This window comes from Erythrolamprus reginae, chromosome 2, assembly GCF_031021105.1.
Source record: "Erythrolamprus reginae isolate rEryReg1 chromosome 2, rEryReg1.hap1, whole genome shotgun sequence".
Taxonomy (NCBI): Eukaryota; Metazoa; Chordata; class Lepidosauria; order Squamata; family Dipsadidae; genus Erythrolamprus; species Erythrolamprus reginae.
Window position 1 is genome coordinate 83,495,420 of NC_091951.1, and position 231,481 is coordinate 83,726,900.

The 231,481-nt window shown below is 40.0% G+C and overlaps 1 protein-coding gene across 1 annotated transcript; it reads left to right on the plus strand.

The window, feature by feature from the left end:
- The first annotated feature begins 7,434 nt into the window (after positions 1 to 7,434).
- WNK2 (WNK lysine deficient protein kinase 2) lies at positions 7,435 to 138,190 on the plus strand. The gene is made up of 29 exons (XM_070738533.1): positions 7,435 to 8,033; positions 9,290 to 10,195; positions 65,185 to 65,357; positions 66,243 to 66,463; positions 67,970 to 68,127; positions 75,881 to 75,969; positions 79,868 to 80,087; positions 82,104 to 82,392; positions 85,856 to 86,052; positions 89,130 to 89,282; positions 92,283 to 92,474; positions 97,075 to 97,611; positions 100,804 to 101,106; positions 102,782 to 102,831; positions 103,603 to 103,768; positions 103,989 to 104,105; positions 104,633 to 104,800; positions 105,334 to 105,379; positions 106,364 to 106,480; positions 109,025 to 110,017; positions 112,944 to 112,997; positions 114,160 to 114,218; positions 115,092 to 115,669; positions 120,691 to 120,899; positions 121,381 to 121,596; positions 122,639 to 122,737; positions 127,435 to 127,479; positions 129,019 to 129,278; positions 137,876 to 138,190. The coding sequence occupies exons 2-29, from the start codon at positions 9,317 to 9,319 to the stop codon at positions 138,188 to 138,190; spliced, it is 6,903 nt and encodes a 2,300-aa protein (XP_070594634.1). The 5' UTR covers positions 7,435 to 8,033; positions 9,290 to 9,316.
- Positions 138,191 to 231,481: the final 93,291 nt, after the last annotated feature.

Consider the following 231,481-nt stretch of genomic DNA (forward strand, 5'->3'; position numbering starts at 1 on the left):
CCAAACACCCAAAACTTTATTATTACTATTATTATTATTATTATTAGTAGTAGTAGTAGTAGTAGTAGTAGTAGTAGTAGTAGTAATTAGATTTGTATGCCGCCCCTCTCCATAGACGCGGGGCGGCTCACAACAACAGAACAGTACAAATCCGATAATTAAAAAAAATTTAAAACCCTTAATATAAAAACAATCATACATCTCATACAAACCATACATAAAGCGGAAACGGCCTTTAGCCGTCTACTGTTGACCTCATCCAATTCCTAAGAGGCGTGCATAAATTCACTATCATGCCTACCCTCCGATGGTGAAATCCAATTTTTTTTACTACTGGTTCTGTGGGCATGGTGTGGCTTGGTGGGCGTGGTGTGGCTTGGTGGGCATGGCAGGGGAAGGATACTGCAAAATCTCCATTCCCACCCACTCCTGCAAGAAGGATATTGCAAAATCTCCATTCCCACCCCCACTCTTTGCCGGTTCTCCAAACTATTTAAAATTTCCGCTAGCAGTTCTCCAGAACCTGTCAGAACCTGCTGGATTTCAGCCCTGCTACCATCCTGGAACTAATGTCCTCACCTATTTGTATCCATATCATGTATTCATAAACATGTTTATACTTATATTTATATTATACATGCTTGATGAATAAATAAATAAATAAATAAATAAATAAATAAAGAAGTGCTGCTTCAGCTGAAACTGTAATTTATTTATTTATTTATTTGTGTGTGTGTGTGTGTGTGTGTGTATGTATGTATGTATGTATGTATGTATGTATTTTCTATATTAGCATTTGATCTTTTCTGTTTTTGCATTACATGCTTTTTATATTATCCATACTATTTAAAATTTGGATGCACCAGTGAGTCCTATATTATTGGTATTAAATATCCTTCCCTTCTCCCACCAAGGAATGAGCCAGTTTCATTATTATTATTATTATTATTATTATTATTATTATTATTATTATTATTATTATTTAGATTTATATGCCGCCCCTCTCTGTAAACTGAAAAAAATCCCTTTGAAAAATTGAAAATGGAAACTCTTCAAGTATGGAAGATGGATCAAGCCACAGCAAGTTCAACTTATCAAAATGTTGGAGGAGAATGCACAAAGTGCCCACTCCATTTTCCATGTGGTAAAAGCCTAAACATCTGAAAACTGTTGGGAGCATCTCACTGAATGTTGAAAATTTTAGACTGCAAGATGAGCAAGTCAAACTGACCATGGCTTAGTGTTTATCTGAGTATTCAAGATAAACAAATACAAATATAAATAAATGAATGAATGAATGAATGAATAAATAAATAAATAAATAGTAAGTTACCATATCCTTGTCCAGATTGTAATTTTATCCCAATGCTATCTATTCTATCTAGCAAATTTACATTAAGACCTTAGGCAAGGGCTTTTAAAGCATCTGTTTTCTCAAATTTAGGAATTTAGGAAATGAATCTATGACTTTCTCCCCCTCCACCATGATATTGATATTATGTTTAAACTTGTCTAAGCCTCCAGAAGGAAATCTCTGTTGCCATAGGAACTATATACAGTATATACAGAACATAGATACATACATAGCACTTAACATTTTATGGATCACAATCTGAAAAAAGGGCTTATGTTTCTGGGTTTGTAACATTTTTTCCCTCTACAACAGCTGAGTCAAACTCAAGGTCCACAGGCCAGATATGTATAAAGAAAGGTTATTTATATATACTTTTGGCAAAAGTGATTTAAAAAATCACAAAGAGAGAATAGTATTATTGAAAGATAATGAGGTAAGGATCCCAACAAATAGCAAAAATAAAGAATTAAGCATAAATTGAAGAAATAATATAATATAGAGTAATACATAAAAGAATATATTATAATTATAATGAGCCCATTAAGGCTAGAAGTTGGAAGATAAAAATACTATTTGATTGTATTATCACTGTGAGCAGTGTGTGAAAAATATATTAACCCAGTCATTACAAATGTACAAAAAAAACCCTTCAAAAATGACTTCCAGACTAAATGCAGGTTGTATATATAATGACTGAATACAAGATCGCTGTTTGTGAAAAGACAGGAATTATTTCTGCAAAAAAAGCTCTGTAAATCTTGTTTCCTCAAAAAGGTCCAAGGCTCTACATGGGGAGAGGAAGGGAAATAGAATTCTTATTCTCCTATATTTAATAAAGCTGGGCAAAATGGGGATTAATAAAGAGTTAACCATTCTAGCAGCAGGTTTTCCATTCAATCTGCCATGGGAAGAAATGATTCCAAAGCCAGACAAAGGAGGATTTTGTTTAACTTGCTTCTATACTTAACAGAGTGATTGAGGTTAAAGGCAGAGGTAGCTTACCTTTTTGCAAGCTGGGCCTGAATGTGAGCCTGTGAATCTGCCATCCACATCTCATGCTCTCCCCACCCAACATAAAGTCACACCTTCAGATTCTAATTCAGATAATGAGGAGTTTGTGTCCTTCAGAAAAGCAATCACTGGAATGAAACATGATCCAAAGTCACCCTTGCTAAATCATCCATTGAGTAGCCAACTTCCTCCCCTTCAAAAAACCCCCCTAGAATAATCAAGTTTAGCCAATTTCAGTCTTCATCTGAGAAAAATGTTGGTTTATATGGTTGATCTCCTGAATGAGAATTGCATCAATCCCTATGTTGGGAGCATTTGTAGAGCACTGGAGAGGTATATTCACCCATACTTTTGAAGGAGACCTTGGAAACTGGAAGTCCTGGAAACTAAATTTTCCTTTGTCCATTTAAATTTATTGGGAGGAATGAGCTGCAATTTTGCAGAAGAAAGCCAGAGAGGTGAAGCCGGTACTGTGTCTTGAAGATACTGATGATCAGAAATGAGTTTTAGATGAATTGGGACAAAACACACCGTGAATATTCAAATACAGTATCATGGCCATTAAGCAAAATAATTCTTTATCAGATTACTTCCACATGGACATCATAACATTTTAACTGACCTTCATAGGAAATCAAAATTTAAAAAATAGACTTTAAATTTGGGGTTTAGCTCCCTACAGGAGATAAGCTTAGTATTGAATTGCACAACATAAAGTTCATTTGCCTGACCTATCTTGAGGCCTTTTGATCCCTTGTGTAGACTGCGCAATAACCAATAATAGGGCCTCTGGTGAAAAAATGAGACATCTAAAGTTTTATGATTCATCCTTCAGACTAAATTAATTTAAACAGGATAGTATTGCCTTTCAATTATTTTTAGCCTGTTACATAAGAGGCTTCCTAGCTCTTGTTTAAAATAGAAACATGTCCATTGAGCTTCTGAATCCAAGGCTCAAAGCAAGCACTGTCAAGGAAACACATTAAGAATAAGAATTCTAGGTGTGCAATGCAGAAGAGTTGCAATTAAGCACAATTCAGGTTTTAGTCTGGTATCTCAGCCAACTTTTTGAAGGAATCCAGTTGCAAAAGGCTGCTATTGAGATAGAATTGAAAAACATAAAAAAGGATTTGAAAAGGAGTTATGTACAAATGATGAGCACAAAATTGCAAAAATGCATAAGCTTTTGTTAAGATTTGGAACGGAAGTTCATGGCCACCAATTTTGACTATAATATATGGGAAAGAATGTGGATAAATGAGATAAAATTTATATTGAGCAGCTTATATTGTGCTGTAATTTTAAAGAATTTAAAATCTAATTTGATTTAAAAGAATGTTTTTGTAAAATGATATATTCTTGCAACCCTTCACCAAAGAAACTGTCAAAAATGTATAAAGATATTTCAAATCAAAATTTGACATATGAAAAAAACATGAATGGCCCCAAGTCTCTGGAGAGGGGCGGCATACAAGTCTAATAAATAATAATAATAATAACAACAACAATAATAATAACAATAACCAATGACCAGTACAGGAAAACTGTAACTCAATGTCGTATGGACAGTTGGCGGAACAAAGCATTGCATGGCCAGTTCTTGGAGAAGATTGAAGGCAAAGTGGATAAAGAAAAGACCTGGTCATGGCTTACAAGTGGAACACTCAAAAAGGAGACAGAAGGACTAATACTGGCAGCACAAGAACAGGCCATTAGAACAAATGCCGTCAAAGCCAGAATTGAAAAATCAACAGACGATCCAAAGTGCAGACTCTGTAAAGAAACAGATGAAACAATTGATCGCATACTCAGCTGCTGCAAAAAGATCGCACAGACTGACTACAAGCATAGACACGATGCTGTGGCACAGATGATCCACTGGAACTTGTGCCATAACTGTGGTCGAAAAGTGGTCGAAAATGAGCAAGCAAAACTACTGTGGGACTTCTGACTTCAGACTGACTGAATTCTGAAGCATAACACACCAGACATCCTGATTGTGGAGAAAAAGAAAGCATGGATCATTGACATCGCAATCCCAGAAGACAGCAGACTGGTGATGAAATACGAAATCCAGCATAGTGATCTCATTTGCTGTGTTGTATTGACATAATAATAATAATACCATGTGTGGCATACATGATAAAAGCTTGCAGGGGGGAAAAAGTACTGTTAGATAGTGAATGGAAAAGGCAGACAGAAGTGGCTTAAAAACAAAAGCTCTTATTTGGCAACTATTTACAACCCAGCAAAAGCTCTGTCTGACAATCAAGCCAATCAGCAGTCAGTATTTTCCCTCCAAAATGGGGGACCTGACTGAAGCCTACAGTGTTGTATGATCTGTTGCAAAGAGTATGCTGACTTAAAGAGACCAGTCTTGCTTAGTACTGTATTATGTTTCTGCTCACTTTGTTCTTTGGAAACGAGACATAATTATGTCAAAAGAATCTCATTTTCATAAGTAACTCAAGGCAATGAACATACCGAATTCTCCTCCCTCCTCCTATTTTCCCCACAAGAACAAACTCATTGGTTGAGTCACCCCACCAGTTCTATGATTAAGGCAGGACTAGAACTCACAGTCGCCCGATTAGTAGCCTGGTGCCTTCCGCACTAGAACAAACTGGCCTATTGGATATGTAAGAAGTCCGTGGGTTAGAACAAGGAGATAGAATGAAGAATTGTAATGGATGAAAATGGACTGAGTACAAAAATAAAAGTTCAGTATGAAAGCATAAAAGGTGATTTATTCTTATAGAATGTAAAAGCAACGTGAAAGAAGAGAAAATAGGTTGATAGTAAAGGAAAGGTTCTTCTGTGCCATGATGACGCAGTGGTTAAAATGCAGTACTGCAGGCAGTTCAAATCTCACCAGCTCCTCTGAGGTCAGTAAAATGAGGACCCAGATTGTTGGGGGCAATATGCTGACTCTGTAAACAGCTTAGAGAGGACTGTAAAAGCACTGTGAAGGGGTATGTAAGTCAAAATGCTATTGCCATTGCTTCTTGCATGGAGTTGCAAACTTGGAGAAATTGGAGGGTCGTGACAAATTTAAAAGGACAAAAGGAAATGCATGACTCTATATGAGGATGTGGTAAAAATAAAGTTAAAGATAGAAAACTAAGCAAAGAATGAGTGAATGGCATTAGCCATTTAAGCTCTATCTCAGAAAACAGAAAACAGAACTGGAAGAGATATTAGAGATCTTCTAGTCCAAATACCTGCTTAAGCAGGAAACCCTATATCAGTTCAGGCAAATGCTTGTCCAACCTCTTCTTAAAAACCTCCAATGTTGGATTGCACAGAACTTCTGGAGGCAAGTTGTTCCACTGATTGTTCGCATTGCCATAAAATTATTCTTTACTTCTAGATTGGTTCTCTCCTTAATTAATTTGCATCCATTGCTTCTTAGTCTGCCTTCAGGTACAGTACTTTGGAAAATAGGTGGGACCCCCTCTTCTTTGTGGCAGCCCATAGATATAGGAACACTACTATCATATCACCCCTAGTCCTTCTTTGTATTAAACTAGACACACCCAATTCCTGCAGCTGTTTTGTTTCAGCTTCCAGTCCTCTAATCACCTTTGTTGTTCTTCTTTGCACTTTTTCTAGAGTCTCACCATTTTTTAATATTGTGGCGACCAAACCCTGGATGCAATAATCCAAGTGGTCTTACGAAAGCATCATAAATTGGTGTACTGTATAACCCCTTTTTTCCTGCCTTTAATTCTTTGCCTTAATGTTTCTTACTCCTTTTCAGCACCCTGCAGAGGGTTCGTTAACCCATAAAGGAATAGTGTGACACAGTGGTGGGATTCAAACTTTTTACTACTGGTTTTGTGGTCGTGACTTGATGGGTGTGGCATGGCTTGGTGGGTGTGGCTTGGTGGGCGTGGCAGGGGAAGGATACTGTAAAATCACAATTCCCTCTCTACTCCAGGAGAACGGTACTGCAAAATCCCCATTTCCTCCCGATCATTTGGGACTTGGGAAGCAGAGAATAGATGGAGCGGGGCCACTCAGAGGTGGTATTTACTAGTTTTCTAAACTACTCAAAATTTCCTCTACCAGTTCTACAGAACTGGTCAGAACTTGCTGAATCCCATGTCTGGTGATAGGTATGTAGATGTATGTAGACACAAGAAACCTTCAGACAAATAGTTTGAGAGTTCGCTTTGTCAAATCAGAAGCATAAAGTGTATTATGCTATTATTACATGCAATATTATTATATCCAAGCACTGGATTACCTCTATTTGTGTAACACTGATGTTAAAAGAGATTGTTACTGTGGAAAGGAGTTACAGTATTCCTCATTATGGAAAACATTGCATTACCTGGAAGAGTTTCTTTTTCCTTCTCCACTCTCAGAAACCAAACTCTACAATACATGAGAGATCACAGACTATCCCAGGAGGATTTGACAGTTTCCAGCACCTTTGACTGTTTATTCATCCTCCCCCAATCTTGTGCAGGAAATCAAGTGCAGATGAAATGAATGAAAACAGTGACTGACTGAATGAATGTACGAGGAGGAGGAGGAGCCAGAGAAGCTGCAGGTGTTTTAAAATATTTATTTGACGAGAAAGGTTCCATCAAGAAAATATATAAACAAGATTCTGCCTAGCAAAATCCCTGGAGAGTAGCCAGCATTTGCTTGCATGGAAACCATGCTCAGCAGTTATAGAGGCCTCCAGAAAGGGGGGGGGGCAGGGAACCACCCTTTTCTTACTCTGTTCCCAGAGCTTCGGTGTGCCACTGGTTGTAGTGGACCACAATTTACAATCCCCACCCAGTCGGGCTATAATTGGAGCTGCAATCCAAAGGCGTTGAAAGAACCAGGTCAGAGGTTTCTCTTTCTTCTGTTTGTGTGCTCATTGCCCTTTCCCTACCAGACACACCTCCTCGTTTCAACATCTTGCCTGGGCTGGTTCTAGGGCTGCATCTCCTAAGCATCCCCAGCGTTCGTATTCCTTCCTAGCTTGCAGCCACTGAAGGATGTGGGCTGCAGTTCCCACGGAGGACATGCGCAATATTTGGCTTCAGCTTGAAGCAAAGCGCACACTCTCTTTCTGTCTCTATCTCACACACACCCCTTGACTTGCAGAAACGCGGAGGGTGGGAGATCGGGGACACACTCTTAGCAACCAAGGAGGGGGAACCGACCCGCTCTTGGTTTCCCCCGCGACGCGGGGCGGATCTAACAAGGGCCGCCTCCTCCGAGGCCTCCTCATTGGCCGTTCCAAGATTCCCGTGCCTCCCGGTCGGTCCGTTAAATGGGGCAACGTTAGAAAGGAAAACCCGATTTTCGGATAAAGCGCGGAGGGGAGGCGGCTGTCCGGGAGCGCGTGCCGGCCTGCGGAAGGGGCTTCAAACGAGCCACAAGGAGACGCGCTATTTACGCAAGTGGATTATTATTCCTCCTTCCCCCCTAGAACCTCACCGACGGCGCCTGGAACTCGAGGACAGTGGACCGCCGCGCGGGGAACAGGCGCCCCGCAGGACTCTTAAAGGCTGGAGCTTAGACGCAGAGCTTGCTGGGGAGGTGGAAGCCCGGCCTCGGAGGGTGGAAGAAGCAAGGACGTTGCAGAGTTGAGCCGCTGCTTCGGCAGCCTCCGGCCTTCAGTCTCTCCCGCCGGTTCTGAACATGGCTGGCTCGTCTCCTCCGCGTAAGTAACTGTCGGCGAGGCTGGGCTGGCGCATCTCCCGCTCCCGCCCTTCGGTTGGGCCGCAGGTGAGCCGCCTCCATTGTGCGGCCGGACGGCACCTGAGCCCGCTGGTGCTGGGACGACGCGCCAACAACTCCGTCGGCTGCTGCGGATCGCTCCCGGCGCGCCTCTCGGCCGCTCCTTTCTCTCTCGCCTGCGGGGACGCGGCAGTGCAGCCCCTCGGCTCAGTTGCTGCGGTTGCCGGCCTCCCAAGCTTGCGTGGCTGGCGCTTATCTATAAGACAGCTATTTCAGAAGGAGGAAAAAGCGCCCCTAACCGGGCGGGGCAAATAAAATAAATAAAATAAAAATAAATCGCAATTCTATGAGTAGCCGTTAAGCCTTAAGGCTGCGCTTTGGGCTGGTGTGAGCAAACGCCGAAGGTGCCTAGTTAGTTCGGGCTTTATTAGCCGTTACCCGCCTTCTCGGCTTTCAATCACAATATGGCTTTTCCGGCGAGGAGCTGCAGTATGACTGAAGTGGGCAAAAGGGGAGGGGGGGGGAGGCGGCCGCCCAGGGTGGCTGGAAGCTGGCCGAAGAGGACGGAGCGCGTGAGCGTCTGGGGGCTTGCAGGCGAGGCTGCGTTCTGCAGGAGGGAGGGAAAAGCCGGCTGAGGGAAAAGCGGGTTTCCCTATTCAAAGGGCCGGCGGGTGGGTGGGGAGACGAGAGAGGAGGGGAGAGCCGGAGAGGGGCGGGAACGCGTTGGAAAGACCCTGGAGACAGCTGGGGTTCTACGGGGTGCGCCTCAGCGGCCGGTGCCTAGAATTGTTTTTTGGGGGTGTGTGTTCTGAACTAACCTTAGAAAGGCGGGGCGACCTGCATTTCAGTCGGAGAATTCATCCTGAGGTGGAACTGCAGTCGCTTGGTTTCCCTTGAAGGCGCTCATTCCCCCCCCCTCTCCCCGCCCCGCTCCATAAGAGGCTCCCTTGCTCCTCGGGTCTTTCTAACACTCGCGGAGAACCAGGCGCCGAAGGGTTTGGCATTTTTAGCCCTCCGTTCCCCTCGGGCGGGGCAGCTGAGAGAGAGGGAGAGGGACGGCGAGGGCCTAGGAGGCAGTCGGGGATCGGCTTTGGCGGGAGAGGAAAGGAGGTGCGGACAGCAAAGCTCCCGGGGCAGGCGGCCCCCGCCTCTCCCCCCCCCCCTCCGCCGCCTTGGCCAGGTGAGTTGTGCAAGCCACGTCAGATCCCAGCGCCTTTTGCTTTTGTTTTGCCCTCGCAGCTGCTCCGGCTGAGTTTCCGCACGAGGATGCACCGTGATGACTGCCACGGAGCGGGGACGGCGGCATCTCGGGCGGCGCGGCGAGCGGCACCATCTTTCCCAGTAGCCGCCGAAAGCTCGGCTGTAATGGAAACTGGGGGCGATGCCAGCACGGCCCCTCCGCGGAAGGGAGGCGACGGCGAGGTAGCAACGGCCGGGAACGCAGGAGCCGCCGGTTTCCAAGCGGCCGCCGCTCGCCCACCGGCTCCTGCGGGGGGAAAGGATATGAATATGGATGATGGGCCAGGCAGCGCTAGTCGAGGAGGCGGCGGCGGCGGGGATCCTGCTGCAGTGCCGAAAGGAGGCAGACCCGCGCCTCCCGCCCCCTTTCCCCGTGTGCCTTACGCCAAAGATCCCAAAACGGCCCACCAGCGCTTTCTGCGGAGGAGTGTGGTGGATTCCGACCAGGAGGAACCCCCCTTTGAGCCCGCCGTGCCCGAGCGGCAGCAGCAGCAGCCCAAGAAGATCCTCATCCTCTCCAAACCCCGGCGGATAATCGCCGAGAGGGGGAAAGCGGGGCAGAGGCCCGTGGTGGTGGAAGAAGAGGCGCAGCCCAAAGAGGAGCCCGCCGGGCAGGTGGAGGAGGCGGCCGCCGAGAGGCTCTCCGCCGGTGACCAGGCGAAGGAGGGCGGCGGCAAGGAGGATGTCGGGAAAAAAGAGGCGCCCGAATCTTCCAAAGATGTGGGCAAGTCCAAGAAAGAGGAGGCCGAGGAAGAGGAGGAAGAGGCCGATATGAAAGCGGTGGCCACCTCCCTCGACGGCAGGTTCCTCAAGTTTGACATCGAACTCGGCAGAGGATCTTTCAAGACGGTCTACAAGGGGCTCGACACGGAAACGTGGGTTGAGGTTGCCTGGTGCGAACTTCAGGTAAGCCGCCTCGTGTCTTTTTTTCTGGCCCTTGAATGCAGCGGGCGCTGAGGGACAAAGTGCATATGTCATCCATGAAAGCTTTGCTGGAACAATCTCCACAGTTTATCCTCCCGGAGCTAACTATAGCTCAGTGTTTTGATTGGTTCCATCCTTCCTCTCTCTCCCCCCACCCCACTCCTGCTTATGCATACACACACACTCCCCTTAGGATTAACCCCTTACCTTCTGGCCTTTACTAAGGGCAGGTTACTTTCTCTTGTCCAGTGTTGGAGACCAGCACGTTTTAGGAGGTCTGCCAAATTAGAGGGCCTTTGACTAACCCTTGTTTTATGCTGCCATTAAATTGAGCAGGGCCACACAGAAAAGTAATCATTCCAAAGAAGTAACAATGAGTCTGTGGAGAGGGGCGGCATACAAATCTAAATAATAATAATAATAATAATAATAATAATAATAATAATAATAATAATATAATAATAATAATAATAATTTATAATGTCACACTGAGGTTTATACTACTATAGTAGTAGCAGTATTTATAATGTCATGCTGCAGTATATGCTACTACAGCTCCTGGATCTGTTTATGTGTAACCTTCAGTTGGGGGAAATTGGAAATTTGAAGGGAAACAATCCCAGATAACTCAAATGTGTTAACTTACAGAATGCTAGGTTCCATGAATCAAAGTGAATTGAAATTTGGGGAAGTTGTGGCTGCCCCCAACACTATGGTGCCTTCCAAGTATCCTTCTCAGAAACCCATAAGTTGCATGACTCAAGAGAAAATTAGGAGGCCATACCCTCTTTGCTGCCTCCTCTGCACCCAGTGTGTTGGCACCAAGAGGCAAGCGAATGCACCAATTATTGCTTTTAATATGCTTATATGGTGCAAGTGAAGATGCAGTATCGGCTAGCATCATGTCTGTGGCACAGTAAAGGTGGCTGCTTTGGAACCAAGGTTGACATTTGAAATCTCTTAATGGTGATAACAATGAGGTAAGGCTGGGGGAGCAACTCCCGTGTTTGTTGGGGGGGGGAGAGAGAGTCCATGGGAGAGCCCTCTCTTTCCTTGTAGAGAGGGGCTACTTGGGGATATGTCAGAATGGGAATTGGAGAGTAGGGTGCAGTTTTATTTATGGTCCATAATTTCCTTTGCTCTCCTCATCCCAGCGAAGTCACAAAGCAATTCTGCAGGTCAACTGAGGAGGAAAGAGTGATTTCTGATGTTCCCTGCCAGTTTCCCCCCTCAAGTAACATCAATTTGGAAGCCAGCAGGAAATCAGAAATCTGTTAACACTATTCTTTTGCCCACCCATGGCCATTCCATTGCTCCCATTTTGCCAGCAAAGTGGCAGGCAGTTCTACAGGTCAGCCAAGGAAGAGGGTGGTTCCTGCCAGCTTCCCAGATGCAAAGTTAATGGGGAAGCCAGTAGGAAATCGTAAGTTGTTCCTGTTCCCTTTGCTTGTTGGCTTCCCATGGACATTCTGGTGCTCTGTTCAGATGATGAAATATTTCTGAAAGGATGACCCAGCGGATCATGGATTACCTAGTATATGATACTTTCAAAGCATAGTTCCCTCTAAGCTGAGCAGTGAGCAATCGCTCACTTAAAAATCATCATCAACTCAGAGTTTTCCAAACCTGCCCAGAAGCCGAGAGGGAAAGAGTGAGAAGGAAGGAGAGAGAGAGGAAGAGAGGAAGAGAGAGAAACAGATAGAAAAAAGAGAGGAAGGAAAAGAGAAAAAGAATGGGAGTAAGGAAGAGAGAAAGAAAATCAAAATCTAGTTTGAAACTAGCTCAACTATTTAAGTGGCATTTTGATATTGATAGAGTTGCCCTATTATGAGCTCACTGTTATAGACACACAGTACAGTATTTTATTTTGAAATTCTCTGAGGCAAAACAGGGTGGCTTTTTTATTTATTTGTTTGTTTGTTTGTTTATTTATTATTTCTGTGCCGCCCAGTCCCGAAGGGACTGCCGCTCAGACACTATACTTTTCCGCCCACCCACCCCAAAAAATTAGAGGGAACACTGTTTCAAAGTGATAAATCCTGTTCTTTATGCAGTAGCAGGCTGTTTCATTTTAATTGTAGAATGTGTTACATATAGGATGACAGGCTCGTACATGCTTATTCAGAAGTCCTATGGAGGTGAGTAAGTTTGCATACTTAAGAGAGAATAATGGAGTGATAATGGGAAAAAACAATCATTGGTTTGTTTAGACTTGAATTAATTCAACTTTAAAATAGCCTGAATGAATGAAGAAAATTGAATGTTGATGATCCTGGAACTAGTTGTGTATGTAAAGGGACTGGTTTATCATTTCTATTTTGGACACAATAATGCCACTTTCTCTCGTTAAAAGCTGCTTTACTTAGTTGGTAAAAGGAATGACTCGTCATTAAACATCTACTGAAATGCTGGCTGATGTTTCATTTACTGAAGTCACAAAGCTGTGACTAATGCTTATGTTAATTTTTATTAAAACATGACTGTTATTACTTAAGCATCATTTTTCATTTTGAAATTGATGTGTTAATTCTAGGCAATATTTTCTTTAGCACAATGAGAATCTCCTATATTTTGGTGGGCAATATGTGCCTATATATGATGAAGAAATCACTTGTCAGCTCTGTTTTGCTAACCCATCTACCTATAATTATGAACTGGTCCCAAGATTACCATGAAAACAGGCTGGATTAATCACATTTCAAGAGACAGTAAAAGCATTCTTGGGGGAATTGTCTCACAACTGCTGTTTCTTCCAACACAATATGCATCCTTCCTGCCTGATAAATTCCTATCTAAGTAGTAATTGCAAATAAATTTCCTGTCCTTTTAGATAATTATTCTTTTCCTGCCCATTTACTTTTTGTAATTAGACTAGTTGAAAGACCAACTTCAAAACTAATTTGGCTGGCCTCAAAGCTACAAAGTTCAGCCCTTGCATGGGCTGATTAAGAGTGTCAACACAATTTTTTGTCTCTAAAAGCATCTCTTTTGGAAATCAGGTTAGGGCCACGCTGCAGATAATTCTTATAAATTTCTGATGCTCTTTTAATAAAACATAGCTTACTAGTATGAGGAATAACTTAGATAAAATGTGTACCACTCAAAAGATACAGATGCATTTTGCTTGAAGACAAGGTTAGTGCTGGGCATCTCAAAAACTTCCTTGTAAAGATGGAAGAAAAGGAAATATGTCATTTTCCAGTTTACTTGGGCTTGTTCATATAGAATTTTGATTTAGAAACATAGAAACATTGACAGCAGAAAAAGACCTCATGGTCCATCTAGTCTGCCTTTATACTATTTCCTGTATTTTATTTTAGGATGGATATATGTTTATCCCAGGCATGTTTAAATTCAGTTACTGCAAATTTACCAAACACGTCTGCTGAAAGTTTGTTCCAAGCATCTACTACTCTTTCAGTAAAATAATATTTTCTCACGTTGCTTCTGATCTGTTCCCCAACTTATTTATATAATTTTATATAATTTCTATAGTTTTTATTGATTATTAGCCATAAAAGTGTTGTGACTTCTAGCAACCACACAGATATCTCCATAGGAAACTATCTCTAGTCTATTCTTTCAGATCTCCCTGTGACACACCCATCACTACTCTGAATCTGCCCTTGCTGCTAGTTTTCCTCTTCTATTTCCTTCTACCTTTCCCAACATTCAATACTTTTTCAGAGAGACAAAATTTTGCCTAATGTGACTGGATCTCTGTGGTTATAGCCAGTGAAACATTGCACATTTCTGCATGCACGTGTGTATGTATATAGACATAAATGAATGATACAGTATAGTATCATAGTTTTCGGAGAGGGGCGGCATACAAATCCAAATAATAAATAAAATAAATAAATAAATAGTTCAGTAAATTAAGTGATAGTTCCATAGTCATAGACTGAGTAACATTATTGCACTGAATAATCGAATGTGTTTGTCAGTTTCTCTAGTAGGCTGAAATAGGTTCTAGCCATGTAGAAATTATTGCAAAAGGAAGCATTTTTATTTGAAAAAGAAGCAGCCAGTAGGTTTCTGACAAGTGATACTTGACAATGACCTTGTTTATCAGTATTTGTGCCAGGGGTGAAATGCTCCCAGTTTGCTTGTGCTTGTCAGTCATTGAAGAGCCAATCACGAAGGGACCATGAGGCTCTGCCCACCTGCCCGGACACTGCCATTTTGGATCTTTTACCCTCTGAATGCACAAAGCGTTCTGTGCATACACAGAACACAAAAGATAGCGTTCGGGTAGGTGGGTGGAGCCTCACGCTCCCTTTGTAACCGTCTCTCTGACGACTGACACAAGGGAACCAGGAGCATTTCAACCCCTGATTTGTGCTCAAAAACTGTATCTGTCCTTCTGTTAGCTTTCTGACTACAGATACTGTAGACTCTGGACGTACCTGGCAACAACAAATGTCACTTTTATCCTTAAAAGTGAGGTTTTTATTTTAACATGCCAGAGAATGTTAAGGAGAACCACAAGGCCCATCTTTCTACCCTCATAAAATTTATTTATTTATTTTTATTTATTTATTAGATTTGTATGCCGCCCCTTTCCGTGGACTCGGGGTGGCTCACAACACAATAAAACAATTCATGACAAATCTAATAATATACAATTTAAAATTTAAAATAGTTTAAAAAAAAACAATTTTTAAGCAGACATACCTACAAACATACCATACATAAATCATATAGGCCCGGGGGAGATATCTCAATTCCCCCATGCCTGACGACAAAGGTGGGTTTTGAGGAGTTTACGAAAGGCAAGGAGGGTAGGGGCAGTTCTAATCTCTGGAGGGAGCTGGTTCCAGAGAGTCGGGGCCGCCACAGAGAAGGCTCTTCCCCTGGGGCCCGCCAACCGACATTGTTTAGTCGACGGGACCCGGAGAAGGCCGACTCTGTGGGACCTAATCGGTCGCTGGGATTTGTGCAGCAGAAGGCGGTCTCGGAGATATTCTGGTCCGATGCCATGAAGGGCTTTATAGGTCATAACCAACACTTTGAATTGTGACCGGAAATTGCAGACTGTGGAGTCTTGGTGTAACATGGGCATATTTGGGAAAGCCCATGATTGCTCTCGCAGCTGCATTCTGCACGATCTGAAGTTTCCGAACACTTTTCAAAGTGTGAAACCCACTTTTCTCTCTGCCATATGCAGACAACCCAGGATTCTCCATGGTCTTTTACATTAGAAGAGGCTTGCAAAACTTGGGGAAGAGCCCCACTGGATAATTAAAAATAATCACAGGGCCACCAAAGGATACTTGAGATTATAGTCAAATGTTATGCAGCTAGCAGAACAATTTTATGCTGGACGAGATTCAGTGGTGAGGCTGGGAGGTGTTGGAGGCATTCGGCAGTATGTCTTTTGGGGCGGCAGTGAATTTATTATCTTGATAAAACCCCAGAGGATAGCACAAGTCTGCTTAGCAGACTGCTTGTTGTGCAGACCTGCATTAGAAGCAGGTGGCTGTCAGGAAGTGACTTATGACTAGACGCTGACCTCTTAGCAATTTCATTGGTAAACTTTTGTGTGTCTCAGGAATACATGGAGCTAAGAATATAATACTTTCCTTTGCGTAAGAGTTGACTGAGACAAGGAGATATAATTTTATTGGCTTCATCCTTGCATTTGGATATCTATAAATTGAGTGGGGATAGTGTGTAATAAAGCTTCTAATGTGTTATTTATAAATAACATTTGTATGTATATAATCACATTATAACTTTGCTGACTTGTGTGAAATAGATAAGATATGTGTCGTCCCCCCCCCCAAAAAAATTTAATATGTGAAATTATGTTTAGGTTTCTGTTGCCTAATGCAATGTACAGTGATCCCTCGAGTTTCGCGAGGGTTCCGTTCCAAGACCCCTCGCGAAACTCGATTTTTCGCGATATATTGGTGCGGAAGTAAAAACACCATCTGCGCATGCGCACCCTTTTTTTCATAGCCGCACATGCGCAGATGGTGGAGTTTGCGTGTGGGCGGCGGGGAAGACCCAGGGAAGGTTCCTTCGGCCGCTCAACAGCTGATCTGCTCCGCAGCGCGGCAGCAGCGAGGAGCCGAAGATGGGGTTTCCCCATTGCCCAGGCAACCGGGAAACCCCATCTTTGGCTCCTCGCTGCTGCCGCACTGCGGAGCAGATCAGCTGTTGGGCGGCCGAAGGAACCTTCCCTGGGTCTTCCCACCGCCCAGGCAAAGGGGAAACCCCAAGATCGCTTGCCCATCACCCGCCCGCCCGGCTTCCGCTTGCCGCTTGCCCGTTCACCCGCCCGCCCGGCTGCTCGCTTGCCGCTCGAGAGCAAGAGGGGGAGAGATAGAGAAAGAGAGAGAAGGAAAGAAAGAGATGAGAGAGGGAGGAAGCGAGTGTGAGAGAGGAAGAAGCAAGATAGAGAAAGAGAGAGAGAAAGAAAGATGAGAAAGGAAGGAAGAGAGTGACGTCATCGGGTGGAAAAATTGCGATATAGCGTTTCGCAAAGATCGAGATCGCGAAACTCGAGGGATCACTGTAATTGGTAAAACAATATTGCTACAGTAAATGTATGCTCTGGGTTGAATATATTGTAAGGTTCGAAAATGTACTCACTAGAGCCAAAGAGACAGACCCAAGAAAAGGCTCGGAAAAAATATCAGCTTTTATTTGTACAAAGAAGAACTGGATAGATCACTCCACAACATACAGACAAAAAGCAAGCAAGGAAAAGCCACACCTTGGGGAAGGCATGGCATCCTTTTTTACCTTCAGAGACATCAGTTTAGTACCCAATTCTGCCCCCCTGGCCCATGCCTGCCCTGTAGTCCTGCATTGGCTGAGGAAAAGAAGGGCTGAATGCTTAGCAACACAGGTATTTGCTCAATGTAACCCTGCAAAACCAGGACATTACCCCGCATCTTGAGATATCCAGCAGGCACCGAGTTGTACACAAAAACAAGATAACAGGAGTTAGATCCTGTGACAGAGACAATTCCAATTCTTACAGGAGCAAAGCAATTCTTACAGAAGTGAAATATCAAGTTGTTATTTTGTCCCAGTAATTCTACCTATTGTCCTATTATTATGTCCCTTCATTCCTCCCTTTTCTTTTAGGACAGGATGTGTCCTGTCAATGGTGGACTACGGGTGCATATTTAATGGGGACTGTCTGGAGCACCATCATACTTGCCGGTTTATTGGGTGGGGTAGAAGACACTATGTGTTGGATTAAAGGGATGAAACGGGAGGAGATGGAGACCTCCAAAGGTAAACAACCACTAGAAACCGAATCCTTGAGAAGATACTGCCAAAGCAGTTGATGTCAACTGCCCCAGTCTTAAGTGTGCACTGGGATGTGTGTGACCGTCCCCACTTTGGCAGCTTTACCCTGTATAGCTTTTCCCTGGCCATCAAATTTGCAAACAAAATTTGTGAGATTAAATTTTCCACACACACCTACTACTTTTGCTAACAAGTAATGTAAAGCAAACGTATTCTGAGATATTGCTGTTTTATACAGAGTATGCTATTTAGCTTTTAAATTTTAAGCAACAGTGGTTTCATTAGTTATGATTTCAAGCATTGCCTATAACCTTATACTGCTAATCAGCATATAAATGGGAGTTCTATAACTATACTCAGAATCCTCAATCTGAGTATTGCATTGGCAGTTCTGTGTTAGCAAAAACTTCAGAAGAGAAGGATTTAGGGGTAGTGATTTCTGACAGTCTCAAAATGGGTGAGCAGTGTGGTCGGGCGGTAGGAAAGGCAAGTAGGATGCTTGGCTGCATAGGTAGAGGTATAACAAGCAGGAAGAGGGAGATTGTGATCCCCTTATATAGAGCGCTGGTGAGACCACATTTGGAATACTGTGTTCAGTTCTGGAGACCTCACCTACAAAAAGATATTGACAAAATTGAACGGGTCCAAAGACGGGCTACAAGAATGGTGGAAGGTCTTAAGCATAAAACGTATCAGGAAAGACTTAATGAACTCAATCTGTATAGTCTGGAGGACAGAAGGAAAAGGGGGGACATGATTGAAACATTTAAATAGGTCAAAGGGTTAAATAAGGTCCAGGAGGGAAGTGTTTTTAATAGGAAAGTGAACACAAGAACAAGGGGACACAATCTGAAGTTAGTTGGGGGAAAGATCAAAGGCAACATGAGAAAATATTATTTTACTGAAAGAGTAGTAGATCCTTGGAACAAACTTCCAGCAGACGTGGTTGGGAAATCCACAGTAACTGAATTTAAACATGCCTGGGATAAACATATATCCATTGTAAGATAAAATACAGAAAATAGTATAAAGGCAGACTAGATGGACCATGAGGTCTTTTTCTGCCGTCAGACTTCTATGTTTCTATGTTTCTATACATACCATCTTCTGCCCAGGTGGCTGGTCTGCATACCTGAATTATTCTTTCTGCAGGCCACACATCACCCTTTCATTCTCAATACACTCTTAGATCTGTGAATTACTTTCTCATAAAGAGGTACATCCAATCTATCACCCTGTTGTATGGGCAGTAAAAAAACCTAGGTTTTACCATTCTGAATACACATATTCCATATCATCCGCCAGGCAATGGAACATAGGTAAACTTTCCACATATCCAATATAAGCCATCTGGAGCATGCCAATTAAGAATTACTACATCTGTCCATAACCCATTCAGTCTAGTTATATTTTCAAATGGGTAACTAGACTGTGTCAGGTTAATTCTAGACTGGAAGGTGACAGTAAGTGAAGAAAACACCCCTGCTTATAATACATGATTTTTCACACTTATCATTGCATTATATTCTCCTTCTGTTAGTCCTATACATAAGAAAACTATTCCCAAATATTGAAGCATTGCATTAAATCAATCCATTCTATATCTTCAGGGATTATGATATCACCTACTCCTAGGACCACTGTGTTCAAATCAGGTAGATCTGATTCAATGCCCCAATATATAGTTTATATGGGGAGCAATATTTTGCACATTTCCACAATCGCAGTGTCCCACTGTCCCCCCAGGAATGTATCAGTTCACAATCACAACAGTAATAAGATCATTCCATGATATAGTTACAATCAGAACCAGTGTTCCCCCTAAGGTGCGCGGGTGCGTGCTGGTGCAGCCAGCAACAGTCTGGCACGCAGGCTTTTTCAACTTATGCCCCTTTTTCACACTTAGGACCTTTGCAGCAGCCCCATGACCGTGTGATCAAAACTTGGCCGCCATTTCATATTTATGAACATTGCTATGTCTTGAGATTACATGACCCCCTTTTGCGACTGTCTCACAAGCAAAGACAATGGGGGAGGGGGGGCAGAGAAGCCAGATTCGCTTAATGACCGGGTTTCTAACTGATCCACGCCAGGCATGAAAATGTGCCGCTCAGACATTATACTTTTCCGCCCACACCAAAAAAAAATTAGAGGGAACATTGAGCAGAACTATATCTATAGTGTGAATTTGCACAGCTGCTTTTGGCATCTTCAAATAGAATAAGAGAAGCCTCGTCTCAGGCCAGAAAGACCAAAAAGGTGTTACTCCTGCAACAATCACAAACAAAACCCATTCATACTACAATTGCCACACAGTTTTGGGGAATGTTTCTTCTCAGTGGGTCTTCTCCAGGAATCACTTTCCATTCTTTAAGTTCTTCCACTGATCCTTTTACACGTGTTCACCCTTTGTCTAGGTTTTCTTCATGTAAGGTTTTATCATAATGCAATCACCAAGCTGGAACTTATGAACAGCAAAATCGAGAGGTAGTGTTTGAGCTAGTAGTCCTTTGTTTCTGAGGCAAGAAAAAGAAGAGGAGAGGTCAAGTATACAGTTCTTTATAAACATATCTTTAGTTTTCATATTGTGGAATTTCCCTCATTCTATACATGTGTGGAAATCCAAACATTTCAGAAGGCAAGGCCAAGAGTAAAGATTTGGTTCATGGCATAGAGTAGTGGTTCTCAACCTTTCTAATGCCACGACCCCTTAATACAGTTCTTCATGTTGTGGTGACCCCCAGTCATAAGTCTAGTGCCAATTCTCCCAACAGAGCTTTAAGTTGATTGGCAGGAAGATCAGAGGGACACTCCCACTGTAAACGCCTGATTGGTCGGATTGTAAAAATACATTCCAAGGCGCCAGAATAGAAGCTTTAGTTCCTAACACTATGGGAAAATTGTCTTTTTCCATGGTCTTAGGCAACCCCTGTGAAATGGTCATTCGACCCCCAAAGGGGTCCAGACCCCCAGGTTGAGAACCACAGGCATAGAGGATTTTGCATTCCATGGAACATTACATTCCCACATTATTATTATTATTATTATTATTATTATTATTATTATTATTATTATTATTATTATTTAGATTTGCATGCCGCCCCTCTCTGCGGACTCGGGGCGGCTCACAACAAGGCATAAACAAATCGTAACAAATCCAAATAAATTTAAATATTTTAAAAAGTTTAAAAGAGAACCCCACTGAATTCCCATAGCCTCTGTGATTGATCGAAGCACTTTTGCAGTAAAATGAGTCCCTTGGTCATTTTATCTAGAGCTTGTACTACTCCTTATTTAGAATCTACCTAGAATCTAGATATAAACTGTTATAAACAATATAATGATGTTGGGGACTACTGCTGCAGTAGCTCTCATGGCTAGGTAAACCTCAACCCATCCAATCAAGTGACCCGCTATAAATATTTAAGTCTCCCCACTTGAAGTAGTTTAATAAAATTAACTTTAATGCATTGAAATGGTGTCACGCTAAAGTTGCCCCCCCTCTTCTTTACGTATAGAACTTGTTTACTCTTTTACATATACATTTTCCACTATTTGTCACAATCTGCAGCATCCATAAGTTTCTACAAACAAGTGATATCATATACCTTAGTCCCCCAATGACTATCCTGATGTAGTACACCCAACATTTGTCTTCCATCAGGTACTATCCATTTACCTCCTCCATACTTTCACCAACTCTTTCTTCTCATTTACCTCCTCTATACTTTCACTAACTCTTTCTTCTCATTTAACATTAAATATTCAGTTCCCTCTGCTGCTGTCATCCTGGCTTCCAAGTCAGCTAAATTATTGCCTGGAGCTTCAAATGAATTCAAAGCTTGATTTAAAGCATGTAACTCACAAGTCTTTGCAGACCAACTTAACTTTCTAGTTTCTACCAAAACTCCTCTTACCTTCTACCACTTTCTCTTCCCATTTACTGTATAAACAAATTAACCCCTTTTCAGCACCAGTATCTGATCATCCTAGCTAGATTGAAGTAAACATCTGTGGTTAATACTTAATCATGTTGTCCCATAAGCATACTCTCGTATTTTAAAATCCTTGAATCTGTCAGCCATCGCCTGACTTTTTGGTTCAAGATCACCCTCGCTTGGAGAGGGTTACAATTCCCCCTCTTGTTCTAGAAGTCAAATTTTCTTACATAAAAAAGAATACATTATTAATACCTTAAATCAACATATAAATTTTAATGAAAAGAAGAAATTTTTTTCAAGCTTGTATTAAATGAAGAAACTTCATGTATAAAAGAAATTTTAAAAAAAGATAAATCATTGCAATATGTCTACAGTTCTCAAATACGTTTAGCATTTAATTTTTCTTCTTATTCAACCATATATACACCTTATTCCATATCACATAAAATTCTGATTCCTCTTGGTTATTTAGTAATCCTTAACAGACAGAATTTAACAGACACATTTTAGACAAAACTGCTAGTGACTCTCTTTCCTCCCCAAGTCTGTGTTAAAACCCTCAAAGCCATTCCCTTATCCGTGTAACACTGGGTTCTTTGTATACCAGTTTTTTATTTAAAATAGCATAATTTTCTATTTACAGTCTACAATAGCCAGCCAATCCTAGAAATTTCCTCAACTCCTTTGTTTTTAGCAAGGGTTTGAGTTACTATTTCCTCAATTCTTTCAGATGCCATTTTTCTACTTCTTTCACTAGAAGTAGTGAAATAATTTGTTCTCTCTTTTTACATATTGTCATAGGATGGAGCACCGTGACTCCTAAGTATTCAAAATCAGTGTGTCAAATGGAAACAAATTCTCATTAAGTAGGTTAAAGACATTTACAAATCTAAGTAAAAGATTTCAGAGTCTTTCCTTTCATGTAGGTAAATCTCAAAAACTTCCAGAAAAAAAATCAAAATTGCATTTATAAACGAAAAAAATATCTGCATAGCTTTCTATATGCAGACGAAAAACAATGCAAAGGGCAAAGGCAGGTATCAGATGTCATCCTTTATTCCACATTTCTCAAGCTACTTCAGCATAGAGGGGGGGAAAGGTTAAAAGGGAACAGAAGACCACAGCCCACCCCCTTTTTTCCCTGCTTCTCTCACTCTTCCAAGGCAGAAAAGATAATACAGGGAGGAAGATAAAGAAAAATATTTAAAAGATATCTCCCCTCCCCTTTTCCATTCAGGGTCCTTTCAACAAAATAATTTTCTCTTATTTCTTTCTCTAACGTCAGTTAATCACATTTTCCCCACAAATTTATTTCCCATAGTCCCTATGGGATTTTTCTCATTTCTTTTTCTTGTAAACACTTGCTATTATCTTTTCACTTACTTCACAACAACAACAACAACCTTGCAACTTTCAGTCTGGGGATAGGGATACAACATACAAGCATTCCTATCCATTTTTTTACCATCAATATACTCATACATTCGTACTACAATCAGCTTACTTGTGTAAACCAATTTCACATACCAAAAAAAAATAAAAAATCATTTCATGCTTTCTCCATGCAAACTAATCATTAAAATTATTTCTGGGAGCGCTCTTTACTTTGCTACTGGTCACAGCTGGTTTCTTCCATCCGCCATAATGAAGGCCACTGAACTTTAAAAGGGTTCAGCTTGTGAGGAGCTCAAAGGAATGATGCCTTCGAGCCCCACGTTGGTGCCTGAAAAAGGTAAGGTCCCAAAATGTACTTATGTCACCACAATGCCAAAGAGACAGACCCAAGAAGAGAATTGAAAAAAAAAATCAGCTTTCATTTGTACAAAGAAGAACTGGGTAGACCATTCCACAACATGCATACAAAGAGAATGCAGTGAAAGGCTACACTTTGGGGGAGATATGGCGTCCTTTTATACCAGTGGTTCTCAACCTTTCTAATGCCATGACCACTTAATACAGTTTCTCATGTTGTGGTGACCCCCAACCATAAGTCTAGCACCAATTCTCCCAACAGAGCTTTAAGCTGATTGGCAGGAAGGTCAGAGGGACACCCCCACTGTAAACACCTGATTGGTTGGATTGTACATCAGAATAGAAGCTTTAGTTGTTAACACCATGCAAAATTTGTCTTTTCCTATGGTTTTCGGCAGCCCCTATGAAATGGTTATTCCACCCACAAAGGGGTCCTGACTCCCAGGTTGTGAACCACTGCTTTATACCTTCAGAGACATCAGCTTAGTACCCAATTGTTGCTCCCTGGCCCATGCTTGCCTTTTAGCTCTGCATTGGCTTTGCAGCAATAGCAATAGCATTTAGACTTACATACCACTTCTTAGTGCTTTTACAGGCCTCTCTAAGCTGTTTACAGAATCAGCATATTGCCCCCAACAATCTGGTCCTCATTTTACCCACCTCAGAAGGATGGAAAGCTGAGTCAACCTTGAGCCAGTGGTGAGATCTGAACTGGTGAACTACAGCTAGCAGTTAGCTGAAGTAGCCTGCAGTGTTGCACTCTAACTACTGCACCACCCCTTGCTCTTAGCAAGGAAGGGTGGGGGGCTGAATGCTTAGCAACACAGGTATTTGCCCTGAAAAACCGTGACATACCCTGCTTCTTGAGATATCAAACCAGGCATGGAGTTGTATAAAAAAACAAGATAACAGGAGTTAGATCACTGGTAGAAGCAAATGGCAGAAGCAATTCTAATTCTTACAGAAGCAAAGCAAATCTTAGAGAAGTGGAATAGCAGTAATTCTACTTATTCTACTATTATTATGTCCCTTCAATATCATGTCTCAATACAGGTTGTATTTAGTTTAAATAAGCGAATAGCTAGCAGCTTATATTTAGATTTTGTGTATAGCTGAGATGTTTAAATATTAAGGGAATGTTCAGGAACATGATTGTAAAAAGAGCTATATCTCTTTTCTCTAACAATTCTTAATTAAGAATAGAACATTTTCACATGTATCTTACATGACTTGATGTGTTTTTAGAATATTATCTATTGATAATTTTTGTTAAAAATACAAAGCTAATTTCCTTTCATTATAGAAATTGAAGATTGAAGATACTGAATTTATTTAAGAACAAAAAATTTATCACATGAAACTTTATATGCTACTTTAAATTGTTATTTGTATAATATACCATCACTCTTTATACCATCACTCTGGTTTTTAATTGTTGGATCTTCTCCTGATCTTACCTTTGCATTATATAGTATATCCAAGATATTTAATCTTAAGCTTTATTAATAATACCTCCAGTGATCAATCTGGCTTTACTTCACCAAGAATTAAATGATAATGACTGTGTGCCTATTACAATATAGGATCACTTTCTGAAAATAAACCCCTGTGGTCTTTGGGAAGCTATATTGAGAATTTGATGAGAATAATATATTTACCTTTGGGAAAAAGATCTACACTTTCAAACTTTGCTGTTGCAGGAATGAAATCCTTTGGTGTCCTTAGTGTTTTGAATTTAGGAAGCAAAAATGTATTGGATAATCATAGTGTTAATCTTCTTGTTAATACAGTAGTCCCTCGCTATATCGCGCTTCACCTGCCGCGGCTTCACTTCATCGCGGGTTTTGAAGTCAGCTTCATTTGAATGATTTTACCACACAAACAAGCGCTAGAATCCCCCAGCGGGACTCCCAAATGATGAGCGGGGCGGGGACTGAGCTCCGGCAGAGGCCCGTCCCCTCATTCAATCCCCCTCGCCAGTGCCGAAAGGAAAAAAAAGAAAGGAACGCGACACGGCGGGGATTTCCAGACTGGGCTCGAGGGCGGAAGAGGAAGTGCTCGGGGGCGGAAGAGAGAGAGAGAAAAAAAGAAACAGCCAGGGCAGCTCACCAGGGACTTTACAGCCGGGGCAAGGCAAAAAACACAACATTTGGCCGAACTGCTGCAAAGAACAGAGTAAGTAGTAGTGGGGGGGAAAGGTTAGCTGGCCGTTACTCGCCTCCAGGCATCCGGAGCTGGTGGGAAGGAGGATAAATTCCCCATCGCGGATTTCACCTATCGCGGCAAGGTCTGGAACGTAACTCCCGCGATAGGTGAGGGATTACTGTATATATATACCCACTAAAACCCTCTTTGTGTATTGGACTAAATAAATAAATAATAAACAAACAAGCAAATAAATAAATAAATAAATATCCAGGCTGCAACAAATCTAGATAATCACTAGAGGATGGCAAAGAGAGCTTTCTGTATCCTTTTGTTTTTAACAACAATCATCTGGATTTTTGTTTCCCAAATATGGTAACCTGATGAAAAGACTTCAACTCACATTTCCCTTGAACAGTAACATTGCTTTATAACTCTTGTAAACACGGCAGGGACACCAGAGAAATCCAAACAGTTAAACTTAATGGCATCGCAAGGGGCTAATGTTGAGTAGCAGCAGATATTTAGGACAGGAGGCGAGCAGTCATTTGGAACGCTGATGTCCATATTTAGGGATAAATCAAGCCTAAGCAGCTACATAAGGTGGTGCATCTGTTTTCCGTCGTAAGAAATTGGAACTGTGAGGGATAGTAAGGTCTCAGGTGGTGAGCTTAGAGTGAAATCCTTTAATAAAGAAGACCTTCCCTGAATAGAATCAAAGGATTAAATTGATAAAGAATATAGAGGGACCATTTTATGAGAAACACAAAATTAAGCTATTGTAATTTATTTTTTGTAAGACGAAAAAGACAAATGCAACCCCCAGTTTAGGAATCAAATGTTGCCATTTTTTACCCTGCTAATGTACTATTGTTACTGATCTTCTGCTTTGCTTTATGTGTCAGTTTTCTTTTCATCCGGGGATTTCTTCATATTATGAAATTTAAGTATCTGTATACATTTTTAATATATATATATATATAAAAAGCTCTTAATTCTATCAAGATAGAGTGATACAAATTTTTGTTTTAAAAGTTCTATTTATAATTATGTAGATTTTACAGCAGGGTTCAGATCACTTTTGTTATGTTTGTAATCAAAAGGAAGGAACCATTGTTCACTTATAGGGCATTTACTGAACAGGAAACCCTATATCTGCCATTCCTTGGAATTTTCAAGGAAGGAATCTCAGCCTGGAATCCTGGCTACAATCAAAATACACCTCTACATAAGAACTTTTCTAGATAAGAACTAGGTGTTCAAGATTTTTTTGCCTTTTCTTAAGAACCATTTTCTACTTAGGAACCCCAGCCTGGGAAAATTTCCCAGGAAATTTGAGAGCAGCACAAAGGCTCGGCCAGTTTCCTGCCATTCTTCTTTTAATCCCAACCATCTTGGGCTTTTCTGAACTGCCAGAGGAGTCTTTCGGTTGTGCTTAAGGAGGCTTTGGCAGTCCAGAGCGAACAAAGCATTTTCCTTTCTCTGGGCGCTTGGAGAGGGAATAAACCACTTCGCTGTGGTGACTCCCTTGCGCTGCCTCACACACACCCCGCGTGAGGTTGCCTCCTGGAGCATCTGGGCGCGGAAAGGCAAAAGGGGGCACTTCGCCCCGGCTGAATCAACTCGGCTTCAGCCAAACTGAGGAGTCACCACAGTGAAGGAAAGACGCCAGCTACAAAGCAAGCGAGCGAGAGGAGAGGGGAGTCCTTCAGCATGGGGAGGAAGAGGAAGCAGGTAGCAACAGCCGCAAGCAGCCACCTTTCAGTCAAAGGAGCAGGAGGTTCCCCCCTCTCGCCCGCCTGGGTTTCTCTCTTTGGTGCAGTGTATGGGAGGCAGCCTCATGCCGGGTATATGGGAGACGCATGCTCCTCCACGCCGCCTCAGAGTCCCTCTTTTTTTTGTTAAGCTTTAAAGTTTTGGATTTTTTTTATTCCCCTCACCTCACCTTCTTCCTTCGGCAGCGACTGTCCTCCTCCTCTTCTTCCTCCTCCTCCTCCCACCCAAATTACGAGCCTTTATTTTTTCTTTTATTTCTTTCCTAATGGGTTTGCATGCATTATTTGCTTTTACATTGATTCCTATGGGAAAAATTGCTGGTCACGGAATGAATTAAGTTCTTAAGTAGAGGCACCTCTGTAATATACTGAGCTAGATAGAACAGTGATCTGTAGGGTAGCTTGTTTCTTACCATAGAATGGTAAACGACAAATTTGAGCAATTCTATTCCACCAATTTGGATGCTATTAACCATAGCAGTCCTTTCAATATAGATTTCATGGGATCCCATTATTTTGCACCAATTTCACATTTTACACAAACTTTTAGAAAGTTTTTAAAGACAATAGCAAGTCAGGGATAATGGAATCAGGCTTTCTTATAATAAAAATACTAGTTTTGTACTGTCTATAAAGAAAACAGCTATGGAATTTATCTGTTATGATGTAGCCGGATTGGGTATTATTTTGCAACACAAATTAACATTTGTTTCATCAGTATTCGTTATGATGCAACTATGATATCTATATGGGTATGCACATAATATATGTATATGGATCGTTCCCCGCCCCACCCCAATACTTCAACAACGTATAAAAGATTGTGAGAAGCTAATGAAAGTGTCTGGCTATAAATAAGGCTATGTATCAAGAAGCTGCATCAAAATTACAATTCTTTATCTAGATGCCAAGATTCCTACAGCAAGTTTAAGTAGGAATAAGTAGCTCAACAGGAACCAAACATACTTAATACTCCCCCTTCCTTTTTTTGCCCCACAATAACACGACAACCTTGTGAGGTGGGTTGGGCTGAGAAAGAGTGACTGGCCCAAAGTCACCCAACCGGCTTTCAGGCCTAAGGCTTTCTAGTTTGACGCCTTAACTGTTAGACCAAACTGGTGCTCTGTTTGCAAAGTGTTATCGAAGAGAGATTAAACATAGTAAATGTTTATTTTTATATTGCAAACCAGAGCTGTTCCTCAATAAAGCAGTGCAGCCGTCTCATGCATGTTGCAGAACTGTTCTGAGCTCCAGAGAATATGAGCTTTGAAATACAAAACAATGCCTATAAATGCATTTTCTCATAAGAGATGTATTGATTTTATTGCAAAAAATCCTAACTAATCTAACTCTAATAGAGTTAAAATGCAAATAATAAAATTTAAGAGGAGAGAGGATTGTTGCTTATTTTGATATTTTAATGTGTTGGCCGTGGCTTAAGGAAAGAATGCCATTTTGCTTTTGCCTCAGGAAGCAAAATGTCTTAGGTCAGCACAGCTGGCTTGAGCTGTGGGTTAACAGGATAATGTATCAAGTGCTTGAATTATCGAAGTAAAATGTTTCTGTCCTGGATGAATAATAGGAAGCCTTAGAAGGAAATACAGATGCAATCTGAATTTAGGTTTGCTGTTCAGACAAATGATTCTTTCATCCTTCATTATTTAATATGCGTACTTTTGAATTAATTTCTTTAGGCAAGTTTTAAACTGGAACAATTAACTTTTAACAAAGAAAACTATTTCTGTAAAAGATAAAAGCTAATGGTGGGTGCCTTGGTTTTAAAAAAACAAATGGAGAAAGTAAAAATGTCAATATTTTCATAATAGGAGAGATGTGATGGTTAAAAAGTAATCAGCTTGATAGAGCAGAGAGTTAAACAAACCTAACCAAATAACTGGAATGGTTCCCTTTTGAATCACCGCAGAATATGATATAGTTTGTTTTCTTTTGCTTTTTTAATTTGTTTTCTTAGTAAAAACCAATATTATCTGCTTTTATTACTCTAATTAATTCTTGCTATTTAAAAAATTATTTTTAAAAAGAACAGGCTACAAAGCAAAACATTTTCTAGAGGAGAATACTTTTGAACATGGTAAATTGGCTTTGCTTATCCTAAACTATGCAGTCACAAATGTTTAATTAGCAGTATTTCTTCCTCCCTGAATTTATGTAAAATGATTTTAAAATATATTTATTTTACTGTAAAAGTTCTTTATTTATTATTTGATTCAGAAGTTTATTTTTCATTGCTTCTTGAGTCTATCAAGTATCTTTCGTTTTTTCCTATTGATTAATATCATAAAAATATGCTTAATTTCTGAAGTTGATTATATTTGATTATTGTAATTATTGTAATTTGGTGTATGATTTCTCTTTCTGAACTTTTGCTTTCTAATTAATTTTCACTGCTACACCTTCTAGCCAGTTATTTCCATTTCTGATATGTTTTAAACCTCTTCCTTTCCTATATATTACCATACTTATTTTTATATTTTAATGGTACAGTGTTCCCTCGATTTCTGCGGAGGATGCGTTCCGAGACCGCCCGCGAAAGTCGAATTTCCGCGAAGTAGAGATGCGGGAGTAAATACACCATTTTTGTCTATGGACAGTATCACAAGCCATCCCTTAACACTTTAAACCCCTAAATTACCATTTCCCATTCCCTTAACAACCATTTGCTCACCATTATTACTGGTACTCACCATTGAATAAGACACTTAGTGATCCTGATATTTATAAACATAATTATTTATTAACAATAATTATTATTTTTTGTTATTTATTTGCAAAAATTATTAGTTTGGCGATGAAGTATGACATCATCGGATGGGAAAAACCGTGGTATAGGAAAAAAACCGCGAAGTATTTTTTAATTAATATTTTTTGAAAAACCGTGGTATAGGCTATTCGCGAAGTTCGAACCCGCGAAAATCGATGGAACACTGTATTTTCCTTCTTGTCAGAAATGTTAATATCACTTTTTCCCTTTAATTCTGTTGTTGATATTCTCTTAGGATTGGAGAATCCTTAAGATTTATTTTATGCAGCATTTATGTACTTATAAGATTGCTTTCATCTTATGTCTGTCATTAGACTTTAAATAGCCAACAAGCCTCAACAAACATATGTAATTAAACAATGTTGAAAACCAATTATAAACGTAGAAGCCATGATCCTGTATGTTACTAACTCAAAAATATACCTCATACATAAGAACCTCTAAAGGTTCCTAAACAAGTGTTGAAAAAGCCATGTTTTTACATCTTCTTGAATATTAAAATTGAGAGTGCAATCTTACTAAGAGGAGAGCTTCTACAGAGAAAGCTTGCATCCAAATAATTTCTCATTGCACATACATGGAGTGGGCTCTTTCAGCAAGTACTCTGTAGCGAAATGTCTTGCACAGACTATTTGGAGAAAACCTCAGATATAGCCAGGCTTCAAGTCATGTAGCGCTTTAAAGCATCCTGAATTGCACCTGGAAACAAATTGGAAACCAATGCAGTTGGGTTTTCATGATTAACATATGGGCCACTATTTTAACTTTGCAGTTTCTGTGGGATTTTCAAAGACAGTCCTATGTAGAGCATAGGACTATAATAGTCCACCTGCAAGATGATGAGTTAATGTTGCCAGTGATGGGAAGGCTTTGCGCATGCGTCCAGAGTAGACGCTCCCACGGAACGCTCTCCAGATGTGATTAGAGAAAACAAATCTTAACCCTCAACAGCCCTCCCAAGCTAAGTGAAAGTGATTTATGAGATAGAGAACTTGAAAGAGACTTCGAAAACCTGCTTGGATCAGCTAAAAAGAGGAGTTATAGACCAGAACTTCACTGCTAAAAAAGTGAGTAAAACAACCAAGGAAAATGGCGACTATCCCAGATCTAGGGGGAAAAATGGATACACTCCTCCAGGCATTTACTAACGTGGGGGAACAACTTAAAGAAATGCAACTAGCCATGAAAGAAATTACAAATGGCATGAACTAACTGAAAGTTCAATCCAAAGATCAGGAGATAAGGATCTTGAAACTGGAGGCTGATAGGAAAAAACAAGAGCAGCATATAAACAATTTGGAGGACCGGCAGAGGAGATCAAACTTACGATTGAGGGGATTTAAGCAGGATTTTGGTGAAAATAAGAAATTAACCCAATTGATTTACCAATGGTTCCTGGAAAGTAAAATCACAGTGGACTTGGATGAAATTGAGAGAGTCCATTGGGCTTACGGTCCTCGGAATTTAGCCAATCAAAAAGATATTCTGATAAGATTTGCCATGGAGCGGAGAGCAGCCGAAGTTTTTACACAGCTTAAAAAAACCCCAAATCTTCATTATAAAGGCTCCTCAGACGCTGATGTTAAGAAATCAGATGAGACAAGTGACGAATATGCTCCATCAGAATAATCAGCGTTACACATGGAAATTTCCAGCCATGATCCTGATCTTCAAAGATGCCAAGACTTATTTTGCGAGTTCCCTGGAAGAAGGAATGCAAATGCTTTGACAGCTGGGAATTAATCCGGATATGGGAGAAGCAATTCCTCTGTTATCTACAGGAGATCCCAGCAGTCAAGAGAAGGAGGAAAGAATCATCGCATTAGAAAAGGAACTAATTTACTCCGAGAGAAGGGAAAGAAGGAGGAGGGACATGTCACACGCCAAAAGAAGAAATAAGAAACAAGCATTGCATTGTATAACTGGTGTTGTTGTTCCCAGCTGACTAACTTTTTGGGTATTCTTTTCCCTTCAATATCTAAAGGAAGGAATGGGGGGGGGGTTGAGGGTTACTATTTGACTCTTAAAGGAGTATTTTTGTTAGAGCGTACTAGAGGGATAGCAAAGCCATGGGTGCCTCTCGGAGCCAATGGAGATTTCTTCCATTGATTCCCCCCAGGGGGAATGTTGAGGAAGGGGCACTTGGGTGGGGGTTCAAGATTACAAATGAAGAATCTTCCAATATGCTTCGCTTTACAGAGGAGAGAAACATAACTAAAAGGAATGGGTGAAAAAGTTCTGATGTCACTAAATGTGAACGGATTGTCGTCACAGATCAAACGTTACAGAATCATGAAACTGGCTAGGGATAAAAAAGTAGACTTTCTATTTTTATCAGAAACACATAAGGGGAGAAAAAGAAATGATAAATTAACAAACTGTAAGGATTGGGGAGGGGTATATGAGTCCAGAAGCAATAATAATAAAAGTAAAGGAGTGGCAATTTTAATAAATAAAAGAGTTCCTTTTGAATTGACCCAGACTAAAAGGGACAAGGAGGGAAGGATGTTATTTGTTAAAGGAAAAATGAACAATAAGGTAATAACATTAGCAGTAATTTATGCCCCAAATGTAAACAGAAAGCAATTCATATTAAATACAAAGCGTAAATTGAATAACTTCGCAGAAGGTACAGTGATTTTGGCAGGTGATTTCAATATTGAACTGATAGCAGGGAAACAGGGAAAAAATAATTTGCCATTAAATAAATTAGGTATGATGGATCTTCATGACGAGGCGACAAATAGAGCCACGTTCTGTTCAGCTAGGCATAACAAGTTTAGCTGCATCGACTATATATTAATGAACAAAATCGGGAATGCATATCTTAAAAGAGCTGAAACTGAAAGCATTTGGTTATCTGACCACGCCCCATTATTAGCAGTAATTGTATTTGACTCAAACAATAAACAAAAAATATGGAGATACAATCCTATTGTGTCAGGAAGAGAAGAAAATAAATTGAAACTCCAAAAAGAATTGATTGAATATTTTAAATTAAATGACACGGGAAATATGAAGCAATCAACAATTTGGGATGCACATAAGGCCTTTATGAGAGGGAATTGTATCAGTACTGAAATTTATATTAAAAAAAATGTGAGTCAGAAAGGAAAAAATTAATTAAAGATATTGGGTTAACTCAAGAAAGATTGAAAAGTACAAGAAATGGGGAGTGGAACAATTTACTAAAAATTAAAAAAAAACCCTGAGACTTATGGATCAACAAATATGGAATAATATGAGATTGATTGTAAAGCAGAAAATTTTGGGATGGGGCAATAAATCAATGAAACAAATGGCAAATTATTTTAAAAAAAGAAAAGAAAAATCTTGTATAGTTGCTTTAAGGGACAAGAAAGGTGTTACAAAACGTAGTAATGATGAATTGCAAAAAATAATGAAAGAGTTTTATGAAGAGTTATATAAAAAAGATCAGATTATTTTGCAAAAGATAGAGACTAAGGAGAAACTAACTGATGAAGATAAACAAATGCTAAACGGGACAATAACAAATGATGAAATTATTAGAGTTGTTAATGGACTGAAACCTGCCAAAGCTCCAGGCCCAGACGGACTTACGGGGGAATATTATAAGACTTTGGGGACTCAATTATTACCTCATTTGGGGAAACTATTTAATAACATACTTCAAACCTTCAACATTCCACAGTCATGGAAGACATCCGAGATTATCACTATTCCAAAACCAGATCGTGATTTGTTAGATCCGGGATCCTATCGCCCCATCAGTTTATTAAACCAGGACTATAAAATATTTATGAAAATTATAGCAAATAGGATAGAGTATCTTACCAAAAATAATTGGGGAAGACCAATATGGATTTGTTAAAGGAAGATTCACGAACCAATTAGAAATGTTGTTAATGTGTTACACCATGCTACCACTACCAAAAAGAAATTTATGTGTTCTGAAGTTAGATGTGTACAAAGCATTCGACAAAGTTAATCATAATTACCTGTTTCAACTTTGTAAGGAATTAAATATGGGAGAAAACTTCTGTCAAATTATAAAAGAAATTTATAAGGACAATATGGCTTATATTAGGGTAAATGGAAATAGAACAGAGAAAATTAATATCCAAAATGGAACTAAGCAGGGGTGTCCACTTTCCCCCACTTTGTTTGCAATGGCAATTGAGGTTCTAGCAAATAAAATTAGAGATGATAGGGATTGGAAGGGTTACCGAATTGGGAAACTCAAATTGAAATTAAATCTCTTTGCAGATGATGCCATAATACTGTCTGAAACCCCCATTGAAATGATGCGAAAATTAATGGTGGTACTTCAGGAATTTAAAGACCAATCAGGTCTCTCAATTAATATTGAGAAATCAGAAATATTCTGTTTGAATATAGGTCCCAAAGAGCAAATCGAGATACGAAAAAATTCAGGATTGAAATTAGGATGTAAAAAAATGAAATACTTAGGAATTTGGTTATTTAAAAACCCAAATAAAATTGCTGAGGCAAATTATAACTTAATATGGAAAATAATGCAAAAGCAAATTAAAAAGTGGAAAGATAAAAGTTTGAGAAAAATGGCCAAAGTAAGAGCTCTTAAAATGATGATTATTCCAAAAATGATGTACTTATTCCAAGTTTTACCAGGCACCTTCCCAGGAGTAAAATTAAGGGAATGGGACACTAAAATGAACTATTGGATTGAAGGAAATAAAAAACCTAGAACAAGGAAACGATGGCTGATTGCCAGAGAAAAAGATGGGGGATGGAGGATGGGGGTACCCAAATTTAGAATTATATAGAGAGGCATTTCAAATAGAAAGATTAATGGAATTACAATTACTGACAGAAAAGAAGTGGGTGAAACTTGAAAAGGAGATTAACAACGTTAAAAACAAAGAGATCTTATTTAAAAAATGGAGCAAAATTGAAATCAATAGATTAGCCGATCCTTTGAAAGCAGCTGTAGATATTTGGTCAAAATGGCAAGGGAAATTAGCAAATAGGAACTCAAAATTATCAACGTTGCATGTTTTGAACATAAATAATGACATTAACCTAGATAGAGTTATAAAGGAATTAAACGATAAAGGCATAATGAGAATAGAACAATTATATGAAACAGATGGAAGAGTTAACAGAACTCGCCTCGAATGGTGGTTGGGCCAACAAAAATGGTTGCAGATTAATGCAATATGCAAATATTTGAATAAAACGGAGATTAAAGAAGCATTTTTAAGAGAAGAAAACTGTCTAGAGAAAATACTGAAAGAAAAGAGTAATGATTCAAAAGGACAGGCTGGTAAGATTTATAGTATGTTATTACAAGTGGAAGAGGAAGTGATTAAAGGCCTAACAAGATACTGGCAAAATGAATTACAGATAAATGAAAACGAGATGGAAGACGTAGTAGAAAATATATATAAGATAAAGAACACAAGAATTAGAGAAATGAGAAGGAAAATTTTACACAAATGGTACTTCACGCCAGTAAAACTAGCACACTTCCAGAGGAAAGGAAAAGGAAACTGTTGGCACGGTTGCCAAATAAAAGGAGTTTTTATGCATATGCTCTGGGAATGTGCTGAAGTTCAAAAATTTTGGAAGGAAGTACAGAATGAAATTAACAATATGTTAAACATTAATTGGATAATCACGAAAGAATTAGCAACATTAGTTAAAAATGGGGAATTATGAGAATTTAGAGAAATCAAAACAGCAGCCTTGGAAAGTGCACAAGCAGTAGTGGTATTAGGGTAGAAGGACAGCAATAAATGGACAATCCAAAATTGGTACTGGTACATGGTGGACCACATTCACTTTGAAATTATGGAATCAAGATTAATTAACTGTGATGAAAATAAATTGGAGAAGCTGATGGCACGATGGAATAAGGTGAAAGATTATATTTTACGTAGAATATATGACGACAATGTGAAAAATAAACTTCAATCACTCTTTGTATGTAAAGAAATGTAAACCGAAGCCAAGGAAGAAATTGAAATTTACTGTAAATAACTGAGCCCTCTAATGGTGGAGGGATTATTGGTGTTGGGCACTTTTTCTTTAATCTTTTTTTTTTTTGGTTTGTTTGTTTGTTGTGGAAAAATTTAATAAAAAAACTTATTAAAAAAAAAAGTTAATGTTGCCAGTACCTTCTGTTGTAGATGACAAGGGTAAAGTTCTCTAGCCCTAGCTTTCTCTCAAGCAGCTTCATATAGATATTAAATAAGATGAGGAAGAAGTTGAACAGAACTTGAATTCTCCTTTCCCATGCAATCAACTGGAACCATCCTCTTCTAAGGGAAGCAAAGCTCTAAAGTGTACCCAATTCTCAACCATCAAAGATTATTTGGAAGACTATAATGGTTGATAGTATTGAAGACAACTGAGAAATCTAGAGGGACTGGTATAGTGATTACATAATTTTAAAAGATGTGATTGTGGATATAAGTGCTACAAAGAATTTGATGTGCTGGCTGAAAAACAAAACCTCTATTTATCTGAACAAGAGTCAAATCATATCAGCACTAATTCTGACTCAAAGTGTATTTAATGTGTTAATTTTATCATAACATTATAATGTAAATAACTTTTATTTTAATATATTACTTGTGTACAAAAAACTTTCAGAAGATTATGTAAAAAACATTATGAAGAACATTAAGCCCCAAATCTGGTCATGTCAGCTAATTACATGGTCTCTTGTGGACAGTTTTGATTGTTAGAGCAGTTTAGTGAAGGAAATTAAAATCTAGTGTCTAGACAAACACAAGATAAAAGAGAGAGGTATTTTATTTGGCAGAAATACTTAAAGTAGGAAATGAGAACATTCAGGAGGCAAAGGAGTTTACAAGGCCAAGAGATAGGTAAAGGAAAATTAGTCATTAGTATGGATAGGAGTATTTGGAAATAATCTCAGTAATAACTTTCATGTATTAATTTTTGACATATAGTTTATTTAAAAGGTGTATGTTAACATGAGCAGATGATAGCTAGGTTTTTATCTGCATAGGGAAAACACCTATCCTTATCCTGTGTTGTACTTTTATTGGCTTTTGGGCTAAGTAGAATGGACTTATGGTAAGTAGCTCTTACTCCTGAGAAAGCCTGCATAGAATTAGTTTAGTAAGCAAGTTAGTGTGCATATCATCCAGAAGTGTTGTTGATATTAAGATTCCAGTATTTTTTAGAACTCAAATTCCTGCATTGACTGATTAGCAGGATTAAAAAACTTTACACACACAAAACATAATTTTTATTTTTAATATATGCCTCTTTTGTGCAATGACCTTTAGATGGCAATATCCATGATTTCATTCCATAAGATATCAATCTTCTGGAGATTGATAGTCCTGTCAAAAAAAATTGATGTACCTCTATAAATCAATACCTTCCACCCAAATGTATGCCTGAATGGACAGCAAAGAAACCTGAACCAGAAAACTCCCTGTACCATTCTGACTTACTTTATTTCCTTTTTTTCCTACTAATACATATTTCTTCAAGTTTATTTTATTTATTTCCTTATTAAACATATATGTCGCCCTAGCAAGCAACTCTGAGAGGGTTTTTTAGTTTATCTCAAGTTTCCCCCAAAATTGTCTGCATGTAAAGTTTTATTCTGAGAGAAAAACTAAATATGCTTCTGGGCTGTGTGCTGACAGTGAGATGGAGATGGCATTAAATGGACATGTACTGCAAAAAGCATTAATGAAATGCTGTGGCAAGCAGAATGTGAAGAAGAGTTCTGTTTGTGAAGTTTGGTATTTCCACCAGATTAATTGGCTGCTGTCCCATGAGGTTAAGTTGGCAGTGCACTCCCAATGTGTCATTATTTAGTAAAAATGTTGTTTAGGCAAGCAAGCATAAATGTGTAATTGTAATGAGATGCCCTTCATTTATCCGACCTATCCAATCCATTAAACAAGTAGGGTTCTTTTTTTAACTTTTCCTTCTGGAATGTTATTTTCAATATTTATCCACCTTTGAATGCTGCACAATTTTACGTTTTTTTAAAATAAATAAAATAATTATTACTTTCAAATAAATATAAAACAATGGTAAGTTTTGTAGCTTAAGTTGTCATTCTGTGAGTTCAGGCCTTCTACCGTATGACTTGTGTAAGCTCTGTTTTCATTCTTTGCAAATATCAGATTCAATAATTGGATTCCGTTTGTGCAAGCGTGTGTGCTCATATAATTGTGTTTACACTATTCTGCTGTCTCATCATTGTAAAACCCATAATGACCCAGTTATAAAATAAATCCATGTTTACTGCTAACATTTTCTAGAATAAAACTATCTGTGTTCAATACAACGTTTGAAAATATTTTGGGAGAAGGCTTGGTAGAGTATTGCCAAAGTATTAAAATTAGATGTATCTTTTTATTTATTATTTGCCACAAGTTAGAGTGGGATATTGAAGTTCAGTTGATTTATTAAGATGTCTCGTGAATGGTGTTGTAGGCACTTACAGAACAAATATGTGGATTTTTGAACTTAGTAAAATGGGGTTACATGTGGGAGCTTGAAATGTCAGAAAGAGAATGTGGTTCATTGTGCTTTTTTATTTAGAATGTGAAAATACTCTACTTGGCTGTTGCTTACAGAGAATAGGATTTATTGTGGATACTATGTTCATTAAACTTTACCACATAGAATTCTTATGTAGCTTAGTCTAGATCAGTGTTTCCCAACCTTGGCAAGTTGAAGATATTTGGACTTCAACTCCCAGAATTCCCCAGCCAGCATTTGCTGGCTGGGGAATTCTGGGAATTGAAGTCCAAATATCTTCAAGTTGCCAAGGTTGGGAAACACGGGTCTAGATTGTCTTCCATTGAATTGTGTAGTAAAAAAAAGCAAAGAGTACTCTTTCTTCCATCTTTGCTGTTACCAGGAAAGTGGTGAAAGATAGAGCTAGACTACATAAATGCGATATTAGAAAAACACTACCACAGTACCATTCTGAAGCAGTGTTCCCTCTAATTTTTTGGGGGGGTTGGGCGGAAAAGTATAGTGTCTGAGCGGCAGTCCCTTTGGGACTGGGCGGCACAGAAATAATAAATAAATGAATAAATAAATAAATAAATAAATAAACAAAAAAAAAAAAAACCCCACCCTGTTTTGCCTCAGAGAATTTCAAAATAAAATACTGTACTGTGTGTCTATAACAGTGAGCTCATAATAGGGCAACTCTATCAATATCAAAATGCCACTTAAATAGTTGAGCTAGTTTCAAACTAGATTTTGATTTTCTTTCTCTCTTCCTTACTCCCATTCTTTTTCTTTCTCTTTTCCTTCCTCTCTTTTTTCTATTTGTTTCTCTCTCTTCCTCTCTTCCTCTCTCTCTCCTTCCTTCTCACTCTTTCCCTCTCGGCTTCTGGGCAGGTTTGGAAAACTCTGAGTTGATGATGATTTTTAAGTGAGCGATTGCTCACTGCTCAGCTTAGAGGGAACTATGTTCTGAAGCCTCTTTTCTTTCCAACAAGTTAGCCAGGAATCATATTTTTATTTACTGCATCGTCTACTTACTCGCTTTTTGTAGATGTTTCTTGGAATAAAATTGACTACAGCCCTAATCCCCCCATCATTATGTACTAGAAGATGAGAGGTTAAATAGAGGTAATAATGCAAGGTTGAATCTAGGTCAGTAACCCGGACCAAGCTTTCAGACTTGTGCTGGAACCCATCTTTAAGGAACTTACCTTTATTGGAATACATGCTTTGGGTTATTCTGTGAGTCGTGTTTATGTGGTGCCTTTCTATTGGTTGATTGGTGCGTTTATGGCTGGTGATTGGCTGTTGTTTCCTTCTGCTACCAAACCCTCAGCTCCTAAGTACCACTTAAACATGACTTACAGAAAACCCAAAGGATGTACTGAAGATGGACTCCTGCACAATCTAAAGACTTGGAAGGGTAAATCTCTGATCCAGATCACCAACTCAGATTTGACGGGGCATCATTATCCTGGGACACACAAAAGCATCAAAGGATACATAGCAGTCTCACAGTTTTAGGCTGTTCTAAAAGGAAAAAAACCCCTCAAAAGGGAATTGGGAAGGGAAAACTGTAGCTGGCAGTTCCAAGTTTCGTATGGAATATATCTATTTTCAAAACCAGCTGTATTTGAATCAAGATAATTTGCACAGATCAGAAGGTGCCTAGTCACCCAAAATATGCCTTGTATGCCCAGGTAACACATCTGCTTTGCTAGCTGCACTGATTGCCAATTTATTTCCCCATTGCGTTTCTAAGCAAAATTACAAATGATATTCTATATACAGTATTACAGAATACTTCTGCTGAGATACTACCAAGACAGTTGAATTAAGGAATGAAGAGAGTAAAGGCTTTGTTACAGCCCTGCATAATGCAGCTCAGCAAAGCAATAGTTGAAAAAGGGATTAAAGGGGTAGCTCAGTTAGTGAAGAGAAAGCTGTAATGTTCTTACATGCTGCCTTTTTTTTTTTTATAATGTTCAACTTGACATGACACTGAAGCATTATCCTTGAAATGGCTTCGTTTTTTGCATCTACTCACTGGGCTTCTTCGGATGCCAGGAAGAATGGTTAGCTGATCTGCAAACTTGGCCCTTCCTAGAAAGACTCCTGATCACTAAATGCAGTAGAGTAATTGCTGGACAGATCACATTGACTTCGAATTTTTCTGACCAGTGGTCAGAACAACAATCATTGATTTGCTGTTATGTGATTAAGTTTGACAAATGGTTTTGGTATGACAAGATCTTGTTGATAAGCCTTGTCTCTGTGTGAGGAAGCCTCTCTTGGTACATTTTTTACTTAAGAATGTGTATCAAACTAGTCAAGCTTGAAACCATACCTAAGACCCCTATTTACCGGTTTATTGATAGGACCTGTGAAAGGTTATAAAACTCCATTAGCAAAGATGGGGGAAAAGACCATTCAAGATCTTAAATGTTGAGAAAGTGAATAAAGCCTATAGCAACATTATCACCCTCAAAATAATTATCATGGTAGAAAGTTTTATACGTTCTATTAGAAACATAGAAACATAGAAGTCTGACGGCAGAAAAAGACCCCATGGTCCATCTAGTCTGCCCTTATACTATTTTCTGTATTTTATCTTAGGATGGATATATGTTTATCCCAGGCATGTTTAAATTCAGTTACTGTGGATTTATCTACCACGTCTGCTGGAAGTTTGTTCCAAGGATCTACTACTCTTTCAGTAAAATAATATTTTCTCATGTTGCTTTTGATCTTTCCCCCAACTAACCTCAGATTGTGTCCCCTTGTTCTTGTGTTCACTTTCCTATTAAAAACACTTCCCTCCTGGACCTTATTTAACCCTTTAATATATTTAAATGTTTCGATCATGTCCCCCCTTTTCCTTCTGTCCTCCAGACTATACAGATTGAGCTCATTAAGTCTTTCCTGATACGTTTTATACTTAAGACCTTCCACCATTCTTGTAGCCCGTCTTTGGACCCGTTCAATTTTGTCAATATCTTTTTGTAGGTGAGGTCTCCAGAACTGAACACAGTACCAGAGAGTCCATCATGCCACTCAAGTCAGTATTTCCCACATACAGAAGAGATGAAGTTGTAATATTATAATACTAAAATCAGTAGAAGCCCTTAAGCAAATCTGCACATGATTTTGAAAAAGAATAAAGTACTTCAAGCCACCTGATTCAGTTTCCTACTTCAATTAATCTGTTCCTAATCTGCTAGATTATTTAACTCTGTGAAGTTTTGTGCAGCCTGAATGGCATTGTAATGATTGTTCAAATTTGTAGAGTGCTACTTTGATTACCTTGACCTTCAATAAATTTATCCTGTGCTTGAAGTCAATTTAAACATCACTTGGCATTAAAGTAGCCCCAAAAATGCTATTGATGGTCCTTGGGATGGGAATGAATTTACATAAACTTTTTGCCTGCACTATTGGAAGGACTATTTCAATAGTGGAGACTGTGGAATTGTGTTTCGTCTCCATCACTATTTACTTTGAAAGTTAGGTAGCAGCTCCTGTGAATGAACCGAAACCCGTTGTATCTTATCCAGGGTTAAGATTGTTACTTCCTGTTAGTGGAAATCAGATCATTTTTAGCCTGTGCCTAATTATTTTGATTTCTGTTTGTTTATATCTGATAAGAAAGATATGCCTGTTATGGTATGCAGAGCAGGGATGAAATGCTCCCGGTTCACTCATGTCTGTCGGTTGTCGGAGAGCCGGCCACGAAGGCAGCACAAGACTCTGCCCACCTGTCCGGACGCACCATTTGGGTTCTTTTACACTCTGTGCATGCACAGAAGGCTTTGCACATTCTCCTATGGACAGAGTCCGTAAGGAGTTAGGCGGCCTACAAATCGCATTAATAAAATAGAATAGAACCCAAATGGCGGCAAACTGGGAGCCACTCCGAGTCTCCGGAGAGGGGCAGCATAATAATAATAATAATAATAATAATAATAATAATAATAATAATAATAATAATAATAATAATTTCACCACTGATGCAGAGTCATTCCCAGATACTGGAGACTGCACAATGTGACTAGAAAATCAAAGATTTTGCTCATGGTTGATGCAAAAGCATATATAACTCGACTATTTGACTGGATGTTTCATTCACTCTGTTGAAAGGAAGGCTACACATAAACAAGATCATATACTATATCTAGAGTTATATCTGTACTATTTATTTGCAGTGGGCCACTATAAAAGCCAGAATGATCTTTCTGAATTTTGGGGGGACTAATGCCAGAACAAAGAAAAGGACAGCATATTGAAAGTAGTGAGCCAAGTATTTGAATTTTTAAAAATTTGGACAAGACAGGACAATAAGAGCAAGTATACACATTTGAAAGAAATGCAGATATGCTTATCAGACCAATGATTCGAGAGAGTGTAGAAAGAATGTTGGGGTCTATCTAATTGAAGTATTGAAGGAATCAGGTGACCTTTTAGAAATGCAGATTCCCTATAAAGGAAATTCAGTCATTTTGAAAAGATATGTAGCAGTGGCACCTATGGACCCACTTGAAACATCTGGAAGTCCCATGATATCTTAAAACATCTGAAGATGAAATGAACTAATTGTGAAGTATGTCCTGGAGTTCTGAGGCATAGCACTAAGATGAAGAGCTGGGGGCTAGAGGTGGAGCTCTCGCCTCTCAATCTCACAATCAGGAGGTTGTGAGTTTGATTCTATGTAGAGGCAGATCAGAGGTGAGATAATACTGGTGCAGCCTGGTCTGGGTGTAGCGGTAGCAGCGGCTGCTAGGTGGTTCTGAGAACTAGTAATGGCAGCAGCCCGAAGTTCCACCCAGACTCGCCATTTTCTTATTTTTAACCCTCTGTGTATGCACAAAGGCTTCTGAGCATGCACAGAGGATGAAAAAGTGTGTATGATGGTGGGGCGTGCAAAGCATGCGCGTGAAACACAAAGCATGCACTTCTGAACCGGTGGAAAAATTAAGCAGATTTCACCTCTGGGGCAGATGTAGAGTCTCCTGCTTGGGAGGGAGGTTGGACAAGATGACCTGTAAGGTCCCTTCCAACTCTTGTTAATAATGCACTTGGGGAAAAGGAATCCTCAATCTGAGTATTGTATTGGCAGTTCTGTGTTAGCAAAAACGTCAGAAGAGAAGGATTATGGGGTAGTGATTTCTGACAGTCTCAAAATGGGTGAACAGTGCAGTCAGGCGGTAGGGAAAGCAAGTAGGATGCTTGGCTGCATAGCTAGAGGTATAACAAGCAGGAAGAGGGAGATTATGATTCTGCTATATAGAGCGCTGGTGAGACCACATTTGTAATACTGTGTTCAGTTCTGGAGGCCTCACCTACAAAAAGATATTGACAAAATTAAACGGGTCCAAAGACGGGCTACAAGAATGGTGGAAGGTCTTAAGCATAAAACGTATCAGGAAAGACTTAATGAACTCAATCTGTATAGTCTGGAGGACAGAAGGAAAAGGGGGGACATGACCGAAACATTTAAATATGTCAAAGGGTTAAATAAGGTCCAGGAGGGAAGTGTTTTTAATAGGAAAGTGAACACAAGAACAAGGGGACACAATCTGAAGTTAGTTGGGGGAAAGATCAAAAGCAACATGAGAAAATATTATTTTACTGAAAGAGTAGTAGATCCTTGGAACAAACTTGCAGCAAACGTGGTTGATAAATCCACAGTAACTGAACTTAAACATGCCTGGGATAAACATATATCCATCCTAAGATAAAATACAGAAAATAGTATAAGGGCAGACTAGATGGATCATGAGGTCTTTTCCTGCCGTCAGTCTTCTATGTTTCTATGTTAACTGATAATTCAAGCACCAGGGAGTTTGTAATGAAGAAGAGACAAAATATGTTGAATGGGTGAATCCTGATAACTAGGCAATCTTGATAATCATTGCTATGTGAGGCACAGTAGAAAAAGTGTGACTTTTGAGCTGCTGCTGCTGCTGCTGCATCTACTGCTGCATTGTCTAATAGTTCGAATCAAGGGGTTCTGTTTTCCTTTGTTCACGTCTTGGTATGCAAGTAAGAGAAGCAATGACATTGTCTCTAGTTACATGGTGTTGAAGATACTAAAAAAAAGTGAGAGAGAATATACTAAAAACTCTCATGGTACCCGGGAGAAATGAGCCTTAAGGGGCTATGGTTATATCTGGAGGAATGAAGAAAGAAAAATAAATGGAGGGCATTAAAAGTAAGGAATAACCTTAGCTAGGAGCTTCTGTGGTGATTGGAGGAAGAACTAACTGGAAGTTATTCTCTGCTACCATCTTGGGGCTCAAAATAAAATTCTTCTTTACATCTATCATTTGGAACAATGGGCAGACTAAACCAGCTAAAGGTCATTTCTAGTCCCAGTGTGGGGAAAAAAGGTCCATCTTGGTCCTATGATTTTTGTGTACTTAAAGTTTACATATTAATGTTTGTTACAAAGTCCTTTTTATGTAGTCATATTTTATTGCAGTTTTCCAATGGCGCATATTTCAGCAGAGACAGCAACTGATATTCTAATTAAAATGTCTTTTAGTTTAGAACATTTTTGAAGCATTTATGATCCTTTGTAACAAGTTGCAGTGCTCAAGCTTTATGAGACACAGAGACCAGCACACAATCATTTCTGTTTTACTGCATTTTGATTTTGCAATGTAGCAGTCGGTTTTGGAGTTGAATATAGTTGTCCAAAACGAATATTTGCTTTGCAGTTCTGTCATTGACATGTTTAGAATACCTGTCATATATATCTCTGGATATTATATGCTTTCCTTAATTTGAAAAATTGTATCTCACCCCCACACACACACTTTTTTTTCAGTTTTGGTCTATATGTCACATATCATACAACATTTAAAAGCTTTTCGTTGCAATTTATTACATCAGGATAACATATTCTTTCCACAGATAAAATATCTAGTGTGTTCCTGAAACAGATGTACATTTAATATGTGAACATTCATATATAATTTAAACAGGGAAATGCTTCTCTGAGGAGGGGGTCCTTTACGGCTCCCTACAAGGAGGCACTTGTGCGCCCTCTCCTCAAGAAGCCTTCCATGGACCCAGCCATTCTCAACAACTATCGTCCAGTCTCCAACCTTCCCTTTATGGTGGTGGCGCTCAAGCTCCAACGGTCCTTGGAAGAAGCCGATTATCTAGGCCCTCAGCAGTCAGAATTCAGGCCCGGCTACAGCACAAAACTGCTTTGGTCGTGTTGATGGATGATCTCTGGCGGGCCCGGGACAGGGGTTTATCCTCTGTCCCGGTGCTTCTTGACCTCTCGGGGGCTTTCGATACCATCGACAATGGAATCCTTCTGCACTGGCTGGAGGGGTTGGGAGTGGGAGGCACTGTCCTTCAGTGGTTCTCCTCCTACCTCTCTGGTCAGTCGCATTCGGTGTTAGTGGGGGGTCAGAGGTCGACTTCTAGGTTGCTCCCTTGTGGGGTACCTCAGGGGCCGGTCCTCTCCCCCCTGCTATTTAATATCTACACGAAACCGCTGGGTGAGATCATCCAAGGGCATGGGGCGAGGTATCATCAGTACGCCAATGATACCCAACTGTACATCTCCACCCCATGTCCAGTCAACGAAGCAGTGGAAGTGATGTGCCGGTGCCTGGAGGCTGTTGGGATCTGGATGGGTGTCAACAGACTCAAACTCAACTCTGATAAGATGGAGTGGCTGTGGGTTTTGCTTCCCAAGGACAATTCTATCTGTCCGTCCATCACCCGGGGGGGGGGGGATTATTGATCCTCTAACATTAGAAAACTATCTCTCAGGTGTGGCGAGGGGGGCATTTGCCCAGGTTCGCCTGGTGTACCAGTTGCGGACCTATTTGGACCGGGAGTCACTGCTCACAGTCACTCATGCCCTCATCACCTCGAGGCTCAACTACTGTAACGCTCTCTACATGGGGCTACCTCTGAAGAGTGTTCGGAAACTTCAGATCGTGCAAAATGCAGCTGCGAGAGCAATCATGGGCTTCCCTAGGTATGCCCATGTTACACCAACACTCCGTAGTCTGCATTGGTTGCCGATCAGTTTCCGGTCACAATTCAAAGTGTTGGTTATCACCTTTAAATCCCTTCATGGCATCGGACCAGAATATCTCCGAGACCGCCTTCTGCCGCACAAATCGGTTAGGTCCCACAGAGTTGGGCTTCTCCGGGTCCCGTCGACTAAACAATGTTGTCTGGTGGGACCCAGGGGAAGAGCTTTCTCTGTGGCGGCCCCAACCCTCTGGAACCAACTCCCCCCGGAGATTAGAATTGCCCCCACCCTCCTTGTTTTTCATAAACTCCTCAAAACCCATCTCTGCCGCCAGGCATGGGGGAATTGAGACACTCTCCCCCGGGCCTACACAGTTTATGTCTGTTATGTTTGTATGTATGTTTTTGCTTTTAATAAGGGGTTTTTTTTAACTGATTTTTTAATAATTAGATTTGTCTTACATTGTTTTTATTGTTGTTGTGAGCCGCCCCGATTCTGAAGAGAGGGGCGGCATACAAATCTAAATAATAATAATAATAATAATAATAATAATAATAATAATAATAATAATTTGTGACCTTTGCAGATCCGAAAAGAAAGGAAAGCTGAAGTCAGATTGTAGCACACTCACAGTTTACTTAATATCCAAGTTGCCAGTCCCTGTTGTGGTCACTAAATGAGGACTAGCCATTTCTTCAGTAAAATATTCTTAGGTAATTAAGTGAAGTCTACTGGAAATTTTGAATAGGACATATACAATATATGCTGATACTATTTAACTATGCTACAAGTTCTCGTTAGAGTTTATGACAAATCTTGATAATATCAAAATGTTAGCATGAAAATGATATTATCTAAATATTATATTTATATAACTACCTCATAGTTTCCAACTGAAACATATAACTCATAGCATTTACATAATGATATCACTCATGTCAATATTTCTTACCCTATCCTTCATGACCTCTGCCTTTCCTAAATGTAATCATGAAGTGGATGTGAGCTAATATTATTACAGCTCAAACAAGACCAATGTAGTAATGAAAAATAATCTGTGATTGGAGATTCATTATTGGTGATGGTACATAAAGGACCAGGTTTGTGGATTAGATACCGCTTTTGGCCTTTGTTCAGCTTTAATAGGTTTTTTTGCTTTGTTTTTATAGGATTACTGGGTTAAAGTAGTACAGTTTTTGGATCACTTCAAGTTTTATATAACTGGAATGAGTTATGGGTAGGACTGTCCATTAAAATGTTTGGAAACTGTTTTGTTAAAACTGTAATACTCTGCAAACTATATTACACCAACTGCACTGATTTCTAATTCATTTGTATTCATGCAAAGTGCTTATATTTAAGTATGAGATGTAAACCATTTAAGATACCTACAAGGACACATCTTTCATTAACCTGTCCTTAGATTACAGCCACTGTTCGACAGCCTGTCACTTAGGAGGTTTGGGTGAGAACTAATTACTTCATATCATTTCCAATAACATTTTAATGTTTGATGAAATGCTTCATTTTTAAAAAATTATTTAGAATACAACAGAGTAACTAACAGAATTGGAAGGGATCTTGGAGGTCTTCTAGTCCAATCCCTTGCTCAAGCAGGAAACTCTATCATTTTAGACAAATAGTTATCCAATGTCCTCTTAAAAACCTTCAGTGTTGAAACAACCAAAACATCTGGAGGCAAGCTTTTCCATTGATTAATTGTTCTCTCTCTCAGGAAATTTCTGCTTAGCTCTATGTTGGTTCTCTCTTTGATTAGTTTCCATCCATTCCTTTTTGTTTGCATTCAGGTGCTTTGGAGAATAGGTTGCTACCCAATAGGTTTATACCCAATTCTTGCAATTGTTCTTTGTATGTTTTATCCTCCAGTCTTCTAAACATCTTTGTTGCTCTTCTTTGCATTCTTTCTGAAGTGTCAACATCTTTTTTATATCATGGTGAGAAAAACTGGATGCAATATTCCAAGTGTGGTCTTATTGAGGCATTATAAAGTGGTAAGAGGCGGTAGCTTAGAAGTGAAAAATGACTTAGAAAATTCATGCAATTCAGAGAAATAACTTTACATCTTACACATGTTATACATATATAACCATAGCAATATAACTCATTTAACTGTTAAATATTTTTGATTAGGTTGAAGCACAGTAAACAAAGTCTATGAAGAATCTATCTTTTATGGTGTGCCTATTTCAAATTGCTCCCTTTCAACATAACAGGGTTAAATATTAGAATAGAATAGAATTTTATTGGCCAAGTGTGATTGGACACACAAGGAATTTGTCTTGGTGCATATGCTCTCAGCGTACATAAAAGAGAAAGATACATTTGTCAAGAATCATGTGGTACAACACTTAATGATTGTCATAGGGGTCAAATAAGCAATGAAGAAACAATCAATATTAATAAAAATCTTAGGATATAAGCAACAAGTTACAGTCATACAGTCCTAAGTGGGAGGAAAAGGATGATAGGAATGATGAGGAAAAACTAGTAGAAATAGAAGTGCAGATTTAGTAAAAAGTCTGACAGTGTTGAGGGAATTATTTGTTTAGTAGAGTAATGGCATTCGGGAAACAACTGTTCTTGTGTCTAGTTGTCTTGGAGTGCAGTGCTCTGTAGCAACGTTTTGAGGGTAGGAGTTGAAACAGTTTATGTCCAGGATGCGAGGGGTCAGTAAATATTTTCCCCGCCCTTAGAGCCACATAGAACATATATGACCTTTAAAATATATGTATATTATAGTGTATTTCTGAAGCAGAAAATAACCTTAAATAAATAAAGCATCTATTATGTAACTTTTAAAACTGAGCACTTTCTTATCTTTATGGAATCTTAATGTTTAGCATCTTTTGAAAGATATGTTTTTACCAAAATTAACTATTAATATTTATAGTAAATTTGATATTGTTATTACAGATACTGAAAAGTTAAGTTAATTATAAAATTCTGTCTTTTTGTTGCCAGCACCACCCTTTTCTTTCACAACAACAATACAAACTAAAATAGTTTGTCTTTATGGAATCTTAATGTTTAGCATCTTTTGAAAGATATGTTTTTACCAAAATTAACTATTAATATTTATAGTAAATTTGATATTGTTATTACAGATACTAAAAAGTTAAGTTAATTATAAAATTCCGTCTTTTTGTTGCCAGCACCACCCTTTTCTTTCACAATAACAATACAAACTAAAATAGTTTAATATGAAATGTTTAGAGACAACTTTCTTTTGACAGCTAATATAGAACCTTCTAACTTAAAACCCTGGCTTTGTATGTCAAGACTAATGGCTTCCATTAAATGAATATAAAGCTTTTGAAGAAGCATGACAATTTATTAATTCACAATATGCAGGCAATGATTACAACGCTAAATATTTTTTAATGAAAGATTTAAACCTGTCATATTTAAAACAGTATTTTCCTAATCCTTGCACCTTGCAGAACAAGAGCAAAACATTACTTTCAGCAGTCATGTCACTGGAGATCAGACTTGTTCTTCAGGGATTGTTCAAATTTAAGACTTGTACAGCTGCTAGGTTGGAGATAGCTTTAGCTCTGAATGTGCTGTTAGTGTTATTTCAAAATGACTGAACCTGTTTATACTAAATGGTAATAAATAAAAGAAATACCTACAATGTATGCATTAATGTTAGACCAGGGCTGCCAAACTTGCGATCTGGATATGTCATGTGCTAACCACACCCATGCCTGTTTTAGCGAGGTGGGGAAAAATCCGGATATGTCATGTGATGATGCCAGTTTGACACCACTACTTAGTAAATGCAACAATTAAAAATATCCAGGATTGGAATATGTATTTGCTGGGCAGAGGACACTACTGTATATGTAAGTAGTTTTGAGATCTTTAGGAGCCCATGCTAAATAAAATCACTGAGCTTAACAATTCTGTGTTCACTTTCCTAAACTATTACTTCTAAACCCAAGTTCCCCTTAGGCATGATTCTTGGTTTGCAGTGATACAGCTTTGTTTCAGACATGAATATGATTTGCTTCATAAGTTTCTTGCCTGGGAAATTTGAAATTTGTTAAGACTTGTTTTACGGTGGTTTGAGTTCTCCTAAAATCACAATATTATGATCTCATTTTTAAAATATTAAAGCATTATTTTATTGGAAGATATTTAATTAATATGCATAATAGCTAGTAGGTAATGAAATTTCAGCAAGAAAACAAGTTCAGAGAGCACCAGGGACCCCCAATTAAACCCTGAGCTACAAATATTCTCTTCGATTGAGAGGGAGTCCTTTCTGCCAGCAGGATGTGTTCATTTATTTCCAATGATTTTGTGTCAGTTTAAAAGCAACTCCAATTTTCGGCCTTCTGGAGGGAGGGTTGGTGGCTGGTTTTCACTGTCCCCCAGGCTTCAGTAAAGCCTCCTGGAGCCTGGGGAGGGTGAAAAACGGCCCAACAGGCCTACTGAAAGTCCCGAGGCTTTAGTGAGGCCTGTGTGCATGTGCGGGAGACCAACACCAGGGGGTTGTGCGTGCATGCGTGGAGGGAGAATGCATTGCATTATGGGTGTGGGCACGCTTATGTACACGCATAATGAAGGTTTGCCATCACTGGCATAGAGGATGCTAAGACCCTTCTTATAAGTACAGATAGTCCTTGACTTATGACCCAACATTTCCATTGGTAAGCCCAAACTTTCTGTTGCTTAGTACTTGCTTAAGTGTGTTTTAATGCACTTTATGACCTTTCTTACCATAATTGTTAAGTGAATCGCTGCAGTTGTTAAATCAGTAACATAGTTGTTAAATGAATGTGGCTTCCCCATTGACTTCATTTGTCAGAAGGTCACAAAAGGCAATCACTTGACTCTAGGACATAATGCCAGTTGCCAAGTAATTTTGATCACCTGACCATGAGCTTTACTGTAACAGTCATGTGAAATTGCTCATAAGTCACTTTCCCCTGTGCCATTTTGACTTTGAATTGTCACTAAACATGTCACTAAATGAATAATTGTAAGCCAAAAACTTACCTGTATTACCTGCTGAGCCTTGTCCCACCTACCATATATGCATCCTCTTTTTCTGTATTCTGTTAGATAAAGCCCAGTGTTTAATTTTACCAAGTTCTTTCTTCACTTGAGCTTGCCACCTGATATGTTAGCAATCTACCCATCCTCCTAGCTTGCAGGTTGCACATTTGAGTCTATAATAATGATGATGAGTATCTGCAGTTTTAGATTTGCAGTTTAAGTCCGGTGAAAGCTTAATAATTCAACTCCTAGGCAAGAATCTAAGAATTATTTATGTTGCACCTATTATTTATTACTATTTTAAATTTATTGGCTACCCAAGCCCAGGGGCCTCTGGACAGTGTACAAAACTAGGGAAAACATAAAAACAGCTAAAAACATTGAATCAAACATACATCCAAAAATAAAGTCAGCCCCAAGCCTGGGACCAAAGCCAAATTTTCAAAGCTCTCAAAACTTTTCAAATCCTTATCCTTACCTCTAGGGTTGCTCTTCCAGCAGGTTGGGGCTGCAACATCGAAGGCATAGTTCCTAGGTCCTTCAAGGTGTTGTTGTTTAACAGAGGAGATTTGGAGTGTGCCCACTCTGCTGGAATGTACTAGGCGGGCAGAAACAGTTGGAGACGAGCAATCTCTCAGTGATTCGTATCTTATGCTGTATAGGCTTCGTAGCTAATAACCACCACTCAGAAGCCAACTGGCAATCACAGAAGCTTGGCTTGGTAATAGTGATACATGGGCACACCAAGAAGTGTCCATTGTTATTCACTCAGCTGAATTTTGAACCAGCTGCAGCTTCTAAGTTATCTTAAAGGACAACCTCGTGTAAAGACCATTGCAACCATCCAGTTGTGAAATTCTACAGCAAGAGTGACTACGGTATTTAAAGATCCTCCTGATCATGAAACTGACATACAGGATGAACCTATGCAAAGACCTCTCTGGCCACAATTGCTATCTGCAATTGTCTTTTTGAGCAATGTCTGTAATCCAGAAGTTTTGTACCAGTCTTATCTAGGGAAGTGTAGCCCCTAACAAGACCAGAGATAGTACCAACCCGTGGTTCCAAAAAGCCACAGCCACTCCATCATGTTGGGATTGACTATTCTTCCTCTAAGTGGACCTCCAAATATTGGGCCAATACATTGACACTTTCATCTATTCTGCTTGAATTAGAGACCCAATATTAGCCCCGAGACCGCAGAGAGGGGCAGCATGCAAATCTAAATAATAATAGTAATAATAATAGTAATAATAGTAATAATAATAATAATAATATTAATAATAAGTCTACGGAGAGGGGCGGCATACAAGTCTAATAAATAAAATTAATAATAGTAATAATAATAATAATAATAATAATAATAATAATAATAATAATAAATTTCTTGTAGATCTTTGCTATATATATTCTGATTATGTACTTTTGATTAATTATCCTTATGCAACATTAGGAAGTGTTGAAGTTTAGTGTTTATTCTAAACCTATTTGGCTGGCTGGATTAGTTACAAAAAGCTTTCATTTATTTTTTGTAGAAATTATATGGTGTCTCTCCCAGTGCCAAGATTCCATGACCCAGTAAAGATAAATCTCAAGCTAAAAACTGAGGCTGCCTTATAAGGAGAATGAAAAAAAATGCAGCTGTTTATGTAACATTTGTGTTTATATCAAGGGACATCATAGACGGTTTTTCTCCCCTTTTTAGAACAGCTGAGTGCAATGTGTGTAGCATTAAAACTATGCCATGAAGAAAAACTAAATGGTGAAAAGAAAGGTTAATTTTTCTGGCATTTAGTAAATTACAGTTAGCAGAAGTAGTACTTTTTAAGTCCTGAAAGAGCTGGGTGGATCCTAAAAAATACTAGACTGCCTTTGAGTATAAAATTCCTTCACTTTACTTTTTTGGCCACATTTGCATGAATGAATCTTATGATAAGACTAAACAAAATAAACCCATCAATCCATACAGACAACTATAATAGCATTCTTGATTATTTACTGATTTGCTGATGGCAACAGTCCTATCATTTTGCCTTACCAAGGACTTTCTGCTTTCACTGCTTTTTAAACATGATATAAAGAAAAGTCCAATCTAATCTAAGTGGAGGGGTACAAGCTTTTCAAAATCTAGGGTACTATGACCATGAAGGCTTAGTAGCAGATCTGGGTCCTTTGACATCTTAGAGGGCAAATCCACCGCACCTTCTCTTGGCAGGCTGCACTGGGCGAACAGATTTTGCCTTGAGCAGGAAGTAATGAAGCTATTGAGGCTCAAAGACATGAGGGACTTTACAGGCAATAAGTAGCTCCTTGAATTGAACCCAAAAGCTCTTCAGTAGCAAACACTGAGGTTATTCAATTAGCAGTTGCATGGCTGCATTTTATACCAGCTGGAGCTTCCAAATCATCTTAAAGGATAACCTCATGTAGAGCAAATCCACACACAAGCTGAGAAAGATGTATGTCCAGTTGTTGGCAATTCATTCAGTCAAAATTAACTCTTCAAGAAACTTAAAGAGATTCTCCGTACTGAAGGAGCGGGTCCAGCAGTCACATGGGTTGCTCATGTCCAATCCGGTGGAACTGAGCCTAGTGTTAAAAAAGCTTGCTGGATCCGCCCCTTCCCCAGAATTCGCTCAGTTCGCATATCCTGCGGTTGTATTGTGATAGCTCGTTCAACATTCTAACACCTTCCCTTCGATCTTTCCTTCAAAAGTAGTAAGAATTGTTTATCCTTATTTGTTTACTTGCACTAATAGCGCCAGCCGTTTGCGGCTCGGCTTTTTTCCTTGGGAGAAGTTGCGTTTTCGTTTTCCCACGGCTGTTTTGCCGTTTACGATCCCCGCTGCCGCTTGTGGATTCCTTTAATCCTTTGGCCTGGAGGTCTTGGTGCAAGTATTGCCTCATTGATTTATTTATAGTACTATTGTTAAGGGCTTAAGAAATACCTCCTGCGGAGTGAGACGCTTGTTTCTAGTCTCCTGGACTTAGTCGATCGCTTTCCCTTTAAGAATTCTATTACGGAGCGATTTTTCGGCGTGAAGGCCTTCGCGCCCTTTTTTAATTTAGGCCTCTCGTGTTGGCCTTCTGCCAGCCGCGTAGGCCTCAGTCCACCGCTCGGATCCCGGAGTGGGCTTTGGGACGCTCAGGCTTAATTCTCCACTGGCTAAGCCTCCAACCAGAGTGCCTTGGTTACTTTAATTAAAGTTTAGGGAGGCTGGCCACGCTGTATTTGGGGACACGAACTCTGGGTTTGCCCAGATTGCCCTCAAGTCTCAGCAGCTCCGAGGCCTCGGAGCAGGATCCATTCCTCTTGGGAAGTCTTTGAAATTCTTCTCCCTAATTATTCAGTTATTTGGCTCAGCCTTGTCTTCTGTTAATTGTCAGACTATGGCTACCTTTCCCAAGAGAGGCACCACTCAAGGTCCCAGAGAGGCCAGGCCTACAGGCGATGAGATTACCAGTATCCCCCAGGCCTCGACCTCCTCTTCTTCAGGGGCCCGCCCCTCGACCAAAGTCACCAGGGCTGAGAAGAGAAGGGACCTAGCCCTACAAAAAATCCATGACAAATCAGCAAAGCGTTTGAAAGTACAGGCCCAAGTACTCAGTAGTCATGACCCCCCAGAGGCTTCTAACCTGCCTTCTTCTGGGGTCACTGTGTTATCTCTGGATGAGCCAAACCTAGACAGACCCCAACCTAACCTATGGGGAATAGGTCCAGAGGAACCAGATATTATTGAAGATTCCCCCCAGCCAGGATCCTCCCAGGCCTTCAGGGATTCTTCTGCCATTCCTGCTGATATTTCTAGTTTACCTCCTGAATTCCAATCTATTTTTTCTGTGTTATCCAAGGCCATTGATGCTAAACTCTCTACCATCAATGCGCTCCCCTTACCTCCTCCACCTCCTCGTCCCTCCCGCCCCTTGGGTTCTTCCCCAACGGTTAGAGCTCCTATTCAGGATGAATCAGATTCCTCTCAGGACGAATATGAGGATATGGAGGAGGATGAGGATCCCTTTCAAGGCCTCTCAGATGATGAGGAATCCCAAATAAAGGTTCCTTCTCCAATTACTATTTTTCCCTCTCAATTGTTCAAATCTCTCCTCCTCAAAGCTAGAATTTCTACGGGATTGGCGGCCCAGGAGAAACAGGCCTCCACATCCACTGATCCCCCGGAGGAGAATTTACCTTACTTCACAGAGGAACAGGAGGATAACGAGGTAATTCCTATGCCTAAATTGTTTAAAGATGCCTTACTTAAGCAGTGGGATTTCCCAGCCTCTGGGCTTAATCCCACAACCAAGGACAAAAAGTTGTACAAACTCTCCTCTTCCTATGAGGAGCTCCTGTCCTTTCCTAAACCGGATGAGCCTGTCAAGATCCTTCACTCGGCGGCTGCTGTGCCAGGCGAAGCAGAGGAAGTCCTCCGCCCAGAGGACAAGCGGATTGAACAGATGCTCAAAAGAGGATTCACCGCAGATTCCTGGGCCATTAAAAGTTCTGCAGCGGCTTCCTTTTTCTCCAGAGCCATGCTTCTGTGGCTTCGCCAACTTCAACAGCATATTCCTCCCGATGACTTGAGAGGTCAACAAGACTTCAACAAGGTATTTGCAGCTGCTCAGTACGTGGCTGATGCCACTTTACAATCTACTAGATTTTCTGCTAAGTCTATTGCAGCTTCTACAACGGCAAGAAGACTCCTATGGCTTCGCCCTTGGCAAGCAGGAGTACGTCAGAAGTGGCAGTTATCTCTGGGACCCTTAAAGCGCGACCTTCTTTTCGGGGATCTTCTGGATCCACTCCTCACGGAAACCACGGACAAGAAGAAAGTTTTGGGTCCAACCACCAAAAAGGCCACCAAAACGCAGTCCTTTCGTCGCCCAGGGCGTCAACAAGATCAAGCGGCTTCCTATCAGAGAACTCCAGGTCAGTATTCCCCCCGCTTTCGTTCCCAAGGTAGGAACTCCAGGGGCAGAGGTTTTCGCTTCCAAAGGGGAGCGTCCTCTAACAGGACTTCAAAAAAACCTAGATGGTAGTTTTTCCTCGATTCCCATAGGTGGCCGCCTAGCCTATTTCGCCTCTAATTGGCGTCTCACCTCCAAGGACCCCTGGGTCATTGACACTGTTCAAAAAGGCCTTCTTTTAGAATTTACTTCTCCCCCCCCTAAACGTTTTATTTCCTGCCCTTCTCCCAGGTCCTCCTCAGATTGTAACCGTATGGAGGAGGCCATTTCCCACTTATTGTCCATCAGAGCCATTCAACCGGTTCCCCCCGGTCAGAAGGGCCTAGGTTTTTATTCCATCCTATTTATGGTTCCAAAATCCTCCGGAGGTTGGAGAGCTATTTTGGATTTAAAGAAGCTGAACCTATTCATCAAATATAGGAAGTTTAAGATGCACTCCTTATCATCCATTTTGGCCGCCATCCACCCGGGTGATTTCATGGTCTCTTTAGACCTCACTGAGGCCTACCTCCATATTCCTATAGCCAAAGGCCACAGAAAATTTTTACGTTTCTCTTTTCAGGGCAGGCATTTCCAGTATAGGGCGATGCCATTTGGCCTTTCCTCGGCCCCTCGGGTCTTTACAAAGCTCTTGGGGTCCCTGGCGGCCTATATCCGGGCGTCACCCATCCACATTTTATGTTACCTTGATGATATTTTGGTTCATGGGAACTCCCTAGAGAAAGTGAAAGCAGACCTTTCTGTCACCATGTCGGTTCTACAGGACCATGGGTTTTCCATCAACTTTGACAAAAGTCACCTCCAACCTTCCACATCCATTTTACACCTGGGATCCATTATTAATTCAGAAGCTTCCCAGGTCTTTCTTTCTCCTGAGAGAAAGATCAGTATAGGGGAGTTAATTTCTCGCATTTTATCTCAACCTTCAGTTTCCATAGTAGCCCTGTCTTCCCTTTTGGGGAAGATGGTGTCGTGCATAGGCATCATTCCTTGGGCTCGCCTTCATGCTAGGGAACTACAGTGGCTCCTATTACCCTTTCAGAGATCGGGGCACAGCAACTCAAGCCGTCGCATTGTCATCCCACCAATTGTTCGCAGATCCTTCAAGTGGTGGAAGTCTCCGGCCATGGACAAAGGATCCCCTTTCAGGTGCCCGGATCAATTTGTCATCACCACAGACGCCAGTCTATCGGGATGGGGCGCCCACGCCCAGGGGATGATAGCCCAGGGCACGTGGTCCCCGGAGGAAGCTTCCAAGCCAATCAATTGGCTAGAGTTAAGAGCCGTCTCCCTGGCTCTGAAGCAATTCTCTCCTCGCATCCCCAACCGGCACGTTCTCATTCTCACCGACAACATCGCCACGAAAAGCCATATCTGCAGACAGGGGGGCACGAGATCCAAGGCCCTCATGAGGGAGGCACTCAAGTTAGGCCTTTGGGCGGAAAAACATCTTCGGTCGCTCCTAGCCGACCACATCTCGGGGAGCCTCAACGTCCAGGCGGATTGGCTATCTCGAGCAACGATAGACCCCGGAGAGTGGAATCTCCATCAAGACCTGTTCCATCAAATCAGCCTCAGATTCGGCCTACCAGTTCTGGATCTCTTCGCGACCAATGCGAACGCCCAACTCCCTCGATTTTTTTCCAGATTTCCATCCCCGGGAGCGGAAGCAATCAATGCCCTCCGGAGCCCATGGCCTCCAGGCCTACTCTACGCATTCCCTCCAATTCCAATTCTCCCGGACGTGATTCACAAGGTCCTCACCGAGAGGGCCCGAGTAATCCTAATCGCCCCTCATTGGCCCCGCCGGCCCTGGTTCGCGGATCTCCAACAGTTGTCCGTCCAGGACCCTTGGCGACTCCCCGTTTCGGGGGATATGCTGCGGCAGGGGGCCTCATTCCATCCAGACCCGGAGTGGTTCCACCTCACCGCCTGGCTGTTATCAGGAGAGACCTAGAACTGCGTGGACACGACCCCGATACAGTGGAGGTCATCTTAAAGGCCAGAAGGGGTTCGACCAATCGAATCTACGACCATACGTGGTCCAAGTTTCACCAGTGGTGTCTACAGGAGGGTCTCTCTCCCCTGTGCATCCCCATACACAGGATCATTTCCTTCCTTATGCAAGGTTTCCATAAAGGACTTTCCACCAGCACCCTCCGGCGTCATCTGGCGGCCATTTCCTCTGTCCTAGCGGGGCCCCGCAGACAGCCTCTCCGTTCCTTTCCAGAAGTTCAGGAATTCCTCAAGGGTATAGCCAACCTCAGACCTTCCAAGGTCCACAGGTATCCATCCTGGGATTTGCCACGGGTTCTCCATTCCCTCACGCAGGCACCATACGAACCCTTAAAATCGGCGTCCCTCAGGTACCTATCCTTTAAAGTGGCATTCCTGGTGGCTATTACCTCTGCCCGACGCATTTCGGAGTTGGCTGCCCTCTCAATCAGGCAGGACCTCTGCCAATTTCATCAGGACAAGGTAGTCTTGCGACTGGACCCCATCTTCTTACCCAAGGTCAGTTCCATGTTCCACAGGACCCAGGATATTGTCTTACCTTCCTTCTGCCTCCAACGGGACCACCCCTTAACAATTAGATGGCACACCCTGGATCTCATTAGAGCGCTGAGGATCTATATCCAACGCACAGGACCCTTTCGGAGGTCAGAAGCACTTTTTATAGCCTATCATCCCAGAGTCATGGGGGCCAAAGTGTCTTCTACAGTGATAGGCCGTTGGATCAGAGGGACTATATCTAAGGCCTACGAATCGGCCGCCCTCTCAGTTCCAAGGAACATCACAGCGTATTCCACCAGGAGCGCAGCCACCTCGGCTGCTTGGGCGACTCAAGCCCCGTTGGAGGAGGTCTGCAAAGCAGCCACTTGGGCCTCGCCAAATTCCTTCATCAGGCACTACAAAATTGATTCTTACGCCTCAGCGGACGCTGCCTTCGGCAGAAGGGTACTCCAATCCGTTATCTCTCACGATAGCAATCTAATCCCACCCTAGGGACCATCTATTGGGTATGTCCCATGTGACTGCTGGACCCGCTCCTTCAGTACGGAGAATAGGCGTTGATTGCTTACCTGAACGCCTCTTCTCGTACGGTGAGCGGGTACAGCAGTCACTTCCCGCCCTTGTATGTGTCTTCTTTACCTTCCTATAACCTTTCTTCCTCTAACAATGAGAGTTGAACACTACAGAGCTTCACAGCTGAGCCTAGTCTATGGATTCGCGAATTCTGGGGAAGGGGCGGATCCAGCAAGCTTTTTTAACACTAGGCTCAGTTCCACCGGATTGGACATGAGCAACCCATGTGACTGCTGTACCCGCTCACCGTACGAGAAGAGGCGTTCAGGTAAGCAATCAACGCCTATTTCCCAGCGATAGATTACAATAATTTCAGTCAGTGAGTTATTTGCAATTTAACCCCCCCCCCAAATGAAGCGTGAATCTGTATCCCACAAGAAAGAATGATCATTTGCAATATCTAGAAAAAAGAGCTAAACTTTTTTTTGTGCTTATCTCAATTGTGCAAATAGTTGCTGATGCATGTTGAGGGTGGACAAATTAGAGGTTTGGGCTAGCATTTTTAAAACATGAAAATGGATGATTTCTGTGACCTTGATGGGGCTATTATCTCCTGTCCATTAAATTAGCAAGTACATGCAACTGCTTCAGTATGATTTATAAATGGATTTACCTCTCGGTCTGACTTCTATCAGCTGATTGGGGAGATTACTTAACCAATCTTATACATTTGCCTGATTTGACCTAGGAAGAGGAAAACAAGACTTTCTCCATACATAGGCTGGGCAGATTTCGCTTGGACAAGACTCAGTTGTAAGAAGGTTTGCAGCAGTTTTATATTGAAGGCACTTTGGACAAATAATATACCATAATTTTGGAGTATAAGACGCACCTGATTATAAGATGCACCTTAGTTTTGGGGGAGGAAAACAAAGAAAAAAGGCCTCTCTCTCCTGGCAATTTGCCAAATAGCAAGCAGCACAGATGATATACACTGTATATGTCTGTGTGTATGATTGGTTTTATAATAAAGGTTTTTAACTGTTTTAATATTGGATTGTTATATGCTGTTTTTATTACTGTTGTTAGCCACCCTGAGTCTACGGAGAGGGGTGGCATACAAATCCAATCAATCAATCAATCAATCAATCAATCAATAAATAAATAAATAAATAAATAAATAAATAAATAAATACTGTTTGATGTGTATTTCTGTGCATGTGTGCCTGACCCTAAAAAATAGCAAAGAATTGGAGAAATGTACATTATGGATGTATGTTAATCCAGAAAGTTTTCTTAAATGTAATCACACTAACTCTTCTCAATTATTTAAATAAATCTACTCCAAACATGACTAAGTCAGGGTTTAACTCAGCTGCCTTATCTTAATACTAATACTTAATACTAAAAACAGGACATTTCAGATTATACTTTTATGGATCTTTAAAATTGATGTGACTTTCTGGAAGTTTTTTCTGCTATTTACAAGAAGTTACAATAACATTGGGCCTCTTCAGATCAAACATTTATTTTAAAAAGCTTCTTTATTTTTTTTTAGAACAATAATAAAGCAGTCTTTAAAAATAAGTCTAGTAATTTGAACATTCTATAGGCACATTCTATAGTTATTGATTTACCTCCTTGCAGCAAAAAACAAACAGCCAGTATCCACACAGTTTGATTAGCACAAGAAAATAAAATTCTGCCTTGTCTCTCCCTGTCTCCGTGCAGTTTTAGTTTCACTTTCATTTTAGCATGTGGGCTTGCCAGCAACTTCAATCAATCAGCTTAGTGTTGGGCGGCAAATAATCAATGGCTTGTGCTATTCAGGCTTTGCTGCTGTTTTCTGCAAGGAGGTAAATTGCTGGCAGGCAAAGACCAAAGAGTGGGGGTGGCTGGGTGGGGCTACATTCGGTGTATAAGTAACAGCCAAGTTTTCACCCTCTTCTGGGGTGTAAAAAGGTGCATCTTATACTCCCAAAAAATACGGTAGGTATTCTCCAAACGGACCTCCACCAGATATTCTGAATTCATATTCAATGACAGTCAACAATTTGTCATAGAGAATGGGAAGGCAGGTGTAAAATATTGTGAAGAATCCTTGTTGGGGGTGCTGTCCTAGTTCTTGATGCTGCTGCCTTATTTTGTTCAGTGCCTTGTTCAGTATTTATCTTGAAAAACAGTGGCTGAAATAATTTACAAATGCCTTTAATTTCTCCAGTCATTGATTTATATGTTCCACATTGTTAATTATAATTTTCCTAACCCCAAGTAGGCATCATTAAATTATTTGAGTTACATATATGAAATACAGCCACTTGATGTACCGTAGGACCCATCTTTTCAAGCATTTGCTTCATGTGGCTGTAAGATTTATGAACATCCATTGAAGTAGCAAAGGTTATAGCTTGTGGTCATGCTGCCTTACTCTTTGTGGTTATTTTGGCTTGCTCTTTGTAGTATATCTCTCGGGTATTAACCACAACTAGGTGGAGCTGTTTTATGTTACATAGAAGTTAAAATCTTAAGCCTCTCAAGTATGTGATGTGTTTTGGCCAACCTTTTAGTGTCATATTTATCTTTGGAATGTTTGTGTACCCTTAATATGAACCTTAGCCAAGGGCACTGAGCTAGAATTGATATCATACACATATGATATACACCCGTATGAAAAAAATAAATATCTTTGAGATATTTTTATTTATATCATACATTTCTAAACAACATTTCAAGTGGCCGTCTTCCCAAGCCAATTCAAAAAAATTATCCTCAGGGTAGTGTGCAAAAACAACAACAAAAACAACCTGAAAATTAAAATCATACAATTGAAACCGCAATACTTGTATTACAACACATCTACTCCTCAACTTACAATCATTTATTTAATGAATGTTTGAAGTTGCAACTGACATTGAAAAAAATAGACTTATGGCCAGTTTTCATATTAATGACTGTTGCAGCGTCCCCATGATCATGTGATCAAAACTCAGGCACTTGGCAACTGGCATGTATTATGACAGTTGCACTGTTCTGAGGTCATGTGATCATCATTTGTAGTGTACCATTTGTAGAAGCCATCCCAGCTGGCTTCTGACAAGCTAGATTTGTTTAGCTTGTCCACTTAACAACTGCAGTGATTTGCTTAATGATTGTGAAACGGTTGTAAAATTGGGCAAAACTCTGTTGTTCAAACATGGTCCAAACCAAGGGATATTTCTACAGAATTGTTAGAGAATTCCACAATTTGGAATTCAACACACGGATAGGTTCCAGAGGGTACCTTCAGGATTTCAACACATGGACAGGTTCCAGGTTCAGTTAACCTGAAACTCAGTCATTTTGGATAGTGTGATGGACAGCATATAGATTAAATAAACAAAAGTTGTATGTGTATTTATCTTTTAGCATTACAGTGCTGTCAGCCAAACAAGCCCACAGAGGCTTATAATAACACCAAATATTTACTGTCCCCCAGAACATATATCTAATATCTTTTAAAAACATTCTAACCATGTAACACAAAACAATAATTTGACGTTGAGATCACAATCGAAGTGCACACTGGAATTTGATAGCAACATTAAAACTTGGTCCAAGATGAAAACTAATTAAAATACATTTGCAGGGTTGTTGTTGTTTTTATGCCACAGAACAGGCAAACTGGATTATTTAGGGGAAGGCTGTCATTACAGTGTAGTAATCAACTAAAAAGGTCCCAACCTTTGTAGGTTCAAAACACGTTTCGCTTTAGAGGAACACACAATGAACTAAAATGCATTTTAGCTTTTGTGCTACTTCTTATGGAGAAGAAATGTAGACTCAAATGTTTTGACGTGTCAGGAAGAGTTTAGTTTTTGGAACTAGTGCATTTTTTGAATCTCTTTCAAAGGTATCATATATACAGAACATTACAAAATAAAAGTAGCAGGTAACTAGCACATGGATCACAGTAGTTGAATTGGTCTTCTCCAGGAAATTACGTACCCAATAAACAAGTAGAGCTAGAAAAAGGTATTTACCACTATATAGAGTGCTGTACCTAAATGCTTATAGCTAACAAAGGTCAAACATAATCACCAAACTCTGCACCTGATTCTTTAAGGGAAGAATCTCCACATCTGCATCAGTGAAGATCTCTTTCAGTTGCTCGATTCTAATGTAAATATCAGTTTTAGTTTCAGTCCATTATATCTAATCCAATCTGAGCCAAGCAGGAATGGAGCATAGAGCCTAGCACATTAATGAGCATAGGGATCAGAAGTAAACCTTTATCCTCATAGCAGTGATGCCAAGCCTCACGACTTTGACAGTTATCCCCCAATGTAAATCATCACTAGCACTGATTATGTTACCTAATTGGATGAAATATGCGCAAGCAAACAATCAAGGTCAGAGAGCACCAAGAAATCCATGGTGGATCTTAAGCAACTTTCCTAAAGGCAGGCAGAGTTGGGGGATGTGATTACAGAAAATAGGAGTAACCACAGAAAAGGCAGACATTACTAGGTCCCATAAAATGACAAGATTTAAAAGAAGGAACTTGGAGATACCCTTCCTGTTGGATCAAGTTGTGTGGGCAGAAAACAATCCTTGATCCCATGACATGTAAGGTTTTAAAGGTGACACACAGCATCTTGAATCTCATCCAAAGACCTATTAGAAACCAAAGCAGCTCGCTGGTTTCTAATAGGTAGTACAAGTGTTACATAGGCATAATGAGATACGTCCATTAATGATGCATGCCTCTGCATCCTGGACCAAGTAAAACTTCTGGTTGGTCTTCAAGAGCAGCCTGCATATAGAGTGCACTGCAACAGACCAACTGTAGAACTATGGTGAAAAACTATGCCCGAAAGAAAAAAATAGTATGTTAATGATAACATTATTCTGTTTTGATTGTTGCTTTATTTTGATTTTTATAGACCCAGAATTTTGTAATTTGATATTTACCTAAAATATTTGCCATACTGAGTTATGGCTATGGCTTAGATCTAAAGATCCTACTTTATCAAAGATAATTCCACTTGCACTCCTAAAATCAACATTATAATATCCTATATGGCAGTGATTTTCAACCTTTTTTGAGCCGTGGCACATTTTTTACATTTACAAAACCATGGGGCACATTGAGTGGGGATGGGGGGGGCAGCTAAAAAAAGTTTGGACAAAAAAATTCTCTCTCTCTCTCTTCCTCCCTTTCGCTCTATTTCTCCCTCCCTCCCTCTTTCTCTGTCTCTCTCTTTCTCTTTTTTCTCTCTCCCTCCTTCCCTCTTTCTTCCTCTCTTCCTTTCTTCCTCTTTTTTGCTCTCTTTCTCTCTCCCTCCCTGCCTCCCTCTATATCTTTCTCTCTCCCACCTTCCCTCCTTCTCACTCTTTCTCTTTCTCTCTTGTTCTCTTTCTCTCTGTCTTCCTTCCTTTCTTTCTCTCTCTTGTTCTCTTTCTTTTTCCCTCTCTTGCTTTCTCTCTCTCTCTCTTGCTTTATTTATTTTTTCTCTCTCTTTCTTTCTCTCTCTGTTTTCTTTCTCTCTCTCTCTCTTGCTTGCTTTCACTCTCTCTTGCTCTTTCTCTCTCTCTTTCTTTCTCTCTCTGTGTCTCTTTCTTTCTTTCTTTCTCTCTTGTTTTCTTTCTCTCTCTGAGCTTCGCGGCACACCTGACCATGTCTCGCGGCACACTGGTTGAAAAACACTGCTATATGGAACAGAAAAAAATATGGGCACCATTTTTTATGTGAGCTGAAGTGCAGCAGCCCTTTTAGTGCAGGGCATTAAATCCAGGCTGTCTTCTGACAAGAAATATTTTCTGAACTGCAGGATCGAAAGCTGACAAAAGTGGAACGGCAAAGATTTAAAGAAGAAGCAGAAATGTTGAAAGGTCTTCAGCACCCAAATATTGTTAGGTTTTATGATTTTTGGGAGTCGTGTTTAAAAGGAAAAAAGTGTATTGTCCTGGTAACAGAACTGATGACATCCGGAACTCTGAAAACGTAAGTACTAGTTATGTCATGACATGGACAATTAGTTAAGTAGAACATCTGTATAGACAAAGTTCTTGCTTATGCCCCTAACATTGTAAAAAATGGAAATATACCTACCTTCTGTATAATTGCTTGCCTGACTGTATTTTAAATTAAATCAATTTCATTTCAAAATTAAATTTCATTTCTGTTATATTCGCTATTGTTTTCTTCATGGTTCTGCTTGTATTTTCTCTTCCTTTCTTTGTTTTACTTGGGTCATTTTGAACCTCTTGGTTAATGTTTTCCAAAATAGATAACATTATTAAGCTATAATCAAATAATCTTCTACCAATGAGAAGGAAAACACTTGATTCAAATGAACATGCTTGAATAATTAATCTGAATCATAATGTTTTATTATTTTACTGAATTTAATATTACCAATGGCATAATAACCTTTTTCAATATTTGTAACTATTTTCTGCATGTTTTTTCCCCTTCATGAGGAATTGCTTCACGTTTCAAACCTGAAGCAGTATTGTTGTTCAACTGTATGCTAATATATATACAATCTCAGTGCACACATAGTTTTGCATAAACAAGGATCTTCATAGAATTGTATTTAATAGCACTTAGCACAGTATTTAAATGAATTTATTTATGATTTACCTTTTAAACTATTGTCTTAAATTAGAAATGTATTTGAGAGTACTTGGCTGAAAGCTGAATCAGATAAGTCTAATTGTAAGAGGTAGGTTGCTGACAAAGTGCTCAAATTGACCTGGAAAGTATCACAAATGTTTCAGGACCTTGTTGTGTTGCAGAAAGGCAGATATTGTCCACAAGAAGAATCTAAATGCATCTGTTTTTCTCTAAAATAATTTTATTCCATGTCGCATGTTTTTATTTTAGCTATTTGAAGAGATTTAAAGTGATGAAACCAAAAGTTCTTCGTAGCTGGTGTCGACAAATCTTAAAAGGTCTTCATTTTCTGCACACTCGAACACCACCAATTATTCATAGAGATTTAAAATGTGACAATATTTTTATAACTGGGCCAACTGGATCTGTGAAGATAGGAGATTTGGGTCTGGCAACTCTTAAGAGAACTTCATTTGCCAAAAGTGTCATAGGTAAGCATGACATGACACGACATAATAACAGAGTTAGAAGAGACCTTGGAGGTCTTTCAGTCCAACCCCCTACTCAAGCAGGAAACCCTACACCAGTGATGGCAAACCTACGGCACGGGTGCCACAGGTGGAACGCGAAGCCATATCTGCTGGAACATGAACCGTTGCCCTAACTTAGCTCCAACGTGCATGTGTCAGCTGATTTTGCCTCATACAGCGGCTCTGGGAGGGGTTTTTGGTTTCCAGAAAGCCTCTGGGGGAATGAGGGAGGGAGTTTTTACCCTCCTCAGGCTCCAGGGAAGCCTTTGGAGCTTGGGGAGGATGAAACATTAGCCTACTGGACCCACAAGAAGTTGAGAAACAGGCTGTTTCCAGCCTCCAAAGGGCCTCCAGGGAGCAAGGAAAGTTGTTTTTGCCCTCTCCAGGCATTGAATTATGAGTGTGGGCAATTGCGCATGTGCGACAATGCGCGCCCACGCTCTTTCAGCACCTGAGGAAAAAAAGATTTGCTATCACTGTCCTACACCATTTCAGACAAATGGCTGTCCCCTCCCTTCTTAAAAGCCTCCATATTTTATTTACACCAACTCTCTTTATTGAAAATGGGTGAATTATAGTATTGACAAACCAAACAATTAACCCATATTTTGTTTTCACTGGCAATGTTAAATCCTTGCCTCATACATTCTTCCAAAATTAGTAAAATTTCAACAATGTTATTTTTTTCTTAATCTGTTGTATTGATGTTCTATTGATGATGTATTGACTATTATACACACGAATGATAATTTACTTTTGTTTAGAAGTTTATGTTTATATTAGATATAATTATAAGTGAATAAACTTAGAAAGCAGTACTATCTTTAATCAACCAAAATCAAGATGAAATTATTTTAATCCACCCTCTCCAATTTTCTCTTTCTCAAGATCATGTATCACATGATCAAGATCTTGTCCCCCCCACTCCTTTTCCCTAGGAGTGCACTGCTCTCTTCTCTTTACCAAAGCAAAATCTACATTCATGCCATCTTGAATTCTGACTTCAAAATTTCTTATGGAAATGTATAGCTCAGGGATTTGCCATAAAGTATAAAAAGAAGTAGGGCAAGAAACTGTTAACTTTCACACTTTTATATAACATAAATATAACATATAATACTTTGGCATTGCTATATTAGATCAAACAAGGTATTAAGTGAAATAAACCTCACAGGATATTTGATGAATTCGTCAAATTCCAGATATTTTTTTCAAAAAACATGGAGATCTCTATGTTATCTCAGAAAATTATTAGAAAGTAATAATTTCATCTGGTGATCCCTTTGGGTTCAACCCAATATTATATCTAACTATCTGTCTTACTAATTTCAATTTAAAATATAGATGTTTCTTTGATATTTCTTTGATATTTATGCATAGAACATTCTCGTTTAAATGTACTTTTCTCTGGATGATGCTTTATGTACAAGTATGTTTTCTAAGATGGATTCCTTTTGTTCTATTCAGGTACTCCAGAATTCATGGCCCCAGAAATGTATGAAGAACACTATGATGAATCGGTGGATGTATATGCTTTTGGAATGTGTATGTTGGAAATGGCTACCTCAGAATATCCATATTCAGAATGCCAGAATGCTGCTCAAATTTATAGGAAAGTAACCTCTGTAAGTGATATTTTTAGTATAATCATTTTGCTTTTTCATTTACACTGTTTTTCCTTATTTTAACATTGTAAGCATTGATATACTATTCTATAACATACTGTATAATTTTAATAAAAGTATTGTTGAAATAATTCTTAAATTCTCAACATCATGATTATGTTGAATACTTTGTTGTCTTATTTAGGTCTTGTTTTCTGGCAAGAAGAAATTATTTCTTTTTAAGACCAGGGCTGAAGTAATTCTGTATATCCTCTCCTTTTTCATTCCCATCCCAGTCACTCACTTCAAAATATACAAATGGTGTCAGTGTTTTTCACATATGCTCAATTTCCCATTTTATTAATGACATGTTTTGTTACTTGTTTCAGTGTTCATTTATAAAAATTCTACATGCAAATTGTTTCAACTTCTTTAACATTTATTTTTATATATTTTTAAATTTCTGAACTATAATAACAATTTAAATAGTGAAGAATGTAGCACATTATCAAATACAAACTGATTATATTATATATTTTGCGACTGGGGGAACAGTTTTTGGGAAGAACCATCTGTGCTGCAGAACAAATTATATCCTCCAGCCACCAATTTTATTTCTGAAGAATATAAAACTTATTTTTTTTGGCAAAAAATCAGGTGACACCTAGAGATTTACCAAATATGATATAAAGATAGAACAATTCTTTCTTAATTTGTCACTAGAAGATTGTGTGCATGTATGATTTGTATTTATTTTATATACAGTTTCTTGTACCTTTGGAAGCTTGCCTGCAGTGTATACTTACAATGGTTAATGGATATATTTATATGAATTTATTTATTATTATAATATCTTGTTTTTAAAAATAAGGTACAAGCATACCTAATGCTCCCTTCTATTTTCCCCAAAACAACAACCCTGTGAGGGGACACATACACACACACACTCACTCACACACTCACTATGCCTAAGGCAAGACTAGAATGCATTCTCCTAGTTTCTATCCTGGCATCTTAACCATTAGATCAAACTGGTTCTATGCATTTGTATGCAGCATCATCATCATTATTATTATTATTATTATTATTATTATTATTATTATTATTATTATTTATTAGACCTATATGCCGCCCCTCTCCGGAGACCCAGGGCGGCTCACAACAACAATAAAAACAACATAGGTACAAATCTAATAATTAAAACTATGATTAAAACCCCATTATCTTAAAAAACAATCAATATTACACAATCATATCCACATATAACTTTTAATGGTAAGAAGGAGGAGGCATGTACTAGTTGCCCCATGCCTAACGACATAGATAGGTCTTAAGGCTCTTGTGAAAGGTGAGGAGGGTGGGGCCAGTTCAAATCTCTGCAGGGAGCTGATTCCAGAGGGACCAGGCCGCCACAGAGAAGACTCTTCCCCTAGACCCCACCAGACAACATTGTCTGGTCGACGAGACCTAGAGAAGGCCAACTCTGTGGGACCTGATCGACTGCTGGGATTTATACGGCAGAAAGCGGTCCCATAAGAAATCTGGTCCGATGCCATATAGGGCTTTATAGGTCATCACCAACACTTCGAATTGTGTCCAGAAACCAATCGACAACCAATGCAGGCCGCAGAGTGTTGACAAAATGTGGGTATATCTGGAAAGACCCATGACTGCTCGCGCGGCTGCATTCTGCACGATTTGAAGTTTCCAAACACTCTTCAGAGGTAGCCAATTTACTTTTGCCTACAATATCTCTTATAGTTCTATGCATTAGTCTTGTTCCACAATACACTGGCCCACCCATCTTCCTTTGTTCAGCTGCAGTTGTCACTAAACATCCTTGATATTGATCTGACATGTGAACTCCAGGGGCTGACTTTGTTCTTTTATCTTGGTGTATTCTGGATATTAAACTGAATGTGTTGTATTCAGGCTACATTATTTTACACTCAAATCAGTGATGCCTAGTAAAATCCAAATTGATTTTTGCCACCGATTTGAGTGGAATGAAACGTACTTGGGATCCACTCCGTTATATTGAATACAAATATATAAAGAGTGGTGAATTCATATGGATTAATCTGCAAAGATTCCTGTATATGTACACAGAGATTTTTACTTTGTTTTCAGGGGGGAAAGGAAATATTAGAGCTAAACTGTAATGTAAATTGCCTCAGTGGAAGGGGTTAAAAACTTTTAAACTTTGTAACATACTGTCATGGCTATTTATTGCTTTTTCCACTTAGGAAAGAACATCAGGAAACCATCATAGATATCTTTCCACAAACACTTAATTGGATCCTTTACCTTGCCTACATCTGAAATAGAATGATAATGATATTTGTTTGTCATGCCAATCTAATGTAAGGATTACCTAAGAAATGGATTACTAATCCATTCAGACAGAAATACATTCAGCAGAGTTCACAGAGGGAGTAAAAAAATGTCAAGCTGCATCTAAAACAGGCACAAGGCTTTCAGCCTTATAGTTGGCATTTATACATTTTATTTGTTTATTTATTCGATTTTTATGCCGCCCAATCTCGAGGACTCAGGACAGCTTACAACAGCGGTACAAACACAATAAGAATAAATACAAAACAATAAAAGAAGTTGAACAGTTAACTGAGGTTAAAACATAACAAACTAAAAAAAAACCATAAAAAGTTAATAAAAAGAAAAGAAAATCACACTCATACATATACACCATTCTTATAGTTGGCCAGCAGAACAGAATCCTCTTTCCTTTAAAGTCCAGGCACAACCCAAACATTGCTTTGCAAATTTGTCATTGAGATTATGGAGACAAGCTACAGAACAAGCAGGGAAAAAAAATCTTGCTTTGTATGTCCCTTAGAAGAAATTGGCTGTTGTCCTTATATTGTAGGAACAATGTACTACAAACATTCCAATTATTCTATTTCTCTTTCAACCAAGTCTTTGTCTCTAGTTGGTACATTTTGTTAATATTTTTTGGTTATTTTCTGCCTGATTCTTATTTAATATCTTTTGTAAATAGCATAGAATGGAACTCTTTCATTAAATGATTAAACAGATAAGCTTTCCAAGTTTAAAATAACTATCGTATGCGTGTCCTTTCATGCAGTAAACTCTTAATCCTCAATTCATTGTTTTTTGGGAAAGTATTGTTATTTTACAAAGTCATCATGTGATATGGTACATATTTCCCAAGCTTGATGATCAGAACTGTTCATGAAGGTATATGCTTTGCTTTCCTACAAGATTAGTGAGGAAAGACTAAAAGCCCCAGCTGACATAAGCACCAGTTGTGTTACCTAAGCACAGTTTGCATCAACTATTTTGTAAGAAATTGTGTTAAATCCTTAATATGTATAAAGATTAATTTACATCATTCATCTGTATTACTATACTTCTTTAAAAAGTTAAATCAAGTACAGACCAAGAAGATTGGTATAATCAGAATAATTTTCTAGGAGAATTTAGCCTGACTTATTAAAAAGAATTTATGTATTATCCAATTGATTAATTAAATTATAAATTAGTCATAAATTAATCAATTCACATGACTCCTAAAGCTCAATATGAGAGCCATATAAACCAGGAGACTATGTGTTCTAGTCACACCTTGGACACAAAGTCGGTTAAGTAATCTTGGGCCAGCCACTTTTCTCAACCCTAGAAAAACAACAATGGCAAAGTACTTCTGAAAAACCTTGCCAAGAAAACTGCAAGGACTTGTTCAGGCAGTTTCTGAGAATCGAACACAATTGAATAGAAGAAAATAAAAGATCTTGATATAGGTGTTTTATTTAGGGGATTAAGAAATTATAACCATACTGAGCAAAAAAGTAAATATTTTTCTTTCTTATTATACCAATGGGCAGGGCTTCCTCCAGAACAGACCTTAATTGTCATTTTTAGTGATCTCCTATTACAACTAATTGGCCAGTTTCTTTTGGTTATTTGCTCAAATGTTGCCTGTTGCCTGAAATACATCAGTGGGAGAAACTGGAAAGAGCCAAATGCTAATCTCTACCATCTAGCTTCTCTAGATGGTTTAATTAGTTTATCTAAAACAAGTATATCTTCCCACAGTAATTTCTGTAGCATGGATTACCTTTTGCTTTTTAACACTCCATTAAATGAATAAAGTGTACATTTTTTTCCCATTGGTCCTCTGGTTAAAATGGTGCCACAGTTCTTTTTTTTTTAATCATTGAGAAAATCATTATGGCTAAAAGTATAATGAATTGTCCCTCTTTATTAAAATAAGATATATTTAACCTAAAATTATACAAGTCAGAGACAATCTTTGGGGCAACTATTTCAGTCTTTAAACCCATCCTTTTTCTGCAATTTGTTTCCATGCCTGAATCACTCATATCTAAGGGCATTTTGTGGTGCATATGGACAAGAAAATCTTAAAGGTAAATGGTACCAACTCAAATAGTACCTCAAACAGACCTTGAAAGCAGTCACCTCCATGTCTGCTTTGGATAGATAGCCTCAGACTTGCTGCATGAAAGCGAATGAGATCTCTCTCAATTCTAAATGCCAAGAGGCATTATTTTATTTTCATTGCAGCATTTATGGGGGAATGTTGTCTACAATGTTTAAATGTATATTAGTAATCATTTTTGATAGTTAAAATAGGACTCAACCTTAAGTACTATTAAGCAATGGAGAATTCTGTTATTTTAAACTAGTGGATCTGTGGGCATGGCTTGGTGGGCGTGGTTTGGCTTGGTGGGAGTGACAGGGGAAGGATACTGCAAAATCTCCATTCCCAGCCCGCTCAGGGGCCAACCAAAGGTTGTATTTGCCAGTTCTCTGAGCTACTCAAAATTTCTGCTACTGGTTCTCCAGAACCTGTCAGAACGTGCTGGATTTTACCCCTGCTTTTAAGTACTATAAATTGCAAGACATGAAAACTAATTTGTAGATTAAAATTAAAGTTTAAGACATTTAAGGTATCCAGTCAACGAAGCAGTGGAAGTGATGTGCCGGTGCCTGGAGGCTGTTGGAGCATGGATGGGTGTCAACAAGCTCAAACTCAATTCAGACAAGACGGAGTGGCTGTGGGTCTTGCCTCCCAAGAACAATTCTATCTGTCCATCCATTACCCTGGGGGGGGGAATTATTGAGAGGGTCTGCAACTTGGGCATCCTCCTCGATCCACAGCTCACATTAGAGAAACATCTTTCAGCTGTGGCTGAAGGTTTGCCCAGGTTCGCCTGGTGCGCCAGTTGCGGCCCTATTTGGACCGGGAGTCATTGCTCAGTCACTCATGCCCTCATCACCTCGAGGCTCGACTACTGTAACGCTCTCTACATGGGGCTACCTTTGAAAAGTGTTCGGAAACTTCAGATCGTGCAGAATGCAGCTGCGAGAGCAATTATGGGCTTCTCTAAGTATGCCCATATCACTCCAACACTCCGCAGTCTGCATTGGTTGCCGATCAGTTTCCGGTCACAATTCAAAGTGTTGGTTATGACCTATAAAGCCCTTCATGGCACCGTACCAGAATATCTCCGGGACTGCCTTCTGCCGCACGAATCCCAGCGACCGGTTCGGTCCCACAGAGTTGGCTTTCTCCGGGTCCTGTCGACTAAACAATGTTGTCTGGCGGGACCCAGGGGAAGAGCTTTCTCTGTGGCGGCTCCGACCCTCTGGAACCAGCTCCCCCCTGAGATTAGGATTGTCCCCACCCTCCTTGCCTTTCGCAAACTCCTTAAAACCCACCTCTGCCGTCAGGCATGGGGGAACTGAAACATCTCCCCCTTGCCCATGTTGTTTTGGTGTTAGATTGATTGTGTGCTTGTTTTTTAATATTCTGGGGTTGTTTTTTTATGAATTTTTTAGCTTAAATTTTAATTGGATTGGTGGGTATTGGATTTGTTATTATGTATTGTTTTTACCTTGTTGTGAGCTGCCCCAAGTTTGCGGAGAGGGGCGGCATATAAATCCAATAAATCTAATCTAATCTAATCAAATAATCCTTTTAGGCCCTCATCTCTCAAGCTTAGAGATGAATCCATTAACTAGTTAGTATTTGGTTGTCAGTTAAATACCTGGACTGTGGACTAGATCAGATTAATTAGGAAAGTGCTCCAGAAGGTAAGTATTTGCATATAACAGTCATGAAAACAATATGAAAATATCCATAGATTCACCCAGAATTGAGCTCCAGTGAGAGGATCAAAATGGATGCCTTAAGCCTGTCCAGGCATAAAGTATTCACTTCCTTTCTTAAAACATCCCAACTACATAAAAAGGAATGAGAAATAATTATACCTATTAAAACTATTCCAGGGAAATGTTTAGAAATAGAATAAAGCTTTCTATTTCAATTTCTTTATCTCATTAGAAAAAGGTTCTCTTTCCATATTCGACATACATAAAATGTTGCCTTAAATATCTTTTCTTTTTGGGATTTTAAATTTGCTATTGAGAATCCTTAAAGCTCACATCTTATTAACTGTCAGCAGGTGAAAATCTTTTTCTAAGACATTCACAAACTTTAATTAGAGGTATACTTTGAAAAGAAAACTTGATCACCTTACAGAGTTACTGTTTCCTTTTTTGCAGAAAAGGATTACCTTTAAATTTAGGGCAAAACCATAAGAGACACTAATTATTTTACAAAATCTATTCCTTATTTTAAAACAGAGTGTATCCTGGAACTGTATTTTGTTTCAAAAAATAATTTTTTTGAAACAAAACTTCAAAAATGACAACCCCATGATGTTGATCTTTTCAGAACAGAATCCAGATAGAAGCCTAGGATAGTTGAGTTTTCCCCTCCCAAGTACAGTAATACCTCGTCTTACGAACTTAATTGGTTACCGGAGGAGGTTCGTAAGGTGAAAAGTTCGTAAGACGAAACAAAGTTTCCCATAGGAAACAATGTAAAATCAATTAATCCGTGCAAGAAAAAACCCCCACAAAAACATCGACGCCCGGCTGTCACCTTTTGAAACAGCCGTGCGCTTCTCAGCGTTCTCCCAATGCCGAACCCAGAAGTTCAGCAAAAGTTTGGGTTTGGGTTTGGGTGGCCGCCGAGAAGCCCCGCTGCCCGGCTGTCACCTTTTGAAACAGCCGGGGGGGCTTCTTGGTGTCCTCCCAAACCCAAATGCCAAACCTGAACTTTTGCCGAACTTCCAGGTTCAGTGTTCGGGAGGCTGCCGAGAAGCCCCGCCACCTGGCTGTCGCCTTTTAAAACAGCCGAGGGGCTTCTCGGCGTTCTCCTGAACGCCAAACCCAGAGGTTCAGCAAAAGTTTGGGTTTGGTGTTTGGGTTTGGGAGGATGCCAAGAAGCCCCGCCGCCCAGCTGTCAGCTTTTCAAAAGAGCCGTGGAGCTGTCGGCCGGTCGGGAGGCTCAAACGGAGGTTGGGAATCCCAATAGGGAATTCCATGGGCGGAGCTTTGACATCATGAAGATGTCCTTCCTGGAGTCCACGTTTCAGTTGGCCGAAGGATTTCCGGGTTTGGCATTCAGGTGGCAGATTCATAAGGCGGAAATAGTTTGTAAGAAGAGGCAAAAAATTTCCGAACCCTGGGTTTGTATCTCGGAATGTTCGTATGGTGAGGGGTTCATATCATGAGGTACTACTGTTCTTTAATATTAAAATTCATAAGAAAAGTTAATGCTGACTTTCGCTTCATTATGGCATATATAATGGTCTATTGTATGTTAGATTACATAAGAGTCCTAATTTAAACTCAAAGCTGTGTAGATCTGAAATGAAAATGCCAGAGAAACTTAATTGTGTGTTTTTTTCCCCTCATGCAGGGTGTCAAACCAGCAAGTTTTGATAAAGTTACTGATCCTGAAATTAAGGAGATAATTGGAGAGTGTATCTGCAAAAATAAAGAAGAGAGGTTTGTTTCAAATAGTACATTTCTGTTGTTTGTGAAAAGGTCATAGTCATGAGCATATTTCAAAATAATTTCTTGGGTTAGAAAACTGACAAGAGCTGGCCAGTGCCATTTTAAACTGATACACCTACTATAATCTAACCAAGTAGATCTCTTAGGATAATTACTAGCTAGCTATAAACTAATATGGTTACTATGGGGGAGATGAATTAGTACCCATTTGGAATCTGGTTACTACTGCTATGAATTTTGAGGACTTCTCAGCAAATTTTAACACTTTCAGTCAGAATATCTTTCTGGACATTCTATGAATAGAACAGTATGAGACTGTTCAAGTATTTATTTTATATTTTTATTCTTATAACATTTATACAGGGCCCATCTCACCTGAAATCTTGGAGATTTACAAATAAAAGCCATACAATCATATAAGAATAGAAATAAAAGAAAAGTTTAAAACACAGAATTAAAATAAAGTTTAAATGGTGAAAAAAAAGGAAAGAGGGCATCCTCAAGTCACCAACCTTCCCCATGGTTGCATTCCACTCTTGGACCCTCCATGCCAGTTGGCAGAGCCGGGTCTTGACAACCTTCCAGAAGGTCAGAAGGATGGCACTGTACCTCACTTCTGAGGGCAGGATGATCCATAGGGCAGAAGAGTAAAGAAGAGTCTCATCCTAGACCAGTGATGGCGAACCTATGGCATGGGTGCCACAGGTGACACGCAGAGCCATATCTGCTGGCACACAAGCTGTTGCCAGCTGATTTTTAGCTTGCACAGAAGCTCTGGGAGGGTGTTTTTTGGCCTCCAGAGAGCCTCCAGGGGGGATGGCCTTTTTACCCTCTCCCAATTCCAGGGAAGCCTTTGGAGCCTGGGGAGGGGAAAACACGAACCTACTGGGCCCACCAGAAGTTGGAAAACAGGATGTTTCTGGTCTTCCGGGGGGGGGGGGGAGAGATAAGCTGTTTTCAGCCTGCCCAGGTATTGAATTATGGGTGTGGGCACTCGTGAATGTGCAATAGCACACGTGCACGCTCTTTCCGCACCCGAGGGGGAAAAAAGGTTCGCCATCACTGTCCTAGACTCTGCCAGTCAAAATTCTTCAATTAATTAGGTCTGCAAGAAACCCTCTCTGTCTGACTGGGTGGGACAGGTTAATGTTATTGGGACAGGATGGTTCCTTCAACCATATGTGGTGGACATGTCCCGAAGCCAGGGAATATTGGGGGGGGGGGGGTGTTGTTTCAAAAAATGGACGGAGGAAATTATAGAACAAAAAAAATCAATATAGTAAAATAAAATATAAGCAAAGAAATCATATATATCATTTTGCATATAATTACCATAGCCAAAAACTGGAAGCAAGAAAATACTGTATCCCCTCAAATGCAATGATCATAAAAAAGGTGCTAGAATGTTCAGAAATGGATAAATTAACAATGGAATTAAGGGACAGAGAGGAAACAGAGTATTACAAAACATGGAATAGGCTTGAAAAGAAGTGTAAAATCAATGCATAATGTGTGTGTAGAGAATATAACAAAATGAAAAAAATATATTTAGAGAGTAATAGATGTGCAAATGTTGTACATATTATATAAATGAGCAAATATAAAACAAGAAGGTATATGTATAAAACAATAGGCCTTAGAATGGATAAGTTGGAATTAAGAAAAAAAATTCTGATAACAGAAAGCTTTAATAGTGCAATTGTGATTTTAAAGGTTAAAAATGTTGAATAAAAAGTATTTTTAAAAAAGAGAAGGATGATTCCTAAGATAACCAGATCCACACTATGAAGGACTTTAAAAGTTTTAAAAAGACTTTAAAATACCAACACGTTGAATTTGACCAGGAAATAAACTGACATCCAGTGCAGCTCACACAGTAGAGGTGTTACATGTGCAACCCTAGGGGTGCCCAGAACTGCCCAGGCTACTGCATCAATTAACAGCTCCTAGATCAGAGATTCCCAACCTTTTTTTGACCATCCTGATGGCCTCCCTATGACATATAATTCTTACATAAACTTAAAAATGGAGGAAGCCTAAAAGGCCATTAACTTGGTTTAAACAAGTTTTCAGTTGCTCCCGGTGGGCCATGGTCTCCACATTGGGAACTATTGTTCTGGATACTCTCCGAGGGTGACACATTGTACAACACATTATAGTAATCCATACAGAAGGTGATTAAGCCATGAGTGACCAAAAAAAAAGGCTTCTCAATCCAGGTAAATTCCAGAAAATGGTACATGGAGATTTATATTTGACAAGTAGCTATTGGATGCAGTATCTCCCAAGAATATGTCTTCATCCTTTTACAGGTTTTAAACTAATTTAATTTAATTTAATTTAATTTACCGTAATTTAATTTAATTTAATTTAATTTAATTTATTTGAAAAAATATAAAAAAGAAGAGACCCACATACATACATACATACATACATACATACATACATACATACATACATACATATATATACATACATACATACATACATACGTGAGTTTCCTTTCATGTATAGTTCTATACAAAGTTTTACACAACAGATTCAATAAAAGAAGTTTAACTACAGAGGCAGAGCATTCAGACAGTTGAAATTCATACAATCATTATGTTGGTGATATGCAGCTTTATTCTTTTTCCATCAGATTTCAGAGACGTTGTAGGAATCCTAAATCAATACTTGGGATTTGTAAAAGATTAGATGAGGACTAGCAAGTGAAAGCTGAGAGTGTATTGACTAAGAAATTGCATAGTCAAATAAAAATATTGCATTACTGCCAGATTTGTACAGAGTGTAACATTTTAATAGTCGGCCTGACAGCTTTAGAGTTCTTGATTTGACTTTCAGCTAAATGTTAGATAATAGCTGCAGCTAAGAGTACACCATTCTGCTGTGCACACTCCTAGAGAAAGCAGATCAGCCAGCAGAGGTGAATGGTTTAGTTATTTTTCATTTGGAGTCTAGAAAGATTTACATGGGATTCATTTTTTGAAAAAAATAGCACATCTAATTGGTTTTTTGCTTGTTTTAATTGGTTAGTTTTCTGGGCAATATGGCTTTTTAATTCATTTACTACTTACTCCCGCTATCAGGTTTAGTTGTGGTGGCTGCATTCAGGCTTCCTTATAGAAGTTCAAATGCAATACTGCATCTGAATTTATGTAGATAGTTGGCTCATCATCAGTGAACTTTATGCTAAGGTAAACAGATCCTATACCAACATTGATTACTAGGAATGCTATGGAATGCTATGCTAAAAGGACCCGGATTGTGGCGGCAATATGCCAGTTCTGTTAAAAAGTGCTATTGCTAACATGTTGTAAGCCGCCCTGAGTCTAAGAAGGCTGGCATATAAATCCAATCCAATCCAATCAATCAATAATAGTTTATCTATGCCCATTGACGGGTAGAACCAATAGAAAAGAAATGTATGGTACATATAAGTATACTAAGGAGAAAAAAGGCAAGCGGGGAAGTATCTAAAAGAATATTGTACAAAAGAAATGCAGAAACTTGAAAAGGAATAGTAAGTGTTTTTAACTCTCTGATAGCCATAAATGGCAAATGGGAAGCCGCTGAAATTGAAATAAAACACTAATAAAAATAAACAAATTATATGATGCTTACTATATCACCCATTTGGCAGTCGCTAACACTTGCTATTTTGCTACTGTCATTTTAAAAAACCTTGTGTTAAATATTATATTGAAAGCAAATTTTGGGTTGCTCTTTCATTAAAACTTAGAAAGCCATATAGTGGGAAGAAAGTTCTAATACATATGTGTGTTATCAACAGTAATGCTAAAATAATACATAGTTAATTTAAAGAAGGTCTTTAAAGAATAGTATAGAAAAATGGACTTAAAAATATGTTGTGTTCTTTTCCCCTCAGATATGAAATTAAAGATTTATTAAGCCATGCCTTCTTTGCTGAGGATACTGGGGTAAGAGTGGAACTTGCAGAAGAAGACGATGGTAGGAAATCCTCTATTGCCTTAAGACTCTGGGTAGAAGATGCTAAGAAACTGAAAGGAAAGTCCAAAGATAATGGAGCTATTGAGTTTACTTTTGAACTGGAGAAAGAAACTCCTGATGATGTTGCACAAGAAATGGTAAAAGAAACTTCCTTTGACAGTCTTTTGCCTCTCCCTCTCTCTCTGTCTCTTTCTCTGTGTGCATGCGCTCAAAACATAAATCTTAATGACATCAGAGGCAAATCCGGAAAAACAAATTTGATTCAAAAAATACCACACAATCTTCAAACGTCATAAATGGATCCACAGGAATGAAGTACAATAATTTAAGTTCTGAAACTTGCTTATATATAACTTCATATTTCATTTCCTCAACCTCAAAACACATTCTTTCAGAAACTGTTAAAAAAATGTATTGGCACTCGTTAAGTTGCATCACTTGAAGATTTTGCAAATTATGTTTCTAATATATGTAAGAATCTGTAGAATTTGAACCAGATTCAAATTTGAACTTTGTGCAGTAAGATAAATTATATATCATATATATAAGCGGCCTGGTTGTAATTCCCTCACGGCCATGGCCCACAGGTTGGGAACACCTACTTTACAGTATTTTCTGAGTACTTTACAATATCAGCATAAATCTGGATACTAATTTTACTGATCTCAGAAGGAGGGAAGGCTGAGTCAACCTTGAGCTGGTCAAGATCATACTCCAGGAATTAGAATTAGTTTGCAATTCAGTATTGGGTTGCAATCACTGTGCCAGGTTATTTGGACTTAGCTATCTGTCATTTTGAAAAACTGAATTTGTATGCATGAAATGTAGTGTAGGAACTTCTTCCTGAAAAAATTACTTTTCTCAAATAGCATTGCAAATGGGAAATTTCTATTTGATTTATTCATGAAGCAGACAATGAGATTATATGATTTTGATGCCAACTATCACTGGTTTTAATTATTCCTAAATATGCCTCCTTTCACCATCTGTTACATTTGTACTAAAAAAAAATCTCTACTTATTTTGTATAACATTCTAGGAATATTTAAGTTATAATATCTTCAATAGTGATACAGACAATAACTATTCATAGCCAATGGTAACTAATGAAAATACAGTGATACCTTGTCTTACAAACTTAATTGGTTCCGGGACGAGGTTCTTAAGGTGAAAAGTTTGTAAGACGAAACAATGTTTCCCATATGAATCAATGGAAAAGCGATTAATGCGTGCAAGCCCAAAATTCACCCCTTTTGCCAGCCCGTTTTTACACTGCTGGGATTCCCCTGAGGCTCCCCTCCATGGGAAACCCTACCTCTGGACTTCTGTATTTTTGTGATGCTGCAGGGGAATCCCGGCAGGGGAATCCCAGCATCGCAAAAACGAGCGCTTCACTGGCAACGGAAGTCTGGAGGTGGGGTTTCCAAGCGAAGGGAGCATCAGTGAAATCGCAGCATCACAAAAACACCAAAGTCCTCGAAACCCCACCTCCAGATCTCTGTGTTTTTGCAATGCTGCAATTTCACTGAGACTCCCCTCACTGGGAAGTCCCACCTCTGGACTTCCATTGCCAGCGAAACGCCCGTTTTTGTGCTGCTGGGATTCCCCTGCAGCATCACAAAAACACGGAAGTCCAGAGGTGGGGTTTCCCATGGAGGGGAGCCTCAGGGGAATCCCAGCAGTGCAAAAACGGGTGCTTCGCTGGCAACGGAAGTCCGGAGGCGGGGCATCCCAGCAGCGGCGGTGGGTTTGTAAGGTGAAAATAGTTTGTAAGAAGAGGCAAAAAATTCTTAAACCCTGGGTTTGTATCTCGAAAAGTTTGTATGACGAGGCGTTTGTAAGACGAGGTATCACTGTATTTATGAAATTGATCATAGTTTTCCAATTGTTTCTCTGCTTTATAGAAAATGTTTCATATACATCTTGTACTCTTTTTGAAAACAATTTTATTGATGAACACCTTGGAGCTCTAACTACTATTTTTAATTCTAAACAATACTTCTACAAACTAATCAGCCACACATATACAAAACCTCATACTGTGATTTAAAATCTGTAACTATCTATTCAGTTATTTAAAAATGGAAATGGAGTCTGTGTGGGGAACTACAATGTGAAAATATGGATTTGTTCTTCAAAATCTTTTATTTCAGGTTGATGCCGGATTCTTTCATGAAAGTGATGTCAAAATAATTGCAAAATCAATACGTGACAGAGTAGCCTTAATACAATGGAGAAGAGAGAGGATTTGGCCTATGTTGCATGCGGAAGATCATCAAGACCCAGAAAGCTTAGAAAAAACGAAGGCCACACAAGCACAACCACTTCAGATTACACACCCTCCTCAAGCTGGTCATCCGATTCCATCAGAACCAGACGAGCCTGAAGTGGACCAGCATTTTTCTCAACAAAATATGCCCACAAGCATCACTTCACTTGCATGTAAGTTTAGTATGTGCTCTGTATTGCTATATAAGGATACAGTGCAAAGACACTGTTGGTCCGAATGGATGTCACTGGTCATGTTTGTGCACTGCAGTAAGTCAAAACTCTTCAGGATTCTGGTTTTGCAGGGATAGGTATCTTAATATAGACTCTTTCATAGTCGCTTCTCCATCTGGCTAATGGGGATAATTATCAAACATGGAATATTCCATACCTAATTTGCTTAATAAGCTATCTGAATTAGCATCTCTGTTCTTATTGGCCTAACCAGTTGGAACTTAATATGCATAAGCTTCTCCCTACTATGCTAAAATTCTGAAGAATTTTAACTCTGATGGACTGATGCAGTCAAGATTTGGTTGCATGGACTTCGATAAGAACAAATAAATATAGGCTAAATATATATGAGAACGATAAATATTTATTAAGTAATCAATAAACAGTTTCTGTATTGCTATGATTAAGATTGTATCTAATTGAATTTGTGCCATTGAACAATATTAAAGCAGGAGAAAAGGATATTTGGGAGGAAGTAAATTCCCCTGGGATTTGAAGGGAGATATTACCTTGTCAGTTCACAAGTAAAGGCTTTCCTCCCTTCTTCTTTATAGTAACAATGTGGCCTCCAGGTGATCATACTGTTGTAAGAAATGGGAGAACAGAGGATGTCTCCTTGTATGGTGGTGGTGGTTAAAAAAGACCACGAACCATTTTAGGACATGTTAATATAGCCAGCTCGTTAAACTGTATTGAATTTTCCTTCTAAAACAAGCTAATTATGCTCACTCTAGTGTTAGTAGGACTGCTCACTGTGTATGAAAGTGTGCCAACATTATTTTGACTGAGGAAATACTGTTCTAGGTTTAGTCAATATAAGAATTACAATTTTCTTATGCTGTATTATTAAAAATATTTAAAGACACTGGGACTGCTGCTTAAAGACATACATCCCTTAATTTTCAAATTCAGCTTAAACATGTGACATATATATATATATATATATATATATATATATATATATATATATATATATATATATATATTTAATTACATTAAATAAAAATTAAAATCTGTTTTATTGTGCAAAAACATTTTAAAAAGAATCTTTTTTCTGAGTTTCTGCTCTGAATTGATTCTTTCAGGACTATAAATTTTTGGTATCATACATTGTTCCAATGCTTGTGTAATGTTTTTAAGTCTAAAACCTCTATAAATAATTTCCTTGATGCTGTTGGTGATATTCAAATACAGCAGAAATGTACATAAATAATTTAGCATCTGTGTACAACAGATGATAGCAGAACCCAAGTTTGGCTTCCAACTGCTGCTTCAGCTTTGTAGACTTTTCTTCATTTTTGTGGTTAGATGATTTCTATAAGTAGATTATATTTTCCTATTCTATAAACATCTTTACATTATTAAATATTCAACTCCTCCCCATAAACTTAGATAAGTAAAATTGAAAGGAGGTATTGTTTTCTAAATTTGGAAAGATGATTTAAGTAGACATCTTTTCCAAATGTAACCTGTGCACAACACATTTTTATAATTGTTGAGTAATAGCAGCAGGAAGCAGTGCGGTATACTTTTTACATCATTTGTTGTGTATAGAAACAGGTAAAACAATATCCAATTGATTTTATTTCTTATAATATGGGGGATACACTTATCATTTAACCTTACTATTAAGACAGTATACGAAATTTTTTTAAAAAGTTCATTTCTGTATTTTAGTAAACTCAGATTATATCTAATGACATTTTAAAAATGCGGGCCACTTTCAGTGGTCCTGTGGTGCTTCATTATTCTCTCCTGAAAAGAAAGCAAAAATAACCAGAATCTCAAATAATTAATGCTGACTGCTCAACAGGGGTGTATCCTACTGGAGATGGTTGAAGCTTTAAGAGAAAATGCCCCTTTCCCTCCAAGCATCCTGTTCCCTCCTCCCCCATCTCTTTAATTGCAATTTTTACTGTTATTATAAATATATTTTTTATGGTTTTATTGACTTTTAATGTAAGCCACTCAACAGTCGCTCTCTAGGCAAGATGAATGGCAAAGAAACTTAATAAAATTCAAATTACTACTGTAATATAAAGAGCTGGCAATATCAGCCTGAACAGCGCTTTGAAACTCACTAACAAATAATTGGTACAAATATAGAAGACAGTCCTTGACATATAGCCACAATTGAACCCAGAATTTATGTTGTTAAGTGAGAAATTTGTTAGATGAGCTTTGTCCCATTCTATGATTTTCCTCGCCACATTTGTTATGTGAATCACTTTTGTTAAATTAGTAACATGATTGTTAAGCGAATCTGGCTTCCCCATTGACTTTGCTTGACAGAATGTTGCAAAAGATGATCACATGACCCTGGGACATTGCAACCACCATAAATATGAACCAATTGTCAAGCTTCTGAATTTTAATTATTCGACCTTGGGGATGCTGCAACAGTCATAAATGTGAAAACTGGTTATAAGTCACTTTTTTCAGCACCATTGTAGCATCAAATACAGTAGTTACTAAGCAAACTGTTGTTAAGTCTAGAACTACCTGTGCAACAATGTTACATTTTGTGTGTGCCTGTCTTTGAGTCAGTGTTAACTCCTGGCAACTGTCTGGACTAATTTCTGCTGTTTTCTTGACAATGCAATCTCTGCAGGATTTTTGGAAATAGCTTGGGGTAAGAGAGAGAGGTCCTAAATTACGCAGCTGACTGTATGCCTAAAGTGGGACTAGAATTCATCGCTTGCTGCCTTAACCACTACATCAAACAGGCTCTCAATATTACATTTACCTATGAAAATGTAGACTGTTGGTTAGACTGCAGATCGTGATAAATGCTTATGAAATTTAAATGTTTGTAGAAAGAAATATAGACAGCCAATTCTTCAAAATTCCTTCAGTCTGTCATGTATGCATTTTATATATTCCCCATAGGCTCATCTCCCAATTTAGATATAGTGGGGAACAACTCGTTTATATTTATGGATTTGGTTTAGATTTTTTTGTTTCAAACTTTAGACTTAAGCAGACCAACCCCCCCCCCACACACATCCTGTGGTTTTAAATCTGTTCAGAAAGTGAAGTGAATCTGATGCCAATCTATTCCAAGGGTGCCAAGTGGTTTCAATTACACAAATTCCCAGTTCCATGTTGCAGCCACGTTGAAGTGTTATTTAAATCTCTTTATCAATTTCTAATTTCGACGTGTAAAAATAAGGGTTTCCCCCCTCATCGTGCATCGTGCACCAGATCTGACTTATTATTGATGCAGATTGACTGACTTCGGGAGTACCCTAAATCGCTTACATAATAAGCTATCTCCAAAGCTCCAAATTAAAATCTCGAGTAAGGCCTTTGTACTTTCAATATGAATAATGCTTTGATTGCTTTCAGTTTATGAAAACACTCTCATTTTTTTTTTTTTAAATCAATATTAACAATATTTCAGCCGATAGCACATTTGACAGTGGTCAAGGATCAACTGTTTACTCAGACTCCCAGAGTAGCCAGCAAAGTGTGATCTACTCATCCATTCCTGATGCAATACCTCCAGCTGTTCAGCATGTTTATAGTCCACCTCTCAGCGAGAGCCAGACTTTGCCACATGGCCTTCAGCAGATAGGGCCCTACCAGCAACCCTCAGTAGTAAGTATAGTCTTCCTCAATTTTCACATATGAATTTTGAAAAAAATGATTAAATAATTGCATAACTTCAGAAGTCTGTTCAGCTAACCATTTTTCTTAGTCATGTTTATACAGGATATATGAATGAAGTCACAAAAATATATATGTTTGTTTACTTATTTTATGTAATATGAAGCAAAAAGGGTGGAAAATCTATTTTAGGAACATTGTACGTACACATTCTGAAAGTTATTTCATTCGTTATGCTTTCTCGCTATTTGTATAGTCAATGACATATACCATTTGGGGTCAGGTCTTCTTTCAGCTGTGTTAAAAGACTTCTGATTAGTTCTTTTATAGCTCCTCAGGATAGAATATTTTTCCAAAATGAAAGTGGTTTATATTGTAAGAACTCCACAGTTTAAAACAGGTTATTTGGGAAGACATTCACATTTTTCTTCTTTTTCTGTTATACTGACATTAACAGCAAAACGAATAGAATATTTTGGCAGGAAGAACCACAGGCAATTGAATATAACCCTTCTGATTTTTCCAGTAAACAAAATGGCACATTTCTCATATGTGCTTCCTCAGAAACTTCATTGTAGCTTTGCTAAACCAGTGATTGTTACCTCTGATGCAAAGCACTACCTATAGCTATTGCCATCATACTGACACAAACACAAAATTAGTACAGGAAAGAAAAAAAATGCAAAGGAAATAGATCATAGTTACCAGGATTACAGAAATCTTCACATTTTTCTTATTAAAGCTAGCTGTTAAGAATGTAGGAAAGAAATTCCTTTTTGTTTTAAATATTTATCACTAAAAACTTTTGAGTTCCTCAATTATGAAAGAAAAGTAAAATCAGGGGACACTCCAAAATGCATTCATATTAAGAAAAGATATTATTGTTCCTATGAATCCTATTAGTTTAATCTGTGTATTCAAAAAAATAAACAGAAGCTACAAGATTTGTTTTCTTCTTTCATAATGCAATAGCTATTCAATTGTATTGTGCTTGTGTGGGCATTCATGAGTTTATCCTGTTATTCCTGCGGTGCCCTGGTCATTTTTATTTTAATGGACATTGTCATAGCAATATATCTACTTAGTTAATCTGAATTATTAGCATTAACTACTTGACAAAAGAGTCTGAACAACTATACCATGGCAGAATAATAAGATATTTTGTGTAGAGTTTTTTCTATAGGCAATAGGCTAAAGCAGGGGTCAGGAACCTTTTTGGCTAAGAGAGCCGTAAACGCCACATATTTTGAAATATAATTCCGCGAGAGCCGTACGTATCTCCCTTTCTCTCTTTCTTTCTCTCTCTCTTTCTCTCCCCCTCTCTTTGTCTCTTTCTATCTCTTTCTCTCCCTCCCTCTATCTTTCTCTTTTTATCTCTCTCTTTCTCTTTCTCTTTCTCTCTCTCTCTTTCTCCCCCTTCTCTCTGAAGTGGGGAGGGCCGGGTTGGCACCAAGGGAGCTCGAGACGGGGTGCAAAAGCAAACTACTCTGCTGGCCCAGGCCCACATCGGAAGGAAGGAAGGAAGGAATGGTAAAAGGGGCGATCAAGAGAGGAATGGGTGAATGAATGGACGGAGGGTGGGAAGGAAGGAAGGAAAGAGGGAAGGGACAGAAACAGAGGAAGGGTGCAAAGAAAGCAAGGAAAGGTGTGAAAGGGGAGAGTAAGAGAAGAAGGAGTGAAAGAAGGGAATGAGGGAGGAAACAAGGGAGGAAGGAGAAGGAAAGCAAGAAATGGAGGGAGGGAGGGAAGGAAGGAAAGAAAGAAAGAAAGAAAGAAAGAAAGAAAGAAAGAAAGAAAGAAAGAAAGAAAGAAAGAAAGGGGGAAGGGACAGGAACAGAGGAAGGAAGCAAGGAAACTTATGAAAGGGGAGAGTAAGAGAGGAAGGACTGAAGGAAGGGAGGGAGGGAAGAAGGTAGGAAGGAGAAAGAAAAGAAGAAATAGAGGAAGGGAAGGTAAAAGAGAGAAAGAAAAAGAGCAAGAAAGAAAGCAAGAAAGAGAGAAAGAAAGAATGAAAGAGAAATAAAAATAGAGAGGGGGAATGAAAGAAATGGAAGGAGGGAAGGAAGGAGAGAAAGAAAGAGAAAGAAAGAAAGCAAGAGAAAGAAAAAAGAATGAAAGAGCAAGAGAGCAAGAGAGAAAGAGAAAGAGAGAAAGAAAGAAAGAAAGAAAGAAAGAAAGAAAGAAAGAAAGAAAGAAAGAAAGGCAACTTCAAAGAAAGGCTCACTGAGCATCTCTCACTCTCTCTCTCTTTCTATCCCTCTTTCTTTCTCTCTCTTCCTTTCTATCTCTCCTCTTCCTTTCTCTCTCCTCTCTCTCCCCCTCTCTTTCTACCCTCCTTTCTCTTCCTTCCTTCTCTCCCTCCCTCCCCTCCCTCCCTCCTTCCTTCCTCTCCATTTCTCTTTCCCTCCCTCTCTTTCCCTTTTCTTTCTTTTGGTCCACTTCTCTCTCTCTCCGCTTCTCCACTTGCCTCCCCCTCGCGCCTCGCCCTTCCCACCCGGCCACCCGCGCGCGCTTACCAGCAGCAGGAATTCAAGTAAGCCCAAAAGAAGCCATTGGCTCCGGGCGGCGTTCATGGCCCCCCCGAACCCCCAGCCCAGCTGGAGCTCCCTCTCACCGCCGCCATCTCCCTGCGACTGCCTGCGGCCGCTGCAGCCCCCCCCTCCCACCGGGCCACAAAGGACATTTGCCGCCGACGCCAGTGAAGCTTCAGCTGGGCGGGGCGCTGCTGGTACTTCCCTCCTGGGGCTCCCGCTCGCAGCTGTCCCCCGGCTTCTGCTCGATGCCGCGGTTTTCGGCGCTGTCCTGCTGTGCCCCAAAGACGGAAGGCGGGAAAAAGGCGAGAAGAATGGAGCTCTCCTTCTTCCTGCCTTCCGTCTTTGGGGCCCAGCAGGACAGCGCCGAAAACCGTGGCATCGAGCAGGAGCCAGGGGACAGCTGCGAGCGGGAGCTCAGTGCTAGGAGCCCTGTCTGCGAGCCAGATACGGCCATCAAAAGAGCCATATCTGGCTCGCGAGCCATAGGTTCCCGACCCCTGGGCTAAAGTAATGATTTCCTACCTTCCTTCCCAGCCTGGACTTCCAGTGGTTCAGGGTGCAACTGCTGTTGTGCCTCCGCAGCCACAACTCTATCCAGAACCAGCAATTCCATTTCCTATTGTCCATCCCACCTCAGTTGCCCCTGTGCAGATGAGACAACCTCAGCCTGTATTAGTCAGCCAGCAGGTAAGAAATGATATATTTTGCCTTTATCTTCTCCTTCCCCTCTATACCTTCAAAATATACTTTTTGCAATTGTCTGGAGAACTTCCTGCAGGGCTGTTTTGGCAAGATTTTCAAAAATAGTGTGTCATTGCTTTCTTCCTAGGACTAAAAGAGAGTGAATGTCCCATGGTCAACCAGTGACTTTATGCCATAGGCAGGATTTAGAATTCACAGTCTTCAGGTTTCTAGCCTGTTGCCCTAGCTGGCTCTCTTTTTTGCCTTTTAGGTAACCATTAAGCTTAAAACCACTATATAACTTGCATTATAGGCCTGATTGTCCATTTTATACTGTAATGGAAAGATTTCTTAGCAAATGTTAAGTGCAGCAATGGATTAATGAGTAAATTAACAAGTAGGACAGCAGTAGCATCTGCGGTATATCAAAACGAGAGGGCAGTTGTGGTATAATGAAAGCCCAGCTCCTTTTGTATTGTAATTGACATTGCACACATGTACATAGGGCAGGGCTTTGATTGTGCTGCCACAACCACCACATGACTTTTTAAATCCCCTCTGTAGGTTGTAAGGCAACAGAGCAAGAACGTTTTAATTTTTTTAATTTCACCCTATAGCAAACTCAAGATTAATTCCTGACCTCTTTTGAGTTTGTTTCTCTGAGTAGAAGAGAATGACCTTATTATTTTGATTTTTTAAAATGTTATTTCTATTATATTATTATTCTACTGGCCTGACAATGGACAGCTTTATCATTTCTTCTGCCACTCTTTCTTATTATTTATTTATTTATTTATTTATTTATGGGGTAATTTCACCAGTAAATGAAAATGATCACGGGGAAGGGAGAAATACCTAGCCATGGGCATATCATCATTTCCAGACAATGTTTAGTTTGAGTTTGGGCATTCATTTGCATAAGTAAATATATCCAAATCAGCTTTGAAACTATTAATGTATTTATTTCATTTATTTGACTTGCATGCAGCTTACAAACACACTAAAATCCAATAAAACATTAAAATACTACTACCACCATTAATACTACTACTATTACTAGAACTACTAGTACTACTACTACTACTACTACTACTACAACAACAATAATAATAAATAAACAATTGGAATATTGGGATGGAATTTGATGATGTTGATTTAACAATTGGCTGTTTGCCAATTCAGAAATGGGAAGCATGATTATTATATTAAGACATAGCCATTCAAAAGGCATTAAAAACTGAAACCAATATCTTTTCAGAATATAGCATAAAAGTGGAATTGCTTACATACAGCCGATGTCTTAGAAGAACTTGAACGATTAAAGATAAATAAGGCAATGGGTCCAGATGGCATCCACCCCAGAGTTCTTAAAGAACTCAGATCTGTCATTGCTACCCCCCTGACTGATTTGTTTAACCAATCCTTGTTAACAGGAGAAGTTCCTGAGGATTGGAGAATGACCAGTGTTGTGCCTATTCACAAGAAGGGCAGTAGAGAAGAAGCTGGTAACTACAGGCCAGTTAGCTTGACATCAGTTGTAGTTAAAATGATGGAGACTCTACTCAAAAAGAGGATAAATCAGCACCTAAAAAACAATAACTTATTAGACCCAAATCAGCATGGCTTTACTGAAGGCAAATCATGTCAGACTAATCTCATTGATTTCTTTGACTATGTCACAAAGGTGTTGGATGAAGGTGGTGCCGTGGATATTGCCTACCTGGACTTCAGCAAAGCCTTTGATACGGTTCCACATAAAGAGCTGATAGATAAATTAGTGAAGATTGGACTTAATCCCTGGATAGTTCAATGGATTTGCAGCTGGCTGAAGCGTAGACATCAGAGAGTTATTGTTAATGGCGAGTATTCTGAGCAGAGTCAGGTTACAAGTGGTGTGCCACAAGGATCTGTTCTGGGTCCTATTCTTTTTAATATATTTGTGAGTGACATAGGGGAAGGTTTGGTAGGGAAGGTTTGCCTATTTGCCGATGACTCTAAAGTGTGCAATAGGGTTGATATTCCTGGAGGCGTCTGTAATATGGTAAATGATTTAGCTTTACTAGATAAATGGTCTAAGCAATGGAAACTGCAGTTTAATGTTTCCAAATGTAAAATAATGCACTTGGGGAAAAGGAATCCTCAATCTGAGTATTGTATTGGCAGTTCAGTGTTGGCAAATACTTCAAAAGAAAAGGATTTAGGGATAGTGATTTCTGACAGTCTCAAAATGGGTGAACAGTGCAGTCAGGCGGTAGGGAAAGCAAGTAGGATGCTTGGCTGCATAGCTAGAGGTATAACAAGCAGGAAGAGGGAGATTATGATCCCACTATATAGAATGCTGGTGAGACCACATTTGGAATACTGTGTTCAGTTCTGGAGACCTCACCTACAAAAAGATATTGACAAAATTGAACGGGTCCAAAGACGGGCTACAAGAATGGTGGAAGGTCTTAAGCATAAAACCTATCAGGAAAGACTTAATGAACTCAATCTGTATAGTCTGGAGGACAGAAGGAAAAGGGGGGACATGATCGAAACATTTAAATATATTAAAGGGTTAAATAAGGTCCAGGAGGGAAGTGTTTTTAATAGGAAAGTGAACACAAGAACAAGGGGACACAATCTGAAGTTAGTTGGGGGAAAGATCAAAAGCAACATGAGAAAATATTATTTTAGTGAAAGAGTAGTAGATCCTTGGAACAAACTTCCAGCAGATGTGGTAGATAACTGAATTTAAACATGCCTGGGATAAACATATATCCATCCTAAGATAAAATACAGAAAATAGTATAAGGGCAGACTAGATGGACCATGAGGTCTTTTTCTGCCGTCAGACTTCTATGTTTCTATGTTAACCTCTCGCCATGAGTTCAGACTGTTCATTTTGTAGATTTTCAATTTTTAAAAATAGATTTGTTGCTTGTTTGTTGTTTGCCTATGACTGCTTCTCCAATTCATGCTGATAGCACTTCAAAAACGTATATGATCTTTTTTTTAATTTATCAGCAATCCATTTCAAGCCCAGCTCCTTTACAGCAAGTTCTCACCAACCAGCCTGCGTGCCCAGTACAGCAACCTGCACCTCACCTGCTGTCCCAGTTTCAAATGCCCAGTTCTCATATGGCAGCTACCAGTGCACCACTGGCACCTCTGCAGGTCCCCCCTGTGCAATCACTTCCACCAGTTCCACCTCCTCAAGTAAGTCCTTTGTAGCACACAGTAAGGTTTCCTCATTTTGGTACGCAGACTTAAACATGGAAATGGTTTTATATATCAATTGTCATTTGTTGTAACACTGAATTACACTGAATGGCCTTCTCCAGGTCCTGTCGACCAAACAATGTTGGCTGGCGGGACCCAGGGGAAGAGCCTTCTCTGTGGCAGCCCTGGCCCTCTGGAATCAACTCCCTCCAGAGATTCGAACAGCCCCCATCCTCCCCGCCTTGTGTAAAATGCTGAAGACCCACCTTTGTCGCCAGGCGTGGGGATAATTACTACCTTCCCCCTCCCTTTTTTTTATTATGCCTTTGGCATTACTGTATGATGGATTAGTTTGAATGTGTATGATTGTATAGTTAGGGATTTTATTATGTTATTAATGTTTTTTAAATTTATTTAATTTTCTACTATTGGATTTGTAATGTATTGTATCACTGTTACGTTGTGAGCCGCCCCGAGTCTTTGGAGAGGGGCGGCATACAAATCTAATAAACTATAACTATAAAAAAAATTCTAGCTATTTATTACCTATTACCATAATAAATTAAATAAAGTAAGAAATTCAGAAAATTTAAAACAGTTTGCCACTATCTCAATGCAAACCAGCTCTTGGAATTGCTTCACAATGGACCAATGAGATGCAGAACCAATTAAGAACCATCTTTCTTGGGCTTCCATAACTTGACTTTCCATAATGTAGACCACCAGAGAGCAGCTTGCTAGGTTCAGATACATGAACCCAATCACCCTCTGTGCCAAGCACGAAAGAGCCTCTGAAGATGCTAGCCATAGTTGCTGGCGAAATGATAGAACAAAATAAAACTCTCTCCAGCCTCTTCACTGTACAACTTGGGTACCAGCTTCACAGGCTTCTGGTGCATCACCGCATCAACTTTTGTACTGCTGCTGATGGGCCATAATACCCAACTCAGGTCATCCCTGACAGCAACGAGTGTGTTTTTTGATTCATGCTGAGCCTGAATCTGGACTGACATTACTTGAGATAATTTGTGTTCTCTGTAACTGCAGCCCTTTTCCCACAACCTTCCCAAAGAAGGAGAGATTGGAAAAAGAATTTTCCATTGGATCTGATCCAGGCCATTTGAGGAGTGGATGGATCAGCATGTGCTGAATTTTCTTCTTCAGTGGCACATGACTGGTCTGTCCTTTTATCCACAGTTAAATAATATATGAGGCTAAGTATATTATCGACTGACATTTAAAACAATCAACATTAGCCCACAATGCGGTCGTGCAGTTGTCTGGCTCCTGTGTCATGATTTTGGCATGGAAGTACAAATTTCCGATCCTTTTTCTCCTGCGGTGTTCTCTTCCCCCACTTCCAGTCTTCTTTTATACTTGCACCTCCTTGCCAGAGTTTCTCAGCCTCCTTAGCCAGAATTTCTCAACTTTGTAGGACCTAAAGTCTACATATCTTAAAAATGCCAAGCTGGAGAAACACAGCCTTCTGCTACTTAGCTCATACTCCCCAATTAGGCAAAATAACCATCTCTTCACCGTGGGCAATCAAGTACAATACCTGGAGGAGCTGCACCCAACACAGGCATGTATTCCAAAGCTTTACATTCTCCAAACCCTCTTCAACCCAGTTCCCTTCCCTTCTATCCTTACTTGGCTCACCCCTAGCTGGATCAGATGGTGTTAAAAACACTATTCCTTTTTCTCACTCTGGAAAGGTGCTCTTTCCCTTCCCCCCACCCCACCTTTTTGCCATTTAGAAAGCCAGCAATCTTTTCTTTTCTTTTTGGAGGTTCTGTTTGTTTTTTCCTATGTCTTCTCTGGTACTTGGTGTAAGGAAATAGAACACCACTGGCCCATTTCAGGTTTCCTAAAGAATCTTTCCATCTGATGTAATTTTGGGCTTCTTCATGCCCAAATTTCTTCCATTTTTAATGTATTTTCCTCTGCTTTTCATGAAAAACAATAGGTGGCAGATAAGGTTATAACAGTTTAATTATAGACTTGTAGTGTAGTTTGGTATCAGATAAAAAATGTGTGATTCTTCTTCTTCTTCTTCTGCAGCCTCCATTTGTTAATTCCTTTCATATAATAAGAAAAGCCCAGAAGTACAATCCCAAAATAACAGAATAACAGAGTTGGAAGGGACCTTGGAGGTCTTCTAATCCAGCCCTCCAGCACCTCCGACCCTCTTGAACCCACTTCCCCCAGAGATTTGGACTGCCCCCACTCTCCTGGCCTTCCAGAAGAATTTAAAAACTCACCTTTGATGGCAGGCTTGGTGCTGTTGAGCTCTAACATCTTGCTCTGGCTGTCAGCTTGCTTCCAGAAGTTGTGAATGCTCCATATATCTATATCGGTCCTCCGAGAGGGGCGGCATACAAATCTAATAAATTATTATTATTATTATTATTATTATTATTATTATTATTATTATTATTATGTCAATACAACACAGCAAATGAGATTACTATGCTGGATTTCATATTTCATCACGAGTCGGGCGCTTCCCAAGCACCTAGGACTGTGTGATGTAGCAGCGAATTATATTTGCCGATCCCAGTAAAGCGGCCTTTTGCAATTGACAGATAGAGATTTTGTCAATTCCAATGGTTTTCAAATGTCCGCTGAGATCCTTTGGCACTGTGCCCAGCATGCCAAGTACCACTGGGACCACTTTCACTGGCTTATGCCAGAGTCGTTGCAGCTCGATTTTTAGATCTTCGTATTTCACTAATTTCTCTAGCTGCTTCTCCTCAATTCTGCTGTCCCCTGGGATTGCGATGTCGATTATCAATACTTTCTTTTTCTCCACAATCAGGATGTCTGGTGTGTTATGCTTCAGAATTCAGTCAGTCTGAAGTCGGAAGTCCCACAGTAATTTTGCTTGCTCATTTTCAACCACTTTTTTGGGCTTATGATCTCACCAGTTCTTTGCCACTGGTAAATGGTAGTTCCGGCACAAGTTCCAGTGGATCATCTGTGCCACAGCATCATGTCTATGCTTGTAATCAGTTTGTGCAATCTTTTTGCAGCAGCTGAGTATGTGATCGATTGTTTCATCTGTTTCTTTACAGAGTCTGCACTTTGGATCGTCTGTTGATTTTTCAATTCTGGCTTTGACAGCATTTGTTCTAATGGCCTGTTCTTGTGCCGCCAGTATTAGTCCTTCTGTCTCCTTTTTGAGTGTTCCACTTGTAAGCCACAACCAGGTCTTTTCTTTATCCATTTTGCCTTTAATCTTCTCCAAGAACTGGCCATGCAATGCTTTGTTCCGCCAACTGTCCATACGACATTGAGTTACAGTTTTTCTGTACTAGTCCTTAGTTTGCTTCACCTTGAGAAGCTTCCTATTATTGACCTCCATCAACGCTGACTCTTTGCTCTCCTTCACATAGTCAGCTAATGCATGCTTCTCTTCTTCCACTGTCTGCTTCACTTGCAAAAGTCTTCTGACGCCTATTTTCCTTGGTAAATACAGCCTGTCAACGTCACTGCGGGGGTTTAGTGCATGATGGATCGTCATTAATTTTCTGGTTTTCCTGTCCAGATTGTCCAGCTCTGCTTGAGTCCAGTTCACTATGCCAGCTGTGTATCTAATGACACCTATGGCCCAAGTATTTATAGCCTTAATAGTGTTGCCACCATTCAGTTTGCTCTTCAAAATTTTTCTGGCCCTCTGGATGTACTCTTTGCTGATCACAGTTTTCACATGGCCATGCTTGATATTATCCAAACTTGCAAAGAACTGATAAAGAAATAAAGGGAGACTGGTATAGATCTATTTCAAGCTTTTTAGCTTTCATCAGCCAAGCTCTACCCTTCTAGGATTCGAACCTAGAAGGTATGGCTTGGCTGACGAAACCTAAAATGCTTGAAATAGATCTACCCCAATCTCCCTTTATTTTTTTATCAGTTCTTTGCAAATTTGGAAAATGTAGTTTGGTGTCTGGATGCCCCGTGGAGTGGGGCTGAAAAAGCAAAAGGGAGCAGTGAGCTACCTCCCATATTTGGGTAGGGTGGGTGACTCGACAGAAAAATATATATTTTCTTTCTTTTGTGTGTGTGTATTTGTGTGTGTGTGTAAACTTTGAAACTATAGCAGTTTTAGTGTAAATGAAGTGTTTATGTTTATGCATGAGGTAGCTTATTCATTGGGTGGTTCAATTGAGAAAACAGCTACATAAGGACATAATACTTTACTGAAGTTGATACAGACAGAGGATCCATGGATACCAAATCAGATGCTATTAGTGCATGCCAGATATTTGCCTGAAATGTTTCTAGGCATTTAATGAGTGATTATAGGTTGCTGCACGCTTTATATATTTCCATTGTATTAATTTTGGATTGCTCTGCTAACAAGCAGTTGCTTTTAAAGCCTATCCTGCACTTACTCTGGAACAATTTACATTCATGAAAAAATGAATGGAAACCATTTTTCATTTTATTGATTTACACCATTTAGGCACTACCCAACTCCAAATACTCAGGGTTGCTTAAAAAGGCGGAATCATTTTATTAATATAGAGCAAATGAATTGATTTAATGTCATCTGGGAATTCTCTTGCGATTTATATAATATTATATTTTCTTCCAGATTCCTCAGTTCCCCATACTTCCTGCAGCCACCCCTCTGGCAGGACTTGATAGTCATCCTTCAAACCTGCCTGACATATCTGCAGCAAATATGCCCCCCAACTCTGCTCCTTCTCAATATTTTCCTTCAGCCATGATAATACCTGTGAACTCAGCTCTGCCACTGTCATCAAATTCCCCTGCCCTCCCCATGCAAGCTGTCAACCTTCCTCATGTGGCTTCCTTGGTCTTACCCTGCCAAACAATTGTGCCAAATATGCCGGCTGCTCCAGTACCATTACTTCCTATGCCTCAGCCAGGAGTGTCAGCTTTACCAACCCATCATGTGGCTGCCCAGCTCTCCCAACAACAAATGTACCAGGCTACCCTCCAGCAGATAATGCAGAACGAAGCTATGTCTTCTCCCCTCCACACTCAGAATATGCAAGCAGTTTCACAACAGCAGCAACAGATGCTGTCTTCACTACCACAGTCACTTCAGCCGAACATAATTCAGCCTTCAGAACAGGCTATGTCTGCTTCTGGGGCTGGTAATCAGGTAATCTATTTGACATTGGATTTTCATGGGTTTCGATCACAGGAGTAGTTCTCTGAGTGTCAGTTCTGTAGATAGTTCAGATGTTAAAAGAAATTTGGAAGGAGTTTGCCCATCAAGATAAGAGAATGAAACCGAATCCCTAAAAATGAACTGGTCAGAATAGTGAAACACTAAATACGAAGGGCAGCTTGAAAAGGAGATGTCAGAAGATAAAGAACGTTTAGGGTGCCTTAAGTGGAAATTTCTATCCCAGGAGGTGACATTACTTCTTCTTAGAATTGAATAACACTTTTAATTTCCAATTACACTGCAGTCAGAGTTATAAAATGACAATTTCTTAATGAAAGTAAATCGCTTATAGGTAGGTTTGTAGAATAGCATAATTTAAGTGCATGCTTGTTCCTTTAAAAGTAGATGTTTATTTTACAAATAAGAATTTTAGAATAAATTTAAATAATGGCTGAAGATATATATATATATATCTTTATACAGCATGTGTATAGGTGTCTGTGTGTGAGAGAGAGGGAGAGAACGAGTATGTTCATTTTTTTCAAGTTTAGGAGAATAGAAGCTTCTAATTTTAAATATGTATAAAATATTATAAGGTAATGTAGTGCCACAGAAGAAATTAATTTATACAAAGATTTATAAATAAATAAAAAGAAAAGTTTTTTAAACAGGAAAGTTGTAAGAAATCATAGATTTTCATTTATCATCTACCACCTTAAGAGCCAAAACATTCCATCTCAAACTATTGTTCTCTACATCCAAGATTTTATGTATTACATTTTTATTCTCAGCCACATATTTGGTACATAAAAATTGTTTGTGAAGAATTCGTATTCACCTGTTCCTAGCCTAACCTCCAATGAATCAATGATATTTATTTTTACTGATTCCAATATTAATTGTACCATCCAATACGGTTCTTTAAGTATTTGAGATATCTTTTGCTGATGTCCTGTATCAGTTTTGATTCAATTTGATACGTTATACCTGTGATGGCAAACCTATGGCACTTATGCCAGAAGTGGCACACAGAGCCCTCTGCTGGCATACATACCTGCTGGCCCCAGGTCAGAACTCCCCGGCGTTTCTTTTGTGAGCTTCCGTTTCCTTGCAAACGATGAAACAGAAGCTCATGAAATAAATTGATTTTACCTCTTGCCATGCTGCCAGTATTGGGATGCCCTGCCTCCCGCCAGCCCTTCGGGTCTCTGCTGCGCATGCACACATGTCCACGCATGCATTCACACATGTCCATGCATGGGCGCATGCATGTCCATGCATGAGTGAGAGCACACACACATCCATTTCAGTTTAGGCACCCAGTGTGTAAAAGGTTTGCCATCACTGCTTTATACCCAAAAGATAAAAAATAAGGAAATCCAAGCTGTCTCCATTTTTCTTAGGTCTATGGTTCCTGTTGCTGTAATTGTTCACTCCACACCCAATAAAAATCATGCAAATTTGCTGTTATCATATAAAATGATTCAAGTCGCTAAATATTTGTCATATTTCCTTTATATGGTATAGCAACTAAGGGAGGGAGGGAGGGAAGGAAGGGAGAGAGAGAAAGAGAGAGAGAGAAAGAAAGAAAGAAAGAAAGAAAGAAAGAAAGAAAGAAAGAAAGAAAGAAAGAAAGAAAGAAAGAAAGAAAACATATAAATATTTTACAGGATCTAATCTGGGTCACTGGACCAGGGGTTCTGAGCTTTCAGACTCATACTGGAGCCCATCCTCAGGAGACTTCTCTCTAGCAAAATGTGTCATTTATATATAACATTTATACCTCACTGCAACCAAAACTGGCTAACATATAATATATTCACAATAATAATTTTTGTAATACTAAAAGTAATTTTGTTTTTCTTCTATGATTTCCTTTGCTGCTGTTGCCTTCTATATCCCATCTCCTCTTCAGTTTCCTCCTCAGGTAAAGCTTGATTTAGTCACTATAGATTGAATAAGAAGAAAAATCTCTATAATGATAGAGATAAATGAAAGAAACTCATTTAACATTTTTCTAAAAATCTAATCTTATAGATGTGATTTAGATATACAGTGGTACCTCTACTTACGAACTTAATTCATTCCGTGACCAGGTTCTTAAGTAGAAAAGTTTGTAAAAAGAAGCAATTTTTCCCATAGGAATCAATGTAAAAGCAAATAATGTGTGCGATTGGGGAAGCCAAGGGAGGGTGGAGGCCCTGTTTCCTCCCAGGAGATTCCTAGAGAGGCTTCTTCCTGCGTTTTCCAGTTACAGTTTCGGAGGCTCAGGTTTGTAAGTGGAAAATGGTTCTTGAGAAGAGGCAAAAAAATCTTGTACACCCGATTCTTATCTAGAAAAGTTCATAAGTGGAGGCGTTCTTAGGTAGAGGTACCACTGTATAGTCTTTATGGCAAGGATTACTGACATATTATAAACATATGCAAAAAACTAATTAAGCCAGAAAGATTAGTTTAATTTGAAGATTAATTGTACAGGAAATACTATGACATGATCCACGATCATAACTATTAAATGGATTGTGATAGATTGCTCTTTTTGGACTCAGGTAACCATTTGAAGTTCCCTCAAATAGCTATCTGTTTGCATTAAAGTCCAAATCCAAGGGACAGACTTCTTGAAGAGTTCCTAGCATTCTGTGAAGATGTGAATGATATTATTAGTCCTTTGGATGTGACAAATCTATTTGAATAAAAAGCCTAGAATCCACATTTACTCAGTTTGATTTATATGCTTCTTTTTAATATTAGATTTGTCTCACTATAATATTGTTTTTTATTACTGTTGTGAGCCGCCCCGAGTCTTTGGAGAGGGGTGACATACAAATCTAATAAATTATTATTATTATTATTATTATTATTATTATTATTATTATTATTAAATATTACCTCAATTTACTGAAATAATGGCTTGAAATGAAGCTATACTTAGTGTATATTCTCTTGGACAGTCAAATTCAGATCCTAAATATTAATAGTTGTGATGTTCAAATTCCAGTTGCTTGCATTTCACACATCCATGTAATCATAGCTTGTGTATGCAGAGTAATCCATCCATCCATCCTCCCTCCCTCCCTTCCATTTCATTTCGGTATAACTAGGACCTATTTTTAATAATGTTGATTTAGTTAGTGAATCTTTAACAGAGGTTAGCCTAATTACATATTTTATTTTTTAAAACAGATTATTGGACATCCTCAGTACACTGTGGATATTGGAACCCATATACCTGCATTGCCAGGGCAGGCTTCTGCCATTATATCACCACCATTGCAATTGCAGTCCGAAGCAATGCTGCCTTGTATTGCCTCAGATGGGCTTTCACAAAGCAATCTTGGCACAGCTAATTCAGCAATGTTGGCAGATCATGGATTGCCCCTTCAATGTTCTGTTTACCCGCAATCTCAATCAGATAGTCACCAGCTTCTTAGCCAGCAGGTTCCAAGTACATGTCCAGTTGTAGCTTCAGAACCTCCTCAAGAGATGGTATGTGTTTTCAATGCTATTAACTGTAACAAAAATCATTAACCAAGTTAAAAAAGCTGTATTCCAATTTCATGGGTACATCCGCTAAACTTATTTTATGTTTACTTCACTATCTCCAAACTTGAGTACTTTGAAATCACTTAATTTTTTTATTCCTGTATTTTTTTTTTCTTTCCACATCTTTTCTTGTCCTTAAATTTTGTTGACTTGGAATTTCAGTTTTCCCAGATACCTATAATACATGCACTGCAGTATATGGACACTCATGAGAGTTTGGTCTAGTCCGCAGTGGTTATCAACCTTCCTTTTTTTTTTTTCTTTCAAAAACGTTATTAATTTTCAATAAAAAGACATACAAACTTACAAACATTTAAACACATAGTAGGGGTTACAGTTGCCCCTCTTTTCTTGAAGTCAATTTTTAATACAGAAAAAAGGATAAGATCTTAAGTCTTTAAGTCAAAATCATATTCTAATTGAAAAGAAGAATTTTGTTTACATATTCTAATATACTTAGAGTTAAATTGATAACAAAAAAAACCCCAACGATAGCAACAAGTAAAAATATCAGTAACATTTGATTATATTCATACAGTTTTCATAACCTTATATTCAACTTTATTCTTATCTATCCATGTATAGACTTTGTTCCAGATAGTATAAAAGTCAGATTCTTCTGGATCGTTCAGCCTTCTTGTCATCATATCCATCTCAGCACAATCCAAAAAACTTTTTGGTTATCAACCTTCCTAATGCCACGGCCCTTTAATACAGTTCCTCATGTTGTGGTGATTCCCAACCATAAAATAATAAAATTATTAGGAAACTCAGGAGTGGGTTATAACTTACCTTGCTGCTGGTTAAGGCAAAACCAAGATGGCGACACATACATAGTGCCAGAAATTCAGCTTCTGCACATGCTCAGAAGTTCCCATGATACATATATATGCAATAGTCTATTTGTACATTGGTGGACAAGTCTGAAGACAGATAGAGGAGAGGTTTCTCAGCTCCTAGGTCAATCGGAAATACATGTTTTCCACTGATCTTAGATGACCCCTATGAAAGGGTCCTTCGACCTCAAACCACAGATTGAGAACCGCTGGTCTAGTAAGTAAGACAACAGGCTAGAAATCAGGAGACCGAGTTCTACTCCTGAAATAGGCATGAAAACTGGCTGAGTGACTTTGGGCCAGTCACTCAGCTTACAATGTGAGGCTTGACAAACAATTTAATTTATTTGATTTAGGCAATCTGGTTGGGCAATTCCTGTTGCAATCAATGAATAAACACTCAATTGACCAAAAGAAAATTGGTCTCTGTATTTGGAGAAAAATGTTAGGAAGAAACAGAAAGTATGTGGACCTTCATATCTACGAAGAGGGAAATTTTATTAGACCTAATTCTCCAAATATTGTCACCTAACATTTTGTATGAGAATTCTCATTGGGAAAATAGCCTCAGGGTCAATGTATCTAGAAATTTGCTCAAATAAATTCTGCTCCAAAAGATAATTTGGACTGTTGCCATAAACCTAGCCTGAACTTAATTCTAAACTCTTCAAATGCTCAAAATGGCTTGGTTTGTTGATAAGGTGAAAATGATTATACACTGATATCAATTTTAAAAGTGTGACAAATTTTGGTTAAATAATTATTTCTTCTTTATAATGTAGGAGCAAGCAATACTGGAGAAACAGCAGACACTATCACAGAGCTGTGAAAGGTACATTTTCTATTTGTCTATAACCTGGCATAAAGTTCTCAAACCACTTTCAAAATTGCATCAACGTCTAGTAAAAGAGTAAAACTCTTAAGTAATTTCTAAAATGCATATTCATTTTGGGATGGAAATTATATCTCTTTTTTTTCTCAGCTCTGGTGGGGATGGAGATGATGAAGTACCATCAAGTTGGTGTTAACTTTAGCAGCCACATGGATAGGGTTCTGTTTATCCAGGTCACCAACTTCATTCTTCAGATCTTTCAACATGGTTTTATATACCCATCACTGTTAATGAAGTCAATCAATTTTGCTAATGGACTTTATTTTGTTTATGCCTACCTTTCCAATAATTATAGGTCTTAATGAACACTTTTTAGGAAAGGTAGCAAATATATTTCCGATAGGGGGAAATCCTTTTCTTTTCTACAGATCTAGAATGCTGGAGAAACTGAATCAATTTCTTTTAGATACTTAACATTAGAGTTTCTTTTCTTTTTTGTATTTATTTATTCATTTATTTATTTATAGAGCTTCAGTGGAAGTTTAATTAAATTTGTGCCCATTACATTTTACTTTATTTTATGTGCAGCAAAAAAATTTATTATTCCCAGTTTTGCATGCATGTATATAAATTATAGAATTATTTAAAAACCTCTCTTACCTCTAGTTTCATTATGATATTAGATAAAGTCAATCTTTGCTGGTAAACGTCTGATTAGTTTAATAATCTTTTGTCTTTTTTAATTTCCGCTTTCTGATCTTACCACAAAAGTTATATGAGTCCTGATGTTGCTTCTGGTAAAGAAATGAGTGACAGTTTTGAAGGAACAAGTGGAGGTGGGAAACAAGAAGGAAAACCTTCAAAGAAACATAAAAAATCAGCACGTGCTCGTTCACGCCAGGAAAAATCCAATAGGCCCAAGCTTACCATTTTAAATGTAAGACTACTTCCTTTGCTTAGTTTCTAATCTGTCGATTTTATTGTATTGGATACAATGATTGACTCTTTTTCTTCTTCTTCTTGTGCCATATCTGTCATTGGATGTTGGCAATCCTATTTTTGTCAATAGCTATATGAAAAAGTGCTGCTTGGTTTTGTCCAAACCATCCCTTAGATTTTTAAGCCATTTACAGGCATTTTGGGGGCTCTTTTTACAGGTGTGCAATACAGGGGATAAGATGGTGGAATGCCAACTGGAAACACACAATCACAAGATGGTCACTTTTAAATTCGATTTAGATGGTGATGCTCCAGAGGAAATTGCTACATATATGGTAGGATCTTTTCTTTGTTTATTAAGAATATTAAAATTATGTTGACATTTCAGTTTCATAAATTGCATGCATAACAGTACTATTTGTATAGCTACAAAAAATATTTCCAGTCTTTTGGAAATTAGCTGTTGAAGTAAAATTAATTGCTGACTAATGTTCCTGTTACAAAGGGGAATTGGTTTAGAATAGTTGTTACTTTAACAAACAATTAAGTGACTAACCCCTCTTTCTTATTTAGAATACTTGCCATGCAATTGTAGCCTTCTTATTTATTGGTAACAATCTGTGTCTCAATTGGCTCTAGTAAGATCAAAACAATTGAACTACCTTCATGATACAAGAATGTTCTGAGAAATGGATACTATATCCTAAAGCAGTTATTTACTGTTTAATTGCATTAAGCACAAAATTTGTTTTTCTGCATATAAAAATTCATACTATTTTTTTAAAAAGGATAAGCAATCAGGTAAAAAGGGCTGTCTGTAGAAGAAACACCCCAAAAATTTTAAAAATGTGTATTCATATAGGTTGAAAAAGAATTTATATTACCAACTGAGAAAGAGATATTTATTGAGCAACTGAAAGAAATTATTGACAAAGCAGAAGATATGCTTAGTGAAGATACTGAAGGGGAACGAAGTTCTGATCAAGGTGTCAGCCCTCAACAAGATATCTACAAGGTTGAAATTAATGAGGTATTTAAATAAAATAAATATATTTAATATTTCGACTGCTAAATGTTTCAAACCATAAACTTTTCAAACAAATTTTTAACAGAACTTACCTGTGTCCTCCAGAATTTATGGATTACAACGGCCATCATTTAGTGGCCTGCCGATTGCATAATTTTGGCGCAACAGTTCCGATGCTGTCTTTGCTGGTCTCTGTGTGCCGCCATCTTTTTTTCCTAATTTTTGGCAATTTTTTGGCTCTCTGAGCATGCGCAGAAGGAAAATCGTCCCTCTGCACATGCGTGGAAGCAAAATCGTGCTAGGGGATGTCACCATGCGCACACAGTGCACCAGTAGGAAATGGTAAGAGGAATTCGCCCCTGATTGGAATGATGAGGCTTGTGAGTCCAACCTATTACTTATATTAGTTGGCATGCAAATGAGTATTTAATTATTTTTATGTTAGTACATTGGGTTTTTTGGTGATGAAATTGAGCAGATTCCCAATGGAAGTACTCTGATAGGCTTTAGTAATACTCTTCTTTCATTTTAAATAGGAGAATCGCCAATCCCAAGCAAGAGCGCCCATCTACCAACAGAATGGTAAAAGTGTTTCTTGGAATATGCATGTGTATCATCCAACACTGTAAGGGTTAGTGTATCATCCAACATTGTAAGGCAGCGTATCTCAACCTCAACAACTTTTAAGATGTGTGGACTCCAACTTCACAAATTCTCCCAGACATGAAGTAAATTTCACATATTTTAAAAGTTATTTAGGTTGAGAAATGTTGCTTAAGTTAATACTTAATTATACTAATGACATATTTTAAGATTGTGTCAATGTCAGCTAGCCAATAGTCATTGCACTGAACAAACTAATTTTCTGTGGCACTGCAGAGATGTTTTTTGGTTGTTCTGTGCCAATTGTTGTGATGGCGGAAAATAAAATGTAAAACTTAATTTGGATAAGCCTATGAATAGTTTTCATATTGGATTTCAAGCGTTAATTTCGCAGAATGAACTTCGGTCATTAATCTTCATTTGTTTTATTAACAGACATTATTTTTAAATGTGATATCTCTCAACTCTGAAGCGAATCTGGCTGAAGCCATCTTTTGCTGCCTCATAGTTGCCACGAACCATGAGAGGGAAAAGGGAGGGGGGAAGATAGACGGCTAATTGTAAAAACCAAAAAGTTTTCCTGTGTGGGAACCAAGGTCATTTTAACAGGTGGCTGTTCAAGAACAAGAGAAGTGATCAAGCAGCCTGCCAGCTATATTCATTGGACAATGTGACCAGTGGCATCTGGGAGGGGGAACCTTTGCTCTTTTAAATAGGGGAAAACCGCGGGAACTTTTAGAGTTGGTTTTCACCGGCTGTGCTGATATGATGTATCCAATAAACATGTTTTTTGAGGAATTTACCTGCCTCAGAGTTCTGATTTCAATGAATGCGTTACTTGGAATGCTGACAATATCACATTACATTACATTATGCAATACAACGCAATATAGTATGCAAGAATGGACTTTTGGCTAATTGTTGGTACAAATGTTTCTTCATTTTAATGTTTCCTGTCTTTAGTTCTGCATACTGGGAAACGTTGGTTTATCATTTGTCCCGTTGTGGAAAATCAAGCTGCTGATGTACCAGAATTGTCTTCTCATGCGCCTCAAAGTGCAAAGCAGTCTGATGCCCCAGGTATCTGTGAGTTTTTGATATTTAACAAAAAATAATTTTCAAGCTACTCTTTAAGGGGAAGTAAAGAAGAAAAAAAGTGTACAAAGCCATTTATTGATTTAGGCAAGTATGTATACATGCTTCTTCTTTTTTTCTCAAGTAGATGCTCATACAATTCTGGTCTCAGTTGCCATTGTAAGTAAAGGACTATCTGTATGGCTAACAGCAATTAATATGCAATGTACAAAAAAATAATTATATGTTACAATCAATGTTGAAAGAATTAAAAGTGCCATGAAAAAGATGTTACAGAAAGACTAGGGATAAAATGTAATGCCTGGGACATTTACAGGTAAAGGATCTCTCCTAATTGTCTTGGAAAGAAAGATATCTTCAGAAAGTTTCTTCTTCAGAAAACTGCACAACCCTTTATGGGAGACGCAGTTCTTCAGAGAATAAAATTTTGAAATTTTAGAGATTAACACAATTGCACAAATTATGCTCAGCATACAAGTTTGAACGAGTGCAAGGATAATAAGATCCCAAGTTAATTAACCTACCTGTCTTCTTCTATATCTTGACAAGGATTCAAGGATAGCTTCAGATGAAGTATAATGTAGGGCTAAAAACAGGATGTAACTGAAATGTGAATCTGGCTCAGAAAGGATTGCAGGTGGTGCACCAGTTGCAGTTACACCACCACACTTTTTATATATGAGTCATATTGTCAAAATGAAGATGTATGATTTTAGGATGAATGCAGTTGCACATAAAAATAAACTGACTGCTATCCTCAAGCATAGGAGTTCTTAAACTATGGGTTGAGCAAAAAGTGGATGCACGCAAAATTTAACTTCTTTCAGAAGTTGCTCCCATTCTACCTAAAGAAATCAGCATCTGGCTGGTCCACACAACTCTACAGCAAGTTGCAACAGAACTCCTTTAAAAAATATCATTTTATTGCCACTTAAAGTTCCATTTAAAAAATATTTTTGCATTGATCACTACACCACTAAAATGAAAAATCAGGTTGGGAAATAAGATTGGTGTGCTAAGATCAGATGCTGAACAGAGGAAAGAAGAAAATGACCAAAGAATGCCTGACATGTTCCAATAAGTGTCTTGCGTGCAATTTCAAAACATCTAGAGCAGTGGTTCTCAACCACAGGGTCGGGACCACTTTGGGAGTTGGATGACCGTTTCATAGGGGTCACCTAAGACCGTGGGAAAAGACAAATTTCCCATGGTGTTAGGAACTATAGCATCTATTTTGGCTCCTTGGAACATATTTTTACAATCTGACTAATCAGGCGTTTACAGTGTGGGTGTCCCTCGGATCTTCCTACCAATCAGCTTAAACCTCTGTTGGGAGAATTGGCCCTAGACCTATGGTTGGGGGTCACCACAATATGAGGAAGTGTATTAAGGGGTTGCGGCATTAGTAAGGTCGAGAACACTGATCTAGAGAATCACCTGAGCACCATAAACATTGACAAATAATTGTCAATCAATTGCAAAAGGCATTATTTGGAATAGCTTACATCCTGCAATAATGGAACAACAATTAACATTATTAAACAACATTTGTTTGTTTGTTTGTTTGTTTGTTTGTTTGTTTATTAGATTTGTATGCCGCCCCTCTCCGTAGACTCAGGGTGGCTCACAACAACAATAAAACAATTCTTCCACCCTCTGATCCTTGGGAAGTATTCGTTAAGTGGACAAAAATGTCAAATCCAGTCTAAATATCTGGCTTATTATGTGACCAACCATAATAATATTGGGCAGCAAAATGGACTACAAACAAACATTAATAAATCAAAGATAGCTAGTACAAACTACTAAGAACAAAATTAATCTCTAAAAATGCACATGTGGGTTCTAGAAAAGTCCATTGTACCGATATATTCAGGAGAGAGAGTTTTTAAAAATGAAATAATATCTATGTTTATTATGAAATTATTATTTTTCTTGTGGACCCCTTGAGAGGGTGTCAAAGATTCCCAAGAACTACCACATTTTGAGAACTGCTGTTTTAGAAGAAAATATTTATTTCAATCATTTAATAGCTATCAAGATTGAAATAGTTGGCAGAATCACTTCATAGTGAGAATAAATGTCATAACCTTCTGCAAAGAGTACACATTTATGGACATTCCCCTGGATCAGTTTTGTTTTAGATTTTATAATTGAAGATTTTATCATTGAAGTTCTCGTCATATAAATGACTTTTAAAGGTTTATGTAATACACTGAATGCCTTGATATTCATTTTGGTTTTCCAATTGGTTAAAATGGGACATGCTATTATGGTTAATACCCAAAACAGTGCAGTAGAGTTGTGTTAAAAAAATCACTAGAATGAGCTGTCATACTCAGTGCAATTAAGCATCTATAATTATTAGAGCTAAAATAATGTAGCTGAGAAAATATTTCATCTTTCTTAATTTCTTGAGGAAAATTCCTAGTGCTCTCAATGCTTGTTGAAGTCTTTGTAGAAGTATTTAGATTTTACAAAGCCATTTTCTGAATTCAGAAACATCTTTTTTGCTTTTGTTGTTTATAGGTCTGGAGCTGTTGGATGATCAGCAACAGAGCTCTACAGCGACAGAAAAACAAACAAGCGTAGCTTATCAACATATTTCTAATCAATTTAGCTCCAATGAGTGTCCCAGGGGAACTCCTCCTCCTTCTCCTTTAACACAAGTTTCTGATCCATCTTCATTAACTTCCCTTTCACAGGTCCATCCAATGTTAGCTTCAACCAAACTAGAAAAAATTGATGAAAGTACAAGTCACCTAGAATGCCCTTTGCCACAACCAGTCTTAGCCAGTCAGTGTGACGCCCCTGCCCATACTACAGCTACATCTGAAGAACATTTTGAGGATAAGGTCTCTCTAAATACCTCACAGCACACAGTTCAAAAGGAAGATGAGAAAATTTGTTTTCCCAGTATAGAACATGAACACAGCACAGCTGGACTGACAAAACCACTTCAATCTGTTCCTGTGCAGACAACAGAAAGTTCTTTGCCTGTCATCTCTGATGCTCCTGTTTTGGAACTTCAGTCTTCAACCCAACCCCCCAGTTTGCAAGACAATACTCAGCTTGGCCAGATATCACATTCTTTTGTAGATAAGATAGCTCCCACACCTGCTGCCTCTGAACTTCCGGTTTCAGCAGCATCTCAACTTTCAAGTCCTCCTCACCTCACAACAGGTGGATCCCAATTGCATATGCCAACCCAGTCGCAGGCGGTTGCATCCACTGGCTCTGTCATGACTGCACCTCAACCACCTTGTATGGTAGAATCAGATGGTGAAGGACCACCAAGAGTTGATTTCACTGACAACACAATAAAAAGTTTGGATGAGAAACTTCGCAACCTGCTGTATCAAGAGTATATTCCAACATCATCTGCTTCAGCAGCAACACCAGACCAAGTGGATGGTGAATTTAATCTAGCAACTTTGCCTGCACTTGTGTTAGATTTGAAAATTCCTGGAGTTGGCTTGGATGCTCGCGTGGCTGAAGATCAATCATCTCCAATTCTGGCAAGTCTAACCGTTCATTTAGAAACCATGCAGATGCCTATTAAAAGTGCTGTAGTTCTAATATATGTTTTCAACATTGGTCCTCTTGCTGACGTCTAAGGACCAAAGACCAATTGTTAACTATCAGTACTGAGGTACTAAAGCCTTCCAAGATTTCTTCCATTAAAAAAAAAGAAAAAGTAAAGCATCTATGTTTCCAAAAACTTTGTTAAAAAAAGAAATAAGCACTGTAAAGAACACCTTCTTCAGTTAATTTTTTAAAAGTGCATTAGTCTCAGAATGTGTTAATTTGGTGAATAGATGTATGTATGTCGAACTTTATAAATATTTCACAAGATAATATTCCAAATTCTGAGACTTCTGGCAATAAAGAAAGTCTATTCCCTGGAATTGCTCAAGGAATCAGAAGATTTTTCCAGTGGTTAGATTAATTATTAAACATCTGGACCACAGAAGTGGTCCAGAAGGAATCATACCTTACAAATGCTTTTCATATTTTCTGGACCTCATAAAAAAGCAATAAATTCTTAATAAAGGAAGTGGAAAGTATTCAATCCAATCCTTACAATCCTGTACTGGGGATGCATTCAGATGTGCCTGTACATATACACAAACATTCACATACTTCATTGGATCTTTCAAATATATCTCTGTTATTTTATCTATTCCTTTTTCTAATTGTTCTTAAGTTATTTAATTTTGAATAATTTAATGGCCCAGCTATTGTAATCCATACTTACGATTGTTTTAAACATGACATAAAAATTCAAACAAGAAGGGAAAGGAACTTATTTGAACATTTGACAAACTAAAATTCTTCAACCAAAGTTGGAACAGTATGGATCTAGTAAAAAGTAATACAGAATGTCCTTGAGTTACGACCACAATTGAACCCAACATTTCTGATACTGAGTGAGAGACATTAGTTAAGTGAGTGTTGCTCCATTTTACAATCTTTATTGCCACAGTTAAGTGAATCATTATAGTTGTTAAGTTATTGGCCCGATTGCTAAGGGAATCTGGTTTCTTCTTGTCAGAAAGTTACAAAAGGTGATTAGCCGCTCCGAGTCTTAGGAGAGGGGCGGCATACAAATCTAATAAATAATAATAATAATAATATATGAACCTGAGACACTGCAACTGTCATAAATATGGGTCAGTTGCGGAGCTTCTGAGCTTTGATCACCTGATCATGGGGAATGTTGCAATGGTTTTAAGTGTGAAAGTAATAAACCATAGGTCGCTGCCGTAAATTTGAACGGCCACTGTATGAACTGTGTTATCAAGGATTCCCAAGTGTCTTGGACATCTTAAACATAAAGATTATTTTCTCAAATGAATGCTGGATACAGTGGTACCTCTACGTACGAACGCCTATACTTGTGAACTTTTCTAGATATGAACCAGGTGTTCAAGGTTTTTTTGCCTCTTCTCATGAACCATTTTCCATTTACAAAGCCGAGCCCGGAAAATTTCAAAAACCAGGCATGCACTTGCAGAGCCCCCGCGGGAAAGGGCTGTCTCAGCCAGGCATCCTCCCCCAAGGAATGCACGTGGGCTTTTCCATGGTAGCAGGTCTGACCGCCGCTACTTGCTCACACTGCTTGCCTCACTTCTCTCTAGGCGGCTAGAGAGGGGAGTGGCAGTGAGAGGGGAAAGTGGCAGCGAGAGGGGCAGCGGTGGCAAGTGGAGGAAGCAGCAGCGAGAGGGGAAAGTGGCAGCGAGAGCAAACAGCGGCCAAAACAAGCACTTTTAAGTTTGTTGGCTCTGATGCTCGCAAGGGAACTGGAGCCAGGTTTTGCTGCAGTTGCCCCCTCTCGCTGCCACTTTCCCCTCTTGCTGCCGCTTCCTCCGCTCGCCACCGCTGCCCCCTCTCGCTGCCGTTTCCTCCGCTCGCCACCGCTGCCCCCTCTCGCTGCCGCTTCCTCCGCTCGCCACTGCTGCCCCCTCTCGCTGCCACTTTCCCCTTTCACTGCCGCTTCCTCCTCTAGCTGCTGCTTCCTTCACTCACCACCACTGGCCCTTCTCACTGCCACTTTCCCCTCTCACCGCTGCTTCCTCCCGTAGCTGCTGCTTCCTCCACTCACCACCGCTGGCCCCTCTCACTGCCACTTTCCCCTCGCCATCACTTCTCCCTCTTGTCACCGCTTCCTCCACTCACTGCTTTTTTTTAAGCCTTAAAGTTTTGAATTTTCTTAATGGGTTTGCACACATTATTTCCTATGGGAAAAATTGCTTCTTACGAACTTTTCTTCTTACAAACCTGGTTATGGAACGAATTAAGTTCATAAGTAGAAGTACCACTGTATATGTCAAAGATGAAATAATTATTATGTAAATTAATCTTAAGGCCAAAGTAAATTACGCATACAAATATATGTGCTCACGTGTATCCAAGTAATTTTTTAAACTATGTTTGCAATTATTCTTCTACTACCAAGAGCCTTATGGTTGTGGCACTTTAGAAATCAAATAAATGTACTACTTCCTGTTTTCTCTGATTTAATGTAACCACATGGGCTACAGTATGAGCTAGAAACATGTGAAAGAAGTTCACTCCCAAAATTAGAAGAAAAGGAAAAATTGACTCCTTTCTTTTGCATAATGTCCCTCTTCTGGAAGACTACTCTCCGTGAACTCACAGTAATAAAAATCAGAAGAGGAACAAATTTTACGTATCATTTAGGTTGAGATAACAATCATCATATAATATGGATTCTATCAAAAAACAAGTTTATATGAAACAGTATTTAACATATTAAACATTAATCATGTGGTGTCAGAATAACAAACAGTGAAATGCAAATCAGTGACTTATGAATGATTTTCTTTAAGGTGAAATATAAAAATAATTTTAGAGTTTATATATTTTTATACAGATTAAAACCTTGCAAGATTAATTTAAATTGTTATATTTTGCTTATAGGGAGAACAATCTGATGTTACATGCACTGGGATCCAGCATTCAGAAATGAACAAAGCAGGTAGTAGAGCATAACTTTCATGTCCATTTCTGTACTTTTTTTGATGACTTTTTGATGTTAGGTGTCTATTTTAGTTCTTGCAATATGGTAGAACCTGTAAATTTGAAGATCTCTACTGTTGACACTGTGTTGTCTAATATTGTAAGAGGGTTTCTCCTAAAGTCTACCACCATTTCTACGGATTTCAGTTGAGTGTATTCAGCTTATTTAGAAGAATGTCTGGATTGATGATATTGGATGCTGAACTAAAGTCTACAAAGATATGTTATTTATTTATCATATCTATCTATCATCTATCTATCTATCTATCTATCTATCTATCTATCTATCTATCTATCTATCAGAAACAATTATTTAAAAAACTAGAAATTAGTGAATGTGTACCACAATAGCAATGGAGAATGTAGTAATTTTAAGATAAAATTTAATATGTACCCATAATTGGCATGAAAATGTATGTATGGAAATTTATTATGATAACTTTAATATATGAAATGTTAAATATGAATGCTATATAAATAATGCTTTTATTTCTGATTGGGAAGCCAAGCCATATAAATTATATGCATATGGTTTTAAACAACATGATGTATCTTTTACATATTTGTATACAGGCACATTATTCAAGTAATTTTGTCCAGAAAAATCCAATGGGCAAATTAGAAAACCATGATTTTGTTCCCTATTGTATATGTGGAAAGCAGGGGGACATTTTTTTTCCTGAACTGATTTTAAGTAGAAAAATTTGAAGTCACTGTTTTTAATTATGAAGATCATGTATCATTTTTCTGTGATGCATATATGAACAATATACTGAATTCTTAATGATTTTAAGAAACGTATCTTATTCTTTTTAAAGTCTTCTTAATAGATTATATTGGACATTGCCTAGAATGCTTAAAGATAGATCATGTTGTTTAAAACCATATGCATATCATTGAAATTATAATCTTTATGGTGATATCAAGCATTAGATCTACTACCATGATTTATGTTTAATTCATATATATCTGATCTATAGTCTTGAATACAACAATAAACCTAGAATTATGGACTTTGAGGATTTTATTTAAAAATATTTTTTCATATTTAACTTTTGCCTTGTTTTAAAATGTACTGATCCAGATATATTTTGTTTGTTTGTTTTCAATATATTAAACAGGTCAAGATGTAAATGTCAGTTCATCTTCTACTATCCTAACATACACAGGATACACTCAGGTACTGTTATCTTATATTGTTCCTCCCCCTACATCTTATCCCATTCCTCAGACAATTTCAGCTAATAAAGAGCACTATTAATTTCTATAAAAATAATGTTTTAAGGCAGTTTAGACATTAACCAACTGTTCTGTCGAGCTCTCTGGTAGAATCCTCCCGAAAATTCACAGATACAAATTTCAGATACATACACGTTTGAAAATTCAAAACAATGTTCTTTATACCGAAAATTCAAATAAACTAAGCCCTCTTTTTGTATAGCAAAGAGCACTCATCTCCAAACAAACTGGTAATTTGTACAAGTCCCTTATCAGTTCTGTGATACTTAGCTTGCAGCTGTGAGGCAATTCACAGTCCTTCTTCTTTCACAAAGTGAAACACACTTTGCTCTGGTTTAGTTTCAAAGCGGGGAAAAATCAGCACACAAAGGTCAAAGTCAGCAAGGCAGGCACGAAACACAACAATCAGATAATCCTCCACAATGGCCAAACCCACAGGCTGCTATTTATAGCAGTGTCACTAATTACCACAGCCCCACCCAACCACAGGTGGCCTCATTTTCTTTGATAATAATCTCTCAGTTGTTGCTGCCTATGCATCGCTCTCCGCATGCATGGCTGTATCATTAACTCTTGTTCTGAATCCAAGGAGGAGCTAGATAATTGATCTCCTTCTGAGCTGTCTGCCACACTCTCCTCCTCCCTGTGACTCATGTCTTCTTGGTCAGAGGAGCCTTCATCATCAGATTCCACCGGGAGCAAAACAGGCCTGCGGCATGTGGATGTCTCCCCCACATCCACAGTCCTTGGGGCAGGAGCCGGGTCAGAGCTAACCACAACACCAACTAAGCCTTTCTTTCATTTATTATTTCAGGTTGCTTCTTCTTCACTTACAACAAACCAGGACATCACCAAAAAAAACAAATATCAAAAAGATGGTTTTATAGACTCCAATGTCAAAGAAGCAGAAACACCAGCAAAAACTATAGGCAGATTTTCTGTGATCAGCACTCAGGATGAATTAACTTTATCATCTGTGCATTCCTTGAGGTATTCTGCACCCCCTGATGTTTATCTGGACAATCAGCCTTCTAGCCCCGATACAAAGTCATCTCTGCGCCGTGTGCAGACAGCTTCCTCTTTTGATGTCCTTTATGGAAAGGATTCCAGTGATTCTGGAGATGAATCTTTTCCAGGAAAACAAGATGTGTCTCCATTGTCACCTCATAGCAGTAGACTGGGAAACGATAACATTAAAAAGACTTCATGTATTCTACAAAAGTCAGTAAAGTCAAGTTCACAGGGCCTTAATTCTCCAAATGGTCATGGATCAAAAATCCCAACAATCAACATAACTTCTTTCCATTCTCAGTCGTCTTATGTGAGTAGTGACAATGACTCAGAATTTGAAGATGCAGACATGAAAAAAGAATTGCAGAACCTGAGAGAAAAGTATGTTTCCGTTTTATCCAAAGGGGGTTTTGTGCATGTGTGTCTGAGTAGCTTATCAAAATACACTTTGACATCTTTTGTCATTTGTTCCTTTCTTTTGAAAGCATTTATCTCAAGTTGTTTTATGCATTTGATGTACAATATTCCTTCCATGCTTTCTCGTTTTGTTGATAAAAGCAACATTCTGGAGTAAAGACAAACTTGAGTATCGTTTATTACAAGACAAAAGTGGCTTTATTCCCCAAGAGCCACTTAATTGCCTTCAGAACTGCAAAATAAATGGTATTCACATCAAGCAAGGACATCATATACTTAATTTTTTTCCCCCCAATCATTTACTCCTTGGAAGAATCAAATAAAACTTGAGCCAAAAAAATACTTTCAGCAATATAATTTGTTTTGCTAATTGAAGTAGCAATAACTTTTGTGCCAGATACAGTAAAATTATTTAGGACAAAGGTATTCTTTGTCTATAGAAGACACATGAACTCTTGAGCCAACCCAGTCTAAACAGTTAAGAGTATTGTTTTTTGTGTCTTATATTGTCTTGCTCTTCTGTGGCTGGAAGTTAATTTTGCCTCCACTGAAAATTATTTGAGAATTTTTGATTAAAGTATTGGCAAACCAGTCTCAGTGAATGAGTCTTTGGACTAGGTAATTCCTAGGCTCTTTATTTTTATTCATTTATCATTAGATGTTTATATTGCCCAACTCACTGTCTAGCCTGGAAGAAATGTATGATCTTGGATTTAAATTATTGCTGCTTTTCATCTACGTCTAGATGTTGCTGGCGCTTGAGAGAGCCACATCTAGACAGAATAGGGACCTTGATTTGCAGAAAGCGATGAATAAAGCTCCATATTATTGCAATTCCAACCTCTATATTGAACTTTTATTTTGTCCAGCTACTTTTCTAACACCTCCTCCATCTCACATCATCTGTTCTGTTGCACTAACCTATGCATCACCACTAGTATTTTGCCAAACTAATACCCTTGTTAATGAAACTTATAGCTTGAAGAAATGAATTCTTTCTTATTGTGAACAGATTTTTCCATAAACAATTTATGGATATATGTTACATAAGTATGTTTTATGTGATTGCATAAAACTCCAGGCTTCACATAGAAAATATCTGCACATTGTTTCTTGATTATTATTATTTTGTTACTATGTTAATCTCCTATTTTGTTTTTTGATTGTATATCATTTAGTTGGTGTAATCTCTTAGCAACAGAATAGATAGACCTTTGGGATGACCTGTCTTCAATCTGGCCCCTAAAAATCTTATGTAACTTATGTACAATTGAATCCATCCACATGCTGTGGATTGTTCTCTTTCTTTCCATCTTTCCCAGCATTAGACCAGTGTTTCCCAACCTTGGCAACTTGAAGATATCTGGACTTCAACTCCCAGAATTCCCCAACCAGCATTCGCTGGCTGGGGAATTCTGGGAGTTGAAGTCCAAATATCTTCAAGTTGCCAAGGTTGGGAAACACTGCATTAGACAACCAAGTCTTTCCATAATGTGCCGTGAGTGGGATTGTACTGATTTGCCTTATGATCTGTTTCCTTGTTTTTTGACTTCCATTCTTGGGTGCCTATTCCAACACCAAACTTGACTCTCTGTCTCTTGCTTCTTCAAAATCTCCCCAACACCACCATCACTACAATTTTTTTGGTTGTTTTGTTTCCACGGAGTGACCTAAAGAAAATTTTTGCCTGTATTATTCTGAATGTTGTGGGTACAGGCATATCATGACATCCAAATACCTTTTGCAGGATCTTCATTGATACCCTATCAACTGTCAATCTATGGCTTATTTCTTTATTGCTTGTTTCTTTATTGTTAATTGTGGATAGTTGATCCTAAAAGGTAAATGCTATCTTTAGTGTCAATTTTTATATTGGTTGTTGAACCTATTGTCAGTAGCCTTGACTTTATTATATTTAATTTTAGTCCTATGTTTTCGCTTTTTTTAGTAGAATTTCAGTTCATTTGTGTTTTCAGGTGTCCAAGCGTAGCACAAGTTTTGATTGACTCAACTGTACTGTATTTTGTACTTTACTCACTTTGATACATTTAAATTTAATATTAATAAATTATGATGATTTATTGTTTGCCTTTAATGGCAAAGTATACTTTGAGTTCAACTGGACGGCTGATTGCACATATGGTCACACTGTTTTCTTAGCAGGAATACCAAAATGATTTCCCATTGCTTTCCCTGAAGATGGTAGTATACAAGCCTGGGGCTTCACAGTCTAGCTTACAGCCTTCATATTATCTTCAGATTTTTTTCATCCAAGTATTAACCAAGTCCACACTACTTAGCTTCTGAACTCAAAGTACTGCCTCTTGATGAGAGAATATCTGCTACTAATGCTTGAAACAAAATCATCAGTATTCTCAGGGCAAAATTCAAACGTCTGCAGTCTTCTGGTTCTTGTTTCAGTTTCTCATGTTTCAAACTCTTTTTTTTTTTAGTTTCTTTATTCCTTATTCATTGACCATATTGCATTTGAATGAAGTAGATGTTTCCTTGTAACTTGCATTTTGTGTTGTCCCTTTGGGACCTTTTAAAAAAATTAGTTTATTGTAAAATAGATTATTCTTCTGGTTCCTTCACCAAGAAGGAATATTACTTGAATTATTTATCCTGTGTGGTGTAACCTTTTCTTGATATTCTGCTGTTTCATGCTGGTCCTTCCTTTATATTTAGCACTTGGCTATCAAAACAATTGGAACTGATCTTGGAGGTCTTTTATTCCAACCCCCTGCTTGGGCATGAGATCCTACACTACTTCAGACAAATGGTTATCTGGTTATCTAACATCTTCTTTAAAACTTCCAGTGTTGGAGCATTCACAACTTCTGGAGGCAAGCCATTCCACTGATCAATTGTTCTGTCAGGAATTTTCTCCTTAGTTCTAAGGTGCTTCTCTCCTGATTAGTTTCCACCTGTTGCTTCTTGACCTATCCTAAGGTGCTTTGGAGAATAGCCTGACTCCCTCTTATTTGTGGCAACCGCTGAGATATTGGAACACTGATGTCACCCAAATGCATTCAAGATAATTTTCACTATTGTTGTGCTTTATTTCTGTAGAGATGTTGTTATTTTTTATATATAGTGCAACTCCACCTCCTCTTTTATTTGGTCTGTTTCTTTTAAGCAATTTAAATGCCTCTAGTTTTATATTCCATTTGTCAGTCTCATTTCACTAAGTTTTCGTAATGGCAACTATATCGTATCTTCCCTCATTTACTTAAATTTCTAATTCATCCTGTTTATTCCTCATACTCTGAGCATTAGTGTATAGACATTTAAGTCTATTTTGATTGATCATGTGTTTATTGTCTACATGACCTGTGTTGTGCCTGAATGCCCCTACTTTCTTGCCACCTGTTTGATTAGTGCACATGATTTGGCACTCACTATTAAATTTATTTATTTATTTATTATTATTATATGCCGCCCCGCTCCAAATTTACAGCAGGGCTGATAAACTTACCCACACACATATCTATGTTGCATGCACTATTAACAATATTAATTAAAGATTGCTGGGGACAGAAATGACACACATCACATGATAGAAGGAAAACCCAAACGTTTTTATCAACAGAAAAACAGAAACAGCTCCCTTTTTAAATGTCAAAGGGAGTTTCTGGTACACACAAGGCACAGGTTAAATGCAATCCAAATTCTCACCCAATAACTGGGAAATTGAGTCCAATTCTAAAGTCCAGAAAGTCCACACACAATCTTGAACAGCAAAAACCACGATCTTGACAAAACTATGAATCAGATAAACTGCCATGAGGCTAAAACAGCAGGCTGCTCTTTTATCTGTAGCACTAATTACAGCAGCCCCACCCAACCACAGGTGGCCTCATTTATCTCCTGTAATAATCCTTCAGTTGTTGTCTCCTATGCATCACTCTATGCATGCGTGGATGTGTCATAAATTCTTGTTCAGAATCCAGAGATGATAAAGATGATTGATCTCCTCCTGGGCTGTCTGTCAAACTCCCCTCTTCCAAGTCACCCCCACCTTCTTCTTCTTCCGAGGAAACTTCACTACCTGACTCTGTCGGCAATAAAACAGGCTCATGACATGTTGATGTTTCCCCTGCATCCACCTCCACATTCCTTGGGGCAGGAGCTGGGCCAGAGCCAACCACAACAACTTTGTGTTTACGTTTCACAGCTGCCAGATCCCAGAATTGTCCATACCGCCCTCCTCCAGCAGGATTTTTGTGGTAGAGGGGGCTGATAGTGGGTCAGCTCAATAGAGTGGAATGCCTGAGTTGGGCACCTAATTTCTGTTTGCAGAACACAGATTAAAGAATCTAGATAGAAATCTGTCCAGGTAGACTAGTAATTTGTTTAGAGAGGACAGAATTCAAATTTGAAAAGAGTACTTTGAAACATAACTGCAAAACAAGTATTACACTGAACTAAGCCAGTCATTTTGAAATAAAATCACAATCAGGAGTGCACTAACCCTGAATGTATTACTATTTTTGCTTTATAGATATATGATTCTAGAAAGGCCTCAACCTTTCTCCTGGTTCTCTCACTCAGACTTCCAATTTCTAGCCAGTAACTCCAACCCCGCTTTTGTGAGTTTAAACAGCCAGTAATTCCAACCCAAGCTTCTGTGAATTTAAACTGTAATGGAGTAGGTTTTTTTCCTACCTTTCTTCTGGTTCTTTCACTCAGACTTCCAACTTCCAGCCAAAACATATACACTAGCTTCTTCACTCTTCCTGAATGATTCATAAGCTTGCAAAAATGTGCCTTCTTTTTCATCATAGAGATGGTTTCCATATTTTGCCCATAAGCCATAGTAAAAGCCACCAACCTTCATTTTAAAATTTATCTCCTCTAATATAGATTTAAAAATAAAAAATTGATAATGATGTGATCAAAATGCATATTCTAATATATGCTCTCAGAAATAGAGATGTCTTAATTTAAAAGTTACTTTCAGTGTTTTCATGTTTATTCTTCAGACACATGAAGGAAATTACTGAATTGCAGTCCCAACAGAAAAAAGAAATAGAATCTTTATACCTTCGTCTGGGAAAACCACTACCACCCAATGTCGGATTTCTTCATTCTGCTCCACCAAGTGGCCGCCGAAGAAGAACAAGCAAGCACAAATTAAAAACTGGGAAATTGCTAAACCCCGTTGTCCAGCAGCTCAAAACATCAAGTACAAGTATGTTCGCAAGTAACATTTTCCATTTAACATATATCCAGTGAAACTTTCAAATTGTTCTATTATTTTCTTAGGATTCTTGTTTTTGTTTTTTGCGGTTGCATTGTTCAATCAAAGGAAAAGGGGTAAAGATCTGTAGGATGGCTTTATTTGTCCTTAGCTTTCGTGGGGATGTGAATTAAATTACGTTGAACCATTAAACACAACTTAGAAAACCACATTAAACCTTTAGCATAGGTTCCTTTCATTTTTATTTTCTATGATTATGTCACATTTATTTACATTGTCCAAACCCCACACAATAGGGCGATTCTTGAGTTTGGTGCATTTTTTTTGCAGTATGAAAACTTTTCATTCTCTATACCTGCATGGATTTTGGTCAATTAAGAAATCTTAAGAATTTTTGAAGTTTTCTTCAGTTAATGTTTCTGGTTCTTTTATTGCTTTCAAGCTTAATGGTTTTTGCATACATCCTGTTTAGGCAATATATCAGAGCATAAAGACCCTTTGGCTAAGGGAAGCAGTATAACTCAAACAGACTCTACTGAACCAACAGGACTGACTGTGTCCACATCAGCCATACTTGAGAGCTCAGTTCAGACTCAGCAACCTTGCTCTCTCAAGGCTTCATTATCCTCTGACATTTGCTCTGGAGTAGCTTCTGAAGGAGGTGATGTCCGTGGAAATTCTGGCCAAGGTGATTTTATATCTTCAGAGTCATCTTTTACTCTATGTTAAAACAGTCATTTTTCCACAGGAGAATGAAATATGTGTTAAAGTGAGAAAATAGCCTTCCTTTTTAACTTGATATACCGATTAGATTTTTAAACCACCTTCCATTCAGGACCTCATGGTGGTTTATATAGCACTCCATGGTCTGTTTTTTTCCTCGCAACAGCAATCTGTGAAGTAGGTTTAGCTACCGATAATGTTCAGCCCAGCCTCACCAAAAAAACATCTGCTCAGCATATTGATTCAAAGCCTGTAGAAATGATGCTAATTGTGATTCAATTAGAAAAGTTGCTGATGTAAATCTAATAGCAATTTCACTGACCGTGCAAGGGTTAAGTGTCTAACTTGCTGGTGTTCATTTTGAAAATGAGCCATGAGAGGGAAATCAGTAGAGAACAAATACAAAATGCAGTTAATGTTAAGGAAGAACCAATAGAGCGTAGAGCACTTAAAAAGAAAAAGATCAGTAAAATTGTCCATTGTAGATTGAAATTATTTGCAAACCGGGGAGTTGACTCCTTTTTAATCTTGCTTCATATTCTTTGGTTCCTGCATATTCCTGCAGATGCAGAATTTTTCGGATTAAACTGTATTACTGGCCTGCAAAAATGTAATCCAGAAATGATTACTCTTTAAGCGCATGGCATAAATTTTGGCTTCTTTAGAAAGTCTGCTACATAGTAGTAGCACTGTTACCTCTCATGGCATAGCTTCATCGTGGTAGCAGTAGAGTCCTTACACAGCTGCAATGTGTTGGGATGATTATAAATGGTCGCCTCTGGTTTTGCATGATTTGCCCAACTAATCCTATGAAGTATCTATTTTCTTCTGCTGTTGTTTTCACACCCTTTTGCTTATAGCCAATGAATTTACTCCTCTGGAGCAAGGTTAAAATGGAGGTGTGGATGATTAACTAACAAAGCTGTTATGACTGATGGTGACATCTAATCACAGCTATTTGTACTTTATAAGTGTCTTTGTTTTCTTCCCTTTATATTCATTTGCAGGCTGGACGGTTTTCCACCAAACGTCTGAGAGAGTGACCTATAAATCTAGTAGCAAACCTCGTACCAGATTCCTCAGTGGACCTGTGTCTTTGTCCATCTGTTTGTATTTGTTCTTTTGTATTTTATCACAGCCCATCTTTCTTTTGCCATCCTTTTCAAAACTCATTTTCATCCATTTATCTAATATGCTTGGCAGGAAGCCCCTTCTTGTAGACAATCACTCCCCCCTTCCTTTTTTTAAAGTAATCATCCTAATTTAATTTATTTTGTTTCGTATGGAAAGCTTTTGAACACTGCTTTTGGCTCATGCCTGGGTATCAAAAGCATGTGTGGAAGATCTCATCAATTTATTCTATAGTCTTATGGTAAATTCTTATCTTGGACGTATCTTTATGTGATTTTGCGTTGGAGTAATTTTTAATTTGCAATGTGACAGTTATAAATGTCTGCTGTCCTGATTCCGGTGATACCAAATCGAAACCCAGGCTTCTGTAGACGAATGGTCTCTTTCACACATGCTTGGACTATGAAGACATGCATGTAGCAAGCTGATACAATTCTAGAAGGTCACTGAAGGGTAGAACGTCTGCACAAGGGCTGTATTCAAACAATATACAGTACTGTTTATATCCACTTTGTTGTTGTTGTTGTTATTATGTTATTTCTCCTGTCCCTTGCATGTAGAAATGCTGAGAAATGCTCCTGCTAGCTCTTTAACACCATCTTTTCTAGGCAGCATTTCCCCCCCTACATTGTGTACTTTTGGGTTACTTTAAATGAATTTTCTTAAATGTGATTGTTTGATTATCACAAAGCACAATATGGCTTTTATTCAACATTTATCTAGCTGGAGCACTTTACTCAGTTAATTTTTTTTTATTATGACCTTATGTGACCTCAGAGATGAAGTCAACAAGCAGTTCATCAAAGCACAGAATAAATTATAAAATCCCTAATGCCACTCTCAGAATAGTCTATTGATATCATGTCCAGATGCAACTAAAGCTAGACTGTTCTTGATTGTATGATTATACGAATTGGCTATTCAACCAGTTGTCACAAATATTTATTTTTAAGTTTGTTTTTGTAAACAAATGCTCATTATAAGGCAAAATACGATATTTTGGTACAATAAGGCTATATTGTACTAACAAGAAAAATCTAGGCCATAGTTACAAGTAAGAGAAAATAGTGCCAATATATAGAGATATTTATATTTAGTTAACATTCAGTATTCATTTTCATCAAACTTTTGTCATTGGAACTATACATCTCTATCATTATTACAAGGGTACAAATCAAAGGCACAAAGTTACTTAAAATTCATATTTCTTGCTCTCCATTTTCAATAAAATAATGTCAACATTTTTAGACTCAACAATGAAAAGGCTTTTAAGTATTCGTAAACATCTTTGTATATTAAAACCATAATATTAAAATTCAGTTATAATTTGAAGATAAAGAAATCTAATATTTTGGATTATTTGGCATATAAAACTTATTTGGTAGTTCTGTGTGGTACACCATGCATGATATGTATGCAGAAGATCCAAGTTCAGTGTCTGGCAATTGCAAGAACTGGAAAAGTTCTTCCCAAGAACCTGAGGCAATTAGTGTTACTTGCTATTAAAAGTTGTGGGTATTTTTTTACCATTTATCATACTGGTTTACAGGAGCCAATGAGCTGACTCAGTATAAGGCTCTTTCCAGTATAAGTATGTTCAGAATGATACATTTAGTGGCTGGAGGCACCCAGATGCGTGGACAAAGCCCAAGGCACCCTTTTTCCTATGACTAGGATGTGTGTCTCTGTTGTTAATCAAACTCACAGTTATGTGGAGAGACAAAACAAAAATTGCAATCTCAAGTAAAAAGGTAGAGATCCTTCAAGGATGGGAGAACACAAGCCCTTTATGGCTAGGACCAAGTCAAAAGAGTGGGAGGTGATGGTACAGAGGTGTTTTTATACCTGTGACTTGATCCTGATTGGCTAAAGGGCGGTGTTTTCCCATTCTTGGAGGATAGCTCCACCCACTATGCAGCCAAGCTCTACAGACCAATTATTAATGTTATGGTCCCAATGTTAATTGCATTGAATTTGTAGATCAATATGGTCAAAGGTTGATGAGGAATTGTTCTACAGGTAGTCCTCAGCTTACCACAATTCATTTAGTGACCGTTAGAAATTATAACAGCACTGAAAAAAGTGATTAATGACCATTTTTCACACTTCTGACCAGTGCAGCATCCTCATGGCCATGTGATCAAGATTCAGATGCTTGGCAATCAACTCATAATTATGACAATTGTAGTCTCCTAGAGTCATGTGACTAACTTTTGCAACCTTCTGATGAACAAAGTCAATGGGAAGCCAGATTTACTTAACAGCCATGTTACTAGTGTAACAACTATGGAAAGAAAGATTGTAAAATGGGACAAAAATCACTTTAAATCTGTCTCACTTAACAACAGACATTTTGGCCTCAATTGTGGTCATAAGTTGAGGACTACATGTATTCTGTTCCTCTTGTAAGTATTCATTCTAATTCTTAGTAAGTATCACACATATTATAGGAAAATGCTCAAAGGTTAGCTTTTATCCCTAAACTGTGAAATTATTAATTGCTTTTGTGGTACAAAATGAGTCATTGAATTTTATTGGGATGAGATGCCAATTGACTTCTGGTGAACCATCGAAGTCATAACAATGTTATCTTATACTTTATGGGCACATGTAGAGGGAATATAATTCTATAGGTTACTTTAAAAAGTTGAAACCAAAGTTACACATTAGAAATTAAAAAAAAAATCTCTTATAATCTGTAAAAATATTTCTAGAAAAAAATAATGTATAGTAGTTTGAGTAGAATCTGTTCTCTTTTTTAAAAAAAGTATTTAAAATAGCACATAATGCTTGAAAATATTGATTATAATTATAACTTAAAACCTAATTATATAAGCATCTTGCCTATATGTTCTCTTAAAACTAAATTGTTGTACAGAACTAACTTTAAAGACAGTGCAAAGTACAAATATAACAGGTTATGTTGATGGTTATTTATTTAATCAATAAGATGGTTAAAGATTTACTGTCTTGTATATAAACAAAAATGCATTTGCATATGCTTACCGCAAGGAAATTGTCAGAAGAAGCCACCGAAAAATTAATATGTTAAATTTAGGCATGGTCTCATCATTTACTTTGACCCTCTCTGTAAAAGAGTCTAAGCTAAAAAAAATTAAAAAAAATATTTATGGGAGGAAGAAAGGAAGGAAGGAATAGATATATATCAACTGATCTTTTGAGACATTTATTACGAAGAGAAAGGAATTATATCTAATCATATATATCCATTATAGAATGCTGTTCTTTATCACATTTTGATTTCCACATGAAGTACTGTATAATAACTAATGTAAACAATTATTTCTTTTGGAGCTAGGTCCAATTTATGTGTCATATCAGCAGACATCAATTAATCTATAGTCAGATTTTATTGTTCTGGCACTAAAATAAGTGTCTTATTAATAGGCACAAACATGGAGTCTGCTATTCCTAAATGATTGAGGGTTACCAATAGGTAGATTGAATGTAAACAATGTAACAAGAGCCAGCAGCATCTACTGTAAAAGACTATGCCAAAATGACAAAACAGCTGATACACACTTGCATCCTGACATTTTAGTATCTAGGTCACAGCATTTGTGTGATGAGATCATGATGAAGGTCTCTCCTTTGGCTAACATTAGAATAAAAGATTCAGCATAAGACTTAGTGACGTAAAATGTAGTTTTCTTTCTGTTTGAAAGATTGTCATGTGTAACACTCAAGCTGATCAACACCATTTGGGTAGATAAGTATAGACGTAAACATACAAATACATGCATTGCTATCAAAGTTTAGAATGATTTGGGTTGTATTTACATGCAAAGATGGGTAATCTTTTTACCATATCAGAAACCACTTGATTAATGACGGTGCATAGCAGTACCAACATACACCTAATAATGAATAACCCCCATGACACCATCGCAATATTACAAAGGCAAAAAAGGTAGGTTAGATAAATAGAACAGAAAAAGAAAAAATTAAACCAGCTAAAGCTAGACCAATTAATAACCTTCCTGCTGACTGTCTGTCAGAATAAATAGATCTCCTTATTTTGTCTTTTCAGCTGCTGTTAACACAGCATTGGTTTCAACTGAATATTCTTAACCAAGCAGTAGGGTTTTTCTACCCAGCTCATCAAATAAATAACAAAGAATGATAGGAAATGCTATCTCCTATACAATAGAGCTGTAAGCATCCAGATGCAGTTTGATGATAAGATCAAGATGAAGCAATTCATTGTCTTGCATTTCAATATATACTTTCAATTTGATGTGCCTTAGTTCTACAGAACTGGGTTTAAAACCTGAAATAGGAAGTTCTTGCTGCCAATCTATTATTTTTATCATTAACTGAGAGAAATCAGAGGTAATCCATTACAGTGCATACAGAATAGGCACTGATTTAGAAACAACATTTATTAGAAATATGACTTTATGTAATGAAAATTCTAGGATCCAATTAAAATTTCTGCAATGTTTTATTTTTCCTATCAGTAAATTTCTATAGGTTTTGAGCAGCCCCTTTATTTCTCCTTTTACACTGAACTGCTGACTTTCTGTCTGTTCCTTCTTACATAATGGTTATTTTTTATTGTTTAAATGCAGAAGATTGTCCATCAGACTCTTTTATTTTTCCCTTTTTAGTCTTACCTAACTCTATATATCTTGTATCATTTACCTTGTAGGGTCCACCCTGAAACGACTATGTCTAGGCAAAGATCACAGTAGTAGTAACTATCCCTCTCTCTTTTATTTTTGGCTTTTTGGTATTCAGTTTTGAGCATGGGCTGCTTTGTATAAATATAATCTAGTGGTTTATTCAACAGCAGACTGCATTGATGATGGCATTTAAATTATGCTTCAGATAAATTAAACATAGCTTTGCATGTCCGTGCTGTTTTTGGATGCATGCCTGTTGCAATATCATCATAATTTCAGTATGTACATGTGTATTTTAATGAAATAAAGCTGAGTCATATGCTTGCTAATTAACTCGGCTTCCTTATAATGCTCTTTTGTGGCCGGCTGACTAATACAGTTTAATAGTTCCTCTCCTATCTTGAAATGCTTGAAGTACTGAACAGTGGCTGTAGTATAAATTGAGGGGAGCACTTTCACTGTTCTATTTTTCAATGAGCATAAGAATTCACATTAGTTCAATGCACGAGAAGATTTAAAGGCATAAGGTTTTATGTAAACTTTTTAACTTATGTAAGTTAAAAATACTAATAATGTTGCTTGTGTTATCTGCAAATTCATAATGTAGAAATAGTCATTTAGTATGTTAGTTCATTGTATGTAATACCGTTTCAATACAAACTTTTCTGCTTCAAATTTTGGTCATTTTGAAATTAGGATACAAGTTTTGAGCTAATTGGGGGAAAATTATTTTAGTCCCATTGGTCAATTGTCCCAAGCTGTTTTATTTCACTTTGCTACTTGCTTGGTTTTAATGTGGCATATTTGAATAATGATTTCAATAACAGTTGTCCCAGTTTCATGATATAAATAAATGTCTTTATAATCAGATTGAATATATTTAGTTGCCATGTTTGTAATCTTTCAAATTATTACCACTTGTGTCATTCATTACCACCATCTTGAAGGTAATTTTTTTTTAAGAAGGAAAAGATTAGTAAACTATTTAAACTGCATTTCAGTTCAGAAACTGTGTAAGGAGAATTCTGCAGAAATATAAAAATGTTATTGGCTGCAAAGATACTTTTTTAAGCCTGTTTGTTTGTTTGTTTGTTTGTTTGTTTGTTTAACTTCTATGCCGCCCAATCCCGAAGAACTCAGGGTGGTTTACAAAATAATATAATAAATACAAAAAGATACAAGCAATAAAAAGAAGTCGAATATAATATCTAAAACTAAACCCCATAATAAAACCCATTTGTATAAAAAAAAAACAGTCATAATCATATGCATACACACCATTCATACAGTTTGGCCACAATAGATGTACAATTCTTGACTAAAAATAAAGAAACAGGCTTTTGTGAGGAAATAAGATATAATTTATCCTAGCTAAAATAAAATTGTAAATAACAAAACTAAAATTCCTCTGGACACATATTTAAACATGTGTTTACACTACTGAAAGGCCATTTTTGAAGCAAAAAAAAATTCTTCAGAAGAAGCAGGTTATTGATTAAACATATAGTAATTTCATAAATACCATGAATTGTAATAAATATACTCAAAAGGAAATACATGGGTGTTTTTATATACATACAATTGATTCTTACCTTTCCATAATGTCTTAGGATCTTCAGCAAACAGCCTTGTAGCCTATCCAGATCCTCTACCACAAACAACAATACAGGTTCAGGTACAAGCCAACAACAGTAACAACAAGAAAGGGACTTTCACAGATGATCTCCACAAATTGGTGGATCAATGGACAAGCAAAACCATGGGAGCTGTGCAAGTAAAGCCATCCTTGAACCAACTTAAACAGAATCAAAAGCGACAAGACATGGAGCCCAAGGCTAATTCCACGCAGACACAGAATGAGACCTGTGGAGTAAGTGGCACCCCTTGAAGAGCATTACATTTTACTTTGGGTCTGAAAACCATTGCAAAACTGATGTTTGGAGGAGGACATAAGCTTTTTAAAAAGAGCATATTCCATATACAATCCATTTCAATTCATTGATTTTTTTTATCAACTTGGACTCGAGCTTCACAGTATATGTATGGTTCAGTATATAACTTTTTGCAAATTGAAAATTGTGGAAATAGTTTATACACAGCAATACATTCACTGGTAATCAAATATTATTTCTTAAATAATTTCAAACAACATCAATGAATTTTATTTTGTGTATTTTTCCTAAAAATATCATAAATTTCCATATAGTTGGTATATTGGCAGCAGCTAGTGGGTTTTGTAAGTGACTGTGCCAGTAGTCCAACATTAGAACAGAGTAGTGACAATTGTCAATATGATCCTACATAAATCTATTTAAATGATGTACGGTAAGTCCCTTTTAGTTCACTGACTTGAATTTTTATTTTGAATAATGAATACCTATCAAGCCTGATTGAATACAGCAGGGACTGTAAAATGCTTCAGATTTCATTGTAAAGGATCACTTTGAGTTGAATAAATGCATAACATCTCATATAAAGAAATATATTTAAATATACCAGAGTGGCTTAAAGAAAAAGATGGATATAATGAATTCACCACACTTTCCATTATCCATTTTCAGTGCTTTAGCTTATCATCTTCAACTTTATGAATTCCTGAATTCATGTGAAATGTACATATATGCAAAACTAGAGCTATAATAGTCTGGCTTGAACCAATTATCATCCCCCCTTCCTTTCTTTCCCACCTATAGAATTCAAACACAGTTATTAGAAGCAAGGCTGCTCCAATACTTTTTGAAGCTTGGTGGTATTTGAAATCAAATATAAATTAGGTCCATTTAGTATATAAGAACAGGACAAGCCCAATGGCAGCATTGTAAACATCTAGACTGAATAAATAAAGTGCCAGGGCCATTGAATCAGGGAAGTGTACTAATTTATTTATTTATTTATTTGTATTTATGCAGAAATTTGTATATTTTCTGTTCCATAGAGGAGAAGCATGACAGAGAGAAGATTCTTAATATATTTGAAAAGAAGGAGAAACATTTAATGAGTGTTGTTTATCAAGTATCAAGGGGTTTGCTTAAACTACCTTCCTAGAATTTATTCTTTAGACTTAAGACTCCTTTGGCAGATTATTGTTGCGTTTGTTTTTTTTACTACCACAGAATCTAAAAAGCAGTAAACAATATTTTCTGTTAAATTATAACAAGAGAAAACAATGGCACTAGAAAGACAGGGATGTATTCATGTTAATTCATGAGAAGCTAGGTGCCTTTCACTAAAACAATTAAGTTCATAGAAAACAAGTATACTTAAACTTTTATTTAAATCATCATTTTAATTAAACGTTTTATTTGCAGAGTAATGACTTCACGGGCTTCTTATATTTCATATTAAAAGATATACTGTAGGTTGTACTGTGGATAGAAAGTAGGAAAAGGATTGAGCCAAATGGAGAGGTCTGCCTTAGCAACAATAAAAGTTCCCAGAATATATATATATATATATATATACGTATATTTTCTATTTGGTTACTGAAAATAGTTATATGCATATAATGGATGATGCTCTTTTTAAACACTACACAGCTTTCATTTCAAAAAACAAAATGTACATGTGATGACATTGTTTTGTTACAACTCTGAAGCACCAATACATTCACCTGGGAGATTAGTCAGTACAAAAACACTATAATAACACAAAGGTTCTTAAAGTTGTAAAACCCACTAAGAACCCACAGTTTTCTATATGATTTTTTTTTTATTCCCTTGTCAATCAACTAATTAAATAAAAGAAGTAGGCTTGCAATTCCCAAGCCTGGACCTAACCGAGAGTCTCCCTTCAGCAACCATACTTGCAATAGTACCGGCCGTCACATCTTACTCCCCTGATATAGTCAGGATTTTGATAAAGTGGTGCCAAGCATTTCCAAAGAATGTCTGTGTATTCTACTTAGATCTAAGAAAAGGAAAAAGCTGAAAAGTACTGTACCAGAGGAAGACAGAATTTTTATTACCGAGTTTTGTACATTCTTACAATATATATGTATACATAATTGCTGTGCAAGCAAATCTAATCACAAAATTGGACTGCATGCTGTTTCAATGCAAATGTACTATTTTTTTCCTTATCATACACTATAAATACTGCATATGTTATTTTTATTCAACAAATGACTCTGTTCCTTTTAGCATTATCCTTTTCTCTTAAAAAAAACACACCTTTGTATATTTTACCTGAAAAAGCCGGTGACTCTTGGATCAGTTTCATAAAATCTTGCAAGAATTCTCTTGTCCTGTTTTATTTGATATCCAAAACAGTATAAGCAGTATAGCCCACACTTCCTCCACGATCCCTGACCCTGTGCCTAACCAAAATTTATTTTTCTTTGCCAGAACTCTTACAATAAAGGACATAATCTCTCAACCTGGTTGAAAAGCACGATCATCAACCAACAGAGATATGTTCTTTTGTTTTTTGACATCTGTCATACACAAAAGGGGCTACTATAGCTCACTATTCTTGGAATCTAATGGAATATGTGTAGAATATAACTCATACTAGCTCATACGGGACCTTTCATTAATATCACTTAACCTGATAAGTAATACCTGTTGAAACAAAAAGTAAGAAAATAGCATTTTGAGCTGCTGGAGGCAATTTCCTTGATTGATGGATGGATAAATGTAAACAAAATATAACTAAATATGATGAATTGTGCGTGTGCACTTACAAGCATGAGTGCAGCTAGTCGGATAAGATACAGACTTCCATGTGACTGAAAGATGAAGGAAAAAATGGATTTACAGGTACCGATAGTCCACACATAAGAACCATGGGACCAGCAACTCAATTGCTAAATGATAAGGTAGAAAGTGAGAAGTCATATGACTACATAGGTTTACGATATCAATTCTGGCGGCAGTCATCAAGTGACTCCTAAGTGACTTAATGACTCACATTAAGTGATTCGTTAAGAGCAATGTCACATGACCATGACTTGTGACTTCCTGTTGGTTTCTTTATTGTTTTTGCTTGTTGGAAGCCAACGGTGAAGATTGCAAATGGCAATCATGACCTTGAGTCATACATTGTCATACATGTATACTGGTTGCCAAGTACCTGAATTGCAATGGGATGCTGCAATGCCCATAGCTTTGGGGACCAATCATAAATTTCTTTGTTTATTGCTGTTTTAACTTTGATGAACACATGGTCAGTAATTGGGGACTATCTACTATCTCAGGAGTAAAATAATATTTGAGTAGCATTTTGAATGGGAGCATAGTGTTGAAAATGAGCAAAACAAAGCAAGCAGTTCAAGATTCTAAAGTTTTCCTTTATGACTGATAAAAAGCCACATTCTTCAAACATAACTGGTTGTCTCAGATACAGATTAATATCCCATTCACAAATTGACATTTTGTCACGAACATTGCAGTGCTGTAATGTATCTGCACATTAACCACATGAAAAAACCCGCATAGATAATTAGAAACATAGAAGACTGACGGCAGAAAAAGACCTCATGATCCATCTAGTCTGCCCTTATACTATTTTTTTGTATTTTATCTTAGGATGGATATATGTTTATCCCAGGCATGTTTAAATTCAGTTACTGTGGATTTACCAACCACGTCTGCTGGAAGTTGTTCCAAGGATCTACTACTCTTTCAGTAAAATAATATTTTCTCATGTTGCTTTTGATCTTTCCCCCAACTAACTTCAGATTGTGTTCCCTTGTTCTTGTGTTCACTTTCCTATTAAAAACACTTCCCTCCTGGACCTTATTTAACCCTTTAACATATTTAAATGTTTCAATCATGTCCCCCCTTTTCCTTCTGTCCTCCAGACTATACAGATTGAGTTCATTAAGTCTTTGCTGATACGTTTTATGCTTAAGACCTTCCACCATCCTTGGACCTGTTCAATTTTGTCAATATCTTTTTGTAGGTTAGGTCTCGAGAACTGAACACAGTATTCCAAATGTATACAGTAATTACATTATATAGATACTGTAAATACATATATGAATACAAAAGTCCATATTCAACACCTTTGCAAACCACAGGCCCTGACCACTGACAGTGACTACAGAATGTAAGCCAGACATAATTAAGAACGTTCGTGGTCAATTGATTTCTACAAAACTTGAACACCACTGGTAGCACAATTCTGGTTACTTTACCTCAGGAATAAATAGTTTGAAAAATAAAGTTCATACATATGGAGATTCCAGCCTTTTTATAGCATTGTCTTCCTGCATTTGAAAGAAGAATCGTGGTCAATATAAAATCTGGCTACCAAGATCTATATGCATAAACAAAAAATGAAACTCAGCACTATAAAGGCCTTAATTCTTTAATTTTTATTTTTTGTACCTGGTTTTCTAGCTCAAGGAGGCAACAATAAAAAGTAATGCAAAATGTTGGAAAATAATGCAAATGTTGGGAAAATAACTGCAAAATGTTGGAAAAATTGTGACATTTTCAATTAAAGTTAACCCAAATTGAACACTTTGAAGAATTGGAAGTGATCTTGGATGACTTTTCTTCCAACCTTTTCCCAATAATCAACTCCTTTGCCATCCCTAACAGCTGGCCATCCAGCCTCTCTATAAACACCTGCCCTGAAAGAGTTTATAAATATTTTTCCTGATATCCAATCAAAATCGACTTCCTTATCATTTAAACTCTTTGTTCTTGTTCTGACTCAGGGGGGAAAAACCTTCTAATCGGTTCTATCCCATTTCTTCCGCAAGAATTCCCCAGCTGCAATTCTTGAGACCCTAAGCCAATAAATGTAAACACTTTCTTTCTTTCAGTTATTCAGGTAGCTGTATTTTATTTTTCTTGTCCTTAAATATTCTTCCTTTGCAATCCAGTTAAATATCTTGATCTCTCATGCCTTTTTAACTTTCTTGCTTTCTTTTTTATCTCTTCCATTTCCTCAGGCTTCTGTTACAAAGGCCTATCTACTTTCTTATGCTCTCAAGAGCTTTTCAGCATTTTCTCTCTTTTTTAAAAAAAACCCAGATGTTTCTCTGATTTGGCTAATGCCTTGCAAAATACTGCTTAGCCACTATGTAGTTTAGTCTGTAATATTTATCTGTAATATTTTAAGTTTCTCTTTTATTTTCCATATCTGATTAAGACTCTTATGTTTGGTAATTCCATTGTTGTGGATATTAATCATTGATATTGTACAGTAGTACTTCATGTGGCTTTTTCGTTTATTCAGCTGCTTTATGGAATTGGAAATGTTGGTGGAATTTAATTGGCATTAATCTGCATTTAAAAACCATGAGTGAAAATGGGAAAACAGTAATTTCCCTTCCTCCTATGATGTAATGTGTTCTTAACATGGAGAATCAATCAAATCAGCATGGGTGGTGTGCAAATGAGGAATAGTGGCTGGAAATAATCAAAACCCAATTTTTTGTTTCATGGTAACCATGGAAAGCCACCTCCAATGAAAAGCCACTACAGTGTACTGTGTCATATAAAAATGTGACTGTCCTAATGGATGATGTCATAAAGAATGAAGCTTGAAGGCAACAAATCTCTCAATATTTCTTCTTATTCTGGAGGATTTTTTTCTTCCCAGTATCATAAATCGGTTAGCTCTGAATTTTTTGGAATAAGTCTTTGCAAATCAATCAACAAACAAGGACATTCTGAAAAACAATCAAATGAGGTTTCTTGTAATGTTCATATACAATAACCACATATCATCAAGAATGTGTCAGAGATACATGATGGATGATCACAGTTACATCTTACTCCACTATTGTGAAAGTATTTATTTATACATGAGGTCCTTCCTTACTAACCACTTGTGTAGATACTATGTCAATCGCAGTATCTCCATGGTCATGTGATTGCGGTTTGCATCTTTCTTTGCCAGCTTCCTACAAGCAAAGTTAATAAGAAGCTGATTGAAAATTGCAAATGACAACTACATGACAGCAAACTAATGGCATTGTGGTATTTGCCTAATAATGGTAACTGAAACTGCCAGAATTTTCATGGCTTAGCAGCTCAACACATGAAAAACTTTATAACTTGCTTAGTGATGGAAATTCCAGTCTCAATTATTGTTGTTAAGAGAGGATTACCTGTATAGTAATAAGCTCTTTTGAAAAGAATTTTTTTTACAGATTGAGGCTAATTAACTAAGACTAGACTGCAAGAGTTTTAAGTAATGTAAACAGTTGAAGTTTATATATCTAATGGGCATCAAGGTTGGGGAAAGATTCATAGAACCAATTGTGGTGGCACATCTGCCTCAATGAAGTATCATAGCCAAATCCACTCTGCAAACAAGTTTATCTGTCATTGAACAGCTTTTCCAAATATGTTACAAGGCCATAATAGCAAATATAATGAAATAGCAGTTATTTTCAGAAGTTCTGACTCTGTTCAGGCACCCCTGTTTTTATACTTTGCTGCAACACAAGGATATGATTTCTATACATATTGTTATTCTGCAATGTTGAATATTCTATCATTAATATTCCTCAAATAAGAGCTGTTGGTATTTTCCTTTATTAAACAATTGAAAGGGAAAAAGAGCACATTATTTGCAGATTTAATTTACTTCTTCAACTTAACGTTAGTCAGAAACATACAAATTTTATTTTCCAAAACCTCTACCTGGATAGTGGACCATTCTCAAAAAAGCAAAAGTTGGTCATGGAGCTATAAATTATTTCTCTTTGTTCTGCTTGCAAGACTTCATATCTTGGATTGAGACAGTTATATTAGAAATGTGCTTTCTTTCTTAGCAACAATAAAATCCATTCTTTTCTTGAGAAATTTATCTTTATTCACAGTATTAAAAACATGCAGTATTTTAGAAGGAAGATGTAGAAGTAATCTCAGGCTACTAGCCATTTAACTTAGTTGATTCCTCGATAAGATCAACAAGCCAAATTCCCTGTGGAAAATTAGTGATGTGAAATACTAAGTTAAATGGCTACTAGCCTGAGAATACTTCTACAGGATACAGTAGGATCTACAGGTCCTGCTGTCCTACAAGTCGATCCTACTCGACTTACAACCATTTGTTTAGTGGTCATTCAAAGTTACAACAACACTGAAAAAAGTAATTCAGGACTGTTTTTCATATTTACAACCATTGCCGGAGGTGGGCTGTTAAGGTGGAACTGTGACGTGTGCTCACCCCCATGGCTCTGCTAGCACTCAGAGCCACGGGGGTGAGCACATGTCACCGTTCCACCTTAACAGCCCACCTCTGACCATTGCAGCATCTCCATGGTCACGTGATCAAAATCCAGGGACTTGGCAACTGATATGTATATAGTTGCCCTGTGCCAGACATCATCTGATCACCATTTATAATCTTCCCAGCAGGCTTTTAATAAGCAAAGTCAATGGAGACAGCCAGATTCACTTAAAGACCATACAATTCACTGAGCAACTATGGCAAACAACAACAACAACCAAACAACCTCTTTGCTTAGCAATGGAAATTTTGAACTCAGTTGTAGTCTTAAGTTGAGGACTACCTGTATTTCTAGAAAATATGCCAAAAATGAATGACACCTTTACATGTTTTGCTTTTTATCTCTATACTTGGGTACTTTTTCTGTTTTAAGAATGGTCAGGCCCTGGGTGTAATTATCAATCCGATTCCATATTTACAGACCCTGGGATTTGCCTCAAAGAAAGATTGTTGAAGGGTAGGTGTTAACTTAGTAGAATCACTGTCAAAAGTTGTAAATCATTTATGAAATTAAAACCTGTTACCCAGATCCAGGGAGAACCAAGCAATCCTTTGGTCTATATTTAACCTTATAATTCTCAAAATGTCAGCTGTTCTCAGGGATCTAACATTTCTTTCATCTAGTTTAGCTGTGCCTGGATATGAAACTGAAGAATTCTGTGGTCTATATTGAAATGTGGTAGAAACACACCTGGGGGAGAGACTTTACAATTATTGCAGAGTTACTTAACAGTGACTCTGGAAAAGCAGGGAAAGGGTTAACTACTTACTACAGTTTTGTTGCTTTGGAAACATGCTTCGCATTTTATAATATTTTATAGATGGCTAGTTTTCCAAATTTAGCCCGCTCTTTAAAATATGCATAGACAAAAAGTTCTCCAGCTAGTATCAGTTGCTGCTGGAGAAATAAACCATAGTTGATGTTGCTTTAAGGGAAGCAGTAATTTGTCACATTGATTTGTTATCCCTTCCTGCAGGGAGACATGATGATTATTGGGGGGATGAGGGAGGAAATCCTGCTGTGCTTAAAAATGCATTGTATTCAGCTAGAACTCCCCTGGTGTTTATATTGGTAACATGAGACGGGTTAGAGCCCCACCGTGAGAAGGAGTTGTATGTTGATTCCCGCATTGGTCACAGGAGGGAGCATGTCCAGCAGGCACCCTTCAAACAGGGCGAAAGAGATGGGTTAATAATGATAATTTCTATGAACTGCTCTGTAAAAGAGGAAACGGGAATTACAGCTACACTTTCTTGTGTTTGCTTTTGTAGGTTAATGCAGCAAGAACAGAAATGGTGAAAAAGTGTGTTGTTCCAGTGACTTGTCCACTGTCAGCTGCATTAACTTCTGGAGTTCCACCATCCCAGCCAGGGCCTATGCCAGGTACTCTCCTAACTGGCCCAGTCAAACCTTATGTGATGCCTCTTGGTCAGTATGGAGGAGTTCTCCCTACGACCTTCTTTGGAATGCCCTGGTCGGGCCCAACTACCCAGCTGGGGATGAGAGGAGGCCAGAGCATTGCACAGTTTCCAGCTCTTGGCCCCAATAGCTTCCAGTTGTTTCCGGTGCCCCTGCAGAGGCCCTAATTTGGAATGACCTCAGTAGCTGATTTCCAAATGGCAACCGCCCAGTGCTTAGCTCGTAGGCAATCTGATTCTCCCTGCTGGCCCCCATTCAGGCTCACTAGTTCATTAGCCATGCCCCCCTCAGGCCGGCCCGGTGGAATGCTTTCCAGCCAATCTGTGTGCTCTTCGGCAATCCTTCCTTCTCCTTCCTTGCCGAAGATGGTTGAGTTTCTTCTCTGGTGTTTGAAACAGCTACATTCAACACTAACCTACTTGAATGAATGTGTAGGAGAACAGTACTGATCTTAACAGGAGTATAGTGCCTTGAATTCAAGCTTTTCAGTTCAAACTGGGAAGGTTAAAATAATCACAACAATAACTGAAAGGTGTTCTTTATTTACAAACTGCTTGGGAAAGCTTAACTTTTTTTTTAATTTGCAAAAATACAAAGGTATAAATTTAATGGGGACAGTTTACATCTGAAATTCTTGACCAGTTTTATTTTCTCCTGTTAAAATGCTTTTAATTTAACCAGCAATTAAATGGTATGTTTGGTAGTTTAAATCTTTAACCCCCCCTCTCTGACTGGCGCTACGGCCCTTTGGGTAAAGCGTAATGAAACGGATCGCTTTGTTGTTACTGAAGGAACCTGAATATAAGTTGTATCTCTTTGTTTGAGGGGGGGAAATGTTACATGGTCTTTCTGGAAAAGCTGTTGCGAGTGACAACCTCTCCTTTTCTTTCAAACAGCAAATTTGGCAGGCAGATGTCCTTCCCTCTCTGATATTCAACTGTAACATTTTTTTGCCATCTTCTGAACAAGCAATTTAATTCAGTTTACATTACAAACTTTGCATGTTTCATGTGTGAAATACGCTTAGCCCTAATTCTTGGTATTAAGACAACAGCCCAAAGTTATTGTAAGATCTTTGTAAGTACGGAAGTCTCCTTTGCATGTGATCTGCCTGTCCACCAAATGCTTAAAGAGTATTCTCCGTGAAATGGGATCGGCTTTTGACTTGTGCTTCCTTCCTTCTTACATTCGCTTTATGTTACCGTGTGTAGAATTTGCATCTTCACCTGTCAGCCTAAAAGCACACGAGAGCCACTCACTATTTATTTGAAGGTTGGCAAGTCTTTGTTCCTTTGGTGGGAAAAGGAGCGAAGAATCCCATCTACAAATTGAACGGCACACACACACTTAACACAATCCCAGTACGGGAGCTGAAGGCACACTTGCTTGCACTTTGCCACTCTCAATATGGCGGTGGTATTTTTAAACTGCCTGCTAAAGGGGTGGAGCTGTTTGGCGCTGCCCATCTGTTATTTGTATGAGTCTACTGTACTTTGAGCATTCGAGAACTGTCTGCAATATTTTGTTGGTACCATTGAACATGATGCCGTCAATTCTGTTAGAATTGAATTTTGTAGAACTTGACGCAGTCTTCTGCCTGGGGAGAATACCTCTACAGTAAGAGATTTCTGTTCTCTGTAACATGTATCTTTACATTGTTTGAGACTTTATTTTAGATTCATGTACGTATGCTTTATGAGCATAAACACCGAAAATGTCTTCTCAGTGGCTTCCCCCTTCCGCTTGCACTGAAACTTCCCATTTGCCACGACTGCCTGTTGTACAGCCTGTTTCAGCCCCTTGTATATGATGGTCAGTGGTATTACCTCTCACTACCAAGAGAATGTATATATTCAAGAAAAGGAAAACAATAAACATTTTTGTGCTTGAAAAAAAATGTGTTGCTAAAAGTTTCAGCTATGAAGACGCAGTTCTACCGTTAAATTCACCCCCCCCCCATCAAAGACAGGTACATTTTAAAAGCAATTCATGCAGTCCAATGGTAGACAAGGTATCTAGAATTAAAAATATTTCACGCATATGCTTAACATTTTAGAAGATGGAATCAGCAAATAAGCTCCATATACAAATAATATTTTTTTCATTTCAAATCACAATTGATGCTTTTGTCATGATTGACTAGTTTTGTTACCAATATTAACCTCTCTCTATAACTATGAGACATTCCAAGTTTAGACAGAAATTTGCTATGGAAAGATGTTTATTATTTAGCAAAAATAAATACAATAATGTTAAAATAAACTTTGACTATACATGTTTCATTTCTATGCCGCCCTGAGTCTACGGCAGTGTTTTCCAACCTTGGCCACTTGAAGATATTTGGACTTCAACTCCCAGAATTCCCCAGACAGCGAATGCTGGCTGGGGAATTCTGGGAGTTGAAGTCCAGATATCTTCAAGTGGCCAAGGTTGGGAAACACTGGTCTACGGAGAAGGGCAGCATAGAAATCCAAATAATAAATAATAATAAATAAATGTTGAAGAAGAGGAAAAAAAGATGTCATGGGGAATTAACCAGATGGAGGAGTTATGCTATTCAGAATATCAAAAAGATTACTAGCAGGACATGTTTTCCATAATTTTAATGCAGTCAATATAATGTTTTAAATAAGTTGTGTAGACCTTGAACAGAGGTAGATGCCAACGTTAGACTTAAAGTCTTCTGTGTACCAAGTAGGGGGTTTCTATTACTAAATTATATATCTCATGCTAAATATTGTGGCCTTTCAGAAGTAAATGTTGGGGCAAAGCCTAACTGAGGAATTTTAAAATACACAAGTTTTTACTACATGCAAATTTCGACCCATTTTTTCTTTTTAGCTGAAGCAGAGCTTTCCAAGGGCAGATAGATCACGAAGATCATAACATATTTTGAAAAGCAACTATTGCAGTGTTTATTAACTTCAACAACATTAAGGTGGGTGGACTTAGCATCCATAATTCCTTAGGCGGCCATGTTGGCTGAGGAATTCTGGGAGTTGAAGTCCACAGATCTTAAAGCTGAATGAACTGGGTTTGGGAGAGTGTTCCCATAACAGGCTGCAAAGCTACTGCAAAGAATGCTTCCCTGGGTTCCTCTGCTATAAATCTGAAGGTGATCTCTTTAAGAGGTTGTCCTTGGCAGATCTCACATTTTGCCATGTCACACTGAAAGTCTAAAAATATAGTTCAATTGAATTAGTTCTTTCTGCAGTTGCACTTACAAAAGCAAGCAACTGTTTTCAAATACACAAATGTAACTACGCTTGCAGTGCATACTGCTGTAATTTTATTTGGGGTCCGGAAAAAAAACCCCTTATCTTTCTACTAGAGCAAGAATGCTTAAACAACCCAGCAAGATAATAAAGTTATATATTCTACATTGCAATTTGATAGCAAGGGAAATAGCCTTACTTGAGCATGTGTGAACTGCAGAGCTGCCAGGCCTGATTGTAATACATAAAAAGATTTAATTAATAATAAGAAGGATCCAATTCATATTCAAAGTGCTTTCGTGGCTTTGAAAGAGATGCTAAAATTCTGTCTGAGAAAGGCCTTGCAAATGTAACCCGCATTCTACTCTTCAAATAAGGAGCTGGCTTACCGGTCACAATCATTGGAAAAATATCGAGGCCTTGCTTTGTTATGATTTGGCCTGTCACATAGACTTAGCATGTGGGTATAGTCAGCAAGTTCTCCTTGAAATCATGGCCAGGAGTAGAAAGGAAGCATTTCTCATATTACCTGGAAAATTTAAAAAAGACAGAGGCGCACCAATGAACTGAAAGCAATTAATCATTTTGCTTAAAAAAGGATTCTGATTTAGTTGTAACCTTGAAAGCATCATGAAGGGCACTGAGACTTAAGGCAATAATAAGCAACATCAAAAACATGGGGTTGTTGCTTTGATATGTGGATTTGTGGGAAATCACATTGACAATCTCATTAACCTTAAGAGTTACAAAAGTGTGAACATTAAAGAAAGTTCCCAAAAAATATTTCTTGCACACTAGGAGTTTTATCAGCCATTTCTTTTCTTCAGATTCATCTCAAACTGAATTAATCTTTGGTGAGATGATTTGTACCCTTTCTCTTTCCATCACAAATGAATGAAGAAGCGTTCATATCACAAATGTTGGTTCACCAAGCAGCCTATTTTACTCTGCCTACAGTATTTTTGCATATTGAAACAGAAAAAAAATCCTAGCAGAAACCTTGCAATGTAGGGTCAGGCTCTGCTTGGCACAAGGCACATTGCAATGTAGGATCTGCTGCTTGGCACATTGAAAATTGAACCAGTCTATTCAAGTTTTGGTATCACGGAATGAATGACAGTAAAATGATGCATAAATATGATTTAGCTAATTCTAGAGATTGATACAGAAGTATTTGCAACTACATTATCTCTTCACATTATCACAAAATATGATAATGTTTGAAAATCAATCTCGCAAGTACAAGTAACTTAAAATTCCTATCTGGGCCCTTATCTTTATTCATAACATGCTCTCACTTTTTCTTTAATTATACACTCAAATTTCTACTGCAGGTATGTAAGAATTTCTACTACATTTCATTAACTCGTTTGAAAATGGTTGCACTGATGTAGACACAACAAAATCAAAGTATCCAGAAGGTAGGATGGGCACAAAGAGGAATCTTGTTGCCTGAGATCAAGAGTCTTTCAACATACAGGTAGTCCTTGCCTTATAACCAGTCGCTTAGTGCCCAAAGTGACGGGAATAGAGAACTCACTGAGAGACATCAGCCTGTTAGGACTGAAGTGAGGCTTCCTGGAGGTCGATGTAAGCAAGCAATGAGAACGCATCATAGAACAAAGTTAACTTTTATTGTAAAAAAGTAAAAAAAGGTTTTATTGCCGGAGCGGCATAAAACATGTCTTCACATCTTAACGAGTAAGAAAGAAGAATGGCTGCCAGCGTCTCTTCCTGTGTAAAAAAGGAAGTTAGCAAAGCAGGGTTACATCATAGAGAGGGAGGAGCTACATTAACAAACAGAGTTAACCATTTAACTACAGGATGTTTATTAATGTCTTTGGAGGCTGTCAACCCACAGTGTGACAAAAAGTTACAATGGCACTAGGACCATTTTTCACTCTTATGCAGCATCCCCATGGTCATGTGATCAAAATTCAGTCACTTGAGAACTATTTATGATTAGTTCTCATATTTATTTATGTAGGTTGCAGTGTCCCAAGGTCATGTGATGTAACTTCCTGACAAGATTCATTCTACAATACAGTGGAACCCCGACATAAGAGCTGCTCTACTTAAGAGCAACTCGAGATAAGAGCTGGGAGGGGAGAGATATTTTTGTTCTACTTACAAGCCCAAATTCGAGATACAAGCGCCAAGGAGCTGTCTCCTGAAGCCAAACGCTAACTTCCGCGTTCGGCTTCAGGAGACAGCTGCGAAGCGGTGCGCGTGTTTTAAAAGGTTGCAGCCGGCCTGGGGGGCTCGGGGGGGTGCTTGCAGCTTTCTTTCTTGCTCTTTTTCTTTCTCTCTTTTACCTTCCCTTCCTCTATTTCTTCTTTTCTTTCTCCTTCCCACCTTCTTCCCTCCCTCCCTCCCTTCACTCATTCCTCTCTTACTCTCCCCTTTCATAAGTTTCCTTGCTTCCTTCCTCTGTTCCTGTCCCTTCCCCCTTTCTTTCTTTCTTTCTTTCTTTCTCTTTTTCTTTCTCTCTTTTACCTTCCCTTCCTCTATTTCTTCTTTTCTTTCTCCTTCCCACCTTCTTCCCTCCCTCCCTTCACTCATTCCTCTCTTACTCTCCCCTTTCATAAGTTTCCTTGCTTCCTTCCTCTGTTCCTGTCCCTTCCCTCTTTCCTTCCTTCCTTCCCACCCTCCGTCCATTCATTCACCCATTCCTCTCTTGATCGCTTAAAGCCGGTCCCTGGTGCAAAAAGGGTTGGGGACCTCTGTCCTACAGGATTGGGTGGCAGAGAAGTTGAACATATGTAAATTTAAAAGTTTAATAAAGTTTACAAGTTAAGTGAAAGAAACTTCATTATTCATTTATATGTACATGTACATTTCTTCATTAAAAACATGTCTTTCTGCATAATTTAGACTAACTTTGTGAGTTTTTTGAGGGCTGGAACCAATTAAAATTATTTACATTAATTCCTATGGGGAAAAGTCGTTCGAGATAAGAGCTGCTCGACTTAAGAGCCCAGGTCTGGAACGAATTAAACTCGTATCTCGAGGTACCACTGTACTAACTTAACAACTGGAGTGATTGACTTAAAATTGTGATAAGGTTATAAAATTAGGCAAAATTCACTTAACAGCTGCCTTGCTTAGCAACAGAAATTTTGGACTCAATTGCGGTAGTAAGTCAAAGACTACTGCACATTTTTTAAAAACAAGAAATAAGACAAGAGTGTTTCCATTCTGTTCCCAGAATTTGGTATTAAGATAAGTTTCTACGCTTTAGTAGTGAAAAAAAACTTGAACAGTAAGCTAGTTTCTTCTTAATTGTAAAACATCATGATCATTTGTGGTTGAGAATGGAATTAATTTCTAAATTATCCAGTTTAACTGCTACATTCAAGAAATATTGTGTTCAATATATTAATTTAGTTTATCTAGTCTTTATTTTTATTGGGGGGAAACAGAATTGTAACATGATTTTTTTAGCTTGAAATGTAATGTCAAGATTAAACCATTCTTACTCTCTCAAGTACAGTATATGTTCAAATTAATTTTTATATACATAGAAACATAGAAACATAGAAGTCTGCCGGCAGAAAAAGACCTCATGGTCCATCTAGTCTGCCCTTATACTATTTTTTATATTTTATCTTAGGATGGATATATGTTTATCCCAGGCATGTTTAAATTCAGTTACTGTGGATCTACCACGTCTGCTGGAAGTTTGTTCCAAGGATCTACTACTCTTTCAGTAAAATAATATTTTCTCATGTTGCTTTTGATCTTTCCCCCAATTAACTTCAGATTGTGCCCCCTTGTTCTTGTGTTCACTTTCCTATTAAAAACACTTCCCTCCTGGACCTTATTTAACCCTTTAACATATTTAAATGTTTCGATCATGTCCCCCCTTTTCCTTCTGTCCTCCAGACTATACAGATTGAGTTCATTAAGTCTTTATTAATACCTATGTAAGAAAGTGAAAACTAATTTTATTGCAGAGGTTGAAATAATTTACACTGCTTTTTTTCACACTAATAGATTCCCAAAATACATGGTGAATAAATTAACTTAACAAGTAACTTAATCCCTTAGAAAAATTAACACTTTAAAAATGCACACTCACACATCCACACAAACAAAAAATGTTTTTACTGCTTTCACTTGGTTCCTGATTGTTAGTATTGTTGTTTAGTTTTTGCTGTTTGTTTTTTGTTTAAAGATCCTTGTATCCATGAGTTTTGAAAGTAGATGGGATTCTGAAGCTTCAGAAAAGATTGTCCTGTACCATGCACAGAACACATCAAGCATTAGAGGAGTTTGTAATCTGAATATTTATCTACCACTGAAAATTACTACCAAAAAGTTGTATATGTTAATTTTTTATTGAAAAAAGCATTATATAAATAATATTCTATCTGTTTTGACTATGGTTAAAATTGGATGGGGGTACAACATGACTACAGCCCTAAATGTCAACTTGTTACAATGCACTACTTTTTAATAGAGAGAAAAATCCATGTCTATTTGCACATTGTGGGAAAGTGTAAAAGATAATGCTTTTCCTGGTTTCTGTGTAACATTTGAAAGGTTTGCATCATTTTATGCCTGATGAAATGCCTCTGTCTGCTGGTGATGGAGGGAGCAGCTATGAATTAACTATTTTCTTCTTGTCCAAGAAACAGATGAAGACTTATTAGATCTGCAACTTTAAAAGTTAGGGCATGAACGGGCAACAATGAAAGGGCAGAGTTAAATAGTGTAAGAATCAATTTAGATTCTACATTTAAAACATGGTTTAATATGGGACAATTGTTTTTTCTGGGTACAGTAAGTGGTTGCTTTTGCTTACTAACCACTATGTCTGGATCCTTTAGTACTCTCTGAGCTTGGTTGATTTCTTGCAGATGTTCATTACCAAACTAGATAATATCATCAGTGCTAGTCTAGCGTGTCTACCAGAAGATGCTAAGAAATAAGGTGGCCTTAAGTACTTTTTATATTTGACCTCTAGTATGTTGGATATATGTTGGATATATAATATTTGTGGTGAAAATATTGTCCTACCTGTCAAGGACTGACCACAATATCGCTATAAAGATTTTCTAGAAAGCCTAGGCTTGAATTTAAAAGTAGAATTAATAAAATGTTCCTCTGGATTTTATTGGCCTCTAATCCTCTTCAGGTTTCTACACCCATGAACAGATTCCCTAGAATGGCTGGGAATGGGACATGGGAACTGAAACACAAGAGGGAAATTGCCCTGCCTTGGACCACAGGCAATAATTTTCCCCAAAAGAAGATATCTTTACATCCACCCTTAATGGGGCTTTGGAAATGGCATGGATATCCACAGGTGCAATATCCCTGCTGATTACCAGTCTGCATCACTATGTCTTTGACTGCCAGCTGCTAGCAGTTTGGCAGTTCAAGCCTCCCCAGGCTCAAGGTTGACTCAACCTTCCATCCTTCCAAGGTCAGTGAAATGAGGAACGTTGGGGGCAATAAATATGCTGATACTGTAAACCACTTAGAGAGGGCTGGAAAGCCCTGTGAAGCGGTATATAAGTCTGAAGGCTATTTTGGTTAAGTGTTTTCAATTCCCTTTTGGTTTAGATATTAGACCACACAATTCTTTCTTGCGTGTTTACTCAGTTGTCAGACTAGTGGGGCTTATTCCCCGGAAAGTGAGCATGGAAGCCTGGCAGTAATCTGTGCTTGTATCTCACTCAGCATGACAGTGCAATGGGAAAACAAGATTGCTTTCTTAGGTGCTAATCCATGCTTTGTCTGCAAGTGCATAACGTCAGTCTATTTTGACAAAAACATGGAATGTATGGGTCATTCAGGCCATTCTGGGAAATTTGGTAACCATACAACCATGAATAAAACAGGTAATTAGAACTGATTGGCAAACACTTTGCACTTTAAAAATAGTGTTTGTACACTAGCTTTCCTGAGAAAATGTGTATTTCATGATATTAATATCAATTAACTCTTTAAATCAATTTGTATTATTGAAATGAAGAATATTGTCTGTTTAAAAGTACTGTATTTCTTCAGTGGAAGAAGCACCCTGTTACTTAAGTGGGGAAGGAATTGCCATCCTTAGCACTGTGCAGAATATTCTGTATTGTTGCCAAAAATCCATTAAATTTAGTGTTATTGAAATTAGATTAAATGTATTCTGGCAATTGGTGAAAGCACAACTTGAGTTTTCTGTATTTCTTTGTGGCAATCCAGGGGTGGGATTTTTTTTATGTCCAGATTTACTAGCCTAAAATTGGAAATGTTCAGGAGTTGACCTTAGCTTTACCTTTTTAAGAGTCACAGGATTTTCTTGATATTGCCCGACAGTTTATTTAAAGACATTTTGTGAATATACAAAACCACCATCTCATTTCCTTGTAAGTCCCTTGTTTTGAGGCATTATCAAAATGCAGAAAAGGAGTAACAAAGACATTAAAAGCTTACTATAAAAAAGAAACATAATTTTATATTTATATAAAAATTTTATGCCATACAAAGTTACCTAAATTCAGGGTTTTTTTCAGATTTTTTTTCTCTTATACACAGAGAAGAGGGACAGAGAGTAGGAGAGAGCTTATTCACTATTCACTTTGATGCATACATTTTCAAATACTCTTCACTGTGCCATACAAATCCATCCATCGGTCACTACAAATCAAGTTCTGAGCCAGCAATATGGCATAATCTGCATGCTGAGGTGTGTGTGTGTAAAATAATCAACATATCATTAACAATACCACAAGCATTCCTTACAAAGTATGCAAAAGTACATTAACAACTGAGGCAGCATCATACATCCTTCCCTTTCAGTGCTGAAACATTCTCTCCACATACCATTTAATCTCATACATAATTTACCTGCTTCGTGTACCAACTCTTAACACAGTCAGTAACAACTTTCTACTCTATATTCATTAAAAAATACTCTTCAAAGTAAAGGCAAAGGCAAACTTCCCACATATTAAATAAACTGCACAGTCACTCAAAAACAAATACATCCATATTTTAACTTTGTTCCCATTAGACCATGTATATATATAACTTTACCATTTTTAATTCTCATAGTATTAACAACTTTCCTTTTCATCATTTACGTTCAACACTTAAATTATATAGCATTCGTATGAACTCTTCTCTTTTAATTACAAAATATTTTCTCACTTATATTTCATCCATTCTCCTTACTTTTCATTCACTTTCTGACATAAATGTTTATTTTCATCAAATTTACTCTGTAAAACTAATTTTTTCTCCCTATATACACTATGGAATATTCCCATTTTTTGCAGGAAACTCTCTCTCATATGCATTTTTCTTATCCACAGCCTCTTTTACTTCATCATTCTACCAACATAATTTCTCATATTTTAATATTTCCTATTGGTGTAATACCAGACACCTTTTGTCACTCTGTAACATAACTCTTTTCACCCGATTCGGAGAAGTTTCAACATCTTTCTCTACATTTATTTCTATTTTCTATACAGCATTCTTGCTTGAAGTCAAAATAATTATCAGACTACATGTACCCCTAATAACTACCATAAGCAAGAAAAACAACCTACCCCTTTCAATAAGAAAACTACAACCCCATAAAATATCTCTCTGGCAGAAAAACAAAAAAGGTCATGTAGCCAACTTCAAAAGCCTTTACAAAAATATAACTGTGCCTTCTACGACTTTGTAAATAACAAACTCAAGGACTCAAAACCCATCCCACTATTAAAGGGACCCAATAACAAAGAATGCTATGATGAATCAATCAAAGCTAACCTCTTCAACCCATTCTTTGGTTCAGTCTTTGTAAACAGCAATGGCTCATCCTCAAAATTCACTAATCACACCTCAAACACTCAAAACGACTTAACCCAATAGATTTCACAGAAGACAACATTGAAAAAGCACTATGCAGCCTTAAACCTTCTCTATCAATGGTCTATGTGCATACTTCATAAAAAAGCTCTCCACAGCCATAGCTGAACCCTTAAGCATAATCTTTGAAAAATCATTCAGGACCAAAGCTATGGTTGCAAGAAACGGTCATCCTCATCTTCAAAAAAGGAGATCCTAGCGTAGTTGAAAACTACAGACCAATCTCACTGTGCTGTGTCACTTGTAAAGTTGTGGAATCAATCCTAAAACAATCAATTACCCTCCACCTAGAAACTAACAACCTATTCTCTAACCAAAAGTTTGGTTTCAGAAATAAATTATCTTGCAACCTGCAACTCCTTCACTGCAAAAACATATGGACTACACATGTTGATCAGGGCAAATCAATAGATGTTATATCTTTGTATACCACCAATATTTGACAAAACAAATAAATAAATAAAGTACTTCTTCCTGCAATCATTTTATTTTCAACCTGATTTCTTTCACTTCATTATTTTTCTTCCATGTCCATTTCTTAAGATCCACTTTTGATAGTCTCAAGGAGAGGTCTGTCACAAGAAGCTCTCATCTGCCATGTGTATCTATGAAGAGATTGACCCATATGGATTGTGGATTAATCCATTATCAAAACAAATATTTTTCTAAGCCGGCACTTAGTGAACAGATTTGGATCTTTAAATAACTCCTTCGGGATTGGGTGGTATAGAAGTCAAATAAATAAATAAATTACACATACACACACGTTGTCATTTTATTTACCTCTTACTGTTACCAAGCACGCACACACACACACTTATGTATGTATGTATATATGTATGCATGTAGGTATTTTTGCTGATAAGTGAAAAGGAAGGGAGCTTGCTATAGATCTATTTCAACCTTGTTAGGTATCATCAGACAGACATATCCTTACTGGGATTTGAACTTGTAGCCTTCTGCATGCAAGGCAGGATATTAACCTCTAAGCCACAAGCTCATCTCTGAATCAGCCTTTTATTTATTTATTATTTGGGTTTGTATGCCGCCCCTCTCCGAAGACTCGGCTTTTACCATTCATATATATGAATGAATGATGATGTTCGTCCATCGTGTTCAAAGAGGACCTTGACATCTAATCTCAACTGTAGGGCATGTCGTGTCCTTTTATGGCACCTTGTTTTAGGGCAGCTTTTAGGCAGCTCGTTCACCTTTAGTACTCACCTGTCACTCAGCTCTCACCTGTGGCTCCTAGTAGCTGTCCACACCCTGGGCAACAGCTTTGACAAACCAAGTTGAGAATAGATGTTGTGTCATTGACTGTCAGTGTTATCCCAAGCATGTGAAGACAGATTCCGGCAGACAGAGTGGATGAAACCTACTATAATAGGACAACGGTCATGAAGGCGGTCTCTGCAAGTGACATGGTATGCTAAGAGAATAGCAAGACTTGAAAATGCCCTGATCAACCACTGCTCCCAGCCCATCTCCAACTGTCTCGACTCTTGTTCTGCTATTGGAGAACGATGGAATCTGGGAAGAGAGAGCGAGGTTGACTACGTGCACCTCTCCCTCACTTTAATCCAATTCATGTGCAAGTCTTGAGATACTTGTGTGTGTGTATTTGGGGGTCACATTCACTGGAACCTAATATGCAATATTGCCCACCAATATTTCTTACATTCCTACATACCCAAAACAACCCAGATAATACTATTTCATACTTTTTGACATATATTTATCTTTCCACTCATAATTAAGCCTAAACTTTCATTTTCCTGCATGATATATGAATTCCACTTTTTCAAGAGTAGATTGCCACATTCAGTTATTGTATCCTTCCTTCCCCTTTCACTTAGTTTTAAATACCCATTAATTTTATTTGTTAATTCATGCTTAATGTAGTGTCTCTATAGCTCTCACCTCTCACTTTGGTGCTTCTCCTTGGAGGATGGGAAATTGTAGGTTTCATAGAAACATAGAAACATAGAAGACTGATGGCAGAAAAAGACCTCATGGTCCATCTAGTCTGCCCTTATACTATTTCCTGTATTTTATCTTACAATGGATATATGTTTATCCCAGGCATGTTTAAATTCAGTTACTGTGGATTTACCAACCACGTCTGCTGGAAGTTTGTTCCAAGGATCTACTACTCTTTCCCCCTCTATGGTTTCCCACAAGCCTCTGCTAACTGCTCTTTCCAAAGACTAGAAATCCTAAGAAATGGAGACTGCTTGGAGTAAGCAGAAGGCCTGTCAGGAGGTACTGTGGAGCTGAAGAATCCAAAAAATGCTATGCTTTCCGCACATGTCCAACCAGGAATGTTGATTTAAATAACTGGAGGTCTTCTTAAACAAACAAATACGAAACTAGATGTCTCTTCAGGCAGCAATGTTTTTGGAAATACAGTATGTGTCTTAGGACTGTTCTGCCTAATTGGTAAGAAAGATGGTGGCCCATGAATTGATCATGTTGTGGTTGTTCTCCAGATAAAGAACTGCCTTGTGTAAAAGAGAACACACACTTGGGCAACCAAGCTCAGGAACTGAGGTTCTCCTTTTCGTATTATTTATATCATGCCACTGCAACTCTGCACTTTCCATACCTGTTTGGCTAAAAAAAAAATACAGACCTGTCCAATTTAGGACTGGCCTATTTGAAAAGAAAGAAATAGTTCTGTCTATTGCATCACAGAGTGTTCATATTAGGTCATGTTTAAGTCATTCAAACATTTTGCTTCATCCCGAGAATTCTGTGGCTGAATCTGGGATCAGTGCAATTAATATTTGATTTCTTTTTATTGTCTTGTTTTCATTTTACAAATGAAACCAAACTGTGATTTGCTTGCTATATTTTGTTATGTGCGGCTATTTTTCTCGCCAATTTCTTTGGGATTTCAAGTACGCCATCCATATTCATACCCAGAGAAAATAAAATTCAAAGTGCCTAATGACGCTTATGCCTAATGATCTCATGCTTTGCAGGGCATTCAGCTTTGCTTGAATCAGCCAAAGACTTTTTGGGTGAAAAAGAATGACATTCATGGAATTTTCAGCATGGCACAAATGGATATGCTTGTCATAGCTTGGGTGAACCTTAATTTTCTTTTCCCTTTTTCCTGTATGGATGTACTGTATATAAACATTGTTAGTAATCTTTTGTTTGTTTGTTTCTGTTTATCTTTTAGATTCTGAGGAAAAGAATACCACTAAATGATACGTGGCTTAATTCACTAATAGGAGAAAAAACCCACAAGATTTTATTTCATTGAAAGAAGAAGGGGGGGGAAAACACCTTGGCATTGATGTAGTTTGCAAAACCCCTGTATACTATGCCCACCGATTCATTTAAATTCAATTTTGTAACCTCTTTCTAATGTTTTTAAATTTAAATGTGGAAATTCAAACATTATGCAAAAAAAATAAACTATAATTATTTTGAGGAGAAAGCTTTTCTTTGCAAATGATCCATTGTTTCTTTTGATTAAGATTAATTCACATGAACAGCTACATAATTATTCCACACTGCCAGATTAACCACACTATAGTTCTGCTTCAGTCAGAAAACTCTTCAGTTCCACTATAGAAACAAATAATATTCTTTTTGTGGCAGTGCTAACAGTATTCAATTAATGAGAAGAGCAATGCTGCCATATTGGTGATTGAGAGGATTTGGCTATCAGGGTAATTAACATACTTGGAATTGTGATAGCAGTAACAATAGGAGTCCAATTCTGTGACATCGCAGAAAATCTTCCCTGCGTGCCACATTTTCCACCATCATCAATATTGTGATGCCATTCTAACAAATATGATAGTAGAGACTGTTATTGGAGTTTTAGAAAAACGGATAACTAAGTATCATCCCACTGGCAGACTACTTGATCTGTCAGCAAAGTTACTTCCAAGGCATACCATGGTTAATTCCAAGAAAAATAAAGAATTTCCCTAACAGTCTGGTTCCTATAAGCACTTGATAACCTAATAAATCTTAGGATTATACACCCTTCAAAACTGATTTGGAAGAATTGATTTAATTCAATTTAATTTAAATGCTTTAATTTACTTAGATTTATAAGACGCCCTTCTCCAAATGCATTCAATAAAACAATAAAAACAATATGTAATATACAATCAATAAAACCCTAAAATTTAAAAACATTCATCCATTGGTCATTCATCCCATTAGACTGGAGCTGTATGTTGTTGCTCAATGGCCCAGGCTGGCAGCCAAGCCATGTTCTTAAGGCTTTCAAAAGGCCAGGAGGGTATGGGCGGTGCAAATCTCCGGGGCAAGTTGGTTCCAGAGGGCCAGAGCCCCCACAGAAAAGGCCCTCCGCCGCGGTCCTGCCAGCTGATATGGTTTGACCAACGGGAGCCAGAGGAGGCCAAGTCTGTGGGATCTGATCAGTCGCTGGGACGCATGAGAAAGAAGATGGTCCCATAAATAATCTGGATTTAGATTTTGCATGAATATTGATTGAACATTCTGATTTCTTCAGGCTTTGTATAAACCTGAAATAAGATGCCTCTATTTTGAGAAGTCAACTCGTTAAAGTTAATGAAAATCTTAAAGCATCTGCATCAGAATCCCCTTGGCCCTGCTCCCCAGGTTTCTGAAAAAAGGTTTTAAAAAAGAAAAAAAAGAACAAAACCATTGGTTTGTATTAACAAAACATACATAAAAACATAGAAGATTGACGGCAGAAAAAGACCTCATGGTCCATCTAGTCTGCCCTTATACTATTTCCTGTATTTTATCTTAGGATGGATATATATTTATTCCAGGCATACAGTCATCTAAATATACAGCCCAACTAAATACATGAGATGCCCATTGGTGAAGTTTTTAAATGTGGGGGGCCAGAACCAACAAGACCATGGCTTTACCTGGTGACTTTTGGTTTCAGTCCTTTAGGCTAAGAGATTTTGGTCTATCTATCTATTTAGGCAGAGATTTTGGTCTATCTATGTCCAATCCACAATAATCTCTCTTAGTCTCTCTTAGCAAATATTTTGATTACAATAAGAACAACAAAACCTCCATCAGCTTCAAGATTAGACAATCATTTTTGCTACCAAAGATGTAAATGATTCTGGAAGTTGATGATGGTGTTACCCACCTCAATCACTACTGATATCACAATATATAAATACATTCAGGAATCTAATATGAACAGATGTATGGGTAAAATGTTTTAAGACACAAAAGTGTCTAATGAATGCCAAATGAATGTTATCTAAATCATCTCTCTGGCATACACAAGTAAAAATAAATTGACAGTGCAGCATTCCTACTAAATACACATAGAAGTACGAATGCTTTTGAAAGGTATTTAAGTCCAGCGCAATCAAGATAATATATGGATTTCATTAACATGGAAAGTTAAGAGATGCCAGCAATAATATAGTGTTGTAAAAAAAAAAAAGTCAGTATAATGAAATTATATGTTGTGGGTTGAAATTTTCATCTCAGTATTCCTGGAAAATAGAGTTCCTTAATGGAATTCAGTTTGATACAAATGATGGCACCTTCCAATATAAAAAGAATTAATTTGGTATTAAGAACATCTGCTTTGTTTTCACACACTTTTAGGCGAACAAACAAATCTTCAGGTAGTTACATTTTGCTATGTCAAAGGTGGGTGGGTGGGAAGTTTGGTTTATTTTCTAAGTTGCACCAAACTTTGATTTATTAATGTTTTTGGTTTTGTTTCATAACAGCACCAGATCACTTTTCTTAGGTTCTTTGTCATGGTGATTCAGTCATGCTTTCTTGTTGTCATGGCTGCAGTGTTCTATCGCAAGCCAGAGTCTTGCAAGCAACTTTGGTTTCTTATTCATTACTTGAGTGCATAAACTAAGATTAAATGAGGCAGCAGTCTATTTTCATTCCCCGTTGTTCTAAAACCAAACTTTAGATTCAGACTTTCTGAGCATTCAAGCGAAAGAAAAAAAAAGTATCAAATAAAAAACACTTTCACACTTCTTCATTGACCGGATAAACCTAACTGATCTTAACGGATGCAAAGTTCAGCAAGCTTTTAATTGCCTACCGGAAGATATTCCTGGAATGGCAAACACTGATTTTCAAATAAAATGCTCTGAACAGCTGAAAGAGAGAGACTTGCTTTTGAAACAAGCCGCATTCCTTATCGTTGTTCTGTTGGTGGCTGGCACCCAATCAAAATGTTTGCTTTCTGAGTTCATGGAAAAACTGATGCCCATATAACATCCAGAGAACCTATCACAGACATGTCATTTGGTTAGCCTGATAAGTTGGGAAGAGAAGCAAAGCAGTCTTGTTCTCTCGTAAATGACAAGTGTGAACCTGAATGGTAAGAACAAGAATCCATTTTAGAACCATTGGATTACATTTTCAAGATACCCATCATGATAATGTATTTCATAGGGAAATGGAAATACTATGACCTTTCAAATATGAATAATAGTGGGATGACTAACTTCACAACTATGGATTTCCTGATCTCTGAAACATTATTTTCAACTGGAAAACAGCATCCTGTGCTCTTCTGGAGAAACTGGATACTGCAGAAGTTAAGGTTCTCCGACTAGGATTCAACAAATTACTGACCATAGGTTTATCCATAGCTCAACTTTTCAGCTTTTCTTGGCAACAGGATTACTTGGCTAGGTTAGAATATTTATTGCAGACGAGAAGTGCAAAATTTTGTGGGACTTGTATATGTCCTCAAGAGTTTAAATTTAAGTCTCCATCCCACCATTCTGAATTAATAGATACTCAGCACTGTGCTTTGTGATCTTGAAGCCAAGTTATAAGTTCCAATGGCCATCACTGGTCTAGCAGCTGTTTGTTTCCATCTTTTCTATTTTAATCTTATAGCAGGAGATGAAGAAAACATCTGGAAGATACTTTTGTTATGGAATTTAAAAAGAGATATTTTTAAATAAACCAAGTGTTATATTGATCTAAATTTTCTATAGAAAATTACAAATATTTCAACTTTAGCTACAATCTAGTGCATCCTTCTTCAGTCTGGTACCCTCCAGATTACAATTTAAAGACTTCTGTCTTCCAGTTATGTATCTTTTGGCCATGATGGCTTGGAATTCTGAGATTTTTATATTCCAAACACATTTGTAAAGTGCCAGATTTTGGAAACCATATCTAACTTAATTGACAAGGGATTCTAAACTAGACCTGCTCGTGCTTTAACACTGGGCTGCTGCCAGAGGGTCTATTGGTTCACCAATCTTCAGGATTACAGTGGAACAAATCAAAAGATCATCCATTTCATTTCAGAAAATGTCCAAATTATTCTGCTGTAACTAAGAGCCTTGGCCTACTGAGAAATAACATTTTATCACTTTGAGATGCATAGTTGGCCTCTGCAGTTTCATGAATTCTACCTCTTCAGTCTTCTTGTGAATATTTATTTTATCTGGAAATCTATCTTCAACCTTCTCTACATTAAAGATAATTATATACATATTACATTGCATCCAAAGAAATCTTTGGAGGTGGGGGTTGCATAGTTATTAGGAACAAAATAAAGGGCAGTCTTATGAAAGAGGGGAAATGATTTTTCAGGGATTGTGAGCAAAACATTTTTCAGGGATTGTGAGCAAAATATTTTTCAGGGGTTGTGAGCAAAATATGGGTTATGTTGCAGGAGACAGAGATGGGCCTCAAGTTCTCTATTTTTAAATTGGCGAAGCCACCTACTGAGTCAGAACTGGCTTCCAACAGTGTCTCCCTAAGGGACACCATCGCTCCCAGGCTGTGAGCAAGAAATATATTTCCTATCTCTTTAATTTTCTTTCTAATAAGCTAAGGTAAGTGTGGTTGGCAGATTCCTCTGCAGCTGTAAAAGGAGGTCATTCCTTCAATTGCCAAAACACAAATGCCTTGCTAGAAAGAGCAATAGAAACGTGATCCATTTTCCCTCACTTCTTCCTAGTTCCTGGATATAACAGGATCTCTACAAAGCCAGAATGGAAAGTGGGGGCTTTCAATCCCCAATCTGACATGAAAGGTTCTGCTTGTTCTGAGAGTGGTGATCTGAATGCCTGATCAGACCATGTGTGAATGGCCGAGTGCCACGGAACGCTAATCAATTCTGACGTCACCAGTTTCAGCAACAGGGTCCTCTGTAAACGACACCATAGCCGCCTTTTAAAACTTTCACAACATTCTGGAATTCCAAACAAGTGCTGCTATTTAGGTGGCTTGGTACAATCCAGAGATGTTTTTGTAAATCAGGATTTTTCTGAGATTTCCCCCAGAGGTCCTCAAATAAAGGGATATGGCCGCCAATCTCCCCCCCCCCCCTTTTCTCCCCAGGTATGCATGCTAAATTGCTTCTTGTCAGTTAATGAGTTGCATTTCCCACGCTTTGGTTACTCAAAGATCACAGCAATCTCAACTCCTTTCGGTCAGGCCTGCTCTAATTAGAATTTTTCTTAACAGGACAATGTGCTGCTTTTCCCTAACAACTGATTTATCTCACTTTTATCAGTGACATTAATGTCTGTTTTCCTTCTTCTCCATTGTGGTGGCATCTAATAATGTGAAGCTGGAGTAGGAAAAGGCATGGTGCAATTATTATTTGTTGGTTTATGCCCTATGGAACTGTGTCTTTCCTATGTCAGCTTCACCCGGATAGTGCAAATCTAAACATATTGAGTCAGAAGTAAACTCTTGAGTTGATGAGACTTGACTCCTTAGTACAGCCTTGTTGACGTGGAGATACAGTGGTACCTCGTCTTACGAACGCCTCATCTAACGAACTTTTCGTGATACGAACCCAGTGTTTAAGATTTTTTTGCCTCTTCTTCTGAACTATTTTCACCCAAGCTGCCACCACTGGGATGCCCCACCTCCGGACTTCCGTTGCCAGCGAAGCACCTGTTTTTGTGCTGCTGGGATTCCCCTGAGGCTCCCCTCGCTGGGAAACCCCACCTCTGGACTTATGTGTTTTTGCGATGCTGCGATTTCCTTGAGGTTCCCCTCGCTGGGATTCACTTCATTTTTGGCGGCGCTGCTTTGAATCCCAGCGAGGGGAGCCTCAGGGAAATTGCAGCATCGCAAAAACACGGAAGTCCGGAGGTGGGGTTTTCCAGCGAGGGGAGCCTCAGGGGAATCCCAATAGCGCAAGAACGGGGGCTGAGACTCTAGAAAGAGTGCAGAAAAGAGCAACAAAGGTAATTAGGGGACTGGAGGCTAAAACATATGAAGAACGTTTGCAGGAACTGGGTATGTCTAGTTCAATGAAAAGTATGGCTAGGGGAGACATGATAGCAGTATTCCAATATCTCAGGGGTTGCCACGAAGAAGAAGGAGTCAACTTATTCTCCAAAGCACCTGCTGAGAGTAGAACAAGAAGCAATGGATGGAAACTAAACAGGGAGGGAAGCAACTTCGAACTAAGGAGAAAATTCCTGACAGTTAGAACAATTGATCAGTGGAATGGCTTGCCTCCAGAAGTTGTGAATGCTCCAACACTGGAAGTTTTTAAGAAGATGTTAGATAACCATTTGTCTGAAATAGTGTTGGTTGTTGTTGTTGTTATTGTTGTTATTAACAGCAATCGAACACAAATAGAGGCATTGGACTGTGAACGCTATTTGAAAATGACAATGCTTGGCTAGAAATCAGGAGCCTGTGATTTCTACTTTCATCTTAGGAAGAAAGCCAGCTGGATGACCTTGGTCCAAGTACTCTCTCTCTCAGCCCTGTGAAAGAGATGAGGGCAAACTTCCAAATCTTGCCAAGAAAGGAGTCATATTGACTTGAAGCATCCCTCAGCCGCAAAAAGGACTTTGAGTGGGGGATTCCTGTAGGCCAGTGGTCACCAACCAGCAGTCCATGAGAAACTTTTGGTGGTCCGCAGAAAAATCTTTGTATTTCTCTTAATGACCTCAGCCAAAGTTCCCAGCCACTCGCGCTTTGACTTGCAGGGACAGGATGGGGTCCTCCAGGAAGTTAGTTTGGCCACCTGTTAGCAGAGAAAAGCACCCAGGGTCAAAACCTAGCTTTTGCTAGAAATCTCAAATGTGGCCGAGAATGAACATTTCTCTTGTAGCCAGCCCAGACACTAGATCTGCAAACTCTCATCTCCTGAGGAGCGCTCGCCGAAGCGGCATGGGAAACTTTGGCCAGGCTCATTGAGAGACGAGAGTTTGCAGAGGGCCGATCTAGCATCTGCAATGGACAGCAAAGCTAGGGCTGACTCTGGATGCTTCTCTTTGATGTACTGCTTCCTGGACGTGGTTTACCACTCACAGCCTTAAGCGGCGGGAGATGAGGGCTGTGTTGGTGCCGCCAGCTGGTGCAAATATATTGCAGCGAAGGTGAAATGCTGATGCCGTGCAAATGCAAGTAACACTTCATTCTCACATCTCACCACCACCCCAGCCACAACAGCACCATTACCTCATTCCATCCGTTAAGGGCTGAGCTCCTTTTTGCAAGTTGCGCTACCTGCAAAGTTGAACATTACACATGCCACACCCTATGGTGGAGATTTCCAGCCACACCACAGGCCAATCCCATATTCCAGAGCTGTTGTAGTCACAGGACTGGCCCTTTGGTTATCCTAAAGCAGCTCCTCCACCTGGGTGCACCCAGGTGGAGGAGATGCTGCAGGATGACCAAAGGGCCAGTCCAGGATGACCAAAGGACCAAAGGGCCAGGATGACCAAAGGGCCAGGATGACCAACTCTGGAATATGGGATTGACTTTCCCACCAATATCAGCAAGCCACCGCCAGTCTGCCCATCTTCATTTTTCTTCACTCAGGTTTACCAAGCTTCTTGAGAGAAGGAACACAAAAGAGGTTTCCAGGCTGTGTGCCTGGACCAGGCATTTTCTCTCAGGACTCCCACCCAGAGGCCTTGCAGAAGCAGACAGATAGGCCCAAAAGGTGGCTGAGGCTCCACCGCCCCTCCCCCCAGTAGTCCAGAGGATTTTAAATTATGGATTTGGTGGGTCCTGAGGCCCAAAAGGTTGGAGACCCCTGTGGTAGGCTAAAGACGGACGTTGGGAGAAAAAAAGGCAGAAACATTATATGGCAAACAATTTTCACTATGCTGCGAAGAAACCTGCAGAAATGCAACCACTAGACATTGAGAGAGACTGATGAGCATCTTCACCTTCATGCTGCTTTTTCTCAATGAAGAAAAACAAGGCACACAAAGTTTTGGTTTTACATTCAAGCATACAACTGCAGATGTTTAGCAAAACCCTGTTCTTGTCTGTGGTCAGTCCTTAGATAAAGTCCAGTGGTGGTTTGCTTCCGGTTCGGACTTGTTCTTAAAACTGGTAGCAGCGGCAGTGGGAGGCTCCGCCCACCTGCCCAGGATGCTTTTGCGCATGCACAGAAGTGTTGCGTGTGCACTCAAGTGGACACACAAACTGGTAGCAAACTAATTCAGAACCCACTAGTGATACAGTCCCCATGTTTATGATATAGAAACACTTCTGAGTGGTACTTTTGTGGCTACTGCCACACCTATGCCCTTATAGAGATTGGTGAGGATGTGCTTTTAGGTTTCACTGTTTTACTGTTCAAAGCAAGATCATGATACTGTAATAGCATCTGTACATAAAGAGGAATTAGTACCATAGCATTTGGCAACTATTGAATATTTTTATCTAAAGATAGCAGATTTTACATTACCTACAACTTGCCAACAGCTTTGTCTAATAGAATTTTGACACTGACGTTATCTAGTGCTAACTCAGTTTTATGGTGAAGATACAGATGAATTACTCAGGTTCCATGACTTTCAGCTTAGAATGCCATTGAGCATAATACAGTACTGTTACTCAACTAACACTGCCAACTAGCAGCAGCCTGAACATAATACAGTATGTATACCTGTTTCACAGCATTAAGCCAGGAAGTTGGCTGAACAAGCCCTACTGGTCAAGTGTATAATGCGATGCAATAGATGGGATCGTTGATTAAAAAGAAAAAAAATCCTTGAGTCAAGATCACCTTTGGGTGATTTCATGGATATGTCTGTGTAATTATTTTGTTGCTTTTCTCCTCAAGAGTCTTTTCTACCTCATTTTGCTTTAAATCTGTTTTTTTATTTTCCAATCTTGTGTAAAACCCTGGGATTTTCCATTGGGCTCTTTTTTTAATTAAAGCTTATTATAAGATAAAAATACAAAACAAAATTTAGAAAGCTAAAAAAAGGAAAAAAGAGAAGGAGAAAGGAAAAAAGTGACCGTTTTTGGTGCAATAGAATATAAGAAACAAAAACAAAGAAGAATTATAATCTCAACCTTTTGCTTTGCATTTTTCAACATTTTGAGCCATTTCTAAAACATAAAATCATTTTCATCATCAAAACCTAAAGCCAAGTTTATTTTTTTGAACAAGTTCAGGAATGATTTCCAAGCAGAAACAAAACTAAATAAATTATTTTTAACTGGTCAGTTTTGCTATCGATTCCAATTCCACCACCTTTATTACCCATTCTTCCACTGTGGGAATTAATGTGTCTTTCCATCTTTATGCATGTAAGATTCTCACCACTGTCACCATATATAATGACAACTGTTCCAAATTTTCTTTCAAGCTCTTTCTCCTTCAAACCCAGGATTTTCCAGTGGCTTCCAAGTATTAAATCTGACCCTGCTTAGTTTTTTCTAGATCAGTCAAAGTTCAAGATGCTTTGTTCGAGCTTAACAATCACATTAGGCTAAGTCATAAAGAAGCTGACTGCATTAATTAGGGAAACAGTTTATGTTTTTCATTATTTTACTTTAGAAAGCGGCACTAACAATTATGGCATTGTTGCTGAGGATTCATTGACTTATCATGGAGGCCAATGCTAAAGAAACATATATATAACATGGGTTTAAAATGGTTTATATTTTGTGGAAATGCTTACCATGTTGCTCTTTGCTACATATAGACATCAGATGGAAACATCTAAGGGAGGTCTAGCAGCAAGTTCAGCCAAACATTTTCTCTCTGCAAATTAGAATAAATGGCATAATTCGTTCCATGACCAGGTTCTTAGTAGAAAAGTTTGTAAGAAGCAATTTTTCCCATAGGAATCAATGTAAAAGCAAATCATGCGTGCGATTGGAGAAACCACAGGGAGGGTGGAGGCCCTGTTTCCTCCCTGGAGATTCCTAGAGAGGCCCTACGGAGGCTTCTCCCTGCCTTTTCCAGCCCTGTTTTCTCTCAGGCGATTCCTAGAGAGGCCCTACGGAGGCTTCTCCCTGCCTTTTCCAGCCCTGTTTCCTCCCAGGCGATTCCTAGAGAGGCCCTACGGAGGCTTCTCCCTGCCTTTTCCGGTTACACCTTCGGAGGCTTGGGTTTGTAAGTGGAAAATGGTTCTTGAGAAGTGGCAAAAAAATCTTGAACACCTGGTTCTTATCTAGAAAAGTTCTTAACTAGAGGCGTTCTTAGGTAGAGGTACCATTGTATAGGGGCAGGATGTGTGTGTTTGCGTTTTATTCCTAAGGTCTTATACATGCAAGCTACAGCCCTAGACTCGGATCAAAAATCTTGATTATGAAATCTCTCCTTATTTCTATATAAATGTAGGCACTGTCCACTACAAATGTGCCAACATAACTGAAAATAGGCCTAAGCAGGATTGTGCATACTAAAAATCCAAGCTTCTTTCAGCAATGAACAGTGCTGATAGTGATAGTATTGTTGTTTTTAGTTCCTACATACACTGAGTAAGGACTTGCCCTGTTCATGTCTTTCACACACACCCCACAGTGAAAGCCCATACAGAGCAATAATAACAACGAGAGACTGTCTCCTACTAACACAACTCATTTGTCCTCATATATCATGTGGGAATACAAAGTGATGATTAAAAAGCAAGTCCATAAGAAAACAGTTTCCTTCTTTAGAGTGTTGATGATGAAAACTGTGGATGCTATTTAATACCCTTCTCCCGATTGTCTAATAAGATAGACAAACTACATTTTCCTCTTGCAGAAAATAGTCCTCATTCTACCAACTTGACTCCAAACCAATTTCCCACTGAATTTTGCAGCAGCTTTCCTTGGAGCTGACATTTGCTCCAGGTGAGGTATGAGTTGCTGGACAATTGTAAGCACTTAATCTGAACTGCGAGAGGCCTTATATACAATGGGTCAAAGACAAATCTGTCAACTGAATGGGTGTCATTTTGACAGGCTATATTTAACAAACAAGATTATGTCACGGCTTGCAAGTGATAACTTTTATACTTCTTCTTCATTCAACTTACAACATATGAAGGTTTACTTTCTTTCAGGGGATATCCTTGAATGATGATGGTAAGGCTTCTTGGCTAGCAATGCAGGGGTAACAGAGAGAATACCTGCATTAAGTATAATAGAAAATATTTGATATGTACAGTATAGAAACATAGAAGATTGACGGCAGAAAAAGACCTCATGGTCCATCTAGTCTGCCGTTATACTATTTCCTGTATTTTATCTTACAATGGATATATGTTTATCCCAGGCATGTTTAAATTCAGTTACTGTGGATTTACCAACCACGTCTGCTGGAAGTTTGTTCCAAGCATCTACTACTCTTTCAGGAAAATAATATTTTCTCACGTTGCTTCAGATCTTCCTCCAACTAACCTCAGATTTTGCCCCCTTGTTCTTGTGTTCACTTTCCTATTAAAAACACTTCCCCCCTGAACCTTATTTAACCTCATGGATATTCACAAGGGTTGTATTCTGGCTAAAAAATTAAGTTCTGGGCTCTGATCCTAGAGCTTGATTGGAAGCCAAGTCCATGCCCAGGGGTTCCTTGCCAACGACATCATAGGCAGGGTGGGTTCCACTTACATTTCGCTACTGGTGTGCAATGTGACGTTTCAAGCGGCCCACTGTGCAATTCTACTTCCGCGCATGCTCAGAAGAACATTTCAAGACAAAAACAGCTGAGGAGCTGTGAAATGAAGAAATAAAGGTCACGGGGGTGGGTGGGAGGGCTTTTTAAAAAAGAACATGATGAGGAAAAGTCATCCAAACCAGACAAAAAGCACCAAAAATTACACACAAAAAAGATGGTGGCACGCACAGACCCGAAAGACGGTCCAAATTACATCATCGGTAGGCTGCTACCGGAGCGCCCACACTGGTGCACATCTGTAGGAACCTACCCCTGATCATAGGACTCCTCAAGATGTACAATAATTACCTGAGTAGAATTCAAATTGTTGCAGCAGCTGCAACCTTGTCAACCCATGCATGTTTTGAATATATTGTGAGTTTCATCTATTGCCCTGCATGTGTGTTTGTCTTTACAAAGAGTTAGGATTGTAATTAGCCACTGCTGCAGCCAAATTTCTCATAGGAGTGAGATGCAGGGCTCACAGAAGTGAGATGCAGGGCTCACAGAATACCATTAGCCACTGCTGCAGCCAAATTTCTCATAGGAGTGAGATGCAGGGCTCACAGAATACCATTAGCCACTGCTGCAGCCAAATTTCTCATAGGAGTGAGATGCAGGGCTCATAGGAGTGAGATGCAGGGCTCACAGAATACCATTTTACCAGCACCCTATTTTTTTTCCCTAGGAACATTTCAAAGTACTGAGTTATACACTGCTCCAAAAAATAAAGGGAACACTTAAACAATACAATATAACTCCAAGTAAATTAAACTTCTGTGAAATCAAACTGCCCACTTAGGAAGCAACACTGATGACAATCAATTTCAAATACTGTTGTGCACATTCAACTTTGTACAGAACGAAGTATTCAATGAGTATATTTCATTAATTCAGGATGTGTTATTTGAGTGTTCCCTTTATTTTTTTGAGCAGTATATTTTATCTCTAATACCCAAGTTGCTTAGAACCATGAAACCCAAAAGATCATCTTTCATATACAGTGGCACCTCTACTTACTTAATTCATTCCGTGACCAGGTTCTTAAGCAGAAAAGTTTGTAAGAAGTGTTTTTTCCCATAGGAATCAATGTAAAAGCAGATAATGCATGCGATTGGGGAAACTACAGGGAGGGTGGAGGCCCTGTTTCCTCCCAGGAGATTCCTGGAGAAGCCCCACGGAGGCTTCTCCCTGCCTTTTCTGGCCCTGTTTCCTCCCAGGAGATTCCTAGAGAGGCCCCACGGAGGCTTCTCCCTGCCTTTTCTGGCCCTGTTTCTTCCCAGGAGATTCCTAGAGAGGTCCCACGGAGGCTTCTCCCTGCCTTTTCTGGCCCTGTTTCCTCCCAGGAGATTCCTAGAGAGGCCCCACGGAGGCTTCTCCCCACCTTTTCTGGCCCTGTTTCCTCCCAGGAGATTCCTAGAGAGGCCCCACGGAGGCTTCTCCCTGCCTTTTTCGGTTACAGTTTTTGAGGCTTGGGTCTGTAACTGGAAAATGGTTCTTGAGAAGAGGCAAAAAAATCTTGAAAACCCGGTTTTTATCTAGAAAAGTTCGTAATCCTGTATTTCAATTATTTACAAAACTTTATTTCATTTTTATTTTTATAGTACCATTTTCTGATGGGGTCTCCTTGGAAAGATTTATAGCTCTTTTCAACTCGCACTTAGCAAAACAGCTAAAGTTTTTCTTTGTAATCAGGTTTTGTAGTCCACTCCTAGTTTTTTTCTGATTGTTAAAGGTTTGGATATTTACTGTTGCCTGTTACATCTTTCATTTATAATCTAATCTTTTTAGACAGATGAGAATGATAGAAGTTATTGCAATTAACATTTATGACAAGAAGGCAGCACTCAGGCGTGGTATGACAACTGATCCAAGTGTCTCATGGCCTTATTTTGCTGAAACGCAATTCAGCATTGTTTTTGTTCAGCCATTCAGTTGCTTCTGATGCTTCACAACTGGATGGACTGTCTGCCAGTAAATGTTTATCATGCTTTTGTCACAAGTAATAGTATCTTATCTAGATTCTTTCTTTCCTGCTAGCTTTTTTTCTGATTAATTTTCAAATGATTTACTAAATGTAAATCGCTCCAAACTAGACTGCAGAAAATATGATTTTAGCAAGAGTGGTCAATGCCTGGAATTCACTACCGGACTCTGTTGTTTCTTCCCCCAATCCCAAAATCTTCAACCTTACATTATTTACAATAGACCTCTCCCCTTTTCTAAGAGGTCTGTAAGGGGCGTGCATAAGTGCACCTTTGTGCCTACCATTTCCTGTCCTAATGTTTTTTTTTATCTTTTCTATCTCTACTTTATACTTATATTACGTTAAACATACTACAATACAATACTATATTTGTATGACTAACTAACTAACTATAACTAACTAACTAACTAACTAACTAACTAAATAAATAAATAAATAAATAAATAATTCCATGCATCAAGGTATTCTCCAAAAACCTTGTGCCATTTTATGAGACTCCAGCTGCAGACTTTATGACATCTCCTGGGCAGACTTACTAACCAGGAGAAGCATGGATCTAAGAAGCAGGTGGCTAAGCTCACAGTCATTAGGATCCTGTCAACTTTCTAAGGTCCAACAAGATCAAATTGTGCCCATATAACAGGACAAGAATGTGCTCAGGAATTTCTACGGTATCTAAATCAAAGCTGGTGATCAAGGCTGGAATGAATACAAACAATTTTGTCAGACAGATGTTCGGCAAATTCCTTTGCAGGGCCTTGAAGATGAACCTCTGAGTCCTTTCCCCTTAATGAAGACTCATAGTCTTTTTTGAAAGAGTGGGACAGATTTTACTCATTGGGGAGGGAGGCCAAATGAGTTGTTGGCCACCCAATTGGATGTTATGGGAGCCATGAAATAGATGTTGAAGATGACTTCAACATTTATTTCATGTATTCTATGTATTGTATTGTTGTTGTTGTGAACTGCCCCGAGTCTTCGGAGTGGGGCGGCATACAAATCTAATAAATCTTAATCTTAAATCTTCTCACTTGTCCTGACTGAAGGAGATGCCATGTATTCAAGAAGTGGTATTTTTATTTTTATTGCCCAACCCACATGTTCAGGAGGGATAGATGCTCTCTGTCATGCCGCGGTGGGCTATGAGTCGGAACGCTTGTAAGTTCTTCCTGGACCAGTGCACCTGTGGAGGAAGCAAAATCACGCATGGAGCCGCAGGTGCACCCGTGTTTCAGCGAGGTTTTCTTGCTTCCGCGCATGCTGACACACAGGCGCACCTGAGGTTCCGTGCGTGATTTTGCTTCCTCCACAGGTGCAGCAGCAAAATCGCGCTGGCCCCGCAAGAACTTACAAGCCGCAGCAGCGAGCGCAATTTAGAGTTCCAGCTCGTAGCCCACCGCTGCTGTCATGTACAGAAAAGGCTGGGGAGGGGGGGATTTTGGACTTTTTAAAGACAAAGGACAGAAATCTCTGAATTAAAGATTACAAAATGGAATTTACCATCCCTATTCTGGAAAAAATGGGTAACTCTTTAGCCAGCAATGTATTCTAAGGTCAACTTCTGCATTAGGGATATTTTAATAGTGTTTAGGCTTTTCTTTTACTTCTTGATATCTCTTAGAATTGTGTCTGTATGTTCAGTCTTCCCATTCTGTAACTTGGGCATCAGTATTTTTATGTAGAATCTTTTTTGAACTGTAACAATAAATTGGCAACCTTTTCTAATATCTTTCTAGAAATTCTGGCAGAGACAAGCTAGATGTAACAGATCAGCAGGATCTTAAAATTTGCCAATAGCACTTCATTTTATTTTCTAGATTTTCTTTTTAATTCAAGCTGCTTTCAACATAATCTGAACACCTGTGTTATTTATCTCCTTCAGGACCTGTTACAATTCTTATTTTCATGTTAAGATTTCTTCTCTAGTGAGGGAGTATTTATAATTAGATTCTTAAAAATGGATTATATTTCTGCAAAAGGAAAAACTGTGATTCCAAAGGGCATTGGTTTTTATTGAAATGAGTCAAGTCTGGTACCCTGTTTCATTCTTATGTATCTTTTTTCTTACAATAATAAAGCCCATTCCTTGCCCTTGAAAACAATACTTGAATAAATGTAACACTTTAGCATTTATTCATTTCATTTGTTCATTTTCTGTTTTTTTCTTTGAAAACATTTTGCTTCTCATCCAAGAAACTTCCAGAGCTAAAGGAAAAGCAAAACATTTTCAGCAACAACAACGAAAACAAGTAAACCCAGTTGCTTTTAGGAACAGCATATTTGGGGAAACTATGACCTGGATGACTGAAAATCTCCAAAGACCTTCTAGATCTTTGTAAAGCAGAATACACATTTAATATGAGATTAAAACTGAGCTCAATTCAGTTGTGTGTTTTATCATTTAAGGGCTTTTTCCTTTGTATGAATGCCTTCTACGTAAGCAATAAAACTGAACTAACTTCTGGTGGCTTAATAGTAGCAATATCCAAGATTTAGCTCCTAAAATTCTTCATCCCAATTCTCTTCCTGTGAAGGAGGCATACCTCTACACACAACTACATAATATGAGATTGGAAGTGAAGGGTACCTGATTATTTAGAGTGGAAGCAGATTGCGGAAGCAAGGTTGATGATCTAGAGGAGCCATCTGAAAGTGGTAATATTTTCATTTTACCTTTGTTATCCTTCCATCAATTTAAGCTAATTAGCAAAAAACAACAACAGTATATGAATTCATATCTCATATTATGGTGTACTGGGGGCCTTTTTCGAATTTGAAGGAGTTGTTTTGACCCAAAACCTTCCAGGACAGGCCCTAAAGTCATTCAGACAGCTTAAAATTACCAAATTTGTAAAAATCTGCGTAAGCCTTTGGTACTCTTTATTTTGGAGTATCAGAATAGAAATGACCAGTTTCATGCTGTCAGTCATTTTCTGCTAACTCAAGAATGATTGAAGAGCCTCCATCACTGCACTGTTTGATGGTGTACCTCTCACATTATGTTCACATTCCCAAATGTCTGTTTTCTTGCGGGATTTTTGGGGGGGGGGGACTAATTGAAAAAGCCATGTACATTCCTAGTTAGGGAGTGATCAAAATTGAAGGAAACATTTCTAATGTTTCTTCACTATTTTTAAAGTCAAACAGTAATTTTGGCATTATTTTACTGAAAGAGGAGTAGATCCTTGGAAAAAACTTCCAGCAGACCTTGTTGGTAAATCCACAGTAACTGAATTTAAACATGCCTGGGATAAACATATATCCATTGTAAGATAAAATACAGGAAATAGTATAAGGGCAGATTAGCTGGACCATGGGGTCTTTTTCTGCCATCAGTCTTCTATGTTTCTATGTTTCTCTATCTTTCTATGAATATGAGATCAAGAAGCTGGCTGCTTCCAAAATAAATAAAATTACTTAATTTTTGGAGAGAATATTGCTTCACTGACAAAAAACTAACAAAATAATATCATTTTAAAGTACTTCTCATGGGGAGAGAGATTGGTTTAGGGGTGGATTCAAACTTATATCGCCGCTAGTTCGCTTCCTCCTGTGTTACATGGCTGCATGGTGCGGGCACACTGCTGGAAATTTGCAAACCCCCTGCAAAAAAGCCTAAACAAGATTGCAGTCCATATGCAGTATGGGAAATTCAGCTTCTGGGCATACGCAGAAGAAAAAAATAGCAAAAAAAACCCCACCTAATTTTTTTTCAAACAACAAAACTCAAAACCGTCCACAGACCAGCACCGACAGAACCAGCTCTGTGAACCGGGAGGAATTGTGGTTGGCTAGCATCCAGCTCCTTTGATCATGGACTTTGAGAATGAACTGGGTCTGTCTGAGTATCATGGCTTATCAGAGGAATCGGAAAGTGAGAGTGAGGGAGAGTTAGGATCTAGGGACCCTCCAGAGGCTGCAGACCCCCCAGCTGTGGTAATGTCAGAGTCAGATGAGGAGGGGGATATTATGGACCCCACTATTAGATGCTAGAGTAAGAAGAATGTGAGGGAGACAAGAGTATCACAGGCAACGTAGATCTAGGCATTGAATACTTCTACACATAGCTTCTCATCACAGATGCTATAAAAGGGGAGGATGATGGGAATTTCTGGTACAGAAGTTCAATGTTCCCATATGGAGAGGGAGAACTAGCAGCTGAAGAGTTTCTCTCTTAAATCCTTCTGTAACCCTGCAATCCTAGTTTTGGAAGGCATTTATGAGTACCTGCCCACGTCGAGAATTAATGATTTGAATTTATGACTTTCTTTTGGACGCTTGTTATCAGTTGTGCCAATAACGGTGGACTTTTGGCAGTCGAACTTACATTCCCCCGATTTCACTGCTATTTCCAGCACATTTCTTTGTAAATAGACAAATATAGTGACTTTGCGTCCGAGTCTTCACTGGGGCTTAATTACTGCTAATTAACCGGGCTGGGCAGAACAACCTCTGGATTGGTTGTGGGCTTTCTGCTCCATTGAACCTAGGCAATATTTAAGGATGTGACATCTGCTTCCAAGTTTGGAGTCAGATCTACTTTGATGAAGCCAGCCGCATGCGAGAAATGTCAGCACATATTTCTTGTTTCATGCAGCATTGCGTGGAAGTCATTTCTTCAGAAAAAAAGGAAAAGTGCTAAGTTGTCAATATTTGATGCTTAATATTGAAAAAAAATACTAAAAATTTGTTAAATTATTTCTCAGCATACAATTTCTGGCTTCCAAAACAGGACACAAAACAACAATACCATTGCTATTAAATTTTATAACAGGATCTTCTTCCCTATTTAATGCATCTCAAGTTAGAATATTTATTGTTTTTTCCACAAGTTTCTTCCTGTACTTTATTTGCAAATAAATCTGTACAAGTCTAAAAGGTTTAATGTTATTGCAGTATATATTTCACATACATGTGCTCCTTTATGGTATTTATAAGACTCAACAAATATTGGTTTATTTTTCTTGTTTTTCCTAATGGACTTGATCTTTACCATTCAATAGAAAGAAGAAACACAAACATCATAACAAAGTAGTATTCTAAAGTAGTTTTTGCAAACTCTCACTCAGTAACAATAATTCATACAAGCTAAAATACCATTTTTATCAAATTTAAACCACTCTTGTGCTGGCAGTTCACATACTGAATCTATTAGCAGTTCTAATTTCTGTCTCCTTCTATTGACTATAATTCTCAAGATTGTAATAATAAGGCTTCTACTGCACTGTACATAAAAGGTCTATGTTCAGACTTTAGTCATAACCTCACGTGGAAATAGCTAGAAAAATAAACATACCTGGGGTATAATGGCAGTAAGGAGAACAAAAGGTCCTTGATCTGCACCTCCCTGTTGCTCCAAGCTGACCTTTTAATCTCATACATTTCTTCAATTGATTTTGGCTGTTATCACTTCCAAAGCCGCCTACTCTCCACCCATTCATTATTTGTAGGCTAATACCTGAAATTTATTAACAAACCAGTGGATATCTTTTAGCCCAGTTTTGATGTGTGCTGTATCACTGCATTCTACAACAGTTGTAGTTTTCAAAACACATAAACTGCATGAAGTGTGTTCGAGGTGGTGGATAAAGCCCTTTAAGGCAGAGGCCCAGGTTATTTGAGAGACTACCTGTCTCCAATTTTATCTGCTTGTTCTTTGAAATCCAACAGAGTAGACATCTTTCAGGCCCCTTCTGCAAAATGTCACCTAAGGAGCATGTTTTATCTAGCACAGTGCCTGCCTTTAGGAACATTAGTCCTCTTCAAGGATATTGCTAACTATTATGCCTCTCTGTAGAGCTCTATTGGCATCTTCTAGGATATTATCTGATGGTACTACTCCACTGAGCCTTGTTAATTGATTTCAAGGTTGACTTTAACTAGTTTTTGCATGGTCTTGTACCTCATATCCACTGCTGTGCTCAGCAATGATAAGAGTGGCAGCTTCAGGTGTTGGTTGCACATCCAGTTGTTTTTCTAGGATGTAATGTGTAGTTGGTCTATCTCAAGTTATGAAAGCAGCTTCCTCTTTGTTGAAGTGTTTGTTAAATAACTAGCTGTTTCTTACTTACTGGATGCAGGTCTTCTGACTATCTATTGCCCCCACCCTCCCTGTCTTTCGTAAACTACTCAAGACTCATTTATACCGCCAGGCATGGGAGAGTTGAGATATTCCTTCCCCCTAGGCCATTACAAGTTATGCATGTTATGTCTGTGTGTATGTTTGGTTTTATAATAAGGGTTTTTAGTTGTTTTATTATTGGATTGTCACATGCTGTTTTTATCATTGTTGTTAGCCGCCCGGAGTCTACGGAGAGGGGTGGCATACAAATCCAATAAATAATAATAATAATAATAATAATTATTATTATTATTATTATTATTATTATTCCATTATATGTTTCATATATCCCCACTTATCGGATCAACTGTTATAGTAACATTCCACCAATTGCAGATTCTCTTGCATCATCCATGTATGGTTTGCTTCAGTAGCCCACTCATCATCAAATTGTCCTGATTTCCCAAACATCTAACATGGACCTTGTTAATCCAGTCAATATCTAAACTGGCATGACTCTCTTTATCTTGTGCCATGATATGCAAGTGAAGTCTTTGCTCAAAGATCTTTACTGTGTAAGATAGGAACTAACTGGGATTCCTGATGACCCATATCAAAGGGACCTAACTCTGACATTATGTTATCCAAATGCGATTTTAGTGTGTGTGCATGTGTATATTACAGACCCACTATCTCCACACAAAATTCTTAAACTGAGCAGAAGAGGGTTTTGCAACTCATCATTACAACAGTCCTATTGTTTAAAACCATCCTGCATGAACTAAGGATGAAGACAGTTTTCTGTTGCTATATCAGCCCATTCTATTCATTCTACCAATGCTGTGATAAGGATATTCTCAAGTGTTTTGCGTGTATGTGCAAAATAATTGCTATATGAAAATTCCTTTTGTTGGGTTTGGGGTTATTCCATGTGATTTCTATAACATTTACCGAAAACTCACAACTCTACTTTTAAGACTGTGCTAATTTACATCTGTGTTACTGTTTAGTGCTCAACTAACAAATATGAATTTATACAAAGAATGTCACATTCCATCACCTTCGCTAAAATCTTGCCCTTCCTCCATTCTTTCACAAATCATATCCCTCTGGACAAGAAAATTATTAAGACACAGAACAGTAATAGCTTTGATAATAGCTTGTATCTGGGAAGGCTGCCTACCTTTTCACCCCCATTAGATTAACCAATGTACCCCTACATTTTCTAATCTCTGCTCGCGTTAAACTTTTATGTTTGATGATGACAAATGCATTGGTTTAATTATCTTCTCTACAGAATAGCTTAACGTTTAGCCTTGACGAATCATTAGTCTTTTAGAAAAGTTAGATTTCAAAAGTAAAAAAAAATTCTATCAGCTTGAAAAAAGTCTTACATTATTGAATGTCTAAACAGCAGGTAAAGTCATTTCAACATTTGAATAAAAGCAATCCATTCTAATTCTGCATGTAAACTATGGTCTGGTGCATCCATAGAACTCTTTAATAGTAAATGATCATTTTTAACAGGGTTTTTTTTCAAACCTAAAGGTGCTTTTTCAAGAGGCAACTAGATTTTCTTTGTTTTTTCTTGCAGATGTTTCACTTCTAATGCAAGAACTGAAAAAGCTGCTCGGATGAAAAGTGAAACATTTTCAAGGAAAAATGAAATCCAGTTGCTTCTTGAAAAAGCACCTTTGACCCATCTCTGGACATTTGTGGAACGTCTTTGTGATTTTGCCTTTAAATATGCATCTGAAATCCATCCTTTAATATAAATTGGTAGCAACAGCAATTTATTTAAGAGAGTCAATGGAACACGTCTAATCCAAAGAACTGAAAGTAGTAAAAAGAAAAACATCTGGAGAGTAGAAAAACATTTGAACAGCAGAAAATTCTATTTATCTGAGGAGGAAGGGTTTATTCGTATTATTGGAAACATTGAAACAGCTTCACTGGCTTGGGCATGCTGTGAGAATGGATGATGGGCAGATTCTGAAAGATCTTCTGTATGGTGAATTAGTGCAGGAAAAGAATCCCAGAGGGAGAACAGAGCTGCAATATAAGGATATCTTTAAGAGGGATTTATAGACTTGGGAATGGACATTAACAGCTGGAAAACCTTGACCTTTGATTGTTCAGTTTGGAGACTAAAGACGCAGCATGGCCTTCTCCATTTCAAGGAGACACCCAAGGCTGAGGCAAAGAGGCAGTCCTAGAAAAATCAAAATCGGGGTGGAGGGCATGCAGGGGACAGAATGGATCTGTCCTCAATGTGGAAGGAATTGCCACTCTTGGATTGGCCTTTTTAGCCACACTAGGTGCTGTTTTAGGAACTCTTTCCAGAGCATGATACCATAGTCTTTCGAGACTGAAGGTTGCCAATATATGTATGCATGGAAACATTTTAGAAAGATAATCAGGAATATTCCTCTTTGACAGAGAAAGGTTTCCAGCATTATTAGCCAAAATCTGCAAACTTGGGGTAAATTCACTTGCATGTTTCAGCCTGTGACTCATTTATATTTAGAAGAGAGGGCCTTGCTTACTGAGGAAGTGCAAAATAAGTACAATTTGAGTACTTTGGACTTATTATCTTTGTAATTGTGCTTGTAATTGTGAGTTAGCCATACAGCTCAGTCTTACATAAATATGTAGGAAGTATACCTTTCTACTATTGTAACTTTGAACAGTCACTAAATGAACTGTTGTAAGTCAGGGACTATCTGTGTGTTGGACCTAACTTTCAGAATTGAACTCTGAGGGGGAATTATGGAAATGAAATTCAACAAACACATTCACACGCACAAGTATTTCACCTCTTATCTACCTCCACATAAGTATATAATTTAAGAAAGATGATTTAAGAGATAGTTATAAGTTTTATCTGAACTTACCTCTTTTTTTTATAGTGTGTTAACATTTTTTTTTGTTAAAACAAAAAACTGAACATATACATTATGTTATATTATTAACATTAATGTATAACATTATATAATAAATTATAAATGGAAAGGCAGTTTGGTACAGTAGTTAAGATGCTGACCTAGAAACCAGGAGACTGTGAATTCTAGATCCATCTTACACCTGAAAGCCTGCTGAGTGATTGGAGACAGGTCACCCTCTTTTAGTCCAATCCAACTCACAAGGTTATTGTGGGGGGAATAGGAGAAGGAAGGATTGGATATGTTCACTGCTTTGAGTTACTTATAAAATAATAAACATGGGATTTAAAATGTAATAAATATATAAATAACCACTCAAAAAGCAAACTGAAAAAGAAAGAAAATGCAAATATATGTTACTGCTCTAAATGCAATAAACACTGAGTAAAACATACTTTCATTGAAACAAATTATTATTATGGTTGTTCTCACAGACAAATGCTTAGAAAGGGTTTGCAAAATCAAATCTAGGTCAGTCCTCCTAGCTTTTTCGTTCCCATTATCCATCTCCTCCTACAAATGGCTATTTGGCTGTAACTTTGTTGCCTGTATCCTTACAATTTATATTCCTAATATGATTTGATGGCTTATTTGTACCCTGACTATCATTAAATATTGTACCTTATGATTCTTGACGAACGTATTTTTTGTATTACGTACACTGAGAGCATGTGCACCGAGACTAATTCCTTGTGTGTCTAATCCCACTTGGCCAATAAAATTCTATTCTATTCTATTCTATTCTATCCTAGTCTAGTCTAGTCTAGTCTAGTCTACTCTACTCTAGTCTACTCTACTCTACTCTACTCTACTCTATTTCTATTCTACTTGACTTATAGTGAAGCCCGTGGCTTTGGAGATGGGATTTGGTTGTTATATCCACCTAGCAAGTCCTTCCCAGGGACTTGGGATAGGCAAATGATGTTTGATGGTGTTGAAGCATCGTAGCAGGATGTAAATAGTTCTCAGTAAAGCTGCCTTTTGTCATTGGCTGATGTTGATTTTTCAATGCAAATGGAATTCAAGCAATGTTCCACTTGTTTCGGGATTCCACTCAGGAAGCCTGTTATTATTGCTGCTAACATTACTTTCTTTTGCTATAGTCATTCTGCAGTACTTCTGTTTGCAGGTCTTTGTATTTTGTTACCTTTCCAGTTCTTTCTTTTCTACTCTGCTGTCTCCAGGCATTGCCAAGTCTACTATTCAAACTTCTTTGTCCTTCTTATTGACAATTGTTAAGTGTGGGGTGTTACGTGGTCAGTATATGTCTGTTTAAATTCTAAAGGCTTAGAGCACTTTAGCTTCTTCATTTTGTACTATTTTGCCTATTTTATGGTCCCACTCGTTTTTTATTACCATTATTATACAGTAAATGTAGCATCAGGACTTCGCTGGTTTTAATTATGGTGGAAGCCAAAACAATCAACTGCAGATTTATTGACAAAGCAAGCTAGACATATATTTATTCATGAGGATATTAATATGTAAACTCTTCACATCTAGATCTACAATTCCAAGCTCATTCACTTGGAACTAGGTCCTATTCCCTGTATTTTTATTTTAATAAACTCTTGGATATTTATTTTATTATCAAGGTGTAATGAATGAATAAAACATGCAGCAGTATACAATATACTGTAATTCATTTACACATTAAATAGAACATTTTAACTACATTTCTGAACAACCTATTTCTTTGGTCATGTCATATGCAGAAAGTTAGTATTGTTTACATTGGGGAAGGGGAAATCCTAATTCCATAGTTCTACAAGGTAGGATCTTGGACTAGGATTCTAGGAGAATTCAGTTGTTTGGCTATATCTTGTGTGAAAATGTACTATGAATTTCCCAATAAATAGTCTCACTGGATGATCCTAAATTGTAAAATTATATGGAACACTTCTACTCCCAAATAAATGGTGCTTGCTTCATGTTCATGTATCATCGGTTTTACTGCTAATATTTAAGCATTTCAACTTTTATTCCAGTTGCTTGTTATGCTTTAAGTTATCCCTTTCTATATTATTTTAGCTCAATTTAGCTCAATGGTATTTATAGTAATGGGAAGCAGTGCCAATGAGGCTTATCATCAAACCATGCACAGGACTACAAAAAAGACCTAATTTTAAAGGTAAAAAATATATAGCACTTATCAATTAGATTTACCATGGCCATGTAATTTGTCACCACTTTAAAGCAATGGATTGGAATGAACTTTATTGTTGCTTTTGGAAGGCCCTATTAGTTAAAAAATGATATCTTGTCTTTTATTGTACTTCTGCTTAAAAGGCTATTGGTGTTAAATTTTGGTGATATCTGAGCACAAGCAACAACAACAAAAAGTTGGAAGTTTGTTTTTTGTGGCAGATGGCATAACATTAGGAGCTCAAATGAACTGCCAATGTTGCAGCTAGGTGTTATCTACAGAAAGAAAGAAAACAACCACCGCCACTCCTGTCCTTTGTGTACAAAACCTGAAAAAATATTATCTTTTTCAAATAGAAAACAATATTTATAGGGTTGGAAAAATTCCCACTTCTTCTCCCCTTTCAAAGCATGTGAATGTTTGCATTCCTAGGGTTGTGTCATGCGGCATTCATTGGTTCCTGCCAGGGACTGGATTCCCTTCTCTCTCCTATGCTCCCCCTGCATGATTCTCCAATCTGCTTTGGATGAATGAACAGTCCTTTGGAACAGATTTGGATTTGCTGGGTTGCATATACAGAAAAAACAAAAGCAAGGAAGGAGTCCCGCTGTGGGAGCTAAAGTCTATTTGCGTTCCAGTTGAGGTGTAAACTAGTTATAATTTTACAACATCCTTAGATTCTAGAACATAATTTTTCTGGGAAAACCTTCAGTTACATCTCCAACTGATCTGGTAGGAAAGTTATTGAGTCAAATAAGGCATTAATGGCTAATGTTTTCGGAATTGAGTGCCAAAACTGGAATGCGCATGCGCATTGGAACCCAGAAGAGATCAGCTGGCCAGTGTATGCACACACCAGAACTTGAAAAAGCAGCTAGCCACCACACACATGCCACTAGACCAGCTAGCCAGCATATATGTGTGCGACAGAACCCGGAAGAGCAGCTGGCAATGGTACATGTCTCTATAGAGTGCCACCTCTGCGTGCCACCTCTGGCACATGTACCATAGGTTTGTCATCACGGTCCTAGGATGTATCAAAAATGGCTTTTATAGGCTAAGTAAGAATCAAAAAGTAATTGTATGCAGAGATTGGTAGTTTCCCCACCTCCTAAAACTAGAGTTAAAAGGCCTGTGAAATGGAAGTTGTTGCAGCAGCCATAAATTCATTATATGTGTTTTTAGATAATGGCTCTGGAAAGAAATACATAATTTTAAAGAAAATGTAAGCATGGAGATATTGTTCTTGGGAATGTGTAAATATAGAAATAGACACTGATAAAAAAAGTTTGAAGGATATTTTATGATTTTGGAATACCTCTAAACAAAGATAAATCTTGCCCATTACTTTCTATCAAAAGGAGGAACAATAATAATAATAATAATAATAATAATAATAATAATAATAATAATAATAATTTTAAAAAAAGCCGGGGTGGTGCAGCAGGTAGAGTGCTGTACTGCAGGACACTGAAGCTGACAGTAGATCTGTAGGTCAGCGGTTCAAATCTCATCACCGGCTCAAGGTTGACTCAGCCTTCCATCCTTCCGAAGTGGGTAAAATGAGGACCCAGATTGTGGGGGCAATATACTGGCTCTGTTAAAAAGTGCTATTGCTAACATGTTGTAAGCCGCCCTGAATCTAAGGAGAAGGGTGGCATAAAAATTAAATAAATAAATAAATGAATAAATGAATAAATAAGTACATACATACATACATACATACATACATACATACATACATACATACATACACAAACAAACAAACAAACAAACAAATAAGGTAAATGGATTTGAAAAAGAATATAAAGATATATTTGCACAAGAGTGTTTCCACAGTTTAAAAGGAAAGTCTTACTTGCTTCTTTCAAATAAATCTGATAAGGAAATGTTTTAGATCTCAGTATATAAATGTAATAGTGATAATGATTCTGTATATTCTGTTTATGTGTATCTTAATCCTCTGACCTGTTTTAAAATATCACAGATTTGTTTTTTTTTCCCCAGTTAGGAGAGAAAAGTACAGTACTACCCCAAAGAACAAAATAATTAAAAATAAATCCCTTGAAAAACTCTGTGTCCTTGAAAGTTTGATCATTATTTCAAAATGAAACATATCCACCTAAATGTGGCAAGTGAAAAACGAAAAGGAAAAAAATTGGCTTAATCTTGTTAATGGAAAGAGGTTGGGAATGTCTAACTATAATCTAGTCATAGATGTTGGTTACAATTTTAATTACTTTAATGCAACTGACCACTTGTATGCCTCAGTTATGTCTTGTCGTTCTTTGGCATCTGTGCTGTGATGGAAAAACAGTTGACTCCAAATGTTCATGTGTGACGCTATGAGCAAGGGTTCTCCTCAATCTTTCTGGATAATGAGATCATTTGAGATTTCAGGAATTAATGGCAATTATTATTACAAAATGGCTGCTGAGAGTCTCATTCATCCACAAAATGGCTATCATGGTGTTAATAAATCAGAAAACACCCTTGTAGCAGAATGCTATTGATCCCTTCTCTTTAGGTGTAACAATACTAGTTTTTGTTTTAAAGCAGGCCGATAAACTTCAAAAATGAGACTGGAAAGCATCTAAAATTATTTTTTTGCTTTCTAAGGAAGCTTTTGGATTCTTTTCAAAAATGTAAAATATCCATTTGGGTAAGAAAGCTGGCAGGCATTAAGGAAAGTACCTACAGGCATTCTGGCATACCAAACAAAGAGAGGCCTAGCCCTCTTCTCTAAAGAAGGGTTATTCAACAGCAACAGTCCAAGGGCAGGTACAATTCAATGACATTACATACAGTATGTGATGTTTAAGGATCTGCACAGCATCGAAAGGAGGAGCTCTGAATATACAAGACTGCAGACACAGCACCAAAATATTAAGGTCTTTGAGTAGCAAGGTCAACTAGCAAGTTTCTATTCATTTGTTGCGTATATCACCCAACCCATCTGTTTTTCTAATACTATTCTAATACTCCCTCATATCTCACTGTGCCCAGTAAAAAGGCCCACAGAGTCGGCCTTCTCCAGGTCCCATCCACCAAACAATGTCAGTTGGCGGGACCTCGGAGAAGAGCCTTCTCTGTGGAGGCTCCCACCCTGTGGAATCAACTGCCTCCAGAGATCCGCACTATCTCCTCCTTACCGGTCTTCTGGAAAGCCGTTAAAACCTAGCTTTTCCTGCAGGCCTGGAATTAGATTGACTGCTAGTATGCTGGGAGTGGGAGGCACCATTGGACTGTGGTTCTCCTCCTATCTCTCCGGTTGTTCGCAGTCAGTGTTAGTGGCGGGCAGAGGTCCATCCCTTGGCCTGTCCTGTGTGGGGTACTGCAGGGGTCCGTCCTCTCCCACCTACTATTTAATATCTATATGAAGCCGCTGGGCAAGATCATCCGTCGGCATGGGGCGAGGTATCGCCAGTATACAGGTCCTTAATGGAAGGTTGGCAACAATTGCTTTTTTCTACAGCTCTGATTAGCTGCTGTGTCAAGTCTGTGTCGGTCTTGTTGGGTTGCAGAACCAAACGAGACAGTTATAGCAGTGCAGATGACAGACTCAATGATTCCTCTGTAGAACTGTATCAGCAGCTCCATGGGCGTTTGAGCTTCCTGAGTTGGTGCAGAAAGAACATCCTTTGTTGTGCTTTTTTGATAACATTTTTGATGTTAGGTGACCATTTTAGGTCTTGAGATATGATAGGCCCTAGAAATTTGAAGGTCTCTACTGTTGATACTTTGTTGTCTAGTATTGTGAGAGGTGGTAGTATAGGAGGGGTTCTCCTAAAGTCTGCCACCATTTCTACGGTTTTGAATGTGTTCAGTTCTAGATTGTTCTGGTCGTACCACAAGGCTAGTTGTTCAACCTCCTGTCTGTATGCGGTTTCATCGTTGTCTCGAATGAGACCAAACACTGTTGTATCATCTGCAAACTTCAGTAGTTTAACATATGGATCATTTGAGATGCAGTCATTGGTGTATAGAGAGAAGTGGTAAGAGTACACAGGTATCTGATGTGATTTTGCCTAGCTTCACCTGTTGCTTCCTGTCTGTTAGGAAGTTTGGATCCACTTACAAGTGTGTTCAGGGACCGATAACTGATTTAGTTTAGTTAAAAGAATGTCCGGTATGATGGTATTGAATGCTGAACTAAAGTCTACAAAAAGGACTCTAGCGTAGGTCTTTGGAGATTCAAGAGGTCGTAGGATGTAGTGCAGAGCCATATTATCAGCATCATCTATCGATCTATTTGCTTGGTATGCAAATTGCAGGGAATTTAACAGTGGATCCGTGATTTGTTTTCAAGTGGGACATCACTAGGTTTTCATAACTACAGATGTTAGAGCACCTGGTCTGTAGTCATTCAGTTCCTTGATGGAGGGCTTCTTTGGCACTGAGATGATAGTAGAGCATTTGAAGCAGGAAGGAAGAGTTCTATCATATTCTCTGGCTGTCTAGGCATGTCCAGTACCTTTATTTCTGTAGGAATGGACATGTGAGAATAAAGAGCTATTATACGGTGCACAATAATTGATACAAGATGGCCTTGGACTTCTTATATGGACAGATTTACTTTTCTAATATATGCTTAATTCTGCTCTATAATCATAATATTTGGTGGTCATTGCCAATTTAAAAGACAGCCCTTATTTTATATTTTTAATAAAAAGTTTTGAGCCTTGCTTTCTTATCCAATTTATAAACTTACCTGGATTCTTAAATCTCTTGAGATGGGTGTTCATGGTGCTGTTTCCCTGGTCCCTATTTGCCATTCTATTTGTTAAGCATCATGTCCAAAAGTCCTATTGGTTGCTCTAGAAAAAAAGAATGAAAGTGTTGGAAGGGACCTTATCTATCTGTCTGTCTGTCTATCTACCTATTTGATTCGACTTCTATGCCGCCCAATCCCGAAGGACTCAGGGCAGATTAAAACAACATACCTTGGAGGTATTCTTGGAGAACCTCCTGTTTAGTCACATGACTGCCAAACTATTCCCACCCAGTCACATGGCCACACAGCCATGCCCACTATCACATGACCATCAAGCCACACCCACAAAAATAAGCCATGCCCACAGAACTGTTAATAAAATATTAGAACCCACTCCAACGTGTTCTTGATTCTATTCTTCTTTTTATGCAGCCTAGAACTGTGTTGGCTTTTTTTGCAGCTGCTATACACTGCTGGTTCATATTTAAATGGCTGTCCACTAAGACTCCAAGATCCCTCTCACAGTTACTACTAATATAAATTAATCTCAATTGTCTCTGTTGTCATGGGCATACTTGGGTAGCCCTTGTGATAAAAAAAGTAATGGTGTAACCAGTCCTCACATTTATAATCTTCACAGGACTATCAAAGAAAACAGAAGACTATAAAATTGATGCGTCACTTAGCAATGGTTTTGCTTAATGATGGAATTGTTAGTCCTAATTGTGGTTATTAAATGAGGAGTAGCCTTTCTGCCTGCTGAGATGCCTAAGAGCAGTTCTAAAACAAGCATGTAATCTTTAAGAAAGATTATAACTATTTGAAGTGTTTTGTTTGTGTTTCTGCATACTGCAAAATATCCCTTTTAGACATGGAATAGGTTTAATAATCTCATTTCAAACTGACCAGTAACATCAAATATACATTCAATAAATTCTATAGTAGCATTTACAGTATATATTTTCTTGTTCTAACTTCTTCTTCATTATAATCCATTTAGATTAAAGGATCTGCCTTCAAGGTAAATCATATCAGGAAACAGACATAACCAAGAAATACAAATAGTCTTCAAATTACAACCACAATTGAGCCCAAAATTTCTATTGTTAAGGGAAACATTTGTTTAAGTGAATTTCACCCCAGTTTGCAATCTTTCTTGCCAAAGTTGTTAAGTTAATAATACAAGTAAATGAATCTGGCTTCTCCATTGACTTTGCTTATCAGAAGGTCACAAAATATGATTACATGTCCCTGAGTCATAAATATGAGTCATTTGGCAAGTGTATGAATTTTGGCCACATGACCATGACTGTGAAAAACAGTCATGTCATTTTTGTCTTGTTTTCCTATTTTTATTCGTGCTTGTTATATGCCTCAATCCTTCGTTGATTGCAGCTGCTTCATACGATATCTTATGTTGCAATTACTATTGTAAGCATTATTTTGTTAACATGTAAAATTAAGGATATTTTATGAGGGTGGCACTTTTTCTTGGAATCCATTCACTTCTCTTCACTTGCTTCACAAGTGAAAGTGATAGACATTTTTTTCAACACTGCCCTTGGTTGATATATCATTACAGTGAACCCTCGATCATCGCGAGGGTTCCGTTCCAGGACCCCACGCGATGATCGATTTTTAGCGAAGTAGCGGTGCGGAAGTAAAAACACCATCTGCGCTTGCGCAGATGGTGTTTTTGCTTCTACTGCCGCCCGCCCTTCGCCCGCCCACCCCGTTGCTCGCGCAACGGCTTCCCTGGGTGCCCGCTCGCTTGGGAACATCCCAGCTTCGCTCCCCAGCTGGGGAGCGGATCTAGGGAGTCCCCACCGCGCGCGCGTTGCTGGGGAAAGCGCGCGCGCTTGGGAACATCCCAGCTTCGCTCCCAGCTGGGGAGCGGATCTAGGGAGTCCCCACCGCGCGCGCGTTGCTGGGGAAAGCGCGCGCGCTTGGGAACATCCCAGCTTCGCTCCCCAGCTGGGGAGCGGATCTAGGGAGTCCCCACCGCGCGCGCGTTGCTGGGGAAAGCGCGCACGCTTGGGAACATCCCAGCTTCGCTCCCAGCTGGGGAGCGGATCTAGGGAGTCCCCACCACGCGCGCGTTGCTGGGGAAAGCGCGCGCTTGGGAACATCCCAGCTTCGCTCCTGGGATGTTCCCAAGTGCGCGCGCTTTCCCCAGCAACACGCGCGCGGTGGGGACTCCCTAGATCCGCTCCCCAGCTGGGAGCGAAGCTGGGATGTTCCCAAGCGCGCGCGCTTTCCCCAGCAACGCGCGCGCGGTGGGGACTCCCTAGATCCGCTCCCCAGCTGGGAGCGAAGCTGGGATGTTCCCAAGCGCGCGCGCTTTCCCCAGCAACGCGCGCGCGGTGGGGACTCCCTAGATCCGCTTCCCAGCTGGGGAGCGGAGCTAGGCTGCCCCAAGCTCGCGCGCGCCGCCCGCCCGCCCACGCTGTTGCCGGCTCCGCTTCCCAGCTGGGAAGCGGAGCTAGGGTGCCCCAAGCTCTCGCTCCAGCCCACCGCCGCTGGGGTCTTACGGGGCAAGAGGGGGAAGACCCAGGGAAGCCTCTGCCCGGCGGGGAAACTCCACCATCTACGCATGCGTGGAAGGGCACGCATGCGCAGATGGTGGAGTTTACTTCCGGGTTGCAAACTAGCGAAATAGCCCTTTCGCGATCCTTGAGGACGCGAAACTCGAGGGTTCGCTGTACTCTCTTTGTAAAAAGAAAGCTAGCATAAGGATCCTGATTGCCTTTTGTCAACTAGGACAAAGTTGCTACGATTTTGTTTCCTAGGAAAAGTATGATCAAGCAGGTCATTAAAAATGAGAGGCCAGGCGAAATATCGCCTGGCAGAAAATTGTCGATGGCGGGAACCAACTCGGCTCCCCCATCAGCTGGGGGGCGTTCCCCGCGATAGCGCAGGAATGCCAGTGAGCAATCAGCGGCCGCTCGGGCATTCTGGGAGAGCCGAGGGGCGGGGCGTGTGCCCTTTATCAGGGCTTGCTTGCCCCCCCGGCTTCCCTTGCCGACGAGCTCGCCGCAAAATGGACACCCACCCTCCGCTCAATCCAGGATGTTTTTATAGGTCGCCTGGTTTGGGGCCAAGTAGGAATTTTTGCAGTCTTAGGGCATTTGCTACAGATTGTTTTTCGCCTACTCCATCCTGGACGAGGGTAAGGATTTGTGGTTACGGGGTGCATCTGTATGTAAATAGGTTCTGATTCAGCAATTGGATGTTTATATTCTTGGTCACTATATGGCAGAAATGGGGCGGAAAGGGTATCAGTAGCAACTGTGTGTTCTCCTTTGGGCATCTTTTGTAAGATGATTGGCACCCCCATTGCACAACTCAAGCTTCCTCCATGGACAGAGAGGTGTGAAGGGGGTGCCCTTGGGGCTCACCTACGTCATTTCTGGTTCCGGGTCATGCAAGGCGAGCCCTCCCACATGCTGGGCGTGGCTTTCGGGTCGGGAGTAGGCGGGACACGCCTCACCCTAACCAGGCATGGACCAGGCCCATTTAAGTTGCCCAAGTATGTTGTGTTCAGGAAACTCCGCCCCATTTAGTGACCCCTGCAGGTCTTTCTGTTAATATTTAATAAAGTGACCCATTTTACCCAGCTTGGTGTCCAAGTGTTCATTTCCCGTCCAAGGCAATATATTTCCTTGCCCCTGCTTGCATATCTGCAGTGGTATTGTCTGTTTTATCAAGTCAACAAATTTCCCATATTATTTTCTTTCATATTTATGTCTACCACAGAGGAAATTGTGAAAGGAGGGAAGTGGCTGAGAGACCAAGGACTTTTATTCTTTAAAAATGTATAAATCTCATTATTTGGGCACAATGCCAGATTTATTTTGCAAGATCGATACTATTTACTTTAGGAAAAGCAGATCTGGCAAGCTTGTTATGGATTGCTTCCTGTCTTCTCAGGGTTAAATCCTTTCAAATCCAGTAAGATATAAGACTGCTAACTAAATGTTTTGCACTCTTATTTTTCTTAGAAAGTGCCTTAACAGCTCCTTAGAATAAGAAAAGGTCTTATAAAATAACAATATATAAAGGTCTGTGCTATCAGACTATGATACTGATGGTATCGATGACTGCTGAAGCTAAATAAATTTTCTTCTTCTTTGATGATAAAAGTATATAGAATTGTGCTTCCTTTAGGAAACTGTGGAGTATTATCTGAGGAAGGCCTTTTATTTGACAACTGATTGTAGCATTTTATATGCAATAAATAAATCAGTAAACAAACAAATAAATGTTCCTGATCTTAAGTCACCAAATAGCAATAGTACTTAGACTTATATACCGCTTTACAGTCTGGGTGGGTTCCTTTTACCTTTTGCTATCGGTGCGCAGTTGTGAAGTTTCACGCGCATATTTGCGTCCCGTTGCATGATTTTACTTCTGCACATGCTCAGAGGGATGATTCAGCCCGAAAGACAGCTGAGGACCTGCTCAGCTGTCCTTCAGATGAAGAAATAAAAGATGGTAATACCCTGATGTCAGGTGGGAGGGCTTTTTTTCCAAAGCACAGGATGACGAGAAGCTATCTAACCCCGAAAAATTGCTGAAAATTACAAAAATTATGAAACATCTGTGCAAACCAGCACAAACAGTACTGGAGTAAATTACATCATCAGCGGGCCACTACCAGAGCACCCGCAATGTACTGGACTGTACCAGTTTACTGTACCCATCCCTGTTTACAGTTCTAAGTAGTTTACCGTATTTTTCGCTCCATAAGACGCAGGTTTTTTTCCTCCCAAAGTAGGATGAAAAATCACCCTCGTCTTATGGAGCGAAGATGCAGGCAGGGAGGGGGGGAGGCGCTGGAGCAGGGGGGGGGGGCGGCGATATACTTACCAAAGGGCCCCGGGGAAATTGAATAATGGGGGGGCCCTGGCGCTTCTCCTGCTGAGCCCAGCTGCTGTGGCTGGAGGCGCGCCCGCTCTAGCGTTCCTTTCGGCCGGCCGCCGCCTGTGCAAAGTTTGGCTGCAAATTTGGAAGCGCCATCCCGCCGGCCGGCTGGCTGGCTAGCTGCTGCCTGGCCCCCTCCCTCCCGGAGGAGGGTCTCCCTCCGCACCACCAGCGGCGCTCCCCCCGCCAGTCAGCCAGCCAAGCCCCGTGCCTGCCGGAACCGGCTCCTCGCTCTCCCCCCGCCGCCCGCCGCGTTTGCAGGAGGTGGGGAGGGTCAGGCGGCCCGCCAAGGCCAGGAGGGATACCGCTGCCCCCCTTCCCTCTCTCTGCCCGCCGCTGCGCCTCCTTGACGCCGAGAGGAAATGCCGGCAAAGGTTTTTCTTATTTTGAATATTCCGAGTGGGCTAGCAGGGAGATAGGGAGCGCGTGCAAGAGAGGGAGAGAGAGAAAGAGAGAGGGAGAGAAAGGGGGGAGAGAAAGAGATAGCAAGAGAGAGAGAACGAGAGAGAAAGAGCGTGAGAAAGAAAACAAGAGAGAAAGAGTGAGAGAGAGAGAAAGCAAAAGAGACAGAAAGAAAACAAGAGAGAGAAAGTGAGAAGAAGAGAGAGAAAGAGGGGGAGAGAGAGAGAAAGAGAGAGGGGGAGAGAGAGAAAGAGAGGGAGAGGGAGAAAGAGAGTGGGAGAGGGGGGAGAGATAGCAAGAGAGGGAGAGAGAGAAAGAGAGAGGGAGAGGGGGAGAGATAGCAAGAGAGGGAGAGAGAGAAAGGGAGAGGGAAAGGGGGAGAGAGGGGGGAGAGAAAGAGGGAGGGAGGGAGAGAGAGGAGATAAAGGAAGAGGAGAGAAAGGAAGAGAAAGAAAGAAAGAGGGATAGAAAGAGAGAGGGAGAGATGCTCAGTGAGCCTTTCTTTGAAGTTGCCTTTCTTTCTTTCTTTCTCTCTCTTTCTTTTTCTCTCTTGCTCTCTTGCTCTTTCATTCTTTTTTCTTTCTCTTTCTTTCTTTCTCTTTCTTTCTCTCCTTCCTTCCCTCCTTCCATTTCTTTCATTCCTCCTCTCTATTTTTATTTCTCTTTCATTTTCTTTCTTTCTCTCTTTCTTTCTTTCTTGCTCTTTTTCTTTCTCTTTTACCTTCCCTTCCTCTATTTCTTCTTTTCTTTCTCTTTCCTACCTTCTTCCCTCCCTGCCTCCCTTCAGTCCTTCCTCTCTTACTGTCCCCTTTCATAAGTTTCCTTGCTTCCTTCCTCTGTTCCTGTCCCTTCCCCCTTTCTTTCTTTCCTTCCTTCCTTTCCTCCCTCCATTTCTTGCTTTCCTTTTCCTTCCTCCCTTCTTTCCTCCCTCACTCCCTTCTTTCACTCCTTCCTCTCTTCCTCTCCCCTTTCACACCTTTCCTTGCTTCCTTTGCACCCTTCTATGTTATTGTAATAAATATTTTAGCCCACTTTTTGGCTCAAAATATTTTTTTTCTATTTTCCTCCTCTAAAATCTAGGTGCGTCTTATCAGCAGGTGCGTCTTATAGAGCGAAAAATACGGTAGATTTAAAGTACTTACAACAGTTTGGGCCCTCATTTTATCCACTTTCGAAGGATGGAAGACTGAGTCAAACTTCAACATACACTGGTATACAGTGTTCCCTTGATTTTCACGGGTTCGAACTTCGTGAAAAGTCTATACCACGGTTTTTCAAAAATATTAATTAAAAAATATTTTGCGGGGTTTCCCCCCCTATACCACGGTTTTTCTTGCCCAATGACATCATATGTCATCACCAAACTTTCGTCTGCCTTTAATAAATATTTTTTTAATAAACTTTAATAAATAAACATGGTGAGTAATAATCTAAATGGTTGCTAAGGGAATAGGAAATTGCAATTTAGGGGTTTAAAGTGTTAAGGGAAGGCTTATAATACTGTTCATAGCCAAAAATAGTGTATTTACTTCCGCATCTCTACTTCGCGGAAATTCAACTTTCGCGGGATGTCTCAGAACGCATCCCCCCCCGCGAAAATCGAGGGAATACTGTATTGAGTATTGGGTCATGTGATTCTTCATCTGCTAATTCCTACCAGTACAACCTGCAAAATATGGACTGTTAAAAATAACTTACCCTATTGTAAACAAAATCCAAAATAAAATTTGAGTTCCCTTTAAAATCCGAAGTTACACTAACTGCAATCTCAGGGTTTTACTGGAACTGTTTGAGCTGCATCAGTAATAAATTTCTACATCTGCATTGCTCGCTTACTGTTTTCTTAATGACGTTTTTCATTTCCCTGTTGCTGAATTGCTGTTTCATTCCTTTGGCTCATTCATTCCCTCTTCACCTCAGTTCCCCCACCTTCCCAATTTCCACAAGTTTTATTCTACTGTAAACGGTTGCTTAGCAACATGTTTCTCTCTTCTGTAGTTTACTTAAGAGGAATAGATCAAAGACACCCACATTTTATAAATGAACCTGAAGAGATATCTTCCAAATATATATGGTGCTTGCATGGCAAAAAGGGGGGGGGGAAGTATTTCATCCCCAAGCCAAAAATTTCAGGAAAAGTAAGGTTCCTCCTCATCCAAAACTGTTTTAGTTATTAACATTGGATTATTACTTCAAACATCTTCAAAGTTTAAGAACATTAAGGTTTACTCAAGTAGTAGCTACTGTAGACTTTCAAGAACACTGTAAGAATGGATGTAATATTGTTAGCATATTCATAGATGGGAGGCCTCTGCTTGTGTTCAATAGAGGACTGAGTATAGGCTAGAAGTAATTTTAATTATTGCTTTCATTCAAAAAAGGAGATAACAAAAAGGAGACATCAAGTTTATACTAGAGTTAGGGTACTCCATGTCTGAATATTCTCCCAATCATCATCATTGCTATTACTGTATCATGATCACTCTTTCCTGTTATCTCAAAAAGTAAAATGCTTTGTAGAATGTATTTTGAATCTTTGATTCTTAATATGTATTTTTTCAATGTGTAGTTATTACTTACCTTTTTATAAAAAGACCGTTGACTTACCTGAACGGTCTTCTCGATGCACTGCAAGGAGAGTCCAGGATGGGTTATTCTCAGCCTGATTGGATGGGACTGAGTTCAATTTAAATAATTAAATAATAGATAGATAGACAGGCACCGCCCCCCCCTCTAGCCCTCCAGTCTAATATATACGAAGGAGCAGTAATGCAAAAAAACGTTTTATTGAACTATAAACCCCTAACTGTATAAAAAACAACTAGAACTGTGACCCTGGTCCCAAGCCGGGCGGGTCTGGACTCTCCTTGCAGTGCATCGAGAAGACCGTTCAGGTAAGTCAACGGTCTTTCTCCAATGCACTTGCAAGGAGAGTCCAGGATGGGATATACCCAAGTTACAGTCAAGGGGAGGGAGATGGCTGGACCAGGGGCGCTGAAAAGGAGCATACCCCTTGCAGAACCCTCCTCCCAAAAGCTGCCTCCGCAGAGGCAAAGGAGTCAATCCTGTAGTGTCTTATAAAGGTGGATGGGGCCGCCCAAGTGGCCGCTCGGCAAATGTCTTCTAGCGAGGCCTGTGTCCTCCAGGCCGAGGACGTGGCCGCACTTCGGGTAGAGTGACCTGTGATTCCCTGAGGGACAGGAGTGTTCTTAGCGATATACGCCTCCGAAATACAATCTCGCAACCAACGACTAATTGATTGAGGAGACACTTTCTTCCCCATCGTCTTGGTGGAAAAGGAGACAAACAAAGCCTCGGAGACTCTGAATTCCTGAGTCCTACGTATGTAGATCTTTAGAGCTCGTCTCACGTCCAGCTTGTGCCACCTGAGTTCAGAGGGGTGGCTGCCATGCGTGCAGAAGTCCGGTACGATGATGTCCTGTGATCTATGAAAAGATGAATTCACCTTGGGGATGAACGCCGGGTCTAATCTTAACACTACCCTGTCTGGATAAAATCTACAGAGGTCCTGTCTGGTTGACAGTGCTGCCATCTCTGAGACTCTCCTGGCTGATGTAATTGCCACCAGGAATGCAGTCTTAATCGTTAGAAGTCTCAGGGGTATCTGTCTTAAGGGTTCAAATGGAGGACTAGTCAGTGCATGTAGTACCAAGGGCAGGTCCCAGGACGGGAACCTATGGACCGTAGGAGGTTTCAAATTGGTCGCCCCTCGCAGGAAGTCCCTAATCCAGGGGTGTCTCGAGAGGGGTCGGTAGTAATCCTTGCCCAGGATAATTGACAAGGCCGCTACGTGACGTCGAAGCGTGTTTGGGGCGAGGCCCTTGTCTAGGCCTGCCTGTAGAAAGGAGAGTACGATCAGAGTCGAAGCTTCCTGCGGGTCCACCTGTCTCTGCTTGCAGAATTTGCTGAATGATGCCCACGTTGCCTGGTAAACCCGCCGGGTAGAAGGTCGGCGGGCTGCCTGCATGGTGCTGATGACCGCATCCGGCACGAGCTGGGTCTTCAGATATTCCCGCTCAAGTGCCATACGGTCAACTGCCACCAGTGTGGTTCCGGGTGTGTCATTGTTCCTTGTGTGAGCACTATTCGTTGGTCTGGAATCCTCCAGGGAGCTGAGATCGACAGTTCCACCAGATCGGCAAACCATATGCGTCTCGGCCAATATGGGGCCAGCAGGAGGATCTCCGCTCGTTCCACTAGCAACTTCCGAACTACCCTCGGTATCATGGGGACCGGCGGGAAGGCATAAAGCAGAGCAGTTGGCCAGCGCTGGCGAAAAGCGTTCACTCCCTCCGCCCCGGGGGAAGGGAAACGGGAGAAGAAGCGGGGAAGCTGGGTGTTGTGGGAGGTTGCAAACAGATCTAATACTGGCTCGCCGAACCTCCTGATAATGTCCTGGAAGATCGTGGGTTCCAGGTGCCATTCCCCAGGATCTAGAGTCTCGCGACTCAGCCAGTCCGCACAAACGTTGTCGACTCCCGAGATATGTTCTGCTGAGAGTGAAGCTAAATTGGTCTCCGCCCATTGAAACAGGAACTCTGATTCCGTCATTAGCCGACGAGACCGTGTTCCCCCCTGCCTGTTGATGTGGGCTCGGGTCGAAACATTGTCCATAAGGACGAGGACATGGCGACCCTTTACCCAGGGGGTGAACTTCCGGAGGGCCAGTGAGACCGCCTTCAGTTCCAAGAAGTTGATATTGCACTCCTTCAAATCCTGATTGCTCCACAGGCCTTGGGTCATCTGAGAGGCAAGATGGGCCCCCCAACCTGTTAAACTGGCGTCCGTTGTCACTGTAATATGGTCTACTGGCAGAAAGGAGGAGCCTTTGTCGAGGGCCGTGGACTTCCACCAGCGGAGAGATCTGCGAACTCCGCCCTGAAGTGGCACCCTCCTGTGTAGGTGACTTGTCTTTGTCCATTGGAAGGGAAGCAAGAACCACTGAAGTGGCCTCAAGTGGTGTCTTGCCCACGGTATGACATCGATGCAGGATACCAGAGTCCCCAATATCTTTGATAGGAATGAAAGTTCTGGGAGTCTCTGACCGTCCAGGTCCCGTAGAAGCCTCCTGATAGAGGCTCGTCTTTCCGGGGACAGAAAAACCATACCCCGGGTGGTATCTATTGTAGTCCCCAAATGAGCCAACCTGGTTGTGGGTGTCACATGGCTCTTGTCCCAGTTCACCGTGAACCCATGGTTTTCGAGCGTGAGAATGGTCAAGTTCAAGTCCCGATATGCCTGTTCCCTTGATTTTGCCAGTATAATCACGTCGTCTAGGTACGCCATGAGGCGTACTGATTGTTGTCTCAGAGAGGAGGTTAGAACGTCTAAGAGTTTTGTAAACGTTCTCGGAGCTGAGGAAAGTCGAAAGGGCATTGATTTGTATTGAAAGTGGGTCCCGCCCAGGCTGAATCGAAGGAATTGCCTGTGTGGCGGGTAGATGGGGACGTGTAAGTAGGCCTCCCTGAGGTCTATTGATGTTAGAAAGTCCTCTTGCCTTATTGATGCAAGAATAGACCTCAGAGAGTGCATCCTGAACCTCCTGTATTTTATATAAAGGTTCAGCTGACGCAAATTCAGGATCATTCTGACCCCTCCGGAGAATTTGGGAACAAGGAAAACGAGGGAGTAAAACCCCTTGCCCCGTTCCCCCGGGGGTACTTCCTCTATGGCCCCTATCTCTAGCAGATGCGAGACCTCTTGACAGAGGAGATGCCTTTTCTGAAAGTCTGAAGGTATACGACATGTGAGGAATCGATGAGGAGGGGGGTAGAGGAACTCGAGCTTTAGGCCCTGAGTGACAGTGGCTGCCGCCCAGGCGTCTGAAGACGTAGTGGTCCAGGCTTCCGCGAAGTGGGCTAGTTTGCCCCCCAACGGGATAGGGCTTGAAAAGTCATTTGTTCTTTCTGAAGCCCCGACCTGCCCCTCGGAACGGACGGCGTCCTTGATAGGACCTATTGCGGTCTTGTGGGTTAGATCTGTCTGACCGAAATGAACCCTGACTGAAGGAGCCCTGAAAGTATGGCCTCGATGTCTGGGAGCTACTCGAGGAGGGCTCTGAACGAAAGGGCTGGCGTCTCTGGTAGGGGGTGAATCGTCTGTCTGGTCTCTTGGACTTGGGCATGACCTTCTTCTTATCTTTGTCCTCGACTAAGACGTCGTCAAGGACCTCCCCAAAGAGCTTGTTCCCCTTAAAGGGAGCTGAGGCCAGGCTCCATTTAGATTTAACATCCGCCTGCCAGCTGCGCAGCCATATGAGCCGGCGGTAGGAAATCGACGAGGCCATGGCCCTGGCCGCAAACTTGGCAGCATTGGCAGTGGCGTCTGCTGAGAATTCGGTGGCTGCCAGGACCTTATTAAGATCCTGGCGAAGGCGTCCATCCTCGGGATCCACCCTCGATTGAAAATCCTTAATCCAGAGGAGGGTTGCTCTATTAAAGAATGAGGCCGCAGAGGAGGCCCGTATGGCCCAGGCTGCCATCTGGTGTGTCTTACGCACAATGTTCTCGGCCCTCTTATCCTCTGCCCTTAACCCCTCCTGGGACTCTGAGGGGACCAGGGCATTGGACACCAAACTGGTGACCGGTTTGTCCACCGACGGGAAGGTCAGCAGATCCTCCATCTGCTGGTCAAAGGAGTAAAATTTGCGGTCCAAGTTGGAGGGACCTTGTGCGGCCGCCGGGTACTCCCAAGGACGCTGTATAGTTTCCAAAAAGAGATGGGAGGAAGGGATGTTTACTATTTCTTGTTTGGGCAATACAAAGAGACCACCGGTAGCTTGTGATGGAACTGTAGAATCTGATCGCCCCGCTTCCCCCGCCTGTTCGATGGTGAGTTTCGCCTTGTTAAGTAAGACCTTAAACAGGGCGGGTTTAAACAGTCCAGTAGGGGTCGGTTGCTCTGGGGGTTGTTCATCCCCCAACAGCTCATCTTCCCTATCGCTGTAGTCCCTTTCCAACGAGTCATCCTCCTCCATAGATCCGGTCAACGAGTATGACTCTGGAGCAGTCCATGGATCTCTGGTCCTCACTGGGGGTTGACCCCCTGCGGCCTGCTGCTGGTGAGCTCCGGTCTCAACACCCTGGGCAAACGCATTGGCAATCAAATCCTGCAGGGTCTGAGGCATGGCCTGCCATGTATCTTGGGCGTTGCGCAGCCCTGCCGCCGTTGGCGTGAAGGTAGCCTGCGGTGGGCCATATTGGTGGGGTACATAAGCCTGGGGCTGGGGATTGCCAGTCCACATGTTTTGTTGTCGCCCCCAGCTAGGAGCCTCGTGGGCAGGAAGGGCAGGGCGGTCAGGTGACCAGTCTTTTTCAGATGCCGAGCCTGCTACCCCTGGGATGGGGGAGGCTGGTGGAGGTGAAGGACCAAAGGCCTTAACTGACAAGGAGGCCTGCTTTTGTGATGCCTCCAGCTGTTTTTCAAGGGCTTTAATTCTTTTTTCGGCCTCTCTAAGAGAGGAGCCCTGGGAGGCCTTAGGTTTGTGGCTCTTTTCCTTGGGGGTGTTGGGCCTAACATTGGTATTGGCCTCCTCCCCCACGTGAGTTGGAGCCTCTGACATTATGCCTGTTATCACACTCACGGTTAATTGTAAGCAATGAGTCTGGAAGGTAACTGCCACGAGTGAATACTGAAGCCTCCACAAACTCGAAACAGCGAAGAAAATTTTTTCGTCAGTTTAAGCTCCAATTCCTAGTGCGCATGTGTGTCGTCCGGCTAATTTGGGGCCTGCGAAAGGCTCTGTAACAGGCAGAGCTGACTTCCCAGCCACCCGATTGGGCCTCAGGGGCGTCTGCTGACGTTGCCCTGGCAACCGCCCCCTCATTGGTGCGGGGGGATCTGGCCCCGGCTTATAAGTCAGCCCGGAACTTTGAAAGTGGGCGGGAACTTCTGCCGAAAAACGGCACAATTATTGGGGCGAAAATGGCCGCCGGAGCGAAAGAAACGGGCGGGAACTCCTCCTTCATTCCCGCCCTGCCGCCCCCCCCCCAATATGGCGGCGTTCCCAGAATTCGTTTCCTCGCCGGTACGTCTCATGGGGGGGGGGTGTCTCGCCTGAACGTGACTCTTCGGGGCTATCTTGAGGCTTCCCAAGTCTTCTTGCGGCATATTCGCCCTGGGGGGCAGGCCCCCCATGGCGTCAGCCGACCGCCTTCCTCCGGGCGCTGCCGCGGAGGCTAGCAACCCGGGCGCTCCCTTCAGACCTTCAGAATAGTCTCTGTGGCTTGTGCCACCGACTATGGGAGCTGCAGCTTAGGGGGGGGTTAAACTCACGGAGAGTAATAACCCCACGCTGCTTTACTTGAAGCCACCCCGATGTGCCTGAAAGAGAAAGGAAGAGAAGAAAAAACATTAGATGAATACATTCAACCTTATTAAACAGTATACAATTTATTAAAAATTCACACAGTAAATCAAGTGTGACAGAGGAAGAACTCAAAGTCCCATTACTGCGACTTAGTTTTTTAGACTGGAGGGCTAGAGGGGGGGCGGTGCCTGTCTATCTATCTATTATTTAATTATTTAAATTGAACTCAGTCCCAGCCAATCAGGCTGAAAATAACCCATCCTGGACTCTCCTTGCAAGTGCATTGGAGAATGAACTTTGATTCTGAGATTAGGTCTCAATCTAATCTATAATCCACTAGCCCTCATACAATAATTAATAATAATAATTTATTAGATTTGTATGCCGCCCCTAGAACTACCCAGTAGAAATTACACATGTAATTATGTAATGATATGAGAAAAACCTTGGGAGACAAAGCGAAGAGATGCTGCCTAGGGAATGGTCAGATAAGAGCATAGCCCTAGGTGGGACAAGAGGCACAGAAGGGACCCCCCTAGTTTCTTAGGGTGCAAAGGAGAAGGCAAGAGAACTGTAGTTTCAGATTTATAGATTCCGTTAACGTAGATTATTATTTCTTGGGCATATAAGGGTGGTTTGTTATTTAAAAATTAGTTACTCCTCACTGTGCCATCCATGGCTGAAATTTGAAACTCTATCTTCCTTCCCTTCCCTTCCCTTCCTTTTCCTTTTCCCCTTTCCCTTGATTTTAGAGATACAGTGGTACCTCATCTTACGAACGCCTCTTCTAACAAACTTTTCAAGATACGAACCTGGTGTTTAAGATTTTTTTGCCTCTTCTTCCGAACTATTTTCACCTTACGAACCCAAGCAGCTGCTGCTGGGATGAAGGGGTTTCCCCTTTTTTGAAGAAAGAAAAGGGAGGGGCTACTTGGAGTAGGAAAATTTTGCCGAGAACAAGGTGCTTGCAAAGGAATTGAAAGGGTGTCTTTTTAAGAAAGAAAAGGGAGGAGGGAACCTCCTCCTGGAACCAATTAAGTTCGTATGATGAGGTACCACTGTACAGTGTTCCCTCGATTTTCGCGGGGGATGCGTTCTGAGACCGCCCGCGAAAGTTGAATTTCCGCGAAGTAGAGATGCGGAAGTAAATACACTATTTTTGGCTATGAACAGTATCACAAGCCATCCCTTAACACTTTAAACCCCTAAATTGCAATTTCCCATTCCCTTAGCAACCATTTAGATTATTACTCACCATGTTTCTTTATTAAAGTTTATTTAATATTTTTTTTATTAAAGGTGGATGAAAGTTTGGTGATGATATATGACATCATCGGGCAGGAAAAACCATGGTATAGGGGAAAAAACCGCAAAGTATTTTTTAATTAATATTTTTGAAAAACCGTGGTATAGACTTTTCACGAAGTTCGAACCCGTGAAAATCGAGGGAACACTGTACAAAATAAGATTGAAAAGAGTAAGTGATTTGCCCCCAGTTCATCTAACCGTTTCCATGATAACATTAACTTATTTTTGTTACATATTCTATTTTTGATATCGGCTTAAGATCAACAGAACTTGGTTTTATTTGTTCAGTTGTGTGCCAAAAGGGCACATACAAGAATTCAGACTACTCTTAATTCTTCATCTCAGCTTCTCCCCCGCCCCGCCTGGAAGTGCATAGCTAACAATTTCTCATTCTGTCCAAGAGCCAAAAGGCTTTCATTCTTCCAAAATTCAAAAGGAAATAGTTATTCATTCTACAGAGATTGCTTTGGATTGCATTGCTCCAGGCTGCAGATGTATGCTGAGAGCCACATCTCTGCAATCTTGGATGCCTGCAACCCCGAGGAGAGAAAGAGCCATGTTTGGATAGCTAGAAAGATCCCTGGGGAAGATTCTTACTCTCATGCTGTGGACATCTCTGGCTAATAACTTTCACCATCTGCAACAAGAAAATTAGATTTTTTTTTAGGATATCAATCAGTCCCAATCCAGGATTCTTTACTAGTCTTCCTGTGGTTTTTTTTCCCTTTTACTGTGCTTTTATTGGTTTTTCACATTTTACATATCAAAATTTCTTTTGAGCAGATCTACAGCCTTTTATATACATTATTATATTTGTACAATTTAAACATCATTTTACATTGTTTTCTAATTCTATATATTTGTCCCACATTTTATCTTTGATTTTCTATCATTAATCCACTTATACCACTTTTCCCATATTTTGTAATAGTCTGAGTCCATTTGTCCTCTCAGTTCTATGGTCAATTTGTCCATTTCTGAGCAATCACATATCTTTTTGATGATTAAACTTTCAATGGGTGTATTAGCAGCTGTTGTGATGTGCAAAATCAGATACTTGGTACTTTTATCGTACAGTATTGCCTTTTAAAGATACCTAATTTAAAAAGTTCTGGGGTAGATTCTATTGTTGTTCCTATTATTTCCTGTAACCAATTATGTATCTTTGTCCAATATTTCTTTGTTTCAGGACACGGCCACCACATGTGAAAGAAGGCGCCTATCTTCCTGTGTTTTTCACTCTACAAACACCATCCACCATTGCACTGGAGAATATATTGCCTGTTTCTCTCTTGCAGCTTCTCTGTAGTCAGAATGGTGAACATTGCCCATTTTTTATTTTTTCCTGATTTGGAATCCACCCCATTTTAGATGATCACATTTGACAAATTGAGAAGATCTTTCCTTATATTACTTCATCAGCTGATCACTTTCCTTCTTTCCTTGATTCTACTCTTCTATCCTCTTTCTCTTTCTATACTATCCAATATAGTTTTCAAGATTTTTTAAATAACCTGTTTTGTGTCCTTTTTAGAAAAAAACTTGTTCAGCATCTGTTTTTGGCTTTGTTACTGACCTGTGACTCTGCTTTCCTTTTTTGTGTCTAACATTCTAAAGAGAGTTGCCCTCTCTCAGTGAGTCTTCTGAAAGCTTGGTCAATCTGAATAAATCAGGATTTTATTTATTTATTCATTTGTCCAATATACAATACATATGGAAGAGAATAGACATGAAGTAATATATATAAAGATAATATGTAAAAATAGAGGAGAAGATATATGAAAGGAAGAAAATATATATGATATATGAGATAAAGGAAAGACAATTGGACAGGGGACAAAAGACACCCTAGTGCACTTATGTACGCCCCTTACTGACCTCTTAGGAACCTGGAGAGGTCAATCGTGGATAGTCTAAGGGAGAAATGCTGGGGGTTAGGGGTTGACACTATTGAGTCCGGTAATGAGTTCAATTGCTAAAGTCATATTTTTTACAGTCAAGTTTGGAGTGGTTAATATTAAGTTTGAATTAAGTTTGTTATGCTGGCATTGGTGTTCCCATTTTTGACTCTGACAGCAACATTTGACATACAGGACTATTCAATATTGTCTCGATATAGTCTTTGGGTATCATATGCTTATTTGCTTCTTGTGCATGACGTGTCTCAGTCACAGGAATTTCCTCTTGCAGTTATGTCTGCCAGACATTAGTCTTGGGTCCTATTTGTTTATTCTTGATATACTTCCCTTTATAGGGGTGCCCTGATCCACTACCAGGACTTTTAATATTATTATTAAACTGATGATACTCAAGCCCATTGATCTACTGTGGCTCTTCATAGTCAATTGTGTGATGGAATGTCTTTTTCATGGACTACTGCTTTAAATTAACAGTGGACAAGAATGAGCTTGCTATATTCAGTCTGCTCATCTTTCCCATCCTCAGCTGAGATTCTTCCCATTTGTCTGCAGGACTCTCAATACAGCTCACTTTCCCTGCCTCTTTTATTGATTTTACCATATTTGTCAGTTTTAACTTCCTGATAAAATATTATTGGTCCCTATCATAGTTCTCTTATGTCTAGATTACTGTTTATGTCTTACAGTGAGTATTTTTAGTTAAGTTCAAATAGTGCTATTTGCATGTTATTCTCATGTGGCCTGGATTTTTCACTTACTTCCCATTCAAGTCAAGGCTTTGTTCAAATCGCAACTGCTTGTTTAAAGGGCTCTGATCACAAAGCTTGCAGAGCTGTAACAACTTTCATTTATTTTCTGCTACAATGCACTTTTAACATTCCTCTGAGCAGTGCCTTTCTTGGATTCCTTGCTCTGGAGTCAATATTTCCAGGGTTTGGTCTCTAAGCCGATATTTTTCAATCTCAGCCACTTTTAAGATGTATGGATTTCAATTCCCAGAAATTTCTTGTCAAAGGTACGCAGACTTTAGTGGCCAAATTTGAGAAACACTGCTTTAGTCCTGCAATTTTGGATTCATAGCCTTTAACTTTTTGTGAAAATTTGACCAGGTTAAAGGGTTTTTAAAATATTTTATTTTAAAAGCAAATTAATGTAAGGTCTGCTTTGTCCACCCTATTCTTATATAATGTACTGGTAACATCTTTTAAAATTATGTATACTTAATTTTTAACATATAATTGCATTGGTTGTTTTAGTGGGTCATAAGATAATTTTATTTGCATTTATTTGGGGATGTTGTTTCATACTATATCTTGGTAAAAGTGTGTTAATTGTGGTTGTTATTTCTGTTATTCTTACAGGATTTTGAAACCTAACCTACCTAATCTAATTGCTAATTCATTATTTTAAAACACAAATGGATTGTTTAAACCCGCACTTAAAAATTCCTAAACCAAGGTCAACTGAATCAATCAAGGGAGGGAATATTTCTGGCAGCTGCCATTATTAGGTAGAAACAGAAGAGCATCAAGGTCCGGTAAAACTAGAAAATAAAAATGTGTTCAATAAATTTGATCAAATAAAAAGTACATTTGATGAGTTCATAATTGGTGTCAGTTTGAATTCGAAAGTCCCAAAGTATTTTTGCATGTTTGTTTTCAACTACATTCTCAGGTTTATGATCCCATCAGTTGTTTTCCACTGATAGGCATAGTTCCCTCTAAGCTGAGCAGTGAGCAATTGCTCACTTAAAAATCATCATCAACTCAGAGTTTTCCAAACCTGCCCAGAAGCCGAGAGGGAAAGAGTGAGAGGGAAGGAGAGAGAGAGGAAGAGAGGAAGCGAGGAAGAGAGAGAAACAGATAGAAAAGAGAGGAAGGAAAAGAGAAAGAAAAAGAATGGGAGTAAGGAAGAGAGAAAGAAAATCAAAATCTAGTTTGAAACTAGCTCAACTATTTAAGTGGCATTTTGATATTGATAGTTGCCCTATTATGAGCTCACTGTTATAGACACACAGTACAGTATTTTATTTTGAAATTTTCTGAGGCAAAACAGGGTGGGTTTTTTATTTGTTTGTTTGTTTGTTTGTTTGTTTGTTTGTTTATTATTTCCATGCTGCCCAGTCCCGAAGGGATTGCCGCTCAGACACTATACTTTTCTGTCCACCCCCCCCAAAAATTAGAGGGAACACTGCTGATAGGTGGTAGTTGTGGCACAGGTTCCAATGAAGTATCTGGGAAATGTAGTTGTGCCTGTTTGTATTCCTCTTCCTCTTCCTCCTTCATCTCTCAGATGTTTAAACTGGATTTCTCATTTTTATCCACATGTCTACCTTCTCAAGGATCTTGGATAGAATAGAATAAAATAGAATTATTTTATTGGCCAAGTGTGATTGGACACACAAGGAATTTGTCTTGGTACATATGCTCTCAGTGTACATAAAAGAAAATAAAGATTTTTCAAGAATCATGTGGTACAACATTTAATGATTGTCATAGGGGTCAAATAAGCAATGAAGAAACAATCAATATTAACATTTCAGGAAAAAACTGTTCTTGTGTCTAGTTGTCCTGGTGTGCAGTGCTCAGTGGGAGGTTTTAAAGGTAGGAGTTGAAACAGTTTATGTCCAGGATGCGAGGGGTCAGTAAATATTTTCACAGTCCTCTTTTTGACTTGTGCAGTATACAGGTCCTCAATGGAAGGCAGGTTGACAGCAATTGTTTTTTCTGCAGTTCTGATTATTCTCTAAAGTCTGTGTCGGTTTTGTTGGGTTGCAGAACCAAACCAGACAGTTACAAAGGTGGAGATGACAGACTCAATGATTCCTCTGTAGAACTGTATCAGCAGCTCCTTGGGCAGTTTGAACTTTTTGAATTGGCACAGAAAGAATATTCTTTGTTGTGCTTTTTTGATGATGTTTTTTATGTTAGGTGACCATTTTAGGTCTTGATATGATAGAACCTAGATATTTGAAGGTTTCTACTGTTGATATTGTGAGAGGTGGAAAGATTTTTCCTAAAGTTTACCACCATTTCTACGAGTCCAATCACTGTTGTATTGTCTGCAAACTTCAGTAGTTTAACAGATGGATCATTTGAGATGCAGTCATTAGTGTACAGAGAGAAGATAAGTGGTGAGAGTACACAGCCTTGGGGAGGCCCTGTGCTAATTGCACAGGTATCTGATGTGATTTTGCCTACCTTCACCTGCTGCTTCCTGTCTGTTAGGGAGCTTGTGATCCACTTACAAGTATGTTAAGGTACTGATAGCTGATTTAGTTTGGTTAAGAGAATGTCCGGTATAATGGTGTTGAATGCTGAACTGAAGTCTATAAAGAGGACTCTAGTGTAGGTTATTGGAGATTCAAGATGTTGTAGGATGTAGTGCAGAGCCATATTAATAGCATCATCTGTCCATCACTAGCCTTTCAAAGATTTTCATACCTACAGATGTAGGCATATGGTTGATGTTTGATGGTGTTAAAAGTAGCATCTCAGGATGTAGGTTATTCCAAGTAAAGCTACCTTTTGACTCGAATTATTCAGGTGCTAATAGCCTTGATGGTATTTCTGTCATCGAGCTTGGATTTTAAAGTCTTCCTCACTTTTTTGATGTACTATGTGCTTGATGTACTATTTTTTTTATCTTCTTCAGGTTGCTTGAGGTTCAAGGATACACAGGTATTTGTAATGACCTTCATCCAGACTTTTGATGTTGTTTCCATAGACATCTTGATTCTTTCAGTTTTGACCATTTCCCCCTTGTTGATTGTGAGAATGGCACATTTGTCCAGTGTTCTTGTCCACACTTATAAATGCTTTTTCTAAGACAGATAAAATTCCATGCAAATAGGTAAATCATACATTACGCTTATTGTCTGGTATCTTCATATCAAAGACTTAGTAATGAGATGAAATTCCTCAGAGTTTATGTCCATAATCTGTCCCATGATTAGGTGAAAACATATTCATTTCTTCTCATCTGCAAGCTGTTGCATGCTCCTTTATTAAGACTTAAAAATGGCTGTTGGAGAGCATAACACAATTACCAAGCAGCCTAGGTATAGCTCATTGGCCAATAAGAACACACAGTTGAAGTCACATGTCATGGGTTGCATTAATAGAGTACAATCTGTTACTACATTCCCCTAATGCAATCTCTTAAAGAAACAGCTTTTAATGTGAGCTAAATCTATTTCAGTGCTTCTCAATTATTTTACTAGGAAGAAACAAACATTTCACACACTCACCAGTTCTCTGATCTGGCCCCCAATGGAATTTTAGTGCTTGAAGTAAACCCGGAGGCAGGGTTAGTTGAGAACGGTACCTTTATTCAGCTCAGAATAGGTAAGTGACTTTCAGCTAGTACCGTCTGCCCTGCTTGGGAGAAACCGCTTCTTTTATACATTTGCGGTTCCCGCCAAAGCAAGGGCAGGGCGCGTCTGAGCCAATCAGGAGCGACTTCCTGATTTCCAGCTCAGACAGCGCTTTAGCAAGGAACAAACTATTTACAGAGATACAAGGTAGCCATTACAGGATACAACACCCCTCCCTCCTTAGATGGATGCAACCATCACGAAAGCCATGTGACGAAGTCGTCCAATCTGTTGGGTCGCCGCGAGGCTCGCTCCGACCTGCGCAGCTCAGTTGTGTCCTCGCTATCGGCGGTGGAGGTTGGCTCGCTGTTGCTCCCCCGGCGCGGCTGGGGCCTAGTCGGGGCTCCCGCCGGTTGACTCGGCCTGGCTGGCACGAAGATGGCTTCGGAGGAGGACGATGGCTCGGCGTCGTTGGAGGATCCCCCTTGACCCGATAAGTCCCTTTGAATGTCTAGTAAATCGGGTTGCGAATTACAGTCTGCTGGAATGGGAGAGTTTTTGTCAGCGGTTTGCTCCAGGGGGTTTCCTATGCGTTTCCGAATGTGATCAATGTGCCGTTTCCACATTCGACCATCCTCCAATTTCACCAAATATGTTTTTGGAGCAGTCTGTTTAACAACAATTCCTTTCATCCAGTTAACACCTCCATCAAAAATTTTTACAAATACATTTTGTCCCAAATACATTTGTCTTTCTGGGTTTACATATATTGGGTCATTAGTACAAAACCTTGGGTGTAACCTATCCAGTGGGGACCTTAATTTTCTTCCCATTAGTAACTCAGCAGGACTCACGTGCGTGTGAGAGTTTGGGGTAATGTGCTGGGTTAACAAGAACTGGTCTAAATTCTGTTGTACATCACCTGGGCCTGATCTGCGTAATGCTTCCTTAGCCACGTGAACATAACGTTCCGCCAACCCGTTAGCCCAGGGCGAGTAAGGCGAGATGAGTGCATGTCTGACCCCTAGGTTATCTAGGAATAATTCAAACTGCCTGGCTGTTAACTGAGGCCCATTGTCAGACACTAGGATATCGGGGCAACCATGGGTAGCGAACAGTCTGCGCAAAACCTTGATGGTGGCACTTGTGGTTATGTTGTTCATTGCTATGATTTCCACCCATTTGGAAAATGCATCAACCACTATTAGGAAATATTGTGACCCCACTGGCCCTGCAAAATCAATATGGACCCGTGACCAAGGCCCTGCAGGTTGCTCCCACTCTGCTGGAGTTGTTTTGGGGGGGTTAGGCCGTGATTCTTGGCATGGGTCACATTTGGCTACCCAATTCTCAATCTCAGCATCCAAACCTGGCCACCATAAATGCCCTCTAGCTAGGCCTTTCATCCTGACAATCCCAGGATGGCCCACATGTAACATGTCAAGTACTTTTTCCCTTAGGCTTTTAGGAACGATCACTCTATCCCCCCACAATAGACAACCTTTTACATATGACAATTCAAGTCTTTTGGTTTTGAAGTCACACAATTCAGGTTTCACAGAGTCATGTTGCCATCCTTTTAGTACACAGTTAACCACCTGTTTTAGGATTGGGTCTTGCTGCGTATGTGCAGCCACCTCCCTTGCAGTAGTTAGCGGGTTGTCTTCGAGCTCTATCATTAAGACATCTGCAGAAGGGGCAGGGTCCTCCACTAACTCTGCCATGGGGCACCTACTGAGGCCATCTGTGTGGTTGATGGTTTTACCCCCTTTATGGATGAGTTCGTACTGGTATCCAGAGAGGAAAAGGGCCCACCTGATTAATCTTGGGGACATAAATGGAGGAGTAGGCTTGTTGGGGGCTAAGAGGCCTAATAAAGGCTTGTGGTCGGTAACCAATTCGAAACTCCTCCCAAAAAGGTAATTATGAAACTTTTTTACTCCTGCCACTAGAGCTAGAGCCTCCTTATCTAGCTGGCTATAGTTCCTTTCAGTATTGGTCATCGTTCTTGAAAAGAAAGCAATTGGGGCCTCTGTTTTGTTAGGCAAAACGTGAGCCAGGACTCCTCCCACGCCGTATGGGGAGGCGTCGCACGTAAGCCTGATAGGTAGCGAAGTACTATACTGGACTACCACACTTTTAGAGGTCAATAACTGTTTTATTTGTACAAAGGCTTCGTGTTCAGTTCTCCCCCATGTCCAAGGGGTTTCTTTCTGTAGCAAACGGTGTAGAGGCTCTGCTGCTGTTGCCTTCTGTTTTAAAAAAACGGAGTAAAAGTTAAGAAGGCCTAAAAAGGCTTGCAATTCAGTCTTATTTTGTGGCTCTGGGGCTTCTCTAATAGCTCTCAGTTTCTCGGTGGTGGGGTGGATACCTTCCTTGTCGATTTTGTACCCTAGGAATTCTACACTGTTGGTTCCCCATACGCATTTGTCAGGCTTAATTCTCAACCCTTTATCTTGAAGTCTCTGGAGTACTTCCCTAATCCTTTTGTTGAGCTGTTCTTGGTTTTCCCCTGCAATTAAGATGTCATCAAAATAGGGAATGGCCCCTTTTATCCCTGATAACAATCTTTCCATTATGCTTTGGAATATCCCTGGGGCTATGCTTACTCCAAACTGTAATCTGGTGCATTTAAAGGCACCCCTGTGAGTCACAATCGTTTGCGCATTTGCTGTCGCTTCATCGACCGGAAGCTGCTGATAAGCCTGGGCGAGGTCGATCTTTGCAAATCTTTTTCCTTCCCCCAGGGAGTGTAGGAGTTGTTGTACCACTGGAATGGGGTAAGGGTGGTGTTGGAGGGCCTTATTTAGGGTAGATTTATAGTCAGCGCAAACTCTTAAGGAGCCATCCGGTTTTAGAGGGGTGACTATGGGTGTTTCCCATGGTCCCTGCTCCACAGGAACTAGAATGCTCTGGCTTATGAGCTTATCCAGCTGCAGGTCAAGTTTGGGGAGTAGCGGAAGGGGTACCCTGCGAGGTTTGAGCCGGACAGGTGGGACCTTGGGATTGATGGAGAACGAGATGGGGGGACCTTTATACGACCCCAAGGTGGGGCTAAACACTTCAGGGAACTCTTGTAAAAAGTTAGGCATGCTATCACAGTTAACATTGTAAATACCAGAAATTTCAATTCCCAAAGGTTCCATCCAAGCCAACCCCAGGAGAGAGTGTTTAGCCCCTGTAACAACAATCATGGGTAGGGTACATTTAACATTCTTAAATACGATAGGTACATTCACTTTGCCCAGAACAGAGATTATCCCCCCTTGAAAATCTCTAATTACCAACGAGGTTTGCACAAGCTCAGATTTAGACAGGCTAGGCATGTACAATTTAAGCTTTTCCCACGGCATAATGGTGTATTTAGAACCCGTGTCAAGTTCCATAGAACATGGCTTGTTATTTAAAAGTAAAGAAATAACAATCTTGCCCCCATTTTCTGTTGCCGTGGTATTCACGAAAAATTGAGTGTTACCTCTTGAGTAGTCGCGGTTAGCGGCTGAGTAGTTCTTACGGCTCGAAAAACGAAAAGGTCGGTTTTCTCGCGGTTGCGGTGTTTGATTCTGGAGTCGTTGGTGGCGCGGTGTGGAGAAGGTTTCCTCCGGTGCTGATGCTCTGCATGCTTCGGCGATGTGGCCCCGTCGGTTGCAGCGGCGGCATATGGCGTCCCGGAAAGGGCAGCGTTGGCGCTGATGGTTTCCTTGGCAGCCGGCGCAGGGGGTGGCGGGGTGAGGAAGCCTGTGTTGTCTCGGCTGGTCTTGCAGCAGGAAACAGCTGTCCTCGTGGTGAGCTGGTGGGCTGCGGTCATCTGGGTCCTCGGCGCGGGAGAACGTGGAGTCTATCTTGGCGATGACTTCTTTCTTTTCGTGATCTATCAGCTCTTTAGCAGCGGCGTCGGCGACCTCTGCGGTTTGCGCTAGCTTAATCACAGTTTGTAGGGTCGGTTCGTCTTCGGTGAGGAGTTTGTTCCTGACCGCGGCGTTTCTCATGCCAAAGACTAAGGCATCGGTGAGGCGAGCTTCCGGGTTGTCAAACTTGCATTTCGCAAGCACCGTTCGAAGTCGCGTTGCAAATTGGTTGATTGATTCCGCTTCGCGCTGAGTCATTCTAGAAAACTGGTGCCGGAAAACCATGGCTGGTTTTGTTGGCTTGAAATGGCTCGCGAGCTTGTCTTGTAGGACATCCCAAGCGACGGATCTTGCCGGCAGCGGGTCGGTGAGAGTCTGGGCGAGGGCGCGGATTTCTGGACCGCAGTAATTTAGGAAGATGGCCCGTCTACGATCGGCGTCGGCGTCCCGTATTCCTGCTGCTTCGAGGAAGATCTCGAAGCTGGCTAGGTAGTCGTCCCAGGAAGTCTTTTCGGGGTCGAAGAACTCAGGAGCCCGGCCGATTTGGAGATTGTTCATGTTGCACGCGTTGTTTCTTCTGTCCGTCGTCGCCAGTGAAGTAAACCCGGAGGCAGGGTTAGTTGAGAATGGTACCTTTATTCAGCTCAGAATAGGTAAGTGACTTTCAGCTAGTACCGTCTGCCCTGCTTGGGAGAAACCGCTTCTTTTATACATTTTTGGTTCCCGCCAAAGCAAGGGCAGGGCGTGTCTGAGCCAATCAGGAGCGACTTCCTGATTTCCAGCTCAGACAGCGCTTTAGCAAGGAACAAACTATTTACAGAGATACAAGGTAGCCATTACAGGATACAACAGTGCTAATATTTATTATTTTACTTATTATACGCTGCAAGCAAATTATTGGCTGGAGAAGGCTGCTCTACCCACTTACCTGGGAATAAGTCACACTGAACTCAGTGGAGCCTATTTTCAGTTAGGCAGGCATAGGCTACCATGGTTAGGGCCCTCTTTTGATATGGGGCCAGCCAATGTTTTGTGGTCATTGGCTTGGCCCATAAGCACCACCTCGGCTGCAGAGGATGTTCCTCCTTGCCCAGCAGCAGGTTTGCCATGCTGTTCATGGCTACTGTCCTATGCATGGAATGCTTGTGTTGTATGTTCTTTTTAATAATGGGTTTTTAGATTTTTAAATATTAGATTTTTTCTCTGTAAATTGTTTTGTTGTTGTTGTGAGCCACCCCGAATCTGTGGAGAGGGGCGCCATACAAATCTAATAAATAATAATAATAATAATAATAATAATAATAATAATAAAAAATAATAATAATAAAATACTGCAGCACCCACCGAGAACAACAAGAACCCATGCAGCGGCCCTGCCCCACATGGCCGCCTTCTCTTCCGGGCTTGGAGCAGCGTGCAACTGGACAAATACTCCCTATCTGTGGAAATTGATCAAGAGGGACCACACATGTTCCCCGGGGTCATATGTACCCCCTGGAGGGTGAACCCCACTATTTGAGAAGCACTGCTCTAGTCTATCAGCACATCCAGTCCAGACTCCTTTGCAATACAGTGAACCCTCGATCATCGCGAGGGTTCCGTTCCAGGACCCCACGCGATGATCGATTTTTAGCGAAGTAGCGGTGCGGAAGTAAAAACACCATCTGCGCTTGCGCAGATGGTGTTTTTGCTTCCACTGCCGCCCGCCCTTCGCCCGCCCACCCCGTTGCTCGCGCCCGCCCACCCCATTGCTCACGCTGTTGCTGGGGCCGCTTCCCAGCTGGGGAGCCGAGCTAGGGAGTCCCGCCCGCCCGCGCGTTGCTGGGGAAAGCGCGCGCGCTTGGGGAATCCCTAGCTCCGCTCCCCAGCTGGGAAGCGGAGCAAGGGATTCCCCAAGCGCGCGCGCTTTCCCCAGCAACGCGCGCGCGGTCCGGACTCCCTAGCTCGGCTCCCCAGCTGGGGAGCGAGCTGCGATGTCCCCAAGCGCGCGGGCACTGCCCGCCCGCCCACGCTGTTGCTGGGGCCGCTTCCCAGCTGGGGAGCCGAGCTGGGGTGTCCCCGCGCGTGCCGCCCGCCCGCCCACGCCGTTGCTCGCGCCGCCGCTGGGGTCTTACGGGGGCAAGAGGGGGAAGACCCAGGGAAGCCTCTGCCCGGCGGGGAAACTCCACCATCTACGCATGCGTGGAAGGGCACGCATGCGCAGATGGTGGAGTTTACTTCCGGGTTGAAAACTCGCGAAATAGCCCTTTCGCGATCCTTGAGGACGCGAAACTCGAGGGTTCACTGTAACTTGAGTCTATATGCAGACAATGCTGAGCATCAATTGTACTATTATTATTTTAGTCTACCATTTCATATTTCAAACCCAGAGGAGAAAAAACACCCAGGAGATTATGCCAGTTTCCAGATTGTTTAACCTTACTTTCATAGGCAGAATACAGATGAGAGCCGCATATATATTTACACAACCAAACCAGAGTAACTTCCTTCAAATCCAGAAAATAAAATAACCTTTCCCTATAAGGGAAAAACAAATAACCCCTCTAATGAAACCATATAGTAAGTAATAAATGGCCATTTAGAAAGGAAAAAATGATTATTACATGTGAGACAAAAAACATTCAGTTCTTCTGAAGTGGCAGCATGTGGGTATTTTCAGACACCAGAAGCATATCAGCAGGTAGGTTTCTAACGGCAAAGGATGTTGTTACCTATCAGAAGTCAAAGTTCACTACCATCCAGCTCAATAAGATCTATGGCTGTCAGGAAATTGGTCTGCTATTTTATAGTCTTATTTATCTTGGGACATATGATTCATTCTTGTTACATTGTCAGGGAAATAGTTCAATCTCAGTCAAAATCTGTGTATGTTTCTCTTAAGATCAAATAGGATAGAAATAGCACTTAGACCTGTATATTGCTTCACAGTGTTTAGTCCTCTCTAAGCGGTTTGCAGAGTTGGCATATTACCCCCAACAATGTGGGTCCTCATTTTACTACCTTGGAAGGATGGAATGGTGAGCCAATCTTGAGCCTGGTGAGATTCAAACTGTTGAACTACAGCCAGCCAGCAATCAGCAGAAGTAGCCTGCAGTACTGCATTCTAATCACCATGCCACCAGGATCCCTTGCACAACACTAAACACTTAAATATAATCTATTTCAAACACTTGTGTAACTTCTACTGTATAACTCAGGTCCATCTACAGGCTGTACTTGGTTTTTCAGAACTTTAGCTCTAGGACAGTGATGGGCAACCTTTTGAGCTTGGTGTGTCAAAATTCGCCAAAAAACCAAGCATAACTCGGGTGGTGTGTCACCTTGAGAAAAAAACATAATTTTGTGATATTTATAGTTTAAATCAGTGTTTCCCAACCTTTTTTGAGCCGCGGCACATTATTCACATTTACAAAATCCTGGGGAACATTGAGCGGTGGAGGGGGGGGGGGGAAAAAACCTTTGGACAAAAAATATCTCTCTTCCTCCCTTTCGCTCTATTTCTCTCTCTCCCTTTCTCTCTCTCCCTTCCTTCCTCTTTCTTTCCCCCTCTCTCTCCATCTCTTTTTGTTTCTCCCTTCCTTCCTCTCTTTTTTGCCCTCCTTCTCCCTCCTTCCCTCCCTCAATGTCTTTCCCTCACCCTCCTTTTCCCCTTTCTCTCTCTCTCTCTTGCTTTCTCTCTCTCTCTTGCTGTCTTTCTCTCTCCCCCTCTCTCTCCCTCTCTTGCTATCTCTCTTTCTCTCTTTTTTTTGCTTTCTCTCTTTCTCTCCCCCTCTCTCTCCTTCTCTTACTATCTCTTTCTCTCTCTTTCTGTCTCCCCTCTCTCTCTGCCTCTCTTGCTATCTCTTTCTCTCTCTTTCTCTCCCCCTCTCCCTCTCTCTTTCTCTCTCTCCCTCTTTCTCTCTCTCCCTCTGTTGCTATCCCCCTCTCTCTTTCTCTCTCTCCCTCTCTTGCTATCTCTTTCTCTCTTTCTTCCCCCCCTCTCTCCCTCTCTCTTTCTCTCTCTCCCTCTGTTGCTATCCCCCCTCTCTTTCTCTCTGTCCCTCTCTTGCTAACCCCCTCTCTCCCTCTCTTGCTATCTCTTTCTCTCCCCCCTCCCTCTTTCTCTCTCCCTCTCTTGCTATCTCTTTCTCTCCCCCTCTCTCCATCTCTCTTTCTCTCTCTCTCTCTTGCTATCTCTTTCTTTCTCTTTCTCCCCCCCTCCCTCTCTCTTTCTCTCTCTCCCTCCCCCCTCTCTCTTTCTCTTTCTCCCTCTGTTGCTATCCCCCCTCTCTCTTTCTCTCTGTCCCTCTCTTGCTAACCCCCCTCTCTCTCCCTCTCTTGCTATCTCTTTCTCTCCACCCTCTCTCCCTCTCTTTTTCTCTCAGCAGCGGCAGCAGGGTGATCAGCTGTGAGGCGGAGCTCCGGAACCGAGGCACCGGCGGCGGCGGCTAGACATGTTGCTAGACGCCGTACATGCTGGCGTTGCGATGGGCATGGACGTGGGGCTGGAGCCTCCGTCCCAGCCCAGCCAGCAGGCAAGTGCCAGGCACGCAATTCCAGCGTGTCCAGCCCCCGCCGTCGGTGCCTCTGTTCCGGAGCTCCGCCTCACAGCTGACCACCCTGGTGCGGCCACACAGCGACTGCCCGCTGCCATCACTTTCCCGCTGTGCGCCGCCCTCCCGCTGCCGCCGCCCTCCCACCAGCTGAAACTGATGTCCGGCCGGGGCGATTCTTCCCCCGGCCGGACAGGCATGCACGTGCTGCCAAAGGCAGCGCGCCCAGCTAGGAGGCGGTGTTCTCGCCCCCTCCCCAGCTGAAACTGGTGTCCGGCCGGGGTGATTCCTCCCCAGGCCGGACAGGCATGCATGTGCTGCCAAAGGCAGCGTGTGGGCGAGCCTGCGCTCTGCGCAGGCGCGCCCAGCTGGGAGGCGGTGTTCTCGCCCCTCCCAGCCATCACAAATATCGGCGCCGCGTGTCACCGAAAATGGCTACGCGTGTCAGTGCTGACACGCGTGTCATAGGTTCGCCATCACTGCTCTAGGATGTATAGATGGAAGGGAAACTTTGCCTAGTTTTGCTTAGTGCACCAGTTGCAATTGTAATGCGGTGGAAGGCCATGATAGTGCCCAATGGTTTTATCCCCACCGAGAAGAATGAGGTCCGCCTGAAGACTATTTAGAAGATATATTGTAGTTAGTGGCAAAAGGCAACAGCCAGCATGCTGGCAAGTGAAAGCAACTACAGCTATATAAAACTGGTGTTGGGGCATAGCTTTGAGTGACAATAGATTTTTGTGTGTTATCAAAGGAGCTAATTTTAACTTTTAAAAACCTACGTACTTTGCATTGTAGGACCTGCAGATTGAAAATATCTATCTAGTGTTCTTATCTGAGGTGAAGAAACTTAAACTGTCTTAGCCATGGGGTGAGGGGAAGTCAGAGCTGTAATCAATGCTTCTCTGTTGTGGAACCTCTACTGAAGGGCCCTCAAACTTTTTAAACAGGGGGCCAATTCAAGGTCCCTCAGACTGTTGGGGAGGCCAGACTGGCTGGGTGGGCATGGCTAGGTCGTGTGACCAGGTGGGCATGGTCAATTGAACATTCCATTAAATAATGCACAAAAAGTAAACTTTAATTTGTTTTGCTCCTGGGGGTGTTTTATTTGCCCTTTTTTTTTTTTGCATGCTCCTCTTTCGGTTGACTTTTCTTTTTACTAGATCATATTTTTAATTGTTTAGGAGTCTAGTGGTCAATTGGGAAAATTGGATTAATGATTCGCTAAAGCCTGCAATTAAAATTATTATAAAACCGGTCTGATCATGTGATGAATTACTTAACAACCATCTTACTTAGCAACTTAAATTCTGGTCTCAATTGTGGTTGTAAGCTGAAGACTACCTATGTTTTCTGTTTGAAAAGAAATTGGTATAGCGGTGGTGGGGATGCTAAAGCCTCTATTTTATATTACAAAAATGATAATAATGACATGGAATCTGAAATTAAAGCTTTTTATACTCACTTCAGGGAACTTATAATGATTCAGTAAAAATGCATCAGTAAAACAGTAAACCATACCAACGAAAGCACTATTTGAGTATTACAAGGTAGACCAGATTAAGAAACTGACTACAGATTATAGGATTAGAACTAGGGTTAAAGTTTACCATGATAGGTCATAGTAACAAAAACTTGCAAGCTTGATTGTGTTTACCTCCTCTCTCCCTTATATCCATGCGAATCAGGCAGATCCTTGTATGGGTCTCCTCATAATACTATCTTTGTTTCCAAGAATCAAGGAATATTTCATCCTTTGCTTATTTACTTCAAAGTTATCTCCTTAAATTGCTAGAGTCATCCAGTGCCATTGATGAGTGAGAAATTTAGAAACTGAAATAATAAAGGCAGTAGACTATAGAAAGAAGTTTCCAATTTATTTTATTTATTTATTTATTTAACTTTATTTTATTTGTTTGTTTTGTCAAGTACGTATTGATGGTATACAGAGATATAATAATATCTATATATATGATACTAGTAAAAGAGAAACGTTAGGAGAGGATACGGAAGGCACTCTGGTACACTTATGCACGCCCCTTAGGAATTGGAAGAGGTCAACAGTGACCTGAGCAAATTAATATTATAGAAGGTGTTTTGCCACAAAAATAATGCAGTTGTATAATCTAGTGCTATGCTAAATGGTTTCTGAAACTATTGTTTTAATTAATCACATGGAACTACCAGTAATTCATAAATCAAGCCTAAAAGTCTTGAAAAGTAATTATAGCAGAGGAATTTAACTGGAAGTTAACTCTCATGTCCAAATCTGATTTTTCACATTCAAAAGGCTCTATTCCAAGTTCAGAAGTACTGTTCTAACCACCGTTCCCTATAAGCTGCGCACGTGCGCGCACGCGCGCTCCAAAATACCCCGCGCGCACCTTTTTCCTCGGGCGCGCAGTCCCCATCCCCCTGCCAGCCCGCGGGGGGGGGGGCGGGGGGGAGGCGCGGACAGTAGAAGGGAGCCGCGGCCACACCTGCCTCTCCATGGTGCCTCCGGCCCCCTCGCGCTCCTGGCCTCTCGGCCCTGCCCCCCACCCGCCCGGACTCTCTTTCTCCTCCGCTGCAAGAGAGGGGGGAGGGGCAGGCGTTCTCCAGAGGCTGGCGGGCGCGCGGGCCGGCGCGCACTCTTCCCATCTCCCTGCCTGCGCACCCGCCCGGAACATTCAAAGTAAGAGCGAAGGGTTTTCTTATTTTGAATGTTCTGGGTGGGTGGGCTGGCAGGGAGATTTGGGGAGCGCGCGCCGGCTGCCCCCGAACACCTGGCCGCCCGCCGCTCGCTGCCCGCTCCGCCTCTCTTTCTCCTCTGCTGCAACACGGCGCCTGGCCACGCTCCTCCTCCCGGGAGCCCAGCAGAGCCGCACGGAGGCGAAGACATGGCGGCCGGCCAACTTTTGGAGCCGTTTTGTTTTCGGCCGGGCGGAGGCGGCGCGCGGAGGCGAAGACACGGTGCCCGGCCTCCCGGGAGCCCAGCTGAAAACAAAACGGCTCCAAAAGTTGGCCGGGCTCCCGAGAGGCGGAGCTTGGCCGGGCGCCGTGTGTTCGCCTCCGCGCGCCGCCTCCGCCCGGCCGAAAACAAAACAGCTCCAAAAGTTGGCCGGGCTCCCGGGAGGTGGTGCGCGGCTACTTCCTCTTCGCTGCAGAGCCGCACAGAGGCGAAGACACAGCGCCCGGCCAACTTTTGGAGCCGTTTTGTTTTCGGCCGGGTGGAGACGGCGCGCGGAGGCGAAGACACGGTGCCCGGCCACGCTCCGCCTCCCGGGAGCCCAGCTGAAAACAAAACGGCTCCAAAAGTCGGCCGGGCTCCCGGGAGGCGGTGCGCGGCTGCTTCCTCTTAACTGCAGAGCCGCTGGGAAGAGGCGAAGACAACGGCGCCCTCCACTCTCTCTCCATCTCTCTCTCTTTTTCTCTCTGTTGCCGGCGTGGTGAAAGAGAGAGAGAGAAAGGAGGGGAGAGAGAATGAGAAAGAAAGCGAGAAAGCAAGCAAGAGAGAAAGACAGGGAAAGAAAGCAAGAGAGAGAGAAAGAGGGGGGAAGGAGGGGGAGGGAAAGACATAGAGGGAGGGAAGGAGGGAGAGAGAAAGAACAAAAAAGAGGAAGGAAGGAAGAGAGAAAGGAAGAGGGATGGAGAGAGAGGGAATGAAAGATGAAGGAAGGGAGAGAGAAAGGGGGAGGGAGAGATAGAAAGGAGGGAGAAGGGGGTAGTTAGGGAGAGGGAAAAGGAAGGGCTTGGAGAAAGGGGGAAAGAAAGATAGAAAGGAAAGAGGGAGGGAGAGATAGAAAGGAAAGAGGGAGGGAAAGATAGAAAGAAAAGAGGGAGAGATAGAAAGGAAAGTGGGAGGGAGGAAAGAGGGAGGAAGACATAGAAAGGATAGAATTATGGATGCAAGAACTTGCTCATGTGTGATAGCGCACGCCCACACTTACTTACTTACTTACTTTATTTATTTATTTATACTTATATGCCGCCCAGTGCCAAAGGGACTGCCGCTCAGACACTATACTTTTCCACTCACCCCGAAAAAAAATTAGAGGGAACACTGGTTCTAACTTTTTTTTTTTTTTTTAAACAGCAAAGGTTGAAATAAGTAGCTGTTTCAAACAGTTAGAACAGTGATGGTAGCAACCCTTTTTGAACATAAAAAACTGATTTGAACTCAAAATATTTTAAATTAAAAATATTTACACATTCTCATTAAAATGACTATACGAGAGACAAAAGTTATCTGCACTGGCAGTTAGCTTCCATGTCAATGATTCAGAATGAAAGAAGGATTATACTGTATTTCTAAAGCATACTATCTTGGCTGAAATAAGAAGACCTTGAAAATGGAAAAAATAGGTTTTATTTATAGCTTTTGCAAATCAAAACCTAATGCTCTGGGACAATGTTAAAGATGAATGAGTAAACATTTGTTCTAGTTGCCAAGGTGAAATATGTTCCCAAAATGAGCTTGCTATCTCTATAATATAATAATTGGTTAGTTACAAGTTAGATCATAAAGTCTATTTTTTCTCCAAAATTCACTTGGCGTTTGTAGTTTTATTTTTTTCCTGCAGTTTCCAATTTGATATAATTTTAAAATAAAGTCTCATTTCAGCTATGTCATTGTTGGAAGAAATATCCATCCAGTTCTGTTCCAAGCAGGGAAAAAGCACTGGCAACATCTAAGCTGATTGGAAAGAAGGTTCAATGACAAAGCAGAACCATGTTTGTGGTCCTGGTGCAGCTGACTACATGGAGTTGAGAGTAGGGGGGATATTTATACCTTCTCTTGCACTTTGCATTTGAGCATCCTGTTCCTGTGCAAGAACCAGGCTTGGGTTTCACTTACCTTTGCTATTGGTTTGGAACTGTTCATGCCAGGGGTGGGTTCCTCCCGGTTTGGACTGGTTCGCCCGAACTGGTAGTGACCCATTGGTGATATCACAATGAGGTCACCAAACCGAATTAGTTGGTGCAGGTCAGTGGGCACCACCATCTTTTTAAAAAGAAATTGAATTTTTTTCTTCTATGCATGCATAGAAGCCTAGTTTCCAGCAGCGTGCATGCAGTGACCATCTTATTTTTGGAATTTCTTTTTTTAAAATGGGGGTTTTGCACTGCGCATGAACGTGTATGCCCATGAGGCACAGCCATGTGGTGCGGGAGGAAGCGAATCAGCAGCGAGGTAAGTTGGAACCAGTGATGGGCTCCTACGGGTAGTCAGGTACGCAGTAACCCGCAGCAAAATTTTGGTCAGGAACACAGTACTGGTAGCAAAATTTTGATTTTTTTTCTTTTTTTCCCTTCTGGGCTCTAGGTATATTTTTCCTATCACAGTAAATGAGTTTGAATGTGTACAATTTTAGAAGAGTTTTGTGTATGTGTGTGTGTGTGTGTGTGTATACATACACTTTATATAGTAGATAATCAGGGGTGGGCTACTGCTGGACAGGGGAGAATGCAGTGGGGTAGTGAAAATGGAGCTCCGGAGCACCCAATTTGCACTGAAAATGTTGAAAAAACAAAATGCATAAGCCACGCCCACAGTGTGGTAGTAAAAATGCTGGTAGCCCATCACTGGTTGGAACCCACCCACTGAGGGAAGGAACCCCTGAAGATGCTGGCATTGCAGATCTCCCCCTACCCTACAGCTTGGAGCTCCAAGCAGAAGAGGTGCTTGGCTGTTGTGAAGAAGCGGGAGCTCTGGGTGCACCGCACCCATTTCATTCTTTTTGAGAGCCACTTTGCAAAGCAATTCTCAAAGAGAATGAAGCTTCTTTGCAACAGCCGAAGATAGGAGAATTTGCTCAGGAGTGGTGCCAGCAAGGAAGGCGGCCGGGTCAGAGGGAGGCACAGCCTGAGCTCTCTGGGATGGGTAAACAAGTGTGGGCAGATGAAAGGGAGAGGGAAAAGAGAGCACTGGGTAGGTGCCTCAGGAGGAGGGTGGCAGGCTCCTTCATCCCTACCTAGAGAAGGATGCTTTCAAGGCGGCTCTCCACCCTAATCCAGAGGTGGCCAGGGATTGCTCTCATCCTCGGGGAACAGCTTCGCCTTCTCCCCTCCTCAGGTCTGGCAAGAAAGCCAACTCCTCTCGCCAGATCCACCCAAGGAAGGCGAGAGAGAACCCAGCAGTTCTCTGCCTGTTCCGAGCTAGAAACAGCAGTAAGCACCAGGCTGCCCCGTCTTCCGGGTTAGTCTTAAACTCCACCCCACATAGCCTGAGAAAAGGAGCTTTATTTTCTAGCTCGTGCCGGGGAGGCATAGTGGTTCCAGAATGGAGGTTGAGCAGGTGGAAGCCCAGAGCAGGTCTTGAAATGTGTTTGAGCCTCGCCATGCTTTCCCCCAACCAAGAAGGCTGCAGCTGCCACCTCTTTGCCAGTGCAAAAAGCCTGCAGCCATTGGTCTTTGCTGGCGTGAGAAGCTTCCAGCTGCCACCGCTAGCTCGGTTCTGGCCAGCAAAGGGGAAGCTTCTGCAGAGAAGCTTCAGAGGCCAAGCCTTTTTTTTTTCTTTTCCGCCTTTTTCTGATATGTGTTTTGGTAGGGAAGCGGGGAATGTTAAAGAAAAGTAAAAGGGAAGTGGGATGGGTGGGGTGGGAGAAAGAGAGGTGGGATGTATTTAATTTGCTTTGCCTGATGGTAGCAGGCAAGAATGTGCTGCCACTTAGCATAGTTGTGGGGAGGGAAAAGAGAAGGCATCCCTGAGTGGACATGGCATTTCAGCGAGGTTTTGTGGGACCTCTGAGTAAGGGCAGCAGCAGCAGCAGCAGCAGCAGCAGCAGCAGCAGCCAAGGTGGCGGGTGCTGTTTGTTGTTCCTCTTCATACTGTAAAAGGTAACACCTGCCCCAAAGAGGTCCAACAAAAATAAGAGATACCCAGGCATCTAGCATCAGGGATGGCTGCTTCAGCTATTGTTGGAGGCTGGAGGCTCTTTTTTTCCATTCACTCCGTGTTTGTTTGTTTGTTTATTTATTTATTGATTGATTGGATTTGTATGCCGCCCCTGTCCACAGACTCGGGGCGGCTCACAACAGTAATAAAAACAGCATGTAAATCCAATACTAAAACAGCTAAAAAACCCTTATTTGTAAAACCAAACATACATACGTAAAGGCTTAGGGGGAAACAATATCTCAGTTCCCCCATGCCTGGCAGCAGACGTGGGTTTTAAGGAGCTTATGAAAGGCGAGGAGGGTGGGGGCAATTCTAATCTCCGGGGGGAGTTGGTTCCAGAGGGCCGCGGCCGCCACAGAGAAGGCTCTTCTCCTGGGTCCCGGCAAACTACATTGTTTAGTCGACGGGACCCGGAGAAGGCCCACTCTGTGGGACCTAACCAGTCGCTGGGATTCGTGCGGCAGGAGGCGGTCTCGTAGATACCCTGGTCCGGTGCCGTGAAGGGCTTTATAGGTAATGACCAACACTTTAAATTGTGACCGGAAATTGATCGGCAACCAATGCAGACTGCGGAGTGTTGGTGTTACATGGGCATTTTTGGGGAAGCCCATGATTGCTCTCGCAGCTGCATTCTGCATGGTCTGAAGTTTCTGAACACTTTTTAAAGGTAGCCCCATGTAGAGAGCATTACAGTAGTCGAGTCTCGAGGTGATGAGGGCATGAGTGACTGTGAGCATACCAAAAAAAAAAAAAGTCCAATATGATCTGGAGCCTAATGTCATTTGAAGCAATGCTGTCAACCTGGAGCATTTCATTTCAGTCTTTGACTGGGCAATGAATTGAACCTCCTCCCCTTGAAACAGATGCAACACGGTTTGTTTTTTATTTAAGGGGTTTTTTAAAAAGTGATGTGGATTGTTCCTCTACGGCTCCCTGCTCACCCTCTCGTGCAACATGCTCTCTGCCCTGAGAAGGCGCAAGACTCTCTGCAGAGCCGCTGAAGTGATTGAAGTGCTCCTAGCATTTTCTCTGCACTGCCCACGACTGCTTTTTGTGATTCGGGTCCTTCGTGGGCAGCTCAGGAAGGAGGGAACAGGCAGGAGCAGCTGTTGGATATAGGGAGGGAAGAGCTTAGGCTGGGACCCTGGGTGCAAAGTGGGGAGCTGGATCTGGACCTGTCTCCTTTCTGAATCCGGCAGCTGTTTCTGCCCGTTCCCCTCCTTCCTGAGCTGACACGAAGGGGACCACCGTGGAAGGTGCTGGGCTGCCTGCAAAAGGTATTGTGCAGGTGGCCTGCTACTCATCTCACTGAGCAGTGGCGGCAGTAAGAGGAGAAATCGCCATCACTGCCGCCATTATCCCAACACAGGAGGGTATCCACTTGGGAATGCACACACATGGGAGAGAAATGAGAGAGAGGATCACCTCAATCTATGATTCCTGTCCTTCATTTGAGATCTGACAAAATTGGTACTATCTGGTTCCTGTTGCTTCACAATACTCAGCACAATACTCAGCAACACAATACTCAGTTAGAAGCATTTATTTATTAAACAAAGGAAGTAAGTGATAGAAAGAGGGTGGAGGGAAGGATAGAAAAGAGGAAGTATGGAAGGGAGAGAAAGAAAGGGAAGAAGGAGAGAAAGAAGGGAGGGAGGAAGGAAAGTAAAATCAGGAGGGGGAAGGAAGGCAAAATCAGGAGGGGGGATAGAAGGAAAAATGTGGAGGGGGTTTATGTGACTGGGTGGGAGTGTATAACATCAGGTTGGCCATGCCCACCCAGGTTTTGTGGCTCTCAGTATTTTGTTTTCTGTGGAAAATTGCTAACCCCTGACCTAAACTAACAAAAACAAAACAAAACAAATGATGTGCCTCTTGCATAATTTTTATTAGCCCCATGATATTAACCATTCAATTGTTAAGGTATCCAAGACTTTTAAATCCTTTGCATACTCCTTATAGCAGAAGTAACAGATCACATGAAGATACATACGAATAAAATCTACTTATATGAATCAGTAGGGCTCTTATAGGGCAGGGATGGCGAACCTTTTTTCCCTTGGGTGCCAAAAGAGTGTTTGAGCATGCTACCGCATATGCACGAGTGCCCACATCCATAATTGAATGCCTTGGGAGGAGCTTCCCCTGCCCCCCAGAGACCCTCTGGAAGCCGGAAACAGCCTATTTCCTAATTTCTGGTGGGCCCAGTAGGCTCGTGTTTCGCCCTCCCCAGGCTCCAAAGGCTTCCCTGGAGCTGGGGGAGGGTAAAAACGCCCTCTCCCATCTCACCCTGAGGATCTCTGGAAGCTAAAAATGCCCTCCCAGAGCCTCTGTGTGAGCCTAAAATCAGCTGGCCAGCACACAAATGCATGTTGGAGCTGAGCTAGGGCAAGGTTTGTGTGCCAGGAGATATGACTCCGCGTTCCACCTGTGGCACCCATAGGTTTGCCTTCACTGATATAGGGTATTAAGAAAGAAAAGAGAGAAAAGAAAGAGAAAGATACAAAGTAACCCACCCAGTCACATAATCACCAGCTAAACTCACCCAATCACATGAGCATGAAGCTGCACCTGCTAAGTCACATGACCAGAAAGCTATGCCACCCAGTCACATGACCACAAAGCCACACTTGCCCAGTCACATGACCATCAAGCCATGTCCACCATCACATGACCATCAAGCCACACCCATAAAATAAGCCAGACCCCCCAGAACCAGAAGTTAAAAAAATGGAGCCCATCCCTGGTGTGTGTGGGGTGCTTCTGAGCATGTGCACATCATCTGTGATGACGTCTGGGCAGGTGGGCGAACCGGGACAAACCAGTAGAAGCCCACCACTGGCAAGAGCCTGTATTCTATGGCTGTTGCAGGGGTCATAGCTGGCTCTATAGGTTGTTTGAGTTCCCAGGTTTGGTTGAAGTTTGGATTGCTGATGTAATTAAGGGGTGTTGGGCAATTCCTATTGTGGCTGAGGCATAATCCTACCTTTGTTCAGATCTTGCATAGGGAATTTTTGCCTATGATTAGAGCTACCCATCTCTTTATGTCTTAAGTGTTGACATCTGCTGCCGAGGGCTATTAAGAAAGGTGGAGGCTACTTGCTGTCTCCAAGAGCATATTTATCCCTTTAAGGAAATATAATATTCTGCCTTTTTAATATTTCCTAAAATATTTTGTTCTTCTAGAAGAGGCGTGGGTGCTAACTTTCTACAGTCAGATTACTTGTGAACAGTTGGACAGGTTCATATTGCCGTTATGGCAATGATAAGAAAGAGATTGTCCACTGCCTTGTTCTGCATTTTTAAAAAATGTTTCCTATAGTACAGAGCAGTTTATGGCCCTGGTATTTTCTGATGGTCTCCAAGTGCAATCAAATCCAACCATGCTTATTTTAATGAACTAGTGAGAAAAAAAGTACACAGGGATTTTTCATTTCAATCTTCTACCAGTAGATTTCAAAACATTTAACTTCCAGGCTGATAGCCAAGTAATTACTGCAGAACAGTCAGAATAGCCTTGTTGCATTTTAAGGGTATGCTATGGTGGCTTCAAGTTATCGGACTAGACTTCCTTTCAGTAGATAATGAAAAAGTTTACCACAAAGACAATGTTAGTCTTTTGTGTACTACAAAGCATTTTTTACATAACAGCTGTTATAATTGGTTCTTAAGCCATTGTAATAAGATGCAAATCTGTGTAGAGTTTTAAAAGTTCCCAGTGCAAACAACAGACTCTAACCTTGATAAAAGTTAATATTTCTTTGAACCGTTCTATTTTGAACAGTTCTGTCCTTTGTTTAATTGTAGTCCGTCGACATGAAATGGTGTGTTAAACATACAAATTCCATATTTTAACATAGTAAATCAGATCAGTTTGCAATATAAAAGGGGAAGACAGACGGATATTCTTTCCTTAAAAGCTGACATAAAATGGCTTTTGAGCCCCCTAGACAACTTGCTTTAGAAGACCAGAAATCATTTGAATTGTAATCAGACAATATAAATGATTATGGTTTTATATTTATAAAATTTATAGGGCAACCCTCAATCAGAGAGTACATCAATGAAAATACAAAACAATCAAAATTTGAAAAAAGATACAGTACAATACCAAACTAAGACAACAACAAGATTAATGCAAACAAAGCTGAGGGTGACTTACAGAAAATACTATTGCAACAGAACTGATTTATTTACCATTCCACCTCAATACACAGAAAAAAAAACAGGTTCCTAGTATCTGTGTAACTTCTGATTGTTAAGCAAGAGTTAAAATAATATCTACAATAAGAGTAGTGAAAAATGCAAACTAGAAGTATTAAACAATATTCCCATGTTGAACTTATCTCATCAGGCGTGTTGATTTTAAGTATATAACATTTATGACATGTAATCCAACTATCACGACTATAATATATAATAACCATGATTTCTTGATTTGTTGGCACAATAGTCCCATTTTAGATAATTAGAACGTAATAGTCTTTGTGATACTTTTAAATGCAACTTATATAAATGTTTATGCTATGTAGTTTTGAAAGGCTTTTTCTGTATTTTAGTTTCACCTTTATAGAAACGTCTTAATATCTTACTAGGAAGTAATTACGGGCATCCAATACATAATGACTAATCTTCTAAGCAATATTTCTTAAAATTTGTGAAACTTAATTTAATGTGTGTAGAGGAGTACAAAGGAATACATTTTCAATGTTTATATTACATTTATCAAGGTGATTATTGCTTTAGAATAAAATATTAGTACAGGATATCAGGAGACAGCATTCGGGAGTAGTAAGATATTACACTACACTGATATTACAGTGATGAACAGTGTGCAACTGCAATGCCAGGTGCCATATGAGGCTTTATCTAGGCCATGTGGCTGAAAGTTATCAGCCATGATATTGGAAACAGTTACAGGAAAGGCTGATAGCTCTGGTTGTTAGCATCCATCACTGACTATGCCAAAGAACCATTATGCCAGAAGGAAATGAGCCTGTTGTGAGGTGATTTTTTTTTAAAGGCCTAAAGCAGATTTTTTATCTGGGAACTTCACAGGTCTGATTTTTATTATTTATAAAATGTCAATTGTAGAAATTGATTGAATACACATCAATTCAGCCATAGCGATATTCAGAATTTAAAATATGAAATTAGATGAGTCACGAAAAAGAACAAAATAATGAATTCATGATTGACAACACTGACAAAACACCCAGGCTGAAAGCATCAGCACAGATAGAGCAGTAAGAGACTTTTAAAATGTACGTCTTTTAAAATGAAGTTCACGAGAAATTTTAATAAGAAACAAAATAGCACAAATTACAGTAAAGTTACGTAATTGTAAAATATAACAAAACTGTGTTGGACATCAATGGACAGAAACATTTCACAAGCGAATTAAAGAATAATCTTGGTTTAATTAGCAAGAAGGATAATGTTAACTGCTGCATTTTTTACAGGTACTGAAAGTTCAGCAAGAGAAAGATGGATGGTTACACTAGTTAATGCATGAGAATGATTGTACTACAAAGAGCTGTGAAAGCCAAATTATGGAAGACGTAACTGATTTCCCAGATGCCCCAAAACCAAGTGCTCCTACAATGAATTTCAATACTTATTTTAATGTAAAGAAAAAGAAAGTAGAAAATCATCTTTATACTTCACTCAATTGAAATCAACACGTACAATAAAATAAAATATTCTATTGCTATTTTTTTTAAATGAAAAAATACTCTACAATCATGATTTACAACCTGAGGCCTCCAAGGTTCTGTATAATCCCAATGCCAGGAGTACAACCTACAAAACTTTCTCTAAATTGCCACCCCATAATAGTTAATTACTGTTGATTACCTCATTGTAATTAATTACTGTTAAAAACAGATTTTAGAGGAGGAAAATAAGGAAAAAATAATATATTACTACAGTAAATGGTAGGTAAAGGCCCTGTGTTTTTTTTTAATGTTATGAATTCAGTTTTCAAAAGAATTAAAAAATGTAGCCCTTCTGCCCCCACCACAGCATTTTATCCTTAGTAAAAGGACACTGAAACACTGTTTGATTCCAGAACTCTGTTTGGGCGTGCGTGTGCGCATGTACTGTATGTGTTCCTTTTACTGTCAGTTTCAGGTGGTTCACACACCAAATTATCTTTGAAGAAAATGATCTTGTTGAAGATTCATTTTTGTATCATGTTAAAGGAGGAGGGGGGTGTAATGTTATTGATTATGCAGACTAGAAGTAACTTTCATGCTAGGAAGATGCTTAATTTTATTAAATATATTATTTAATAATAAACAGTGGAACCTTGGCTAACAACCACAATCCGTTCTGGAAAGTTGGTTGTTACCTGAAATGTTCGGTATCCACAACAATTTTCCCTATAAGAAATAAAGGAAATAGATTTAATTGGTTCCCGTTGACTTGCTGGGAAGTAATTAAATCTATTTCCTTTATTCCTCCCCCTCCACACACACACATTGTCCCTCACTCCACCCACCCCCCTCTTTACCTTTCGTCTCTCTGCCTTCCTCTGTCTCTCTCTTGGGGAATCCTCGCCAAGGGCTCCCGGAGGCTCCGCATTTTTCCTAAGGGTGATCCCAGGGCGACTTGGCAAAGCAGCTGCCACAAGATCTGAGGGGACGGGATGGGAGTCGGGATCCAACACGCTCCTCCTGGCCGCCCGCTTAACAGCCTCCTAGTCTCTACCGTCTAACCGCTCCAAGCTGCTGGAAGGGTGGGGGTGGCTGCTATACCAGCATCTTTGTGGGGCTCCTTTCCTCAGTGGTTTGTTTTCTCACCTCTAGGCTACACCAACTTTTTCCTTCCAGACGGCGGCAGCGACGGCAGCAACTGCTGAGGCCGCTACGGTGGCTTCCTTTCGAGGAGCAGCAGTGCCGGGAACGTCACTTGCCAAGTTTGAAGATCCTTGCATCCCAACCCTTAAACCAGGGATCTTCAAACTTGACAGCTTTAAGAGTAGTGGACTTCAACTCCCACAATTCCTCAAGTTATGCTAGATGGGTAATCAGAAGGCAAAAACATCCCTGCTTTTGCAAAAAACAAAAGGTTTTCCCCCTTCAAACTGTTAAAGATTCTTGAGACTAAGAGCTCTTTTGGCTCTTAGTGAAGACCCAGCTGTTTTCAAGTTCATGGAAAGCCAGTCAAAAAGAAGACAAAGCATTCTCTTTCCTAATTTCCTTTGGGACAGGTATTGCTTACAGGTTACTGTATTGCACAGAGGATAACTGAGAAAGTCAAAGAATATTTTTAAAAAGTCGGTACAGTAGAACCTCGACATACGAGCTGCTCTATATACGAGCATTTCGAGATGCGAGCTAGGAGGGGAGAGATATTTTGATTCTACTTATGAGCCCAAATTCGGGGTATGAGTGTTCCTTCCGCCGCCGCCAGGCTCCGCCCGGCTGTCATTCTGTAGAGAAGCAAGAAGCGGAGGAAGAGCTGGATGTTGGCGGCGGCGGAGGAAGGCAAATGCGGCTTGGAAGCTGGGAGGGGGGCGGAATATGGGAGGAGAGAGGCAGCCTCCACGCTTTCCTTTCGGAGGAAGAGCTAAGTGGCCAAAGACGTTCCGCCCCCCTCCCAGCTTCCAAGCCTCCGGCGCGCGGCTCTCTCTCCATTCTTCTCTTTCCCCCTCTCGGGCTCCGAATGCGGCGGCGGGAAGAGGAAACGAGGCGCAAGGCAGCGCGTCTGCAGGAACGGGGGGTGGGGCGCCGTTGTTGTCCTCACGGTGCAAAGCCACACAGTCCCGGATCGCTTGCTTCCCCGGCCAGCAAGCCGGCTGCCTGGGAAAGCAGCGCATTTGAAAAACGCTTTCCCCCCACCACCCGTTCCTGCAGACGCGCTGCCTTGCGCCTCGTTTCCTCTTCCCGCCACCGCATTCGGAGCCCGAGAGGGGGAAAGAGAAGAATGGAGAGCCGCGCGCCAGAGGCGGACGCCGCTGCCGCCTCAACAGCAGCCACGGGAGGGGAGTCGTTGGAGCTGTCCCCGGACTTTCCACCAAGCCCAATGCCGCCAGCCCACATGCCCGCCTCTCCCCGCGGCGGCGGTGGTGGTGGTAGTGCTGCCCATTTTTTTGAGGGGAAAAGACGTCGGCTGAGGGGTGCCCGGTGCTTCCCGGTGAGGAGGAGGAGGAGCTGGGCTCCGGAGGGGCGCACAGGGAAGGGCTTGAGCCGCCGCCTTCTCCTTTCCTGCTGCATCGGTGGTTTCCCTCGCAAAAGGCTGCGCCCGGTGCCGGCTGTTTGCCCCGCGGCTCTCTCGCCTCAGCGAGGGATAAGCAGCACGCGAGGCTGCGTCGAGAAACAACAGCAGCAGGAAAGGAGAAGGCGGTGGCTCAAGCCCTTCCCCGTGCGCCCCTCCGGAGCCCAGCTCCTCCTCCTCCTCGCCGGGAAGCACCGGGCACCCCTCAGCCGACGTCTTTTCCCCTCAAAAAAATGAGGCTTTCCGCCTTACGCCCTGCCTGATCCCACACTTTCCACCCGCAAAGATCAGCCTAGAGGCTTCGCCCTTCCCGCCCGCTCCCCCGGGAAAGAAAAAGCAGCCTGGCTCCCTTTTCCCTGGCCCTTACCTTCACAGCTCAGGCAGCGCTGGACTCCCCGCAGCCGCCGCCGCCGCTACCCGCCGCCTCCGCCCTCGGGCTTGCACGCATTAATCGCTTTTCCATTGTTTCCTATGGGAAACAATGTTTCATCATACGAGCTTTTCGACGTACGAGCCTCCTTCCGGCACCAATTAATCTCGTAAGTCGGGGTTCTACTGTACATGCTTCATTGATTATGGAAAAAACACTACTTTTATCAAAAACTTCAGACAGTGGAATGTGGTTTGAAAAGTAGGAATCCCAGAACATTACTCAATGCAAAACCTATACATAAATACTGTTATATTCGCAGTCTGAAGCACATAGGCTTCATTCAGGTCCTCCATTCTGGAGGGAAAATACTGACTGCTGATTGGTTAGCCAAGAAACGATTGGCTTTTATAGGGAGCTGATTGGCAGCTCCCTACAAAAGGGCTGGCTGTTAGACAAAGCTTTTGCTGGATTGTAAATAGTTGCCAAATAAAAGCTGTTGTTTGAAGCTACTTCTGTCTGCCTCTTCCATTCACCCTATTTAACACTGGTGGTGAGGGTGGGATTGGAAGGCAGATAGGCTAGAAAAGAACTCCAACTCAGGGCAGTAAAACTTCAACAAACGGCCTTTCCAAAGCATAGTCACAGAAGGTTCTTTCAAAGACCACCCTCACTCTCCAGATTGCGCTGGAGCTGAGGCGTCTACTAAGTCAAGTGAGGCACTACAGCAACCAAGCAGCCCGAAAAAGCGCACAAAAAATGGTCAGCATGCATTGTAAGAGTTCAGCCTGAGACTTCTCACCTGACAGCAATCAGGAAGTTTGCCACCTTTGATTCAAAAAGTGTGAAGCAGCAAACACACCCGATGACAGACTTCCACCATGTGCCAAATGTGGAGATCACCATCATGGCACCGACTGCTGATACTGCGAGGACATCTGTCAACAATGCAACCATTGCAGTCATTTAGCAAGAGTCTGCCCCACCAAGCTGCCTAAACCACAGGCAACATGATGAGTATTGAGCAAGCCTGGCTATGTCAAGCACTGGCTGTGGTGCGTGGAGTCAAGTGCTTTCACGACTATTTGTATGGGTGGCAATTTTATTGGATCACTGACCACAAGCAGCTTCTGGGACCCATCACAGGTGACTGACCCATGCCTGCCTTGCTATCACCTAGGATGACTAGGTGGACCATTTTCCTGGCTGCCTATAGCTACCAGTTAATTCACCAGCCTGGACCTTGTCAGAACTACTAGAACACCCACACCTGAGACATCTGTTCTTCTAATTGACTGCTTAGACTCTGGTTTGATACACTTGAGGTTGTATGCCACTCTACCAAGGACAAAATAGTCACCCAAGTCTTGCATTGGGTGTTGAGGAGGTAGCTGAAGGGGTCTGTTGGGGCTAAATTTAAATTTTTAAGACCAAACAAAATTAACTGTCAGTATTGCGGGGTTGCCTTCTTTGCGGGGACTGAGTGGTTGTTACACAGAAACGGTGTGTTGCAGTATTGGAAGCATTGCATGTAGGCCATCCGGGGATTGTCCGAATGAAAGCCTTGACTAGAAGCTATATCTGGTGGCCTAACATGGGCCGGGACATTACTGAATGGGTGCTACCTGCTTTCCATGTCAGGAATCCAGACCAGTTCTACCAGAGGCACCCACACATGAATGGAAACAGCTAAAGGCATCCTGGTCCAGGGTACGCATTGGCTTCGCTGACCCTACCCATGGGAAAACTTTCCTTGTAGCCGTAGCATATTTGAAGTGGTTAGAGATAGCCTTCATGACTACCACCATGACAGAGGTGGTCACCAACGTGCTATGGGGACTTTTTTCCACTCATGGCCTGCCTGATGTCCTGGTTTCAGATAGCAGGCTCCAATTTTAGAAGATCAGACATGCCCTTTGCTCTCTATTCTATCCCACCAGCAATGGTCAAGTAGAGAGAATGGTGAAATCAGCAGAAGCTCTTTCATGCATAGGCCCAAGCAATTGGCAAACTCGAATTGATAATTTTTTATTAGTGCAGCGTATCACTCCTAGTGTCTCCACTGGTAGTTCTTCTAAATTTCTAATGGATCATCGACTATGATCCCATCTAGATCGGTTACACCCTAACTACTCTGAGAGACCCCAATAGACTATCATAGTCAGCTTCGAGCATTTTAGCACAGGGGATTAAGTATACACCCACAATTATGCTGGGGGTCCTCTTTGGGTTCCTGTCATGGTCACAGAGATCATCGGCCCTCGCTCTTACCAAGTAGAACTCAAGGACGGTAGAAGCTGGAGGCGTCATGTTGACCAACTCTGAGGCCAACTCAGCCACTCCACTCTTAGGCTACCACAACTAACTTCTGAGCCAATGCCTCACCAACAGGAGCAATCACTCACTCCTAACAGAAAACTCTAGCCAACCAAGTCTGAAAGACTTACTGACGCTCATGCCGGGGGGGGGGGGGAGCTCCGAGTGAACCAGTCCTCAAAGCTCCAGCTATTTCCCCATCTGAAGCTTCTATTGGTCAAGGTCAGGGGTAACAGAGGTTTGTCTGACCTGATCGCTCATCCGGCTCCAACTGAGCTATGTAGGTCTAAAAGATCAACTAAACACCCTGCCTATCTGCTTGACTACATCTCACATTGGGTTAACCCAACTAAAAGCCCAACTAAGAGCACATAGGCTACAGCCGGGTCTTCCATTCTGGAAAGAAAATACTAATTTCTGATTTGCTAGGCCAGGGGTAGGGAAAGTTGGCTCTTCGAAAGCTTGTGGACTTCAGCTCCTAGAATTCCTGAGCTATATTTTCTTTTTTTGTATAGAGCTATATGTTATTAAGAAAAGCTGGATTGGAAGAAATTTTACTGTTCTCTAATTATGTGTTTTCAAAAAAAGGCTGCCATGTTTCTGTTCTGCTAACTTGTGTTGATACACACATTTATCTTGCAAGCCACCTAGGATATGTAGAATTGGATGATATATACATTCTCATAAATAAAATTAATCAATAAATGTAGACAATTGTATTTTTTTCTCTGGATTTTTGATTATGAATGCATGGACACGTTAGGACAGGGACATTAGGCATGCTGGTGCACTTACGCATGCCCCTTACAGACCTCTTAGAAATGGGATGAGGTCAACGGTAGATAGTTTAAGGTTATTAAAGTTACGCAGGTTTACACAGGTAAACCTGTGTAAGGTTTGTGCAGAGTCAGTAATGTATTCCAGGCATTAACCATTTTGTTGCTGAAGTTGATTTTTTTTGCAATCAAGTTTGGAGCGGTTTACATTAAGTTTGTATCTATCACGAGCTCGTGTATTGTTGCAGTTGAAGCTGAAGTCAGACAGGTAGGACTTGTAGCATATAATTTTGTATGCTACTTAGGTCAGATCGAAGGCGGCAGATGATTTTCAAATGGTATTCCAGCTATTTTGGAATGTTATTATAATTTATCCTGCATATTTATATATAACTCAAGTAGTTAACAATACTCCTGCCTATTTTTTCACAACAACCCTGTGAGGTGGGTTGGGCTAAGAGAGGATAACTGGGGTCCCCAAAACTATCATTTACATAAATGGTCTTTCAGCTGTTTCCCAGTCTTGAATACTGTAAATAAAAAAAAAACAACCATAAGCAGCAGCAATCCAAACTGAATCCTCACAAAAAAGCAATTACAAATTGCTCCATTACCTCCAGGATATGCCAAATTATTTTGAGTTTAACAGCCACTACATAGGAAATTTGTGGAAGCCAGAGATTTGTTTTAATATGCAGTTCTATCCCTTATTTCTTTCAACAGTCTCAGTACAACACATATGCAAAGCAATTTCAGGCTGGATAAACAGAACCAGAACTAATAATTGAAGTTAGATTATTAGAAATTCCCGAATTTTGTTACTTAACAAAATAGCCTGCCTCTTGAACTGGTATTGTCTCCTTCAATTGGTCTTCACCTAAACCACATAACAGCTATCTGAAATGTTTTGCAAACCTTTGTTCCAGACAGGGTTCGACTAGATCAGGGACAGGAAAAGTTGGCTCTTCTATGACATATGGACTTCAACTCCCAGAATTCCTGAGCTAGCATGATTGGCTCAGGAATTCTGGGAATTGAAGTCCACAAGTCATAGAAGCGCCAATTTTGTCTTCAGAGCTTTGAGGTCAATTCCTATACTACAATTTCTTGTTTAAGAGAACTCTCCATGTGCGAGAGAGCGCGCGAGGGCGCACATACACACAAATACACACTATTCTTTAATCTCATAAATCTTGTGCCTTGAGCTTCGCCTTGTTGTAAAAATGTTTTGAGTTCACTGTATATATAAGTAGTGAATTTACTCACACCCAGCACTGAAGGGACTTGCCTAATGTTGTGCCAAGTTATCCTGCATGAGGCGTGCACTTTTTCAGGGAGCGGGGTTCACGTTCACACGCGCAAATGCAGCGGCGGGAGTAAGAGTTGGAAGCAAGTGGAGGGGTGTTGCACGTACAATAAACATTAAGCGCTCGTGCTCATAGTTTATCCGGCAACAGTAAGCCTGATGGAGTTCAGGTGGGCCGCAGGTGTTTTGTACATTTCCAGCCACCAATCAGAAGCTCCTCCCCGAACCCCAGGGA

Bases quoted from the DNA above. Each gene is read 5' to 3' on its own strand.
- WNK2 (XM_070738533.1), top strand. From the start codon at position 9,317: ATGCACCGTGATGACTGCCACGGAGCGGGGACGGCGGCATCTCGGGCG. The intron at 89,283-92,282 runs GTAAGAAATGAT...TTAATTTATCAG, and splicing joins CTGTATTAGTCAGCCAGCAG to CAATCCATTTCAAGCCCAGC. The intron at 121,597-122,638 runs GTGATTTTATAT...ATTCATTTGCAG, and splicing joins CCGTGGAAATTCTGGCCAAG to GCTGGACGGTTTTCCACCAA.